Source organism: Erythrolamprus reginae, chromosome 2 (assembly GCF_031021105.1).
Source record: "Erythrolamprus reginae isolate rEryReg1 chromosome 2, rEryReg1.hap1, whole genome shotgun sequence".
NCBI lineage: Eukaryota > Metazoa > Chordata > Lepidosauria > Squamata > Dipsadidae > Erythrolamprus > Erythrolamprus reginae.
Genome location: NC_091951.1, coordinates 45,016,239 through 45,278,594, shown reverse-complemented (window position 1 = coordinate 45,278,594; position 262,356 = coordinate 45,016,239). Strand labels below are relative to the sequence as shown.

At 43.3% G+C, this 262,356-nt stretch overlaps 3 protein-coding genes across 8 annotated transcripts in view; all 3 read right to left on the bottom strand.

Moving 5' to 3' along the window:
* LAMB2 (laminin subunit beta 2) overlaps positions 1-67,990 on the bottom strand; it is a 116,722-nt gene extending 48,732 nt beyond the window's left edge. The window contains exons 1-19 of one of the 3 annotated variants that reach the window (XR_011557922.1): positions 67,743-67,895; positions 52,194-52,363; positions 50,729-50,864; positions 46,132-46,205; positions 43,746-43,934; positions 41,636-41,699; positions 37,224-37,432; positions 32,873-32,993; positions 29,783-29,971; positions 25,121-25,300; positions 22,849-22,961; positions 22,682-22,761; positions 18,200-18,335; positions 16,623-16,781; positions 11,746-11,873; positions 7,317-7,437; positions 7,001-7,193; positions 2,190-2,333; positions 24-255 (exon numbers count right to left, since the gene is read on the bottom strand). Coding sequence is in view for 2 of the 3 variants with exons in the window: in XM_070738059.1 (XP_070594160.1) it covers positions 24-255; positions 2,190-2,333; positions 7,001-7,193; positions 7,317-7,437; positions 11,746-11,873; positions 16,623-16,781; positions 18,200-18,335; positions 22,682-22,761; positions 22,849-22,961; positions 25,121-25,300; positions 29,783-29,971; positions 32,873-32,993; positions 37,224-37,432; positions 41,636-41,699; positions 43,746-43,934; positions 46,132-46,205; positions 50,729-50,864; positions 52,194-52,363; positions 67,743-67,800 (2,696 nt within the window). In the remaining variant the exon portion in view is untranslated. Of the gene's footprint in view, positions 1-23; positions 256-2,189; positions 2,334-7,000; positions 7,194-7,316; positions 7,438-11,745; positions 11,874-16,622; positions 16,782-18,199; positions 18,336-22,681; positions 22,762-22,848; positions 22,962-25,120; positions 25,301-29,782; positions 29,972-32,872; positions 32,994-37,223; positions 37,433-41,635; positions 41,700-43,745; positions 43,935-46,131; positions 46,206-50,728; positions 50,865-52,193; positions 52,364-67,742 lie in introns of all 3 variants that reach the window. The other 2 variants (XM_070738059.1, XM_070738060.1) reach the window with 2 other exon arrangements.
* Positions 67,991-89,129: 21,139 nt separating this feature from the next.
* LOC139160312 (laminin subunit beta-1-like) lies at positions 89,130-229,831 on the bottom strand. Of its 3 annotated transcripts, none has more exons than XM_070738054.1 (35): positions 229,763-229,831; positions 202,606-202,666; positions 182,737-182,912; positions 181,837-181,960; positions 179,597-179,670; positions 177,575-177,763; positions 172,858-172,921; positions 170,651-170,853; positions 168,777-168,897; positions 165,819-166,007; positions 160,580-160,759; positions 157,928-158,040; positions 157,754-157,833; positions 153,007-153,163; positions 150,171-150,323; positions 148,198-148,356; positions 145,723-145,844; positions 142,810-142,930; positions 139,390-139,582; positions 138,462-138,605; positions 135,147-135,378; positions 132,769-132,932; positions 130,257-130,481; positions 128,960-129,174; positions 128,742-128,838; positions 125,574-125,952; positions 123,126-123,310; positions 122,791-123,032; positions 119,659-119,862; positions 118,722-118,866; positions 116,734-116,941; positions 115,170-115,311; positions 104,848-105,024; positions 91,525-91,672; positions 89,130-90,414 (listed from the first exon to the last, which is right to left on the bottom strand). In XM_070738054.1, the coding sequence occupies exons 2-35, from the start codon at positions 202,658-202,660 to the stop codon at positions 90,281-90,283; spliced, it is 5,514 nt and encodes a 1,837-aa protein (XP_070594155.1). In that variant the 5' UTR covers positions 202,661-202,666; positions 229,763-229,831; the 3' UTR covers positions 89,130-90,280. The 3 variants fall into 3 exon arrangements, with proteins under 3 accessions (XP_070594155.1, XP_070594157.1, XP_070594156.1); XM_070738056.1 differs by lacking the exon at positions 229,763-229,831 and adding an exon at positions 219,273-219,446; XM_070738055.1 differs by lacking the exon at positions 229,763-229,831 and adding an exon at positions 205,688-205,759.
* Positions 228,276-249,628, bottom strand: LOC139160313 (uncharacterized). Of its 2 annotated transcripts, XM_070738057.1 has the most exons (4): positions 249,261-249,628; positions 246,528-246,625; positions 239,415-239,512; positions 228,276-230,174 (listed from the first exon to the last, which is right to left on the bottom strand). In XM_070738057.1, the coding sequence occupies exons 1-4, from the start codon at positions 249,407-249,409 to the stop codon at positions 229,884-229,886; spliced, it is 636 nt and encodes a 211-aa protein (XP_070594158.1). In that variant the 5' UTR covers positions 249,410-249,628; the 3' UTR covers positions 228,276-229,883. The 2 variants fall into 2 exon arrangements, with proteins under 2 accessions (XP_070594158.1, XP_070594159.1); XM_070738058.1 differs by lacking the exon at positions 246,528-246,625 and having other exon boundaries at positions 229,111-230,174; positions 249,261-249,560.
* Positions 249,629-262,356: the final 12,728 nt, after the last annotated feature.

Below are 262,356 nucleotides of genomic sequence, written 5' to 3'. Positions count from 1 at the left end.
ACACCCAACCTATCCTGCCTTACCTCTCACACCGATCTCCTTCGGTGTGGCCCCGGCAATGAAAACAGATGCCTGTCCGTTGTTCACATTCTTCTGATCGTCCATTACACTGGCACGGACGGCAGTTTGGGAAGCCCCAGTGACCGGCCTGGCATTGGTCGCAGCGAAGCCCAAAAACACCTGCCCGGCAAGGACACTGTCCACTGAAGTAGTCACAAAAACTGCTCACGGACCCCTGGCTGCTGCATTGACATGCTGGAAGGGGAAAGAGAAATTGGCTAATCTCGAAAAGTACTTCACCGATTTCTTTGAAATTTTGACATAGCATTCCCTTTGACACACAGCCCTTATGATATACAGTGATACCTTGTCTTACAAACTTAATTGGTTTCAGGACGAGGTTCTTAAGGTGAAAAGTTTGTAAGACGAAACAACGTTTCACATAGGAATCAATGGAAAAGCGATTAATGCGTGGAAGCCCAAAATTCACCCCTTTTGCCAGCCGAAGTGCTCGTTTTTGCGCTGCTGGGATTCCCCTGAGGCTCCCCTCCATGAGAAACCCCACCTCCGGACCTCTGTGTTTTTGCGATGCTGCAGGGGAATCCCAGCAAAGGAATCCCAGCATCGCAAAAACGAGCGCTTCGCTGGCAACGGAAGTCTGGAGGCGGGGCATCCTAGTGGCGGCGGTGGGTTTGTAAGGTGAAAATAGTTTGTAAGAAGAGGCAAAAAAATCTTAAATCCCGGGTTTGTATCTCGAAAAGTTTGTATGATGAGGCGTTTGTAAGACGAGGTATCACTGTACCTATATTATATTGTTGTGGTTGGCTCTGGCCCAGCTTCTGCCCCAGGGAATGGGGAGGTGGATGCAGGGGAAAATTCAACATGTCACAGGCCTGTGTTATTGCCGACAGAGTCAGTTCAGAGTTTAGTTTCCTCGGACGAAGAAGAAGGTGGGAGTGACTTGGCAGAGGGCTTGGCACACAGCCCAGGCAGTCACTCTCCCTTATCTTCCTTTGATTCAGATGATGATGTTTTGGACCCACGCAAGTGCAGAATTATGTGTAGAAGAGACCAAATAAGAACATATTGTGTAGAAGAGACCAAATAAGAACACTTTTGCTGAACTTCCGGGTTCGGCGTTCGGGAGGCTGCTGGGAAGCCCCGCCGCCCGGCTGTCACCTTTTAAAACAGCCGGTGGGCTTCTCGGCGGCCTCCCGAATGCCGAACCCGGAAGTTCGGGTTTGGCGTTCGGATTCGGGAGGCCGCTGGGAAGCCCCCCCGGCTGTTTTAAAAGGTGACAGCCGGGCGGTGGGGCTTCCCAGCGTCCTCCCAAACTCGAACTTTTGCCGAACTTCTGGGTTTGGCATTCGGGAGGCCGCTGGGAAGCCCCGCCGCCCGGCTGTCACCTTTTAAAACAGCCAGGGGGCTTCTTGGCGGCCTCCCGAACGCCGAACCCGGAAGTTCGGGTTTGGCGTTCGGGTTCAGGAGGACGCTGGGAAGCCCCCCGGCTGTTTCAAAAAGCGACAGCCGGGCGGCGGGGCTTCTTCGCGGTGGTGGCGGCGGGTTCGTAAGAAGAAAAAAGTTCGTAAGAAGAGGCTAAAATTTTCTGAACCCCGGGTTCATATCTCGGGTTGTTCGTAAGACGAGGGGTTCGTATCATGAGGTACCACTGTACTATGTTTATATCGAAGTTAATGAAACCAGCTGAATCAGTCATCTGTGTGTGCTTCTGGAAATTAATTATCCGCAACAAACTCTGATAGAGCACTGCAAGCTAAATTCTGCTGATCACCGGCTGCCAGCAGTTTGGCAGATCGAATCTCAGTAGGCTCAAGATTGACTCAGCCTTCCATCCTTTCAAGGTCGGTAAAATGAGGACCCAGATTGCTGGGAGCAATATGTTTACTCTCTGTAAACTGCTTAGAGAGAGCTGCAAAGCACCGTGAAGCGGTATATAAGTCTAAATGCTATTGCTGTTGATATAGGAGGGTAAAATTCATCCTGCCCTTGCAAGCTGCTTCTTCACCCCAACAAGCCCCACCTAAATCATTTCCTCCGACGGTACTTCCAGTAATGCTCAGTCTGCAAAAGCAACCAGCTTAGATCAATATTTCGGTCCTGTCTTCAACAGCCCATGAGCTGGTCTGGTCTGTGCTTTATAAGGAGAAAGGAATCTGAGTTTCACTCACACTTGCATCCGCCGGGCCCAAAGCCAAAGGTTCCAGGAGTGCAGCGTTCACAGCGCCGGCCCATGACGTGAGGCTTGCACTGGCACTGTCCACCATCCGGGTTGCACTCGAGACTCAGGGATCCCTGGAGATCGCACTGGCAGGCTGGAGACAGAGGGGAGAACAATCAGCAGAGAAAAGGACTTGATGCTCTTTAACGATAAGCTTTGTTTCTCCTTCCCACTGGCACAGAAATGGACCTGAGACCAGGAGTAGGTTCTAAAACCCATTGCTACTGGGTGAGCGGAGCGTTCTGGGCAGGTGGGTGGAGCCTCCTGGGCAGGTGGGGCGGAGCCTCCCACCACCGCTGCTACCGGTTCACCGAACTGGGAGCCACCCACTGCTGCCTGAGACCCATGTGACTATGTATCCCCTCCCCATTACGTCATGGGGGAAAATCTAAAGGTGTTTGCCAGGGTCAGTCCTGTATGTGCTTGCAGGCTACCCAGGGAAAGCCAGGACTCTGCTCCTAGAACTCAGTTGTTGTTGTTGTTATTATTATTATATTTATTTATTTATTTATTTATTTATTTATTTATTTATTTATTTATTTATTTATTTATTTATTTATTATTTAATTAGATTTGTACGCCACCCCTCTCCGAGGACTTGGAGCGGCATACAATGGTCCAAGTGACTTAGATCACTCGAATGGTCCAAGTGATTAATTAATTAATCTATCTATCTATCTATCTATCTATCTATCTATCTATCTATCTATCTATCTATCTATCTATCTATCTATTAGATTTGTATGCCGCCCTTCTCCGTAGACTCGGGGCGGCTCACAGCAACAACAAAACAATGTACAACAAATCTAATAATTTAAAAAAACACTAAAAACCCCATTATTAAAAGCAAACATACACACAACCATACCATGCATAAACTGTATAGGCCCGGGGGAGATGTCTCAGTTCCCCCATGCCTGACGGCAAAGATGGGTTTTAAGGAGTTTGCGAAAAGCAAGGAGAGTGGGGGCAGTTTTAATCTCCGGGGGGAGCTGGTTCCAGAGGATTGGGGCCGCCACAGAGAAGGCTCTTCCCCTGGGTCCCGCCAAACGACATTGTTTAAGTCGAGGGGATTCGGAGAAGGCCAGCTCTGTGGGACCTAACCAGTCGCTGGGATTCATGCGGCAGAAGGCGGTCCTGGAGATATTCTGGTCCGATGCCATGAAGGGCTTTATAGGTCATAACCAACACTTTGAATTGTGACTTAGATCAGTGATTTTCAACCTTTTTTGAGCTGCGGCACGTTTTTTACATATACAAAATCATGGGGCACATTGAGCGGAGGGGAGTGGGGGGGCTAAAAAAAGTTTGGACAAAAAAGTTCTCTCTCTCTCTCTCTCTCTCTTCCTCCCTTTCACCCTATTTCTCTCCCTCTTTCTCTCTCTTCCCTCCTTCCTCTCTCTCTCTCCATCCCTCTTTCTTTCTCTCTTCCTTCCTTCCTCTCTTTTTTGCTCTCTTTCTATCTCTCCCTCCTTTCCTGCCTCTCTTTCTTTCTCTCTCTCTCTCTCTTGCTCTCTCTCTCTCTCTTGCTTTCTTTCTCTCTGTCTCTTGCTTTCTTTTTCTCTTGCTTTCTCTCTCTCTCTCTTTCTCTGTTGCTTTCTTTCTCTCTCTCTCTTGCTTTCTCTCTCTCTCTCTTTCTTTCTCTCTTGCTTTCTTTCTCTCTCTCTTTCTCTCTTGCTTTCTTTCTCTCTCTCTTTTTCTCTCTCTTGCTGAGCTTCGCGGCACACCTGACCATGTCTCGCGGCACACTGGTTGAAAAACACTGACTTAGATCACTCGAATGGTCCAAGTGACTTAGATCACTCACTTGGACCATTTGCCTCTTGGCTGTGAATGAACAGAAAGCTAAACTGGCGTAGTTTATATATCCCATTAGCAGTCCCAAGGGTGTCTATTCTGACTTGATGGTGTCCTCATTTCTTGTGCAGGAAAGCCGGCCTTCCCCAAGCCCTTCTCCGCATTGTCAAGGAAAGCGTGTCTCAATCACAGCACCGCTGTCATTGGCAATCAACTTGGAGGTGGATTTGGCATCTACCTGTTTTCCTACCTCCTTCCATTCCTGCCTTTCCCAGCTAGAAGGCCACCTGCCAGACTGGGAGAGGTAGGAGGTGAGAGGAAGAGGAGGAACTCTTTGCGTGCCAGATCTGAGCTGATCTCTGCCTTGGGTCGCTGCCCACAGAAACAGCTGTCGGGGCGTTGGGACCGCATGAGCCAGATGTTATCTCATAATGCAGCCTCACAGTTCCTGTTGGATATGGTTCAGGCTGATTTTGAACACAGTTCTTAAGCATTCTCCCAGGCTTTAGTGCTCTTCTGGAAAAGCCATAAACCTGTGTTTTAGAGGCAGCCTGAACAATAACTGACAGGCACAGGGCGTAGATAGTGTTGGTTATGACCTATAAAACCCTTCATGGCATCGGACCAGAATATCTCCGGGACCGCCTTCTGCCGCACGAATCCCAGCGACTGGTTAGGTCCCACAGAGTTGGCCTTCTCCGGGTCCCGTCGACTAAACAATGTCGTTTGGCGGAACCCAGGAGAAGAGCCTTCTCTGTGGTGGCCCCGACCTTCTGGAACCAGCTCCCCCCGGAGATCAGAACTGCCCCCACCCTCCTTGCCTTTGGTAAAGTTCTTAAGACCCATCTCTGCCGTCAGACATAGGGGAACTGAGACATCTCCCCCGGGCCTATACAGTTTATACATGGTATGTTTGTGTGTATGTTTGCTTTTAATAATGGGGGTTTTAGTGTTTTTTTAATTATTAGATTTGTTCTTACATTGTCTTTGTTATTGTTGTGAGCCGCCCCAAGTCTATGGAGAGGGGCGGCATACAAATCTAATAAATAATAGATAGCTGAGATGCAGATTACTCTCCCTTGTTTCACCACACAGCCATCCCTCCACCACTGGTCAGCTGTTTTTTTGGGGGGATTGCAGCCACAGCAAAGCTACTGCAGCCTGTTCACTGCTAAAAGGAAAACTCTTAACCCTGGAATTATGGACAACTGAAAACTATCTGGAGTATAGGCTGGGAACAAAGTTAAAAGCCACCTCACGGAAACCTTAGATCAGTGGTTCTCAATCTGGGGGTCGGGACCCCTTTGGGGGTCGAACAACCGTTTCACAGGGGTCACCTAAATCCAGGGGGAAAGACAAAAATTTCCCATGGTGTTAGGAACTAAAGCTTCTATTCTGGCGCCTTGGAACATATTTTTACAATCCGACCAATCAGGTATTTACAGTGGGGGTGGTCCCTCTGAACTTCCTGCCAACCAGCTTAAAGCTCTGTTGGGAGAATTGGTGCTAGACTTATTTTTGGGGGTCACTACCACATGAGGAACTGTATCAGAAAGGTTGAGAACCACTGCCTTAGATAAAAGTGATCACCAGGACATATTCAAACTCCGCTAACACACACATAGGGATGGCCTAGAGCAGTGACGACTAACCTATTTGGCAGTGAGTGCTGAAACTGCAGTGCATAGGCCGGAGTGCCAGAACCCGGAAAAGAGCAGCTGACCAGTATAAGAAAGCTTAGAACTAAGACGCCTTAAACAAGATCTAAGTATTGCCCACAAGATCATATGCTGCAACGTCCTGCCTGTCGGCGACTACTTCAGCTTCAACCACAACAACACAAGAGCACGCAACAGATTCAAACTTAATATTAACCGCTCTAAACTTGACTGTAAAAAATATGACTTCAGTAACCGAGTTGTCGAAGCGTGGAACTCATTACCGGACTCCATAGTGTCATCCCCAAACCCCCAACACTTTACCCTTAGATTATCTACAGTTGACCTATCCAGATTTCTAAGACGTCAGTAAGGGGCGAGTACCAGTGCACTAGAGTGCCTTCCGTCCCCTGTCCTATTGCTCTCCTATATCTCCTATACCTTTCCTCTATTCCTATATCTCTTCTTCTATTCTTTCATTGATATATTCTATTACTATATCTTCTTTTCTATTATTTCTTAGATATATTTTACTATGAGTATCTCCTCTATAACCTTCATCATGTATTTTACTATGTGTATATAGATATATACCCACTAAAACTCTCATTGTGTATTGGACTAAATAAGTAAAGTAAAGTAAAGTAAAGTAAAGTAAAGTAAAGTAAAGTAAAGTAAAAAGTAAAGTAAAGTAAAAAGTAAAGCAAAGTAAAGTAAAGTAAAAAGTAAAAAGTAAAGTAAAGTAAAGTAAAGTAAAATAAAGTAAAGTTAAAGTAAAGTAAAGTAAAAGTAAAGTAAAAGTAAAGTAAAAGTAAAGTAAAGTAAAGTAAAGTAAAAGTAAAGTAAAGTAAAAGTAAAGTAAAGTAAAGTAAAGTAAAGTAAAGTAAAGTAAAGTAAAGTAAAGTAAAGTAAAGTAAAGTAAAGTAAAGTAAAGTAAAGTAAAGTAAAGTAAAGTAAAGTAAAGTAAAGTAAAGTAAGGAGTGGCCCTGCTGTTCTTTCAGGTTCTGCTGCAAGCATGCGCACCGACCAGGCTGCTCCCTTCCGGGTTCTGTCATGCGCATGTCTTCAAGACCAGCTGACCCTGGAACTTGGAAGAGCAGCTGGTGATGGAGTGCATGCCCAGAGAGAGGGCTCTGCGGGCCAACACTGGCACACATGCCATGGATTTGCCATCACGGGCCTAGAGTCTCCAAGAACCATCTCTCCCATCCCATCAGGGCTTCACTTTGGACCCTCCCCATCTTCCTCTGAGTGAATGGGAAAGCCTCCTTGGGTTACAGTTGTATCCAGGCATTTTAACACTCACGGAGCGCCCCCTGGTGAATGATGGCGGACATGCTGGTGAGCAAGTTGGCACAAGCTTCCGGGGTGGGTCCCTTAATCACAGGGCGAGCCTGCTGGGCACAGCGGTAGCGCTCAAAGGTCTCTTTGCGAGCAATGGAGGCGGCATCTCCTGCAATGAACATCTCCAAGGAGGAGTAACGTGGCACCAGTACCAACTTCCAAGGAAGAGAGAGGAGGAGGAGAGAGGGAGAAAAGAGGATATGGTTGGGTATTTACAACTGGTTCCCCCAGCCATAGTTCTCTCTGCTAGGTGGAGAGGTAGCAATCTCAGTACTTACGGAGTCGAAGAGTAGAGCAGCGCCTTGCAAATGCTCACGGCCTCCAGAACGGGTGAACTCTACCTTTATGGTGTACCTTTTCCTTTGTTCTAGGCAGACTGGCTGTGGCAGCACAACATACCTGTTGAATAATAATGATGATAATGATAATAATAACAATAACAATAACAACAACAACAAATGCAAAAATCCGCTTTACTGGGATCGGCATACATAATTCACCACTACATCACGCAGTCCTAGGTGCTTGGGAACCACCCGATAGGTGATGAAATACGAAATCCAGCATAATGATCTCGTTTGCTGTGTTGTATTGTTGTTATTAATAACAACAACAACAACAACAACAACAACAACAACAACAACAACAAAAACAACAAAGTTGGAAGGGACCTTGGAAGTCTTCTAGTCCAACCCCCTGTTTTGGCAGGAAACTACACTACTTCAGACAAAAGGTTATCCAACATCTTCTTAAAAACTTCCAGTGTTGGTGCATTCACAACTTCTGGAGGCAAGCTGTTCCACTGATCAATTGTTCCAACTGTCAGGAAATTTCTCCTTAGTTCTAAATTACTTCTCTTTTTGTTTAGTTTCCACCCGTTGCTTCTTGTTCTACCCTCAGATGCTTTGGAGAATAGGTTGACTCCCTCTTCTTTCTGGCAATTCACTTCATAGAGGTCTTTAGCATAGCGGTCTCCAACTTGGCAACTTGAAGACTTGTGGACTTCAACTCCCAGAATTCTAGGAGTTAGGACTCCACAAGTCTTCAAGTTGCCACGTTTGGAGACCCTTGCTCTAGCACCTACCTCATGTCTTTCTGATGGTCCTCGGTTAATGACCACTACTGTAACAACTGCTTGAAAGTGATACTCATGACCGATCCTCAAATTTCCAGCTTTTGCAGTGCCTCTGTTGTCACATGCTCATGAACTAGGTGTAAGGATAATGCTCCTGGTGATTTGTTTAAAGATGGCAATTGGGGACTGCCACAACTGTGGTTGTTAAGCAGTGCAGTGACGCGATGTGGCTCTTTACAAATCTGTCTCTTCGCAATGGTAATTTTGGGCCCAATTACCACCATTAAGCAAGGACTACCTTCATCAAATGTGCAGAAGTTGCCTTTATCTCATCCCATGCCATGGAGATAATTGAACGATAATTGAACGACATCACCCAGGAATCTTCGGAGAGGGGCGGCATACAAATCTAATAAATTATTAAATTTCTGACAGTCTCAAAATGGGTGAGCAGTGTGGTCGGGCAGTAGGAAAAGCAAGTAGGATGCTTGGCTGCATAGCTAGAGGTATAACAAGCAGGAAGAGGGAGATTATGATCCCGCTATATAGAGAGCTGGTGAGGCCACATTTGGAATACTGTGTTCAGTTCTGGAGACCTCACCTACAAAAAGATATTGACAAAATTGAACGGGTCCAAAGACGGGCTACAAGAATGGTGGAAGGTCTTAAGCATAAAACGTATCAGGAAAGACTTAATGCACTCAACCTGTATAGTCTGGAGCAGTGTTTTTCAACCAGTGTGAGACATGGTCAGGTGTGCCGCAAAGCTCAGAGAGAGAGAAAAAAACAAGAAAGAGAGAAAGAAAGCAAGAGAGAGAGAAAGAAAGAGAGAGAAAGAGAAAGAAAGCAAGAGAGAAAGAAAGCACGAGAGAGAAAGAAAGAGAGAGAAAGAGAAAGAAAGCAAGAGAGAGAAAGCAAGCAAGCAAGAGAAAGAAAACAAGAGAGAGAGAAAGAAAACAAGAGAGAGAGAAAGAAAGCAAGAGAGAGAGAGAAAGAAAGAAAGGGAGAGAAAAAGAAAGAGAACGAGAGAGAGAGAGAAAGAAAGTAAGAGAGAGAGAGAAAGAGAACAAGAGAGAGAAAGCAAGCAAGAGAGAGAAAGAGAGAGAAAGAGAGAGAGAGAGAAAGAGAGGGAGGGAGGGAAGGAAGGTGGAAGAGAGAAAGACAGAGGGAGGTAGGGAGGGAGAGAGAGAGAGCAAAAAAGAGGAAGGAAGGAAGAGAAAGAAAGGGATGGAGAGAGAGAAAAAAGAGGAAGGGAGAGAAAGAGGGAAGGAGAGAGAAATAGAGCGAAAGGGAGGAAAAGAGAGAGATAAATTTTTTTGTCCAAACTTTTTTTAGCCGCCCCCCCTCCCCACTCAATGTGCCCCATAGTTTTGTAAATGTAAAAAATGTGCCGCGGCTCAAAAAAGGTTGAAAATCACTGGTCTGGAGGACAGAAGGAAAAGGGGGGACATGATCGAAACATTTAAATATGTTAAAGGGTTAAATAAGGTCCAGGAGGGAAGTGTTTTTAATAGGAAAGTGAACACAAGAACAAGGGGACACAATCTGAAGTTAGTTGGGGGAAAGATCAAAAGCAACGTGAGAAAATATTATTTCACGGAAAGAGTAGTAGATCCTTGGAACAAACTCCCAGCAGACGTGGTTGGTAAATCCACAGTCACTGAATTTAAACATGCCTGGGATAAACATATATCCATTGTAAGATAAAAAACAGGAAATAGTATAAGGGCAGACTAGATGGACCATGAGGTCTTTTTCTGCCGTCCGTCTTCTATGTTTCTATGTTTCTAAATTATTATTAATTATTATCTCTGCCTCCTGCTATGAATGGGAGGAGAAGCAAAACAAATCGGTGCTACCTCTGATCATCGGATAGCTTAGGCTTCTGTGAATCTCACTTGCTTATTATTTTGCTACATAGACAAAAATATTATTATGAATATTTTAAACGTACTAGTTATCTTGGCTACAGAGAGTGTCATTAAGACTTTCAAACATAAGAATACAGTGAGGTTTCCAGGAAAAATTGACTAAGACATTGTTACTTGCTGCCAACTTAACCCCCAATCGTTTCCCCCACCCTCAAGAGATTTCTGTCACCTTAGTGAAGATGGTTTATTATGCTGTTTATATTTGTTTCTTATGCTTTTAAAAACGTCAGCTACAGGAGCAGAATAAATTATGGCAAAGAAAAGTCATGCAAACACACAGGAGTTACTCAGTCTGCCCTGGCACAGTTCTTTAGTGTTGGTGCCATCTTTTAAAGAAAACAACGCTGTTTTGAAGACTAAGAATCTGTTAATCATGCAAACCATCCTCATCCTTGATTTGACACTGAGTTTTAAAAAATATTACACATCCAAGTCTCCTGATTTACTTATTTATTATTTATTTATTTATTAGATTTGTATGCCGCCCCTCTTCGTAGACTTAGGATTACTTATTTACTGAATCAATGTAGATTGACACAGAATAAAAACACCCCCTCCCTGCAAATTATTTTTATAATTAAAGCAAGCCCAGACAGTCTTAGATCAAGAGTTGGGGTGGCGCAGTGGTTAGAGTGCAGCACTGCAAGTTTACTTCAGCTAACTGCTAGCTGTAGTTCAGCAGTTCAAATCTCACCATCGGCTCAAGTTTAACTCAGCCTTCCATCCTTCCGAGGTGGGTAAAATGAGGACCCAGATTGTTGGGGGCAAAAGGCTGATAAGCACCAACCTTTATTTCTCTTGAGACCTAATTGGCAAGGAGCTTTGCAAGACCAAACAGAAACAGGGAGTCAGAACTGAGCTGCTAAAACTGGAATTGAACCAAGTTTATTTATTTATTTATTATTTAGATTTGTATGCCGCCCCTCTCCGCGAACTCGGGGCGGCATACAAGGAAGTTGCTTCCTTGCTCCACTTTTATAGCCTGTGGGAGGGGCCAATCATCTCCCAAGTAGCCCTTTTCTTTCTCAATTGTTTCTCTGGAAGCTCTGTGCACGCGTACATTGGGAACAGGTTCCCCCTGTTCCACGTTACCCTCTACAGCAGGGGTGGGCAATTCATTTTGCCATGGGGCCGCATGAGAAGTTGGGATGGTTTTAGAGGGCCAGACTAATATAATTAACTCAGTTCTACCCAATACTGTAAAGACCCAGAGCCTGGCCTGACCTAAACACCCAGACCCACTCTACAGACCCCTAATTGTTTGCTTTATGGAAACACCGTGCCCCACAGTCACTGCGATGGTGTGTTTGCGTGGTTTCTGTGCTCGGCCACTCTCGGTAGAAGGTCGGGGTCCGCTCCAGTGGGAGGATGAAAGAGCTCATCGCGTCTGGGGGGACTCCTCCGGTTCCTGCTCTCTTCATGAGTCATCAGGAAAGCAGGAACCGGAGGAGTCCCGGCAGACGTGGTGAGCTCTTTCATCCTCCCACTGGAGCGGACCCCGACCTCTGCGGACTGGTCACAGATAGCGGGTGGGCCGGTCACAAACAGCGGGCGGGCCGAATGCGGCCCTCAGGTCGCCCCTTGCGCAGATCTGCTCTAGAGCAGTGGAGGGCTGCTTGTCTTCGGCGCTATCGGTGCATTCTCTGACACAGGTACGTGTGCAACAGTATCTCTATTTTCTAGTTTTTCACCGAAACATACCGGGATGTGGGTAACAGAGATGTAGATATCAAGTCATCAGCAGGGATGATGTTTCCACATGGGCTACCACTGGGGACAGGCCCAGGCCGCACCACAGACACCTTCACTTTTTCCCATTTTCCTGGAAACTGAAACAAGAGAAGAATAAATGACCCATATCTCGCCATCACTCCGCGGACTGCATTGGCTACCAATCTGTTTCTGGACACAATTCAAAGTGTTGGTTATGACCTATAAAGCCCTACATGGTATAGGACCTGACTATCTCCGGGACCGCCTCCTGCCGCACGAATCCCAGCGACCGGTGAGGTCCCACAGAGTTGGTCTCCTTAGGGTCCCGTCGACCAAACAATGCCGGCTGGCGGGGCCTAGGGGAAGAGCCTTCTCTGTGGGGGCCCCGGCCCTCTGGAATCAGCCCCCTCCGGAGATTCACACTGCCCCCACCCTCCTCGCCTTCCGAAAAGGGTTTAAAAACTCATCTTTGCCGCCAGGCCTGGGGTTACTCAGATCTTTCCCCCCTGACCAATGAATGTTTTGAGGATGACTGTTGAATGAATGGTATAGATTTTTTTTTTTTAATTAGAACTTTAAAGATTGTTTTTAATGTACTATTAATTGGATTGTTATTATTGTTTCCTGTTTCCCCCCCCCCCCTGTACATGCTGTGAGCCGCCCCGAGTCCTCGGAGAAGGGTGGCATACAAATTCAATTAAATCTTAAATCTTAAAAATCATTGTCTGTGGTATAAAGTGGCTGGATGAACAGACAGTGAGGAGAACCATAGAGTGATGTTTTTCAACCTTGGGTGCTTTAAGATGGCTGGACTTTAACTCCCAGAATTCCTCAGCCAACAATGAGGCCTGAGGAATTCTGGGAATTGAAGCCCATACATCTTAAAATGGTCGCAGATGAGAAAAACTGCCATGTAGCTGTCCAGGAAGAATAAAGGACGGATAATCAAAAAGAGGGCAGTGAAAATATTTACTGACCCCTCACATCCTGGACACAAACTGTTTCAACTCCTACCCTCAAAACGTTGCTACAGAGCACTGCACACCAAGACAACTAGACACAAGAACAGTTTTTCCCCCGAACGCCATCACTCTGTTAAACAAATAATTCCCTCAGCATTGTCAAACTATTTAGTCGGGGACTACTATTACTACTAGGTTTTCTCATCATTCCTATCACCCATTTCCTCCCACTTATGAATGTGTGACTAATAATAATAATAATTAATAATAATAATAATAATAATAATAATAATAATAATAATAATAATAATTTATTAGATTTGTATGCCGCCCCTCTCCGAGAACTCGGGGCGGCTCACAACAATAACTTGTTTCTTGTATTCTTAAGATATTTATTAATGTTGATTGTTTCCTCATTGCTTATTTGACCCCTAGGACAATCATTAAGTGTTGTACTTAATTCTTGATAAATGTATCTTTTTTTAATGTACATTGAGAGCATATGCACCAAAGACACAATTCCTTCTGTGGCCAATCACACTTGGCCAATAAAGAATTCTATTCTATTCTATTCTATTCTATTCTATTCTGTTCTGTTCTATTCCAAGATTAAAATCATCCAGACTTATATATGAATGAGAATACTGTATGTGCTGTATGTGCCCATGTTTTGGGGACCTTGAGACAAAAGGAATGGGAGCATGAAACAGTTTAAAGGTGGAACAAAGGAGGATTTTGCACAGGCGACACCAACAAAGGGGACCGATTTTTCCCTTTAGCTTTTCCCAGACAATTAGACCAACACAACTTTCTTCCAGGGGCAGATTTGCAGAAATCATTCCAAGCCTTGTATTATTAAACGAAAAAGAGAAGACTTGGTTTGAATTCCTTGCTCAGAGGTGGTGGAAATAAACTGAGAAATGAAACATGTGTTGATCCTAAAAGGATTAATGGGGATCTGCTAGCCAAACATGACTTTATAACCTGATGAAAAATTAGAGGCAATTGAGGATACAGGTTCTGGATCAGCTCCTCCCTGACAATGACATGAGTCATTAAAAGTGTTGTTTTGGTGATTGCCATTTTTTTAAAAAACAGGCTCTATACTTAATGCTTTCAACAGGGATCTGCCAGGCACCAGACACATTTTTTCCTGGCATGAGGACCATGTGATACAATTGCCTCCAGATGTTTTATTTTTAAACAACAGGTCGCTGTGAAATCAAAGGGAATAGTCTGAGAAGTAGATAGAGTAGGTGGAAAAATATAATGGAACACGGGTGTCAAACTGAATCGTGCCATGTGATGTATTACAACGTTTTGAAGACTTGGTGGCAGAGTAGTTAGAGTTCTACTGCCTGCCGGCTGCCTGCAATTTGGCAGTTCGAATCTCACCAGACTCAGACTTCCATTCTTCTGAGGTGGGTAAAATGAGGACCCAGATTATTGGGGGCAATAGGCTGACTCTGTCAACCTCTTAGAGAGGGCTGCAAAGCAATATGAAGCGATATATAAATGATATTGCTATTGCTTTGGGGCGCCAGGGTGGGTGTGATCTGTGTGTGACACACCCAGCCTACAGTCTGTCTCTATTTATTTATTTATTTATTTATTATTTATTAATTAGATTACCACCTATGGTGGACTTGCCCAGTAATCAGGAAATTTTGGAATATGATACAAATTTGGATAAAAGAAATGATAGATTGCGAATTAGAGTTAAAGCCAGAGACTTATTTCTTGGGGATAATGAGAGGGCAACACACAAAAACAAACTACTATTTGATTATACATATATTAACGGTGGCTGGACTAGCAATTGCTCAAACATGGAAAGATGAAAACCCCTCCTCGAAGATAAGGGTAATTAAGAAATTGTTGGAATGTGCAGAAATGTGCAGGCTTACTTTAGAATTGCAGAACGATCAAGGGAAAGTATTTTATATCATGTGGGGAATGCTATATACTGGTATATGGCTTGAAAGGAAGAAAAACAATAATAATTTATATAGAATTAATCTTAGTATTCTGTAATCTGCAACTGTAAATAGTAAAATAAAAGGAGAATATTATTGAAATGGACATGTCGATGGTGCAGAAATGCAAATGGATGATTTGTAAACATTATGTTTCTTTGGACTGTTTTAAAAATTAAATAAAAATTATTTTTAAAAAAACAAATATATAGCAATACAATATATAATATCTTGTCTTATACATGTATAAGGTCCTGTCACTAGCATGCTTTTATTACACTGATACTTTCATCTCATAAATCCCTAGTCACTTTATGAAAGATTTGACTTGAGTATAGTATATCATACATTTTAAATCAGGGGTGTCAAATTCAAGGCTTGTGGGTGTTATGGGGTGTTTGGATCTGGCCCGTGGAGCCATTCTGGAAACAGCAAGGGACCGACCCACAGGGGGTTAAATGCTCCTGATTTGCTCATGCCTGTCAGTCGTTGGAGAGCCGGTCGTGAATGGAGCGCAAGCTTCTGCCCACAGAGAGTAAAAGAACCCAACTGGCCGCATTTGGGCGGAGCCTCGCGCTCCCTTTGCGACTGGCTCTCTGATGACTGACAGGCATGAGTGAACAGGAAGCATTTCAACTCTGGGCCATGCGTCCCCCCACAGCCCCCCCGAGGTCAAACACAACCCTGATGCAGCTCTCAGTGAAACAGAGTTTGACACCCCAATTTAAAATTGTTAAGGAAGGGCAGAATTACCGTATTTTTCAGAGTATAAGATGCACCTTTTTCCTCCCTAAAAGAGGCTGAACATTTGGGTGCATCTTATACAGTACTTTGAATATAGCTTTTTTGAAGCTCCCCCTACCCAATGAGATGCTAACGATCTTCTCGGCTTCCTACTCCCTCCGAAAAAGTTTTTTCCCCCCTGCCCTAAGTCTTTGCAGGCTTGTTTTCATTCCTACTCCTTTCGAAGAAGATTTTTTTCAGCCCTAATCAGGGGATAAAATGATGTGCTGAAGCTAAACAGACTAAGGATGCTAGCTGTTGTGAGTGCTCCTTGTCCACCTCTGGTCATGTCAGATCCTAAGGAGGGTGAGTTGGATACCCTGGGCCAGGATTGCTGCCAGCTGATGCAAAGAGTAAGAGTGAGGGAGAAAGTGACCTGAGTGAACCTGAGGAACCACTAGAGGGGGCTGATGTGACAATGGGGGAGTGGTCCCAGTCGGAGTATGACGAAGACATGACAGTGGAAAGTCAGTGGATTGACCCTCGCTATAGGAGATTGTTGAGAAGGCGAGAGGAGTTGCATAGTAAAAGGTATTAATGTACAGACTTATCCTCTTTGTGGTGTGATGTCACTTCCAGGCAGTACAAAGGCAAAGGATTTGGGGAAATTGGGTGTGGGATTTCAACGTCGTTCAATGGAAGAGATGTGAGACTGGGGTGTGTGATTGAACAAGGCTTTAAAACCATGCCTCAATAAAAGGCATTCTCTGCTAGATGCTTGTTGCCCAGGACTTTGGTGAGCAAATTCATATGCTTAAATGATAAATGGACTTGTTATTTAAGGAAAAGTTGATTAGGCTTTCCCAGACATTGTTTATATTTAGCACCAAAGAGAAATAACTCCTTTTCCCTGGCCGTTTAAAATCTGCTTTTTGTTATGTGTGTTTTTCTCAATAAAGAGTTTAATTTTATCATAAAGTAAAGGCTTTTTGTGTTGGTGGGTTCTCTTCAAGGGTCGTGAACACAACACTAGCCAATAACTAGTAGGCAGATCCCCCCATCCCTCCATTTTCCTTCCCCAAAAGTAAGGTACATCTTAAGCTCTGAAAAATACGGTAATAAAAACCTTGTGTTACCAAAGGATGTATATTGATGACAAAGGAGAAGCAGCAGAGCAACAGGTGGAAAGTCAAAGGGGTCTTACCTGAGGTTCATAGCGCAGCAAGATATCATATTCCATAGAAAACGGCACGTTGTTGATAAGGAATTCTACCACGCTGCCTTCCAACACCTGAACAAACCCCACCCCGGTCCATGTGACTGGACGGCCAGGCAGGGGCACTCGCTTTATAACTTCAACTCCCTGCCAACAGAAGGAACGGTAAGCAATTAATATTTCCTCAGAAAGACATCTGTACAGGTAGTCCTCAACTTACGACAGTTCATTTAGATTGTGTCCCCTTGTTCTTGTGTTCACTTTCCTATTAAAAACACTTCCCTCCTGGACCTTATTTGACCCTTTAACATATTTAAATGTTTCGATCATGTCCACCCTTTTCCTTCTGTCTTCCAGACGTGTGTTCCTAACTTAACAATTGAAGCGATTCACTTAACAACTGAGGCAATAAAGGTTGTAAAATGGGGCAGAATTAACTTAACTGCCTCATTTAGCAACATAATCTTTGAGCTCAATTGTTATGTTTATACTACTATTCCATACATGTTTGACAAATAAATAAAAAAACAAAAAATATTTAAAATAAAATAAAATAAATAAAAATGTCTCCCCTGGTCCTTCTCTTCACTAGACCAGCTGTGCCCAACATTCACTGTATGTTTTAGCCTCCAGTTCCCTAATCATCTTGGTTGCTCTTCTCTGCACTTTTGTTTAGAGTCTCAACATCTTTTTTATAGTGTGGTGACCAAAACTGGATGCAGTATTCTAGGTGTGGTCTTACTGAGGCTTTATAGAGTGGTATTACTTCCTCACATGACCTTGATCTAATCCCTAATACTGTATTTGCTTTCTTTTTTCTTTTTAAAAAAAAAGAGGATCTCTTCAAGACTGCCATCCATATTTCCAGGGTTAAAACTCCATTAAAGGTTAAAAAGATTTGCTTCTTAGCAGTGGGTCTCTAGGTTTCCCCTTATGCTGCTTAGAACAAAACCTGAGTTTGGCATTTGGGATTGTGCCTAGTATTTTATCTATAAGAAACATAGAAACATAGAAGATTGACGTCAGAAAAAGACCTCATGGTCCATCTAGTCTGCCCTTATACTGTTTCCTGTACTTTATCTTAGGATGGATATATGTTTATCCCAGGCATGTTTAAATTCAGTGACTGTTGATTTACCAATCACGTCTGATGGAAGTTTTTTCCAAGCATCTACTACTCTTTCAGTAAAACAATATTTTCTCACGTTGCTTCTGATCTTTCCCCCAACTAACTTCAGATTGTGGCCCCCTTGTTCTTGTGTTCACTTTCCTATTAAAAACACTTCCCGCCTGGACCTTATTTAACCCTTTAACACATTTAAATGTTTCGATCAGTGTGGATGCAAGTAATTTGACCACAGGTAAAAACTGACAGCCCCCTTTCCCCCAATCAACATTAAGTTCATATCCTGATTTTTGTCCTCACTGGATCATGAAATATACAATTACTTTGGTTTTACTTTTAGAATTAAATATAATTAAATAAATACTGTCTCTGCCCTTTGGCTAGCCTGAGGCCATATACAAAATTACTCCCAGGTAATTAATTCTTTGCCATTCCTCACCTGGTGGAGGAGGCCTTCTTCTGCCTCATATGTGTAATGATCCAACACTATGTGATAATAGCCAGTCTGAACTTGATTACACTGCCGGCCCACCATATGGCTATGGCAGCGACACTGTCCTGTTTCTGTGGCACATCTGTCAAAATAATAATAATAATAATAATAATTTAATAATAATTTATTAAATTTGTATGCCGCCCCTCTCCAAAGACTCGGGGCGGCTCACACAACAATAATAAAAAACAATATTATGGCGAAACAAATCTAATATTAAAAAAGAAGCATATAAAACCCTATCATATTTAAAAACCAAACAGCACATACATACCAAACATAAAATATAAAGAACCTGGGGGAAAGGTGTCTCAACTCCCCCATGCCTGGCAGTATAGGTGGGTCTTGAGTAGTTTACGAAAGACAAGGAGGGTGGGGGCAGCTCTAATCTCCGGGGGGAGTTGATTCCAGAGGGCCGGGGCCGCCACAGAGAAGGCTCTTCCCCTGGGACCCGCCAAACAACATTGTTTAGTCGACAGGACCCGGAGAAGGCCAACACTGTGGGACCTTATCGGTCGCTGGGATTCGTGCGGTAGCAGGCGGTTCCGGAGGTATTCTGGTCCAATGCCATGTAGGACTTTAAAGGTCATAACCAAAACTTTGAGTTGTGACCAGAAACTGATCGGCAGCCAATGCAGGCCCCGGAGTGTTGAAGAAACGTGGGCGAATCTGGGAAGCGCCACGATGGCTCTCACGGCCGCGTTCTGCACGACCTGAAGTTTCCGAACACTCTTCAAAGGTAGCCCCATGTAGAGAGCATTGCAGTAATCGAACCTCGAGGTGATGAGGGCATGAGCGACTGTGAGCAATGACTCCCTGTCCAAATAGGGCCGCAACTGGTGCACCAGGCGAACCTGGGCAAACGCCCCCCTCGCCACAGCCGAAAGATGATGTTACAATGTCAGCTGTGGATCGAGGAGGACGCCCAAGTTGCGAACCCTCTCTGAGGGGGTCAGTAGTTCCCCCCCCCAGGGTGATGGACGGACAGATGGAATTGTCCTTGGGAGGCAAGACCCACAGCCACTCCGTGTTGTCTGGGTTGAGTTTCAGTTTGTTGACACCCATCCAGGCCCCAACAGCCTCCAGGCACCGGCACATCACTTCCACTGCTTCATTGACTAGATATGGGGTGGAGATGTATAACTGGGTATCATCGGCATGTTGATGATACCTCACCCCATGCTCTTGGATGATCTCGCCCAGCGGTTTCATGTAGATATTGAATAGCAGAGGAGGAGAGGACAAACAGTTTTCCCAATTAAGGGATCCTTGGTGCTCTCTGAGCTTGGCTGTTTCCTTGAGACGTTTCTTTACCCAACGAGGTCACATCATCAGTACTGATCTTGTTGTTAATCTCTGCTTGTGAATCCACTACCACATGGCACATTCAACCTAACCAACATCTACATGCCATTCAAAAGAGACAATCGAAAGGCCAGAAAGGAAACAATACCTCAATTAAGAAACAACTTGACAAAGAAGCTAACAGTAAACAACTGCCTAATCAAGGAACCACCAAGACAGCGGTGTGCTATGAGCCGGAACACTAAATTGCACTCGCCGCCAAGACTCGTAAATTCTTTTGCTGCTACACCTGTGGAGCAAAATCGCACATGGAGCCGCAGGTAAAACCTCGCTGAAACAAGGGCGCAATTTTGCTACACAGGTGCACAGGTGCAGCAGCAAAATCGCGCTGGTCCCAAAAGAACTTACGAGCCGCTGCGGCGAGTGCAATTTAGCGTTCCAGCTCGTAGCCCACCGCTGCACCAAGAACACTCCCACCAATGCTGAAAGGGCAAGTCGCTTGTATATAAAAATTAACAGCAAACCCCACTGCCTTCTAGCACTGATGATATTACTTAATCGGGTAACGAAATGTCTCCAAGAAAAATGACCAAGTTCAGAGAGCACCAAGGACCACACAAATCAAGATAGGAAAAGCCACTCTAGTTTCTCTGTGTTAAACGTATTGGGGAGAACTTTATTCATCTGAGAAATGAAGTAGTGAGGATAGTCGTACAGAGTAGACAAAGATGCAGTTCAACCCTGAGCTATATTCTCTTTCTTCCATTGAGTGAGAAGTGAGAACAGGACTATCCAGCTTGATGCCCGGGGATAAAACTGACTTTGGTCTTCTGGAGATTTCACTAAAATTAAATAGGTTCAGGCTTAGTCAGTACAGTGATACCTCCTCTTACAAACGCCTCGTCATACAAACTTTTTGAGATACAAACCCGGGGTTTAAGATTTTTTTGCCTCTTCTTACAAACTATTTTCACTTTACAAACCCACCGCTGCCTCTGGGATGCCTTGCCTCCGGACTTCCATTGCCAGCGAAGCACCCACTTTTGCACTGCTGGGATTCCCCTAAGGCTCCCTCCATGGGAAACCCCCACCTCCGGACTTCCGTGTTTTTGTGATGCTGCAGGGGAATTCCAGCAGGGGAATCCCAGCAGTGCAAAAACAGGTGCTTCGCTGGCAACAGAAGTCCGGAGGTGGGGTTTCCCAGTGAAAGGGAGCCTCAGTGAAATTGCAGCATCACAAAAACACAGAGGTCTGGAGGTGGGGTTTTGAGGACTTCGGTGCTTTTGCGATGCTGCGATTTCACTGATGCTCCCTTCGCTGGGAAGCCCCACCTCCAGACTTCCATTGCCAGTGAAGTGCTCGTTTTTGCGATGCTGGGATTCCCCTGCAGCATCGCAAAAACACAGAAGTCTGGAGGTGGGGTTTCCCATGGACGGGAGCCTCAGGAGAATCCCAGCAGCGCAAAAACGGGCGCTTCGGCTGGCAAAAGGGGTGAATTTTGAGCTTGCACGCATTAATCGCTTTTCCATTGATTCCTATGGGAAACATTGTTTCGTCTTATAAACTTTTCACCTTAAGAACCTCGTCCCCGAACCAATTAAGTTTGTAAGACAAGGTATCACTGTACTTCTATGGGAGACCTCAGCATCTGCCTCAGGTGGAAACATCTTATTCTGAATTATGTGGAAGAAAAGATTATATGGAAGAAATTATATGGAAGAAAAGATGGAGTAAACAGGGTGTCTAGGGGGGAAAGCATTTTGAAATTCCTTGATATTTCCCTGACATTTTTCTGTAACATCGCAATCTAATTAAGGCGTGGTCGTAGATGATGTCATACAAAACGACTAAGCCGTGGAGAAATATCGGTAGCTGAGGAAGCAAATAGTTGCCACAGTTATGCTCATTTTTGCTTGACTCTGCCAGGCAGCGTGATATGGGGTTTTTTAACATGATTTTCCCCTGACTTTTAAACATTTTAATACAGTTTGTTTCCCCCCCCGATTTATTCATTTTTTTCACGAATCCCCTGATATTTCCCAAACCACCGATTTCCCTAATAAATCCCCGATTTCCCCATTTTCCAGGTTTGCTGGACACCCTGAGGAAATAAGAAAAGAGTTCTCTCTCCTTTATCTCTCCTCCCACAGCAATCTGATTCTTCGCCATCCCATCTCATTTTTCTTTCTCATCCTGGATATCTGGAATCAGCTCCCCCTGGAGACTCGTAGTGCCCCCACCCTCCTCGCCTTCCGTAAGAGTCTTAAGACTCATTTTTGCCGCCAGGCTTGGGGCCATTAGATCCTTGCCCTCCTGGCCAATGAATGTGTTGAGAGAAGGTTGATTGAATGAAATGACTGTTTTTATGGTTTTTGAGGGTTTTAAAATTTTAATTAATTGGATTAAGATGTTTCATATTGCTTTATTATATGTTATAAGCTGCCCCGAGTCCTCGGAGAGGGGCAGCATATAAGTCAAATAACTAACTAACTAACTAACTAACTAACTAACTAACTAACTAACTAACTAACTAACTAACTAACCAAATAAATAAATAAATAAATAAATAAATAAATAGAATGGATTTATTTATTTATTTATTTCCTCTCATGTTGACTGTATGACTGTAACTTGTTGCTTATATCCTAAGATTTTTATTAATATTGCTTCTTCATTGCTTATTTGACCCCTATGACAATCATTAAGTGTTGTACCACATGATTCTTGACAAATGTATATTTTATTTTATGTACGCTGAGAGCATATGCACCAAGGCAAATTCCTTGTGTGTCCAATCACACTTGGGCAATAAAAATTCTATTCTATTCTATTATTATTATTATTATTATTATTATTATTATTATTATTATAATATTTGTACGCCGCCCCTCTCCGCAGACTTGGGGCGGCTCACAACAACAATAAAACAATATGCAACAAATCTAATAATTTAAAAATCACTAAAAAAAACCTGATTAAAAAACAAAACCATACACACAAATATACCATGCATAAATTGTATAGGCCTGGGGGAGATGTCTCAATTCCCATAATACTGCACCCATTCCCCCCATCAACAGCATCTCCATCCTTGCACACAGAACTGTAGCCATGGTTTCTTACTGGTTGTCGTAGGCACCCCCTACATCGCAATCACAAGGGCGGCAGCCGTACAGATCAAGACTCAAAGCCCAGTGTTCTGGCTGGAAAGCAACATAGGGTTCGTTAGTCCAAGAGAGACATAAGGCACAAACGAGGCTTGCAAGTGGTACTTAGAGTCTAGTACTTACCAGGCACTGATTACAGCTCCGCCCAGAAACCAAGCGTTTGCAGAAGCAATCGCCTGTGATAGCGTCACATTGGGAGCCCTTTTTCACTGTCCCCCGGGGGTCACACTGGCAGCCTGTAAAGTCAAACGTGGCAAGCTCAGCCCCCCATCTCAAGAATTTCCTGGTTTAATCGAACCTCAATGAACATATTTCCCCACTGAAGAACCGTGGTGGCACAGTGGTTAGAATGCAGTACTGCAGGGTAACTCTGCTCATTGCCAGGAGTTCGATCCCTCACCTGCTGAAGGTGGGCTCAATCTTCCATCCTGCCAAGGTTGGTAAAATGACACCCACCCACCCCCGATGGTTGGGGACAATATGCTGACTCTGTAAGCTGCTTAGAGAGGCCTGTAAAGCAGAATTCCCTAATACTTCTGGCTTTGCAGATCGATGGGGAGGAGAGGGAGGAGATGGTTCCGTGCAAGGTACCAGCAAGTGTGTGCACACTTAAACCACGTGTATCTACGAGACCGCCTTCTGCCGCACGAATCCCAGCGACCGGTTAGGTCCCACAGAGTTGGTCTCCTCCGAGTCCCGTCAACTAAACAATGTCGTTTGGCGGGACCCAGAGGAAGAGCCTTCTCTGTGGCGGCTCCGACCCTCTGGAATCAGCTCCCTCCAGAGATTAGAACTGCCCCCACCCTCCCTGCCTTTCATAAACTCCTTAAAACCCACCTCTGTCGTCAAGCGTGGGGGAACCGAAATATCTCCCCCTGCCTATGTAGTTTTCTGTGTATGATATGACTGTATGTATGGTTTTTTTATATATATATTGGGGTTTCTTGTTTTTTAGAGTTTTTAAATGTATTATTGTTATTTTAGATTCTAACTATTAGATTTGTCATTATATATTGTTTTTATCATTGCTGTAAGCCGCCCCGAGTCTACGGAGAGGGGCGGCATACAAATCTAATAAATAATAATAATAATAAAATAATAATAATAATGTACATGCATGCCTATTGCTCACACAAGTGAGCAATAAAATTTATTTATTTTATTTATTATTTATTTATTAGTTTCTAGGCCGCCCTTCTCCTAGGACTCAGGGCGGCTTACAACATAAATAATGCATAAGAAACACAGTAGAAATCGGGGGGGAAATAGGCTAAAATTAAAACTAACCCCAATAAAACATTTTAAAAACATTATTTCAGCACATGAGTGCACAGGCGCATGCGTGCACTTGCTGGCCGTTTCCGCGGCCCAGTTGCAAATCCCACATGGCCCACTGCTGTAAAGCATTATGAAATGATATATAATAGCAATAGCATTTAGACTTATACATTCCTCTCTAAGCAATTTACAGAGTCAGCATACATTGCCCCCAACAATCTGGGTCCTCATTTTACTCACCTGGAAGGATGGAAGGCCGAGTCAAGCTTGAGCCTGGTGAGATTCATTCTGCCAAACTGCTGGCAGCTGGTGGCCAGCAGAAGTAGCCTGCAGTACTGCACTCTAACCATTGCGCCATCGGTGGTCTATAAATCTAAAGTGCTATGGGTATTCTTAGCTTTTAGAGGACAGCCACTAGAGCCTTAAAACATTATCTTTTTACTTTTAGCTTTGAGAGACAAGCAGTCTGACCAGTAAGCTTCAGGACCAGAGTTTCAAATGTATCCTTCATTTTATTCCTTTTACTACCCTGGTTAAAGTGTAATGGAATGAAATAACAGTGTTGGAAGGGACCTTGGAGGTCTTCTAGTCCAATCCCCCACCCAGGCAGGAAACCCTTTCATTTCAGACAAATGGTGGTCCAATCTCTTCTTAAAAGCCTCCAGTGTTGGAGCATCCACAACTTCTGGAGGCAAGTTGTTCCACTGATTAATTGTTCTAATTGCCAGGAAATTTATCCTTAGTTCTAAGTTGCTTCTGTCATTGATTAGTTTCCACCCATTGCTTCTTATCCGGCCTTCAGGGGCTCTGAAGAATAGCTAGACTCCCACTTCTTTGTGGCAACTCCTGAGAAGCTCCGCTACTTTAAGAGAATCCATTCCAAGCGACCAGCCAGGGTTAGAGTCACATGGGGCTCCCTAGAGCAGTGATTCCCAGCCTTGGCAACTTAAAGATATCTGGACTTCAACTCCCAGAATTCCCCAGCCAGCAAATGCTGGCTGGGGAATTCTGGGAGTAGAAGTCCAAATATCTTCAAGTGGTCAAGGTTGGGAAACACTGCCCTAGAGGAAAACCTCATCTAAGCCCAGGAGAACCCTTCAAGGAGGAAGGTACCTACGCTGGCATCCTTGTGGGTTTCCTGCGGTCAGTCCAAAGAAGCTAGATTTGCATTTGTCACAACGGGCTCCTTCCACATGCTCCTTGCACCGACACTGTCCGGCTATCAGTCCCAGCATTGGATCATCATGTGTGTCACACACTCCACCGTCTAATGTCCCATCAGGGTCACAGTCACAGGCTACATGGCAAAAAGGGGGGGGGGAATGGAGCTGTGGTCAAGAAAATACTGGCCATAAATTCAGATTCTAAAGAAAAACCACCGTGAGTCCGCAAGGACAAGGGCGGCTATAAATTGAATTAAATAATAAATAAATAAATAAATAAATAAATAAAAAAAGACCAGCAAGGAACATTTAAGACACAACTGTTTTTAGATCCAAACCATAAAGGAAGAACAACAACAGCACCCTATTATTTTTTCGTAGATTATCACTGGCTAATAATGTTGTTAATAGAAAAGGTGAGATACTACATGTAATCCTTAGCTTACAACGTGGTGCTTAGTGACTATTTCAAGTTATGCTAGACTTCTCCTCAGGGCTGCCTACGAGCTGAATTTGAAATTCTGTCAGCTACCTCAGTCATGGTCACATTTTGAATGCTAAGCAATCAGTCCAAACTTATGGCAATTTGCAATTCTGCTGCAAGAATCCCAGCGACCAGTTAGGTCCCACAGAGTAGGCCTTCTCCGAGTCCCATCAACTAAACAATGTCGTTTGGCGGGACCCAGGGGAAGAGCCTTCTCTGTGGCGGCCCCGGCCCTTTGGAACCAACTCCCCCCAGAGATTAGAATTGCCCCCACCCTCCTCACCTTTTGTAAGCTTCTTTAAACCCACCTCTGCCGTCAGGCATGGGGGAACTGAGATATTTTTTCCCCCTAGGCCTTACAATTTACGCATGGTATGTTTGTATGTTTGGTTTTATAATAAGGTTGTTTTTTAGTTGTTTAGTATTGGATTGTTACATGCTGTTTTTTATCACTGTTGTTAGCCGCCCCGAGTCTGCGGAGAGGGGCGGCATACAAATCCAATAAATAGATAGATAGATAGATAGATAGATAGATAGATAGATAGATAGATAGATAGATAAATAAATAAATGTCTGACACTCACGTGGTTGCTATTTATTATTATTATTATTATTTTGCTGAAAAACCAGCATTTACTTCTACCTGTTTCCCCGAAAATACGACCTACTCAGAAAGTCCTAGCTTGATTTTTACATGTGTGCCCAATATAAGCCCTACCCCACAAAATAAGCCCTAATTAATATTCTGCCCACTACAGGGTGCACAGTTAAAAATGAAGCTAGGTTGGGGAAGGGGTGGCGGTAGAGCTGCCCTACTACTTACCTTTGAACAATTGCAGCCAGGCCTCACACATCTTGGCCCTTCTCTTCTGCAACCAGCAAGGCTTTCCTGAAGGTCTCTGTAGCCGATAACCGAGCTCCGGATCTATCCAGAGCTCTGTTATCAGCCACAAAAGAAAGGAAGCTCAGATAGTGAAAAAGAGGCCGGGAGCGACACATACAAGTGAGGTGAGTCAAATATGATTTGATTGCTTATTTGTACCCGGACTATCATTAAATATTGTACCTTATGATTCTTGACGAATGTAACTTTTATGTACACTAAGGGCATATGCACTAAGACAAGTTTCTTGTGTGTCCAAAGTCCAATCAATGTTGGCCAATGAAGCTTATTCTATTCTATTCTATTCTACTCCCCCCCCCCCTGGAAAATAAGACCTGGTGCCTTTTGGGTGGCAAAATAAATATATAAGACAGGGTCTTATTTCTGGAGAAATATGGTAGTTTCCAACAAAAAAAATGCCCATTGCTGATAATGGATTTGCTTAACAATCATGGAAGTCACCTAACAACAGAGGCGCTTCACTTAAAGACCACTGTAAAAAAAAAGTTGCAAAATTGAACATGGTCACCTAGTGACTCCTTAAATTCAATTCAATTCAATTTATTAGATTTGCATGCTGTCCCTCTCCGAAGATAATAAAAACAATATAACAGTAAACAAATCTAATATTAGATATATAAGAAAAGATATATAAAACCCCAACAATTAAAACCATACAACACATACATACCAAACATAAAATATAAAAATATTAAATGACAGGGATTTTTCTCAGCAGTGACCGAAGTCCTGCTCCTAAAACAACCCCATGAGGGACACGTCCTATGTCCTCCTTAGGGATTTCATGGCAGCCTGGGAAGTCCAGAAGGCTGCTGTCCCTAGTGAGATGACTGAATAAAAAGAGAACAATTTTGTATAGCTCCTTCCTTACTTTTCAACTAAGCGCAGGCAACTTAAATAACAGTTGCTTTCCAAGCTTTCAAAGTTGCGATGGACCCTCTTAAAAGCTACGTCCAAATCTTGTTCCAGAGTTATGATGGCTGTAAGCATTCCTACAGCCACATTTTCCATATGTCTCTTAATCTTTAGGATTTTAATTTTCAACAGAGGTTCAAAGGGCATATAGGACCTAGAAATATCAGGGGTTAGAGGCCTACCTATAGGTCAGTGATGGCAAGCCTTTTTTTCCTTGGGTGCCGAAAGAGAGAGAGAGTGTGTGTACTATCGAGCATGTGCCAGTGCCCACACTCATAATTCAATGCCTGGGGAGGGCGAAAATAGCTTTTCCCCCCACGGCCCTCTGGAGGCCGGAAATGGCCTGCTTCCCAACTTCTGGTGGGCCCAGTAGGCTCATGTTTCGCCCTCCCCAGGCTCCAAAGGCTTCCCTGGAACAGAGGGAGGGTAAAAACGCCCTCCCACATCCCCCTGGAGGCTCTCTGGAAGCCAAAAACATCCTCCCAGAGCCTCTATGCGAGCCAAAAATAATCTGGCTGGCACACACATGCACGTTGGAGCTGAGCTAGGGCAACAGCTCATGTGCTAGAAGATATGGCTCCGCGTGCCACCTGTGGCACCCATGCCATAGGTTCGCCATTACTGCTATAGGTAGTTTTCAACCTATGGCTACAATTGAGCCTGAAATTTTTCTTGCTGAGCGAGACACTTAGTTAAGTGAGTTTTGACCCATTTTGCAACCCTTTTTGCATAGTTCTTTAAGTGGAGGACTGCTGTCGTTAAGTTAGTAACAAGGCCGTTAAGTGAATCTGGCTTCCTTTGCTTCTCAGAGGGTAGCAGAAAGTGATCCTGTGACCCAGGGACATTGCAACCATCATAAATACCTAGTCAGTTGCCAAGTGTCTGAATTCTGCTCCCATTCAGTGGTAGGATTCAATTTTTTTTACTAGCGGTTCTGTGGGCGTTGCTTGGTGGGTGTGGAATTGCTTGGTGGATGTGACTTGGTGGGCGTGGCATTGCTTGGTGGGTGTGGCATTACTTGGTGGGCGTAGCTTGGTGGGCGTGGCAGGGGAAGGATACTGTAAATCTCCATTCCCACCCCACTCCAGGGGAAGATTACTGCAAAATCCTCATTTCCTCAGTTGGGACTTGGGAGTCAGAGAGCAGAGATAGCCTGAAGGTGGCACTTACTGATTCTCTGAAATACTCAAAATTTCTGCTAGCGGTTCTCCAGAACCCATCAGAACCTACTGATCCCACTACTATAGGAATACAACAATTCACATGTTTGAAAATGGTCACAAATCACTTCTTTCCCAGGGCCGTTGCAATAACTTCACATGGTCACTAAATGAAGAGTTGTAAATCGAGAACTGTTGTACATACTCCTGATCAGTTGGAGGATGATGAAGATATTGAGGACTCAGATTCAGATAGTGTTTATGAATTAGTGGGGGCCCGGGGTTACAAGTAGTAGAACAGGTGGGAGGCCAGCCAGAGAATGGGGCTATGAGTTCAGGATCTAGTGAGGGAGAATCAGATGCTCGCTGAGTTAACCCTAAATTCAGAAGGGCCCAAAAACGTAGAGAGCAGAGATCTGGAAGAAGATATTAAAGAGAGGAATGGGTTAAATATTGTAGTGATGTATTTGGCATGTCAGGGGGTCAGTGGAGAAGAAGGGTGGAGTTTCAACGTTGCCGAAAGGAAAAATGGATGTGTTTTTGCCACGCTAAAGTAAGCCAAAGTATTTTATATTGTTATCAGTCAGTGCTACTGTTTTTTCAAAGTTATGCTGTTAGGAAAATAAATATTGTTCAAGTGAAGCAGAAGGAGGAATTTGAGAAATGCAGCTAAGAGAGAGATAACGGCCCGAGTGCTGTATGGAATGTGTTTGAATAAAAGGAGAGCAGAGAAATAAATGGAGTTTCTTTATTCATGAAATGATGCATTTAATAAGAGTTATTTCTAATTGCTAAATTTGTACCAGAAACCAGAACAAGAACTACCTGTGCTCTCGCACTCCAACTCTCCCAGCAGTGAAGAGCGGAGCCTGTCCTCAAGAAAATCCCTCTCTTCCTGCAGATTTATTTATTTGTTGGATTTGTATGCCGCCCCTCTCCGTAGACTCGGGGCGGCTAACAACAGTAATAAAAACAGCATATAACAATCCAATATTAAAACAGTTAAAAACCCTTATTATAAAACCAAACATACATACAGACATACCATGCATAAAATTGTAAAGGGGGAAAGGGTATCTCAGTTCCCCCATGCCTGGCGGCAGATCCTCGGTCCGTTTTCCTTCCGCCCACCCTCAGCGGCCTCCTCCCTTACCTCTGCATATGGCGGGATCACGAATATCCTTGGTGGGGTCCTTATAGTAGAACGGTTTGCAGTACTGGCAGTGGTGGCCCACAGTGTTGTGCTGGCATTGATCGCAGACGCCCCCGCTGACGTTGCCCGTGGCCAGGTACACAGCCATGTCGAAGTGGCACCGGTGGGAATGTTCGTTGCAGTTGCATTCTGGGGAAGGCAAGAAACGCAAAAGGGCTTCCCTCTACCCTCCATCTGCCAATGGCACTTCCCACCCTCCAAACATATCAAAAATCAGCATCCAAGAGAGCACAAGGATATATCTCCTGAATCACCCGGCTAGTAACCAGGCTTGTTTGCTCCCTGGTGGCAAAACAGAAGTCGGCCCCAGCCAGCAGTCTATGCGTGCAAGAAAGCATCGTTGTTGAGACTTGTCCTAACCCTGAGACAGGCTTTCTCTAAACCTCTTCACATATAAGAGTTTACTGCACATGATTTACAAGCGTCGCCCAGAAGGCAATGCACCACATTTTTTCCCCAGCCTGCAGTAATGGTACGAATGCAAGATTTTAGATATACAGTGTTCCCTCGATTTTCACAGGTTCAAACTTCGCGAAAAGTCTATACCACGGTTTTTCAAAAATATTAATTAAAAAATACTTCACGGGTTTTTTCCCTATACCGGGTTTTTTCCCTATACCACGTTTTTTCCCGCCCGGTGACATCATATGTCATCGCCAAACTTTCGTCTGCCTTTAATAAATATTTAATAAACATGGTGAGTAATAATCTAAATGGTTGCTAAGGGAATGAGAAATTGCAATTTAGGGGTTCAAAGTGTTAAGGGAAGGCTTGTGATACTGTCCCTACCCAAAAATAGTGTATTTACTTCCGCATCTCTACTTTGCGGAAATTCGACTTTCGCGGGCGGTCTCGGAACGCATCCCCCGCGGAAATCGAGGGAACACTTTACATTATTTGAATGGTCAGGCCTGCATGGGTAAATTTTGCATTTCTTCAGACAGATAGCATAGCTGCAGCAGTGTTTCGAAATGGCCTCTGTAAGTGATGTACGTTACAAGTAGTGTGTCGTCATTAAATTTCTCACTGCGGAGAAAGAAAATATTGGGACCATTCACAAACATTTGTGTACAGTTTATGGAGAATCTGCAGTCGACAGAAGTACGGTTAGTTGCGGAAGACATTTTGAGGATGACGAAGAGGTGATTCGCACAGTGCAGAAATGGCTTCGTGACCAGAACAAGGAGTGATACCGACAGGGCATACACGTCCTTATGTCTTGCTGGAGGAAGGCCATAGAATGGAACAGAGGTTATGTGGAAAAATAGTGAGTGTAGAAGAAACATCATTCTTTCCTGCGTGTAAGTTTCATTGTGTTCAATAAATAATTGAAGAAAAAAAATGTGGTGCATTACTTTCTGGGCGACCCTCGTATTTCCTTGCATGTCTGCGTGTCAACAATCCCGTGGAATCTATTTGACCAAGTTCTGTGGGGCCCGCTACTGCGTAAGAATTCATCCACTGTTCCTGATTGAAAGATAAACCTTTCTCTGTTGTATATTACCTATAAAGCCATACATGGCTTAGAACCAGATTACCTACGGGGCCGTCTTATGCAGCGATGGGCTCTTACGGGAACGGTCAGGAACACAGTTCCAGTAGCAAAATTTGGAGCTCCACCCCAGAGCACCCAATTTGCACTGAAAGATGTTGAAACAAAATGCATAAGCCATGCCCACAGTGTGGTAGTAAAAGTTTTGGTAGCCCATCACTGGTCTTATGCCTCATGTCCCAGCGACTGATTAGGTCGCACAGAGTTGGCCCTCTCCGGGTACCGTCGGCCAAGCAATGCCAGCTGGTGGAACCACAGGGAAAAGCCTTCTTTGTTGTGGTCCCGGTCCTCTGGAACCAACTCCCCCCCCGGAGATTGGTAACCCCCCCCCTCTCCTCGCCTTCTGAAAGGCATTAAAAACACACTCACGCCAGCAGGCCTGGGGCCATTGAGCGATGGTTCCTGCTCTGGCCAGTAGTATGACTGAGGGATGACTGAATGTTATTTATACTGGGTTTTATCCTATGTATTAGGGTAATTTAACCTTTGTTACTATTTTATTGCTGTAAGCCAACCTGAGTCCATTAGGAGAAGGGCGGCCTATATATTATATAAATAAATAGATAAATACATAAATAAATAATACTATCATTAAATAATAAATAAAATTAAATAAAAATTAAAATGATGTTGTCATAAAATGTGTGCTTATGATATGTTTATGTATGTTTATATGTTAGTCAAATTTTGTTTGTTTTAAATATTTAATAAAGATTACTTTTAAAAAATAATTGCTTTGCTGCATCCTAACAAACATGTGGGAAAGATCTGTGACTTTCCAGATGTGGTTACATTAAAGACTCCTAGCATCCCTTTACTATAGGCTGTACTCAGCATATTTTTGAGAGTGTCCAGTAACATCTGGAAGGCTTCAAACTACTAGATCCCCCTCAGGGGAAGGAAGCCTTCTGTGTGGTAAAATGTCTTACTGTATAATAATAAAAATTGGTAGAGTATGTGTCTTTTACCAACAACATCGGTCTTCTAAGCCAGTGTTTCCCAACCTTGGCAACTTAAAGATATCTGGACTTCAACTCCCAGAATTCCCTAGCCAGCATTCGCTGGCTGGGGAATTCTGGGAGTTGAAGTCCAGATATCTTCAAGTTGCCAAGGTTGGGAAACACTGTATCTAAGCTCCTGTACATTAATGTTTGGGGAGGAAACGAGCCATTTCTGACTCCTCAATTTGTCTTTAGAGGCACCGCAGCAGGGGTCCCCAACCTGTGGACTGAGCACCACTACCAATCTGTGGCCTCTTCTCAACCGGGCCTCCTGAGTGGGCAGCTGGTGCACGCAACACGCACAACCCTGCTCACAAGAGTGTCATGGGCGCTCGTGACCTCACTCACGCCAGCAGCAGGTGCTCATATGCACCTACACCCCTACCCTCCTCCCACAAAACCAACCCTTCTTTCCCACCACTTCCCTAACTCATATAGATTGGGGAACTGTGCACGACACTGTTCACACCCACTCACTCTTGCAGGCATTTGTACGCCGTCCCTCAGCGGGGCGCCAGGGCAAGTCGTGGTAGAAGTCGTTGCATAGCTCGCAGTTCAGCCCTTTGGTGTTGTGCTTGCAGACACAGCGGCCATGGACCTGTTAGTAGACAGACTATTGTAATAATAGGTTCTTAGGCACTGAACTTTGGGATAGAATATTGCTGAAGGGTGATGTTTTAGCCTAATGGGTGCTGTATAAACCTTATTCTTCCTCTATGGAAAGGCAGCAAAGTCCAGGCTGAGTAAGCATCCTGCAGAATCCATGACCACGTGGAAAATAATTAACTTGATATACAGCATGAAGAAAACGTATAGCTAACTTCCATATAAGGAAATATATGCCTTACTCTCATTCCTTTGCTAATCACCAGTAAACACACAATCCAGGAAAAGGCAATGAATGGAGCTTCCGTTAATTATCTATAGGGAAGTCACGAGGAGGTTGCCTTATACAGCGCATGAGTGAATGGTAGTTGGGGGATGGCTTAATGTATGTGGCGTTCGCGAATTGGTTATTCTGTACCACAAAATACAATAAAAGGAGCGATCTCAATACAATAGAGGTCGTCTCATTGAGAAAATTTTCTCCGTTGCTTCATTTTGATGTGGCAATTATGGCACCCTGTGCCTCCCTAGAGGTCGGCCCACTGGGGGAGGGCAGTTTCCCTTCAACAGACAAAGGCGGCAACACAAAACGTCAATAGCAGAGGACAGAATCTCGAGATGCAGGGACATGGGTCATGTGATCTGTAAGTTTGGGAGAGCCCCATGCAAAAGCGGGGCCTTTTTGTTTCTGGCACAAACCGTGGCTCCCTGTGAAAACACTTGAACAAGAATCATCTTGGCCCTAAACGTGGAAAATCTCAAAAGACAAAATGTTCACACATTTTGCAGCTGAAACACACAGAAACAGCCAAATCAAGGTAGTACAACCACAATGGAATCCAAAATTTCTGTTGCTGAGTGAGGCAGTGGTTAAATGAAACATAGAATACTGACGGCAGAAAAAGACCTCTGGTCCATCTAGTCTGCCCTTATACTATTTCCTGTATTTTATCTTAGGATGGGTATACAGTATGTTTATCCCAGGCATGTTTAAATTCAGTTACTGTGGATTAATCAACCACGTCTGCTGGAAGTTTGTTCCAAGGATCTATTACTCTTTCAGTGAAATAATATTTTCTCATGTTGCTTTTGATCTTTCCCCATTTTACTCCATTTTAATTTTACTCCATTTTGAGACCTTTCTTGCCACAGTTGTTAAGTGAATCACTGCAGTTGTTAAATTAGTAACAAGTTCCGTGCATGCGCAGAAACAAGTTACAATGCCCTCCCCCGGGCATGCCTGCACAATCCCCCGCACTTTGCATGCGCACAGGTGTCACTGAAGCCTCCGGCCTTTGTGGGTGGCAAAAAAATGGGCCCAGCGGGCCTACCAGAAGTTCAAAAATGAACTCCTGGTAGGCCCGTTGGGTCATTTTTCGCCCTCCTCAGGCTTCAGGAACAGCCTCCCCACACCCTCCAGAAGGCCAGAAATCAGATAGCCAGCACGAAGATGCATGCTGGAACTGACATAGAGCAATGCCTCGCATGCCTTTGTTGGCTTGTCTCGGTTAGCTAGGCTATGAAACCTTCGACAATACCGAGCAGAGAATTTTAACAGAGCGTGGATGTGTGATAAAGCCAAGACACAGACTTAGTTAAATAAGAACAGTGATCCCTCGAGTTTTGCGATCTCGAGCTTCGCGAAACACTATATCGCGATTTTTCAGAAAATATTAATTAAAAAATACTCCACTCTTCTCTCTCTCTTTCTTCCTCTCTCTCACTCTCTTCCTTCCTTTCTCATCTCTTTCTTTCTTTCCTTCTCTCTCTTTCTCTATCTCTCCCCCTCTTGCTCTCCCTCTTTTTCTCACTTTCCCTCTCTCGTGCACCGAGCGGCGGGCAGGCGGGCAGGCAGGCGGCGGACAAGCGGCGGGCGGACAAGCGAGGCGGCGGACAAGCGGCGGGTGGACAAGCGGCGGGCAGGCGGGCAGGCAGGCGGCGGACAAGCAGCGGGCGGACAAGCAGCGGGCGGACAAGCGGCGGGCGGACAAGCGGTGGGCGGGCGGACAAGCGAGGCGGCAGACAAGTGGCGGGCGGACAAGCGGCGGGCAGGCGGGCAGGCAGGCGGCGGACAAGCGGCGGGCGGACAAGCGGCGGACAAGCGGCGGGCGGACAAGCGGCGGGCGGACAAGTGGCGGGCGGACAAGCGGCGGGCGCGGCAGCAGCGAGGAGCCGAAGATCGGGGTTTCCCCTTTGCGTGGGTGGCAGGGAAACCCCGATCTTCGGCTCCTCGCTGCTGAGGCGCTGCCGAGCAGATCAGCTGCTGGGAGGCGGAAGGAACCTTCCCTGGGTCTTCCCAGGTGCGGAAGTAAAAACACCATCTGCGCATGCACGGCCATGGAAAAAAGGGCGCGCATGCGCAGATGGTGTTTTTACTTCCGCACCACTATATTGCGAAAAATCGAGTATCGCGAGGGGTATTGGAACGTAACCCTCGCGATACTCGAGGGATCACTGTATTATGTACATATAAACAAAATATAAACAATCCAGAATAAGCACGAAGCAAATAGAGAATAATACGCACTGAGCAATTACAAGATTAGCACAAAGCAAAAGACAATATAGATAACAAGCACAAAGCTAAAATACAATATAGATAAAAGCACAAAGCTTATACAAGCACGAAGCTTAGATACAACTCCCCCATCTCTCAGGCGAAAGTAAAGTAAAGGACATGACAGAGCAAAAATAATGAGCTTTTGTAGCTTCAATGAGGAAGTGACGAAATAGTCTTGAATATTAACTCTTCAAGTACATGTTAACTCTTTGAGTGCACATTAACCCTTTAAGTACAAGTTTGGTACAGTTTACAATATGCAGTTTACAATGGCAATCCCTAACAATCATGTACCCTGTACTAACAGGCTTTATAAATAGCTCCACATGCCATCTGTGACACACATGCCATAGGTTCACCATCGCAGATCTAAGAGCTCCAGGAGGCAAGCTGCTCCATTGACCAGGTGTTCTCACTGCCTGGAAATTCCTCCTTTTTCCCAAGCTGGACCTCCCTCTGACAAGCTTCCACCCATTGCTTCTTGCCCTGCTGTCAGGTGCTATGAAGAATAAACTGACACCCTCCTTCCCTGTATTGAAACGCCTCATGTGCCCTGTATTGGACAACCCCACATCACCCCTAAGACTTTTAATTATGTTAAACATACCTAGTTCCCTTAGTCAAGTGATGGCGAACCTTTTTTCCCTTGGGTGCCCAAAGAGCATGGGCGCATGATATTGTGCATGCGCGAGTGTCCACAGTCATAATTCAATCCCTGGGGAGGGCAAAAACAGCTTCCCTTGCCCTCCTGAGACCCTCTTGAGGCTGGAAACGGCCTGTTTCCCAACTTCTGGTGGGCCCAGTAGGCTCGTGTTTCGCCCTCCCCAGGCTCCAAAGGCTTCCCTGGAGATGGGGGAGGGTAAAAATTTATTTATTTATTTATTAATCAGATTTGTATGCCGCTCCTATCCGTAGATTCGGGGTGGCTCATAGCAATAATAATACAATGTAAACAAATCTAATATTTAAGTTAATTTAAAACCCCAATTTAGAAACCAATCATACATACTAACATACCATGCATAAAGTTTAATAAGCCTAGGGGGAGGGAAAGTCTCAATTCCCCCATGCCTGACGACAGAGGTGGGTTTTAAGGAGCTTACGAAAGGCAAGGAGGGTGGGGGCAACTCTGATATCTGGGGGGAGTTGGTTCCAAAGGGTCGGGGCCGCCACAGAGAAGGTTCTTCCCCTGGGTCCCGCAAAACGACATTGTTTACTTTAGTTTAATGCCCTCCCCTATCCCCCCAGAGGCTCTCTGCAGAGAGGGGCGGCATATAAATCCAATAAATCTAATCTAATCTAATCTCTGGAAGCCAAAAATGGCCTCCCTGAACCTCTGTGCAAGCCAAAAATCAGCTGGCCAGCACACACATGCACATTGAACAGCTCACGTACTATTGCTAACATGTTGTAAGCTGCTCTGAGTCTAAGGAGAAGGGTAGCATAAAAAAAAAGGTCGAATGAATGAATGAATGAATGAATGAATGAATGAATGAATGAATATGGCTTCAGGTGCCACCTGTGTCCCCCGTGCCATAGGTTCGCCATCACTGCCTTAGCCCTTCATCATTTACTATCCAGACCCCTTATCATCTTGGTCACTCTGCATTTTTCCCCTAGGGCCTCACAGCATCTGTTATTGTTGTTATCCGGTTGCCTTACCATGTTCTCCACGGCGGCGGCGGCTGGACTGCCCGTGAGAGGGGCACAGTCCGAGGCATGCCCGTAGCAGAAGCAGTTGCCCCGCAGCACCATCTCATACACCGCGTAGTAGTATTTCTCCTTGACTTCCCGACGTGAATCCAAGAGGTTGTCCCCCAGAGTGTGCAATTTAGTCAAGTTCATCCTCAGGTTGGTGACTTTCAAGAGATCTGGGCATTGGAATCACGAGAGGCAAGAAGATCGTAAGATGGTGGCCACTAATAAAGGAGAAAAGGTGTAGCTCAAGATTGACACAATAGCAATTGCATTAGTATTTAGACTTATATACTGTTTTATAGTGCTTTTACAGCCCTCTCTAAGCGGTTTATAGAATCACCCTATTGCCCCCAACAATCTGGGTCCCCATTTTACCCACCTGGGAAAAATGGAAGGATGAGTCAACTTTGAGCCGGTGGTGAGATTTGAACTGCTAAACTACAGCTAGCAGTTAGCTGAAGTAGCCTGCAGTGCCACACTCTAACCACTGCGCCATCCCACTCTACAAGGGGTCCTTGGTGCTATATGAGCTTAATTTTTCTCTTACCAAGCTAGGTAAGACCATCAGGGTTAGTGAGGATTATTCCTTGCTCTCAATTTATATTCTGGTGTCTTGCCTGCCTGTGTGGGTATTGGCAGTCTTAGAGGTTCTTTGGTTGTGCTGTTTGCTGTGGGCTTTTTGGTAGTTATTGTTTACTTGACTGCTGATCTGATGTTAACCTTTGAATTAATCATTCTGATCTGGGTGGTGGAGAGGGTTTTTTTGTTCCTTTTTGGGCTGGGTGACTGTGTCTTTTGCATAGTCTCTAGATGGGGTTAATGTCTATCTGTCTATTGATGGCTGATTTGTCAGATTGTCAGGCTTCTAGAAATTCCCTTGCGGACTTACAGATTACACACTACTAAAGTTGGGAGGGACCTTGTAGGTCATCTAGTCCTGCTCAAGCAGGAGCCCCTACACCAGTGGTCTCCAAACTCGTCCATTTTAAGACTTGTGGACTTCAACTCCCAGAATTCCCCAGGCAGCAAAGCTGGCTGAGGAATTCTGGGAGTTGAAGTCCCCAAGTCTTAAAGTGGACAAGTTGGAGACCACTGCCCTACACCATGTCAGACAGATGGCAGTCTAATTTCCTCTTAAAAGTCTCAACTGTTAGAGCTCTCACAACCTCCATATGCAAGCTTTTCTATTGGGTGATCACTCTCACTGTCAGAAAGTTCCTTCTTATTTCCAGGTTAAATCTCTCCTTGGTCAGTTTCCATCCATTATTCCTTGTCTGCCCTCCTGGTGCTTTGGAAAATAGCCTGAGCCCCCTCCTCTCTGTGGCAGCCTCTCAAGTATTGGAAGACTGCTATCATGTCTCCCCTGGCCCTTCTCTTCACCAGACTATCCATGCCCAGTTCTTGCAATTGCTTTTCGTATGTTATAGTCTTCAGTTCCCTAAGCATCCTGATTGATCTCCTCTGCACTTTCTCCAGAGTTTCAATGTCCTTTTTGTAGTGGGGTGACCAAAACTGGATGCAGTACTCTAGGTGTGGTGTAACTAAGGCTTTATTGAGTGATATTAGTACCTCCCTAATCCTAGATTGTACTCCTTTATTAACACAATTTAGGATAACATTGGCTTTTTTACTTGCCCCTACACACTGGTTTAGTCTTGGATGGTCATATTTTCCCGATAGAAACTATAGTTAAATCTGCGTATATGTTGTGAAATTAAAGAATTTTCATCATGTCTTCTGACTGCTAGTTGGTGTTTGTAGATGTGTTCTGCCAGCCTTAAAGCCTGTTTGTCCAACATAGTGTTTGTTGCGACCAACAGCCCACAGCCCAACCAAAGAATCATGAAGACCTTTCCCATCAACACTGAAAGGCAAGCCACTAGAATTTAACCTGTATGAATGGTATGTTTGTGTGTTGTTGAGTTGTTATACTACGATATGTTTTAATTAGGGTTTTAGACACTTCTTTTTATTGCTGTTGTAATTTTATATTGTTGTAAGCCACCCTGAGTCCTTCAGGATTGAGTGGGATAGGAGTCAAACTTTATTTATTTATTTATTTATTTAGTTAGTTAGTTAGTTAGTTAGTTAGTTAGTTAGTTAGTTAGTTAGTCCAATACATAATACACATTGAAGAGAATAGATAAGTAGTACAGTAATATAAATAAAGAAAAGAATAGAAGAAAAGATATAAAAGTATAGGTGAACATATTTGAAAGGAAGAAAAGATAAATGAGATAAGGAGAGACAATTGGACAGGGGACGGAAGGCACACTGGTGCACTTATGCACGCCCCTTACTGACCTCTAAGGAACCTGGAGAGGTCAATCGTGGATAGTCTAAGGGAAAAATGTTAGGGGTTAGGGGTTGATTACAGAATTTGGTGTTAAGGACCAAATTATAGAATATAAACTGACAGCAATCAGCACTCCCTACTAGCACTGATGATTGGGTAATGAAAACTCTGCAAGAAAAAATGGCAAGCTCAGAGACCACCAAGGACCCTTCAAGATTGTGGTAAGAAAGGAAGAAGCTTGACCATTTTAGATTGACTGGTTTGTACAAAGTATCATCTAGAATCAGAAAAATATGTGCGACGTTAGAGAGGAGGGAAGGCAAGGGACAGTAAATGCCCAGACAGATCCTTGGAGCCAACAGAGTAATTCCAAGAGCAAAAAATACACCGAGGTCCGAAATTAACTAGCCTGAAATAGGGCAAAAGACAAGGCCAGCTGCAGACTGCACTGTGGACAGAGTGAAGTAACTGGCTAGCTAAATAAATCGCTCCCTCTTTATATAGATAGGTGTGTGTGTTGTGTGTGTGTTACATAGATTGGTCTAGAATATTTTCTCATTGGGAAGAGATTCTTGTGGCAATAGCATGTTTACCTAGCATTTTGAGTCTAATGGGGAATATATATTTTTCAGAAGAATCATCGCATTGGAAAAGAACTGGAAAAGTTGGAAAAGTGATTTCATAACCCCCTTCACTGCCAATAAAAGAAGTCCCTGGATAGATCTTCGCCCATGATAAATGGCTATGCGGTTCCTGCTTAAAATACTCCAGTGGAATATTCTGGATATGGAACTGCCTTCCTTTGGAAACCATTCTCAACAGGTTGACATTTAACAGTTGAGAGTAAAGAAATTGCCTTCCCCAAAGGGATGACTTTGAAATGTATTCTTATCTTTATCGCCATGTTGGCTGAGAATTTTAGAAGTTGTAGTAGTCTCAGTGGGTGCTACTAAAAAAGCACAAGTCCATTGCTTGAATGTTGCAATGTTTCCTGGAGCATTCTATTCCCCCACCCACCCACACATCCACCCAGAATATACTAACCGAGCTATTTGGGCTTTTCTTCAAATAAATCTGGAACAAGAAAGAATTTGCATTATTTTGGACATGGCCCAGCTCCAAAAATGTTGAAGGGAGATGGGCTATACAGTGATACCTCGTCATACAAACTTTTCAAGATACAAGCCCGGGGTTTAAGATTTTTTTGCCTCTTCTTACAAACTATTTTCACCTTACAAACCCACCGCCGCTGCTGGGATGCCCCGCCTCCGGACTTCCGTTGTCAGCAAAGCACCCGTTTTTGCACTGCTGGGATTCCCCTGAGGCTCCCCTCCATGGGAAACCCCACCTCCGGACTTCCGTGTTTTTGCGATGCTGCAAGGGAATCCCAGCAGCGCAAAAATGGGCGCTTCGCTGGCAACGGAAGTCCAGAGATAGGGTTTCCCAGCAAGGGGAGCCTCAGTGAAATTGAAGCATCGCAAAAACACAGAGGTCCGGAGGTGGAGTTTCGAGGACTTTGGTGTTTTTGCAATGCTGCAATTTCACTGATGCTCCCCTCGCTGGGAAACCCCACCTCTGGACTTCCATTGGCAGTGAAGCACTCTTTTTTGCGATGCTGGGATTCCCCTGCTGGGATTCCCCTGCAGCATCACAAAAACACAGACGTCCGGAGGTGGGGTTTCCCATGGAGGGGAGCCTCAGGGGAATCCCAGCAGTGCAAAAATGGGCGCTTCGGCTAGCAAAAGGGGTTAATTTTGGGCTTGCACACATTAATCGCTTTTCCATTGATTCCTATGGGAAACGTTTTGTCTTACAAACTTTTCACCTTACAAACCTCATCCCGGAACCAATTAACTTCGTAAGATGAGGTATCACTGTACTGAATGTTTCCTACACCTCAAACTAACGGTCTACTCCAGGGTTTCTCAACCTTGATAATTTTAAAGTATTTGGACTTCAACACCCAGAATTCCTCACCCAGCATGCTGGGTGGGGAATTCTGGGAGCTGAAGTCCACACATCTTAAAGTCGGTAGTTGTTCCACTCTTTTCAGCCTCAGAATCCATTAAAAAATTCTTACTTTGAATTTTTGTACTGTAGGGGTCACGGATTGGAATAGCTGGATCCAGCACTCTGTAGATGACCTAGAACAAAGAAGGAAGTTTAGTTTAGTTTATTGTCATTGCACCCTGTACGAAATTAAACACCATCTTCAGTGCACATTATAACTATCAAAATAAAATACAAACACGCATCCTTCACAGTCTATACAATTGAATTGGAAACTCCTGATATTACATTAATATTGCATTCTATAGTACAAGTCAATATGGTTACTGCCCTGGGATAGAAGATGTTTTTCAGGCTATTTGTCCTTGTTTTTATTATCCTGTACTTACTGCCAGATAGTAATAGTTCAAAAAAAGGGAGTTCCCAGGATGAGATGGATCTTTAAGAAAGTTTTGAACTTTCATAACGCAGCAGGCACTATAAAGTTTTTCTAAAGAGGGGAGAGAACAACCAATGATCCTCTGTGCAATGATGTTTACCCTCTGGAGTGCTGTCCTATCTGCCATTGTGCAATTGGCAAACCATACACAAATACAGTAAGGTAAAATACTCTCTATGGTGCAGCGGTAGAAGGCCACCAGCAGTTTTTCATTCAGTTGATGAATGAACAAGGGGACACAATCTGAAGTTAGTTGGGGGAAAGATCAAAAGCAACATGAGAAAATATTAGTTTACTGAAAGAGTAGTAGATCCTTGGAACAAACTTCCAGCAGACGTGGTTGGTAAATCCACAGTAACTGAATTTAAACATGCCTGGGATAAACATATATCCATTCTAAGATAAAATACAGGAAATAGTATAAGGGCAGACTAGATGGACCATGAGGTCTTTTTCTGCCGTCAGTCTTCTATGTTTCTATGTTTTCTAAGAAGTCCCAAGTAGTATAATCTCTGCTGGGCCCTTTTGACCAGTGCTGCAATGTGAGAGCCCCAGGTCAAGTCCTCTTTTATGATAACACCCAGAAACATAAAACAGGCCAGTTGCTCCACTCAGTTTCCATTGATAAGCAAGGGCTGGATGTCTAATCTATTCCTTCTATAGTCCATTATAAGCTCCTTGGTCTTATTGGTGTTAAGGACCAAATTATTGTCTCCACACTATGAAAGTAACCTGTCCACTTCATCTCGATAGGCAGACTCACACATACCCCCATCCCGGACATGAGTCCCCCCACTGTTGTATCATCTGAAAATTTAATAACACTGGTCAACACAAAAAATAACCAGCAAAGGTAATATGTCTGTTTTATGGAATTCGATTTGCTGGGTCCAAAAATATGCTTAGTTTTGCTCTATGACATAAAGTTTCTGATATAGAAGCATTTTTGTTATTAGGTTATTTCTACATTTTCAATGTATGTGGTAATTACTGTTTTCTTAATGTCACCAGTGTATTTATAATAACTTATAATAATGATGCTGCTCTGTGGAAACTATACCTGTTACAGAAAAACTATATACATTTTTGAAATCAGAACAAAAAAATGAATCAGAAAAGCACAAGGTCAACTGCGATGATTACAAAAACTATTTTTTTGGAGACCTGTGTAATATAAAGAGAGAGAAGAGAAAGAACCCTGGTTGAATGCAGTAGCTTTGATTATAGGTTGCCTTCAATATACAACCATTGTGGTGCTTGCTGACCCATTTTGCAATCTTTGCTTACACTGGTCATTAAGTGAACCAATGTTTCACTATGGGGGAGGTTGTGTTGAAAACCAGAAGTGCCAATTTTTGGCAAAACTGACATAAATTATTTATTTTATTTATTTATTTATTTATTTTGTCCAATACATAATACACATTGAAGAGAATAGATATGTAGTAATATAAATAAAGAAAAGAATAGAAGAAAAGTATAGGTGAACATATTTGAAAGGAAGAAAAGATAAATGAGATAAGGAGAGACAATTGGACAGGGGACGGAAGGCACACTGGTGCACTTATGCACGCCCCTTATCGTGGTCACATCACTGCAAAGAGGATCCAACTTCGGAATTTCGAATCCAGGTCCGAAGTCCCCTTTTTCAGGTGGGTCATGACATCACTAAGTGATTGGTCGTAAGTCAAGGGCTACCTATTCTCAAATTTGCAGCCCTGAGGCCAGGAGTCCCACTCACCTCCCCTTCTGTAGAAGGCTCAATGTCCGAGTATCGCGACTCGCAGATCACATCATCCACTCGTCTCAAGGGCCCAGTGGTGGCAGCGGGGAAAGATGCTGCACAGTCATAGCCGAAATAGCGGTACACCTGCCAGGTGCGGCCAAAGTCTGCCGAGCGCTCCACCAGCATGGCTGCAGGTCGGAAAGTCTGCGGGGTAGAAATGGTCATTCAACAAATCACTTCCAACTGAACTGGAGATCTGCGAGAATCACTTTGGGGGTCTTCCAGTTACCATCTGTTCAGCTTTTAGTTTGTATTACCTCCTGGACCGCCTTCTGCCGCATCAGTCCCAGAGACCGGTTAGGTCCTACAGATTCGGCCTTCTCCAGGTCCCGTCAACTAGACAATGTCGTTTGGCGGGACCTATGGGAAGAGCCTTCTCTGTGGGGGGCCCGGCCCTCTGGAATAAGCTCCCCCAGAGATTCGCACTCCCCCCACCCTCCTTGCCTTCCGTAAAAGCTTAAAGATCTATTTATGCCGCCAGGATTGGAGCCATTAGACCTGAGTCCCCTGGCCGACGAGTGTAGTATGTTTTGCTGTGTGAATGGTATTAATGATTTTAAATCTTATTAGTGTTTTATAAAGTTTTTTAGTTATATTAATTGGATATTTTAGATATGTATATGATATATTGCTTTTGATGTGTTGTGAGCTGCCCCAAGTCCTCGGAGAGGGGTGGCATACAAAGCCAACAAATCAATCAATCTATCTATCTATCAATCAATTACGATTTTATATTGTCTGCATTTAAAATTACTGTATTGTTATTATTATTAAGTTTAGCAGTGCCATCAAATATCAATGTCAGATTATTCATGAACTGGGAAAGCCAATGGGAACTAAACACATCTGAGTCTGTGCAGAGAATCGAAACTGAAGCTAAAAGGCTGGGCGTGGCTAAACTCACTCTGTACTCTTCCAATCCACTATGAACTCTGCTGAAATGAAACTAACTGTTTTCTGCTGCCTGTGTGTTTACCTGTAACTGGTATTACATTGAAGAAGATTCTATAAGGGTATTGAAAATACTCATCTGTTATTCTTGTATATACAGAAGTTTCTTATTTAAATGAATCCTGCTGCATCAGACTGCCTGTGTGTGCTTTCTGGATTTAATTTTCGGCAACAAACTCTGATAATCATTATTATCATCATTATTAATTGTCCGTGTTATATCTTTATTGATACAGACTATCAGTCATGTAAGTTTGATTTGGTTTAAGGAGAAAATATCAGATTTCCATAATAGAACCATGGAAATCTGGTGATATTTTTCCTTCCCTCTTTAAAGAGAATCAAGGTGAGACCATTCTGAGTTTCTCTCTCACACTTTCTGTTTCCCGAGACTACGTTTTATGAATGATTACCACGTATTTTCTCCATGATGATCTCTATATTCATCAAGGCCCTAGATTTCAGGGATACAATCAATTCTTGATTTAAGAACCTCAATTTAACAAGGCTATGCTACTATGCTGCAATGCTGGAAGGGATGTTGCTTTAGAGGAGGGAAGGGAAGTTAACAAAAACATCTTTACAACTTGCCTCCAGAAGTTTTAAACACTGGAAGTTTTAAAGAAGAGATTGGACCATCATTTGTCTGAAATGATATGCAGTGACGGCAAACCTTTTTTTTCCTTCGGTGCAAAAAGAGTGTGGGTGTGTGCTCTCACGCATGCGCAAGTGCCCACACCCATAATTCAATGCCTGGAGCGGGCGAAAACAGCTTCCCCTGCCCCCCAGAAGCTCTCTGGGAGCTGGAAATGCCCTGTTTCCCAACTTCTGGTGGGTCAAGTAGGCTCATAGGCGCCCAGTAGGCCAAAGGCATCCCTGGAGCCAGGGGAGGTTAAAAATGCCCTCTCCATCCCCCCAGAGGCTCTCTGGAAGCCAAAAACACCCTCCCAGAGCATCTGTGCCAGCCAAAAGTCAGCTGGCTGGCACACATATGCACGCTGGAGCTAAGGTAGGGCAACGGTTCGTGTGCCAGCAGATATGGCTTTGCGTGCCACCTATGGCACCTGTGCCATAGGTTCGCCATCACTGGTATAGGGTTTCCTGCCTAAGCAGGGGTCTGGACAAGAATCTATCAAATCAAGTGCTAATTATACATGTTTAAATAATAGATGAAACAGATTTAATCTGATATTTTACAAAGTAGTTCTATTAGGGTTCCCCCCCCCCCCTTTTCATAAGAATCATTTACATCACTATATACAATGGAATTAGGTAACTGCATACAAAGGTGTTGCCTTTAGATACTACAGACAGGAAAGTCGGCGTGGAAATGGGTGACTGTTCTGCAATAAAGGCCCTCTCCTATGGTTTGTGATCACACGGAACATACCTTGAAAGTCATGATTAAGTGCGTGAAGTGGAATTCAGCCTCCAGGTCCAGGCGGATACTGACTTGCTCCACTCCTAAAGAAATAACATAAGAAGAGCCATGCTGAATCAGGCCAAAGCCCATCGAGTCCAACATTCTGTGTCACACAGTGGCCCACCAATTGTCCATGGGGATCTTAGGATGGATATATGTTTATCCCAGGCATGTTTAAATTCAGTTACTGTGGATTTATCTACCACGTCTGCTGGAAGTTTGTTCCAAGGATCTACTACTCTTTCAGTAAAATAATATTTTCTCATGTTGCTTTTGATCTTTCCCCCAACTATGATCTTTTCCCCAACTATGATCTTTCCCCCAACTATAATCTTTCCCCCAACTATGATCTTTCCCCCAACTATGATCTTTCCCCCAACTATGATCTTTCCCCCAACTATAATCTTTCCCCCAACTATGATCTTTCCCCCAACTATGATCTTTTCCCCAACTATGATCTTTCCCCCAACTATAATCTTTCCCCCAACTATGATCTTTCCCCCAACTATGATCTTTCCCCCAACTATGATCTTTCCCCCAACTATAATCTTTCCCCCAACTATGATCTTTCCCCCAACTATGATCTTTCCCCCAACTATGATCTTTCCCCCAACTATAATCTTTCCCCCAACTATGATCTTTCCCCCAACTATGATCTTTCCCCCAACTATGATCTTTCCCCCAACTATAATCTTTCCCCCAACTATGATCTTTCCCCCAACTATGATCTTTTCCCCAACTATGATCTTTCCCCCAACTATAATCTTTCCCCCAACTATGATCTTTCCCCCAACTATGATCTTTCCCCCAACTATGATCTTTCTTGAGCAGAAAGATAAGGCAAGACCCTCCCTTTCCTCTGAACCCCAACAAATGGTACTCAAGGGAATCCTGCCTGCCTCAACCAACATAGAGGCGGCACTTGGACATCCATTTCAATAACCACCGATACCCTTGGCTTCCATGAATCTGTCTAATCCTGCCTTGAAGCTATCCAGGCTGACAGCTGTCATGACCTCTTCTGAAACTGAATTCCATAAACCAACAACCCTCTGCGTGAAGAAATATTTCCCTTGATTTGTCCTCACTTTCTTACCTATGAGCTTTAGGGAGTGCCCCCTCGTCCTAGTATTGTGTGATAGAGAAAAGGATTTTTAAAAAGATTTTTTCTCTATCCACCTTTTCTATCCCATGCATGATTTTATACCCTTCGATCAAGTCACCCCTTAAACGCCGTCTTTCAAGGCTGAAGAGACCAAGGCATTGCAACCTTGTTTCATAAGGGAGGGGCTCCATTTCCTTGATCATACTTGTTGCCCTTTTTTGCACCTTTTCCAGTTCCATTATATCCTTCTTGAGGTGTGGTGACCAGAACTGTACACAGTACTCCAAGTGTGGTCAAATAAAGAGATAGGTGTCAGTGGACCACAGGAAAATATCAGGGCAATGGTTTCTGACCTAATATTTATTTATTAAATTTATATACTACCGTCTCGCTGTTTGAAGAAACTACAGGCAGCTGTTTTGGAAGAGAATCCAATATTCCTGAGAAGATTTTGGGGATTCTCATTATAGAAAATCAAAAAATGGTGATGACCCAATTTCTTAAATGACAGCTGTCCCACTGTTGCTATTCTTCCCATCCAAACTAGTCGGGCAGTTTTTCTCAACCTTGACAACTTTATGAAAATATCTACATATTTTGGTCTAAATTTAACTAGTAGGTGTTCATCTATTGAAGATAATTATACAATACTGTATTGGTAAACCAAACAAAAATAGAATTAGAAAAATTGGGAAATTTACAACCATCATTATTAGGACAAATATCAGCAATCAAGATGAGCATACTCCCCAAATTTCTATTTGTCTTTCAAACTATACCCATCAAATTAGAAGCGCAATTCTTCACAAATTTGAATAAAACTATCTCTAAATTTATATGGCCAGGCAAAAAGCCAGGAATTAAATTAATGAATCTTCATGATAATAAGAGCAGAGGAGGCTTTGGACTACCTGATTGGGAGCTGTATTACAAAACAGCCTCATTGACTTGGATAAGAGATTGGATAAATTTCTATGAGCCACGGAGAAATCTAAGAACCATAGTAAACCCCCCTCCCCTCTACCACATGCAGGGAGTTTAAATCTAGCAGCTGCCAAAATCCCACCACCAACAGCTGACAAGGAAGGCAGATGGTGTGGTTCAAAAATAAAACAAAATACAGTAGGTACAGGGCATATTAAATTACTACCGGTAATATACATATATTCACCGTGATTTCTGCAAAGTAAAAAAAAAAAAGTTATATCAGTTTCACTCCCCTAGAACTGTGCATTTTCCCCTTGAACGATCTTCTGATCCAAACAATCTGCCCTTATTTCTTTTTAAGAACATATCTTTCTTTTTTCTTTTTAAGAACATATTTATTATTTCTTTTTAAGAACATAGTTTTATAAGTCCTTGAAGAGGGGCGGCATAAAAGTCCAATCAATCAATCAATCAATCAATCAAACAAACAAACAAACAAACAAACAAAACCTTAAAAAAACCTAGATAAATATTCTAGTTAGGCGTAAATATTCTAAGCAATCTATTGTTTGTTTCTTTTTGGCTGCAAGTGGCCTCTTTGGTGTTTATTTTGAAAGCTGAAAAAAGGGGGGAAATGATTCATCCTGTCTACCCTGTCCAATCTGGAAGGAAGGATAAGAGCATCTCCAGATGAATCTAGGCAGAAGAGCCACCTGAGAACTTTGTGGGACCAGCAGAAGGCCTGGTTTAAAGAGATCTAAGCTGTGTGGGTGTTTTTTGGACCCAGAGAGAGACAGTCCCGGCTGCCAGAAGCCAGTTGCTGGGGCTGAGTTCCTTTCTCAGTAGCTGGCTCTTCCTGTAGGAGCCCCCACGCCCACCTGGCAAAAACCAGAGGAGGAAGGGACTTGGTTGTACATGATTCAGCATTTCCCCTGCGTGGGAGTAAAAGTAAAGCAACAGGACTCTGGGGAAGCCCTCTTTCCTACTCTGCCTGGGAGGAGGTGTGATCTGAACAAAGGACACGCAGACCCAGGGCAGGCCGATTCAATTGTGAGAAGTTGGCTTGCTGCAGAGAAACACGCGGTAGCGCAGCAAGGGAGAAAACGGCTATGCAGATCCAGGAGTCTTGCCAGTAAATATAGTGTTGGAAGAAATGTCCATTTTGGATTCAGTTCCAAGTGGGGAGAAAGACACAGGAAACATGGTGGCTGATTGGAAAGATGATTTTTAATGGTGGGGATAGAGAGAGAGGGAGGGAGACTGCCACATATTAGAATGTAGAATAGTATTAGTGCTATGGGAGTTTGGAAGGGGCTGATCTAGATCTCAAGGTCATCCTCTGTTCAGCACCTGCCCGGAAGTTGATGGGAGGACCGGACACGATGGCAAAACCAGACTGGGCCATGTGATGAATTTGTGGGTGTGGGAACAAGGGATTGAACTTTAAACTGGATGGAGAAACCCACGGGACTTCAGGTTCGGGTTTCTCTCCTGTTGTGGTTGGCTCTGGCCCAGCTCCTGCCCCAGGGAATGAGGAGGTGGATGCAGGGGAAAATTCAACATGTCTCAGGCCTGTGTTATTGCCGACAGAATCAGTTCAGAGTTCAGTTTCCTTGGATGAAGAAGAAGGTGGAAGTGACTCGGCAGAGGAGGGCTTGGCACAAAGCCCAGGCAGTCACTCTCCCTTATCTTCCATTGTTTCGGATGATGACATTTTGGACCCACGCAAGCGCAGAATTATGCGTAGAAGAGACCAAGTAAGAACATATTACAGGAAATAAGTGAGGCCACCTGTGTTTGGGTGAGGCTCCAGTAATTAGGGCTGCTGCTATAAATAGCAGCATGCGGGTTTGGCCAATGTGGAAGAATATCTGATCGGAGTTCGTCAGGAATCCTGTGTCTTCTGGTCTTTGTTGCTTTTTCACGCCTTGGAAAACAAAGCAGAGCAGCGTGTGTGTGTGTGTGTGTCTCACTTCGTTGGAAAAAGAAGGGGTGTGAAGTTTCTTCACAGCTGCTGGTTAAGTACTTAATGACTGCTTAAGGGAAATTGTACAGACTACCCGGTTGTTTTGGGACGACTGCTCTTTGCAAAACAAAAAGAGTGCTTAGTTTATTTGGCATTTTGTGATAAAGACCATTGTTTTGAATTTTCAAACGTGTGTGTGTGTCTGAAATTTGTATCCTTGAATTTTCGGGAGGCTCCTATCAGAGAGCCCGGCAGAACATCTCCGATGTGTGATTTAGTTTCGGATGCTATTTGGAACCCTGACACATACCATGACTCATACAATGACTCAACAACAATCCATAAAACAGATGCTAGAGATCCTTATAGTCCCATACTCCAGGAAGGGTCCTTGATATTCTCTGAGCTTGGTTGCTTTCCTGCAGATGTTTCATTACCAAACCAGGTAATATCATCAGCACTGACACCTTAAAGACTGGACAACTGATTTGCACTGATGACTACCTGTAAAACTCCTCAAAAACCTGTCATCCTGGCATTTATGTCTGGAAATTTCCATTTCTTACCATTCTCTGACTGCCACCAGGTCTTCTTCCGATAGGGAGCAAAGGCAGTGATGACATTCTCAATGCGATGGCTGTTACGATTGGACGCAGGATCATAAGGTCGACGTGAGTCGCACACAAAACACTTTTTCTCATCCTGTTTAAAAAAAATGGAGCCAGGTAGAGATTGTTCTCCCCATTTTTATGATTTGGAAGGAAACTTGATTTTTATCACATACAGTACCTACAAATGCCTCTACTTACGAACTTTTCTAGATAAGAACCGGGTGTTCAAGATTTTTTTGCCTCTTCTCAAAAACCATTTTCCACTTACAAACCTGAGCCTCCGAAACTGTAACCGGAAAAGGCAGAGAGAAGCCTCCATGAGGCCTCTGTAGGAATCTCCTGGGAGAAAACGGGGCTGGAAAAGGCAGGGAGAAGCCTCCGTGGGGCCTCTCTAGGAATCTCCTGGGAGAAAACAGGGCCGGAAAAGGTGGGGAGAAAGCTCTGTGGGGCCTCTCTAGGAATCTTTTGGGAGGAAACGGCCGGAAAAGGCAGGGAGAAGATTCTGTTGTGCCTCTCTAGGAATCTCCTGGGAGGAAACAGGGTCTCCAGCTTCCTTGTGGTTTCCCCAATCGCACACATTATTTGCTTTTACATTGATTTCTATGGGAAAAATTGCTTCTTCTTACAAACTTTTCTACTTAAGAATCTGGTCACAAAACGAATTAAGTTCGTAAGTAGAGGCGCCACTGTATAAACATATAGAGGAGGAGCTATCAGTTTTTGTACTGTAAAAAATTAGCTCCAAGTCCTGCAAAGTAGAATTATTAATGAACAGAAATTCAATTACAGCCTGGGACTGGTAAAATCTTAACATTTGAAGTCCTAATCCTTCTCTGTGGGGCGCCCAGCCCCCTGGAATCAGCTCCCTTCAGAGATTCGTACTGCCCCCACCCTCCTCGCCATCGGTAAGAACTTGAAAACCCATCTATGTCACTAGACCCTAGCTTCCGGCCGACGAGTGCGAGGTATGCTTGTTGTTGAACGTGAATGAATGATTTTTAATGTTCCAGGGTTTTTAGAGTGGTCAATTATATTAATTGGATTTTAGATTTTGATATTGTATATTGTTTTTTATTATGTTGTGAGTCGCCACGAGTCTTCAGAGAAGGGTGGCATACAAATCCAATAAATAAATAAATAAATAAGTGAGTGAATGAATAAACAAACAAATAAACAAACAAACAAACAAACAAATAAATAAATAAATAATCAAGGACGTAAGACCTGTTAAGATAACATCCAAATATATAAATTATTTACTTTTATTCATTAAACGTGAAATTCATGCTTCTATTTTTTATTAGAACTAACATTAAATTAATTATTTATCTAGTTATTTAATCATCATAAATGAATTTAATTTAATTTAAACTATTATCATCATCATCATCTCTACCTACCTTTGCTATCCAATACTCACCTGCAAATGACTGACAATGCAGTAAGGCCGTGGGTGTCGCAGGCCACAGGTCGAAGTGACGGAGAGTCGATCAGCCCTGCCTACCAGCAGATCGCCAGTGGCTGGGTAGCAGCTGCCATGGGAACAGCCATGAGCATGTTCAGGTTCCTGGCACAGCACCCCTCCCAGCACTGTGGTGACAGAAGGTACCAAAAGAATATATTATTAGGATAGGGCCCTAGGAAGCACTGAACCATTGTGGGACCCAAATTACAAGTGGAGAATAAGATTCCATTAGCAGTATTTGGATTTGCTAAAAGCAAAGTCTGAGTTTCAGGTAATATAAAATAGTAGTTTTCCAACTGAAAAATTATTGGAAGAGAAGCTTTTTCTACTGCATAATTATTCAAGAGCAAATGATTGGGTCAGGCAGGGCATTATATGTTTAGCATCCATCAAAAAAGAAATCTAAGATCTGGAGATAAAAGTTAAACAAAAAAATGTTTTTAAGATATGCTAGACTCCCCAAAGAATATATCTGAAATTTTAGACAAACTTATCAAAGAAATGTGCAGGCTTACTGACCCATATGAAATGTGATTGTTTGCTATTATTTTATAATAATCTATGTAAATATGTTGATGGGAAAATCTCTAAATATTAATGATGTTGGTGTGATGTTGTATCTAAACCAGTGGTGGATTCCTACCGGTGCGCTACGGTGCGCTGTTCTGGTAGCGGCCCGCCAATTGCACAATTTGTGTTTGACAGTACTGGTGCCGTCTTCGCCGGTTCATCACAAAGTTCTATCTTTTTAAAAAACATGTACATGTGCAGAAGCAAAATCTTGTGAGGTGACACTTGCATGCGCAGAAGCAAAAAGTCACTGAAGTCGCATGCGCGCAAACATCCCCTCACAAGATTCTTCCAACTTTTTTGCTTCCCGCACATGCGTGGAAGCAAATTGTGTGAGTGTGTGTGTGTGTGTGTGCAGCCATGCGCAAGGGCCCCAATCACCAGGATGTGTGAGCAACGCACCAGTATATGTGGGTAAGAGGAACCCACTGCTGATCTAAACTTAGGAATCAGGAATTGTGGTTGTATTAACCGTGACAGATGGGTAAAATAATTATATTGAGGAATTGGAACAGTGATATTAATCCAGATGTTAAGGGATTATGGTCAGAAATGTGTGGTTTATCTTTTAGTCATTATGTTTGTGCAACACAGAACAGGCAAAGCCCCCTCTGGCTCTACTCCCTTCCTCACCAGCTGATCCTCTGCCTTGACTCCATTGTATGATAAAGTCAATCAATCAGAATAGAACTGGAAGGGACCTTGGAGGTCTTCTAGTCCAACCCCCTGCTCAAGCAGGAGAGCCTATACCATTTGAGACAAGTGGCTGTCCAGTCTCTTCTTTAAAACCTGCAGTGTTGTGAGCATCTACAACTTCCGGAGGCAAGTCAACCCACTGATTAATTGTCCTCATTGTCAGGAAATTTCTCCTTAAATTCCAGGCTGTTTCTCTTCTTGATTAGTTTCCATCCATTGTTTCTTGCCCTGCCCTCTGATGCTTTGGAAAATAGGTTGACCCCCCTCCTCTTTGTGGCAGCCTCTCAAATACCTGGAATACTGTTATCTTGTCGCCCCTGTTCTTTTTTTTTTTCTCTAATCATCAGACCCAAGTGCCTTAAGAGCTTTTCAAATTAATAACCCCCAAAATAATTTATTTATTTATTTGTTTATTTATTAGACTTGTATGCCGCCCCTCTCTGCAGATGTAGGGCAGCTCACAAAAAATTAGTGACATTGTAACAAATCTAATATTAAAAACATTCTAAAACCAACATTGGAACCATACAACACAAGTTGAATAAAATGTAAGATTCCCTACTAACAGAACTAACAGAACCAATATTGAAAATTTCGGAGCAAGAAATATCCTTCATATTGAATTTTACAGTACGTGCTGCAGCTATAATATTCACTGAGAAAGAAATAATTTCGTATTTCCATTAGAAGTGAACACAAAGTATAATAGAGGGGCAATGGTGGGAGACAAATGCGAGGCACGTGAAGTTCTCCTGTGCCCTGCGCGTGCGTTTCATAATCGCGTCTTTCCGAACATGACGCGTAACAGTTCAGAACAGCATCTCTGAATACAGAGGTTAACAGATTAGTTTTAAAATATTGAAAAGGAGGAAAGGTAGGAAGATATTTTTCAAGGAATGTCAGAACCTACAAAAGAAGGACTGTCCCCCCTAAAGGAGGACGATTGGTCACCTTAATTATGGGTGTGGGCACATGCGCATACCCCTTTGGCACCCGAGCAACAAAAGGTTCACTATCACTGCACTCTCTCTATATATATACCGTATATACATTATTTCACATAGTATACTCTTTCATGTTATTCCAGATCCCCAGCAGTTTCCCAAGAGAGCTATGTCCAGCTCTTCAAGGAGCAAAAACAGCAGAATGGCAGCATTCAGAAACTGACCAGATGTGTGACCACAAAATTATGGTCAGATTCAACTTGAAAACCCAGCCTGACTCCCACCGTTGAACACCTAACTTTGGCTCCCATGTCTAAACTGGTAAAACCTAACTATTTTTCCACACCATAAAGCTAGCCCCTGAATGGTGTGGGAATAAGAACGTAAGAAGAGCCCTGCTGAATCAGGCCGAAGCCCATCAAGTCCAGCATTCTGTGTCACACAGTGGCCCACCAATTGTCCATGGGGATCTTGGGCAGAAAGAGAAGGCAAGACCCTCCCTTTCCTTTGACCCCCAACAAGTGGTACTCAAGGGAATCCTGCCTGCCTCAACCAATATAGAGGCGTCACATGGACATCCGTTTCAATAACCACCGATACACTTGGCATCTGTGAATCTGTCTAATCCTGCCTTGAAGCTATCCCGGCTGACAGCTGTCACGACCTCTTCTGGAAGTGAATTCCATGAGGGAATGAGGGATTTTTTTTTCTTTTTAATACTATCCCAGCAGCTAAAAATAAATTAAGCTTAAAGTTGGACAGAAGATGAAGGGAGCATCATAGCAACCAAGTGGAAAATTACTTTACGGGCAGTCTTGAACTTACAATTGACCATTTATTGACTGTTCAAAGTTATAACGGGCACGCAAACGGTTATAATGGTTATGTTATAACCAGGCAGGGGTTGCCTCTCCCAGTGCGCTGCATGGCAGCTCCACGTCTCCTGCGTACTCATCTGGGGCTACCTTTGAAAAGTGTTCAGAAAAAAAGTGTTCGGAAACTTCAGATCGTGCAGAATGCAGCTGCGAGAGCAGTCATGGGCTTACCTAGGTATGCCCATGTTACACCAACACTCCGCAGTCTGCATTGGTTGCCGATCAATTCCCGGTCACAATTCAAAGTGTTGGTTATGACCTGTAAAGCCCTTCATGGCATCGGACCAGAATATCTCCGGGACTGCCTTCTGCCGCACGAAACCCAGCAACCAGTTAGGTCCCAAAGAGTTGGCCTTCTCCGGGTCCTGTCGACTAAACAATGTTGTTGGGCGGGAACCAGGAGAAGAGCCTTCTCTGTGGCGGCCCCGACCCTCTGGAACCAGCTCCCCCCGGAGATCAGAACTGCCCCCGCCCTCCTTGCCTTTCGTCAAGTTCTTAAGACCCATCTCTGCTGTCAGGCATGGCGAAACTGAGACATCTCCCCCGGGCCTATACAGTTTATACATGGTATGTTTGTGTGTATGCTTGCTTTTAATAATGGGGTTTTTAGTGTTTTTTAAATTATTAGATTTGTTCTTACATTGTCTTTGTTATTGTTGTGAGCCGCCCCAAGTCTATGGAGAGGGGCTGCATACAAATCTAATAAATAATAATAATAATAATAAAATAATAATCTGAGTGAGATTTTGCTTTTGCGCGTACACAGGAAGCAAAATCTCGCAAGGGGACATGCGTGCGAGAGAGATTTCAGTGATTATTTTGCTTCTGTGCATGCGCAGAAGGAAAAAATTGCTGAAATCGCACGCATATACGTGCCCTCTCGTGACATTTTGCTTCCTGCACATACACAGAAGTAACATCTCGCTCGGATGCATGTGCGCACGCCAAAGCTGTAGAGATGCACCTGCAGCTCAATTTTTGCTACTGGTACAACGGCGTCGACCATACCGGTAGGAACCCACTACTGGTTATAACCAGTGATGGGCTCCTACGGGTACAGTCAGGGATGCAGTGCCGGTAGTAAAATTTGGAGCTCCACCCCAGAGCACCCAATTTGCACTGAAAGATGTTGAAACAAAATGCATAAGCCATGCCCACAGTGTGGTAGTACAAATTTTGGCAGCCCATCACTGGTTATAACCAAGCATCCTACTGTCCCCCCCGCGCCTGCCTTTAGACACATGACTGAGTTTTGGACACTTAGCAACTGACCTGTGACTACAGTCATTTGCAAAATCCTGCAGTTACGTGACCATGATTTAAAAGGGTTTTGCTCAAAAAATTAATAAAGTTACCGTAATTATTAAAATGTATATATTTATTACTTTCTTTTTTTAAATAACATTTTGAGTGGGGCTCTTGTAAACATTTGTCCAATGCAGTTTTTCAGCTCACATCTGGTTAAGACAGAGTTTCAATTCATAGCTAATGATGGGTTTGGCTAGCGATCATGGCATTCACTTAATGACCCCCAGAAAACAAGGATGTAAAATTGGATCATGCGTGTGACAACCTGCCTTACGAATTTATGACCAGAATTGCCAGGCTCCATTATAGTCATAACACAAGGACTACTTGCAATCAGGGGAAGATTTTGCTGTAGTAGTGGGGGCCCCACTTAAACTAGGCATCTGAAGAAAAGAAAGGATTTACTGTAGAACTCTAACAACACCTCCGAAAGTTAAAGGAGAAGACCAACAAAAAAGGCAGAGCAGACATAGCTACCGGTAAATACTTCATCAAAATTCACTACATTTAATCAGAAAAATGTATGGCTCAATCATCTGCATGTTTACTGAGCAGTGATCTTCTGGGGGCTAAATGGAAATGATTTCCAGGTAACCATGTAAGATATTTTCCCTGAAATCACAATGTTTTATTAGCTGCATAATTCTCATTTTAAAGAGAGTACGCATCTTCAATTCATTCTATTTCTTACTAGGAAAGAAGTATTTTTTTCTGGACTTCTGAAGGAATAGATTATGGAAAGAATACCTGTTTTAGTGTGTTTATTTTTTACAGGTAACCATGTAAGATATTTTCCCTGAAATCACAATGTTTTATTAGCTGCATAATTCTCATTTTAAAGAGAGTACGCATCTTCAATTCATTCTATTTCTTACTAGGAAAGAAGTATTTTTTTCAGGACTTCCGAAGAAATAGATTTTGGAAAGAAGACCTGTTTTATTGTGTTTATTTTTTAAACAGGGTCTTCCTGTAAATACAGCTTATTTTCCATTTGATGGAAAAGTCTTTGACTTTTCTTCTTTTTTGATAGTATACAGGGAGCGTTTGGCAAACACTCCACACAGTCTTATGCATTCCATAGCAAGTTGGCCCCCAGTCAAGTTTTTTTTAACTTAAATACGCCTAAACCCCCCTCCCCCAAATAACATCCATCATCACATACCATCATACCAGAGATGTCTTTCTCAGTCTAATGGAGGAAGGGAGGGAAAGGGAGTCAAATCATTTTGTTCTGCAGCAAAGTTCCCTCCAAATACCCCCCAAAAACATGAATTCTGCATATAAACACATTTTAATGAAGGTTTGGACTTTAACGAAGACAGAACAGGGGTGGTCTTCAGCTTGGCTGTTTATTTTTCCAGATTTAAGAGATGCTTTTCAAATTGTTCTCGTCCCCCTCATTTTATTTTTAGAAAGAAAGCCTGAGATCTTAATACCAGACTCAAATGAATTGAAACTCTGTTTTAAGCAGATGCGAACTGAAAAACTGCCTTAGACCAAAGTTTACAAGAGCCCCACACAAAATGTTCTTTTTTAAAAAAAAAAGAAAAGAAAGTAATATCCAGAGATTGGTGCAGTAGTTAAGGCATCTGAATTTTGGACATTGTGACCATGCGAGTGCTGCAACTCTCTTTAATTGTGAAACCTGGTTATATTTTCGCCATTACTTTCCATGACGCTGAAACTTCAGACGGTCACTAACTGAATTGTTGTAGGTCAAGGGCTACCTGTAATCAATCCAGAGCTGGTTGTAAACCTGGAATGGTTTCAATTTGGTTTGTGATGGAGGGGAGTCGCACTCCCCTTCTTGGGGAATGAAGCTCAAGGCTATTTGATGTTAGAATGAGAAGAAGGTGGAGGGCAGATTCCAACACGCGCTGCAAATTCAAGAACCAGCAGTTGGTTTTTGTTGTCATGGTCCTCCATCTATCTACACCAGGGGTGGGCAATTAATTTTGCCATGGGGCCGCATGAGAAATTGGGATGGTTTTAGAGGGCCAGATTAATATAATTAACTCTGTTATACCCAATACTGTATATTATTGGGTAGAACTGAGTTAATTATATTATAATTATACATTATAATTATATATTATATTATACTATATTTATATAATTATATATTATAATTATATTATAATTATAAATTAATTGCCCACCCCTTCCTTCCTTGTTCCCTCCATTTCTCCTTCCTTCCTTCCTTCCTTCCTTCCTTCCTTCCTTCCTTCCTTCCTTCCTTCCTTCCTTGTTCCCTCCATTTCTCCTTCCTTCCTTCCCTCTCCAGATGGAGAGAAGCTTCTATCTGTCTGGTTTTTTTCTGCCTTTTATTTCTGCTTTTGAGCAGTTCTTTACTTCTCTTTCAAAATATTCATTTCAGGTGCCTCTCTTCAACTGACCTGCATTATCAGTTAAGAAAACATAGTGGAGGCTTTGCCTGAAAGTAGATTTGGGTTGTTTGTTTTTTTGTTGTTTATTAGATTTGTATGACGCCCCTCTCCTTTTCTTCCTCCTCTTCCCCCTTTTTTCACCTGAGAGGTGGGGTGGGGGGTTTGCTTTAAATTTCCTGGAAAGGCCAATGAAACCAATGAACAATTAAAAAATGACCATTTATTGGACTTTTGCAAAAGGGCATGGAAAGAGAATTTCTCCTTCCTTCCTTCCTCCCTCCATTTCTCCTTCCTTCCTTCCTTTCTCCTTCCTTCCTTCCAACCTCCGCGGGCCGGTCACAGACAGCGGGCGGGCCGCATCCAGCCCCCAGGCCGCACTTTGCCCAGGTCTGATCTACACTCTGCCCCAGACAGCTGCTAGTTCGGTGATCCTCATATACAGAAACAAATTGCACACTTGGCCCTAAAAGATCCCAGCAGATCTCTCAGATCAAAGCGTTCTTTCTTCTTCCAGATTCTTCCTCCCAATTCTTCCACCTGTTTCTATGGCTCACGCAAGGGTGGGACTGGAAAAGAGAAATGTCAAAGCCGCCCTCCCCTTCCTTTAGGCCTGAGAGCGGAAGCTGCAGCACTGCCAGAAATAACCCTAAGCCGGGATTGGCTCTGTTGTTCGGCCAGCCTGGCCCTGGGCCAGAGATGTGGGGGCAGAGAGTTGTATTTGTGAAGAATGGCAGAGTTTCAGAGAACGTCTCCTCTCCAGAGGCTGCTGTGGGGAGGTGATGGCACAGCCTGAAGCAGGAATCACAATTGTGTGAGCAGGGGGGGGGGCTGCTGGATGGCCACGGGCATGACTTTCTGTCCACCCCCCCTCAAGCATTTCCTGCAGGATGGCATGCAAAGCACTTGTAGACTATATTTCAACATTCAATACCATCATTCCAGACGCTCTTGTAAGATAAATCAGCTAGCGGCACCTGAACACTAGTGATGGGCGAACCCAACGGCGTTCGGGTTCGGCAGGTTCGGACGAACTTTACACAAAATTCGCCCGAACCTGAACCCAACCCGAACTTGAACCTGAATGGGGAATCCCTCCCATGAAGAGATTCCAGGGGCGGAGCTTTGACGACACCGGCAGGTTGCTAAGGATGCCAAGGTGATCACTTCCTGGATTCCATGGAATCCAGGAAGTGATCACCTTGGCATCCTTAGCAACCTGCCGGTGACATCAAAGCTCCGAATGCCGAACACGACCCCGAACTTTGAAAAAATTTTGGGTTCGTGTTCGGCATACCGAACACCGCAAAATTAGGTACAGACCCGAATTGTGCGGGTTTGGTTCGCCCATCACTACTGAACACACTTGTAAGTGGATCACATGCTTCCGAACAAACAGGAAGCAGCAGGTGAAGCTAAGCAGAATTGCATCAGATACCTGTACAATTAGCATAAGGGGGCCTCCAAGGATGTGTACTCTTACCACTTCTCTCTATATGCCAATGACTGCAACGATCCATCTGTTAAACTACTGAAGTTCACAGATGACACAACAGTGATCAGATACGTACGAGACAAGGATGAAACAAAAATGGTCACCTAACATCAAAAACAGCATCAAAATAGCACAACAAAGAATGTTCTTTCTGCGCCAACTCAGGAAGCTCAAACTGCCCAAGGAGCTGCTGATACAATTTTACAGAGGAATCATTGAGTCTGTCATCTGCACCTCCATCACTGTCTGGTTTGGTTCTGCAACCCAACAGGACCGACACTGACTTCAGAGGACAATCAGAACTGCAGAAAAAACAATTGCCGCCAACCTGCCTTCCATTGAGGACCTGTATACTGCACGAGTCAAAAAGGGGCTCCTCGCATTCCGGACATCATAAATTGTTTCAACCTCTTACCCTCAAAATGTTGCACACCAAGACAACTAGACAGAAGAACAGTTTCCCTCCGAATGTCATCACTCTGCTAAACAAATAATTCTCTCACCACTATCAAACTATTCACTAAAGCTGCAATATTATTACTATTAGTCTTCTCATCGTTCCTATCACCCATCTCCTCCCACAAATGTCTGTTTGGCTGTATCTTTGTTGCTTGTATCCTTACAATTTATATTGACTGGTTGCTAATATGATTTGATTGCTTATTTGTACCCTGTGACTATCATTAAGTGTTGTACGTTATGATTCTTGAATGTATATTTTCTTTTATGCATACTGAGAGCATGTGCACCAAGACAAATTCCTTGTGTGTCCAATCACATTTGGCCAATAAAGAATTCTATTCTAGAAACATAGAAACATAGAAGACTGATGGCAGAAAAAGATCTCATGGTCCATCTAGTCTGCCCTTATACTATTTCCTGTATTTTATCTTAGGATGGATATATGTTTATCCCAGGCATGTTTAAATTCAGTTACTGTGGATTTACTGTTGGAAGTTTGTTCCAAGGATCTACTACTCTTTCAATAAAATAATGTTTTCTCATGTTGCTTTTGATCTTTCCCCCAACTAACTTCAGATTGTGTCCCCTTGTTCTTGTGTTCACTTTCCTATTAAAAACTCTAAAAAAAAATATCTGTTCTGTTCTGTTCTATTCTATTCTATTCTTCCAATCCACCTGCTTCTCCTAAATCCAGTCTCCCACACCCCAAGCAGGGTCGTCTCAGCTGCCAGGGTGGTGCAGCAAGTGCTTCCAGGCAGCTGGCCAACTCCCTGAGCCTCAAATCCTCTGGAGCCAAAACTTCAAAGGGAATTGGGAACAAAGGCTCCAGCTGGTGGAAATGGGTGTGCAACTTCCCCACAACCAAGGCTGGTTAGAAATCAGGAATGCACAGACCACACACTCCATGGACTCCAAAGGCATTACCGGGGTTGGGGGGGGGGGAGATATGAAGATGTGGAGGTTAACTAGGTCGACAGATTGAAAATAGGCAATCGATAAACCCACCTGAGTCTTTTAATGGATTACAACTCTCAGTTATAATCCATCCTGGGCCTAGAAAGTTTAGAACTAAGATGCCTTAAATAAGATCTAAGTATTGCCCACAAGATCATATGCTGCAACGTCCTGCCTGTCAGCGACTACTTCAGCTTCAACCACAACAACACAAGAGCACACAACAGATTTAAACTTAATATTAACCACTCCAGACTTGACTGTAAAAAATATGACTTCAGTAACTGAGTTGTCGAAGCGTGGAACTCATTACCAGACACCATAGTGTCATCCCCAAACCCCCAACAATTTACCCTTAGATTATCTACGGCTGACCTATCCAGATTCCTAAGAGGTCAGTAAGGGGCGAGTACAAGTGCACTAGAGTGCCTTCCGTCCCCTGTCCTATTGCTCTGCTGTATCTCCTATACCTTTCTTCTATTCCTATATCTCTTCTTCTATTCTTTCATTGATATGTTCTATTACTATATCTTCTTTTCTATTATTTCTTAGATATATTTTACTATGAGTATCTCCTCTATAACCTTCATCATGTATTTTACTATGTGTATATAGATATATACCCACTAAAACCCTCATTGTGTATTGGACTAACTAACTAACTAACTAACTAACTAACTAACTAAAAATAAAAATAAAAATAAAATAAAATAAATAAGGATTGATGAGTCGAAATCTACTTGAGAAAGGCACCACTCATATTTGCAAGCATAAAACTCTGTTTCCACTGGTAAGGATGTACCACAAATGAGTCTCCCCTCCCCATGATTAATACTGTACTAGAATTAAATCAGGGAGATTTAGGAGTAAATATCTACATCATGCCACGTGCCATTTATAGGTAAGGGGAGGCTTTCCTCACTGCTCCTATGACAGACGCACCGTGATATTCGTGATATTTATCTTCACAGAGGATATGATGCAAGCTCTTTGGCTCTCAGGAAGGCATCTCTGCCTAATCCTATGTCTATTTTCCCTTAACCCATTACCATAGACATAGAAGTAAGTTCAATGTATATGACTTGTTTATAATAATTTGGCAAAAATAGTTATGTAATAGGTTGTGAGCAAAATAAGAGATGTAACACAGTTCTGTAACACAGGTTGCCGATCAGTTTCCGGTCACAATTCAAAGTGTTGGTTATGACCGATAAAGCCCTTCATGGCATCAGACCAGAATATCTCCAGGACCGCCTTCTGCTGCACGAATTCCAGCGACCAATTAGGTCCCACAGAGTTGGCCTTCTCCGGGTCCCCTCGACTAAACGATGTCGTTTGGCGGGACCCAGGGGAAGAGCCTTCTCTGTGGCAGCCCCGACCCTCTGGAACCAACTCCCCCCCCCCAGAGATCAGAATTGCCCCCACCCCTCTCGCCTTTCGTAAACTTCTTAAAACCCACCTCTGCCGTCAGGCATGGGGGAATTGAGATATTCCCTTCCCCCTAGGCCTATACAATTTATGCATGGTATGTTTGTGTGTATGTTCGATTTTTTAAATAAGGGTCTTTTAATTACTGTATTTTAAATATTGGATTTGTTATATGTTGTTTCATTATTGTTGTTAGCCGCCCCGAGTCTACGGAGAGGGGCAGCATACAAATCTAATAAGTAAGTAAGTAAGTAAGTAAGTAAGTAAGTAAGTAAGTAAGTAAGTAAATAAATAAATAAATAAATAAATAAATAAACAAACACAGATTTGCTACACAAATATCCAATGTTTTTAAATGTCTTTTGTTTTGTGTGTTACGTACATACGTGTATAAATAAAACTTTTTGTAAAAAAAAGAAAGGAACGCATCTCTAGTCCAGCACTTATTCAATATTTCCCCTTCACTCCTTGAAAATTTATCTTGCACAAACAGTCATAGGACTGAGCTGTTGGTTATCGGAGCGGGGTGGGGTGAGGGGTGGGAATACATATCACAGCATTTGGAAAAAGTCACTTGTTGATTTTCTGCCCTCTGCGCAATTTAAAAGTGGCCATCCCCAACATTACCTCCCAACCTTCACTTAGAAACATTTAAATATGTTAAAGGGTTAAATAAGGTCCAGGAGGGAAGTGTTTTTAATAGGAAAGTGAACACAAGAACAAGGGGACACAATCTGAAGTTAGTTAGGAGAAAGATCAAAAGCAACATGAGAAAATATTATTTTACTGAAAGAGTAGTAGATCCTTGGAACAAACTTCCAGCAGATGTGGTTGGTAAATCCACAGTCACTGAATTTAAACATGCCTGGGATAAACATAAATCCATCCTAAGATAAAATACAGAAAATAGTATAAGGGCAGACTAGATGAACCATGAGGTCTTTTTCTGCCATCAGTCTTCTATGTTTCTATGTTTCTAAAATAATGTTTCTCAACCTGTGGTCTGCATAACTCCTTGGGTGGGGGCACAATGTTTTATTTATTTTTTATTTGTTTGTTTTGTCCAATACAGTACACAATAATACACAATGAAGGTTATAGAGGATATATACGAGTAGAATGTATCAAAGAAAGAATAGAAGAGAAAATATAGGGGTAAAATATAACTAGAGAGAATAGCAGAAAAGATATAAGAGATATAGGAGAGACTATAGGACAGGGGACGGTAGGCATTCTGGTGTACTTATGTTGTCACAGAGAGTCAGTAAAAGCTTGAAGAAATGTTAGGATTTAAATTTTGAGATCATTCTTGCGGGCTCCGTGGTGAAGAAAAGGCTGAGAACTTAGAAGGCTGCAGGCAATCCTTGACTTACAAATTTATTTGTGGACCTAGTTTGAAGTTACAAACAGCACTGAAAAAAGTGAGCCGAGAGTCCACTTTTCCAACCAAGGGGTCATGTGACTTTCTGACAAGCCAAGTCAACGGTGATGTTAAGTTAATAACAGTTGTCACTTCACAACTATGTTACTAACTTCACAGCTCAAAGTGATTCAACTGAAAAAATGTGGCAAGGAGTCAGAAGGGCACTGCTCTGTTCACAAATTTCTCCCTTAGCAACAGAAATTTGGGGCTCAATTACAATTAGGCAAGGGGGTTGGACTAGATGACCTGCAAGGTCCCTTCCAACTCTGTTAATCTGTCAGTATTACCGAAAAAGAGCCTCGGTGGCACAATGGTTAGAGTGCAGTACTGCAAGCTACTTCTGCTGATCACCGGCTGCCAGCAGTTTGGCAGATCGAATCTCAGTAGGCTCAAGGTTGACTCATCCTTCCATCCTTCCATGGTTGGTTAAATGAGGACCCACAATATGCTTACTCTCTGTAAACTGCTTATAAGGGGCTGTAAAGCACTGTGAAGCGGTATAAAAATCTAAATGCTATTGCTAGCTTAGTATTGCGGCTAGTGATTGTAAGTTGAGGACTACCTATAGTTGGGACTCCCTCATCTTCATTTATCCCCCCAAAATAGAGGGACCATTCTCCTACTGGCATCTCACCCCCCTAGTCGTCCCCCCCTGATCTCCTACACTAATTCGGAGTGGACTGCTATACTGAAACCCCCAAACCTAGACTGAAAACCCTTTGGTGTGCCTTCCAGTGGGCAGGTGTTGTCTCTCCAAGATCCCTCGGCCCTACTTAAGAGACACCATGGCACAGTGGTTAGAGTGCAGTACTGCAAGCTATTTCTGCTGATCACCGGCTGCTAGCAGTTTGGCAGATCGAATCTCACCAGGCTCAAGGTTGACTCAGCCTCCCATCCTTCCGAGGTGGGTAAAATGAGGAGCAAGATTGTTTGGGGGGCAATATATGCTGACTCTGTAAACCGCTTAGAGAGGGCTGTAAAGCAATGTGAAGCGGTATACAGTGTTCCCTCGCTTTTCGCAGGGTATGCGTTCCGAGACCGCCCGCAAAAGTTGAATTTCCGCAAAGTAGAGATGCGGAAGTAAATACACCATTTTTGGCTATGAACAGTATCACAAGCCTTCCCTTAACACTTTAAACCCCTAAATTGCAATTTCCCATTCCCTTAACAACCATTCAGATTATTACTCACCATGTTTATTTATTAAAGTTTATTAAAAAAAATATTTATTAAAGGCAGATGAAAGTTTGGCGATGACATATGACGTCATCGGGTGGGAAAAACCGTGGTATAGGGAAAAACCCCGCAAAGTATTTTTTAATTAATATTTTTGAAAAACCGTGGTATAGACTTTCCGCGAAGTTCGAACCCGCGAAAATCGAGGGAACACTGTATAAGTCTAAGTGCTATTGCTATTTAACACCCCCCACCAACACCTCAGGAAAGAAAAACAAAAACCTGAAACCACAACAGACAATCATTGCACCCCGTGGTCTCCTCTCCTTCCTCTTTCCTTCCCAGCTAGTCCGGAGGGCGCACCCCCCTTCTCCTCTCTTCCAGTGTAACAACTCTTCCTGCCAATTAGGCATCTCCAGCAGGGTTTGACAGGCCAAATCAGTGACAAATTTCCAACATCAGAACACCTCCAAATTTCCCATCGGAACACCAAATACAAGCTGAACAAACAAGACCTTACAGACAACCCTCACTCCGTAAAAGAGCTTGGAATACTCATATCAAGTGACCTAAGTGCCAAAGCCCACTGCAACCACATCGCCAAAAAGGCTTCTAGAGTTGTTAACTTAATCCTACGTAGCTTCTGCTGTAATCTCACACTACTAACCAGAGCATACAAAACTTTTGCCAGACCCATCCTAGAATACAGCTCATCTGTCTGGAACCCACACCGCATTTTGGACATAAACACTGTAGAAAATGCTAGGTTGACTTAGCCTTCCATCCTTCCGAGATGGGTAAAATAAGGACCCGGATTGTGGGGGCAATAGGCTGGCTCTGTTAAAAAGTGCTATGGTTAACATGTTGTAAGCTGCCCTGAGTCTACGGAGAAGGGCGGCTTGCATGCATAACAAACAAACAAACAAGCAAACCTCCAGAGATACTTTACTAGAACAGCCCTCCACTCCTCCACTCGCAACAGAATACCTTATGCAACTAACCTTATCCTAGGTTTAGAAAACTTAGAACTACGTCGCCTTAAACATGACCTAACCATAGCCCAATAAAATCATCTGCTACAATGTCTTTCCTGTCAACGACTACTTCAGCTTCAACCACAACAACACACGAGCACACAACAGATGCAAACTTAAAGCAAACTGCTCCAAACTCGACTGCAGGAAATACGACTTTAGTAACCGAGTAGTTGATGCATGGAACTCACTACCAAACTCTGTAGTATCATCACCTAACCCTCAAAACTTTACCCTCAGGCTATCCACTGTTGACCTCTTCCAATTCCTAAGAGGTAATTAAGGGGCGTGCATAAGTGCACCAGAGTGCCCTTCCGTCCCCTGTCCTAATGTTTCTCTTTTACTAGTATCATTGTACAGTATACAGGTATAAATATTGTATAAATATCGTTATATAGAAACATAGAAGATTGACGGCAGAAAAAGACCTCCTGGTCCATCTAGTCTGCCCTTATACTATTTCCTGTATTTTATCCTAGGATGGATATATGTTTATCCCAGGCATGTTTAAATTCAGCTACTGTGGATTTACCAACCTCGTCTGCTGGAAGTTTGTTCCAAGCATCTACTACTCTTTCAGTCAAATAATATTTTCTCGCCTTGCTTCTGATCTTTCCCCCTAACTAACCTCATATTGTGCCCCCTCTTTGTATACCACCGATACGTACTTGACAAAACAGATAAGTAAAATAAAATAAAATAAAATAAAACTCAGTGAGGGACCCGAGATGGAGGCGAGGGAAAAGACGCCTCACCTGCCAGGAGGAAAGCCCACAATCGGATATCCGACGCCGTCGTCCTGGAGGGAGCCATGGCGAGGAGAGCCGAGCCACAGGGCGACACAGCTCAAGGATGCTGTGAGGAAAAGGGAACCCCTCTGAGGCGGAGACGGGGCAGGGCAAAGGCGGCCCAGCCTTTCGCTTCCCCCCGGGCGGCGCTTCTGACTCGGGACTGCCAGCTGGCCCGGGTCGCCCTTCTTCCTTCCTTCCTTTCTTTCTCCCTCAGTCCCCCTCAGCAGCCGCTGCCGCCCCTCCCCGAGCGCTCAGCTGAGGGGAAATAATATAGCAGCTCGTTTTTTCACACCGGCCTCACAAACATTGAACTCCGTCGGGGGAAAAAAGTTTCCCTCACAGGGCCAAAGGAAAAGCGCGGGCCGGATTCTGCCGGGATCCGAAAGCTCAAAAATATATTTTTTTAACCCTGCTGTTCTGTTTAGAAAAAATCCCTAATCTTATGTTCCCGGGTCTATTTGACCCGGACTGCAAATTGATCATTTTAGGTACTTATATTTGGTCTTTTTGAAAGCTTTTTTCACCTGGAAACAAGTTCGAACATTTCTGCACACAATGGAATGAAAATTGAACTGAAAAAATTAATCCTTATTGGTTTATTTTGCACATAAATGTGCCTCCCCCCCCCGTTTTTGTGAAATGTTTTTCAATTTATGGATAGTTTTGCTTGCAAAATGCATTCTATTTTACTGAAGTTGGTATGGGATTGGTAGCTTGAATATTTCTGCACACAATGATATGAAAATTGAAATGAAAAAAGTAAATCTTATTGGTTTATTTTTCTGATATAATGCATGCCCCCCCTGTTTCTGTGAAATAGTCTTCACTTTATGGATAGTTTTGTTATCAAAATGCATTCTATTTTACTAAAGTTGGTGTGGGATTTGTAGCTTGAACATTTCTGAACATAATGATATGAAAATTGAACTGGAAAAATTGATGCATATTGGTTTATTTTGCACATAAAGTTATTTCAATTTATATTAAAAATATGCTGTTAATTTCAAACTTACATACTTTTTTGTAGTAAAATGGATTTCTTTCATAAAATTAGTTCTCTGGCTACAATGTGGTTGATTTTCAAAAGGATATTCCAAATATTTCTAGCCAAATATGTATAACAAGTGACAATAATGGCACACAGCAAGGCCGAGGGGGGGTGGCCCTTTTGTGGCAAAAATAAACCAATAAGAACCATTTTTTTCAGTTCATTTATATTTTTCTTATGTTCAGGATTGTTCAATTTAGTATATCAAACCTTTTGGGGGGAAATTCCTTAGGGATTTGTAGCCTTAAAAAATATAAATTGACACGAAATTCAGAAAGGATGGGGGGAGGGGCTTTTTGATCAAAATAGAAATATAAGTCTCAATTTTTCCAGTTCAATTTTCATATCATTATGTTCATAAATGTTCAAACTAGTTTTCCAGTTGAAAAAGTTTTCTAAAAGACCAAATTCAAGTACCTAAAAAAAATCATTTTGGTCCAGGTCTATATCACCCGAACAGACTAAACGTGACTTTTTTTTTGCCCAGAAATTTTTTTCCCCCCCCACAAATATTTTTTTGATGATCAGCATTGTTAAATTGAGTAAATGAATGCCTAATATTTTAAAGAATATTTCGGATTTGGAGCATAAAAAAATAAAAAGTGAAAATGATTGCAAGCAGCCAAGGGGGGGGGAGGCCTTATTTCTGATGTTAAAAAACCAGTAAGAATCATTTTTTTCAGTTCCTTTATATTTTTCTTATATTCAGAAATGTTCAAGCTACCAATCCCACACCAACTTCAGTAAAATAGAATGCATTTTGCAAGCAAAACTATCCATAACTTGAAAAACATTTCACAAAAACGGAGGGGGGGGAGGCACATTTATGTGCAAAATAAACCAATAAGGATTAATTTTTTCAGTTCAATTTTCATTCCATTGTGTACAGAAATGTTCAGACTACTTTCCAAGTGAAAAAAGCTTTCAAAAAGACCAAACATAAGCACTGCAAATGAAGAGTTTTCGGTCCGGGTCAGGGTGACCCGGGAACAGAAGATTTGTAACTTTTTTTGCCCAGCAAAAACTAAGCCCCCCACCCCCCAAAAAAATTTCTCATAGAGAGAACCCCTGAAATGATGAACAGTCATGAAATTTCAAGTTTCAGATATGCAGGGAAAATTTTTTACAGGGACTCAAACTTGGCTTCGGGTCACATACGACCCGAACAGAACAGCAGGCAAACTTGATCTAGCGCCGTCTTTTAAGTTTGGAAAAATCCCCGCCCGCGACCCCCGGGGGTTTTGCTTTATTTGCTGGCCGCGCGCCAGGGGAGCGGCTCAGTCACTGGCGTCTGAAAATATTGACTTCAAGTTCGGGGTCAGGCGATTATTTTTGAAAAAGACAAGACTCTTGGCCCAAGAGGGCTTTGCCGATTTAGAATCTCTTTTGTTTTAATCTCCCCCTCTGCAGGTTTTCAAACAGAAGGCAGCCCGGGTACACAATTGTCCTGAGGAAGCGGGCTTGGATTCTAACGTGCCCCTTTATTATTCGCGTCTCCAAACCGTTCGGATTTCTTCCCGTGTAAGTTTCAGATATTTCTGGCGACGTTTCGACGAGGTCCCAGTCATCATCTTCAGACACCAGCGTGAAGATGACGAGTGGGACTTCGTCTAAACGTCGCCAGAAATCTCTGAAACCTACATGGGAAGAAACCCGAATATGCCAAGACCTTCATACCAGTACCCGTGAAAAGTTAACAATTTTGGACCTCACCTACAAAAAGATATTGATAAAATTGAATGGGTCCAAAGACGGGCTACAAGAATGGTGGAAGGTCTTAAGCATAAAACGTATCAGGAAAGACTTAATGAACTCAATCTGTATAGTCTGGAGGACAGAAGGAAAAGGGGGGACATGATCGAAACATTTAAATATGTTAAAGGGTTAAATAAGGTCCAGGAGGGAAGTGTTTTTAATAGGAAAGTGAACACAAGAACAAGGGGGCACAATCTGAGGTTAGTTGGGGGAAAGATCAGAAGCAACATGAGAAAATATTATTTTACTGAAAGAGCAGTAGATGCTTGGAACAAACTTCCAGCAGATGTGGTTGGTAAATCCACAGTAATTGAATTTAAACGTGCCTGGGATAAACATATATCCATCCTAGGATAAAATACAGGAAATCGTATAAAGGCAGACTAGATGGACCAGGATGCCCATGTTACACCAACACTCCTCTGTCTGCATTGGTTGCCGATCAGTCTTCGGTCACAATTCAAAGTGTTGGTTATGACCTATAAAGCCCTTCATGGCATCGGACCAGAATATCTCCGGGACTGCTTTCTGCCGCACGAATCCCAGTGACCAGTTAGGTCCCACAGAGTTGGCCTTCTCAGGGTCCCGTCGACTAAACAATGTCATCTGGTGGGACCCAGGGGAAGAGCCTTCTCTGTGGCAGCCCCGACCCTCTGGAACCAGCCTCCACCCTCCTTGCCTTTCGTAAACTCCTTAAAACCCACCTCTGCCATCAGGCATGGGGGAATTGAGACATCTCCCCCAGGCCTATATAGTTTATTCATGGCATGTTTGTGTGTATTTCTTGCTTTTTAAATAAGGGGTTTTTAGATATTTTTAAATATTAGATTTGTTGTACATTGTTTTTATTATTACTGTGAGCCGCCCCGAGTCTATGGAGAGGGGCGGCATACAAATCTAATTAATAATAATAATAATAATAATAATAATAATAATAATAATAATAATAATAATAATAATAATAATATATCCATCCTAAGATGAAATACAGAAAATAGTATAAGGGCAGACTAGATGGACCATGAGGTCTTTTTCTGCCATCAATATTCTATGTTTCTATGTTTCTAAGAGACGTCATCAAATGGGGCAAAACTCACTTAACACATGTCTCACTTAACATAATTTTTGGTCTCAATTGTGGTCGTAAGTCGAGGACTAGCTGTATTGGCATATCGTGAAGATGCAGGTTTTGAAAAGTTGGGACTGTGGTCTTTGTTTCTTGGTAAAATGTTGTTTTGTTAAGAAAATACAGAAAAAGAGCAGGTTCAAGAATAACATTGTGAGCCAAAACTTCTCTGGTTTCTTGGCTTGTGGCAGTCATTGTATAAACAGAAAAGGGTTTCTTCTCTAAACATTAAAAGATAAATTTGTGGCAGTTCAAAACCTAACACATTTATTCTGTTGTGGGCTTTCATGGTTTACATTACTTTTAAAAGCTCATTCAGAATAAATAAACCCGTATTTAAAGTACTGTGGGGTTTGGGTTATTTTTGCAACAGATGAATAGCCACTTTTAAAAAGTCACACTACATTGACTAGTTGAATAGAAGGGCTGTATGATCCAGTGAAGGGCTACCAAAATTTTTACTACCACACTGTGGGCATGGCTTATGCAGGATGACCTGCATTGTTTTTCCCACTCAAAATAGAATACCCTACGAGACTAGACTTTCAATCCTGGGCCTAGAAAGCCTAGAACTAAGACGCCTTAAACAAGATCTCAATATTGCCCACAAGATCATATGTTGCAACGTCCTGCCTGTCGGCGACTACTTCAGCTTCAACCACAACAACACAAGAGCACACAACAGATTTAAACTTAATATTAACTGCTCCAAACTTAAAGTCCAAAATATGACTTCAGTAACCGAGTTGTCGAAGCGTGGAACTCATTACCGGACTCCATAGTGTCATTCCCAAACCCCCAACACTTTACCCTTAGATTATCCACGGCTGACCTATCCAGATTCCTAAGAGGTCAGTAAAAGGCGAGTACAAGTGCACTAGAGTGCCTTCCGTTCCTTGTCCTATTGCTCTCCTATATCTCCTATTCCTTTCTTCTATTCCTATATCTCCTCTTCTATTCTTTCATTGATATGTTCTATTCCTATACCTTCTTTTCTATTCTTTCATAGATATATTTTACTATGAGTATCTCCTCTATAAACTTCATCATGTATTTTACTATGTGTGTGTGTGTGTGTGTGTGTATGTATGTATGTATCAAATGTTTTTAGCTATATATATACCCACTAAAACTCTCATTGTGCATTGGACAAAATAAATAAATAAAAAATAAAAATCTTCCAGTGCAAATTGGGTGCTCTGGGGTGGAGCTCCATTTTCGCTACCCCATTGCATCCCCCCCCCCCCCCCCAAATCTAGTCACTAGCCCACCTCTGGCTGTATCCATCTTTTGATTCTGTAATATAATATCCCAATGGGATTTCCATGTTTTTATTGCCTTTCTGAAGGCCAACAGGGTTGGGGTCAGCTCTATCCCTGAGGAGATCTGGAGTGATTTGCAAGACAGCAGAAAATGGCACACCTCTTGGGTCCTATCAAATGGGATTGTTTCAGGAAAGGACCTAAAGCACAGCCATTCAATTGTGATATCTTTGGGAAAAGAAGGTGCTGCAAAACATCCATCCCAGTGCTATAGAGAGCTTTATGGATGATAACAAGACCTTGAATTTCACCTGGAGGACAATGGGAAGAGCCAATGTAGCTTGCAAAGAAGGGGTGTTACATAAGCCCACGGAGGTGCATCCATCACATATTTTAACTCTAACCACTGCACCACCCAGTGATGGGCTCCTACACGTACGGTCAGGTACGCAGAACAGGTAGAAAATTTTTGGCCAGGTACACAGAGGTGGTGGAAAAATTTTGGCCAGATTTGCAGAACCGGTAGAAAAATTTTGAATATTTCCCTCTTCCCCTTCTGGGCTCTGGGTATGTTTTTCCTGTCGCAGTAAATGAAGTTGAATGTGTATTATTTTAGAAGATCCCCATGGACAATTGGTGGGCCACTGTGTGACACACAGGATGCTGGACTCGATGGGCTTTGGCCTGATTCAGCAGGGCTCTTCTTATAGTAATCCAGCCAGGAGGTGACCAAGGTGTGACAGTGAGGAGGGCCTCCCAATCCAGGGGTGGGTTTCACTTACCTTCGCCACCAGTTCGCATCGTGACATTTCGCTCGCATCCCCTCGTGTAATTTCACTTCCACGCATGCTTAGTAGCAGCAGGATTCAGTTTAGTGACTGTTTGAAGTTACACCAGCACTGAAAAAAGTGACTTAAAACTTAATTTCCACTTACAAACCTTGTAACACGCCCCTTCACAGTCATGTAATCAGAATTTGGGCACTGGGCAACCAGCATGTACTTGGGTCACCTGATTTGCCACTCGTAACTTTTTCAGTCAGCTTCTGACATGGAAAGGGAATGAGGGAAAGCAGATTTGCTTAGCGACAGCATAATTCATGTAACTGCTGCCATGAGTCTCTTTAACAGCAGCAAAATGGCTCATGAAATTTGAGCTACTTGCCTAAATTTATTGAATACTTAATACTATTTATTGTCCTTCCTTCTCTAGTTCTTTAGTATGATCCTTAATCACTTTTAAGATACAAAATATTTAAACAATATGTTTATACCTATAAACGCTATAATCATTTTAATCATTATCTAGAACTGAATTTTTATAGCAATTAAAGTAAATTGAGCTACTTGCTTAATCTGTTATCATACTGAACTTTGTGGGTTCAGTACAAAACCTTAACATGTTACTGTGCTCCTCAACAAATGATGCTGTCTATCATTTGTCCTTTTTGTGGTTATTCAAATAATGTGACTTAATCAACTGAAAAAGAGTCCAAGCACCTATTTGAAAACTTATCTTAGTAGGTAAGCCACTCCCACCTGGTCATATGACTGTCAAGCCACTTCCACCTGGTCACATGGCTGGCAAGCCACTCCTACCCAGTCACATGACCCCCAAGCCACACCCACACAATAAGCCATGCCCACAACGTGGGAGAAAAATTTTTTGCAGCCTTTCACTGGGCATGACTTATTTAACAACTGCCATGCTTAGCAATGGAAATCCTGATGCAGTTGTTGTGGACTATCCTTTAGTTAGGCACAGTTTTTTATTTTTCTTAGTTGTAGCCCCCATGTCAATTCAATTCAATTCAATTTATTAGACTTGTATGCCGCCCCTCTCCGAGGACCCGGAGCGGCTCACGATATGCAATACAAACAGAATATATACAAATCTAATAGTTAAAAACAGTCAACTAAAAACAGTCAACTAAAATCCCATAATATAAAAATCAGTCAGTCTACTCAATCACACCCATACATAACATTTGATGGTCAGAGAAGAAGGGGGCATGATCTAGCTGACCCAAGCCTGGCGACATATATGGGTCTTAAATGTCTTGTGGAAGGCAAGGAGAGTGGGGGCAGTACGAATCTCTGGAGGGAGCTGATTCCAGAGGGCCGGAGCCACCACAGAGAAGGCTCTTCCCCTAGGTCCCACCAGACGACATTGTCTGGTTGACGGGACCTGGAGAAGGCCAACTCTGTGGGACCTCACCAGACGCTGGGATTTGTGTGGCAGAAGGTGGTGCCGTAAGTAATCTGGTCCGATGCCATGTATCTTTGATGGAGTATAAAACCAGTAAGACAGCCACATTAAAAGAAGTGCCATAACCCAGAGAGCATGGGAAATCAGCTGCAATCCCAGTTGCAATTTATGGACCAAGAGAGTGAGGTATACATGCTTGGAAGAAAGCCATGTTCTGTCTGGAATGGGGTTATTTAGCAACATGATGCGACTCCACTTAGTAGGACCCACAGATTCATCCAACCCTATTGGATAAATAATCCTGTAATTTTGCTTTCAATAGAAGCAAATAGATATTGCTGGGAAGTTTATTAAGCAGACATGAACATAAACATCTCAGTGTAATGCCTGTAATGATTAATGCTGCCCCAGTACATGGAATATTAATATTAATATTATCAGGAAAGACTTAATGAACTCAATCTGTATAGTCTGGAAGACAGAAGGAAAAGGGGGGACATGATCGAAACATTTAAATATGTTAAAGGGTTAAATAAGGTCCAGGAGGGAAGTGTTTTTAACAGGAAAGTGAACACAAGAACAAGGGGACACAATCTGAAGTTAGTTGGGGGAAAGATCAAAGGCAACATGAGAAAGTATTATTTTACTGAAAGAGTAGTAGATCCTTGGAACAAACTTCCAGCAGACGTGGTAGATAAATCCACAGTAACCAAATTTAAACATGCCTGGGATAAACATATATCCATTGTAAGATAAAATACAGGAAATAGTAAAAGGGCAGACTAGATGGACCATGGGGTCTTTTTCTGCCGTCAGTCTTCTATGTTTCTATGTTTCTATTAGCCGTGGTCCACACCATATAGCAATTCAATTTATATAACTCAGAACTGTAGCACTTACCCGTCTTATATGGCTGTTCTCAACCCATATGAATGTTCATAACATATTGCTGGAGGTCTCTGTTCTATCCCAGTATTTTGTTTCCATAGTGAGGATATAAAAAATGCCTTCCTCAGAGTACTGTTATTATGGCAGACAACTAAAAGCCTCACTGAAGCCTCTTAAATGTCAATTTATGGAGTTTTATGGCACTTTAAAATGGTTTTAAACATAATTGCAGAGTGGTGAGTGCAGACTTAACAAGGGAAGGGGACACATCCTTATATGAACAGCAAACAATTTTTTGACACGTACAGGAATGTATCTTTGCTTTTTGTTAAAAAAACAAAAAAACTAGTTTGTGTAAGATTGTATAAGATGCCCCATATAGACTAAGAAAAAATGATTTTCCTTCTTAATGGTACCGTAGTAAGAAGATAGATAGTGTTGTGGTTAGCTCTGGCCCAGCTCCTGCCCCAAGGACTGTGGATGTGGGGGAGACATCCACATGCTGCAGGCCTGTTTTGCCCCCGGTGGAATCTGATGATGAAGGCTCCTCTGACCAAGAAGACATGAGTGACAGGGAGGAGGACAATGTGGCAGACAACTCAGAAGGAGATCAATTATCTAGCTCCTCCTTGGATTCAGAACAAGAGTTAGTGCATGCGGAGAGTGATGCATAGGCAACAACAACTGAGAGATTATTATCAACTAAAATGAGGCCACCTGTGGTTGGGTGGGGCTGTGGTCATTAGTGAGGCTGCTATAAAGAGCAGCCTGTGGGTTTGGCCATTGTGGAGGATTATCTGATCATTGTGTTTTGTGACTGCTTTCCTGACTTTGACTTTTTGTGTGCTTATTTTTCCCTGCTTTGAACCTAAACCAGAGCAAAGTGTGTTTCACTTTGTGAAAGAAGGACTTTGAATTGCCTCACAGCTGCAAGCTAAGTATCACAGTACTGATAAGGGACTTGTACAAATTACCAGTTTGTTTGGAGACGAGTGCTCTTTGCTATAACAAAAGAGGGCTTAGTTTAAGTGAATTTTCATTATAAAGAACATTGTTTTGAATTTTCAAATGTGTGTGTCTGAAATTTGTACCTGTGAATGTTTGGGAGGATTCTATCAGAGAGCCCGACAGAACAGATAGATAGATAGATAGATAGATAGATAGATAGATAGATAGATAGATAGATAGATAGATAGATAGATTTATTTTATTTTTATTTTTATTTTTATTATTTTATTATTATTATTATTATTATTATTATTATTTTTTATATACTGCCCAAATTCCATGGGACTATTTTGTGGTCATATCTATCCTGAAATGCAACAATCCACAGTATTTTTCAGATCCTTCTTATCTCTGGTTCTTGGAGAGTTTGGCCAAGGAACAGTCAGGATATATTCTTAAAAAAATTAAATTGGAAGAATCCTTTGGAAGGATAAGCAGGAACAAAGAAATAACCACATGGAGAAGATATTTAATTTAAGGGCTGGAAAATCTGCATTCTAGAACTGCGGTAGTTAGGTATACCATTGTCCAATGATATCTCACTCACAGGCTAGTATGAGTTGAGAATAAAATCATGGTTTCCAGGTCATAAAAGGACATGTTTGTGTCATGCATGGCTGCAAATTTGGGGAAAATATTTTTCTTTTCCATCAAGTCCACACATTATACTCTGATTCTCTACACAGCATGCCTGTAAGTTCCAAAGGCTGTAACTCTGAATCGGAAATGACTAGGAATTAAAATCATTTTTCTGCAGGAAAAATAATACTCGGGAAGTGGGAGGGACAGCCTAATTTCCCTGTTTTCTAAGTTGACCTCCTTGGATGTTCTCAGGAATGTAGCTCTCCCTTTCCGAATTTCACCTCCACACTCTGCAAATGAAGAACACAGTGCAGGGAGCCGGCCTGCTCCAGTTGTTATAGATAAAGCACAACAAAAGCCATTCACAACTCTGTTGTTATGTTACATAGAAAAGAAGACTGACGGCAGAAAAAGACCTCATGGTCCATCTAGTCTGCCCTTATACTATTTTCTGTATTTTATCTTAGGATGGATATATGTTTATCCCAGGCATGTTTAAATTCAGTTACTGTGGATTTACCAACCACGTCTGCTGGAAGTTTGTTCCAAGCATCTACTACTCTTTCAGTAGAATAATATTTTCTCATGTTACTTCTAATCTTTTCCCCAACTAACCTCAAATTGTGCCCCCTTGTTCTTGTGTTCACTTTTCTATTAAAAACACTTCCCTCCTGAACCTTATTTAACCCTTTAACATATTTAATTGTTTCGATCATGTCCCCCCTTTTCCTTCTGTCCTCCAGACTATACAGATTGAGTTCATTAAGTCTTTCCTGATACGTTTTATGCTTAAGACCTTCCACCATTCTTGTAGCCTGTCTTTGGACCCGTTCAATTTTGTCAATATCTTTTTGTAGGTGAGGTTGTTCCTGGCATTTTTAAAAAGAGAAGGGATTGTCACAGGGGTGGGTTCTGGCTTACCTCACTGCTAGTTTGCATCCGGACCAGTGAAGGGTTGCCCGTTGCTGGCAATTCTGGTGTGTTCCCAGTGACCGGCGCATACATGCATGCACCCAGCATGCGCAAGCACATTGGCACGAGATTCAGCTTCTGCACATGCACAGGAAGCAAAATCTTATGCGAAGACGCTCGTGCATCCTCGTGCGATATTTCGCTTCCTGCACATGCACAAAAGCTGAATCTCGTGCAGGTGCACCGTTGCACACATCAGGGACATGGAGATTACTTACGGGACCGCCTTCTGCTGCTTGAATCCCAGCGGTCAGGTCCCACTGAGTCAACCTTCTCTGGGTCCCGTCAGCCAGACAATGTCATCTGGCGGGGCCTAGGGGAAGAGCCTTCTCTGTGGTGGCCCTGGCCTTCTGGAATCAGTTCCCTCCGGAGATTCTCACTGCCCCCACCCTCCTCGCCTTTCGCAAAAGTCTTAAGACTCACTTATGTCGCCAGGCATGGGACAATTAGATCAAGCCTCCTCCCCCGTTTACTAAATGAGATGTGTGGTTGTGAATGAATTGGCTGACTGATTTTAATATATTGGGGGTTTAATTTTTAATTGATTAATTTGTTGTATTGTTTACATTGTCTCCTGCGAGTCACCCCGAGTTTTCAGAGAAGGGCGGCATACAAATCTAATTAATAATAGTAATAATAATAATAATGTTCTGCCGGCTTGTCTCAACCGCCCGTAATTACAGGGTCATTAGTCCAGGAAGACACACACCACACGATAAAAGGAAAACTCAAAAGTTTTTATAAACAGAAAAACAGAAACAGCTCCCTTTTTAAATGTCAAAGGGATATTCTGGTACACACAAGGTACAGGTTAAATGCAGTCCAATTGCTCACCCAATAACTGGGAAATTGAGTCCAAATCTAAAGTCCAGAGAGTCCACACACACAATCCTGAACAGCAAAAACCACGATCTTGATGAAACAATGAATCAGATAAACTGGCATGAGGCTAAAACACCAGGCTGCACTTTTATCTGTAGCACTAATTACAGCAGCCCCACCCAACCACAGGTGGCCTCATTTTCTCTTGTAATAATCCTTCAGTTGTTGTCTCCTATGCATCACTCTACGCATGCGTGGATGTGTCATTAATTCTTGTTCAGAATCCAGGGATGATACAGATGACTGTTCTCCTCCTGGGCTGTCTGCCAAACTCCCCTCTTCCCTGTCACTCACGCTTCCTTGGTCAGAGGAGACTTCGTCATCAGATTCTACTGGGAGCAAAACAGGCCTGCGGCATGTGAATGTGTCCCCCACATCCACCCGCACATTACTTGGGGCAGGAGCTGGGCCAGAGCTAACCACAAATAATAATAATAATAATAATAATAATAATAATAATAATAATAATAAATTTTCCAACCATGACCATCCATGCAGCAGCCCACTACTGATCTTGTCATGCCCTGTAGGCGCATGTGCAGTGCTAAAACCCCAGCTTTTACGCATGCACAGGATCAAAAAACAAGATGGTGCCGCCTATGGCACCATCAAGATTGCTGATTCATGGGGGTGGCAGGCCTGGGTCACTGCCGGTAAATTCCCACTATCAGTTCTATAGAACTGGTACAAAGCCGCAGGAACCCACCTCTGGGTTGTCTGAATCCCAGTTTGTCACTTTAGTTCCATTCAGTAATAGGCAGCCAAAATTTTTACTGCCATACTGTGGGTGCGGCTTATTTTGTGGGCGTGGCTTCATGGTCATGTGACTGGGTAGAAATGGCTTGCCAGCCATGTGACCAGATGGGAGTGGCGTTAACGATCATCATTGTTCAAGTGAACCGTTAAGTCCTTGACTTACAACCTCACCAGTGTCGCTCTCTGGGGTGACAATTTGCTTTGTGTTTCCCGCACTCTTCTTCCTGGGTCGCCTCCTCCCCTGCCTGAGGCTGGGTAGCTAGGCGAACGGGTGCCAATCAACTGTTGAGAAAAGCGGGGGGGGGGAATGGGCCCCCTGCAACTCCTGCCAGTGCTGGTCTCCCTGCCGCTTTCCAAGGAGGAGGAGGAGGATGGGAGGGTGGGATGGTCAGCTGGAGTTGGGCACAAAGCTTCATTTATGTTGTGAGCCGCCCCGAGTCCTCGGAGAGGGGAGGCAAACAAATCCAGTAAATAAATAAATAAATTTCCACTGGTGGAACTACGTTTAAGCCCAGTAACCAACTTTAAAGTCCGCTACAAAAGCATATGCCAACGAATAAAAGCAGAATGCCTCAACTATCACAGCAAACAAGAGGAAAGCCTCCTTCGCACCAAGTCTAACCGAGCTTTCTATAACTTCATCAACAACAAACTCAATGACTCCAGTCCTATTCCACCACTCGTAGGACCCAATAACAAAGAATACCATGATGACCCATCCAAAGCTAACCTCTTCAACTCTTTCTTTGGCTCTATTTTTGTTAACAGCAATGGCTCTTCCCCCATCTTCGCAAATCGCACCTCAAACCCATTAAAAAACCTAACCCAAATCGTCTTCACTGTAGACCGCATAGAAAAAGCAATCCGTGACCTCAAACCTTCCCTATCTGCCGGACCAGACGGTCTCTGTGCATACTTCCTAAGGAAACTTTCTTCTGCTCTTGCTGAACCCCTAAGCATCATCTTCCAAAAATCCTTCAGGACCAGCACGCTCCCCAAGTTGTGGTCAAAAGCAGTAGTCATCCCCATTTTCAAAAAAGGAGACCCTTCACTAGTGGACAACTACAGACCAATATCTCTCTGTTGTGTCCCTTGTAAAATCATGGAATCAATTATAAATTGATCAATCACACTCTACTTAGAATCTAATAACCGCAACAACACAAGAGCACGCAACAGATTCAAACTTAATACGAACCGCTCCAAACTTGACTGTAAAAAATATGATTTCAACAATCGAGTTATCGAAGCGTGGAACTCATTACCGGACTCAATTGTGTCAACCCCTAAGCCCCAACATTTCTCCCTTAGACTCTCTGTCCTGCCTGCTGCCCACCCCTGGTTCCACTTCCTATGGCACCTGACTCAAAAAATTCAGCTTCTACAACAGTTCCATAGGTGAATAATCTGGTTTTCAATGATCTCCTACAAGTAGAGGTTTAGCCTATGTAATCTGTACTAAATGACTTGCCAGCGGTCATGTTTTCTTAACATGGTACCCATTTCCCGCCTCCTCCAGGCAGAGGGTGGACAGACTCCCATCCCTGCTAAAGAGAGAGAGAGAGAGAGAGAGAGAGAGAGAGAGAGAGAGAGAGAGAGAGAGAGAGAGAGCAGGCTCCAGATTTTCTCATGTGCAAAGTAGGCTGGTCTTCCAGGCGGTCTGGAATGTGCTTTTCCTAGCTTGCTTTTTTTCACGCAGAGAGCTGCACACAAGTTCTGAATTCTCTAATGCAAGTTAGGCGTGTCTCCCCCCCTGCTGCTTCTGCGGAGGTGTGGGATCCTTGGAGAGATCTTTCTACTGGCCACCGGAGATTCCAGGAAAGGACCTTCTCGGAGGGTACAAAATGAAAGAGATCTGTTAAGTTCCGCCGGTGCTGGGTTGTTACTGCTACGATGCTGTCTTTCCTTTATCTCATATATAGAAACATAGAAGTCTGACGGCAGAAAAAGACCTCATTATCCATCTAGTCTGCCCTTACACTATTTTCTGTATTTTATCTTAGGATGGATATATGTTTATCCCAGGCACGTTTAAATTCAGTTACTGTGGATTTATCTACCACGTCTGCTGGAAGTTTGTTCCAAGGATCTACTTACTCTTTCAGTAAAATAATATTTTCTCATGTTGCTTTTGATCTTACCCCCAACTAGCTTCAGATTGTGTCCCCTTGTTCTTGTGTTCACTTTCCTATTAAAAACACTTCCCTCCTGGACCTTATTTAACCCTTTAACATATTTAAATGTTTCGATCATGTCCCCCCTTTTCCTTCTGTCCTCCAGACCAGTGTTTTTCAACCAGTGTGCCGTGGCACACTAGTGTGCCATGAGACATGGTTAGGTGTGCCGTGAAGCTCAGAGAGAGAAAGAAAACAAGAGAGAGAGAGAGAGAAAGCAAGAGAGAGAGAGAAAGAAAACGAGAGAAAGAAAGAGAGAGAGAGAGAAAGAGAGAAAGAGAAAGAAAGCAAGAGAGAAAAAGAAAACAAGAGAAAGAAAGAAAGAAAGAAAGAAAGAGAGAAAGCAAGAGAGAGAAAGAAAGAAAGCAAGAGAGAGAAAAAGAGAACAAGAGAGAGAAAGAAAGCAAGGGAGAGCAAGAGAGAGAGAGCAAGAGAGAGGAAAAAAGAAAGAGAGAGAGAGAACGAGAGGGAGGGAAGGTGGGAGAAAGAAAGACATAGAGGGAGGGAGAGAGCAAAAAAGAGGAAGGAAGGAAGAGAGAAAGAAAGAGGGATGGAGAGAGAGAGAAAAAAAGAAGGGAGAGAAAGGAGGGAGAGAGAAATAGAGCGAAAGGGAGGAAGAGAGAAAAAAATTTTGTCCAAACTTTTTAGCCGCCCCACCCCCTCAATGTGCCCCAGGGTTTTGTAAATGTAAAAAATGTGCCGTGGCTCAAAAAAGGTTGAAAATCACTGCTCCAGACTATACAGATTGAGTTCATTAAGTCTTTCCTGATAAGTTTTATGCTTAAGACCTTCCACCATTCTTGTAGCCCGTCTTTGGACCCGTTCAATTTTGTCAATATCTTTTTGTAGGTGAAGTCTCCAGAACGGAACACAGTATTCCAAATGTGGTCTCACCAGCACTCTATATAGCGGGATCATAATCTCCCTCTTCCTGCTTGTTATACCTCTAGCTATGCAGCCAAGCATCCTACTTGCTTTCCCTACCGCCTGACTGCGGTATATATATCATATATATTTACTTCCTTTCATATATCTTCTCCTCTATTTTTACATATTATCTTTATGTATATTACTTCATGTCTATTCTCTTCCATATGTACTGTGTATTGGACAAATGAATAAATAAAAAATAAATAAATAGGGAAGGACAGCAAAACAAGTTTCTCCACCCACGGCTAAAGGCTGTTTGTCAAAACACGCAGTGCACATCGAAAGGATCCAACAGCCTGGATCCTGCCTGCTTCAATCAGCCGATTCATTCTAAAAGGGCAATCTTATTTCCAGCCATAGAAATAGTATCTTGTTTCTAGTGTGGATCTAGGAATAAGCCTTCAGGCATTGCTTCGGGAGGCAGACTGTAGTAGATACTTCCCTTCATGTGCTAAATTCTGTGAATTTTGTCAAGTTATTTCCAGATACGGCTATGTATGGGTGGGTGGGTGTGAAATCAGGGTAATATGCAGCAATGGGCTGCTGCCCCCCATGGGTGTGTGTGTGTGATGCAATGGGAGTCGTACGTTTATGCACTATTTATTGAATACTTAATAGTTTTTTACTGTCCCTCCTTCTCTAGGATCTTAGTATGATCCTTAAAAGGAAATAATGAAATAGTACGTTTTTACCCATAAATGCTTTAATCATTTTAATCATTATCTAGAACTGACCTTTTATAGCAATTAAAGAAAATTGAGCTACTTGCCTAATCTGTTATCATAGTGAACCTTGTGGGTTCAGTACCAAACCTTAAAATGTTACTGCGCTCCTCAACAAATAATGCTGTCTATCATTTGTCCTTTTTGTGGCTTAATCAACTTAATCAACTGAAAAAGAGTTCAAGCACCTATTTGAAAACTTTATCTTTATCTATCTATCTATCTATCTATCTATCTATCTATCTATCTATCTATCTATCTATCTACCTACCTACCTACCTACCTACCTACCTACCTACCTACTTATTTATTTATTAGATCTTAGTTGGCAAGCCACTCCCAGCTAGTCACATGACCTTTAAGCCACCCCCCATCACAGGATTGTCAATCTACTCCCACCTGGTCACCCCGGTCACATGACGATCAAGTCACACCCACAAAATAAGCCACACCCCATGGTGCGGTAGTAAATTTTTTTGCAGTCCTTCACTAGTTACATGATACAAAGGCTGCTTATCTATTTTGTGAACGAGAATGTTTGGCAGTACTTTTTAGCTGGAAAGTAAGAATAAATTCCTTTTGATGAATTGATCAATCATAAATCAATCTCCCTTTCTCTCTGTATGTAAAACTGAAATAATAATAATATTACAGCGACAGAAGGAAGGACATACTGGATACATCCAGGATATATCTAGGGTGGGCTTCAAAAATTTCAGCAAGGGGTTCTCTGCTCAGTTGCTGGGTGGGCGTGGCCATGGTGGGCGTGGCCTAGTCAGTCTCCTGCACCACGGCGGGGTGGGTTTTTATGCCCTCCCCAGGTTCCAGAGGCTTTCCTCGAGCCTCAGAGAGGGTGAAAATGGCCTTCCCAGGCTCCGAAGGAGTTCCCAAACATCTGGTAACCTCGTTTTTCACTCTCCTGAGCCTCCATGTACACCCTGAACTTACCTGCATCCAAAACGGGCCGCATGGTGACTCCTGGAAGGGGAGGAGGGCCATCTAGGAGTAGGATTTGTGGGGGTTCTCCGGACTGCACAGAATCTTAGCTAGAGGTTCTTCCAAACCCCTGCAAGCCCCCAGCAGCCCACCCTCTGGGTATATCCCGACGATGTAATTTATCTTGCTGTAGGCATTTTACAAAAAGAAGTTACTCTTGATAAAATTTAGCAAAGTATGAGCACAGATGAATGAGTATAGAAAATCAAGTCATCGGCATCACCAGGATAGGTGACAGATTTCATTAGTCCTAAATTTATCCCACCTGTTGAGAAACAGATGGAAAAATATCACTGTATCCTAATTGGGAGATACAATAGACTTTTGTGCAGTGACGGGCTACCAAATTTTTTACTGCCACACTGTGGGTGTGGCTTATGCATTTTCTTTCAACGTCTTTCAATGCAAATTGCGTGCTCTGGGGTGGAGCCCCATTTTCGCTATCCCACTGCGTTTCCCCCTCCCCTGTCCTGGCAGTAGACCACCCCTGCTTTTGCATGGCATTACAGACTTATTTTAACACATCTCTTCTTCCTTTCTAGCTTAAAAGCCAGCTGTGGGAGGAACTACCAGAAAAACACATTATATTTCCGGTTCCCTTATGGGTAGTCTTTGACTTATAACCATTCATTTAGCAACCATTCAAAAATTGCATCAGCCAAAGCGACTTACAATGAATCCTCTTATTTACTGTATAAGCTATCAAGCATTTCCATAGTCCTATGATCAGAATTTGGGTGCTTGGCAACCGGCATGTGTTTACAATGACGGAAACATCCAAGGATCATGGGATCACCACTTGCAATCTTCCCAGAGGACTTTTCAGGGACAAAATTAGTGGGGGAAGCTGGATTCATTTCTCTGGGACAAAAAAGGTTGTAAAATCACTTCGCTACTGCCTTGATTAGCAATGGAAATTCTGAATTCTGATTCCCATTGTGGTCGGAACTCAAGGATTACCCTACTTGTATCTGGAAATAAGTGAAGCATTGTTCATTCCTTTTATTTAGAGACCATGCTATTAATCCCTCCTCTTAACACTGTGGGTGTGATAAAGGCAGAGATATTTAATACTGGTGTGAAAAAGACATATTGTTTTTCAAAGACGCATCGTTTTCCTCCCTCTAAGAGCCTAAAATTTTGGGTGTGTCTCATACTGTGAATGTAGCTTTTTCGAAGCTTTTTTTCCCAGCCATAACCAGGCGCTAATGATATTCCCAACTCTTACTTTGCGGGCTTTTTCCTTGTTACTCTCTCTGAAGAATGTTTTTCCAGCCCTAAGTCTTTGCAGGCTTTTTTTCATTGCTCTCCTTATTGTTTATTACTGTTGTGAGCCGCCCCGAGTCTGCGGAGAGGGGCGGCATACAAATCAAATAAACAAACAAACAAACAAACAAACAAACAAACATTTACTTACTTACTTACTTACTTACTTACTTACTTACTTACTTACTTACTTACTTACTTACTTACTTACTTACTTACTTACTTGATTTGTATGCCGCCCCTCTCTGCAGACTTGGGGCGGCTCACAGCATACAATTAAACAATTCATGACAAATCCAATAAATTTAAAAAACATTTAAAAACCCCATTATTAAACCAGACATACACACAGACATACCATACATAAATAGTATAGGCCCGGGGGAGAGGGGTGGGGAATGCCTCAATCCCCCCATGTCTGACGGCAGAGGTGAGTTTTAAGGAGTTTACGGAAGGCAAGTTGGGTGGGGGCAGTTCTAATCTCCGGGGGGAGCTGCTTCCAGAGAGTCGGGGCCGCCACAGAGAAGGCTCTTCCCCTGGGACCCGCCAGACGACATTGTTTAGTCGACAGAACCTGGAGAAGGCCAACTCTGTGGGACCTAATCGGTCGCTGGGATTTGTGCGGCAGAAGGCGGTCCCAGAGATATTCTGGTCTGATACCATGAAGGGCTTTATAGGTCATAACCAACCTACTTGCTCCAAATAAGTTTCTTTCCAGCTCTAACCAGGTGCTAATGATGTTCCCAGCTCTTACCAGCTTGGAGGCTCTTTCATTGTTACTCTCTCCCAATAAGTTTTTTTTTAAAGCCCTAACCAGGGGATAAAATAATAAGACTAAGGATGCTAGCCAGTTGAATACCTGGTAGGCAGATTCCTCCCTATTTTCCTCCCTTAAAACTAAGGTGCGTCTTATACTCTGGAAAATACACTATGTTTGATTTTTGTCTGACACACAGCTATTCATGTACCCCTTCACATTTTTTTCCTCATGTTGGCTGAGAATGATGGGGGTTTGAGTCCATTATGTTTGAAAAACACTAGCACAGGGAAGTCTTCATTAAAAGCCTAGGCCAGGAAAAACTGCCGCAGCAAAGAAAAGGGGATTCCCAAAGATTTTTCCATTACAAGTTGATAAAGTAAAGCCAAAATATCTAGCTGCAGTTTCAGAGTTCAGGGTTCGCAGAAATTCATTGAAACATAAATAAGATTAGTGTATCGGGAGGCACATGTATATATAAGCATACAAGAAAATCAGAAAGGTCAAAGGCTTTATTACTACAAGGAAAGAACATCTTAAAACTCCACTTTGGAGAGGTGGCACCCTCATTTCCCGTCTTGCGGCTGAATTTGAGATGGCCCATTGGGTCAGTAAAACAGGGAAGAATTCAGAACACAGATGTCTAGTACCATTAAGTTAGGGAAACCCATAAGGGTAATGATTCATTTCTTTATCTCCAGATACAGTAGTACCTCTACCTACGGACGCCTCTACTTACGAACTTTTCTAGATACAAACCGGGTGTTCAAGATTTTTTTTGCCACTTCTCACAAACCATTTTCTACTTACAAACCGGAGCCTCTGAAACTGTAACTGGAAAAGGCGAGGAGAAGCCTCCGTGGGGCCCCTCTAGGAATCTCCTGGGAGGAAACAGGGCCAGAAAAGACAGGGAGAAGCCTCCATGGGGCCTCTCTAGGAATCTCCCGGGAGGAAACAGGGCCAGAGAAGACAGGGAGAAGCCTCCGTGGGGCCTCTCTAGGAATCTCCCGGGAGGAAACAGGGCCAGAGAAGACAGGGAGAAGCCTCCGTGGGGCCTCTCTAGGAATCTCCCGGGAGGAAACAGGGCCAGAGAAGACAGGGAGAAGCCTCCGTGGGGCCTCTCTAGGAATCTCCCGGGAGGAAACAGGGCCAGAGAAGACAGGGAGAAGCCTCCGTGGGGCCTCTCTAGGAATCTCCCGGGAGGAAACAGGGCCAGAGAAGACAGGGAGAAGCCTCCGTGGGGCCTCTCTAGGAATCTCCCGGGAGGAAACAGGGCCAGAGAAGACAGGGAGAAGCCTCCGTGGGGCCTCTCTAGGAATCTCCTGGGAGGAAACAGGGCCAGAGAAGACAGGGAGAAGCCTCCGTGGGGCCTCTCTAGGAATCTCCTGGGAGGAAACAGGGCCTCAACCCACCGTGTGGTTTCCCCAATCGCACACAATATTTGCTTTTACATTGTTTCCGATGGGAAAAATTGCTACTTCTTACAAACTTTTCTACTTAAGAACCCGGTCACGGAATGAATTCAGTTCGTAAGTAGAGGTACCAATGTAATTACATCTGTAACAGGAAAACATTAAATGGAGGAGGGTATACTATATCGGGTTAAATATGATGGGCAGTGATGGAACTCCCAGGACTCCAGGAGGGGTTTCACTGCTTAACAGTTACATAGAAACATAGAAGTCTGACGGCAGAAAAAGACCTCATGGTCCATCTAGTCTGCCCTTATACTATTTTCTGTATTTTATCTTAGGATGGATATATGTTTATCCCAGGCATGTTTAAATTCAGTTACTGTGGATTTATCTACCACGTCTGCTGGAAGTTTGTTCCAGGGATCTACTACTCTTTCAGTAAAATAATATTTTCTCATGTTGCTTTTGATCTTTCCCCCAACTAGCTTCAGTTGTCGCAGTTAGGAAAATTCTCCTAATTTTGTATATGTTGGAACCAACACCTAGTTGCTAATAGATCACGGTGGGAGTTAAGAGAACAAGGACAGGAAAATCTCTTAGAAAATTATTGTTTTTGTGCATTACTTTATTAAAGAAAAAAAATAAGGACAACAATAATTAAAAAGATGTCAGGAAAGAGTGGTTCGTCTCGAATGGCAGGAAGTGAAATTCAGCTTTTAATGGCGTTTATATTGGTAGCCTGGGTGATACAGAAATTATGGTCATTTCCACACTATAATGAAAATAACGTGAATGATAAGAAGAAGGCATTGAAGGAGGAAGCATTCCACGGCAGAGGATAACAATTTGGTGCCTTCAAATCATGGTTGACTGCTGGCAACTGCCTGGATAAGTCCCTGCTGTTTTCTTGGCAAGATTGCAGATGTGGTTTGCCTAAGGTGACCAGATTATAACTTTGGTAAAGCAGGACACCATTAACGGGGCGGGGAAGGGAGACGCCCCCTTGCCAATGGTGTCCCGCTTTACGGATGGATGGATCAGAGTGAATAAAAGGTTTCAGGATGGCTGTGGATGGCTTAGAGCGAATAAAGCTCTTCCTTTCTCTAGGCACCAGTGGGAGGAAGCATGGTTGACTGCTGGCTGGAGAATTCTGGGAGTTGAAGTCCAAATATCTTCAAGTTGCCAAGGTTGGGAAACACTGGTCCAGAGAAAGAAAAATCAGGACTTTTTAAAAACCTCGCGGGACACGGGACAAATTATTAAAAATCGGGACTGTCCCACCAAAAGCGGTACGTCTGGTCACCTTAGGTTTGCCCCTGGCTCTTTTCTAGGGTGGAGAGTGAGTGACTGGCCCAAGGTCACCTCGCTGGCTCATGCCTTAGGCAAGACTAAAACTCAGAATCTCCTGGTTTCTAACCTTAACCACTACATCAAACTTGTTCCCATTCTATGACTACAGGGGAAATATTCTATCTCTCCAGCTGATACCTTCAGAAACTGACCTATGTTCCAGCGTCTGGGGGTCAAAACAGACTAGACATATTGTTTCTATAAAACACTCACAATAGAATTATCCTAATAACGTCTGATCCCGGGTAGATTTACATTATCTGGATTACATTAAGATCTGGATATACCGCCGAAGTCTTCATCTCTCAGGGACAGTTATTGACATCAGTAGAAAGCACCATACCATCGTTGTGTCCGGAGCTGGCAGAAAGCCAACCCAAAGGGCTGTCCATAGAAACCTTGACCTTAGCAGGTAGCATAGGCGGTGGCATTGTTTTGGATATATAGCAGTAAATCCCGTACGGTTGCTTCCAACTCCTTCAGTTTTGTGGTTTTGCTTGTCATTTCTTTCTCGTTGTCCTCAAAGCTCTTCTCCAATTCTGAAAGAACAGCAAGAATATATTTTTTTAAAAAAAATTGAGACATTGCAGTCTATGGAAACACTTTCTTTACCCTGGTGCCTTCCAGAAGCAAAGGATTTATACTTCTGCAACATCCAAAGTTTCTATTCCAGCTTGGCAAAGATGCAACTTTAGTTACACTCAACTGCAGACCAGGAATTCCCTCACTAGATCTGATTATGTGATTCCCAGATTAGGAAACACTGTCCTTAAATAGCCAGGAGTTTTTCTTTCCCTTTATAGAAGGGGAGTGAGGAGATGTATGAAGCAAAAACACCAGCATAAGAAATGATGGATTCTGCTCATACTGTTACTTCAAGACTCGGAACTTTGGTGATAATAAGGCTCTGAAGTTATTTTTTTTTTTAAATAAAACCGGCCTTAATTTGAATAAATGCACTATTATTAATTTAAATATCCCAGCATACTGCTAAAGTAACCTGCAAACCACATTCCAAGTTAGAGTTCTTTTGAAATCATAAGGTGGAGGACAGGACGCAGTGGAGGTAGTAAATTTATGAACTATTTATTGAAAACTTAATAGTTTTTTTTAATTGTCTTTCCTTCTCTAGTACCTTAGTATGATCCTTAATTACTTGCAAAATAAGAAATAATTAAATAGTATGTTTTTACCCATAAACGCTTTAATAATTTCAATCATTATCTAGAACTGAACTTTTATAGCAATTAAAGAAAATTGAGCTACTTGCCTAATCTGTTATCATACTGAACTTTTTGTGGGTTCAGTACAAAACTTTAAAATGTTACTGTGCTCCTCAACAAATAATGCTGTCTATCATTTGTCCTTTTTGTGGCTATTCAAATAATGTGACTTAATCAACTGAACAAGAGTCCAAGCACCTATTTGAAAATTTATCTTGGTCGCCAAGCCACACCTACCCAAGCCACACCTACCCGGTCACATGACAATCAAGCCACACCCACACAATAGACCATAACTCTGTTCCCATACCACCTGTCACTAAATATCCATCATCACCCCCAATGTCTATTTTTAAAATATATTTGTATAATCAGAGAAGATACATGAGGTTGGGATTCAGCCAAACTCTCCTCTTGCGTTCTCACCTTCCAGCTTTCTTTTGCTACTGTTGGCCTTATCTAGGAGGTTCTGGGCTTCCTCCCTAAGATTTTTCAGCCTGAGCAGGACATCCTTGGGCTGTTTCTCCAATTCGTCCTGCAACTTCTGGTAGTTCTGCTTCACCTCGTCTACCTCCTGGACACAATGGGAAAAACATCATCACACAACAAATGGGTAGGAGTATAGTACAGGGGCACCTCTACCTAAGAACGCCTCTACTTAAAAAACTTTTCTAGATAAGAACCGGGTGTTCAAGATTTTTTTGCCCCTTCTCAAGAACCATTTTCCACTTACAAACCCGAGCCTCTGAAACTGTAACCGGAAAAGGCAGGGAGAAGCCTCCGTGGGGCCTCTCTAGGAATCTCCTGGGAGGAAACAGGGCCGGAAAAGGTGGGGAGAAGCTTCCGTGGGGCCTCTCTAGGAATCTCCTGGGAGGAAACAGGGCCTCCGCCCTCCCTGTGGGTTCCCCAATCGCATGCATTATTTGCTTTTACATTGATTCCTATGGGAAAAATTGCTTTTCTTACACACTTTTCTACTTAAGAACCTGGTCATGGAACGAATTAAGTTCGTAAGTAGTGATGGGTGAACTGAACTCGCACAATTCGGATCCGTACCGAATTTTGCGGTGTTCGGTATGCTGAACATGATCCCGAAATTTTTTCAAACTTCGGGCAAAGTTCAGGGTCGTGTTCGGCGTTTGGAGCTTTGACGTCACCGGCAGATTGCTAAGGATGCCAAGGTGATCACTTCCTGGATTCCATGGAATCCAGGAAGTGATCACCTTGGCGTCCTTAGCAACCTGCCGGTGACATCAAAGCTACACCCCCGGAATCTCTTTGTGGGAGGGATTCCCCGTTCGGGTTCGAGTTCGGTTCAGGTTCGGCCGAATTTTGCGTAAAGTTCATCCGAACTTGCCGAACCCGAACACCATTGTGTTCGCCCATCACTATTCGTAAGTAGAGGTACCACTGTATTTTATAGTATAGTACAGCACAGCACAGTACAGTACAGTAATTAGTATAGCATGGCATAGTATAGCATAGCATAGCATAGCATAGCATAGCATAGCATAGGTAATATTCTGCAAAGCACCTGAGGGCAAGTCAAGAAACAATGTTATTCCAACTCTGTTATTCTGTTAAGAATAGTCATGGGCAGATTCCTCTGGCTTCATTGCCTGTCCCTCTGAGCATCCCCTGCTAGTGGCAAAAACAATCCCCAGTTGTTCTCTATGATGTCTGGTAGAGCAGAGTGGTGTGTGTGTATTGAATGGCTCCTGGGACGGCCAATTTAGCTACATCAAAACTAAATTGACAAGAAAACATGAATCTTCCATGTTGGCAGAAGCAGCGAAAAGCCAGCTAGGCACTCAATGGTGACAGAACCACTGAGGAACAGCTGGCTTTCTTAAGGCACTTTGAATCGATCTTTTGGGAAGCAAAGGAGGAGTAGCTGTTTTTCAAAAGAGAATTAAATCCATGTTTTTCATCGGACCTTGTAAGATCTGGTGAGGACTTTGGAAAGCATCAGTCAGGCAGTAAATAGGCAGATATCTCAACAGGAACCACGTGGCATCAGTCTCTCATGCCACCAAAATGGTAACTGTGGGAATCATAGACAGGGAGTTGTGATTTTCTGAGCAAAGACATTCCGAGCTAGGAAGACCTTCTTTCTATGCATGAAGCCTCTGTTGTTCAGAGACCTATTCTCTCTGATTATACTGTTCAGAGATTCTCTCTCTCTGGATGTGTTCAGAGATCTGTCTTGCTCGGGACCTGCTGTTTATTTTTTATAACAATTTTCTTGTGTATGCAAGTATAAAATATTAACTTTTACTAATTTAGTTACAATGCTAAATGGTTAATATATGATACATAGTGTTGTGGTTGGCTCTGGCCCAGCTCCTGCCCCATGGAATGTGGAGGTGGATGCAGGGGAAACATCAACATGTCATAGGCCTGTTTTATTGCCGACAGAGTCAGGTAGTGCAGTTTCCTCGGGCGAAGAAGAAGGTGGGGGTGACCTGGAAGAGGGGGGCTTGGCACACAGCCCAGGAAGCCAATCTCCATTATCTTCGGTCGATTCGGGTGAGGAAGTATTAGACCCACGCATGCGCAGAATTATGCATCGAAGAGACCAATTGAAGAAATATTACAGGAGATAAGAGAGGCCACCTGTGTTTGGGTGGGGCTCCAGCAATTAGAGCCGCTGATATAAATAGCAGTGTGCTGGCTTGGCCGTTGTGGAAAATTATCTGATCGTTGTTCTTCAGGACCGTGCCTTGCTGTTTCCGGACTTTGTTTGTTGATTTTTCACGACTTTGAAACCAAAGCAGAGCAAAGTGTGTGTGTTTCACTTTGTGGAAGAAGGAGGGCTGTGACGTTTCTTCACAGCTGCTAGCTAAGTACTTAAGGACTGATTAAGGGGATTGTACAGACTACCAGGTTGTTTTGGGACAAGTGCTCTTTGCAATACAAAAAGGGTGCTTTGTTTCTTTTGAATTTTTGTGATAAAGAACATTGTTTTTGAACTTTCAAGTGTGTGTGTGTCTGAAATTTGTACCCTTGAATTTTCGGGAGACTCATACCATAGAGCCTGGCAGAACACATAGAATACAGGTAAATCATTTCAAGGTGTGATCGCTAACTAAACAGAAGAGTGCCTAATTAACTTTTTTACTTTAGACAAACAGAAAAGTTTTAATTAACTTAGATAAACAGAAGCTGAGTAAATAATCATTTCCTTAACCAGATTAATTAAATAGGTTTGCTTAGTCATTCCACCAGACAGGCATTCCACATTATTGGCAGATAATAATAATACTAATACTGATGATAACAGAGTTGGAAGGGAACTTGGAGATCATCTAGTCCAACACCCTGCTTAGGCAGGAAACACTATACTACTTCAGACAAATGGCTATCCAACATCTGCTTAAAAACTTCCAGTGTTGGAGCATTCACAACTTCTGGAGGCAAGCTGTTCCACTGATCAACCATTCTGACTGTCAGGAAATTTCTCCTTAAGTTGCTTCTCTCCTTGTTTAGTGTCCACCCATTGCTTCTTGTTCTATCTTCAGATGCTTTGGAGAATCGGTTGACTCCTTCTTTTGGCAACCCTTAGATACTGGAACACTGCAGATATTGATAATACAGTGTTCCCTCAATTTTTGCGGGGGTTACGTTCCAAGACCTCCCGCGAAAGTCGATTTTCCGTGAAGTAGCGGTGCGGAAGTAAAAACACCATTTTTGGCTATGGACAGCCAAAAACTACCCCCACGCACCCTTTTTCAAGGCAGCGCAAGGAGACGGGCTTGAAATTAGGGCAGGGAGCGACGAAAGTGCAGAGGCTGGCAAAGATTGCTTTGAATGTCGGCTGCCCCCGCCCCCCCAGCGCCTCTGCCCCCCTCGCCGCTACCGCCCGCCCACCCGATCCACCCCTCTCACCGTCTTTCTTCGGACACGGGTCCTCCTGCAGCAGCGCTGGTGGCTACAGCTTCTCATCCTCCTCATTCGGACGGTAGCCGCTCTGAGCGTTTTGAGAATGCCTGCCTCGCCCCTCTCGCAGTCCCTTAGCTGAGAGCACTTTCGTCCCAGCTATCAGCGAGGGGGCTGCAGGAGAGGTGGGGCAGGCGTTCTCACAGAGAGGGAGAGGTAGAAAGAGAGAGAGAGCAAGATGGGGGAGAGTGGAAGGTAGAGAGAGAGAGAAAAATGATAGAAAAAGGGAGAAAAAAGAGAAATGAGAAAATGATTGAAGCAGAGAAGGACAGGAAAGAAAGAGAAAGAGAGAGAGAAGTGACTCTTGGTGATGACGTATGATGTCATCGGGTGGGAAAAACCGTGGTATAGAAAAAAAACCGCAGAGTATTTTTTAATTAATATTTTTTGAAAAACCGTGGTATAGCCGTTTCGCGAAGTTTGAACCCGCGAAAATCGAGGGATCACTGTAAACCTATAGTAATGGAGGGCAATGCCCAAAAGGGAAAGAGGAGAAATATTCTCATGGCAACCTGAAATGGCCTGTAGATGTTGAGCAAATCCCATTCCTTAATCATCAATTGTAACCTTGATGAAGCATTTATGTGCTCAAGGTTTGGGTGAGTGTGGATGGGGGGTTGCTTTTAAATGTAGGTTTTATGTATGTTTTTGTATGGAGTGGCTGGATCCCATCTTGTCAATTTATTTTGTGTGCTACTGTGCTTTTATCTTTTTTAGCTATATCACGAGCCACCTAGAATGGATCCAGCCGTGGCTAAATTGAATTAAAGAAATTAAAGGAAAACATACTACATTAGGCCCACAACAGAATATCTATTGAGGGATGGCACAAAAGACCACTGTTCATTAAAACTGAAATAGCTAAATCTGCCTCTGAAAAACAGCTCAAAAGGCAACGTCTTAAAGTTACAGCCTATTAAAAAGATTACCAAAGCCTGTTAGTATCACAGTGAGGGAACAGAAGAATGAGCTCAGGATCAATTAATCCATGTGCGTGCGTATATCTTAATTCTGCCAGATGTTTACACTGTTTTATATGCTTTATATCTGTTATTTGGAATATCTGGAAAATAGAGATCAGTAGGATTGCAGGAGAAATATTGGTCACTGCTACAAAAAATCCCGAGGGGCAAAAATAAAGCCTGCAGGCAAACTAGAAATATGGTAAATGACAAGCCGTGATCAAGCAGATGCAGACGAATGGCTGCTGACTGGTGAATGGTGAATGGTTTGGACACCATGTCCTGTGAGGAACGGTTAAAGGATCTAGGGATGTTTAGTCTGCAAAGGAGAAGACTGAGAGGAGACTTGATAGCTGTCTACAGATACCTGTTGGGCTGTCACAGAGCAGAGGGATCAGCATTGTTCTCATTAGCACATGGAAGGACTAGAAACAATGGAAGGAAACTGCGAGGGAGTAGATTTAGATTAGATATCAGAAAAAACTTTCTAACAGTAAGGGTGATAAACCAGTGGAACAGTTTGCCACAGGAGGTGGTGAGCTGGCCTTCACTGGAGGTCTTCAAACAAAGACTGGACAGTCATCTAAGTATTGCTCACAAGATCATATGCTGCAACGTTCTGTCAATGACTACTTCAGCTTCAATCGCAACAACACAAGAGCACGCAACAGATTCAAACTTAATATTAACCGCTCCAAACTTGACTGTAAAAAATATGACTTTAGCAATCGAGTTGTCGAAGCATGGAACTCATTACCTGACTCAGTAGTGTCAACCCCTAACCCCCAACATTTTCCCCTTAGACTATCCACAATTGACCTCTCCAGGTTCCTTAGAGGTCAGTAAGGGGCGTGCATAAGTGCACCAGTGTGCCTTCCGTCCCCTGTCCAATTGTCTCTCCTTATCTCATTTATCTTTTCTTCCTCTCAAATTTGTTTACCTATACTTCTATATCTTTTCTTCTATTTGTTTCTTTAGTTATATTACTACATATCTATTCTCTTCAATGTGTATTATGTATTGGACTAAATAAATAAATAAAAATAAAAATAAATAATGTATCCTGCATTGAGCAGGGGGTTGGATCCGATGACCCTCGAGGTCCCTTCCAACTCTATGATTCTATGACTCTATGAAATTGTGAGACAGGCAATGGTTTCATCTGATCTGCCTAGAGCAGTGATGGTGAACCTACCGCACGGGCATTTTTGGCTTCCAGAGAGGCTCCAGGGGATGGGGGAGGGTGTTTTTACCCTCCCCTGGCTCCAGGGAAGCCTTTGGAGCCTGGAGAAGGCAAAACATGAACCTACTGGGCCCACCAGAAGTTGGAAAACAGGACGTTTCTGGTCTCCAGAAGGTGGGGGGAGCTGTTTTCGCCCTCCCCAGGCATTGAATTATGGGTGTGGGCACTCATGCATGCACAATAACGCGCGCACACACTCTTTCGGCACCCGAGGAAAAAAAGGTTTGCCATCACTGGCCTAGAGGTTTGTAAATGGCTTGCAAAATCCACTAATGTTTCTGAAGGTGGTATGGAAACCTAGATACTGTTCTTAATATCTGGGACCTAATTTCTTCATCCGCTTGGTTTGCTGGAAATAGACAAGCAGTTGGCTCATTCTTCACCCATATTTACTCTGGGATTGATTGCAAACTTATAATAGTAACAACAACACAACAACAAATCTAATTAATAATAATAAGAGCTTTTATTAAGACTTACAAAGTGGCGCTCAAGGCGGCAAGATGCGCGTACCATGCCGCTTTGATTGCATCAGCGGAATCCCGCCCGGCCGCTCTGTTTAGGGTGACCCGCTCCCTTCTTAATCAGGGGGGAGTTGGGGGAGCCCTTGCAGAGTAGTGCCGAGGACTTTAACACGTTTTTCGCTGATAAAGTCGCTCGGATTCGGGCCGACCTCGACTCCAATTGTAAAACAGAGTCGACTGACAACGAGTCAGTCGAGGTGACTGGGGCACGTACTTGTCCACCTGTCTGGGAAGAGTTTGATCTGGTGACACCTGATGAAGTGGACAAGGCCATTGGAGCTGTGAGTTCCGCCACCTGTTCACTGGATCCGTGTCCCTCCTGGTTGGTTTCGGCCAGCAGGGAGGTGACACGGAGCTGGGCCCAGGAGATTACCAACGCTTCCTTGGGGAGGGGAGTTTTTCCATCACTCTATAAAGAAGCGCTTGTGCGCCCCCCTCCTCAAGAAGCCCTCCCTGGACCCAGCTGTGCTTAATAACTACCGTCCAGTCTCCAACCTTCCCTTTATGGGGAAGGTTGTTGAGAAGGTGGTGGCACTCCAGCTCCAACGGTCCTTGGAAGAAGCCGATTATCTAGGTCCCCGGCAGTCGGGTTTCAGGCCCGGTTACAGCACGGAAACTGCTTTGGTCGCGTTGATGGATGATCTCTGGCGGGCCCGGGACAGGGGTTTGTCCTCTGTCCTGGTGCTCCTTGACCTCTCAGCGGCTTTCGATACCATCGACCATGGTATCCTTCTGCGCCGGCTGGAGGGGTTGGGAGTGGGAGGCACTGTTCTTCAGTGGTTCTCCTCCTACCTCTCTGGCCGGTCGCAGTCGGTGTTAGTGGGGGGACAGAGGTCGGCTCCTAGATCTCTCCCTTGTGGGGTGCCTCAGGGGTCGGTCCTCTCCCCCCTGCTATTTAACATCTACATGAAACCGCTGGGCGAGATCATCCAAGGACATGGGGTGAGGTATCATCAATATGCGGATGATACCCAGCTTTACATCTCCACCCCATGCCCAGTCAGCGAAGCGGTGGAAGTGATGTGCCGGTGCCTGGAAGCTGTTGGGGCCTGGATGGGTGTCAACAGACTCAAGCTCAACCCGGATAAGACGGAGTGGCTGTGGGTTCTGCCTCCCAAGGACAATTCCATCTGTCCGTCCATTACCCTGGGGGGGGAATTATTGACCCCCTCAGAGAGGGTCCGCAACTTGGGCGTCCTCCTCGATCCACAGCTCACATTAGAACAACATCTCTCAGCTGTGGCGAGGGGGGCGTTTGCCCAGGTTCGCCTGGTGCACCAGTTGCGGCCCTACCTGGACCGGGACTCATTGCTCACAGTCACTCATGCCCTCATCACCTCGAGGTTCGACTACTGTAATGCTCTCTACATGGGGCTACCTTTGAAAAGTGTTCGGAAACTTCAGATCGTGCAGAATGCAGCTGCGAGAGCAGTCATGGGCTTACCCAGGTATGCCCATGTTTCACCATCACTCCGCAGCCTGCATTGGGTGCCGATCAGTTTCCGGTCACAATTCAAAGTGTTGGTTATGACCTTTAAAGCCCTTCATGGCACTGGACCAGAATATCTCCGAGACCGCCTTCTGCCGCACAAATCCCAGCGACCGATTAGGTCCCACAGAGTGGGCCTCCTCCGGGTCCCGTCAACTAAACAATGCCGGTTGGCGGGCCCCAGGGGGAGAGCCTTCTCTGTGGCGGCACCGACTCTCTGGAACCAACTCCCCCCGGAGATCAGGACTGCCCCTACTCTTCCTGCCTTCCGTAAACTCCTCAAAACCCACCTTTGCCGTCAGGCATGGGGAAACTAAACATCTTCCCCTGGGCACGTTGAATTTATATATGGTATGCTTGTGTGTGTGTGTATGTTAGTATAGGGGTTTTTCTTAAATTTATAATATTTTAATTAATTGGATTAATGTATTGGATTGTCTTTTCACTTGTTGTGAGCCGCCCCGAGTTTTCGGAGAGGGGCGGCATACAAATCCAAATAATAAATAAATAAAATAAATAAATAAATAAATAATAATAATCATCATAATCATAATCTCGTTCGCTGTGTATTATTGATTTTGTGATACTGCTATTACTGCCTTGGCATCCTTCAGTCTCGAAAGACCATGGTATCATGCCCTAGATTTCCCTAAGCTGCTTGGGTAACAGTCCATCCTCCATACTAACTACTACTACTACTATTATAATATTATTGTTGTTGTTGCCATTATTATTATTATTATTATTATTATTATTATTATTATTATTATTATTATTGTGGGTTATGACCTTTAAAGCCCTTCATGGCATTGGACCAGAATACCTCCGAGACCGCCTCCTGTCGCACGAATCCCAGCGACCGATTAGGTCCCACAGAGTGGGCCTTCTCCGGGTCCCGTCAACTAAACAATGTCGGTTGGCGGGCCCCAGGGGAAGAGCCTTCTCTGTGGCGGCCCCGACTCTCTGGAACCAATTCCCCCCGGAGATTAGAACTGCCCCTACTCTCCCTGCCTTCCGTAAAGTTCTTAAAACCCACCTTTGCCGTCAGGCATGGGGGAACTGAAACATCTCCCCCGGGCATATACAATTTATGTTTGGTATGTTTGTGTGTGTGCTTGTTAGCATATTGGGGTTCTTTTTAAAACTTTTTTTAAAAAAATATTTAAATTTATTTGAATCTATTTGGATTTGTACGATCTGTTTATGCTTTGTTGTGAGCCGCCCCGAGTTTGCGGAGAGGGGCGGCATACAAATCTAAATAATAAATAAATAAATAAAAATAAATTATTATTATTATTATGTCAATACAACACAGCAGACGAGCAGATAAATGGACTGCCATTTGGCTGCGGTGCTGTAGGATTTCCTGCTCAAGCAGGGGGTTGAACTTGATGACCTGTAAGGTCCCTTTCAACTCTAATAATAAATAAATAAACAACAACAAAAACAGAGTTGGAAGGGACCTCAGAGGTCATCTAGTCCAACCTTCTGCTTAGGCAGGAAATCCTACTTCATGCCATTCATTCAGACAAGCGGTTAGCCAACATCTCCTTAAAAACTTCCAGTGTTGGAGCATTGACATCTTCTGGAGGAAAATCGTCCCACTGATTAATTGTTCTAACTGTCAGGAAATTCTCCTTGGTTCTAGGCCACATCTCTCCTTGATTAGTTTCCATTCATGCCATCCATCCTCTTCTTTGTGGCAACCCCTGAGGTATTGGGACACTGCTATCATGTGACCCTCCTATCATGTGACCCCTGGATCTTCTTTCATCAAACTAGACATATCCAATTCCAGCAATCGTTCTTTATATGTTTTAACCTCCTGTCCCCTAATCATCTTTGTTGTTCTTCTCTGCACTCTTTCTAGAGCAGTGGTTCTCAACCTTTCTAATGCCACGGCCCCTTAATACAGTTCCTTATGTTGTGGTGACCCCCAACCATAGGTCTAGCAGCAACAGATCTTTAAGCTGATTGGCAGGAAGGTGGGAGGGACATCCCCGCTGTAAACGCCTGATTGGTCGGATTGTAAAAATATATTCCAAGGCGCCAGAATAGGAGCTTTAGTTCCTAACTCCATGGGAAATTTGTCTTTTCCCGTGGTCTTAGGTGACCCCTGTGAAACGGTCATTTGACCCCCAAAAGGGTCCCCAACCCCCAGGTTGAGAATCACTGGTCTATAGCCTCAACATCTTATTGATACAATAAAGACAATTTGACTTGATGGGCTTGTTGTTGTGATAGAATAACACAACAGATTTTTAGGCTGGTATACTTTTCTGCCCATTCAAGGATTGCCCTTTTACAAGGCCGTCTTGATATTTGTTGCCTCATTACTAGCCTTGAGATCCTCAGCAAATACTCATAGAATACGCTTTAAATCCTGAGGATGAAGATAGCCATTTTCTCACCAGGGACCAATTAGCCTTTTCGGATTTGTGCAGCAAAAGTAATCTGGTCCGAAATTAGCTTTTTCGTATCTGTCCTTCAAAACTGAGAATAAGATTCATGAGAAAAAAATGGGCACACCTCCCTGCAGCTTCTTGAGGCCCCCAAGCATCCTCCATTCCTAACAGTGGTGATGCCAAAATGATGCTTGTGCTGTGGCATCATGATGTGAATGCTGTCACATGGCTGAGTGAAGACAACTGTAGGTAAGGTAAGGCAGGGGACCAACTCCCCCCGGAGATTAGAATTGCCCCCACCTTCCCTGTCTTTCGTAAACTACTCAAGACTCATTTATACCGCCAGGCATGGGGGAGTTGAGATATTCCTTCCCCCTAGGCCAGTGATGGCGAACCTATGACATGCGTGTCAGCACTGACACGCATAGCCATTTTCGGTGACACGCGGCCGCCGAGAAAAGGGGAGCTTTAGGGAGTGGCCAAGATGCAAATCTCCCCGCTTTCCAATTTCCCACCGACTGCAAGCAGGTACAGCAGGGCCGCCGATAGGCCGGTACTACCGGTACTGGCGTCAGGGGCTCGGCCAAACTGAAAATTGGGGGGGCCCCACCTGCCCCGGTTTTGGCCCGCCACCGTGTGCCGGCCCCCTGGCGCCCGCAGCAGTCATTGTGCCGCACCGTTCGCTGTAGTCTGTGCACGCCTGCGACAGCGCACCCCAAAATGCCGCCCGCCCCGCACACCCTTTTCCAAGGGCGCGCACGAACCAACCCCGCCCCCCCGCGCCTCTAGCCCCCTCGCGCCCCTGGCTACTTGCTGCTGCCCCCTGCCCGCCCGCCCCGCCCGCTTCGCCTCTCTTTCTCCTCCGCTGCAAGAGAGGCGCAGCAGGGCATTCTCACAGCGGGGGCCGGCGAAGGCGATTTTCAGTGTCGGGTGCGCAGCCTGGTGCGCGCTCTCCCCATCGCCCTGCCAGCCCACCAGGAACATTCAAAGTAAGAAAAACCTTCACTCTTACTTTGAATGTTCTGGGCGGGCTGGCAGGGCGATGGGGAGAGCGCGCGCCGGGCTGCGCACCCGACACTGAAAATCACTTTCGCCAGCCTCCAGAGAATGAAAGAGAGTGAGAGCGACAGAGCAAGATAGAGAGAAAGTGAGAAAGAGAGAGGGGAGGAGAGAAAGAGATAGCAAGAGAGAGAGAACGAGAGAGAGAAAGAGTGAGAGAAAGAAAACGAGAGAAAGAGTGTGAGAGAGAAAGCAAGAGAGAGAGAGAAAGAAAACAAGAGAGGGAAAGTGAGAAAAAGAGAGGGAGAGCTAGAGGGGGAAAGATAGAAAGAAAGAAAGAAAGAAAGAAAGATGAGAGAGGAAGGAAGAGAGTGAGAGAGATAGGAAGAAAGAAAGAGATGAAAGGAAGGAAGAGAGTGAAAGAGAGGAAGAAAGCAAGATAGAGAAAGAGAGAGGGAGAAAGAAAGAAAGAGATGAGAGAGGAAGGAAGAGAGTGAGAGAGAGGAAGAAAGCAAGATAGAGAAAGGGAGAGAGAGAGAAGATAGGAAGGAAGAGAGAGAGTGAGAGAGAGCAAGAAAGAAAGAGTGAGAGAGGAGAGAGGAAGGAAGAGAGTGAGAGAGAGTGAGAGTGTTTTTTTCTCAAGGTGACACACCACCCGAATTATGCTCGGTTTTTTGGTGAATTTTGACACACCAAGCTCAAAAGGTTGCCCATCACTGCCCTAGGCCATTACAAGTTATGCATGGTATGTCTGTGTGTATGTTTGGTTTTATAATAAGGGTTTTTAGTTGTTTTATTATTGGATTGTCACATGCTGTTTTTATCATTGTTGTTAGCCGCCCTGAGTCTACGGAGAGGGGCGGCATACAAATCCAATAAATTATTATTATTATTATTATTATTATTATTATTTTTATTATTATTATTATCTACAATTTTGCATGATTCAGATTTTGCGCATGTGCCGGAAGGGAAATCTTGCACGAGGATGCTCCCGTGCGCAAGATTTCACCGATTTTTGCCGGTTTTTTGCTTCCGCGCATGCTTCTGAAAATTGCTGAAATCTTACATGCACGAGCGTCCTGGCATGAGATTTCGCTTCCTGTGAATGCTCAGAAGTGGAATCTTGTGCGGGCACTGGAGACACGGAGATGCATTGTGCATCTCCATTTGTCCTACCGGGACGACGTACCTGAGGGTCCATGCTGCAAGTTGCAACCCAATACTGACTACCTGTATAGACTGAGTAACTAAGGGACTTGCCGCTAAAAAAATCAGCCAATGTTTTTGTGGGGTGAATATTAATACAGTGATACCTCTACTTACGAACTTAATTTGTTACGTGACCAGGTTCTTAAGTAGAAAGGTTTGTAAGTAGAAGCAATTTTTCCCATAGGAATCAATGTAACAGCAAATAATGTGTGCAAACCCATTAGGAAAGAAATAAAAGCTTGGAATTTGGGTGGGAGAAGGAGGAGGAAGAAGAGGAGGACAGTCGCTGCCCAGAGCGAAAGGAGCGTTTCTTTTCTCTGGGCGCTGGCAGAGTTTATTCCCTCTCCAAGCACCCAGAGAAAGGAAAATGCTCCGTTCGCTCTGGGCTGCCAAAGCCTCCTTAAGCACCACCGAAAGGCTCCTCTGGCAGTGCAGAAAAGCCAGAGATGGCCGGGATTAAAGGGGGATTCGTGCTGCTCTCAAATTTCCTGGGAATTTTTTCCGGGCTCAGTTTGTTAAGTAGAAAATGGTTCTTAAGAAGAGGCAAAAAAATCTTGAACACCTGGTTCTTATCTAGAAAAGTTCATAAGTAGAGGTACCACTGTAAGTTGAATAATATTTTCTATGTAACCCTATGCAGAAAGACAACAGACCTTTCAAGGAAGGGGAAAATATAGGAAGTTCCAAAGAGGAGATGAAGATGGAGGTCATTACCAAGAAGGAGATACAACAAGGTGAGGAAAACATGTCACGTAGCAGTTCTGGAATTCTTCTGTTTTTCAGCCCTGGCAGCTGTAAGATATGTGGACTTCAACTCCCAGAATTCTCCAGCCAGCATGAATTCTGGGAGCTGGAGTCCACACGTCTTAATATTTCAAAGGTTGAGAAACTCTGTAGTGTGAATCTACAGTTTGTTACTACCACTACGGAAAACAGTTGCCTTTAATTAAAGTAATGCCAACGATGGGTCTCTCACATTTTTAAGCCGGAGGGCTATGTTAGTGGCACGCTCAGCTTTTCCCGTGGCCTGCTGAGCCTGGCGCTGGTTATCCTGGGACTTCTTTTGTAAGGTGGCCACGTCCTGTGCCAAGTCTTTCAGACGCCTTTCCAGCCGCAGTTCCTTGCTGAGGAGTGTTTCAAGCTGGCCCACAGCCTGAGAGAAAAGAAAGTCACAAAGCATGATTAAGGGTTGAGTTTTCAGGAAAGGTTACATCCACATTCAGGGCACAAAAAAATGACTTTTGGAATTGGAACTCCTCCAGTACATCTTTGACACACAAGACTGCAAAGAATAAATAAATAGATGGATGAATGGATGGATAGATAGAAAGAAAGAAAGAAAGAAAGAAAGAAAAAAGAAGGAAAGGAAGAAAGAAAGAAAGAAAGAAAGAAGGAAAGGAAGAAAGAAAGGAAGGAAGGAAGGAAGGAAAGGAAGAAAGAAAGAAAGAAAGAAAGAAAAAAAAAAGAATGAAAGGAAGAAAGGAAGGAAGGAAGAAAGAAGGAAAGGAAGAAAGAAGGAAAGGAAGAAAGAAAGAAGGATAGGAAGGAAGAAAGAAGGAAAGAAAGAAAAAAAAGAAAAAAGAAGGAAAGGAAGAAAGAAAGAAGGAAAGGAAGAAAGAAAGAAAGAAAGAAAGAAAAAAGAAGGAAAGGAAGAAAGAAAGAAAGAAGGAAAGGAAGAAAGAAAGGAAGGAAGGAAGGAAGGAAAGGAAGAAAGAAAGAAAGAAAGAAAGGAAGGAAGGAAGAAAGAAGGAAAGGAAGAAAGAAAGAAGGAAAGGAAGAAAGAAAGAAAGAAAGGAAGGAAGGAAGAAAGAAGGAAAGGAAGGAAGAAAGAAGGAAAGAAAGAAAGAAAAAGAAAAAAGAAGGAAAGAAAGAAAGAAAGAAAGAAGGAAAGGAAGAAAGAAAGAAAGGAAGGAAGGAAGAAGGAAAGGAAGAAAGAAAGAAAGAAGGAAAGAAAGAAAAAGAAAAAAGAAAGAAAGAAAGAAGAAGAAAGAAAGAACGAAAGAAAGAAGGAAAGGAAGAAAGAAAGAAGGAAAGAAAGAAAGAAAAAGAAAAAAGAAGGAAAGGAAGAAAGGAAGAAGGAAAGGAAGAAAGAAAGGAAGGAAGGAAGGAAAGGAAGAAAGAAAGAAAGAAAGAAAGAAAGAAAGATAATACAGTAGAATAATGCTTCCCAAATGTCTATGGAGATTCTCAGTCATCCAGTTCATAGTTGTCCCAAAGATGCTTTTTCAAGAGGCAACTGAACTTTCTGTTTTTTGTTTGAAGATGTTTCGCTTCTCATCCAAGAACCTCCTTCAGCTCTGGAGCTTCTCCAGAGCCGAAGAAGCTTCTTAGACGAGAAGTGAAATGTCTTCAAAAGAAAAAACAAGAAAGTCCAGTTGCCTCTTGGAAAAAGCACCTTTGGGATGCTTCCTAAATGTTTTCCTTCATTACCCCAAACTTACTTATCAGAAAATCCCTAAAGGTGACTTTAAGTTAATTTTATTTATGTCCTGCCTTTTTTGGGTGAGGGAGGACAATCATAACTTTGAATGGTTGCTAAGTGACCAGTCATAAGTTGAGGACTACCTGCCTGAGCTGAAAGTTATAGCCAAATGTATGTCTGAAAATATTAATTAAAATCAGCTGGGTTAATGTGGACGTATAGGGAAGGCAGAATTCATAGGTTGGTTATAGTTGCAGTATGGTGAATAATGAATAATAGAAAAAAAAAACCCCAAATGTGATTCTGGGGAAAAATACACAACATTCTAAATCAATGGGATCCTATTGAAATTGTTCAGAAACCCACAAATGAATAGTTTGGCAACTGCTGTTCAGAAATAATTATATAGTGGCTCAGAGTCCGTTTCGGAGTGAGCGACATATAAATGCAATAAATAAATAAGTTGGGCTATTGGGATGAGCTCCATGCTTGGCAATTTGGTTGCAAACGTTTCATCACCATTCAAGGAGACATCATCAGTGTGCTTTTAAGTGTGCTTGTCTGTCCAGCGCATTGGTGATGACTCCTCGAATGGTGATGAAATGTTTTGCAACCAAATTGCCAAGCTTGGAGCTCATATCAGCAGTCCAGCTACCAACCCGAGCTACTTATATTCAAATACTGTACATTTCATAATTACCGTATTTTTCAGAGAATAAGACACACCTTAGTTTTTGGGGAGGAAAATAGGGAGAAAAAATCTTCCTACTAGGTATTCATCTGGCTAACATCCTTAGTCTGGTCAGCCTCAGCAATTTACTTTATCCTCTGGTTAGGGCTTAAAAAATGTTCTTCGGAGAGAGTAACAATGAAAATGCCTGCAAGCTGGTAAGAGCTGGGAAGGTCGTCAGCACCTCATTAGGGCTGGAAAAAACCTTATTCAGAGCAAGTATCAATGAAAAAAAGTCTGCAAAGGCTGGAAAAACATTTTTTGGAGAGGGTAACAATGAAAGAGCCTGCAAGCCAGTAAGAGCTGGGAAGATTGTTAGCACCTTGTTAGGACTGGAAAATAAAGCTTCAAAAAAGCTACACTCAGAGAATAAGACGCGTCCAAATTTTCAGCCTCTTTTAGGGAGGACAGAAGGGAAAGGGGGGACATGATCGAAACATTTAAATATGTTAAAGGGTTAAATAAGGTCCAGGGGGGGAGTGTTTTTAATAGGAAAGTGAACACAAGAACAAGGGGACACAATCTGAAGTTAGTTGGGGGAAAGATCGAAAGCAACATGAGAAAATATTATTTTATTGAAAGAGTAGTAGATCCTTGGAACAAACTTCCAGCAGACGTGGTAGATAAATCCACAGTAACTGAATTTAAACATGCCTGGGATAAACATATATCCATCCTAAGATAAAATACAGAAAATAGTATAAGGGCAGACTAGATGGACCATGAGGTCTTTTTCTGCTGTCAGACTTCTATGTTTCTATGTTTCTATGAAAAAGGAGTGTCTTATATGCCAAAAAACACAGTATATGTTTCTTTAGCATATACAAGAATGCTTTAACCATAAATCTATTCATGTGCAAGCCTAAAAAACCCTGATTGATTTAATTGCCTACAATAAAAGCCTTGAAAGAATGACTGAAAATCCAAGTTTAGTAAGAAGGTCTGAATGGGAGACGTCACCAGTGGATCAGAGAAAAATCATCTTGGAAGAAAGGAAGGAAGTGAAAGGAACGAAAATTATACCAACTGCAAGAGAAAACATGAGCCTGGCATGAAACAGCATTAAAAGATAGATTGATCTTCTAATACAGGAGGAGCCAGGATTAATAGAAAATGAGTGTAAGGAAAGGGGATTTGGAAGCTATGCAGTAAGAATTAAGCTGCAGAGGGCAGAGTTTGTGGAATTACATTAATATGAAATATGAAAAAGAATAGTTGCTGGAAGGATGAAGTTGTAGATAAGAAAAATGGCATAGAAGAAAATGATTGATGCAATAAACATGCATTAACGGTAATGCCATAATGTTGGGACATGTACAATACAGTGATACCTTGTCTTACAAACTTAATTGGTTCCCGGACTAGGTTCTTAAGGTGAAAAGTTTGTAAGACGAAACAATGTTTCCCATAGGAATCAATGGAAAAGCGATTAATGCGTGCAAGTCCAAAATTCACCCCTTTTGCCAGCCGAAGCGTTTTTGCGCTGCTGGGATTCCCCTGAGGCTCCCCTCCATGGGAAACCCCACCTCTGGACTTCTGTGTTTTTGCGAGGCTGCAGGGGAATCCCAGCATCGCAAAAATGAGCTCTGGTAGGGGCGCTCTGCAAGCCTCGGCGATGTGCCCGCGTCGATTGCAGCGGCGGCAAATGGCGTCCCTGAAGGGGCAGCGCTGTCGTGGGTGATTTCCTCGGCATCCGGGGCATGGGTTGGAGGGACGTTGGTATCTGGGTTGTCTGGGTTGCTCGGATGGCAGCAGGAGACAGGTGTCGTCGTCCGTGGCAGCTGGGCTGAGGTCATCTGTGGTCTCGGCGCGGGAAACAGCAACGGAGATTTTGGAGACGGTCTCCTTCTTTTCGTGTTCCTTTAGTTCTTTGGCGGCGGCGTCAGCTACTTCGGCTGTTTGAGCCAGCTTGATAACTGACTGCAGCGTTGGGTCGTCCTCTGTGAGGATTTTGTTTCGTACCGTCGCATTCTTCATCCCGAAGATTAGAGCGTCTGTGAGGCGAGCTTCTGGGCTGTCAAATTTGCACTTTGACAGTACCGTGCGAAGTCTCGTGGCGAATTGATTGATTGTCTCAGACTCACGCTGGGTCATTCTGGAAAATTGATGTCTGTAGACTACGGCAGGCTTCGTTGGTTTGAAGTGGTTTGCAAGTCTTGCTTGGAGGTCGTCCCACGGAACGGATTTAGCTGGAAGCGGGTCGGTGAGTGTTTGGACGAGGTCAAAAATCTCAGTCCCGCAATAGTTCAAGAAGATCGCCCGCTTCCTGTCGTCTTCGGCTTCTCCCATTCCTGCCGCTTCTAGGAAGATTTCAAATTTCGCCATGTAGGCGTCCCAGGACGACTTCTCGGGGTCGAAGTAGTCGGGAGCCCGGCCGATCTGGAGGTGATTCATGCTTGACTCGTGGATTCTTCGTTCTCTCGTCGCCAGTGAAATGAATGAGACTCAGACAAAAAGTACTAGATGGTTCCGTTTATTCAGCTCTCTCGCAAGTGACTCCAGCAAGGAACGCATCTGAGCTGTCAGTGTCAAAACAGCCCTATTTATACTTTAAAGGCTCGCGCCTAAAAGAAACGGCCGTGCGTCTTAGCCAATCAGACGCGGCCAAGGTTTATTCATAGTTAGAGACAGTATTTACAAAATCTTTCTTTACAGAGTTTTACATTGGTTATACAGACTTAACAGCTGGCAATGGAAGTCCAGAGGTGGGGCTTCCCAGCGAAGGGAGCATCAGTGAAATTGCAGCATCGCAAAAACACGGAAGTCCTCGAAACCCCACCTCCGGACCTCTGTGTTTTTGCGATGCTGTGATTTCACTGAGGCTCTCCTCGCTGGGAAACCCCACCTCCGGACTTCCGTTGCCAGTGAAGCGCCCGTCTTTGCACTGCTGGGATTCCCCTGCTGGGATTCTCCTGCAGCATCACAAAAACACGGATGTCTGGAGGTGGGGTTTCCCATGGAGGGGATCCTCAGGGGAATCCCAGCAGTGCAAAAACGGGTGCTTGGCTGACAACAGAAGTCCGGAGGCGGGCCATCCCAGAGGCGGCGGTGGGTTTGTAAGGTGAAAATAGTTTGTAAGAAGAGGCAAAAAAATCTTAAACCCCGGGTTTGTATCTCGAAAAGTTTGTATGATGAGGCGTTTGTAAGACGAGGTATCACTGTATATATTATATTCAGGTTAAGACTAGATTGGTTGACATTCTGTGTGCAGACTGACGGCAAGATCATTTAAAAATGGACTGGAAGCCAGATAAAACAGGGATTCTGTGCAGTTGAGATAAGCTATACTTAATGCATTAACCAGAGGCCTTTTAAAAGGGTGCTGATATATGGTGAAGTGATCTTACAAACAATGGATACTTAAGATACGGAAGTGTTACTCTTTCAATGAGCTTGGTACTATTAGGCAGCCTTTATCAACTCTGATAACATTAAGACATGTGCTGGCTGAGGAATTCTGGGAGTTGAAATCCACTCATCTTCAACTGGCCAAGATTGAGGAAGACTTATTAGGTATGTAATGTTAACTAAACCTACATACAATCATAATCCAAAGATATTTCACCAGAAGAGTCCTTCACTCCTCCACTCGAAACAGAGTATCCTACGAAAATAGACTAACAATCCTGGGCCTAGAAAGCCTAGAACTACGGCGCCTAAAACACGATTTGAGTACAGTAATACCCCGGTTATTGCGTCCCCGACCATTGCGAACAGGGTAATTTGCGATTTTTCAACCCGGAAGTCAAAACACCATCTGCGCATGTGTGCCCTTTTTTTCTATGGGCACGCATGCGTAGATGGCGCCCGGCAGATCAGCTGCTGGGCGGCTTCCCTGGGTCTTCCCCCTCTTGCTGGCGGGAGGGCGAGCAGCGGGCATCAGCAAGGAGTTTCCCCACCGCCCACGCAAACTCCTCGCTGCCGCCCGCCCTTCGCCCGCCCACGCCGTTCATTCTCGCCGCTTTCGAGCTGAGTCCCGGAGCGAATTCGCTCCGGGACTCAGCTCAAAAGCGGCGACAGCCAGCGCGGAGAAGCCGTTCGCTGGCGCTGGCTGTCGGCGCTTTTGAGCTGAGTCCCGGAGCGAATTCGCTCCGGGACTCAGCTCGAAAGTGGCGACAGCCAGCGCGGAGAAGCCGTTCGCTGGCGCTGGATGTCGGCGCTTTTGAGCTGAGTCCCGGAGCGAATTCGCTCCGGGACTCAGCTCAAAAGCGCCGACAGCCAGCGCGGCGCGGCTGTTTTAAAATGTCGCCGCCGGCATGGGGGGCTTGCCAGCACCCCCCGGACCCCCAACCCAGGTTTGGGGGGCTGCTAGGAAGCCCCCCATGCCGGCGGCGACATTTTAAAACGGCCGCGCCGCCCCCAATCTTCGGCTTCTCGCTAGCGCTGCGGGAGTAAAAACACCATCTGCACATGCGCAGATGGTGTTTTTACTTCCGCAGCGCTACTTCGCGAAAACCCGCTCGTTGCGGGGGGTCCTGGAACGGAACCCTCGCAACGAGCGGGGGATCACTGTATTGCCCACAAAATCAAATGCTGCAACGTCCTACCGGTCAATGACTACTTCAGCTTCAACCGCAACAACACAAGAGCACGCAACAGATTCAAACTTAATACGAACCGCTCCAAACTTGACTGTAAAAAATATGATTTCAACAATCGAGTTATCGAAGCGTGGAACTCATTACCGGACTCAATTGTGTCAACCCCTAACCCCCAACACTTCTCCCTTAGACTCTCCATGATTGACCTCTCCAGGTTCCTAAGAGGCCAGTAAGGGGCGTGCATAAGTGCACTGGTGTGCCTTTCGTCCCCTGTCCAATTTTCTTTCCTTTCTTTCACCTATCATATATATTCTCTTCCTTTCATATATCCTCTCCTCTAAGTTCACTTTTACCCTTATATATATTACCACATGTCTATTTTTCTTCCTATGTATTTGTGTATTGGACATATGAATAAATAAAAGTAAATAAATAAATAATAAATAATCCACTGGCTTAATACAGGTAGTCCTCAATTTACAACAGTTCAATGAGTAACCATTCAAAGTGGTCCATACACATTTATGATTTTTGAAGCATCCACACGATTATGGCATCAAAATTCAGACGCTTGGCTACTTGACTCACATTTATGACAGCTGCTGTGTACCAAGGTCGCATGATCGTGTTTCACAACCTTCTGGACAAGCAAAGTCCAGGGGGAAGCCAGATTCACTTAACAACCATGTTACTAACTTCACCAATGCAGTTATTAACTTAACAACTGTGGCAAGAAAGGTTGTAAAACAGGGCAAAACTCACTTAACAAATGTCTCTGTCAGAGTTTAGGCAGGGTGATTAGTATTTTGGTATTTTGAGATAAACCCAGGAGCCAAAACAGAGCCTTTAGATAATTAATAGTGGTTTATATACATCTTAAATATATATATAAACTTATATGTGGTTAAATGCTTTATTATACAGCCCATGATACACAGAGAAGAGCAAGGAGAGAGAACTTGAGGAGAAGGGACACATCTGCTAATGGCTTCCCTTATACCAGAGGTAGGCAAAGATGGCTCTTCTATGACTTGTGGACTTCAACTCCCAGAATTCCTGTGCCAATCATGCTAGCTCAGGGATTCTGGGAGTTGAAGTCCATATGTCATTGAAGAGCCAACTTTGCCTACCCCTGCCTTATACAGTACAGTGATCCCTCGATTTTCGCGATCTCGTTCTTCGCGAAACGCTATATCGCAATTTTTCCCACCCGATGACGTCACTCTCTTCCTTCCTTTCTCATCTTTCTTTCTCTCTCTCTTTCTCTATCTTGCTTCTTCCTCTCTCACACTCTCTTCCTCCCTCTCTCATCTCTTTCTTTCCTTCTCTCTCTTTCTCTATCTCTCCCCCTCTTGCTGGCGGGCGGCGGGCGGCGGGCGGCGGGCGAGCGGGGGCATCAGCGAGGAAGACCCAGGGAAGGTTCCTTCGGCCGCCTAGCAGCTGATCTGCTCGGCAGCGCTGGCAGCAACGAGGAGCCGAATCGGGGTTTCCCCTTTGCGTGGGCGGCGGGGAAACCCCGATCAGCTGCTGGGCGGCCGCAGCAGCAGCGAGCAGACGAAGATCAGGGTTTCCCCGTCGCCCACGCAAAGGGGAAACCCCGATCTTCGTCTGCTCGCTGCTGCTGCGCTGCCGAGCAGATCAGCTGCTGGGCGGCCGAAGGAACCTTCCCTGGGTCTTCCCCGCCGCCCACACAAACTCCACCATCTGCGCATGCGCGGCCATGAAAAAAGGGCGCGCATGCGCAGATGGTGTTTTTACTTCCGCAACCCTACATCGCGAAAAATCGATTATCGCGAGGGGTCTTGGAACGGAACCCTCGCGATAATCGAGGGATCACTGTATAGGCAGCTTTTTACTCAGTTTCTTAAAGTGACAGTAACCCTGCTGCCTCATTCCCATTGGATCATCTTCAGGTTGCCTGCGCCTATAGCCTCTCATCAGCTTACAGCTATTAAATCTACATGTCCTGGCAGTCTCACTTAACAACATAAAATTTGGGGCTCAGTTGTGGTCGTAAGTCAAGGACTCCCTGCATTAAAAAGTTTTTGCTGTCAGGAAATATCCATTACATTTTCAGCTTTGGAGTGACATTGAAAAGCAATTACTTATAGGAGGCATTAAAGAACGTTTCCTTAAATGCCAGCCTTGGGTGATGCTGAAAGGCCAAAGAGAACTGATTCATTCATTATTATGTGGCCATCAAGTTGTTTTCAACTCTTAGTAACCTCTGTTCTATCTGTAACCTGTCTTCCAGTTCACTGAAAGGCTTCACTCATCATCACTGAACTAGAGTCCAAAAGTGTTTTGGGTGTGGTTAATCTCTGGATGTCAAGAAAAGATCAGGGATATAAAATCATATATTGAAATGTTCTTCCTGCTAATAACTACTTCACCTTTAACTGCAGCAATACATGAGCATGTAATTGATTGAAACTAAATGCAAACCGCTCCAAACTCCACTGCAGAAAATACGACTTCAGCAACAGAGTGATCAATGCCTGGAATTCACTACCTGACTCTGTGTTTTCTTCCCCAAACCCCCAAACCCTTTAACCTTCAGTTGTCTACTATTTATTTCTCCCTGTTTCTAAAAGGTCTATAAGGGGCATGCATAAGCGCATCACTGTGCCTACCTATCCATCCTACTGTCCTATTGTCCTCTTTTATCGTTACTTTTTACTTATGTTATATTTATACAAACTACAGTACTACTATCCTATACAAGTTTGACAAATAAGTAAATAAGTAAATAAATCTGGGAATACCAATATAAGCTAGGAGAAGACAGTAGCTACTTTGTTGACAAAAAAATAGCATTCATGTGGCCCTAAAAACAGGAGAATCTGAGTGAGTCCAGGTACAAAAAAACAGGAGAATCTGAGTGAGGAAATACTCAGCAGCTGTCCACCGAAAGAGCAATTTAACAGATTAACAGAGCAGCTAGATTTATATACTGCTTCACAGTGCTTTTATAGCCCGCTCTGCACAGTTTACAAAGTCAGCTAATTGCCCCCCAACAATCTGGGTCCTCGTTTTACCCTCCTCGGAAGGATGGAAGGCTGAGTCAACCTTGAGCCTGGTGAGATTAAAAACTGCCAAATTGTAGGCAGCCGGCAGTCAGCATAGAAACATAGAAACATAGAAGTCTGACGGCAGAAAAAGACCTCCTGGTCCATCTAGTCTGCCCTTATACTATTTTCTGTATTTTATCTTAGGATGGATATGTGTTTATCCCAGGCATGTTTAAATTCAGTTACTGTGGATTTATCTACCACGTCTGCTGGAAGTTTGTTCCAAGGATCTACAACTCTTTCAGTAAAATAATATTTTCTCATGTTGCTTTTGATCTTTCCCCCAACTAACTTCAGATTGTGCCCCCTTGTTCTTATGTTCACTTTCCTATTAAAAACACTTCCCTCCTGGACCTTATTTAACCCTTTAATATATTTAAATGTTTAAATAAGGTAGAAGTAGAAGTAGCCTGCAGTACTGCACTCTAACCACTGTGGCAGGATATCTAAAAAGCCATCCAGGGTCTCTTGATTAACTCACAACTCCCTTTCCCCCCAAAAAATTAGAAACTGGCTGGCTATTCTGCCCTTCACCTGTTTGACTTTGCCTTCCACACTCTGGATGGCTTCCTTTGTCTTTTTCAGGGCTTGCTCAGCTGCCTTCACTTTGTCCTTGGCACGGTCCAGTGCTCCAGATGTTTCTGCCACCGTTTCCTGTACACCTTCTGCTTTTTCCCTGTGGAGAAGAAAGCACAAGGAAACGAAAGAACTTTCATAGCATTTGCATGTGACGGTTTTTGCATGTGACGGTTTTTGTAGATGAAGCTTTGGGGATGAAAGTACAGGTAGTCCTCAGGTTATGACGGCCCTCTAGAGTGGAAATTCTGTTGCTAAGCAAAAGCGGTTATATAACATGTAACCACATCATTCAGCAATTATTGTTGTTGTTGTTATTATTATTATTATTATTATTATTATTATTATTATTATTATTAAGGGCCAATGAGAGGATGTGACCTTGGGTAGGATGGTTCCTCTCATCTCTTACTATCCTCTTCTCAAATGCAAAGCTTAGCATTGGACCAAACTGCTACTGTAGACTGTAACGTTAAGCCACAACATGGTCCACCTGGATTCAAGCTGTTTATTATTATTATTATTAATTAGATTTGTATGCCGCCCCTCTCCGTAGACTCGGGGCGGCTCACAACAATAACAAAGACAATATAAGAACAAATCTAATAATTTAAAAACACTAAAACCCCCATTATTAAAAGCAAACATACACACAAACATACCAGCCCCGGGGGAGATGTCTCAGTTCCCCCATGCCTGACAGCAGAGATGGGTCTTAAGAACTTTACGAAAGGCAAGGAGGGTGGGGGCAGTTCTAATCTCCGGGGGGAGCTGGTTCCAGAGGGTCGGGGCCGCCACAGAGAAGGCTCTTCTCCTGGGTCCCGCCAAATGACATTGTTTAGTCGACAGGACCCGGAGAAGGCCAACTCTGTGGGACCTAACCGGTCGCTGGGATTCGTGCGGCAGAAGGCGGTCCCGGAGATATTCATGGTCCGGTGCCATGAAGGGCTTTATAGGTGATGACCAACACTTTGAATTGTGACCGGAAATTGATTGGCAACCAATGCAGACTACGGAGTGTTGGTAAAACATGGGCATACCTAGGGAAGCCCACGATAGCTCTCGCAGCTGCATTCTGCACGATCTGAAGTTTCTGAACACTTTTCAAAGGCAGCCCCATGTAGAGAGCGTTACAGTAGTCGAGCCTCGAGGTGATGAGGGCATGAGTGACTGTGAGCAGTGAGTCCCGGTCCAAATAGGGCCGCAACTGGTGCACCAGGCGAACCTGGGCAAATGCCCCCCTCGCCACAGCTGAAAGATGGTTCTCTAATGTGAGCTGTGGATCGAGGAGGACGCCCAAGTTGCGGACCCTCTCTGAGGGGGTCAATAATCCCCCCCCTAGGGTTATGGACGGACAGATGGAATTGTCCCTGGGAGGCAGGACCCACAGCCACTCCGTCTCATCCCGGATTGGATCCCTATTAAACGGCCTGATTCTGCAAAATATGTGACATCATTATTTCTTTACAAAAAAAAATAATTAACAAAGTGGGTGGGTTTTATTCCTGCCAGAGACACTTACCTGGCCTGTTCTGCTTTCGTCAGCAAATCCCTAGCAAGGGTTAGGTTTTGCACTGTACAGTTCAGGATAACATCCACTCTGTTCAGCTGCCCGATTCTGTCCCAGATCTCCTTAATCAGGCTGTCGATCTCACTTTGGCTGATGGGCTGAGGAATGTTCAGGACCTGTTGAGCCACCAGCTCAATGCTCTCCGGATCGGCACCTTCCTCTAAGGGGACAAAGAGGGCCGTGGAAATATTTACTGACCCCCTCACATCCTGGACATAAACTGTTTCAACTCCTACCCTCAAAACATCAAAGCACTGCACACCAAGACAACTAGACACAAGAACAGTTTTTCCCAAACACCATCACTCTGCTAAACAAATAATTCCCTCACCACTGTCAGACTTTTTACTAAATCTGCACTTCTATTTCTACTACTTTTTCTCATCATTCCTATCATCCTTTTCCTCCCACTTAGGACTGCATGACTGTAATTTGTTGCTTGTATCCTAAGATTTTTATTAATATTGATTGTTTCTTCATTGCTTATTTGACCCCTATGACAATCATTAAGTGTTGTTCCACATGATTCTTGACAAATGTATCTTTTTCTTTTATATACACTAAGAGCATATGCACCAAGACAAATTCCTTGTGTGTCCAATCACACTTGGCCAATAAAATTCTATTCTATTCTAAACTATTCACTAAGGCTGCAATATTATTACTATTAGACTTCTCATCGTTCTATCACCTATCTCCTCCCACTTAGGACTGTATGACTGTAACTTGTTGCTTGAATCCTTACGATTTGTATTAATATTGTTTCCTCATTGCTTATTTGACCTCTATCACAATAATTAAGTATTGTCCACCATGATTCTTGACAAATGTATATTTTCTTTTACGTACATTGAGAGCATATGCACCAAAGACAAATTCCTTGTGTGTCCCAATCACACTTGGCCATTAAAGAATTCTATTCTATTCTATTCTATTCTATTCTAAAATAAGAAGGCATTTCTTGAGCAAGAGAGTCCCTGGAATCATGAGAGCTTTATCATTGGAAATTTTCAAGTAAAGATTGAATAGCCATAAGTCTATAGAAATTCCCAGGTATCCAGGTCATGGTTGTCCCAAAGGGGTTTTTTCAGGAGGCAACTGGACTTTCTTGGGGTTTTTTTTCTTTTGAAGACATTTTACTTCTCATCCAAAAAGCTTATTTAGCTCTGACAGGATAGTGGAGAATGGAAGGTTGGATAACCATGTGTCTGGGGAGAGCATGGGAATTCATGCTTTGGGCTGGGGCAGGGGTAGGCAAAGTTGGCTCTTCTATGACATGTGGACTTCAACTCCCAGAATTCCTGAGCTAGCATCATTGACTCAGGAATTCTGGGAGTTGAAGTCCAAAAGTCATGGAAGAGCCAACTTTGTCTAGCTCTGGGCTAGGGGGTTAGCAATAGCCATAGCATTAAGACATATATACCACTTTATTTTATATTTTTATTTATTTATTTTGTCCAATACACAATAATACACAATGAAGGCTATAGAGGATATAGTAGAGAAGAAATACAAGATATAGGAGAGACTATAGGACAGGGGACGGAAGGCACTCTAGTGCGCTTATGTACGCCCCTTACTGACCTCTTAGGAATCTGGAGAGGTCATAGTGCTTTTACAGCCCTCTCTAACCTGTAAATCAGCTTATTGCCCCCAACAACCTGGGTCCCCATTTTACCACCTTGGAAGTATGGAAGGCTGAGTCAACCTGAGTCAACCACCAGGTGAGATTTGAACTGCTGAATGACAGGTAGTAGTTAACTGAAGTAGCCTGCAGTGCTAGTTCACCAACCCGGCTCTTAGACTAGAAGATATCCACTATTTCTTCCAACCCTATGATTGTATGAAGGCAGGATTTACATTTTATTAAGGCAGCAGGAGAATACGTTTACTTTTCAACCTGCTTTATTTCAGGCTCGGTGTGAGCCATGCCCTGGTACCTGCTAGGAAGTCTTTTATCTTCTGGATGAATTCTCTCAGCTTGGCTGTTGACTTCTCCACCTGGTTCCGAGCTCCTTGAGCGTGGTCCAAGAGGTCCTGGGCGTGGTTCCTGGCATCCTGCGCCAGGTTCTGGACTTCCTGCACCTAGAATGGAAACTTCAGCTTAGAATTTCTCAAGGGCATCTAGTAGGGGGAATTAAAAAAAAAAAAGATACTGTGACCATGCAATGCATGTAGGGTGGGCATTATTTGAACAGTGGTAAATACTATCTGGATTTTTGTCAATTCAACCAGTGCACTGTAGTATAGTGTGTGGGGTTTTTTGATCCTTTTACGTACGTATGTACGTACGTACGTATGTATGTATGCATGCATTCATGTATGTATGTATGTATGTATGTATTTATTTATTTATTTATCCATCCATCCATCCATCCATCCATCCACCCACCCACCCATGTCTATGCTTGTAGTCAGTCTGTGCGATCTTTTTGCAGCAGCTGAGTATGTGATCGATTGTTTCATCTGTTTCTTTACAGAGTCTGCACTTTGGATCGTCTGTTGATTTTTCAATTCTGGCTTTGACAGCATTTGTTCTAATGGCCTGTTCTTGTGCCGCCAATATTAGTCCTTCTGTCTCCTTTTTGAGTGTTCCACTTGTAAATAATAATAATAATAATAATAATAATAATAATAATAATAATACATTATTATTATTATTATTATTATTATTAATTATTATTATTATTATTTCTCTGCACTGGTTCCTAAATTGCCAAAATATAAATTCTGGTATCTTGTCAAGTCCTGTTGCATAGCTCTATATACCCGGACACCCACCCCTGATACATATGTTAAACCAACTAAGAAATGTGATCTACAATTTAACAGCATCTTTTCATGGGATGCTTCCATACAGTCAGCCTGGCACTGTACCTTGTTAACCATGGTGACCAGCTGACTTGCTGTGGTCTCCAGCTGTTGTGAGAGATTCTGGGCAGAATGAAGGGCCTTGATGGACACAGGAAGAGCTCCTGTACAACCGGGGCCTCCACAGTGTCTTTGGCCTGAACTATCTTTACAGGAAGCTCCTCCACAAAGAGCGTCTTCACAGGCCTCTTCTCCAGAACCTCCGCAGATCTAGAACAAGACAACAAACAAAGATTATCTAGCGAAAAGGTCAGGTGGTAAGGAAAGCAAGTAGAATGCTTGGCTGCATAGCTAGAGGTATAACAAGCAGGAAGAGGGAGATTGTGATCCTGCTGTATAGAGCGCTGGTGAGACCACATTTGGAATATACTGTGTTTAGTTCTGGAGACGTCACCTACAGAAAGATATTGATAAAATTGAACGGGTCCAAAGATGGGCTACAAAAATGGTGGAAGGTCTTAAGCATAAAACGTATCAGGAAAGACTTCATGAACTCAATCTGTATAGTCTGGAGGACAGAAGGAAAAGGGGGGACATGATCAAAACATTTAAATATATTAAAAGGTTAAATAAGGTCCAGGAGGGAAGTGTTTTTAATAGGAAAGTGAACACAAGAACAAGGGGACACAATCTGAAGTTAGTTGGGGGAAAGATAAAAAGCAACATGAGAAAATATTATTTTACTGAAAAAGTAGTAGATCCTTGGAACAAACTTCCAGCAGACGTGGTTGGTAAATCCACAGTAACTGAATTTAAACATGCCTGGGATAAACATATATCCATCCTAAGATAAAATACAGGAAATAGTATAAGGGCAGACTAGATGGACCATGAGGTCTTTTCCTGCCGTCAATCTTCTATGTTTCAATGTTTCTCATGAGAAGACCAAGAATGAAAATGCTGGACTCAAGAACAAGGAACAGGAAAAGGAAATGAATTCAATGTTGCATTTGATGGCAAACTTGTCTATTTTTTGTTTGTTTAACCAATACAAATTAACCTAAATTTGACATCGGCATTTTTTCCAAATTCTGCAATGTAATTACTATTAAAAATAACACACGAGGGAAAAATCTCAACAAAGTACAGATTGCCATGTGTAAACATCTATTACATTAGGGAATGTGGTGGAACGTAACATGGATTCCCGGGGAGGGTGGAGGGACTGCAAAGGGGAACAGAGCTTGGAAAGTTCGCTCGGCAGGAAGAGAATTAAAACTAGCAGTTCCCAGAGTATAACTTATAGTTTTATATGTAGCTGTAGCTATGTACATAGTTGCTTTAGTCTGGCAAGATTCTGTCTACAGGTGAAGAACAATAAAGGAAACTGCTCAGAAGTTACTCCATATGTTATTCTTGGTTCTTGGGGCCTGACAGGGAATATTTTTAAAATTTTGTGTATTAGACACTAGCGTTGGGCGAACCAAACTTGCATAGTTTGGGTCCATGTCGAACTTTGTGGGGTTCAGCATACCAAACCTGAATCCGAACTTTTCCAGAGGTCCGTGTTCAGGTTCTGTGTTTGTGCCGAACTCCGCGGAAGGTGGGAGGGGGAGACGGGGAGGGCTTTGACCAGAGTACCTCCAGAACCGCCTGCTACCGCACGAATCCCAGCGACCGATAAGGTCCCACAGAGTTGGCCTTCTCTGGGTCCCATCGACTAAACAATGTTGTCTGGCAGGCCCCAGGGGAAGAGCCTTCTCTGTGGCGGCCCCGGCCCTCTGAAACCAACTCCCCCCCCCGGAGATTAGAACTGCCCCCACCCTCCTTGTCTTCCGTAAACTACTCAAGACCCACCTATACCGCCAGGCATGGGGGAGTTGAGACACCTTCCCCCCAGGCTCCTTATAATTTATATTTGGTATGTATGTGTTGTCTGGTTTTAATATGATAGGGTTTTAGTTATTTATTTTAATATTAGATTTGTGCCATTATAATATTGTTTTTACCATTGTTGTGAGCCACCCCGAGTCTTCGGAGAGGGGCGGCATACAAATCTAATAAATTGAATTGAATTGATTTGAATGTGAGGCTCCTGAATAGCCGGCCAGCAGAACCTGCCTCCCGAGTCCTCTTGCCTGGCGAAGCGCTGGAGGGGGAGGTCAGGCTCCGGGTCTGGAGTCGCCCCTCCTGCGCCCCAAGCCGATTCGCCCGCTTGATGGAGCCTGACACACACCCTCCAGCGCTTCGCCTCCCACCAGGCAAGAATTCTTGCGGTTCGGGTTCGGCGAACTTACCCGAAATCCGCCGGCAAGTTTGGCCAAACCCGCCGAACCCGAACCTCAACGGGTTCGCCCAACACTATTAGACACCATAACAAAGAAAAATATGCATGTTTGAAAACATACACACCAAAACCATACACGTTTAGGTGACCATTCTTACAGAAAAGTTCTCAAGTTTAACCTAGTAAACCTGGCTGGCTTGCAAACATCAGGAATTGGGGTGGGGGGAATCAAACTTTTTAGAAATGGCAAACTTGCAGAATCAGAATTGGCACTTTTAAAAATTTTATTTATTATATTTTGTCAAGCATATATTAAATAACAGATATAAGTATAAACATGATTGTGAATACATGAAATGGATATGAATAAAAGGCAAGATTAGGACAGGGACGGTAGGCACAATGGTGCGCTTATGCACGTTCCTTAAAGACCTCGTAGGAATGGGGTGAGGTCGATGGTATACAATCTAAGGTTAAAGTTTTGGGGGCTTGGAGAAGAAACGACAGAGTCAGGAAGTGCATTCCAGGCATTGATAACTCTGTTACTGAAGTCGTATTTACCGATGCAGTTGGTCCATCTGAAGTCTAACCAGAAGGTAGTTTGGGCGGAACTACCATTTCATCTCAAGAACCTAAGAAGAGCCCTGCTGAATCAGGCCAAAGCCCATCGAGTCCAGCATTCTGTGTCGCACAGTGGCCCACCACTTGTCCATGGGGATCTTGAGAAGAAAGAGAAGGCAAGACCCTCCCTTTCCCTTGACCCCCAACAAATGGCCCCCAAGGGAATCCTGCCTGCCTCAACCAACATGGAGGCAGCACATGGACATCCGTTTCAATAGCCACCGATACATGAATCTAATCCTTCCTCTCGGCCTCTCCCCTAGCTATTCCTTCCCTCTTACGGAACTTACTTTCTGGTTGATCCTGTTCAGGCTGAGGGCATTGACTTTCCGTTGGACATTATTCAGATCCCTTTGGCGAGTCGCTGCCCTCTTGCGAAATGCTTCTCCTCTTTGTCTCAACAGGTCAACAGTGGCTTGCCGGGTATGTTTGGCTTGGACCACGGGACTCTGACGCCCTCGAACGGAGGCGTTGGCCTGCCTCAGGGCTTGTTCTGACTGCTGGAAGTACTCCACGATGCTACGGTAGGACTCTGCCGGCAGAGGAAAAACAGGGTTTGATCAAGAAAGGAACATGACTTGTACGGATGCTCCTTCAAATGTAACATGGCAGCTATGTCCCTTACCTTTGAAGCTGCCGTTTGCCATCTTTCCCAGTTGACTTCTAAGGTAGTTGACGGTCTGGTTCAGTTCGTCCGTCTGTTCATTCAACGCGTTGAGGTGGCCCATCTGCTCTGTGGCTTTCCATTCAGTGCCATGCAGGCATGAATCTGTATCTTTCAGGTGGTCCCACAACTTATCCATGTCTGCCCTAAGAAGAGAAGGGTATCGTAAAGGCACAGGTTGTCAGGGTCGGGGCCGTACCTGACATAATATTCCAAATTGCAGAGAGAAGAACTGTAATCAATGTAATAACTTTAACAGTGTAAAACTGCTTAGTCACAGCGACAGCACAGATTGTAATGGGAGCTGATTGGTTAACAAATATACAGTGGTACCGCTAGATATGAGCTGCTCCACATGCGAGTATTCCAAGTTACGAGCCGCGACGCGAGCGAAATTTCTGTTCGACACCTGAGCTCAAATTCGGGATACGAGCCGAGCTTCCACTAGGTGGCGCAAGAATCTCCTTGCTTCCGGTTATCTCGGCGCGAAAAACAAAGTCTAAAGGCATTCGTTCGAGATGCGAGTTGATCGACTTACGAGCTCGGGTCTGGAACGAATTAAACTCGTATGTCGAGGTACCACTGTATATACCAGTGATGGTGAACCTTTTTTCCCATAGGTGCCAAAAATGTGTGTGCGAGTGCTATTGCACATGCGAGAGTGCCCACACCCATAATTCAACGTCTGGGGAGGGTGAAAACGGCCTCCCCCTGCCCCTGGGGGCCCTCTGGAGGCCAGAAATGGCCTGTGTTCCCAACTTCTGGTGGGCCCAGTAGGTCCGTTTTTCACCCTCCTCAGGCTCTAAAGGCAAAAACGCCCTCCCCCATTCCTCTGGAGACCCTTTGAATGTGGGTGTCTGTTTTTAATAATCCTGGGGTTTTAGAATCAGATTTTATGTTTAGGTCTCTTATATGTTGTATTTTGTACTTATACTTGTTTTGTAAGATACCCTGAGTCTATGGACAAGGTCGGCATAGAAACCCAAGCAAATAAAATAAATGAATGAATGAATGAATGTGTGTCATGCACAGAAAACGAACAAGAGACCGTATCTTCGTTTCTCCTATCTGTTCTCCCCACTTCCTGCCCAGAAACGGGCTGCTGACCCCATGGGGGGGGGGAGGACGACAAGCAATGAGGGTAGTAATTTTATGCACTATTTATTGAATACCTAATAGTTTTTTTTTGTTTTTTTAATACTGATTGTTTCAATATCAATCAATTTCAATATTCAATAATATTCATATTTTTAATATTGATCATTTTTTAATATAGATTTTTATTAATACTGATTGTTTCTTCATTGCTTATTTGACCCCTATGACAATCATTAAGTGTTGTACCTCCTGATTCTTGACAAATGTATTTTTTCTTTTATGTACACTGAGAGCCTATGCACCAAGACAAATTCCTTGTGTGTCCAATCACACTTGGCCAATAAAGAATTCTATTCTATTCTCTAGTGACTTTGTATGATCCTTAATTACTTTTAAAATAGGAAATAATTAAATAGCATTTTTTTACTCATCAACGCTTTAATCATGTTAATCATTATCTAGAACTGAACATTTCTAGCAATTAAAGACAATTGAACGACTTGCCTAATCTGTTATCATACTGAACCTTGTGGGTTCAGTACAAAATCTTAAAACGTTCCTGTGCTCCTTAACAAATAATGCCGGCTATCATTCATCCTTTTTGTGTCTATCCAAAATAATGTGACTTGATCAACTGAAAAAAGAGTCCAAGTACCTATCTGAAAACATATCTTGGTTGGTAAGCCATTCCCACCCAGTCACATTTTTATACTATTTACTTTAATTGGATTTGTATGCCGCCCCTCTCCGAGGACTCGGGGCGGCTCACAGCACATAATAAAACAGTAGAAAAACAATCCCATTAATAATAATAATAATAATAATAATAATAATAATAATAATAATAATAATTTATTAGATTAGTATGCCGCCCCTCTCCGAAGACTCGGGGCGGCTCACAACAATAATAAAAACAATATTATAGTGAAACAAATCTAATATTTTTTAAAAAGCATATAAAACCCTATCACATTTAAAAACCAAACAACACATACATACCAAACATAAAATATAAAGAGCCTGGGGGTATAGATGGGTCTTGAGTAGTTTACGAAAGACATAACATAAACAATCGTTAAAAAATTCTAATTTTAAAACTTCATTTAACAATTGTCATGACCTTTAAGCCGCCACTCCCAGTCACATGAGTGTCAAGCCACTCCCACCTGGTCACATGGTCGGCAAGCCACTCCTACCTGGTCACACGACCATCTAGCCCCACCCACAAAATAAGCCACGCCCACAATGTGGCAGTAAAATTTTTGGCAGCCCACCACTGCTCCTACCTATTGGCATACCTATTTTTCCTACCTTGTAGCTGCTAGGAGGTTGTTGATGTGCTGCAGCACAGAACCGCTCAGGGTCCTTCCGTCCATCAGAAGTTGCTCCACCCTAGCCAAGCTGCTCTCCAGGTTGCGCAGACGGCTGTTGCTGGCTTCAGGTATGGGGCCGCTCTCCTTCAGGGCCCGCACTCTATCCTGCAGCCTCTGCAGCTGCTCGTTGAGCTGGTTCAGCACGAGGTCCCACTGGCCGAAGCACATATGGCAGGGAGAACAGCGGGGGAAATTCTTCTGGAAACCACGTTGGCACTGGTTACAGTTCCTCCCCATAAAGCCATCACGGCATAAACAATGTCCGGTGAGACGGTCACACTGGGGGCTCTCAGAGCCGATCAGGTCACATTTACAAGCTGCAAAGTGCAAAGACAGAAGTCGTATGCAAGAAAAGTTAATAAGATAATAATAATAAAGATTATGAGAGGGGGAGGGGGGGACGAAAGAAGAAAGGAAGGGAGGGAGGGCAGGAGAAAAGAAGAAAGGGAGGGAGGGAGGATTGTTAATCATATACAGTATAATTGTTAATATTTTTTTTAATATATTTTGAGTCAACTACTAAATTACAGAATAGACTTGATAGGAGATGGAGGTTAGAGCAAGATACCAATTTGGTATTTTCCCCAAGTGTGCAGCTTCAATTAAAAAAAACCAAAACGAATGCAACATTTAAACTCATAATGTTTATTTATTATAAATAGAAAATCAAGAACAGATACCAAAAATGGGGGCATAAACAAGCAACTTAAAATATAAAACTAAGATATATATTCCAATCATAAAGAGTCTTCGGAGAGGGGTGGCATACAAATCTAATAAATAATAATAATTAAAAAAATTATATATATATATTGTTCTGAGTTCGGGTTTTGCCCCGTGTAATATTTTGCATGTCTATGCGACGTTTCGGTGAAATCACATTCACCATCATCAGGCTGAAGTTGTAAGCTTCGTGATGCTGTAAATATAGTTTACATATAAATATAAACTATATTTACAGCAGCACGAAGCTTACAACTTCAGCCTGATGATGGTGAATGTGATTTCACCGAAACGTCGCATAGACATGCAAAATATTACATGGGGCAAAACCTGAACTCAGAGCAATCTACATACATATACCAGTGAAAATCTACGAAAACAAATATATATATATGTGACATATGTGACATATATATATATATTTGTTTTTGTAGATTTTCTATATATTTATGTATGTATGTATGTATGTATGTATGTATGTATGTATGTATGTATCACATGCTTTTGCTGAATTTTTAAAATTAAGGGAGACTAGTATAGCGCTATTTCAGCCTTTGGTTCTAATGAGAATGATGGCAGGAGACATCTAATATGCCAGATGGGGACGGGAAGAAGCTGGCTTACAGTCTGGCACAAGTCAGAACATATTCCCACGAGAACACCCTACTCTTAATCTGACAGGGTTTTAGCAATAGCATTCACAGCAGGGCCACCGATAGGGCAGTATTACTGGTACAGGCGTCACGGGCCCGGGCAAATTGAAAATGAGGGGCCCAGCAAGAGTGCTAAGAAAGCTAATTGGATTCAGTTGTAAAATTGTTACAATCTGGAGCAGGCAAGAGCACAAATCAGCAAAAATGCCTAGTTTTCTCTATTGTGCCTGAAGAGCTTCATAGCTGTTGAAGATGAAGTTTGGATCAGAGCTAATTTGGTATACATTTTGATTATGGTGTTAGGTTTTTTTCAAAATTGTTCCCTTCTAAGTGTGAGGAAAAGATGTGTTGCTTTGGAGTTGACATGTTTTTTGGAGCCATCTCGCCATTTTAGATTCGAGAACAAACACCATCCTGGATTCGAGGAGCAAGCATTCTGGGAAATAGGAAGATTTGAATATGCAAAGGAGAAGCTGTGTAGAGCTAAGGATTAAGGATTTTCAAAAAACAAAAAACCACATCATATTTTGAGACTTGTGCAGTGGGATCTGAAGCGGGAGTTTGGTATCTTAAATTTCACATTCTAAATTATATTAAATGCATACACAGTAATATCTCACCGTATGTTTAATAGATATGATAACATCCTAGGAAAAGAATAAAGAATAAAGAGGAAAAAAAGGTGTTGCTCTTAGAGCCATGGACATGCTATTTGTTAAGAGACATTATACATTACACATTTAAAAGCTTAAATATATTAAGTTATGGAACTCAATAGCAGGTACATGTATGAGAAAAAATCTTGGATTTTTTGCACATTTGCTTCATAATGTGGATTTGATGATACATGAGGGTATGTTCTTTTTTATAAAGCAATTTTAAGATTTTGCAAACTTTGGAAAATGCTATAAGGAGATAGGTGGAGAGGTTAGTGAGAAGAAGAGGGAAGGGTTTTTTGCTCTTCCCTCCTCTTTCTCTTCTTTTTTCTCGCACTGTGCTTTTTACACCTATGGTGGAGTCTACTATAGTTTTAAACATTATTGCGTATAATTTATCTTCTGGTTACCTGTTATTTATTGGTATTATTGTGAAAACAAATATTTTTCTAGTGTGACGCAGGAGTATTTTGTCTTTATCCTTTGTGCCATCTTATTGCTGCTTTTAATATTGTTGATGGCAAAATTAATAATATTTTGTTAATTTGGTATATTTGCACTGTTCTGGTTATTTATTTATATGTATGTAATATGTTGATGTCACTTGAATATATTTTCTGCGTTATTAACATATTATTAATCTGTCAAACAAGTGTACCTTATTGTAGTGGCAGGGTTTAATTTTTTTTTTAAAAGGTAAATTTAATACATAATTGGTATGTCGCAAAATAAAGTAGTTTTAAAATGGTGGGGGGGGGCAGACACTTAGGCTGTATGGGGCCCCAAAATTACTGATGGCGGCCCTGATTCACAGTGCTTTACAGCCCTCTCTAAGAGGTTTGCAGAATCAGCATATTTACCACCAACAATCTGGGTCCTCATTTTAGCCACCTCAGAAGGATGGAATGCTGAGTCAACCTTGAGCCAGTGGTAAGATTTCTACAGCTATCAGTTAGCTGAAGTAGCCTGCAGTGCTGCACTCTAACCACTGCGTCACCCAGCTCTTAGGCTGTTTTGTGTGCATGTTGTACTGTTGGTACAAAGTGCCTGATGACATTCGATGCTCATATTTACCTAAGCACTGCTCTTCTGGGTCTCCCCAATGGTTTTCTTGACAATGAGAACATACACGACCTCCGAATCCTGGCTGGCAGTGGCATTGCCCTGTAAACTGAATTAAACAAACAACGGGGATGGGGAGAAAGCAATTTAGAACGGGGACAGTGATACAGCAGAGCCTATTTCAGCACCTCCCATTTGGGGTTAACTTCCCAAGGGTCCCAGGCCCTTACCATGTTGCAATCTGCACGCAACGAATGGGCCGGATCACAATTACATGGCTGGCAGCCCAAGTCGCTGCCGAAACCCCAGAAGTTCTGGGCACATCTGTCGCAGTTCTTTTCCACCACGTTGGCCCGGCATGGGCAATGGCCCGTAGTTTGATCGCAATGGCAGATGCCTTCGGAGCAGTGGGAGGGCAAAGTGCCCTGTTCATTACAAGTGCAGCCTGGGGGGGGGGGGGGGAATATTGGTTCATATCAAACCTTAAATCTAATTATAACAATACTTGTTGTATGAAGAGAAGTAAATTTGGAACTTTTCTCGTAAAGGGCAGTTATATTAAAATGAGGGTTTAAAAAACATGAATGAGATAAGTAAGAATATAAGAAACATAGAAACATAGAAGATTGACGGCAGAAAAAGATCTCATGGCCCATCTAGTCTGCCCTTATGCTATTTCCTGGATTCTCTGAATTGCACAGAATCTTATCTAGAGGTTTTCCCCAACCCCTGTGAACCCCCCAGCAGCCGACCCCTGGAGACTGCAGAATGTAGTAGCATTTAAGAATTTCAAAAGGAATACATAAGCATACCAAAGAGCACCTCTACTTAAGAACTTTTCTAGATAAGAACTGGGTGTTCAAGATTTTTTTGCCTCTTCTCAAGAACTTAACAACCTGAGCCCAGGAAATTTTAGAGCAGCACGAAGGCCCAGACAGTTTCCTGCCATTCCCACTTTAATCCCGGCCATCTCGGGCTTTTCTGGGCTGCCAGAGGAGCCTTTCGGTGGCGCTTAAGGAGGCTTTGGCAGCCCAGAGTGAACGAAGCATTTCCCTTTCTCTGGGTGCTTGGAGAGGGAATAAACCTCTGCCAGCACCCAGAGAAAAGAAACACTCCCTTCGCTCTGGGCAGCGACTGTCCTCCTCTTCTTCTTCTTCCCAATGGGTTCCCGCGCATTATTTGCTTTTACATTGATTCCTATGGGAAAACTTGCTTACAAACTTTTCTACTTAAGAACCTGGTCACGGAACGAATTAAGTTCTTAAGTAGATGTATCACTGTACAGTATCTTGATTTTGCAGTTGTTAGAATCACATAAGATCTTACAGTAAAGTCTTTTTTTAGAGAAGTATTGTTTTTTCTCCCCTGAATCCAGTTTGGGAGCAAGTCTCAAACGTCATTTTGCGAGCGTGCAGCTGTGCCAAGATTTTTGGGTTAATATACACACCCATGGTGAATTACAAGTGAATTCCATCCCCGGCTGTGGAACAGTATATAACTCTTAAGTGCTATTGCTATCTCACTCACGTCGGCAGCTCCGTTGAAAGGCATTGCCGTAGTAGCCAGGCTGACATTCGGCACAGTGGGGTCCACCAGTGTTGTAAAGGCAATGTAGACATTGACCGGTATGTGGGTCACAGGCCTCGGGGTCAGTGGGGTCAATGTTATTGTTACACTGACAAGGGCGGCAGGCACCCCCTTCCTGCCCAGGGCTTCCAAAATAGCCGGGCGAACAACGATCACATCGTGGCCCTGCCAGAAAAAGAGCAAATTATCCATGAGATTTAATAGAAACATAGAAACATAGAAGACTGACGGCAGAAAAAGACCTCATGATCCATCTAGTCTGCCCTTATACTATTTCCTGTATTTTATCTTAGGATGGATATATGTTTATACCAGGCATGTTTAAATTCAGTTACTGTGGATTTACCAACCACGTCTGCTGGAAGTATGTTCCAAGCATCTACTACTCTTTCAGTAAAATAATATTTTCTCATGTTGCTTTTGATCTTTTCCCTAACTAACTTCAGATTGTGCCCCCTTGTTCTTGTGTTCACTTTCCTATTAAAAACACTTCCCTCCTGAACCTTATTTAACCCTTTAACATATTTAAATGTTTCGATCATGTCCCCCCTTTTCCTTCTGTCCTCCAGACTATACAGATGGAGTTAATTAAGTCTTTCTTGATACGTTTTATGCTTAAGACCTTCCACCATTCTTGTAGCCTGTCTTTGGACCCGTTCAATTTTGTCAATATCTTTTTCTATTCTTTTCTATTCTATTCTATTCTATTCCATTCCATTCCATTCCATGAATGTATTATTTTGGTGAGTCGAATGTTGGGCAGGCCAACTCAGCATCACTGTGGCAAGAGTCCAATAATGGTTCAAAAGGATATTGGAGAAGGTGGGTTTGCAAAGGACAGACCATCACAGAATTCTGAAACTTAAATTATTTCAGCAATTATACACCTTCCTTGCCCGAGGATACAGGTGGTCCTCAACTTACAATCACAATTGAGTCTGTAACTACAGATATAAATCATGATAGCTGTTAGGCACTTGATTTTATTACTTCTTTTGCAACGATTGTTAAGTGTAGTTGTTAAACAATCCCCTGTTCTCCAATGGGCTTGGGTGTTTTGTTTGGTTTTTAGCCAGAAATCGGCAATAAATGCCTCAAACAGCAAAAGAACTGCAGAAAATCAGTTTTGTTTTAATCCTGGGACATCATAAATGGCTGTAAACACAAGCTGTTTATGAAATGTGATCAAATTATTGTCAGAACTGTCATAAATTTGAAGTATCACAAGTAGTTCTGTAGAGATCTGCTTTAACTCCAAATTGTCACTAAGCAACAGGTTGTTAAGTGAGAATTACCTGTGTACAGGGTTGGGTTCTAACCAGCGGTGGGCTATGAGCTGGAACGCTAAATTGGGCTTGCCGCGGCGGCTCGTGAGTGCTTGTGGGTCCAATGCAATTTTGTTTCTGCTCCTGTGGAGGTAGCAAACTCGTGCACGGAGCTGTAGGCGCACCTGTGTTTCAGCATGCACTGAAGCAAAAAACCCTCACCGAAACACGGGTGTACCTGTGGCTCTGTGCGTGATTTTGCTACCTCCACAGGTGCAGAAGCAAAATTGCGATGGCCCCGCGGCGGTGAAACATAAAAACATAGAAACATAGAAGACTGACGGCAGAAAAAGACCTCATGGTCCATCTAGTCTGCCCTTATACTATTTCCTGTGTTTTATCTTAGGATGGATCTATGTTTATCCCAGGCATGTTTAAATTCAGTTACTGTGGATTTACCAACCACGTCTGTTGGAAGTTTGTTCCAAGCATCTACTACTCTTTCAGTAAAATAATAATTTCTCGTGTTGCTTTTGATCTTTCCCCCAACTAACTTCAGATTGTGTCCCCTTGTTCTTGTGTTCACTTTCCTATTAAAAACACTTCCCTCCTGAACCTTATTTAACCCTTTAACATATTTAAATGTTTCGATCACGTCCCCCCTTTTCCTTCTGTCCTCCAGACTATACAGATTGAGTTCATGAAGTCTTCCCTGATACGTTTTATGCTTAAGACCTTCCACCATTCTTGTAGCCCGTCTCTGGACCCGTTCAATTTTGTCAATATCTTTTTGTAGGTGAGCACAATTTAGCATTCCGGCTAGTAGCCCACCCCTGGTTCTAACTTACCTTGCTGCCGGTTTACTTCCTCCTGCGCCGCATGGCCATGCATCACATGCGCAGTGCTGAAAAATCCAAAAGAATGCCCCCAATCCCCCAAAAGCTGAAAACAAATATGGTGACACATGTGCAGTGTCGGAAACTCAGCTTCTGCCCATATGCAGAAGAAAAAAAAAACCTGAAAAAAAATCAAAAAAATAAAATTCCACCCTCAAAATAGTGGCATCCATGGACCAGCACCAACAGAACCGATTCTGTGATGTTACCATGACATCACCAGCAGTTTGCTACCAGTTCTATAGAACTGGTGTGAATTGGGAGGAACCCACCTCTGCCTGTATAACTTACCTGTGTAGCCAGGAGCACACAAGCACACGATCTGGTTTGTGTCTCTGTCAGCCTGGCATGAAATGCCATGATAATGCCGAGAACCTGGATATCCAGGACAGGGACACGGCCGACACTGTTGCCCTGATCCCAGGACTGGGTCTCCGTAGTATCCATCCAGGCACCTGCAAGTGAAGCAAAAAATCCAAACAATGACGGGCATGTGTATCAACAGGGGGATAGACTCCAAGACTAGGGAAGTATTAATATCACTCTACTAAATCCTGGTCAGACCACATCTGGAGTAATGCATCCAGTTCTGGTCACCACAGCTCAAAAGAGACATAAATACTGGATTCCAGCCCCTGAGTAAGGGGTTAGACTGGATAACCTATAAAGTGTCTTTTAATTCATAATTTCTAGGACTCTAGAATAGAATAGAATAGAATAGAATAGAATAGAATAGAATTTTTATTGGCCAAGTGTGATTGGACACACAAGGAATTTGTCTTGGTGCATATGCTCTCAGCGTACATAAAATAAAATATACATTTGTCAAGAATCATGTGGTACAACACAATGATTGTCATAGGGATCAAATAAGCAATGAAGAAGCAATATTAATAAAAATCTTAGGATATAAGCAACAAGTTACAGTCATACAGTCAACATGGGAGGAAATGGGTGAAAGGAATGATGAGAAAAACTAGTAGAATAGAAGTGCAGATTTAGTAGAAAGTCTGACAGTGTTGAGGGAATTATTTGTTTAGTAGAGTGATGGCGTTTGGAAAAAAACTGTTCTTGTGTCTAGTTGTCTTGGTGTGCAGTGCTCTGTAGCGACGTTTTGAGGGTGGGAGTTGAAACAATTTGTGTCCAGGATGTGAGGGGTCAATAAATATTTTCCCCGCCCTCTTTTTGACTCGTGCAGTATACAGGTCCTCAATGGAAGGCAGGTTGGCAGCAATTGTTTTTTCTGCAGTTCTGATTGTCCTCTGAAGTCTGTGTCGGTCCTGTTGGGTTGCAGCACCAAACCAGACAGTTATAGAGGTGCAGATGACAGACTCAATGATTCCTCTGTAGAACTGTATCAGCAGCTCCTTGGGCAGTTTGAGCTTCCTGAGCTGGCGCAGAAAGAACATTCTTTGTTGTGCTTTTTTGATGATGTTTTTGATGTTAGGTGACCATTTTAGGTCTTGAGATATGATAGAACCTAGAAATTTGAAGGTCTCTACTGTTGATACTGTGTTGTTTAGTATTGTGAGAGGTGGAAGGGTGGAAGGGTTTCTCTTAAAGTCTACCACCATTTCTATGGTTTTGAGTGTGTTCAGTTCTAGATTGTTCTGGTCACACCACAAGGATAGTTGTTCAACTCTACAAGTTAATACTGCCCACTACAGCATCCTCCAACATATTCCTTCTTAATATTTTCCCCTTCAAACTCACAGGTAACCTACTTTCTGCTAAACTTCCTGTGCCTGTCATGGCAAACCTATGACAGGTGTGCCACAGGTGGCATGGGCAGCCATATTGGAGAGCACGCAAGACTTTGTCATGTTTCAGCTCCAGTGCACATATATGCACTGGCCAGCTGGTTTTTGCCCTTGGGAAAGGCCATTTCATCTCCCGGATGCTTCAACGAAGTTTCCCTGAAGCCTCGGAGGCAAAAAAAAATCCCCATTGGACAAACCGGAAGTTCAGAAAAATGTACTTTCAGGTTGCCATTGTGCTATTTTTTGCACTCGGAGGATTCAGGGAAGCTTCCTGAAGCCCCGGAGTGCAAAAAACAGCACAATGGGCAAACTGGAAGTGCATTTTCCCGAACTTCCGGTTTGCCTGTTTAGGCATTTTTTCCGCCTACTGGGCTTCAGAAAGGCCTGTGGCAGTGCATGGGGGGGGGGGGTGCACATGCGTGTGGGGAGGAAGGTGTGTGTGAATATGCACTCATTCTAGTACACCCAGACCTTTTGGCACATGAACCAAAAAAGGTTCACCATCACTGTCCTATGCCAACAATTGTTTCTTTAGTTATGCAATTCATCCTTTATAGACCGAGTCCCAGATGTCACACAGGTTCTTCCTAAAATAACTCTTCAAGCTCAGCTCAACTCTTCCCCTGAAGATTGGTACTTTTGAAGTAAGAACAATGCTATTTTCAGAGGAGAATAAATGGAAGGCTTATTCTAGATTGCTTCGAGGCTGAGAACAAGTTGGGGGGGGGGGATGCCACTTGTCTTTGATCATTACAGTAATCCTGCCCAGCATAAATAGATACATCTCCCAAAAATATTTTATTCATAGAATATGCTGAAGCAATCGTTCTCAGCACAACATTGCTACTATGGCTTAATGAAGTGGGTGGGGGGCCTTCCCCTAACTTTCCATTGGTCTGCCATACTCGCCTTTCACAATGGCGGCCTGCTGTATAATCTCGGCATTGTTGACAGGCTCCGGTGTGTGAATCACATTTCTCCGCGTGCCCGTTGCAGTGACAAGGACGGCAGTGAGGGAAGCCCCACTGGTCTAGTGGACACTGATCACACTGGCGTCCGGTGACACCCTGCTGGCATTGGCATTGCCCACTGACTGGGTCGCAGATTTTGGAGACCGAGCCCTCCAGGGAACAAGCACAGGCTGTGAAAACAAAAATTCAGGAATCAACAAACACGGAGACCTTATTCTGATGGTGGGTCAGGAGGGTGTTAGGCCTTTGCCCATAACTGTTAGGTTGGTAATACTTCACCAGAAGAGCCCTTCACTAGACTTTCAATCCTGGGCCTAGAAAGCTTAGAACTAAGACGCCTTAAACAAGATCTAAGTATTGCCCACAAGATCATATGCTGCAATGTCCTGCCTGTTGGCGACTACTTCACCTTCAACCACAACAACACAAGAGCACACAACAGATTTAAACTTAATATTAACCACTCCAAACTTGACTGTAAAAAATATGACTTCAGTAATCGAGTTGTCGAAGCGTGGAACTCATTACCGGACTCCATAGTGTCATCCACAAACCCCCAACACTTTACCCTTAGATTATCTACGGTTGACCTATCCAGATTCCTAAGAGGTCAGTAAGGGGCGAGTACAAGTGCACTAGAGTGCTTTCTGTCCCCTGTCCTATTGCTCTCCTATATCTCCTATACCTTTCTTCTATTCCTATATCTCTTCTTCTATTCTTTCATTGATATGTTCTATTACTGTATCTTCTTTTCTATTCTTTCATAGATATATTTTACTATGAGTATCTCCTCTATAACCTTCATCATGTATTTTACTATGTGTATATAGATATACTGTATACCCACTAAAACCCTCATTGTGTATTGGACAAAATAAATAAATAAATAAAATAAATAATATATTGGCTGCAGGTGTTGCAGGCTGCCACAAGAGGGAGGTAGAGTTTATAGCTTATTTCTCTGAGTCACCCTCTCTGTTTCTCTTTGGCTGGCTACTCACTGTTAATGGCTACTCACTTTATGTAGGCTCTGCAATAGCTTTGCCATCTTTCTGTATTGTAGTTATGCATATCAGCTAAAGTGTGTTTAGGCTTGATATCGTAATGATTATTACAAAGGCAACTAAGAAAGACTATGTATTTGATAATATTTAGATTGTTATTCTGACTTTAGACTGTTTATCTGAATATGTTATTTCTCAAAGTAAACTTTAATTCAAGTTAGTATATCAGTGTGTGGCTGAGTAGTTATTCATAACTAATCTCAATATAAATGTTTCTGTGGGTGCCCAACCTTGGTAAACAAGGATTACTCTGCTCATACATTAACAAAGTTCTCATCCTTATTCGCTGAGAATGAGAATGGACTTGCAGGATGGATGTACAGTGATACCTTGTCTTACAAACTTAATTGGTTCCGGGATGAGGTTCTTAAGGTGAAAAGTTTGTAAGATGAAACAATGTTTCCCATAGGAATCAATGGAAAAGTGATTAATGCGTGCAAACCCAAAATTCACCCCTTTTGCCAGCCGAAGTGCCCGTTTTTGCGCTGCTGGAATTCCCATGAGGCTCCCATCCATGGGAAACCCCACCTCCAGACTTCTGTGTTTTTGCAATGCTGCAGGGGAATCCCAGCAGGGGAATCCCAGCATTGCAAAAATGAGTGCTTCACTGGCAATAGAAGTCCGGAGGTGGGGTTTCCCAGCGAAGGGAGCATCAGTGAAATCGCAGCATCACAAAAACACTGAAGTCCTCAAAACCCCACCTCCGGACCTCTGTGTTTTTGTGATGCTGCGATTTCACTGAGGCTCCCCTCGCTGGGAAACCCCACCTCCGGACTTCCGTTGCCAGTGAAGCGCCCATTTTTGAGCTGCTGGGATTCCCCTGCTGGGATTCCTCTGCAGAATCACAAAAACACAGAAGTCCAGAGGTGGGGTTTCCATGGAGGGGAGCCTCAGGGGAATCCCAGCAGCACAAAAATGGGTGCTTCGCTGGCAACAGAAGTCCGGAGGCGGGGCATCCCAGCGGCGGCGATGGGTTTGTAAGGTGAAAATAGTTTGTAAGAAGAGGCAAAAAAATCTTAAACCCCGGGTTTGTAGCTCAAAAAGTTTGTATGACGAGGCGTTTGTAAGATGAGGTATCACTGTAATTTGTGTCAATACAGGCAGCCCTCGGCTTACAACCACAATTGAACCCCAAATTTCTGTTTCTACAGCGAGACAGCTGTTAAGTTGAGTTTTATCCCGTTTTACAACCTTCCTTGCTGCAGTGGTCAGAATGATCACTGCGGTTGTTAAGTTAGTAATACAGTTGTAAAAGGAATCCAACATCCCCTATAGACTTTGCTTGTCAGAAGATCACAAAGGATTACCACCTCTTGTGAGAAACGGAACAGCAACGTGGGTAACAGCAATTGTCATAAATATGAATCAGTTGCCAAGTTGTCCAAACTTTGACCCCCTGATCATGGAGGAATGCTGCAATGATCGTAAATGTGAATTGGTCCTAAGTTGCTTTTTTTCAGTGACTTAACTTCAAATGGTCACTAAACGAATAGTTGTAAAGTTGATGTCTACCTGTAATGAGGTATTGTGCAAAGGAGATAATTTGTCACAGAAAGTTTCATTTCAGCAATGACATAATTGTGCAAATGTTGTAAACCAGTGTGTGCAAAATCTGTCGCATTGACTTCTGATAAATTGGGGTGTCACTGGGTTGTCAGTAAGCCATCCATCCATCCATCCATCCATCCATCCATCCATCCATCCATCCATCCATCCATATCCATCCATATCCATCCATATCCATCCATATCCATCCATACATGCAATCCAGTGGTGGGTTGCTGTTGATTCGGACCAGTTTGCCTGAATCAGTGGTGGAAATTTGCCCCCACTTGCGGAACCGGTAGTAATGGTCAGCTGGCCATGCCCCCAAACCGGTCCTCGGGTCGCCATTCCTTGAGAGCAGCTTGCAAAGAATCTCTGTACATGCGGCCGAGGCTTCTGCGCATGCACAAAGGGTCATTTGCGCAATGCATTGTGATGCAAAACCAGTAGGGGATGTAGGTAGAACCCATCCCTGATCTAATCTATCTGAAAGCTAACATCACTTGTGCCACAACAGGCACCCTAATTTCAAGCTGTTTCATCCCTCTCTGACTTAGAATGCTGGTAGTAATTGTGCTTGTGTGTTTCCCACCTTTTGGGAAAAAAAGATATAAAATGAGGCCGGTCCAGCCTTAGCTACTCACAACTGCAGCCGTAAGGTCCAAATCCATAAGTGCCTGGGATACACTGGTCACATTGGCGACCCATAACGTTGGGCTTACACTGGCATTGTCCTCCCAGTTTATGGCAGACGCTGCTGGTCGAACCCTGAAGATCACACTGGCAGGCTTGGGGGGGACACACACACAACAATGCAAGAATTAGAGTTATAGGTGGAACACAAATGGCATTCTGCATTCAAGTAAGAGTAGATGGATTTTTGGATTACAAGATGGAATAAAACTCCTCCCTCTAGAGTTCACTCAGAAGACAAGAAGTGTCAGGGACACGCCTCCTTATATTATGCAGCAGGTTATGCAGCAGAACCTGAAAATGCTAATGGAGATAATAAAATCATCAAGGTGCCTAGAGTCCTGAGGGAGATGGGTGGCATGCCAATTGAATAAACAAACCAATTTATTAGTATCACAGTGACCGATCAGGTCCCACAGAGTTGGCCTCCTCCAGGTCCCGTCAGCCAGGCAGGGCCTAGGGGAAGAGCCTTCTCTGTGGTGGCCCCAGCCCTCTGGAATCAACTCCCCACAGAGATTTGTACTGCCCCCAACCTCCCAGTCTTTCACAAAGCCCTGAAAACACATCTCTGTCAACAAGCCTGGGGGCACGAAGAACTTTTAATACCCCCAGCCCATGAATGAAGAGTAATTAAGATGAATATGGATGTCCGTTTCTTAATGTGTAGGGGTTTTTACAATCAATTTAAATGAGATTTTTATGTTTTTAGCAGCAAGATTATTTAGTATATTTAAAAATATTTAAATTAGATTTAGATTTAGATATTTAGATTTTTTATATATCAAAGAAATATGATTGAACAAACAAACAAACAAATAATAAAATAAATGAGACACTGGCCCTCTCCTACCTGAGTGGGGGGACATTTTTTTAACTTACGCAGGGCCCCATCGTGAATCACGGCAGAAATGCTGCAGAGCAGGTGGGCACAGGTCTCAGGCAGGTCAGGCATGGTGGCTATGCGGAATAATTCCAGGCAGGTGTAGTGTGCCAGGGCCTCCCGCCGCTCCACAGAAGCTGGATCATCGCCATGGAAACCAGGTAGTTCTGTCACCTGAGGTAAAAGCACCAGCTGTGGGATAAAGGAAGGAGGGAAAATTGTTTTTAGATGGGGGGGAACACTAATAGAAATATAAAAGACTGAAGGCAGAAAAAGACCTCATGGTCCATCTAGTCTGCCCTTATACGATTTTTGTATTTTATCTTAGGATGGATATATGTTTATCCCAGGCATGTTTAAATTCAGTTACTGTGGATTTACCAACCACGTCTGCTGGAAGTTTGTTCCAAGCATCTACTACTCTTTCAGTAAAATAATATTTTCTCATGTTGCTTTTGATCTTTCCCCCAACTAACTTCAGATTGTTCCCCCTTGTTCTTGTGTTCACTTTCCTGTTAAAAACACTTCCCTCCTGAACCCTATTTAACCCTTTAACATATTTAAATGTTTTGATCATGTTCCCCCTTTTCCTTCTGTCCTCCAGACTATACAGATTGAGTTCATGAAGTCTTTCCTGATACGTTTTATGCTTAAGATCTTCCACCATTCTTGTAGCCCGTCTTTGGATCCGTTCAATTTTGTCAATATCTTTTTGCAGGTGAGGTCTCCAGAACTGAACACAGTACAGTATTCCAAATGTGGTCTCACCAGTGCTCTATATAGCGGGATCACAATCTTCCTCTTCCTGCTTGTTATACCTCTAGCTATGCAGCCAAGCATCCTACTTGCTTTTCCCACCGCCCGACCACACTGCTCATCCATTTTGAGACTGTCAGAAATCACTACCCCTAAATCCTTCTCTTCTGAAGTTTTTGCTAACACAGAACTGCCAATGCAATACTCAGATTGAGGATTCCTTTTCCCCAAGTGCATTATTTTACATTTGGAAACATTAAACTGCAGTTTCCATTGCTTTGACCATTTATCTAGTAAAGCTAAATCATTTACCATATTACAGACGCCTCCAGGAATATCAACCCTATTGCACACTTTAGAGTCATCGGCAAATAGGCAAACCTTCCCTACCAAACCTTCCCCTATGTCACTCACAAACATATTAAAAAGAATAGGACCCAGAACAGACCCTTGTGGCACACCGCTTGTAACCTGTCTCTGCTCAGAATACTCGCCATTAACAATAACTCTCTGATGTCTATGCTTCAGCCAGCTGCAACTGAAGGCAAAGGTACACCTCAGGGTGGAACAAGAAGCAATGGGTGGAAACTAAGGAGAGAAGCAACTTAGAACTAAGGAGAAATTTCCTGACAGAACAATTAATTCGTGGAACAGCTTGCCTCCAGAAGTTGTGAATGTTCCAACACTGGAAGTTTTAAAGAAGATGTTGGATAACCATTTGACTGAAGCCTTGTAGGGTTTCCTGCCCAAGCAGGGGGTTAGACTAGAAGACCTCCAAGGTCTCTTCCAACTCTGTTGCTATTATTATTATTATTACATGTCCCAGGATAATGTTGCAGCATCCAATCTGAATGGTGGATTAGCCTTCCAAGTTTTGGCTTCATGCTGGAGCCCAGCCTCAGGGAACTTCTTTCTCACCAGTTCCCTGAAGATTGGCTCCAGCATAAGCCCGAAAGTTCGGTGTCACGTCCCATAGATGCCTATCAGGATGCTGCCATTCTGGTGGGGAGGGCCTGGATGCATTCTTCACTTTATAACCTTTTTTCCTGTTGCATTTATTTATTTATTTATTTTATGTATTGGATTTGTATGCTGCCCCTCTCCGTAGACTCGGGGCGGCTAACAACAGTAATAAAAACAGCATATAACAATCCAATATTAAAGCAGTTAAAAACCCTTATTATAAAACCAAACATACACACAGACATACAATGCATAAAATTGTAAGGGCCTAGGGGGAAAGAGTATCTCAGTTCCCCCATGACTGGTGGCAGAGGTGGGTTTTAAGAAGCTTACGAAAGGCAAGGAGGGTGGGGGCAATTCTAATCTCTGGGGGGAGTTGGTTCCAGAGGGCCGGGGCCGCCATAGAGAAGGCTCTTCTCCTGGGTCCCGCCAAGTGACATTGTTTAGTTGACGGGACCTGGAGAAGACCCACTCTGTGGGAACTAACTGGTCGCTGGGATTCGTGCATACCTTCCTGGGAATGTAAGCAGGGAGGGAATGGCTAGCGGGCCATCTGTCAAGGTTCCAGGTAACATCCGAACTAAATCAGAGTCCGAGTCAAAGTACTGTACTCCTCAAAGTTCCAATTTATTGCCGGAGCCATCCTGATACCTACACAGGGAAATTGGGTTTCCCACCCAATTGAAAGTTCACATCCCTTATCTCCAGTGATGGGCCACCATTCCCGGTGTCACCAGAAGAGCTGGGAGCGTCCATGCGCAGAAGCCCAATCATTCATTCATTCATTCATTCAGTCAGTCAGTCAGTCAGTCAGTCAGTCAGTCAGTCAGTCAGTCAGTCAGTCAGTCAGTCAGTCAGTCAGTCCAATACACAATACACATTGAAGAGAATAGACAAGTAGTAATATATATAAAGAAAAGGATCGGAGAAAAGATATAAAAACAGAGGAGAAAATATATAAAAGGAAGAAAAGATAAAGGAGATAAAGGAGAGACAATTGGACAGGGGACGGAAGGCACACTGGTGCACGTATGCACGCCCCTTACTGACCTCTTAGGAACCTGGAGAGGTCAATCATGGATAGTCTAAGGGAAAAATGTTGGGGGTTAGGGGTTGATACTACTGAGTCAGGTAATTGCGCCAGGATGCACGATTTCTGGGGGGGGGGTTGCTTCTGAGCATGCACAGAAGCAAAAAAGCTGTAAAATGGCAAAAATCAGGTAAGTTACCGCTGATGCTCCACCACCTGTCCTGCCAGTTTGCCTGTCCTTGTTATTTTACTTTATATATCCGAAGGTTAAGATTCACTGTTGATAGCAATTTGTGATATTTGTCTCTGTACATTAAAATGAAATGAGATGAATATCCTCAAGAGACATTAATATCAGACTAAAGGAAAGCAGCTTAAGACCAGGGGTCTCCAACCTTGGCAACTTTAAGACTTGTGGACTTCAACTCCCAGAATTCCTCAGCCAGCTATGCTGAAGTTGAAGTCCATAAGTCTTAAAGTTGCCAAGGTTTAAGTCCTTGGCTTAGATCACAGTGGATCACTGGGCTGCCCTTAAATAGTAATAATAGTAATAGTAATAGTAGTAATAGTAGTAGTAATAATAATAATAATAATAATAATAATAATAATAATAATAATTTATTAGATTTGTATGCTGTCCCTCTCTGAAGAAAAAGAAAAGAGTTCTCACCGAGTCTACCAAGATGAAAGCCGCCGGATGGCGTTGTGTCACGCCTGCTCGCTGGAACCGCACAATGATCTTGTAATGGTTTCTCGGCTCAAAGCAGAAGGGCCTCGGCAGAAGCAAGTATCTGGAAAGCAACATTAATTAAGGAAAGATCTTGTCAGGTAAGAACACAGAATGCATTACGGTAGACTATGCAGTGTTTCTCAAATAGTGGGGCGTTCCGCCCTGGGGGGGACACAGAGCGATGCCAGTGGGGGCACGAGACTCCAGAGAATGTCCTTTTTTTTGCCACAAGGAGTAGGGAATTTTTGCACTAAACAATAGCACACAGTACAGAACAGGAAATATGAAGTGCAGATAACAAAGTATTAAAAGACACCATGGAAAAAATATTTAACAGGGATGAAAAGAAAGGAGAAGAGAGACGGAGTTCATGAGACAAACGTAAGTCTCCTGAAAGCTAAGACGAGGAAATATGACGAAGCGTATGGAGCGTTTGGCTTCACTGTGACTACAGTGGGAGACGAGGAAAGACCGGTAGGTTTACTATGTCTAAAAATGTTGGCAGTGGACTGCATGAAGCCAAATAAATTAAGGCATCACCCCAATCAACTCAAGCTGCTTGAGTTTTTTCAGCAAAAATGGCTGAATATTGCAAAGAATTGTCCTGGCAGAGAGTTGGGGAGGGGGGATATTTACTTCTTCCTAAGGGGGGCGTAACAGAAAATAATTGAGAAGCACTGCAGTAGAGACAGATGCTGGCAGGATGACGAGCCCAGCTCATAAATCAAGGAGGTTATTATGACAGTAAGCCTGGGGAATGGATACCTGCACTTGCCAGATCTGAAAATCGAAGGTGACCACGTTGAGAAGGAAGGCATGGGGCCAGATCACCTAGAAGCCGATGATCTGAGTCAAACTATTAAGCATCTTGTTAGAAAGAAGAAGATGTCCCATAACCCAGCTGTAAGTAACCCTCAGAGGGAGGGAGGGAGAGAGAGAGGGAGGGAGAGAATCTATAAAATGAAAAGGGGAGAAATAGAATGAGGTTGGAAAGGCAGAGGAAAGAAAATCCATAAATTGATCAGAATCTCTCACAAATGCTAGAAGCTAAATTCATGGCAAAATGGAATTTTTATGTAGAGAAATAGGCCATTTAATATTTTTTAAAAAACTTTGAAAAGAAATATCGACTTTGTAAGAAAGAAATGATAGACGTGATGAGACAAAGTATCATGCAGGATCAAATTCCACCGGCACACGTGGAGGCTCTTGGCCAAACCAAAATATCAATAACTTTCCAACCAGATAAAACACAGAAGCTTTTCATTTAATTATAGGAAAAAGTCAGTCAAGCCAGCACTAAATATCCAGAAGGGAAAAAAATCAATTCTGCCAAAACACAAGTTTCAACCTTACAATTTTACAATTGGAACATTAGGTAAAGAGAGTTGTTGGTGAAATCATTATTTGGCAATCTATTTGTATCTACCTCATTCAGAGAAGAAATACCAGGTGCCATTATAGAAACATAGAAACATAGAAGACTGACGGCAGAAAAAGACCTCATGGTCCATCTAGTCTGCCCTTATACTATTTTCTCTATTTTATCTTAGGATGGATATATGTTTATCCCAGGCATGTTTAAATTCAGTTACTGTGGATTTACCAACCACGTCTGCTGGAAGTTTGTTCCAAGGATCTACTACTCTTTCAGTAAAATAATATTTTCTCATGTTGCTTTTGATCTTTCCCCCAACTAACTTCAGATTGTGTCCCCTTGTTCTTGTGTTCACTTTCCTATTAAAAACACTTCCCTCCTGGACCTTATTTAACCCTTTGACATATTTAAATGTTTCAATCAAGTCCCCCCTTTTCCTTCTGTCCTCCACACTATACAGATTGACTTCATTAAGTCTTTCCTGATACGTTTTATGCTTAAGACCTTCCACCATTCTTGTAGCCCGTCTTTGGACCCGTTCAATTTTGTCAATATCTTTTTGTAGGTGAGGTCTCCAGAACTGAACACAGTATTCCAAATGTGGTCTCACCAGCACTCTATATAGCGGGATCACAATCTCCCTCTTCCTGCTTGTTATACCTCTAGCTATGCAGCCAAGCATCCTACTTGCTTTCCCTACCGCCTGACTGCACTGTTCACCCATTTTGAGGCTGTCAGAAATCACTACCCCTAAATCCTTCTCTTCTGAAGTTTTTGCTAGCACAGAACTGCCAATACAATACTCAGATTGAGGATTCCTTTTCCATTATCTTCCATTTTTAACCCTTCTTTCTTCTCCCACACCTTCTTTCATCTTTTCCTTACCAGTAAAAATCCCTTAAGGAAGGAAAGTCAGAGTACTGCACAGAGTGCCTTATTAAAAATGAATGATCACTGTTTTCCAGAAAATTTAAGCACTTTCTTTACTGTAGAATTTTTTTTTGTATTTTGTACCTAACCTCTGATGATGTTACCTAGTTTGGTAATGAAATGTCAACAAGTTAAAGATGGCAGCTGTATCCACGTGATCAAAGTCCCCCTCCCTTTTTTAAACATGTGACACACATAAAAGGAGGCAAAGTGTTGAATGCACAGTCACAGCTCCAACATTTTGAGCCTCTCTGCGGACATTCATCTGCTGAATGATATATTATATTCTTGAGTATCAAAGGACTCTGGAAAATGTAGAATTTAGCCCACGGCACTGTTTCATTTTATCAGGCACATCCTAATCCATCGGTTTAAGGACAGTAATTAGTGATGGGAAATCTTTAGTGAAAACAAACAGTAGCAGGCTCTGCTCATAAAACCTCCCCATTGAGTAAGCAAATTTGGAATAAAATAAGAGAACAACATTTTTGTTTAAGGTCTCGGTTATCCACAAAAATTGCCCGCCAGCTCCCATTTCATCTCACCTGGAGGTATGGGGCAAGCTCCCTTGATACACCTGTTCAGAGGGCAGTAAGTTGCCACAACGTGGACTCACGGGTATATCCTGCGAGCTGACGCTGACAACCGCTTCCCAATCTTCTGTGGACTGAAGAGGAGACACAACCGGTTTGAAGAAAGGACTCCAGAGTAAATAAGGCCATTTCAAATTCTCACACAGAATGAAGATCCTTCTTGAGAGCTTTATTTATTTATTAGATTTGTATCCCTTATTACTTTATAAGTAATTCAAGTTGGCAAAGATACATAATATTCCTTCCACATCCTATTTTCCTCACAATAACAACTCCAGGATGTGAATTGGGCTGAAAGAGAGTGACTGGCCTCAGTTGGTTTTTATACCTACCAAAGGCAGCACTAGAAATCACATTCTCCTAGTTTCCAGGCCAGCAGCTTAACTACTGCAGCAAACTTCATAACTCTTTCTGACTCAAAAAGCTGTTCATAAGATTCATTATTAAAGAAAAAATCTGTAATCACAAAATTAAATCTAGAAAAAAAGATAGTCTCGGTTTAGAATTTATTTATTTATTTATTTTATTTATTTATTGGATTTGTATGCCGCCCCTCTCCGTGGACTCGGGGCAGCTAACAACAGTGGTAAAAACAGCATGTGACAATCCAATAGTAAAACAGCTAAAAACCCTTGTTATAAAAACCAATCATACATACAAACATACCATGCATAAATTGTAGAAGCCTAGGGGGAAGGAATATCTCAGTTCCCCCATGCCTGACGACAGAGGTGGGTTTTAAGGAGCTTACAAAAGGCAAGGAGGGTGGGGGCTATTCTAAACTCTGGGGGGAGTTGGTTCCAGACGGTCGGGGCTGCTACAGAGAAGGCTCTTCCCCTGGGTCCCGCCAAACGACATTGTTTAGTTGACGGGACCCGGAGAAGGCCCACTCTGTGGGACCTAACTGGTCGCTGGGATTAGTGCGGCAGAAGCCGGTCCTGGAGATAATCTGGTCCGGTGCCATGAAGGGCTTTATAGGTCATAACCAACACTTTGAATTGTGACCAGAAACTGATAGGCAACCAATGCAGACTGCGGAGTGTTGGTGTGATATGGGCATATTTAGGGAAACCCATGATTGCTCTCGCAGCTGCATTCTGCACGATCTGAAATTTCCGAACACTTTTCAAAGGTAGCCCCATGTAGAGAGCGTTACAGTAGTCGAACCTCGAGGTGATGAGGGCGTGAGTGACTGTGAGCAGTGAGTCCAGATCCAGATAGGGCTGCAACTGGTGCACCAGGCGAACCTGGGCAAACGCCCCCCTCGCCACAGCTGAAAGATGTTTCTCTAATGTGAGCTGTGGATCAAAACCATTAAAACCTGAACAAACATTTATTATTGTCATCATAGCCCTTTTTTTCTCTAAAGGAGATGTTGGTGATGCATAGGGAGTCACACACCACATCATTCATTCATTCATTCATTCATTCATTCATTCATTCATTCATTATCTAATTAATTAATTGGATTTGCATGCCGCCCCTCTCTGAGGACTCAAGGCGGCTCAGAAGAAACATAAAGAGACAATAGTAAAATCAATCCAATTAATACATAAAAACAATCCTTAAAAATCTACTTTAAAAACTTCCATTACTATTCATTCAACAACCGTACTAAAAGCATTCGTTGGTCAGGGGGAAGTAGTAAAGCCATGCCTGGCGATAAAGATGAGTTTTTAGGCTCTTTCAGAAGGCAAGGAGGGTGGGGGAAGTGCGAATTTCTGGGGGGAGCTGATTCCAGAGGGCCGGCCCCTCCACAGAGAAGGCTCTTCCCCTAGGTCCTGCCAGCTGGCATTGTTTGGTCGACGGGACCCTGAGGAGACAAACTCTGTGGGACCTCACCAATCACTGAGATTCATGCGGCAGAAGGCGGTCTCGGAGATAGTCCGGTCCTATGCCATGTAGGGTTTTATATGTCATAAAGGTCATTGGACCAGAATATCCAGGATCATCTTCTGCCACACGAATCCCAGCGGCCAATAAGGTCCCACAGAGTTGGCCTTCTCCGGGTCCCGTCGACTAAACAATGTCGTCTGGTGGGCCCCAGGGGAAGACCCTTCTCTGTGGCGGCCCCGGCCCTCTGGAACCAGCTCCCCCCAGAGATCAGAACTGCCCCCATCCTCCTTGCCTTTCGTAAATTGCTCAAGACCCACCTATATCGCCAGGCATGGGGGAATTGAGACATCTCCCCCGGGCTTATATAGTTTATGTATGGTGTGCTTGTGTTGTATGATTTTTAAATGACAGGTTTTTAGATACTTTCTTTTAATATTAGACTTGTTACATTGTATACTGTTATTATTACTCCAAAATGATTTGGTACTCATTCTGTTAAATCATTCTTGCTCCCGTGCATGTGGTGAAGATAAGGTCTAGATTTGGCCCGTCAAAACCCCACCCGCCTTCCCTCCAACAATTTCTACCCACCTCAGGTTCATAGCGGAAGAGGATGCCATATTCCATTGGGTAAGGGATGTTGTCAATGAGGAAGGATAGTCCAGCTCCATCGCGCACACGGGCAAAGCCTGGGCCTGTCCATGTGATCATGTGGCCTTTGTGCTCCCGCTGTACAATTTCCACATCAGGCTGCAGATAAAAATGCAGTGTCAGTAGCACAGACATGGTACCACCGTCTTTCCAGGGTTTCTTACTCATACCTTTCTGACTCTTCCTTGAGTATGTTTACAACAACTTGATTGGCAAGTGGAAACAGCCCTTGGAGGAAGCCTGAGTTACCGTTGCAGCAAAGCCACACACCTTTCTTACACGCTCAAGATGCATTTAAATCATGACAGAGAAGTATAATGGATTTAAGTTTTATTCTTTTACCTTTTGGCTTAATAGAACCTAGAGCTCAACAATTTATAGTTTATAGTTTATTAGATTTGTATACTGCCCCTCTCCTGTTCCATGTCACAAATCTTTCTTTCTTTCTTCCTTCTACCTTTCCTTTTCTTTCTTTTCTCTCTCTCTCCCTCTCTCTCTCCCCACTTTCCTCCCTCCCTCATGACAGAGAAGTACAATGGTGTTAAGTTTTATTCTTTTACCTTTTAGCTAAATAAAACCCCAGAGCTCAACAATTTACAGGCATCCTCTCCCATCTCTCAAATCTATCTATCTATCTATCTATCTATCTATCTATCTATCTATCTATCTATCTATCTATCTATCTATCTATCTATCTATCTATCTATCTATCTATCTATTATCTATCTATCTATCTATCTATCTATCTATCTCTATTAGCTATCTATCTATCTATATCTATCTATCTATCTATCTATCTATCTATCTATCTATCTATCTATCTATCTATCTTTCCTTTCTTTCTTTCTTTCTCTCTTTCTTTCTCTCTTTCTCCCCCTCCCTCCCTCCTTCCTTCATTCATTCCTTCACTCCCTTCTCTCTCTCTCTCTCTCTTTCTTTCATCATCTAATCTATTCATGGATCCATCCATTTTCACTTTCATCCTTACAACACATTATTTTTCAGAGAAAAAAGAACGTAGGAAATACAGGTAGTCCTTGACTTACGACTGATCACTTTGTGACTGTTCAGAGTTATGACAGACTTCTCTGAGGATACCTAGTCATGACGTTCCAGTAGCCACACACATATACCCCATAATCATGTGGCAGCATTTTGAGCAATGGCATGCATTTATGCCTCTTTGCAGTATCTTATGGTGGCATGACCGTGTTTTATGATATTTTTGACCAAAAAGTGGCATTTAACCTCAAACTTGCAGCAAAACTGGCTCGCGGCGAACAATTGGTTTGCTTAATGACTACATAATTCATGTAGTGACTGCCCAAAAGACATAAAATCCTAAGAGACCAGTAAGGGGCGTACATAAGTGCACCGGTGTGCCTTTCGTCCCCTGTCCAATTGTCTTTCCTTTCTTTCACCTATCTTATATATTCTCTTTCTTTCATATATCCTCTTCTCTAAGTTCACCTTCACCCTCTTTTATATTATCACATGTCTATTTTTCTTCCTATGTATTTGTGTATTGGACAAATGAATAAATAAAATAAATAAATAAATAAAAAGGTTGATCATGCTCCAGTACAGACACGACGGCTATCTTTATCTAAGTTATATGCTGCCTGACTCCCTTTGACTCTGGGCTGCAAGAGGAGTGAACTATTCAAGGGGTTAATGTGAGAATCAGTCCCACAACTCTCTATAAATTCCCATAAACTAGTGTAGTGCAGGACAATGCCCTTTCACTGGGATCAAAATGAAATTCAGCTTTCAGTCCTGTTTGCTGAATGTGAGCTGGGAAAGAAAATCTCATCTAATTCTTTCTTCGGGAGTTGAGTCTTCTGAGAGAGCTCTGGGCAATCCCGGTTTCTCTTCCAGCATCACTTTTCCCACAGACATTTTCCCACCGTCACCTTTTGTTGAAGCTGTCGGGACCTCGAGAGCGCCCCCCGCTGCTGCAAGAGTCTTATCGTGCTGTGCTGGCGCCTCAGCCTCACTTTGCGTCCGTTCTGGACTCCGTTGTAATATTCCACACAATCCACAGGCGATTCCGGCCGCAAAGTGCCCTGTCACCGGGAGGAAAGCAGATCTCACTTTAACAATTGTTATGTGGAATTGTGTGTTTTCTGCTTTGGCCATGCAACAATCCGAAGGAGCTAAAATCTGCAAGAAGGGATCCATATTCCCCTCTACAGTGTGTATTTTGGACCCCTTGCTTGTTGGTGCCAAAAGCTTGAGTGTTGGCACCAACAATATTTGATGTTGTGATGTGTGATTTCAGCTCATGGATGGGGTTGACCTCTATCCCCAAGTTCCAAAAGAACAGGCTGAAAACTGTTAGCCATACCCTTTCCAGGCATAATACACTGTAGCATCTCTGGTTAGCCTCTTGCACTATGTAAAATACAGTGATACCTCGTCTTACAAACGCCTCGTCATACAAACTTTTTGAGATACAAACCCGGGGTTTAAGATTTTTTTGCCTCTTCTTACAAACTATTTTCACCTTACAAACCCACCGCTGCTGCTCGGATGCCCCGCCTCCGGACTTCCGTTGCCAGCGAAGCACCTGTTTTTGCGCTGCTGGGATTCCCCTGAGGCTCCCCTCCATGGGAAACTCCACCTCTGGACTTCCGTGTTTTTGTGATGCTGCAGGGGAATCCCAGCAGCGCAAAAACGGGCGCGTCGCTGGCAACGGAAGTCCAGAGGTGGGGCTTCCTAGCGAGGGGAGCCTCAATGAAATTGCAGCATCGCAAAAACACAGAGGTCCGGAGGTGAGGTTTCGAGGACTTCCGTGTTTTTGCGATGCTGCAATTTCACTGATGCTCCCTTCGCTGGGAAACCCCACCTCCGGACTTCCGTTGCCAGCAAAGCGCTCGTTTTTGTGATGCTGGGATTCCCCTGCAGCATCGCAAAAACACAGAAGTCCGGAGGTGGGGTTTCCCATGGAGGGGAGCCTCAGGGGAATCCCAGCAGTGCAAAAACGGGCGCTTCGGCTGGCAAAAGGGACAAATTTTGGCCTTGCACGCATTAATAGCTTTTCCATTGATTCCTATGGGAAACATTGTTTCGTCTTACAAACTTTTCACCTTAAGAACCTCATCCTGGAACCAATTAAGTTTGTAAGACAAGGTATCACTGTATTTTACTGATGATTCTGTGGGCGTGGCTTAGTGGGCGTGGCAGGGGAATGATACTGTAAAATCTCCATTCCCTCCCAACTCTGGGGGAAGTTTACTGCCAAATCCCCATTTCCTCCCAATCAGCTGGAACTCGGGAGACAGAAAATAGATGAGGGCAGGGCCAGTCAGAGGTGGTATTTACAAACTACCTGACATTTCTGCTACTGGTTCTGCAAACTACTCAACATTTCCGCTGTCGGTTTTCCAAACGACGAGGGTTATCTGGAAAGTAAGCTTAAAAGGCTTATAGCTCTCACAGGGAATGTTCATGGGCGAAGTTGCTATTAGTATCATGTAGCGTGAAGCCAGCGGAAGAGAACGAGCAGTGTCAGGGGTCAGTAGATCATCGACTGCCGTGAAAGTTAGAGATGAGCGTCCTCATTCCATTTCCCTCCAAGTGTGAGGTGCGTGCTGCAATATGTAATATCTGAATGCTAACGGCATGAACACTGCTGCGATGGGTGCCCAAGATTTTTCTCGCCGATTGCTGAGTTCTGAATTTTTTAGCTGAAGGAGAATGGGCAGGGCACCACTGCATTGATTGACGTATGCTCTCTGGAGTATAAAATAAGCCCGAGTTTCATCTCCTGTCACTATACAGTTGAGAAAAGCCTCGCCTTCAATCTCGAAACGGCCAAGGAATTCACGGGCAGCACTGGTTCTTGTCAATTTTGTGTGCTTCAATAAGGATCTTGGCTTCCCGCTACATGACAGCGATACCAACTTCACCCACGAACATTCCCCGCGACAGCTACGTGTCTTGTAACCTTATTTTCCGGATAACCCTCGCACTCAAAATTTCCGCCACCGTTTCTCCAGAACTGGTCAGAACCTCCTGAAACCCACCTCTGCTCTTGCAGCCTTTTCTTGTATTGTATTCCCTAGCATTCAAGCGGTCTTCACTTAAGCCATCTTCAGACCACCCGCATCCTTTCCTTTCTTGATAAATGACAATGGTTTTCTAGACCCAGACAAAGCTGCAGGTAGATACAACAGTTTTTTGCCCTACCAGACCAGATTATCTCCGGGATCGCCTTCTGCCACACAAATCCCAGCGACCGGTTAGGTCCCACAGAGTGGGCCTTCTCCGAGTCCCGTCAACTAAACAATGTCGTTTGGCGGGACCCAGGGGAAGAGCCTTCTCTGTGGCAGCCCCGACCCTCTGGAACCAACTCCCACCAGAGATTAGAATTGCCCCCACCCTCCTCGCCTTTCGTAAGCTCCTTAAAACCCACCTCTGCCATCAGGCATGGGGGAACTGAGATATTCTTTCCCCCTAGGCCTTTACAATTTATGCATGGTATGTTTGTATATATGTTTGGTTTTATAATAAGGGTTTTTTAGTTGTTTTAGAATTGGATTGTTACATGCTGTTTTTATCATTGTTGTTAGCCACCCCGAGTCCATGGAGAGGGGCGGCATACAAATCCAATAAATAAATAAATGAATGAATGAATGAATGAATGAATGAATGAATGAATGAATGAATGAATAAATAAATAAATAAATAAATAAATAAATAAATAAATAAATAAAAATTCCCTCCTCCTTTGCCCAGCACACTTACTGGGAGATCTGGACTGGTTGGAGGAAGACCAGTGGCGTGTTCAGCTTCATACGTGTAGTAGTCCAAGGGCATGCAGAAAAACCCAGGCTGCACGTCGTTGCACTGACGACCTATAAGGTGGGGCCGACAGGGACACTGGCCATCGTTCATAGAGCATCTGGAGACAGAAGGCACAACAGCAGAAAAAAATAAGCCCCCTTTATTGGAGGAGAGTTTTGCGCAAGCGCAAGGTAACTCCACCAATTAGCCACAGTTCGCCACTAAAGCTAATTGAAGTCTTCAATGAAAAACACAGCAGCGGGCTTTCTTGTAAAAATATATTTTAGTTTTCTTCTTAGCAAAATGTTTCTCTAAATAAACTGTCACCATACTTTCTCGCCACTATACCTAACTGAAGTCTTCAATGAAAAACACAGCAGCAGGCTTTCTTGTAAAAATGTATTTTACTTTTCTTCTTAGTAAAATGTTTCTCTACATAAACTATCACAATAGCTGTCACTATTACATCCACTACTGTAACTACCCACAAACCACTAGGCACTAAACCACCAACTCACAAACTACCAACCACTATAACAAACCACCCAGCACAAAGCACTCTATAACCAATCACACCCATGCAAGAGTGTTACTTCTTATATAGGTTACAACCAATCAGGTTGCAGCACAATTAGCAAACCCATGGTTACATACTGATTATGGCTTACATCAGCCTTTCCCATGGTGCAAACTGAGATATAAGAGACATAAGAGAAGGGGTGATTACGAGACTGACATGGTCTCATATACCAATGCCATATACCAAAATCCCAGCGACCAGTTAGGTCCCACAGAGTGGGTCTTCTCCGGGTCCCATCAACCAAACAATGTCGCTTGGCGGGACCCAGAGGAAGAGCCTTCTCTGTGGCGGCCCCGACCCTCTAGAACCAACTCCCCCCAGAGATTAGAATTGCCCCCACCCTCCTTGCCTTTCGTAAGCTGCTTAAAACCCACCTCTGCCGCCAGGCATGGGGGAACTAAGATACACTTTCCCCCTAGGCCTTCACAATTTTATGTATAGTATGTTTGTATGTATGATTGGTTTTTATACAATGGGTTTTTAACTGGTTTTTTAGTATTGGGTTTTGTTGTACTGTTTTACTGCTGTTGTTAGCTGCCCCGAGTCTGCGGAGAGGGGCGTCATACAAATCCAATTAAAAATAATAATAATAATAATAATAATAATAATAATAATAATAATAATAATATACCAAAATGTCCTTCCTGTTAATGATTACTTCACCTTTAACCACAGCAATACACGAGCACGTAATAGATTCAAACTGAATGAAAACCGCTCCAAACTCGATTGCAGAAAATATGACTTCAGCAATAGAGTGATCAACGCCTGGGATGCACTAACTGACTTTGTGGTTTCTTCTCCAAACCCCAAAAACTTTAACCTTAGATTGTCTACAGTCAACCTCTCCCCGTTTCTAAGAGGTCTGTAAGGGGTGTGCTTAAATGCACCGTTGTGCCTACCATCCCTGTCCTACTGTCCTATTGTCCTCTTTTATTATTATTTTTTCCTTTTGCACAAGTCAAAAAGAGGGCGGTGAAAATATTTACTGACCCCCCCACATCCTGGACACAAATTATTTCAACTCCTACCCTCAAAACGTCGCTACAGAGCACTGCACACCAAGACATCTAGACACAAGAACAGTTTTTCCCCCAAACGCCATCACTCTACAAGTGTTTTTCAACCAGTGTGCCGTGAGACATGGTCAGGTGTGCCACGAAAAAGGAAGCTCAGGTTCCGGTCTCACAACTTTTTGCAGAGAGAGAGAGAGAGGGTGTGTGTGTGAGAGAGAGAGAAAGAAAAAGAAAGAAAGCAAGAGAGAAAGAGAGAGAGAGAGAAAGCAAGAGAGAGAAAGAAAAGACAAAGAGAGAGAAAGCAAGTGTCAGAGAGAAAGAAAGCAAGAGAGAGAGAGAGAAAGCAAGAGAGAAAGAAAGCAAGAGAGAGAGAGAGAGAAAAGGAGAGGAAGGAAGAGAGAGAGAGAAATGAGCAAAAAGGGGAGGAAAAAAAGAGAAATGAGAAAATGATTGAGATAGAGAATGAGAGGAAAGAGAGAGAAACAAAAGAGAGAGAGAAGTGACTCTTGATTTAAAGCATATGATAAAAAGATCCCAAAGAATAAGAGAGAGAAAACCCCCCAGCCCTCACCTGTTTTTGGAAATGGTTCAAAAGTGTGTATACAAACACACACACAGGGGTGGGGAGGAGACAGGGATGGAAAAAGATAGGAGAGTGTGCCCCAGGATTTTAAAATGTAAAAAATGTGCCGCGGCTCAAAAAAGGTTGAAAATCACTGCTCTACAAAACAAATAATTTACTCAACACTGTCAAACTTTTTACTAAGTCTGCACTTTTATTTCTACTAGTTTTTTTCCTCGTCATTCACCCTTTTCCTCCCACTTATGACTGAAGGACTGTAACTTGTTGCTTGTATCCTTAAGATTTTTATTAATATTGATTGTGTCTTTTTGCTTATTTGACCCCCATGACAATCACTAACCACATGACCCTTGACAAATCTATATTTTCTTTTACGTACACTGAGAGCATACCGCACCAAAGACACAATTCCTTGTGTGTCCAATCACACTTGGCCAATAAAGAATTCTATTTTACTTATGTTATGTTTATACAAACTATTACTATCCTATACATGTTTGACAAATAAATAAAATAAAATAAAATAAATTATTGGTCAAGAAGAGAGCTCGATTGTCAAATGCATCTTCAAGCAAGGAATCCTGATCCAATTAGGCTTTGCTTTGGTAAGCAAAAATTCAAGGCTGAATCAGCCTATTCCAAACAGGGCTGGATGCAATAAGGAGTATCACATTTTTTGCAGCACCGTGCAAAATTCCCCAAAATTCTCCGATTCAGTCTTGCAAAACGCAACGGGTGTTATCACAGCAGACAGCCGAGGCCCCCACTCGTGGAGTGCCAACATTCCACCCACGCCCTCTCTTGCAATCCTTTTCTTGCCTTGCCATGTTTAGTTTTGCGATGAGAAAAACAAATATCTTTTGGGGTCTGTTTGGCTGCCTTAAGCCTTGCATCAGGTCACAGGACACTGCAAGGCAGTTTGCCAGCTGCAGAAAAAAAAGGGGAATGCCATGTTCCTGGAAGGTTTCAAGAGGCAATTGGCCCAACTCCAAATCTCAAGAAGTGTTTGCATCTTGTATCACAAAATATCTGTGTTGTGAGTAGAGATCTTGGAAGTTGAGTTGGGAGAAAATTGGCCCAAAATTGGTAGAGGTGTGAGCACGAGAACCCCGTCTCACCAGATGGTTGGTTCACCCAGCCCAAAAGAAGAGTAACTTGGGGGGCACTAGGACCCAGAGGAGAACTTTTGCAATAACTATTGCTAAGCTAAGCAGGGCCTTTGGGGGAGACACACTGAGAATACAGTAAAATGGCCCCCAAAGGACCAGCCCCTGTTCCCAAAGCGCTTTGGTCTGGTTCCTGGTAGTTTTCTCAAATGCATTCAGGTATAAGCAATGATGGGCTACCAAAATTTTTACTACCACACTGTGGGCGTGGCTTATGCATTTTGTTTCAACATCTTTCAGTGCAAATTGGGTGCTCTGGGGTGGAGCTCCATTTTCACTACCCCACTGCGTTCCCTCCTGTCTGGGCAGTAGCCCACCCCTGATTATCTACTATATAAAGTGCTTGTACACTCACACACGCACAGCTCTTCTAAAATTATACACATTCAACCTCATTTACTGCATTAGGAAAAACATATCCAGAACCCAGAAGGGAGAAAAAGAAAAAAAAAATATCAAAATTTTGCTACTGGTACTGTGTGCCTGACCGTACCTGTAGGAGCCCATCACTAGGTATAAGTTATCATTTTGTGAAATTTCATTTGGTACAAAAAAAAAAGAAAGAAAGAAGGAAAGAAAGGAAAGGAAGGAAGGAAGGAAGGAAGGAAAGGAAGGAAAGAAGGAAGGAAGGAAGGAAGGAAGGAAAGAAAGAAAGAAAGGAAAGGAAGGAAGGAAGGAAGGAAGGAAAGAAAGGAAAGAAGGAAAGAAAGAAAGAAAGGAAGGAAAGGAAGGAAGGAAGGAAAGAAGGAAAGAAGGAAGGAAGGAAGGAAAGGAAGGAAGGAAGGAAGGAAGGAAAGAAGGAAAGAAAGAAAGGAAAGGAAGGAAGGAAGGAAAGAAAGGAAGGAAGGAAGGAAGGAAAGAAAGGAAAGAAGGAAGGAAGGAAGGAAAGAAAGAAAGAAAGGAAAGAAGGAAAGAAAGAAAGAAAGAAAGGAAAGAAAGAAAGAAAGGAAAGAAGGAAGGAAAGAAAGAAAGAAAGAAAGGAAGGAAGGAAAGGAAGGAAGGAAGGAAAGGAAGGAAGGAAGGAAGGAAAGAAAGAAAGGAAGGAAAGAAAGGAAGGAAGGAAGGAAGGAAGGAAGAAAAGTGCTTAAATGTAGTTTTGATACTCAAAAGCTAGAATCCCTATTTGTGCTCAATGTTGAAGAATGTTAGTGCTGTTGCAATGAACTGCTTAAGTGTGTTGTGGCGAACTGCTTAAGGGTGTTATTACAGAATTTGACCACTAGCCATGGAGCTAATTTGTGAAGCTCTATTTTCAGGACCTGTCAATTCAGAATTCTCAGCTGGTGGAGAAGCAGACGGTCTCTCAGGAGCCACTTAAAATCTTTCCTTCTGCCCTTTGGTGTCCCGCTCACCGCATTCCTACCTATTGTCGTAGGCACCTCCAAAATCACAAGCACAGCTTCGGCAGCCTGCCACATCGTAGCTCAAACCCCAGTATTCAGGCTGTGAAAGGGAGAAGGACCAAACACACCCATTAGGGACTGGGCTCAAAATATGCACAGCACAAATCCAATTGATACAACAATCACTCACTCACCAAACACTGGTCGCAGTATTGCCCAGTGACGAAACGCTTGCAATAGCAATCACCGCTGGTCTGGTCACAGGGGCTGCTATCGGTGGTGATCCCACGAAGGTCGCACCTGCAGGCTGAGAACACACACCAGTAATTTCCGTGGGATCCGTGTCTGGTCTTTAAAAAGTGGGGTAGGAAACCTAAAACTCATGAGGACTGATAGAAAAAAATACAGTGGCGCCTCTACTTACGAACTTAATTCGTTCCATGACCAGGTTCTTAAGTAGAAAGGTTTGTAAGAAGTAATTTTTTCCCATAGGAATTAATGTAAAAGCAAATAATGCATGCGATTGGGGAAACGACAGGGAGGGTGGGGGCCCTGTTTCCTCCCAGGAGATTCCTAGAGAGGCCCCACGGAGGCTTCTCCCCCCTTTTCCAGCCCTGTTTCCTCCCAGGAGATTCCTAGAGCGGCCCTATGGAGGCTTCTCTCTGCCTTTTCCAGCCCTGTTTCCTCCCAGGAGATTCCTAGAGAGGTCTCACAGAGGCTTCTCCCCCCTTTTCCAGCCCTGTTTCCTCCCAGGAGATTCCTAGAGCGGCCCTATGGAGGCTTCTCTCTGCCTTTTCCAGCCCTGTTTCCTCCCAGGAGATTCCTAGAGAGGTCTCACAGAGGCTTCTCCCCCCTTTTCCAGCCCTGTTTCCTCCCAGGAGATTCCTAGAGAGGTTCTCACAGAGGCTTCTCCCCGCCTTTTCCAGTCCTGTTTCCTCTCAGGATATTCCTAGAGAGGCCCCACAGAGGCTTCTCTCTGCCTTTTCCAGCCCTGTTTCCTCCCAGGAGATTCCTGGAGAGGTCTCACAGAGGCTTCTCTCCCCTTTTCCAGCCCTGTTTCCTCCCAGGAGATTCCTAGAGAGGTCTCACAGAGGCTTCTCCCCCCTTTTCCAGCCCTGTTTCCTCCCAGGAGATTCCTAGAGCGGCCCTATGGAGGCTTCTCTGTGCCTTTTCCAGCCCTGTTTCCTCCCAGGAGATTCCTAGAGAGGTCCCACAGAGGCTTCTTCCTGCCTTTTCCAGCCCTGTTTCCTCCCAGGAGATTCCTAGAGAGGTCCCACAAAGGCTTCTCCCCACCTTTCCCAGCCCTGTTTCCTCTCAGGAGATTCCTAGAGAGGCTCCACAGAGGCTTCTCCCCACCTTTTCCAGCCCTGTTTCCTCCCAGGAGATTCCTAGAGAGGCTCCACAGAGGCTTCTCCCCACCTTTTCCAGCCCTGTTTCCTCCCAGGAGATTCCTAGAGAGGCTCCACAGAGGCTTCTCCCCGCCTTTTCCAGCCCTGTTTCCTCCCAGGAGATTCCTAGAGAGGCCCCACGGAGGCTTCTCCCTGCCTTTTCCAGTTAGAGTTTGGGAGGCTCAGGTTTGTAAGTGGAAAATGGTTCTTGAAAAGAGGCAAAAAAATCTTGAACACCTGGTTCTCATCTAGAAAAGTTCATAAGTAGAGGCATTTGTAGGTAGAGGTATCACTGTATTTGTAGCTCAAGGTTGAACTGGGTGTCGGGGCTCTGAGCTTGGTTGTTTTCTTGCTGATGTTTCATTGCCCAACTGAGTAACATCATCAGTGCTAGAGGGGAACGGGGTTTGTCTCTGTGCTCTCCTCAACAGGCAGCAAAGGGCAGCCATTCGCGGACCTACTGGAACACTCAGGAGGGGGGCGCGGGAGCGGGCCCTTCCTGTGCATGCATAGAGTCATGGCCGAAGCCATTCCGCCTGGGAGCTACCAGCGGGAAGAAATCCTGCAGGGAGGAAAGGATTTCTTCCTGCTGGCAGCTCCTGGCCGGAATGGACCACCGCCACCTTCACCACGTAGGAACCCAGCCCCTTGGCTGCCGGCAAACAGAAATTCACTCCATTTAGTCCCATCCAAGAGATGCCAGAAGGAAGAAATCTAGGGCTAAACGGGGCGCCTTTGCCGGAAGCCACGGGGTTGGGTCCTGTGCCGCGGCGGTCCATTCCAGCCGGGAGCTGCCAGCAGGAAGAAATCATTTCCTTCCTGCAGGATGTCTTCCTTCTGGTGGCTCCTGGATGGGATGCATCACCGTCGCACAGGACCAGGCCCCATGGCTTTTTACTGAAAGAGTAGTAGATCCTTGGAACAAACTTCTAGCAGATGTGGTTGGTAAATCCAGTCACTGAATTTAAACATGCCTGGGATAAACATATATCCATCCTAAGATAAAATATAGGAAATAGTATAAGGGCAGACTAAATGGACCATGAGGTCTTTTTCTGCCGCCAATCTTCTATGTTTCTATGTATTTAGTGATTTATTAAACTGTTCAGGAAGTTTTATGACTTGAAACCACAAGGGGGTTGTTCAATCAATCATGTCTGATTTTATAATCTTTTTATCCATGATTGTGAAAATAATTGTTGCAATTGCTATGGGAGTTGTTAAATGAACCGTGCCGTCATTACATGAATCTGGCTTCTCCCATTGACTTTGCTTATCGGAAGCCAGGTGGAGAAGATCGCAAATGGTGAGCCCAGGACATTGCAACCTTCAGTTCAGGAGTGGAATGCTTCCAGGTCTTTTTCTGCCGTCAATCTTCTATGTTTCTGTGACTATCCGTGGCCACTCTGTGGCCATTCCTGCAGCCACACAGTTTTCCCAGGCCACCTTGTTACTTACGTTGACAGCCAAGAGGTTCGTTGAGGCTCAGCCCGTAAAAGCCTTCCTTGCAGCTGTCACAACGCACGCCTTTGACGTTCTCTTTGCAGCGACACTGTCCTGCAATCATGCCCAGCATTGTGTCCGTATGACTGTCACACACACCTCCATCCGAAGAGCCCGCTGGGTCACAGTCGCAGGCTACGAGACGAAAGAGGAAAAGGGTCTATGTGGTGATGAAGCGATGGGTAAATTGGATCGGCAGAACTAGGCCTCGTCTGCTGTTCATTTTATCTGCAAAACACACTGAAGACTCCATACAACCAACCCACATTGATGGCGATTCCCAGAAATAGTGATTTGTTCACCTCTGTTTTCCGCTTGGAGCAGATTCAGGAAGACCAGGCTAACTTTGGTTTTACAAAATAATTCAAGATCTTCCAGGCCCCGGTCCCTGTTGATACTGGCCTGTCCACGTTTCTCTCATTTCACCCAATAAGGCAGGGGTGTCAAACTCAATTTCATTGTGGGCAGGTGGCTGTCACAGCCCAAAAATTATTTATTTATTTATTTATTTATTCATTCATTCATTCATTCATTCATTCATTCATTCATTCATTCATTTATTTATTGGATTTGTATGGCTTCCCTCTCCATAGACTTGGGGCGGTTAACAACAATGATAAAAACAGCATGTAACAATCCAATCCAATACTAAAATAACTAAAACAAATCTTATTATAAAAACCAAACATATATACAGACATACCATGCGTAAATTGTAAAGGCCTAGGGAGAAAGAGTATCTCAATTCCCCCGTTCCTGGCGGCAGAGGTGGGTTCTAAGAAGTTTACGAAAGGCGAGGAGGGTGGGGGCAATTCTAATCTCTGGGGGGAGTTGGTTCCAAAGGGCCGGGGCCGCCACAGAGAAGGTTCTTCCCCTGGGTCCCGCCAAATGACATTGTTTAGTTGACGAGACCCGGAGAAGGCCCACTCTGTGTGACCTAACTGGTCGCTGGGATTCGTGCAGCAGAAGGCGGTCCCTGAGATAATCTGGTCCGGTGCCATGAAGGGCTTTATAGGTCATAACTAACACTTTGAATTGTGACCGGAAAGTGATTGGCAGCCAGTGCAGGCCGTGGAGTGTTGGTGGGCAGATCTTGGAAGCCCCACGATGGCTCTCACGGCTGCGTTCTGCACGATCTGAAGTTTCTGAACACTCTTCAAAGGTAGCCCCATATAGAGAGCGTTGCAGTAGTCAAACCTCGAGGTGATGAGGGCATGAGTGACTATGAGCAGTGACTCCTGGTCCAAATAGGGCTGCAACTGGTGCACCAGGCGAACCTGGGCAAATGCTCTCCTCGCCAGAGCTGAAAGATGGTGCTTTAACGTGAGCTGTGGATCGAGGAGGACGCCCAAGTTGCAAACCCTCTCTGAGGGGGTCAATAATTCCCCCCCCCCCAGGGTAATGGACGGACAGATGGAAAGATGGACAAGTCCTTTGTTGTTTCCAGGGAGGCCTCGGGGGTGGGGAGATCTAAGCATCCTGTGCCCTGGTTATGGCTCATAGGCCTTGAGTTTGAGACCCCTACTCTAAGGAGATGAACACATTCTTGGAGGGAAGAGTAATAGCAACAGCAACAGCATTTAGACGTATATATCACTTCATAGTGCTTTTACAGCTCTTTCTAAGTGGCTTATAGAATCAGCCTATTGCCCCCAACAATCTGGGTCCTCATTTTACCCACCTGGGAAGGATGGAAGGATGAATCAACCTAGAGCCGGTGGTGGGATCTGAACTGCTGAACTACAGCTAGTCGTTAGGTGAAGTAGCCTACAGCGCTGCAATCTAACCACTGCGCTACCCTGGCTATTACACACAAACATGCCGGAACATGAGCCGGGATGGCGCAGCAGGTAGAGTGCAGTACTGCAGGCCACTAAAGCTGACTATAGATCTGTAAGTCAGGGTTCAAATCTCAACACCGGCTCAAGGTTGACTCAGCCTTCCATCCTTCCGAGGTGGGTAAAATGAGGACCCGGATTGTGGGGGCAATATGCTGGCTCTGTTAAAAAGTGCTATTGCTAACATGTTGTAAGCCACTCTGAGTCTAAGGAGAAGGGCGGCATAAAAATCGAATAAATAAATAACATGCATTTTGGTAGTGCTTAGTGCACAGGAAAAGCAAACATTTGATTGTCCGAAGATGTTGATATTTATTTATTTATTTATTTATTTATTTATTGATTGATTTTGTTCAATACACAATGAGAGTTTTAGTGTGTGTGTGTGTGTGTGTGTGTGTGTATATATGTTTTGTTTTGTTTTATGTCGAATCACCCTGGTATATTTTAAGGAACGTCACAGCTCCTTTTTTGCCTCTAGGCCCAACCCAGGACCACTACAAGGCAGTTAATATATTTTATAGCCGACAACTATATTCTGTATGTGCTAAAAACAGCTAAAAACATTTAACATATATATATATATATATATATATATATATATATATATATATATATATATATATTTGTTTTCGTAAATTTTCACGGGTATATGTATGTAGATTGTTCTGAGTTCGGGTTTTGCCCTGTGTAATATTTTGCATAGACATGCAAAATATTACACAGGGCAAAACCCGAACTCAGAACAATCTACATATATATATATACACACACACACACATACACATAGTAAAATACATGATGAAGGTTATAGAGGAGATACTCATAGCAAAATATATCTAAGAAAGAATAGAAAAGAAGATATAGTAATAGAACACATCAATGAAAGAATAGAAGAAGAGATATAGGAATAGAAGAAAGGTATAGGAGATATAGGAGAGCAATAGGACAGGGGACAGAAGGCACTCTAGTGCACTTGTACTCGCCCCTTACTGACCTCGTAGGAATCTGGATAGGTCAACCGTAGATAATCTAAGGGTAAAGTGTTGGGGGTTTGGGGATGACACTATGGAGTTTGGTAATGAGTTCCACGCTTCGACAACTCGGTGACTGAAGTCATATTTTTTACAGTCAAGTTTGGAGCGGTTAATATTAAGTTTAAATCTGTTGTGTGCTCTTGTGTTGTTGTCGTTGAAGCTGAAGTAGTCCTGAGCCACGGAATGAGAATCCAAAGGGAAACAACCTTGTGACTCATTTCAGGCTCTTGTTTCAATCAAAAAGCTGGACTGAACCCTCGTTTTAGAATCGAACTGCACTGGCTGCTAAAGAAGATTATGGGATCATAGAGGGCAGAACCATCCAGAACCATCCAGCGTGTGAATCAAACCCAGGGGGTGTTGTGTGCAGTATTCATTTCTACTGAGTTCTTCTGACAGCTTATTACGTAATCCACTTCCAGTCCTTTCCTCTGGAGGAAAGCCCCAGTAATACCTTACAAGCCACAGAGCCTTTTGTACAGATCAATACATCCTGGAAGGACTCAACATGTTAACACCTGTTTTGCTGACAAGTTTAAAAATGGCTAGCAATTTAACCAATGGGGATTTAAAAATAGATCGAGAGTCAAGAGAGCGAACTTGGTGCAGTGGTTAAGGTCTCAGGCTGGAAACTGAGAGACTGTGACTTTTTCTCCTGCTTCAGCCAGATGGGGGCCCATTAGGCCAGTCATTTTCTCTAAGCCCTAGGATGGAGGCAATGGCTAACCCCTTTTTAAAAAGCTTGCCAGGGATTTGTCCAGATAATCTCCAACAATCAGATACAATGGGGGGGGGGGGAATAAATAATGAAAGAATGAAAAATTTTCAGTTCCTATAGAGTGTTTTTCATTTCATTTCATTTCATTTCATTTTATTGGATTTGCATGCCGCCCCTCTCCGTAGACTCGGGGCGGCTAACAACAGTGGTAAAAACAACGTGCGACAATCCAATGTTAAAGAAGCTAAAAACCCTTATTTTAAAACCAATCATGCATACAAACGTACCATACATAAATTGTAGAAGCCTAGGGGGAAAGAATATCTTAATTCCCCCATGCCTGACGACAGAGGTGGGTTTTAAGAAGCTTGCGAAAGGCAAGAAGGGTGGGGGCTATTCTAATCTCTGGGGGGAGTTGGTTCCAGAGGGCAAAACCATTTACTTTTAGTCATATAGAATAGAATAGAATAGAATAGAATAGAATAGAATTCTTTATTGGACAAGTGTGATTGGAGAAACGAGGAATTTGTCTTTGGTGCATATGCTCTCAGTGTACATAAGGAGAATAAAATACATTCACCAAGAACCATAAGACACAATACTTCCTACTCCTAGGTTACTAATAAGCAATCAAATCGTACTAGGAGACAAATAAATAGCAATTTAGACTTATATACCGCTTCATAGTGCTTTTACAGCCCTCTCTAAGTGGTTTACAGAATCAACATATTGCCCCCAACAGTCTGGGTCTTCATTTCACCCACTTCGGAAGGATGGAAGGCTGAGTCCACATTGAGCTGGTGGTGAGAACTGAACTGCTGAACTAGAGGTAGCAGTTAGATGAAGTAGCCTGCAGTGCTGCACTCTAAACACCGCGCCACCCTGGCTTCATTATTTAAAAGCAATATAAATTGTTATAAACAATATAAATTGTTAAAAACAATATTATTATTATTGTTGTTGTTGTTGTTATTGTTGTTGTTGTTATTATTATTATTATTGTTATTATTTATTAGATTTGTATGCCACCCCTCTCTGAAGACAATATAATATATAAATATAAATTGTTAAAAACAATATAAATTGTTATAAACAATATAAATTGTTAAAAACAATATTATTGTTATTGTTATTGTTATTGTTATTGTCATTGTCATTGTCGTTGTCGTTGTCGTTGTTGTTGTTTTGTTATTATTATTATTATTTATTAGATTTGTATGCCGCCCCTCTCCGAAGCCAATATAATACATAAATATAAATTGTTAAAAACAATATAAATTGTTATTGTTTAAAAACAATATAAATTGAAAGATGCAAGCAACATGGTTGTAGTAATAAGAGATAGATACTAGAAAGGAAGAGAAAAAATAATTGTATTACTGTGTCGTGGGAATTAGCTGTTAAGCAGAGTGATGGCATTTGAGGAAAAAACTGTCCTTGCATTTAGTTGTTTTAGTGTCATTTTGAGGATAGAAGCTGAAACAATTTATGTCCAGAATGTGAGGGGTTCTGGAGTCTGAACATAAATATACACATAAATTAAGATTACTTCCTCTTTTCTCTATGGGGCATGCAAGGAGAATGTGACCTATGGTACTTACGAATGCATGCCGTTTGGGCCCTGATGTCAGCCAGTGGGTTGCGGTAGAAGAAGGGCTTGCAGCTCTGGCAGTGGTGGCCCATGGTGTTGTGCTGGCACTCATCACAGACCCCGCCACTGGTGTTACCTGTAGCCAGGTAGACAGCTATGTCGAAGTGGCACCGGTGGGAGTGTTCGTTGCAGTTGCACTCTGGAGAGAAGGCAGGAAAGTGATTTAGTAGCCTGAATCCCACACATGTCCATTCTTCTCCATGGATACCAACCAAGACAACCCCCATGATCTAGCAATAATTACAGCAATAGCGCTTAGACCAGTGGTTCTCAACCTGGGGGTCGGGAGTCGGGACCCCTTTGGGGGTTGAACAACCATTTCACAAGGGTCGCCTAATGTTGTGGTTGGCTCTGGCACAGCTCCTGCCCCAAGGAATGTGGAGGTGGATGCAGGGGAAGCATCAACATGTCATAGGCCTGTTTTATTGCCGACAGAGTCAGGTAGTGCAGTTTCCTTGGACGAAGAAGAAGGTGGGGGTGACTTGGAAGAGGGGGGCTTGGCACACAGCCCAGGAAGCCAATCTCCATTATCTTCGGTTGATTTGGATGAGGAAGTGTTAGACCCACGCAGGCACAGACTTATGCATAGAAGAGACCAATTGAGGAAATGTTACAGGAGATAAGAGAGGCCACCTGTGTTTGGGTGGGGCTCCAGCAATTAGAGCTGATGATATAAATAGCAGCGTGCTGGCTTGGGCCGTTGTGGAAGATTATCTGATTGTTGTTCTTCAGGACTGTGCCTTGCTGTTTCCGGACTTTGTTGATTTTTCACGACTTTGAAACCAAAGCAGAGCAAAGTGTGTGTGTTTCACTTCGTGGAAGAAGGAGGGCTGTGAGGTTTCTTCACAGCTGCTAGCTAAGTACTTAAGGACTGATTAAGGGGATTGTACAGACTACCAGGTTGTTTTGGGACGAGTGCTCTTTGCAATACAAAAAGGGTGCTTTGTTTCTTTTGAATTTTTGTGATAAAGAACATTGTTTTTGAACTTTCAAGTGTGTGTGTGTCTGAAATTTGTACCCTTGAATTTTCGGGAGACTCATACCATAGAGCCCGGCAGAACACCTAAGACCTTTAGAAAAGACAAATTTATCATGGTGTTAGGAGCTAAAGCTTCTATTCTGGCGCCTTGGAACATATTTTTACAATTGGACCAATCAGGCGTTTACAGTGGGGCTGTCCCTCTGATCTCCCTGCCAATCAGCTTAAAGATCTGTTGGGAGAATTGGTGCTAGACTTATGGTTGGGGGTCACCACAACATGAGGAATTGTATTAAGGGGTCACGGCATTAGCAAGGTTGAGAACCACTGGCTTAGACTTATATACTGCTTCAAAGTCCTATCTAAGCAGTTTACGGAGTCAGCACATTGCCCCCAACTATTTGGATCCTCATTTTAACCACCTTGGAAGGAGGGAAGGCTGAGTCAACCTTCAGCCCGGTGAGATCTGAACTGCCAAATTGCAGACAACAAGCAAGCTCAACTTTTACTACTGCTGCAGCATCCTTTACGATTCCGGTAGCAACCCACTAGTCCGGACGTTGCCATTTGAGTTCTTTTACCCTCTGTACAGGCACAGAATGTTTAGTGCATGCGTAGATGGTAAAAGAACCAGAATGACAGCAGGTGGGCGGAGCCTTGCGCTCCCTTCGCGATTGGCTCTCCGACGACCGACAGGCACGAGCGAACTGGGCGCATTCCACTCCTGAACTGAAGGTTGCAATGTCCTGGGCTCACCATTTGCGATCTTCTCCACCTGGCTTCCGATAAGCAAAGTCAATGGGAGAAGCCAGATTCATGTAACGACGGTACAATTCATTTAACAACTGCCATAGCAATTGCAACGATTCTCTTCACAATCATGGATAAAAGGATTATAAATTCAGACACGATTGATTGAAAAAAAAACCTTGTGGTTAGCAATGGAAATTCTATTCCCAGTTGTGGTTTCAAGTCATGAAACTTTTTGAATGGTTTTTAATAAACACAGTAAATACATAGAAACATAGAAGACTGACGGCAGAAAAAGACCTCATGGTCCATCTAGTCTGCCCTTATACTATTTCCTGTATTTTATCTTAGGATGAATATATGTTTATCCCAGGCATGTATAATTCAGTTACTGTGGATTTACCAACCATGTCTACTGGAAGTTTGTTCCAAGCATCTACTACTCTTTCAGTAAAGTAATATTTTCTCACGTTGCTTCTGATCTTTCCCCCAACTAACCTCAGATTGTGCCCCCTTGTTCTTGTGTTCACTTTCCTATTAAAAACACTTCCCTCCGGAACCTTATTTAACCCTTTAACATATTTAAATGTTTCGATCATGTCCCCCCTTTTCCTTCTGTCCTCCAGACTATACAGATTGAGTTCATGAAGTCTTTCCTAATAAGTTTTATGCTTAAGACCTTCCACCATTCTTGTAGCCCGTCTTTGGACCCGTTCAATTTTGTCAGTATCTTTTTGTAGGTGAGGTCTCCAGATCTGAACACAGTATTCCAAATGTGGTCTCACCAGCGCTCTATACAGCGGGATCACAATCTTCCTCTTCCTGCTTGTTATACCTCTTTTTATGCAGCCAAGCATTCTACATTACTGTTGTTAGCCGCCCTGAGTCTACGGAGAGGGACAGCATACAAATCCAATCAATCAATCAATATGTAAATAAATACTTGCTTTCCCTACCACCTGACCACACTGTTCACCCCTAAATCCTTCTCTTCTGAAGAATACATCCCTGATTAAATCTTTCCAGGGCTTGTGATCTTGGCTATGCAACTACACAAAGCCAAGGATGTTACCACGTGCATCACAAAATGATTGATCTTCCTGCAACGACTCCCACTGGTTTACTGTGCTATCCCCGACTGCTCCAGGTGAGCACAATGGCCTAGCCTTCAACTCACACCTTTGCAAGCATGTGGATTGTGGACCTCAGCTGGACTCCAGGGCAAGTCCTGGTAGAAATTCTTGCAGAATTCACAGTTGAGACCTTTCGTGTGGTGCTTACAGACACATCGTCCATGGATCTGGAAGAGAGGAGACGAATAAAATAGATTTGCAAAGCCAATTTCACACCAATTAGCGACACAGCATTTTCCATCATAAAGGTGTTATTTTTAAAATTAGCATGAATTCCTGCAGTAGGTACAGGGGACTCCTGATACAAACTAAGGTCTCATAAACTTCATGTGGCTACCAGCGATGGGCTCCTATAGGTACGGTCAGGTACGCAGAACCGGTAGAAAAGTTTTGGTCACGTACACAGAACCGGTAAAAAAATTCTGAATTATTATTTTTTCCTTTCTGGGCTCTGGGTATTATTATTATTATTATTTATTAGATTTGTATGCTGCCCCTCTCCGTAGACTCGGGGCAGCTCACAACAGTGATAAAAACAATACATAATGACAAATCTAATAATTAGAATCTAAAATAGCAATTATGCATATAAAAAATCTAAAAGAGAAACCCCAGTAAATAAAAACATACATACAGTCATATTGTGCACAGAAACTACATAGGCAAGGGGAAAATGTCTCAATTCCCCCAAGCTTGACGACAGAGATGGGTTTTGAGGAGTTTACGAAAGGCAAGGAGGGTGGGGGCAGTCCTAATCTCCGGGGGGAGCTGATTCCAGAGGGTCGAGGCCACCACAGAGAAGGCTCTTCCCCTGGGTCCCGCCAGACAGCATTGTTTAGTCGACAGGACCCAGAGAAGACCAACTCTGTGGGACCTAACCGGTTGCTGGGATTCGTGCGGCAGAAGGGTATGTTTCTCCTATCGCAGTAAATGAGGTTGAATGTTTATAATTTTAGAAGAGCTGTGCGTGTGTGCTTGGGTGTGTACATACACTTTATGTAGTAGATAAAGTGTAGTATATTTTTGTGTACCTGTGTGTAATATGTATGTACACATATAGCATACAGTATATACATAGAATTAAATAGTATATTTTGGAAATTTGGATGTTCAGCGATAGTAAATAGATAGGGAAATTGTATCTCCTTGAGGTGAGGAGAGGCCAGGCACCTTAACCCTAACCCAAACCCTTGACGTGAGTGACATCAAGTTGGCCACCTTTAAGCCAGTCACATGAGCTTTAAGCCACCCCCAGTCACATGATCGTCAAGCCACTCCCACCTGTTGCATGGCTGACAAGCCACACCTAAAAAATAAGCCACGTCCACGGTGTAGTAGTAAAAAATTTTGCCGCCCTTTACTGGTGGTTACCGGCTTAGTATTCATTTGCCTTCCCTGATTTATTTATTTATTATTTATTTATTTATTCATTTGTCCAATACACAAATACATAGGAAGAAAAATAGACATGTGGTAATATAAATGAGGGAGAAAGTAAACTTAGAGGAGAGGATATATGAAAGGAAGCCCCGAGTCTTCGGAGAGAGGCGGCATACAAGTCCAACTAATAAATAAAATAAATAAATAAATATAAGATAGGTGAAAGAAAGGAAAAACAATTGGACAGGGGACGAAAGGCACACCAGTGCACTTATGTACGCCCCTTACTGGCTCGCAGATGTGAGTGTGCTCTCTCTTGTGCTCACTATGCTAGCATGTGCCACCTCCACACATGCTCTTTACACCCGTACCGGCAGCTAGCCTTGAAATTGTGGCTACATAGAACAGCATTAAATCCAAGTGGGCCCACCCACAATTGCCGCTACCAGTTCGCCTGAATCGGTCTGAACGGGCTCCCTCTAGTGGTTAACAATTTATTGTCAGCCTAAACTTCTCCTTGCCTCCCACTGAGCAACTTACCATGCCTTCAACCGGGTTAGCCGATCCTGTGAACGGGGCACACTCAGAGGCATGGCCATAGCAGAAGCAGCTCCCCCGAAGCACCATCTCATATACCGCATAGTAGTATTTCTGCAGGACTTGGTATCGTGAGTCTAAGAGGTTGTCCCCCAGGGTATGCAGCTTTGTGAAGTTCACCCGCAGGTTGGTGACACGTAACAAATCTGGGCAAGAGAGGCAATTGTTGGAACAGTAGTTTAGCTTTTACAGACTCTTCATCCTCCTCCCCCATTTCTATCTTCTTGCTTTTCTATAATCTGCACCTCTATAACTGTCTGGTTTGGTGCTGCAACCCAACAGGACCGACACAGACTTCAGAGGATAATCAGAACTGCAGAAAAAACAATTGCTGCCAACAAAAGCATTGAGGACCTGTATACTGCACGAGTCAAAAAGAGGGCGGGGAAAATATTTACTGACCCCTCATATCCTGGATACAAACTGTTTCAACTCCTACCCTCAAAATGTCGCTACAGAGCACTGCACATCAAGACAACTAGACACAAGAACAGTTTTTTCCAAACGCCATCACTCTGCTAAACAAATAATTCCCTCAACACTGTCAAACTTTCTACTAAATCTACACTTCTATTCTACTAGTTTTTCTCATTATTCCTTTCACCCATTTCCTCCCATGTTGACTATATGACTGTAACTTGTTGCTTATATCCTAAGATTTTTATTAATATTGCTTCTTCATTGCTTATTTGACCCCTATGACAATCATTAAGTGTTGTACCACATGATTCTAGACAAATGTATATTTTACTTTATGTACACTGAGAGCATATGCACCAAGACAAATTCCTTGTGTGTCCAATCACACTTGGCCAATAAAATTCTATTCTATTCTATTCTATTCTATTTTCTCCCTCCTTCTTTTTATGGTCACATTATCAGACAGGAAGCACAATAAAAAAGATGTTGGATAACCATGTGTCTGAAGTAGTGTTAGAGTTTCCTGCCTAAGCAGGAGGTTGGTCTAGAAGACCTCCAAGGTCCCTTCCAACTCTGTTGTTGTTATTATTATTATCAATGCAACACAGCAAACGAGATCACTATGCTGGATTTCGTATTTCATCACCAGTCGGGTGCTTCCCAAGCACCTTTGATTGCGTGATGTAGCGGTGAATTATGAGTGCCAATCCCAGTAAAGTGGTTTTTTTGCAATTGACAGATAGAGATTTTGTCAATTCTGATGGTTTTCAAATGTCCACTGAGATCCTTTGGCACTGCGCCCATCGTGCCAAGTACCAGTGGGATCACTTTCACTGGCTTATGCCAGAGTCATTGCAGCTCGATTTTTAGATCTTCGTATTTCACTAATTTCTCTAGCTGCTTCTCCTCAATTCTGCTGTCCCCTGGGATTGTGATGTCGATGATCCACACCTTCTTTTTCTCCACAATCAGGATGTCTGGTGTGTTATGCTTCAGAATTCGGTCAGTCTGAAGTCGGAAGTCCCACAGTAGTTTTGCTTGCTCATTTTCGACCACTTTTTTGGGCTTATGATCCCACCAGTTCTTTGCCACTGGTAAATGGTAGTTCCAGCACAAGTTCCAATGGATCATCTGTGCCACAGCATCATGTCTATGCTTGTAGTCAGTCTGTGTGATCTTTTTGCAGCAGCTGAGTATGTGATCGATTGTTTCATCTGTTGTTATTATTATTATTATTATTATTATTATTATTATTATTATTATTATTAAACTACCACCTTTCCCCAAATGTATCTCTTCCATTATTATTATTATTATTATTATTATTATTATTATTATTATTATTATTATTATTATTATTAAACTACCACCTTTCCCCAAATGTATCTCTTCCAAAGTGTTGAATAAACATTCCCACCATATTACCACAGGATGTGACTGTCCTATACATCTGGAGGATGCTTTCTCACTGTGACTGGAATATTACCTTAGGTACTAATCCTGACACTCTGGTAGCCTGGTAATGAAACATTTGGAAAGCAACCCATAAGCTCAGAGAACAAACCTCCCATCACCTTTATCCCTCCCTCGAGCGACAGATTTTCACCACTATCGCAAGCATGACTCTATGTCAAATATCTAAAGCCCTGGCAACCTATTTTAATCATTGGCAACATTTCTTTTAGATACTCAAAAGCAGTCTTTTCCTCTACTTCCTGCTGAACCCATACCTTGGATTTGCTGGCTGTAGGGGTCTTCGACTTTCACAGCCGGATCTAACACCTTGAAAATCACCTGCAGAGAGGAGTTAAAAGACACATCTAAGTTTTCCCTAACTTCCCAAGATCATACAGGTAGACTTCAATTACGACCACAACGGAGGGCTGTAATTTTGATGATATAAGTTGTTCCAGTCGTACGTCTAGTCAATTTTATGACCACTTTTACAATAGTTGGAAAGCAAGCAATGATTTATTGATTTATTGATTTATTGATTTATTGATTTATTGATTTATTGATTTATTGATTTATTGATTTATTGATTTATTGATTTATTGATTTATTGATTTATTGATTTATTGATTTATTGATTTATTGATTTATTGATTTATTGATTTATTGATCAGATTTGTATGCCGCCCCTCTCCGTAGACTCGGGGCGGCTAACAACAATAATAATACAATGTAAACAAATCTAATATTTAAGTTAATTTTAAAAACCCCAATTTAAGAAACCAATCACACATACTGACATGCCATGCATAAATTCTATAAGCCTAGGGGGAAGGGAAAATGTCAATTCCCCCATGCCTGACGACAGAGGTGAGTTTTAAGGAGCTTACGAAAGGCAAGGAGGGTGGGGGCAACTCTGATATCTGGGGGGAGTTGGTTCCAAAGGGTCGGGGCCGCTACAGAGAAGGCTCTTCCTCTGGGTCCCGCCAAACGACATTGTTTAGTTGACGGGACCCAGAGAAGGCTAACTCTGTGAGATCTAACTGGTCGCTGGGATTCATGCGGCAGAAGGCGGTCCCGGAGATATTCTGGTCCGATGCCATGAAGGGCTTTATAGGTCATAACCAACACTTTGAATTGTGACTGGAAACTGATCGGCAACCAATGCAGACTGTGGAGTGTTGGTGAAACATGGGCATATTTAGGAAAGCCCATGACAGCTCTCGCAGCTGCATTCTGCACGATCCGATGTTTGTTAAGTGAACCATGCGGTCATTAGGCAAATCTGGGATAGCTGACGGGTGGTTTTTCCTGTTTTCTGACAGCAAAAAAGTCAAAAATCAGAGTCACGTTAACATAGGATATTGCAACCGGTCTTAAATGTAAGCACCTGAAATGAGATAATGTGCCTAGTGCCCATGATTAGTATTGGGTGAACCCAACGAAGTTCGGGTTCGGCGAACTCACTGGAACTTTGCCGTGAAGTTCGGGTGAGTTCACCGAACCCGAACCCGAACAGCAGCAAGCCGCTGCGGTGTCCTTTTCTGTAAAAATAAACAAGGAGATGGGGAATTCCCCGCCTCCTTTTGCTTCCTTTTATTTTTACAGAAAAGGATGCCAACAGCGGCGCTGCAAGCAAAAGGAGGTGGGGAATCCCATGAAGGGATTCCAGGGGCGGGGCTTTGACGTCACGGAGACTCCTTCCTCCCTGTTTCGGCCGTCCAGGAAGTAGTCTCCGTGACATCAAAGCCCCGCCCCCGGAATCCCATCATGGGATTTCCCACCTCCTTTTGATTGCTCCCAGGCGGCGGCATTTCGCGGTGTTCGAGAGAACGCCGAACCCGAACTTTACCCGAACTTTTAAAAAAGTTCGGGTTCGGCATGCCGAACACTGCAAACTTTGCAGGTTCGGTTCGCCCAACACTACCCATGATGTGTCTGTTTGTGTGTGTCTGCGTGTGTGTGTGTGTCTGTAACAGATGTAATCTTCAGGATAAGAGAGGCAGTATCAGACGAGTAACATATACCTAGAGTAAAGAGTTATATATACAGAAAATATATAAACATAATGATTATAGAGAGGCACTACCAGCCCCAAAATGTACAGCATATGTCTGTTAAATATGAGATGAACTGAGATAAGAAGCACTCAGGGAGAGGTAAAGAGAGAGAAAGGGGAAGTAGAAAAGTGAAGAGAGGGAAGAAGAAAGGAGAGAGAAGGAGTAAAAAGGTAGGAAGAGATGAAGATAGAAGGAGGAAAGTGTAATGGAATGGAGGAAGACAGACTGATGGACAGGATAAAAATAGGTGTGAAACAGGATATTGATTTTTGATTGAATAAAAATGTATAAATATGTGTGTTATTGACATTTTAAGGTATATATGTTGACATAAAAATGGAAATTCTAGAGAAAAAAAGGATGAGTCATAAGTAGCTTTTTTGAAGTTTGTTGTAATCTCAAATGGTAGTTTAGGCCAGTGTTTCCCAACCTTGGCAACTTGAAGACATCTGGACTTCAACTCCCAGAATTCCCCAGCCAGCATTCGCTGGCTGGGGAATTCTGGGTGTTGAAGTCCAAATGTCTTCAAGTTGCCAAGGTTGGGAAACACTGGTTTAGGCAACTAGTCGTAAATCAAGGACAATCTGTAAAGTCATTGAGTTCTTTTTATTAAGATCAATGTCCAAAGAAAAATAATGAGGGCAAGACTGCTATCTAAATTAGGCAACGACTGGGTCTAATAATAATTAATCATGTTAGCCCTTCAAACAAAGTAGTGAATAAATGACATAAACACAGAGAAGACATCTTTTTAAAAAGCTGGATTACACAGACACAAAACCTGGCATGTCATAACACTGTCACTTTGGAAGAGGTTGTCATATATAGTGGTACCACAAGGTACCAAATTTCAAAGAAATTGGCCGATCTTTCCCATCACCTTAATATTACAAATTCAGAAATCTGACCTCAAAAAAAAAAAGACAATGGAGCTAAAGTTAAAACGAGCCCCTGAGAAATACTTCCAATTTAAGTTTGGTATTCTCTTTGATAACATTTTAAGACTAGACCTCATCCACTTAGCCTCAAGAGATTTACCTCAAAAACCAAAGAAGACTTTACTGCTTTCCAAATTCATTTCGACAATTGTGGCTGTCTGCATTCATACCCAGAACTTGAGATTTTACATTCCTTTCTGCTGTTTAAAAATTAACTTTGAATGTCACATTGATCTTTCTATTCAGTGTACTACACCGTTAAAAAAATAAATAAAGGGAACACTCAAATAACACATCCTAGATCTGAATGAATGAAATATTTTCATTGAATACTTTGTTCTGTACAAAGTTGAATGTGCACAACAGCAGGTGAAATTGATTGTCAATCAGTGTTGCTCCCTAAGTGGACAGTTTGATTTCACAGAAGTTTTTATTTAGTTGAAGTTATATTCCGTTTTTTAAGTGTTCCCTTTATTTTTTTTGAGCAGTGTACAATGAATGAGACCATTACTATTTCTTAACAATAATAATAATAATAATAATAATAATAATAATAATAATTTATTAGATTTGTATGCCGCCCCTATTCAAAGACTCGGGGCGGCTCACAACAATAATAAAAACAATATTATAGCGAATCAAATCTAATATTAAAAAAAGAAGCATATAAAACCCTATCATATTTAAAAACCAAACAACATATACATACCACACATAAAATATAAAAAGCCTGGGGGAAAGATGTCTCAACTCCCCCGTGCCTGGCAGTATAGGTGGGACTTGAGTAGTTTGAGAAAGACAAGGAGGGTGGGGGCAGTTCTAATCTCTGGGGGGAGTTGATTCCAGAGGGCCGGGGCCATCACAGAGAAGGCTCTTCCCCTGGGGGCCGCCAAACGACATTGTTTAGTCGACGGGACCCGGAGAAGGCCAACTCTGTGGGACCTTATCGGTCGCTGGCATTCGTGCAGTAGCAGGCAGTTTCGGAGGTACTCTGGTCCAGTGCCATGTAGGGCTTTAAAAGTCATAACCAACACTTTGAATTGTGACCAGAAACTGATCGGCAGCCAATGCAGGCCACGGAGTGTTGTAGAAACGTGGGTGAATCTGGGAAGCCCCACTTTTCAAAGGTAGCCCCATGTAGAGAGCGTTGCAGTAGTCGAACCTCGAGGTGATGAGGGCATGAGCGACTGTGAGCAATGACTCCCTGTCCAAATGGGGCTGCAACTGGTGCACCAGGCGAACCTGGACAAATGCCCTCCTCGCCACAGCCGAAAGATGATGTTCCAATGTCAGCTGTGGATCGAGGAGGATGCCCAAGTTGCGAACCCTCTCTGAGGGGGTCAGTAGTTCCCCCCCCAGGGTGATGGATGGACAGATGCAATTATCCTTGGGAGGCAAGACCCACAGCCACTCCATCTTGTCTGGGTTGAGTTTGAGCTTGTTGACACCCATCCAGGCCCCAACAGTCTCCAGGCACCGTTACATCACTTCTACTGCTTCGTTGACTGGACATGGGGTGGAGATGTATAACTGGGTATCATCGGCATATTGATGATACCTCACCCCATGCCCTTGGATGATCTCACCCAGCGGTTTCATGTAGATATTGAATAACAGGGGGTCATTATCCATTCTGACGGGCTGCCCCTTAAAAACCTTCACACTCCTTACCTAAATTAAATCTAGGATATCCCGCCTGCAAATTAGGTTTGCTATCAGACTGTAGCCCTTTTTCAGCACCAAGTATCTATTTGTATTCCAGTTCCATTAATCCTAATCCAGAGAGACAAACTGAGCTATGAATGATATTGTGTTGCTAGAAGTGCATAGAAAACAGTGGTAAATTTGTGGAAGGGATTTAAATCAGTTGGAGTAAATAAAGACTGACTGCTTATCTTCCCCAGGTTGTTTCACATAATTACAGAGATACAATTCTCTGATCTTCTGAGTGACATTGCCAATTGCATTTCATTCTACTTCCATAGAATAGCACTGACTTCACCATAGCTGGAGGGCTCAATCTCAGAGTAGCGGTCGTCGCACATTGCTTGATTGACATGTGTTGGGATCTGAGTAGGAACAGCTGGGAAGAGCTTGGAGCAGTTGAAGGCAAAGTAGCGATAAACTTTCCAGCTTTGCCCAAAATCTGATGAACGCTCAATGAGCATTGCTGCTGGACGGAAAGTCTGAAAGAGAAGAAAGACAAGACTTAAGTGGAGAATATTTGTAGCTAGAAACATAGAAACATAGAAGACTGACGGCAGAAAAAGAGCTCATGGTCCATCTAGTCTGCCCTTATACTATTTCCTGTGTTTTATCTTAGGATGGATATATGTTTATCCCAGGCATGTTTAAATTCAATTACTGTGGATTTACCAACCACGTCTGCTGGAAGTTTGTTCCAAGGATCTACTACTCTTTCAGTGAAATAATATTTTCTCACGTTGCTTTTGATCTTTCCCCCAGCTAACTTCAGATTGTGTCCCCTTGTTCTTGTGTTCACTTTCCTATTAAAAACACTTCCCTCCTGAACCTTATTTAACCCTTTAACATATTTAAATGTTTTGATCATGTCCCCCCTTTCCCTTCTGTCCTCCAGACTATACAGATTGAGTTCATTAAGTCTTTCCTGGTAAGTTTTATGCTTAAGACCTTCCACCATTCTTGTAGCCCGACTTTGGACCCGTTCAATTTTGTCAATATCTTTTTGTAGGTGAGGTCTCCAGAACTGAACACAGTATTCCAAATGTGGTCTCACCAGCATTCTATATAGTGGGATCATAATCTCCCTCTTCCTGCTTGTTATACCTCTAGCTATGCAGCTAAGCATCCTACTTGCTTTTCCTACCGCCCAACCACATTGCTCACCCATTTTGAGACTGTCAGAAATCACTACCCCTAAATCCTTCTCTTCTGAAGTTTTTGCTAACACAGAACTGCCAATGCAATACTCAGATTGAGGATTCCTTAATCTAGCTAACTTTGCTGTACACCACTAAGAGATGATCTCTGCATTAAAATGTCCATGGATTGTGCTGAAATGAATAGACTTACTTTAAGACTTAAAGATAAAGAAGATTCAGGATATGATAGAATCTGGGGGGAAATTTTATGAATGGATGGAAGTTAAAAAAATCTAAAATATATGAATTTTTTTTAAAAAAGTAACAGAATGAAAAAATAGTGGGTAGACACCCAGATTTTTTTTAAAAAAGGAAGAGAAATGGTGGCAGCACTAGTTGCTAATGTAACACAAATTTAAGATAGTTCATCATGTTTTCACATTGTTTTTCCCCCTCAAACGAACAATCAAACTGTAAACAACAGCTTAATCCAGGAACCACCGAGAGCGCTCCTACTAACACTCATATATAAAGAGAGTAAACCCCCACACCCTTCTAGCACTGATGTTGTTACCTAGTTGGATAATGAAATGTCTAACAAGAAAACAATCAAGCTCAGAGACCAACATGAATCAAGTGCGGTGGGAGGGAGACTACCCTAGTTTTTGTTAGTAAAACTTATTGGGGAGAATTTTATTCAAGTGAGGAAGGAAATAGTAAGGACATGGAGGCAAAGATGCTTTGTGGTACACTTCATGATACACTTAGCTTAGATTAAAAACAGAAATTCCTGCTGTGCTGAGTAACATTTAAGTGTCAACTTAAAGGTTAAATATATTATTGTATTAACATGTATGAGTTTCACAAATGCAAATAGCCACTGGCAATTGATGCGTGGAATAATAATCAAGTATGCAGCAGGCAGGGAGATCTTTAAAGTCTTTCCTGCTCACTGGGGTTTTTATGAAAATCACTTCTTCTTCTTTTTAAAAAAAAGAGGAAATCCTTCATTGGCACAAACTTAAACTGGCCCAGAAGCTTAAGTATTTGCAGAAAAGCACATTAATTTACACACTATTTTTAAAGAGAGAACTGTGCAAATACTTTTTCTACCTCCTGTGAAGGCAAAACATCTAATATCCTCTCTAGTTCATCTGCTGATTCATAGAGCCTCACCTTAAATTTCATTATGAGGTGAGTAAAGTGGAATTCAGCTTCCAGGTCCAATCGAATGCTGACCTGCTCTACACCTGGAGAGGGACAAAAGGCAAAAATTAGACCTTTCTCAAGAACTCTGTTCAAGAAGTCTTGATATTTTGTAATGTCCAAGAAAGTAGGGACTTGCTATCTAACATCATCTTTCGGCTGTGGCTAGGGGGATGTTTGCCCAGGTTCGCCTGGTGCACAAGTTGCGGCCCTATTTGGACCGGGAGTCATTGCTCACAGTCGCTCATGCACTCATCACCTCGACTACTGCAATGCTCTCTACATGGGGCTACCTTTGAAGAGTGTTCGGAAACTTCAGATCGTGCATAACGCGGCCGTGAGAGCCATCGTGGGGCTTCCCAGATTCGCCCATGTTTCTACAACACTCCGTGGCCTGCATTGGTTGCCAATCAGTTTTCAGTCACAATTCAAAGTGTTGGTTATGACCTTTAAAGCCCTACATGGCATTGGACCAGAGTACCTCCGGAACCTCCTGCTACTGCAAGAATCCCAGCGACCAATAAGATCCCACAGAGTTGGCCTTCTCTGGGTCCTGTGGACTAAACAATGTCATTTGGCGGGCCCTAGGGGAAGAGCCTTCTCTGTGGCGGCCCCGGCCCTCTGGAATCAACTCCCCTCGGAGATTAGAACTGCCCCCCCCCTCCTTGTCTTTCGTAAACTACTCAAGACCCACCTATATCGCCAGGCATGGGGACACCTTCCCCCAGGCTTTTTATATTTTATGTTTGGTATGTATGTGTTGTTTGGTTTTAAATATGATAGGGTTTTATATGCTTCTTTTTTAATATTAGATTTGTTCCGCTATAACATTGTTTTTTATTATTGTTGTGAGCCGCCCCGAGTCTTCAGAGAGGGGCGGCATACAAATCTAATAAATTCTTATTAAATTCTTCTTCTTCTTCTTCTTCTTCTTCTTATTATTCTTATTATTATTATTATTATTATTATTATTATTATTATCTAGCACGACCATCCTTTTTCTATCTCTCCCCACCCATTCATTAGTCTTCATGAACTGAAAGTTGAGTGGGCGCAGTGGGAAGTCTAATTTGTCATGTCAACTTCCCACATGACTGCGAACCTCCATCATTCAGAATTCCAAATTGAGCGTGGAGATTTCAAGGACAGGTTCTCTTCAGCAAACCTGCATCTTATAATCCAGTGATGGTGAACCTATGGCACGGGTGCCACAGGTGGCATGTGGAGCCATATCTGCTGGCACGTGAACCGTTGCCCTAGCTCAAACCCAGTTCGCATGTGTTCACCAGCCAGCTGATTTTTGGCTCTCACAGAGGCTCTGGGAGAACATTTTCTGCTTCCGGAGCACTTCTGGGGGGATGGGGGAGGGCATTTTTGCTTTCCCCGGGCTCCAGGGAAGTTTCTGGAGCCTGAGGAGAGTGGAAAGTGGACCTACTGGGCACACCAGAAGTTGGGAAACGGGCTGTTTCTGGCTTCCAGAGTGGTCCCAGTTCAACTTCTTAACCATGGCATCAAGTTAACCCCACTTATGACTGTAACCTGTTGCTTGTATCCTTAAGATTTTTTATTAACATTGTTTCCTGATTGCTTATTTGACCCCTATGACAATCATTAAGTGTTTTTTACCTCATGATTCTTGACAAATGTGTCTTTTCTTTTATGTACACTGAGAGCACATGTACCAAAGACAAATTTCTTGTGTGTCCAATCACACTTGGCCAATAAAGAATTTCTATTCTATTCTATTCTATTCTATTATGTATAGTTTCTTATAGTTCCAGTTTAGCCAATGGTGATTGATAACTGGTAATTGTAATTCTGCAGTATTTGGAACAGAGACTCCATTTCGTATTGAGGTTTAGGCATCAGGCTAGAAACTTGGAAACTGAGTTCTAGTCTCACCTGAGGGACAGCGCCAGCTCATGATCTTGGGACAGGCATTCTGTCTTGCACAATCTCTCTTTTTCAGTTCATGAAAAATACGACTCCCAGATCTGGACTTCAAAAGTCTGAGAAAACCACTAGGTGGCAGCAAATATAGTGGTGCCGGTATAGAGGTCAGCTGTGGTCAGCCAAGATCTGGCCACACGATTAAAAATGTCTTGCTGAAGACCAACAAGATCTGGAGATATGTAATTTTGGGGAGTTTGCTGGACATCTGGAACCAATGAAGATTAGCTACCAAAACTTCCAAATTTTGTCATTCTTACCATTCTCAGACTGCCACCAGGTCGGTTCACCATTCTGCCCAGTAAGGTAGATGACATTCTCAATGTGGTGGCTCTCACGGAAAGAGGCGGAGCGTGAGTCACACATGAAGCATTTCTCAGAGTCCTGTCAAAAGAACCATTCTGGTTTCAATATACAAAAGTATTGCACGTATCTTTAATGACCTTCATGGTGTTGGGTTACCGTTATCACTAGTCCAGCGGGTCTCCAAACGTGGTACCTTTAAGACTGGTGGACTTCACATGAATAAATTTTAAAACATTTGAATTTACTAAATTAAATATATAATATATTGAAATTTTAAAGATAGAAGTATATTAAGAAATTGAAAGGATGAGGTTTTTAGATTGACTAACTGATTTTAATCATTCTATTACATTGTTAAAATAGATATAAAGAAGTAGATTTTAAATTGTAATAATTATATAGCATAGCAGTATATTAAGAAATTTTAAGTATAAGTTTTTTCTGTTTAATTAATTGAGTTTAATTAGTTTAATTATATTATTAAAGAGAAAATATAGAACTGAATGTTATAGTTTAGTAGTATATTGATACAATTTATGGATATTAGAATTGACTTTAATTATGCAAATTATAATATCAAAGTGGAAACATAAATGCAGATGTTATAATATAGTACTATTTAATGAACTGTTTTTCTGTATTGATCTGATTATAGTTAGACTTTTTTTTTGTATTAGTTAGACTTCTATGATTAGCAGAGCAATGGCAGCTCCATTAAATGTTAAATGTTGTTCGTATTGTTTGTCTTAAAGAAAAACTAATAAAAATATATATATATAAAAAAAAGACTTGTGGACTTCAATTCCCAGAATTCCCCAGCCAGCATGAGTTCACCAGGTCTCGACCAGTGTTACCTGAAGATGGCTGACGATGCAATACTCCTGAGGCTCTTCCAGGCCGCATGTGGATGTAGTGCTCAGGTTTTGGGCCCTCCCAACGAGCAGGTTTCCTGTGGCTGGGTAACAACTTCCTTCCAAACAACCATGGTATAAATCAGGCTCTTCTGTGCCCTGAACTTCAGCTATCTGGCCTGGTCAAAGAAGCAACAGAACAGCCCCACTCAGTCCATTTTAAAAAAATGAAATTTATTTATTATTTATGTATTTATTGGATTTCTATGCCGCCCCTCTCTGAGGACTTGGGGCAGCTCACAACATATAAAATATACAATATCTTGGCATTGTGGAAAATATGATCCCTTCCAAAAAGACCAGAACACCATGTCCCCACCCGCAAAGAAACCTAATCATGCTTCATAATAGCATCAACTTTATAATTTTTATATCATTTCTATGCATGTGTCTCTTTATTCTAGGTATATGCTATTAGTCTAATGCTTCCTCCTCGAAATCTAGATCAATTGTTGAGAAGAGACACCGATAGTTTAAAGATGTACGGGAATATGTTATCAGTCTGTTGAATATAAGATGAATTAGGATAAGAATCTCTCAGGGAAAAATAAAGAGGGAGAAAGAGGAAGTAGAAAGGCGAAGAGAGGGAAGAAGGAATGGAGGAAGCAGGAGGAGGAGAGAAGGAGTAAGGTGTAAGTCCAAGGAGTAGGGCAGCATAGAAATCAAATGAATGAGTGAATGAATGAATGAATGAATGAATGAATGAATGAATGAATGAATGAGTGAGTGAGTGAGTGAGTGAGTGAGTGAGTGGGTGGTGGTGGGTGGGTGGGTGGTGAAAAATAAGTAAGCAAGTAAGTAAGTAATAAGTAATATAAGGCTAAAAATAAGAAGGTAGAGGGAGGAGATGGAGATAGAGGGAAGAAAGTGTAAAGAAACGAAGAAAAACAGACTGATAAGTAACAGCATAAAATAGGTACAAACAGGATATGGACTTATGACTGATTGGATAAAAATGTATAATTATGTTTATTACTGATATATTTGAAGGTATATGCATTGATGTATATTTGGAAATTGTGGAGAAAAAATAAAAAAAATGTACTACAACAACAATAATAGCATCAACTATTTAAATAACTCCAACCTGGTACATATAAGCCAAAAAAATTTTTTAAAAAAAAAAACTGAGATAAAAATAAGGTAATTATTGTTCCAGATGGAAGATGATATAAAGACTAGGTTTGCATGTCACAGAAACCCAGTTACTCAGAAGGATTTTAATACATCACTAATACAGATAATTCCCAACGTACGACCACAATCGAGTGCCAAATTTCATCTTTCAGCTGTGGCGAGGAGGGCGTTTGCCCAGGTTCGCCTGGTGCACCAGTTGCGGCCCTATTTGGACAGGGAGTCATTGCTCACAGTCGCTCATGCCCTCATCACCTCGAGGTTCGATTACTGCAACGCTCTCTACATGGGGCTACCTTTGAAAAGTGTTTGGAAACTTCAGATCGTGCAGAACGCAGCTGCGAGAGCCGTCGTGGGGCTTCCAAGATTCGCCCACGTTTCTTCAACACTCCGTGGCTTCCATTGGCTGCCGATCAGTTCCGTCACAATTCAAAGTGTTGGTCATGACCTTTAAAGCCCTACATGGCATTGGACCAGATTACCTCCGTAACCGCCTGCTACCGCACAAATCCCAGCGACCGATAAGGTCCCACAGAGTTGGCCTTCTCCGGGTCCCGTTGACTAAACAATGTTGTTTGGCGGGCCCCAGGGGAAGAGCCTTCTCTGTGGCGGCCCCAGCCCTCTGAACCAACCCCCCCCCCCGGAGATCAGAACTGTCCCCACCCTCCCTGTCTTTCGTAAACTACTCAAGAGTCATTTATGCCGCCAGGCATGGGGGAGTTAAGATATTCCTTCCCCTAGGCCATTACAAGTTATGCATGATATGTTTGTGTGTATGTTTGGTTTTATTATAAGGGTTTTTAGTTGTTTTATTAATTGGATTTCTACATGCTGTTTTTATCATTGTTGTTAGCCGTCCCGAGTCTGCGGAGAGGGGCGGCATACAAATCCAATAAATAAATAAATAATAAACTTGCTAAGCAAGACAGTTGTTAAGTGAGCTTTGCCACTTGTCAGCTTTGTCAGTTGTTACGTGAATCACTGCAGTGGTTAAATCAGCCACGTGGTTGTTAAGTGGATCTGGCTTTCCTCTTGACTTTGTCGGAAAATCACAAAAGGGGATCGCATGATCCTGGGACATTGCAACTGCCACACATATGAACCAGTTGCCGTGTTTTCATCATGTGACCATGGGAATGCTGCAAAGTTAGTCATAAGTCACTTTTTTCGGTGCCGTTTGTAACTTTCAAATGGTCACTAAACAAATGGCTATAAGTTGAAAACTACCTGGAATTATTTGTTTAGCAGAGTGATGGCATTCAGGAAAAAAAACTGTTTCTGTGTCTAGTTTCTTGGTGTGCAGTGCTCTATAGCGACGTTTTGTGGGTAGGAGTTGAAACAATTTGTGTCCAGGATGTGAGGGTCAGTAAAAATTTTCTTTTTTTTTTAATTTTAAAAAGTTTTTGTTGGAAATTCATAAAAGCAAACAATGGTACATACAGAAAGTAGAGAGATATCTTAGTCTCTCTTTCCTTGCTTGTTTTACTTTATATACAATTTTACATCTTATGCGGTTTTTCACATCGATATATTTCTTGCTCTTCTAACCTAATTCTATGTTCATATGTAAATAAAAAGGAGGATCAAACAAGTAGACACACATAAAAAGCACTTAAATACATAATTTATATCAAGAAAAGGAAGGAAGGAAGATAAAATAAAAAGAAAACATACTCAAACAGGTTAATACCTTCCTCATTAATTTGATAGGGTTTGCCAGATCTTTTTAAAAATCTGATGTTTATCTAATTATAGATTATGTTTATTTTTGCACGTCTGACATCGATGAAAAAAGGTACAGCACTCCAAATAGATTTTTGTCAAGTTTATATTTTCACCACCCTCTTTTCGACTCGTGCAGTATACAGGTCCTCAATGGAAGCAGGTTGGTAGTAGTGTAATGTTTTTTCCTGCAGCTCTGATTATCCTACGAAGTCTGTGTCTATCTTGTTGGGTTACAGAACCAAACCAGACAGTTATAGAGGTGCAGATGACAGATTCAGTAATTCCTCTCTGGAATTGTATCAGCAGCTCTTTGGGCAGTTTGAGCTTCCTGAGTTGGCACAGAAAGAAGTTGGTACATTCTTTGTTGTGCTTTTTTGATGATGTTTTTGATAGAACCTACCCTGTTTCCCCGAAAATAAGACGTACCCCGAAAGTAAGGCATATCAGAGGTTTTGCAGAATTTGCTAATATAAGGCACCCCCCCGAAAATAAGGCGTAGTCAAGTTTACATATGGTACGGTGGAAAAACATACGGTACCATTCAAAGCTGTTCATAACGGTACCGTAATAATGTGGCGTCCCCTGCTGGCCCCTTCCATCGCTTTGTACCGTCCAGTACAGCAGACACAGTCTGCTGCTGTCTCCTCGCCATTACAGTCGCCACTACAGTGCGTAGACTGTAGTTCCTCTGGTGGCCGGAAGCTGCAATAGCAGGAGTATACTGTTGTACCATATAAGTGCCGTCGTTTGTGTGTGTGGGTGCCATACTGACCGGTACCGTACTGTAATCAGTGTAACGTACCGCACACTTTCTTTGGGGGTGTCAGCTTTTCTGCCTGTGAATTTGTCTTATTTGAGAAATATAAGGCACCCCCCGAAAATAAGACGTAGCACAACTTTTGGAGCAAAAATTAATATAAGACAGTGTCTTATTTTCGGAGAAACGTGGTAGAAATTTGAAAGTGTCTACTGTTGATACTGTGATAATTTCCCCCAAAAGTAAACAAAAAGAAATCAAGAATAAACCATGACTTCTTATTCTGACATACAGTATTAAGGTTTCCTCATATCCCAACTGGTCCATCCCAGTAATTATAAGCAAAATTTAAGCTTGAGGGTTTCTTGTAGCTATTGTTATTGTTTAAACTGGCCAGCTAGGAACAATTGCTTCAGAAAATTGGTTCATTCTGTCTTGTTATGAAATACAAATGCATTGTTGTAAATGCCTAGCACTATACAGTATATCAGTTTGACTCATGAGTTTCCACTAGATATCAGTGAAATAAAGCAGATCATGAATGAAATAGCCCGGTGATTCTGGGATGACTAACAATAAAAATGCTTTTTTAGTTCTAGAGGGAGCAGAATGAAAAATAAATTCCTATTTTGTATTCCCTTACCGAAGGAAAAGCTAATAACTGTGATTTTTTTTCTATCTCTCTATCCACACTAATGATCTACTATACACATACTGAAGATTAAAATAATAAACAAACCTACATCTGGGAATTTTAATTTCCCCAGCCACTCATCTGCAAATGCTTGCTTCTGGCTGGGGAGGGTAGATCAGGCTACAGGGGGGACCCAGGACCTTACTCATCCTCTGGGGAGCCTTTCCCCACGTATGGTCTGTTTTGGCCGTGAATTTTAATCATGCCTCTTGAAATCTAATATACATAATCAAATTGCATAATTAGAATCCTAAGAATAAACAACTGGGAGTTAAGTAGGAAATAGAATTCCTCACTGAGGACCAAATGATCCCTTTATCACAAAGGTACTTGTTCAAAAGGCAATTAGACTTTTTCCTTGCTTTTATTCCTTGAAGATGTTTCACTTCTCATCCAAGACTGGTGAAACCAGGCTCAATGCTGGTGAGACCACATTTGGAATACTGTGTTCAGTTCTGGAGACCTCGCCTACAAAAAGATATTGACAAAATTGAACGGGTCCCAAGATGGGCTACAAGAATGGTGGAAGGTCTTAAGCACAAAACGTATCAGGAAAGACTTCATGAACTCAATCTGTATAGTCTGGAGGACAGAAGGAAAAGGGGGACATGATCGAAACATTTAAATATGTTAAAGGGTTAAATATGGTCCAGGAGGGAGGTGTTTTTAATAGGAAAGTGAACACAAGAACAAGGGGACATGAGGAAATATTATTTTAATGAAAGAGTAGTAGATCCTTGGAACAAACTTCCAGCAGACGTGGTTGGTAAATCCACAGTAACTGAATTTAAACATGCCTGGGATAAACATATATCCATCCTAAGATAAAATACAGAAAATAGTATAAGGGCAGACTAGATGGATCATGAGGTCTTTTTCTGCCGTCAATCTTCTAGGTTTCTACGTTTCAATACTCTGTGAGGGGGATCTTGGAGTCTTAGTGCAGTGTTTCCCAACCGTGGCAACTTGAAGATATCTGGACTTCAACTCCCAGAATTCCCCAGCCAGCAAATGCTGGCTGGGGAATTCTGGGAGTTGAAGTCCAGATATCTCCAAGTTGCCAAGGTTGGGAAACACTGTCTTAGTGGACAAGGAGCTAAACATGAGACACAGTGTGCAGCTGCAGCCAAAAAGGCCAATGCAACCCTAAGCCGCCTTAATAGAGGGATACAATCTAGGACTAGGGAGGTACTAATACCACTCCATAAAGCCTTAGTTAGACCACATCTAAGGTATTGCATCCAGTTTTGGTCACTATACTATAAAGAAGACATCAAGACTCTAGAGCAGTGATGGCGAACCTATGGCACGGGTGCCACAGGTGGCACGCCGAGCCATATCTGCTGCCACTTGAGCCATTGCCCTAGCTCAGCTCCAACATGCATGTGTGTGCCAGCCAGCTGATTTTTGGCTTGCACATAGGCTCTGGGAGAGTGTTTTTGGCTTCCAGAGAGCCTCCTGTAGGGATGCGGGAGGCCGTTTTTGCCCTCCACCAGTTCCAGGGAAGCTTTTGGAGCCTGGGGAGGGTGAAATAGAAGCCTACTGGGCCCACCAGAAGTTGGGAAGCAGAAATAAGGGGAAAAGGGGGGGAGACCATTGAATTGTAGCTCAGGCAACTTCGGAAAATTAACATAAGAACATAAGAAGAGCCCTGCTGAATCAGGCCAAAGCCCATCGAGTCCAGCATTCTGTGTCACACATTGGCCCACCAATTGTCCATGGGGATCTTGAGCAGAAAGAGAAGGCAAGACCCTCCCTTTCCCTCGATCCCCGACAAATGGTACCCAACCAACCCAACCAAATGCTACCCAGCTGCCTCAACCAACATAGAGGCGGCACATAGACATCCATTTCAATAACAACCGATACACTTGGCTTCCATGAATCTGTCTAATCCTGCCTTGAAGCTACCCAGGCTGACAGCTGTCACAACCTCTTCTGGAAGTGAATTCCATAAACCAGTGACCCTCGGGGTGAAGAAATATTTCCCTTTATTTGTCCTCGCTTTCTTACCTATGAGCTTTAGGGAGTGCCCCCTTTTCCTAGTATTGTGTGATAGAGAAAAGATTTTTTTTCTCTATCCACCTTTTCTATCCCATGCATGATTTTATACCCTTTGATCAAGTCACCCCTTAAACACCGTCTTTCAAGGCTGAAGAGACCAAGGCGTTGCAATCTGGTCTCCTTGATCATACTCGTTGCCCTTTTTGAACCTTTTCCAGTTCCATTATATCCTTCTTGAGGTGCGGTGACCAGAACTGTACACAGTACTCCAAGTATGGTATCACCATCAATTTGTACAGAGATTCTAGATCAATTTAGGGGTAGTGATTTCTGACAGTCTCAAAATGGGTGAGCAGTGTGGTCGGGCAGTAGGAAAAGCAAGTAGGATGCTTGGCTGCATAGCTAGAGGTATAACAAGCAGGAAGAGGGAGATTGTGATCCCCTTATATAGAGCGCTGGTGAGACCACATTTGGAATACTGTGTTCAGTTCTGGAGACCTCACCTACAAAAAGATATTGACAAAATTGAACAGGTCCAAAGACGGGCTACAAGAATGGTGGAAGGTCTTGAGCATAAAACGTAACAGGAAAGACTTAATGAACTCAATCTGTATAGTCTGGAGGACAGCAGGAAAAGGGGGGACATGATCGAAACATTTAAATATGTTAAAGGGTTAAATAAGGTCCAGGAGGGAAGTGTTTTTAATAGGAAAGTGAACACAAGAACAAGGGGACACAATCTGAAGTTGGTTGGGGGAAAGATCAAAAGCAACATGAGGAAATATTATTTCACTGAAAGAGTAGTAGATCCTTGGACCAAACTTCCAGCAGACGTGGTTGGTAAATCCAGTCACTGAATTTAAACATGCCTGGGATAAACATATATCCATCCTAAGATAAAATACAGGAAATAGTATAAGGGCAGACTAGATGGACCATGAGGTCTTTTTCTGCCGTCAGTCATAGAAACATAGAAACATAGAAGACTGACGGCAGAAAAAGACCTCTTGGTCCATCTAGTCTGCCCTTTTACTATTTCCTGTATTTTATCTTAGGATGGATATATGTTTATCCCAGGCATGTTTAAATTCAGTTACTGTGGATTTCCCAACCACGTCTGCTGGAAGTTTGTTCCAAGGATCTACTACTCTTTCAGTAAAATAATATTTTCTCATGTTGCCTTTGATCTTTCCCCCAACTAACTTCAGATTGTGTCCCCTTGTTCTTGTGTTCACTTTCCTGTTAAAAACACTTCCCTCCTGAACCCTATTTAACCCTTTAAACATATTTAAATGTTTCGATCATGTCCCCCCTTTTCCTTCTGTCTTCCAGACTATACAGATTGAGTTCATTCAGTCTTTCCTGATAAGTCTTCTATGTTTCTATGTTTCTATCAAATCCTAAATCTATCTCAAAGTACTCTAGAATCTAGATCAAATCCTAAATGAATCTCGAAGCACTCCGAGAACAATGTGGTCATTACTACAAATTTCTTCTCAGAAAATCTTGCAACACTAAAGTTATCTATTTTTTTAACCAGGTAGTTCCAATTTATAAAATATGGGAAAGCTGTATGCATAAGTTATCTTGATTTCAGCAAAAGATTCTGTAAAGCACTGTCGGCTTGATTAGCAAGCTAATTAAAGAATGAAATGTATGACCTGACAATCAGGTAGACGGAGACCTTATTCGAACATCGTATTTGAGGAGTGCTCATTAGCACTTTATCAACAGTGAAGTATTGATGGGGTGCCCAGAGGTTCCCATATTTTTAAAAATATTTTTATTAATGGATTGAATGAGGACAGGCAGAGAATGATTATTAAATTTTAGATAGCACAAAATTGGCTGGGCTAGCTAACATTCAGAAAGGCAGAATGAGATTCAAAAATGATGTGGATAGGTTAGAGAAAATTGCTGAAAATATAATGAAATGCGACAGAGACCAATACGAAGTTTCTCATTTATATGATAGAAATCACAAGCCCAGGTACAGAATGGTGGCTATTTAGCTTGGTAAGAACACTTGAGAAATTGGAGTAGTTGATTGTCAGCAGAATGTGAGTAATGGGGCTGCGAAGAAGGGAAATTTTAGGCTTCATCGGTAGAAATATCATTTCCGTAGGAAGGAATCATTCTGCTTTATTTGGAATTGATCAAATCCCATGTCAAGTGCTGCACCCAGTCTTAGGCACTATACTTTGAGATGGATTCAGGGAGGATGACCCAAAGTTGTACTTGTGAAAGATGACAAGTAAGGAAAAGTTTTAATGTAGACAAATTTCTTGTGTGTCCAATTACACTTGGCCAATAAAGAATTCTATTCTATTCTATTCTATTTTATTCCCAAGATGCTCAGATATCAGATTGAATGCAAACTAATAAGATACCTCTTAAGTAGTTTAAGATTTATATTATTCTAAATATAAAATATTTATTTTTGTTGGTTTAATTGTTGGAGTGATGGAATTATGATAGCTGGAATTTTAGGATTTTTCACTTATTTCTTTTTAGATATGAAAATGTTATATGATCCAGGCAGAGAGACAAGGGAAGTTTTCACTATTGTTTGTTTGTTTGTTTGTTTGTTTGTTTGTTTGTTTGTTTATTTATTATCATTCATTCATTCATTCATTCATTCATTCATTCATTCATTCATTCATTGATTTTTATGCCGCCCTTCTCCTTAGACTCAGGGTGGCTTACAACATGTTAGCAATAGCACTTTTTAACAGAGCCAGCCTATTGCCCCCACAATCCGGGTCCTCATTTTACCCACCTCGGAAGGATGGAAGGCTGAGTCAACCTTGAGCCGGTGATGAGATTTGAACCGCTGACCTACAGATCTACAGTCAGCTTCAGTGGCCTGCGGTACAGCACTCTACCTGCTGCGCCACCCCGGCTCCTACCGCAACGGTGGAAATGAATCAATTCTGTGCAGTGAAGGACCACAAAAAATTTTTACTACCACACTGTGGACGTGGCTTATTTTGTGAGTGTGGTTTGGTGGTCATGTGACCGGGTGGGAGTGGCTTGTCAACCACGTGACTGGCTAGGAGTGGCTTGCCGGCCATGTGAACAGGTTGGAATGGCTTGACGATCATGTGACCAGGGGGTGCCTTAAAGGTCATGTGACTGGCTTAAAGGTGGTCAACTTGATGTCACTCACGTCAAAGGTTTGGGTTAGGGTGCCTGGCCTCTCCTCGCCTCAAAGAGATACAAGATATTTACTATTACTGAACATCCAATATATACTGCTTAATCCTTTATGTATAGTGTTGGTTATGACCTATAAAGCCCTTCATGGCATCGGACCAGAATATCTCCGACACCGCCTTCTGCTGCACGAATCCCAGTGACCGATTAGGTCCCACAGAGTGGGCCTTCTCCGGGTCCCGTCAACTAAACAATGTCAGTTGGCGGGCCCAGGGGAAGAGCCTTCTCTGTGGCGGCCCCGACTCTCTGGAACCAGCTCCCCCAGAGATTAGAACTGCCCCTACCCTCCTTGCCTTTCGTAAACTCCTCAAAACCCACCTTTGTCGTCAGGCATGGGGGAACTGAGATATCTCCCCCGGGCCTATACAATTTATGTATGGTATGTTTGTATGTATGTCTGCTTAATAATGGGGTTTTTAAAGTATTTTAAATTGTAAATTATTAGATTTGTCATGAACTGTTTTAGTGTGTTGTGAGCCGCCCCGAGTCTACAGAGAGGGGCGGCATACAAAACTAATAAATAATAATAATAATAATAATAATAATAATAATAATAATAATATAATATAGGCCGTATGTGTACATATGTATTATACACTGATACTCAAAAATATACATTATCTACTATATGAAAGTGCCATTTTTGATACCCCCACTGCACGTCCCCCCCAATGTGGGCAGCAGCCCATGACTGATTCTGAGCCACATTGACGTGAGTGGCTGCTTGAATTTTCACATGAGAATTTAGTAAAGTGGGTCACAGGGATGTTGGAGTGTTGCCCATGGGCCTCGTTCCACCAGCTATTTAGAGCTTAGGGCTCTGTCTCCAATTCGGCCTCACAGCTCAGTCTTCTGCTTTTTATTTTTTTATTTTTAAATTAATAGCTAACCTCCCACCTCCAAATCTTTGCCAATCATTAACTCACAGGATGTGTCTGTCCAGCATTCCAAAGGGCCACACCTGGGCATGCAGGAGCGTTAATTTCTAAGAAAGTAGGAGGTCAAAATGCTTGGAAGCCACACCTGCTAAGGAATGTCTTTCCATGGGTCTCAAATAGGGGCAAAGTTTCTTCTGCATCCGGCCAAACCTTGCCTTGAGATAGATGGGGAGAAATTTGATCCAAGGGAAAATGTAATGTAATGTTAAGGGGTTCTGCTAAGATCAGGAAATTGGCACTCACTCGTGGAATTCTGTAGGATACTTCACCTGAGTTAATATTTCTCCCTTCAACCTACTTCACTTAATTATTATTGTGTGAATATCTATGGAGATTCTCAATCATCCAGGTCACGGATGTCCCAAATGTGCTTTTTTAAAAAGCAATTGGATTTTTTTTTTTTTTTTTTTTTGCTTTTAGATAGAAACATAGAAGACTGACGGTAGAAAAAGACCTCATGGTCCATCTAGTCTGCCCTTATACTATTTCCTGTATTTTATCTTAGGATGGATATATGTTTATCCCAGGCATGCTTAAATTCAATTACTGTGGATTTACCAACCACGTCTGCTGGAAGTTTGTTCCAAGCATCTACTACTCCTTCAGTAAAATAATATTTCCTCATGTTGCTTCTGATCTTTCCCCCAACTAACCTCAGATTGTGCCCCTTGCTCTTGTGTTCACTTTCCTATTAAAACCACTTCCCTCCTGAATCTTATTTAACCCTTTGACATATTTAAATGTTTCGATCATGTCCCCCCTTTTCCTTCTGTCTACCAGACTATACAGATTGAGTTTATTAAGTCTTTCCTGATACATTTTATGCTTAAGACCTTCCACCATTTTTGTAGCCTGTCTTTGGACCCGTTCAATTTTGTCAATATCTTTTTGTAGGTGAGGTCTCCAGAACTGAACACAGTATTCCAAATATAGTCTCACCAGCGCTCTATATAGCGGGATCATAATCTCCCTCTTCCTGCTTGTTATACCTCTAGCTATGCAGCCAAGAATTCTACTTGCTTTCCCTACTGCATGACTGCACTGTTCACCCATTTTGAGACTGTTGCAGATAGAATAGAATTCTTTATTGGCCAAGTGTGATTGGACACACAAAGAATTTGTTTAGCAGAGTGATGGAGTTTGGGAAAAAATTGTTCTTGTGTCTAGTTGTGTTGGTGTGCAGTGCTCTGCAGCTTTTGTTTTTGAGGGTAGGAGTTGAAACAGTTTATGTCCGGGATGCGAGGGGTCAGTAAATATTTTCACAGCCCTCTTTTTGACTCATGTAATATACAGGTAGTGTTGGGCGAACCCAACGAAGTTCGGGTTCGGGTTCAGCACCCGAATTTAAAAAAAAGTTCGGGTTCGGCACCCGAACCTGAACTTTTGCCTAACTTCCGGGTTTGGCGTTCGGGAGACCGCCAAGAAGCACCTCAGCTGTTTCCCAGAACAGGCGGGGAGCTGTCGGCCGGTCGGGAGACACAAAAGGAGGTGGGGAATTCCACAAGGGGATTCCATGGGCAGAGCTTTGACGTCACTGAGATGTCCTTCCTGGAGTCCCCATTTCAGCCGGCCCCACCTCCTTTTTCGCCTCCCGACTGGCCGACAGCTCCCCGGCTGTTTCGGAAGGTGACAGCTGCGCTCTCCTGAACCCGAACCCGAACCTTTTGCTGAACTTTTCCAAAAATTCAGGTTCGGGTTCGGTATACCGCACCGCGCAAAGTTCGGTACGAACCCAAACTTTGCAGGTTCGGTTCGCCCAACACTATATACAGGTCCTCAATAGAAGTCAGGTTGGCAGCAATTGTTTTTTCTGAGGATTCTGATTCTTGAAGATGTTTCACTCCACATCCAGGAAGCACCCTCAGTTCTGGCTGAATGCTAGTGAATGGAAGGATTTATATTCCTTGCTGTCATCTGGTTCTTCGTCACTTTGAAAGTGGGCCATTAGCTCTCTTAGAGTCATGAGGTCCCGTGGGGGATTATCTGTGCCCTCGGGATACCTGAATCAGAGTGCAAATGGGTGTGGAAGCTTCTTGGAACTATCGAAACAACTGTGTTGTAAACAGGAGATAGGTGGTAACATTTCCCTCCCCCTCAGTTGAGAGAAGGCTGCTTCTCCGTACCGGCGTGACATCAAACCGGAAGTCTCTTTAACATCTTTTTAAAACTAGTGGTCCAGAATGTGGATGGAGGATGGGACACTAAATTAAAATGCATTGAGCTTTTGGAGGATAAAATCCAGCTAATAATAATTGCTATCAGTGTCAATTTCAGAAGGGCAATTTGCAATTATTCAGAGGGGAGACTTTTTACATGTTCAATTGCTCAATTGTTATTTTGCTTTATATATCCGAAGGTTAAGATTCGTTGTAGACAGCAATTTGTGATATTTCTCTCTGGCAAAGACGGGTGCTATTATGGAATGTTCTATCATATTTTCTCAGAAAAGTATTGGAATATGAGTAATGAGGATCCTTAAACGATCAAGGAGCATTGGTACATCAATATATAATAAAATAACAGAGTTGGAAGGGACCTTGGATAACTTCTAGGTTTAGGCAGGAAACCCTATACTACTTCAGACAAATGGTTATCCAACATCTTCTTAAAAACTTCCTGTGTTGGAGCATTCACAACTTCTGGAGGCAAGTTGTTCCACTGATTAACTATTCTGACTGTCAGGATATTTCTCCCTAGTTCTAAGTTGCTTCTCTCCTTGTTTAGTTTCCACCCATTGCTTCTTGTTCAACCCTCAGGTGCTTTGGAGAATAGATTGATTTCTTCTTCTTTGTGGCAACCCCTGAGATATTGGAACACTGCTATCAGGTCTCCCCTGCTCCTACTTTTCATTAAATAAACACACACAGTTCCTGCAACTGTTCTTCATATGTTTTAGCCTCCGGTCCCCTAATCATCTTTGTTGCTCTTCTCTGAGTTCTTTTTAGAGTCTCAGTATCCTTTTTACATCATGATGACTAAAACTGAATGCAGTATTTCAAGTGTGGCCTTACTAAGGCCTTATAAAGTGGTATTAACACCTCACATGATCTTGATTCCATCCCTCTGTTTATGCAGCCTAGAATTGTGTTGGCTTTTTTTGGCAGATGCTGTACACTGCTGGTTCATATTTAAATGATTGTCCACTAGGACTCCAAGATGCCTCTCACAGTTACTTCTATTGAGCAGGGCACCATATATACTCTACCTGTGAAGTTTGTTTTTCTTGTCTTACTTTTTCCACCATTGAATTTCATTTTAGAAACATAGAAACATAGAAGACTGACGGCAGAAAAAGACCTCATGGTCCATCTAGTCTGCCCTTATACTATTTCCTGTATTTTATCTTACAATGGATATATGTTTATCCCAGGCATGTTTAAATTCAGTTACTGTGGATTTACCAACCACGTCTGCTGGAAGTTTGTTCCAAGGATCTACTACTCTTTCAGTAAAATAATATTTTCTCATGTTGCTTTTGATCTTTCCCCCAACTAACTTCAGATTGTATCCCCTTGTTCTTGTGTTCACTTTCCTATTAAAAACACTTTCCCCCCTGGACCTTATTTAACCCTTTAACATATTTAAATGTTTCAATCATGTCCCCGCTTTTCCTTCTGTCCTCCAGACTATACAGATTGAGTTCATTAAGTCTTTCCTGATACGTTTTATGCTTAAGACCTTCCACCATTCTTGTAGCCCGTCTTTGGACCCGTTCAATTTTGTCAATATCTTTTTGTAGGTGAGGTCTCCAGAACTGAACACAGTATTCCAAATGTGATCTCACCAGCACTCTATACAGTGGGATCACGATCTTCCTCTTCCTGCTTGTTATACCTCTAGCTATGCAGCCAAGCATCCTACTTGCTTTTCCTACCGCCCGACCACACTGCTCACCCATTATTTTACATTTGGAAACATTAAACTGCAGTTTCCATTGCTTTTGTTAGATAGTGCCCAATATATAAGATGGTTCCAACAAAATGCAGAATATTTTGGACTCATCACAAGGATGATGGGTGGAGTTTTTACGCAGATTTTGGCTCAATCTCATTTGAGCTGTGATGCCTCAATGGTTAGAATGCAGTATTGCAGGTTAACTCTGCCCGCTGCCAAGAGTTCGATCCTGACCGGCTCAAAGTTGACTCAGCCTTGCTAAATGAAGATCCAGATTACTGGGGAGCAATATGCTGACATTCATAAATCACCTAGAGAGGACTATAAAGCACTATGAAGTCTCAGTATTTGTATTTGTATTTATTAGATTTGTATGCCACCCCTCTCCGAAGACTCGGGGCGGCTAACAACAATATAAAAAGATAATGTAAACAAATCTAATATTAAAAATAATCTAAAAACCCCAATTTAAAGAACCACTCATACATGCAAGCATACCATGTATAAATTCTATAAGCCTAGGGGGAAGAGAAATTTCAATTCCCCCATGTCTGACGACAGAGGTGGGTTTTTAAGGAGCTTGCCAAAAGCAAGGAGGGTGGTGGGTGGTGGGTATTGGATTGTCATTGTCATTATGTATTGTTTTTGTCTTGCTGTGAGCCGCCCCGAGTTTTCGGAGAGGGGCGGCATATAAATCCAATAAATCTAATCTAATCTAATCAACTCTGATATCTGGGGGGAGCTGGTTCCAGAGGGTCAGGGCTGCCACAGAGAAGGCTCTTCTCCTGGGTCCCGCCAAATGACATTGCTTAGTCGATGGGGCCCGGAGAAGGCCAACTCTGTGGGACCTAATCGGTCGCTGGGATTCGTGCGGCAGAAGGTGGTCCCGGAGATATTCTGGTCCGATGCCATGAAGGGCTTTATAGGTCATAACCAACACTTTGAATTGTGACCGGAAATTGATCGGCAACCAATGCAGACTGCGGAGTGTTGGTGTAACATGGGCATTTTTGGGGAAGCCCATGATTGCTCTCGCAGCTGCATTCTGCACAATCCAAAGTTTCCGAACACTCTTCAAAGGTAGCCCCATGTAGAGAGCATTACAGTAGTCGAGCCTCGAGGTGATGAGGGCATGAGTGACTGTGAGCAGTGAGTCCCGGTCCAGATAGGGCTGCAACTGGTGCACCAGGCGAACCTGGGCAAATGCCCCCCTCGCCACAGCTGAAAGATGTTTCTCTAATGTGAGCTGTGGATCGAGGAGGACGCCCAAGTTGCAGACCCTCTCTGAGGGGGTGAATAATTTCCCCCCCAGGGTTATGGACGGACAGATGGAATTATGCTATTGCTATGGCTAAAGTTTAGGACTGACCCGCCTGAGTCTACTGTCGACATTTGAGAGTTCTTGTGCGGCTGCAGATGGAGATGGCACGGTGCCAGCTGCTCTCCGAGCCTGACTGTGCTCCTACCGATGCTTGTTGTGACCTAGTTGGATTAGTAATGGGCCTCCAGGGCATGAGTGGTGCACAGAATGATCAAGGCATGTCATTACACGCATGGCCTGACTGAAATGTGTTGGAAACTGACAGAGATATATGTGAGTTACAATCAGACAGAAAACGCTTTGTCCTATGGGTGACATAGAAACCTTGGCAAGCCACTCTGCGGAGCAAGATGTTGCCATCCCTAGGAAGCATAATCAAGAGTACAGGGGCACCTCTACTTAAGAACGCCTCAACTTATGATCTTTTCTAGATAAGAACCGGGTGTTCAAGATTTTTTTTGCCTCTTCTCAAGAACCATTTTCCACTTACAAACCTGAGCCTCCGAAACTGTAACCGGAAAAGGCAGGAAGAAGCCTCCGTGGGGCCTCTCTAGGAATCTCCTGGGAGGAATCAGGGCCGGAAAAGGCAGGGAGAAGCCTCCGTGGGGCCTTTCTAGGAGTCTCCTGAGAGGAAACAGGGCCGGAAAAGGCAGGAAGAAACCTCCGTGGGGCCTCTCTAGGAGTCTCCTGGGAGGAATCAGGGCCGGAAAATGCAGGAAGAAGCCTCCGTGGGGCATTTCTAGGAGTCTCCTGGGAGGAAACAGGGCCAGAAAAGGCAGGGAGAAGCCTCCGTGCGGCCGCTCTAGGAATCTCCTGGGAGGAAACAGGGCCGGAAAAGGCGGGGAGAAGCCTCTGTGGAGCCTCTCTAGGAATCTCCTTGGAGGAAACAGGGCCAAAAAAAGGTGTGGAGAAGCCTCTGTGGGGCCTCTCTAGGAATCTCCTGGGAGGAAACAGGGCCTCCACCCTCCCTGTGGTTTCCCCAATTGCACACATTATTTGCTTTTACATTTATTCCTATGGGAAAAATTGCTTCTTCTTACAAACTTTTCTACTTAAGAACCTGGTCACGGAACGAATTAAGTTTGTAAGTAGCGGTACCACTGTATGTCTTTTCATACAGTTCTTCCCCCCCCCCCCTTTGTTAACCCTTTCAGCTCTGGGATTTTTTTCCACTGAGATTTCTGAAGTAGGATTAACAATCAGGTCCCACAGAGTTGGCCTTCTCCGGGTCCCATCGACTAAACAATGCCATCTGGCGGGACCCAGGGGAAGAGCCTTCTCTGTGGCGGCCCCGGCCCTCTGGAATCAACTCCCCCTGGAGATTCAAATTACCCCTACTCTTCCCGCCTTCCGCAAGATGTCGAAGACCTATCTATGTCGCCAGGCTTGGGGGGAATAATTATTTCTCCCCCCCCCACCTTTTTTCTTGACTGTAATACATGAGAATGGTGTGATTGTGTAGTAATGATTGTTTTGAATATCTATGGGTTTTAAATTTCGTTTTTTAACTTATATTGGATTTGTACTCTGTGTATTGTATTGTTGTTGTTGTGAGTCGCCCCGAGTCTTTGGAGAGGGGCGGCATACAAATCTAATTAATCATAAATCATAAAGTAAAATCCTCTTCTTAAGCTACCTTTATCTCTCTGGCTTAGGTATTCATGTGTGCGTCTGTTTTTTACAACCACCCAAACATGCATACATATTTTTATATTTACTACAATAACAGAGTTGGGTTTTTGATTTTTGATTTTTTTTGCTTTTGAGTCAGATTTTGGAAGTTTGCCCTTGGCTCCTCCTTCCTAGAAGAAGAGAGTGACTAAGTTCCCCAGCGAGCTTTGTGTCTTAAGGCAGGATAAGAATGTGCCATTTCCCTGTTTCTAACATGGCACCTTAAACATAGCACCAAATTCATTATACAGTGAATACACGTGACATGATGCAAAATCATGGGAATAATTCTTGAAATGTATTGATCAGATACATGCATTTGAAGATGATTCACCCAAACCTTTGTATCAGTCCAAACTTTCTGCTCTTCTTAGATCTCAAAGTACAGGCATATTATTTGTTTGTTTGTTTGTTTGTTTGTTTGTTTGTTTATTATTTATTTATTTATTTATTTATTTATCTATCTATCTATCTATCTATCTTTCTATCTATCTGTCTGTTTGTCTGTTTGTCTGTTTGTCTGTTTGTCTGTTTGTCTATTTGTCTGTCTATTTATTTATTTATTTATTTATCTATCTATCTATCTATCTATCTATCTATCTATCTATTTATTTATTTATTTATTGGATTTGTATGCCACCCCTCTCCGCAGACTCGGGGCGGCTAACAACAATGATTTAAAAAAAAAACATGTAACAATCCAATTTAATAAAACAACTAAAAACCCTTATTATAAAAAGCCAAACATACACCCAAACATACCATACATGACTTGTAATGTCCTAGGGGAAGGAATAACTCCCCCATGCCTGGCGACAAAGGTGGGTCTTGAGTAATTTGCGAAAGACAAGGAGGGTGGGGACCGTTCTAATCTCTGGGGGGAGTTGATTCCAGAGGGCCGGGGCCACCACAGGGAAGACTCTTCCCCTGGGGGCCCATCAAACGACATTGTTTGGTCGATGGGGCCCGGAGAAGGCCAACTCTGTGGGACCTTATCGGCCGCTGGGATTCATGTGGTAGAATATCCCTCCTAAGCATTTTTTTAAAAAATTTTGTCTTATGTATTGGTAGTATACATAGATATAACACTGTTTATATACATGATCTGAAATTCAACACAACACTAGCAAGAGCTAAATCAGTTTTTCATATCTATTTTGACTGATAGTGACTCTTTCTGAAATTTAGATTAAATTGGTTAGACTGGATTTAGAATCTTCTGCATTCAAATCAAATATTTTAGAACTAATAAATGGCCCATAATTGAGTGGAACTCAACATAGTAGAGTGTCTTCTTCCAATTTATAACAATGATCCTGGTATATTTATTCTAATGAAATTTTTACTGCATCTCCAAATTTACTTTCCAGAAAATAAACTAGACTCACGCCTTCCTTCCTTCCTTCCTTCCTTCCTTCCTTCCTTCCTTCCTTCCTTCCTTCCTTCCTTCCTTCCTTCCTTCCTCCCTCCCTCCTCCCTCCCTCCCTCCCTCCCTTCCTTCCCCCCTCCCTCCCTCTCTCCCTCTCTTCCTTTATTTGACAAATTTACCCACCCAATTCACACAGAGGCAAATTGGCCGGCTTACATTTTAAAATGAAATGAATAATAAAAACCCAACCCCCACTGCCCCATAGTAACAACAACATTTGATCAGCTCCATCTCCATTCGTGGTCCCCAGACCGACTGAGAAAACCATATTTTAGTGCCTTTCAGAAAAGCAACAGGGTGGAGCCAACCATATCTTGGGGGATGGGGGGGTGATATTCCATTGAGAAGGGGCCACTACTGAGAAGGCCCTTTTTCATGGCCTTACAAGATGAGAATTGATGGCACCTGTATCATACTCTGTCCTCCCACCCTGGTGGGTCAGGTGGATATAGTAAGGAACTAGTGGTCTTTCAGATAACCTGACCAGAAGCCATTGTAGAGTTTTAACGGTGGTAACCAACAATTTGGATTGGACTTGTACCCAGAAGATTAGCAATTCATGCAAAAGGAAAATTGGCAGGGTCTAAACAGACCAGAAATTCAGTATGTCTGCAAAAAATAAGCTTAAGATTCCCAATCTGTTTTTTTTTTCTGCTGCTGCTGCCCCATAAAAAATGAACAACCCCTGCCCTCAATGGCTCCTTTTTGGCAAGCAATAAGTATGTGCCTCAAATCTAGGAGAAATTTACCAGCTTACTCAGTCACAAGGTTAATGTGTGGCCAACTAATTGCATCCACTTCAGTGGAGGTTCCAAACTTGGCAACTTTAAGACTTGTGGACTTCAATTCCCAGAATTCTGAGTGAGGAATTCTGGGAGTTGAAGTCCACAAGTCTTAAAGCTGCCACGTTTGGAGACCCCTGACCTATAGCATAAACAGCAAGCAGCTGTCAAGATCACTCAGTCACAAAATATATGCCTATAGGATTTAGCCCACACCAACAAAGACGGGTCATGTGTCAACACTTACCCCAGAGAGTCAAGTAATACAGCAGTACTATTGGCATAGTAGAGGATCTCAACATTTCAACCTGCAGATTAAAAAAGAATAAATCCAGAAATTAAAATCCTGATTTTTCCTGTCTGCCATATCTAAGAAAAGCATAGGGACAGGAACTTATATATGTTGTGATTCCGTCCGAGGCCCCTCAGGGAACGGCTGATCTTCTGTCGGTTTCCTGCTCAGAGGGGGAGGATGAGGAACAGGAGGTGCAGGCAGACGAGGAGGAGGAATCCCAGGCTGAGGAAGAGGGGGAACAGCCAGAGGCCCCCGAGAGGGAGCTCTCCCCAGCAAGCAGCCTGGATTCCTTAGCGGAAAATGCACAAGCAATAATCGATCTGCGACAGAGAAGAGCAACACAAAGAAGGGACCAATTGGCTGGGTACTTTCAGCACTAAAGAGGCAACAGCTGGGTTTGGGTGTGGTGCTCTCTGGAAAGGCTAAAAGGCAGACCCACCCTTCCTGGCTTGTGGAGTATTATCTTTGGGAGTCCTGGGACCTGGCTGTGATCTTTGGCGTCTTGGAATTCTGGTTTGTGACTTTGAATACTGAAACCTTGGGGGGGAAAGGTGGGGGTCTTATGCTCTACAATGGTGGGTGTGCCAGCAAGAAGTTTGCTGTATTGTCTGGACATCAGGACTCTGCTGTAAAGTCTCCTAGCCTGCCTGTTGGGAAGAACAGGTTTTTCTCTGTGTTTATTTTTCAAGCTATAAAGTACTTTTGCTTTTACCAGCGTGTCTGGCTGTTTTTTCCAGTTGGTGTTGAGGTCTGGGGGAACCCAGACAGAACAATATATAATGTATATTATATGATGGAAGAAGTGGAATTCAGTTTCTTAATTAATAACCAATTAATTCAATTAATTTAGGAAAGTTTTAAGCTATGCAGAGTCACTTGACAATAAGAAGGGTAACATATAAATGCAATTAATAAATAGACAAATAAATACGTTTAGAATATTTGAGTCAAATCTTCCTCTCTCGGTAAAAAATATAGAGAAGACAGATGCAGAGGTATTTATTTTGTTGTTAAATAAAAATGTATTTACAACAACAACGACAACAATAACAACAACAGAGTTGGAATGGACTTCAACTGCATGAAATACAGCACATCATTTATACTTTATGAAGCCATATAAAAGTTTAATCCTGAGTTACCTATTATTTGGTGGGGTGAAGCGGATAATATCTCATACAGGCAACACATGATGGGAAAAGTACACAGTGGGATTTTCAAGGCAACCACGAGTAGAGTAGCAAAGATTATGTGGGAGGTGGTGTTTCTCATTCAGAAAAATTAAATTTTGTATCTATTTAGACTGCACTGAAAATGAAATTGAAGTGGCTTTGTTTTAGTGGCTGATCATCTCTTCTCTTTAGAGATGTCACTATAAATTAATATATTGGTCTGCTTGCCTTGTGTTTTCAGGGAGAAAAATGAACATAAATTTTACGTGCCACAGGGAAAAATCTGAGAGGGGATGGAAAGCAGAAAGAGAAGGGCCTAGATGGAGGGAGGTGAGAGAAGGAAGGAAGGAAAGAAAGAGAGGGAGGGAGAGAGGGAGAGAGGCAAGGGAAGAAAGAAAGAAGGAAGGAAGGAAAGAAAGAAAGAAAGAAAGAAAGAAAGAAAGGAAGGAAGGAAGGAAGGAAGGAGGGAAGGAAGGAAGGAAAGAGAGGGAGGAAGAGAGGGAGAGAGGGAAGGAAAGAAGGAAGGAAGGAAAGAAAGAAAGGAGGAAAGAAAGAAAGGAGGGAAGGAAGCAAGGAAGCATGGAAGGAAAGAGAGGAAGAGAGGGAGAGAGGGAAGGAAAGAAGGAAGGAAAGAAAGAAAGGAGGGAAGGAAGGGAGCAAGGGAGGAAGGAAAGAGAGGGAGGAAAAGAGGGACAGAGGGAAGGAAAGAAGGAAGGAAGAAAAGAAAGAAAGAAAGAAAGAAAGAAAAAAGAAAGATGGAAAGAAGGGATATGAGAAGGAAACACAATGTGAAAACTTATCAAAGAGTTGGCACATGGGTAAAAACGAGACATCAGTCATCCTTCTTTCTGTGTAAGCCACAGATCTCAGTCTGTATTCCTCACACAAACACCCTATGATCCTCCCTGTAATAATAGAAAAATCCTGCTCTCTACATAACATGCCATTCCCATCAGATGCACATACTTTGCAAAATAAGCATCCCAAACATCCACTATGCTCTTTAGCATTAAAATCAAGGGGTGGGTTCATCCCTGTTCGGACCAGTTCACCTGAACTGGTAGCAACCTGATGGTGACATCACAACGACCTCACCAAACCGGATCTATCGGTGCTGGTCCACGGGCGCCGTATCTTTTTTTTTTTTTTAATGAATTTTTAAAAAATTTCTGGATTTTTTTTAAAAAAATCCTTCCGGCGCTGTGCGTCTTTTTTCTAGCTTTATTTAATTTTTTAAAAAATTTCATTAGTGCGCATGCACACAAAACACACACATGCCAACGAGCAGCGAGATAAGTTAGAACCCACCCCTGATTAAAAATGTAATTTTTTAAATTGAGCAGGAGGAAAATAACCACGGGGTGGTATGAGTTCCACAGTCCCAGGCCACAGAAGTGTGGTCCTTCTTCCATCCTGGCTCCCGTATGTAGGATGGTTTCATACTCACTTCATAAAGTGACTATGAAAATATAAGGGATGAGCATAAGTGCACTAGTGTGCCTTCCATGCCGTCCAATTGCCCCTCCTATATCTATATATCTTTTCTTCCATCCATATATCTTTTCCTCTATTCTTCATTGATGTATTCTGTTCTCATATCTTTTCTTCTATCCTTTCCCTGATATTTACTACTACATGTTTTTATTCTCTTTAACTTTCAATTTGTATTGGACTATCTATCTATCTATCTATCTATCTATCTATCTATCTATCTATCTATCTATCTATCTAAGTAAGTAAGTAAGTAAGTAAGTAAGTAAGTAAGTAAGTAAGTAAGTAAGTAAGTAAGTAAGTAAGTAAGTAAGTAAGTAAATAAATAAATAAAATAAAATAAAATAAAGGCCAGCGTAGCCCTCTCTCACCTGTTATTTCATCTGCTTCTCTGGCCTCCAGGATTAGAGAGAGAGAGAAGAGCCTTCTGTTTTTTGCCAATAAGGAACGTTCTACTTGTTCCGCCGAAATGTCCTAAATCTTCCCAGTCGTCCGGGCAGCGTGAGAACTCCGCTGTGCAAACTCAACTGCCGATGGGTAAAAATAAACCCAGCTCTTCCCACCCGCCGCCTTCCACGAGGGCAAAGCAGAGCTACATTCAAATGGAGCTGGGACTCTGAAAGGGACTAACGGTCTCTAAGCTACGGGAATGTCACAGCCTATTCTTTCTGCTCCGCGGCACACAAAGTCTGTCTGCTCCGCTCCAGGCGCAGGCCTCGCGTTTGGCCTGTCTGAAAGGAGGGAAAGAGGGAAGAATCTCCCATAGAGGAGAGGAGAGCAAAACACTAGGCCCCTCGCTTCATTCTTAAGTAGGCCTCACCAGACTTTGGATGCTTGAGACAGAGGCCAGGAAGCCAAGGAGAAATCCTTGAGGCGGGTGAGGGAGGTTTTAGCTTAAAACCTAACCAGTTTGGTGATCTATGACATCCTGAGGGGAGGATTTAGGCTCCCTGACCTGCCGAGTGACCAGAAATCTCTTCAGAGTTTGAAAAATAGGAAGTCGTCAAGTGACCGTTCGCAGTTACAACCGCACTGAAAAAAAGTGATTTTTAGGACCATTTTTCAGACTTAATCACTGTTGCGATATCCCAATGGTCCCTGTGGTAAAAATTCAGACGCTTGGCCACCGATTCATATTTACGACCATTGCCAGGTGCTGGGGTCACGTGGTCAGCTTTTTGTGACTGTCTGAAAAGTGAAAACACTGGAGGACAGAAGGAAAAGGGGGGACATGATTGAAACATTTAAATATGTTAAAGGGTTAAATAAGATTCAGAAGGGAAGTGTTTTTAATAGGAAAGTGAACAAAAGAACAAGGGGCACAATCTGAAGTTAGTTGAGGGAAAGATCAAAAGCAACATGAGAAAATATTATTTTACTGAAAGAGTAGTAGATCCTTGGAACAAACTTCCAGAAGACGTGGTTGATAAACCCACAGTAACTAAATTTAAACATGCCTGGGCTAAACATATATCCATCCTAAGATAAAATAAAGGGCAGACTAGATGGATCATGAGGTCTTTTTCTGCCCTCAGTCTTCTATGTTTCTATGGGAAATCCAGATTCATTTAACCACTGTCTTACGAACTTAACAGCTGCAGTGATTTGTTGGACCATGGCGATGAGAAATGTTGTAAAATGGGGCCAAATTCACTTCACACCCACTTCACTTAGCAACATAAAAGCTGAGCTCAATTGTGGCTGTAAATCAAGGACCGTGTTACTAAAGTTAACAACTGCAGTGTTTCGCTGAATGACGGCGACAAGAGGTGTTGTAAAATGGGGCAAAATTCACTTAACAACCGCCTCGCTTAGCAACACCAAAGTTGAGCTCAATTGTGATCGTAAATCAAGGACCATCCATATGTAGGAAGTCCGAGCACCAAACTGTTTAAGAAAGCATCTCACCGATGGGTAAAGAGCCATTATAGTGCAATGGTTAGAGTGCAGCACTGCAGGCTACTTCAGCTAATGGCTAGCTGTAGTTAATAATAATAATAATAATAATAATAATAATAATAATAATAATAATAATAAAAATAATAATAATAATTAGATTTGTATGCCGCCCTTCTCCGAAGATTTGAAGCAGCTCACAACAGTAATAAACAATAACAACAACAACAACAGAGTTGGAAGGGACCTTGGAGGTCTTCTAGACTTAGGCAGGAAACCTACACTACTTCAGACAGGTGGTTATCCAACATCTGCTTAAAAAATTCTAGTGTTGGGGTGTTCACAACTTCTGGAGGCAAGCTGCTCCATTGATCAACCGTCCTGACTGTCAGGAAATTTCTCCTTAGTCCTAAGTTACTTCTCTCCTTGTTTAGTTTCCACCCATAGCTTCTTGTTCTACCCTCAGATGCTTTGGAGAATAGGTTGATTCCTTCTTCTTTGTGGCAACTCATGAGATATTGGAGCACTGCTATCATGTCTCCCCTGGTCCTTCTTTTCATTAAATTAGACATACCCAGTTCCTGCAACCGTTCTTCATATGTTTTAACCTCCAGTCCCCCTAATCATATTTGTTGCTCTTCCCTGCACTTTTTCTAGAGCCTCAACATCCTTTTTGCATCATGGCAACCAAAACTGAATGCAGTATTCCAAGTGTGGCCTTACCAAAGCCTTATAAAGTGGTATTAACACTTTACGTGATCTTCAGCAGTTCAAATCTCACCACCGGCTCAAGGTTGACTCAGCCTTCCATCCTTCCAAGGTGGGTAAAATGAGGACCCAAATTTAGGGGGTGGGGTGGTAAGAGGCTGATTCTATAAACCGCTTAGAGAGGGCTGTAAAAGCACTAGGAAGCGGTATATAAGTCTAAATACTATTGCTATTGCTACACGCGAGAGCAGTCATGGGCTTACCTAGGTATGCCCATGTTTCACCAACACTCCGCAGTCTGCATTGGCTGCCGATCAATTTCCGGTCACAATTCAAAGTGTTGGTTATGACCTTTAAAGCCCTTCATGGCACTGGACCAGAATATCTCCAAGACCGCCTCCTGCCGCACGAATCCCAGCGACCGATTAGGTCCCACAGAGTGGGCCTTCTCCGGGTCCCGTCAACTAAACAATGTCGGTTGGCGGGCCCCAGGGGAAGAGCCTTCTCTGTGGCGGCACCGGCTCTCTGGAACCAACTCCCCCCAGAGATTAGAACTGCCCCTACTCTTCCTGCCTTCCGTAAACTCCTTAAAACCCACCTTTGCCGTCAGGCATGGGGGAATTGAAACACCTCCCCCGGGCATGTTCAATTTATACATGGTATGCTTGTGTGTGTGTCTGTTAGTATATGGGGTTCTTTTAAATCTTTAAATATTTTAAAGTTATTTGGATTATTTATGATTTGTTCTATCTTGTTGTGAGCCGCCCCGAGTCTTCGGAGAGGGGCGGCATACAAATCTAAATAATAAATAAATAAATAATAAATGCCAAACAAGGTCAACGCCGCAGCCTTGGTTTTTTGGGCAAGAGGTCACAGGTCTGAAGGCCAAGGGAGGCCCTAAAAAAGCAAAGCACCGCCTGGTTTTTGGGACCCGCGAGGACAAAGGCGTCATTTGTGCTCCCACCCTGCCCAGACTCAGCCAGTTCCCTGGGAGCTTGGCAGAGTTAGGCAGGAATGCACTTGTTGTGTCTTGCACCAGACTTTCTCAGAAAGGTACCAAGAATAGCTTATCCTGCCTCCCCTTCTCAGCTTTGTTCAACCCTCTTCGCTTTTGGAGGGATGCTTTCTTTTTATACACACAGGAGGCCGGGTGGGAAAAAGAGAGCTGTTTTCCCCAGAGGGTCCATCAAGGGCTCAGCCAGGCAGAAAGCTCTTCTTAGAACGAGCTGGGGATTCTCTCCATTATTATTTTTTTTTTGCTCCGGAGAAAAAATGGGCAATGCAAGAAGTTTGCAAAATTGGTAAATCATCACGCAGGCCAGAAACCGGCCCCTCAGCACCTACTGACAGCTTCTCCTGAGGTTTTGGCAGCAAAATGAAATCGCTGGGATAGCGGGCAGAATGGAACATGTTCTTAATAGCTTGGAAAAATACACCTAGGGTTATAAACTTTCTCGTGTTTCCTTTTTGTTGCTGGGCTTTTGGGCTTCAGTAAGCAAATACGGGTAGTCCTTAACTTACGACCACAATTGAACCCCAAATTTATGTTGCTAAGTGGGAAATTTGTTTTAAAGTGAGTTTTCCCTCGTTTTAAGACCTTTGTTTGTTTGTTTGTTTGTTTGTTTGTTTGCTTAGTTATTTAGTTATTTAGTTATTCAGTTATTCAGTTATTCCGTTATTCCGTTATTTCGTTATTTCGTTATTTCGTTATTTCGTTATTTCGTTATTTCGTTATTTCGTTATTTCGTTATTTCGTTATTTCTTTATTTCGTTATTTCGTTATTTCGTTATTTCGTTATTTATTTATTTGTCACAGTTGTTAAGCGAATCACTGCAGTTGTTAAGTTAATAACAAGGTTGTTAGGTGAATCTCACTTCCCCCATTGACTTTGCTTGTCAGATGGTCCCAAAAAAGCCATCACATCAGAGGTGGGTTTCAGCAGGTTCTGACAGGTTCCGGTGAACCAGTAGCAGAAATTTTGAGTAGTTTGGAGAACCAGTAAATACCACTTTCTGACTGGCCCCACCTCCATCTATTCTCTGCGTCTCGAGTCCCAGCTGATTGGGAGGGAATGGAGATTTTACAGTATCCTTCCCAGTATCGGGTTGCTACCCAAATGGGGGTGGTGGAATAATAATAATAATTTCTTAGATTTGTATGCCGCCGCTCTCTGAAGGCCCGGGATGGCTCACAACATAAAAGCAATACAATATAAATACAAATCTAATTTTAAAAACTAATTTAAAATACATTGTTATAAAAACTTATCTGCTACACAATCATACACACACAGTCCAACTGAACATAAACATAATAAAGGTCAGCGAAATAAAGGAGGGAGGGATTAATCCCCCCATGCCTGGCGGCAAAGGTGAGACCTCAACATTCTATGGAAGGTGAGGAGGGTAGGGACAGTTCAAATCTCCAGGGGGAGTTGATTCCAGAGGGTCGGGGCCGCCACAGAGAAGGCTCTTCCCCTGGGTCCCGCCAGACGGCATTGTTTTGTCGACGGGACCCGGAGAAGGCCAACTCAGTGAGACCTAATCGGCCACTGGAATGTCACACCAGTAGTGGAAATGGAGCTGAACGCACAGCTCTAGGTGACCAATGGGCGCTCACAGATGTTGGAGCACCGGTAGTGGCGGTAATTTGAACCCCCGCCTGACCCTTCCCTTGCCATGCCCACCCAGCCACGCCCACAGAAACAGCTGTAAAAAAATTTCAATCCCACCACTGCATCACATGATCCTGGGACACTGCTACCATCATAAATATATACCATTTGTCAAGTGTCCAAGTTTTGATCATGTGACCATTGGGATGCTACAACTGTTATACAAGCACAAAATGGTCACAACTCACTTTTTTTCAGTGACATTATAATTTTGAACGGCCACTACACGAACTGTTGTAAGCCAAGAACTACTTTCACCTAGAAAGTCAATTGGTGGAGATATATACTCAAACTACACAATATAACTCCAAGTAGATCAAACTTCTGTGAAATCAAACTGTCCACTGAGGAAGCAACACTGATGGACAATCAATTTCACCTGCTGTTGTGCACTTTCAACTTTGTCTAGAGCAAAGTATTCAGCGAGAATATTTCATTCATTCAGATCTAGGATGTGATTTGAGTGTTCCCTTTATTTTTTTGAGCAGTGTATTATCAAGAATTATCCTAAACTGTATACTACATACATACATACATACATACATACATACATACATACATACATACATACATACATACATACACACGATACAGGACGAGATGCAACACGGATTTTTTTCCCCATTCAACATAGAGACAAAGGAAAAAATGGCAAAAAAAAACCACCCGGATAAAGAATATTCAATACCTTGGATTTTTCTCTGGCTATCATTTGAACTGCCAAGATGTGCATTAAAAGGCTCGCTTTCCCTTTAAAGCCGCTTAGTTTTATCAGTCTGTCTGCTGACTCATTTGTGGGCATATCAGTATTATTAGTGTGCTTCCCAAAGAGTTCTGAAATTTTGCATATTGGCATCTCAAACTTTCTGACTAACAGCTGGGAAACAGAAGATTCAGAAATAAGCCAAAAGATTAATTTACTCCCACTGAAGCCAAATTATTGCAAGTTAGTAAAAAGAGAAACCTGGAGGGACATGCAGTCATTTTTGGGAGAGATAAAAAATATAAATTACTGTACTAACATTTCAGAACACTAAAGGGCCAAGTATATCCAACATAAAATACTATGTTGATTGCGGAAACACTAAGTACCCTGGCGTCTTTTATATATTTTGAAGATTGACTCCCATTAAATCCCAGGCAGCATAGTCAAAAGCTGGGAATTCAGGCAAGTCCCAGACTAACACTGCTTTGCTAGGAAAATCTAAAAGAATCAATAATTCACTCTTGAGAAAGAGGGAAAAAAGAATGTATTCCCAAATGATTTCAAGAAAACATCGACATAGAACAGGGGTGTCAAACTCAATTTCATTGAGGGCTGCATCAGGGTTGTGGTTTGACCTCAGGGGGGAGGGAGTGGGGGCGTGGCCAGGGTGGGAGTGGCCAGCTCGATGTCACTCATGTCCAGGGCGCCTGCAGTGGCCCAAGCGCTCTGCCAGCGAAGTTTTTCTGAACACGGCTGTGGACAGAATACAATGTTCTGCTCACCTAAAGAGGGTTAACAAACATAGAAACATAGAAGATTGATGGCAGAAAAAGACCTCAAGGTCCATTTAGCTTATACTATTTCCTGTATTTTATCTTAGGATGGATATATGTTTATCCCAGGCATGTTTAAATTTAGCTACTGTGGATTTACCAAACATGTCTGCTGGAAGTTTGTTCCAAGCATCTACTACTCTTTCAGTAAAATAATATTTTCTGACATTACTTCTAATCTTTCCTTCAACTAACCTCAGATTGTGCCCCCTTGTTCTTGTGCTCACTTATCTATTAAAAACACTTCCCTCCTGAACCTTATTTAACCCTTTAACCTATTTAAAAGTTTCGATCATGCCTCCCCCTTTCTCTTCTGTCCTCCAGACTATACAGATTGAGTTCATGACAGGTTTGATTCTTAAAACCTTCTACCATTCTTGTAGCCCGTCCTTGGACCCGTTCAATTTTATCAATATCTTTTTGTAGGTGAGGTCTCCAGAACTCCAGTACAGTGGTACCTCAAGATACGAACCCCTCGTCTTACGAACAACTCGTGATACGAACCCGGGGTTCAGAAAAAATTTGCCTCTTCTTACGAACTTTTTTCGAGTTACGAACCGGCGTTCGGAGACTGCTGGGAAGCCGCGCGGCTGTTTTAAAAGGTGACAGCCGGGCGGCGGGGCTTCCCAGAAGCCTCCCGAATGCCGGTTCGTAACTCGACCAAAGTTCGTAAGAAGAGGCAACATTTTTCTGAACCCCGGGTTCAGTTCGGGAGGTTGCTGGGAAGCCCCCCAGCCCGACTGTCACCTTTTAAAACAGCTGCGTGGCTTCCCAGCTGTCTCCCGAAGCCGAACGCGGAAGTTCGGCTTTGGCGTTCGGCTTCAGGACACAGCTGGGAAGCCACGCGGCTGTTTTAAAAGGTCGCAGCCAGCCTGGGGGGCTTCCCAGCACCCCCCCGAACCCGGGTTTGGGGTTCGGGGGGGTGCTGGGAAGCCCCCCAGGCCGGCTGAGACCTTTTAAAACAGCCGCACGGCTTCCCAGCTGTCTCCCGAAGCCGAACGCGGAAGTAGGATGACCACCTCTCCAATCGCCCAGAGAAAGGAAAATGCTTTGTTTGCTCTGGACTGCCAAAGCACTACCGAAAGGCTCCTCTGGCAGCCCAGAAAAGCCCAAGATAGCCAGGATTAAAGGGGGAATGGCAGGAAACTGGCCGGGCCTTCATGCCGCTCTCAAATTTCCTGGGAAATTTTTCCAGGCTTGGGTTTTTAAGTAGAAAATGGTTCTTAAGAAGAGGCAAAACAATCTTGAACACCCAGTTCTTATCTAGAAAAGTTCTTAAGTAGAGGTACCACTGTGTTTTACTTCTTTTTATTATTTTACTTCATGTTTATTTTCTTCCTATGTATTTGTGTATTGGACAAATGAATAAATAAATAAATAAATTTATTTTTTATATTGTTGTAGGTCACCCTGAGTGCCATTGGGTTTGGGCGGCATAAAAGTAGAATAAATGAATAAATGAATGAATGAGTGAATGAATGAGTGAGTGAGTGAGTGAGTGAGTGAACGAACGAACGAACGATCGAACAAACAAACAAACAAACAAACAACAAACAAACAAAACACAAACAAACCAACAAATTCAGTTGTGCCTGGCCTAAAATCTTGATTTATCAGAGTTTCATTTGTACCTTTACTCCAATTATTATAGACCATTCCATAACACTAACTTTTTCACCATCCACTGTGCTTCATCTCGCTTTTCCTGGCCACAACCAACTGGCCTTGAAATTTGTTTCAGTTAGGAAACAATACTTGGAGTGGGTTCCTTTTTGTACTCAGCTGACCTGGAAGCAAATTGGCTCGGCTGCCCAAGAGAGACAATGGACCCACAGGAGTCCAGACAGTCAACCCAAAGCTGAGCCAATGCTATGTGCTTACATTTGCGCCATGCATCACTGCACTGATGCCTCACTGACCTCTGTAGTCCCCCTATTATCAAAGCCATCTTCTTGCCCTGTTTTTTTATGAGTTTATAATACAAAATACAAAAGCAAAAAGTAGAAAAAATAGGGGAGAGAAAAGGGAAGAGAAAAGTGTAAAGAGAGAAGAAGAGAAGAGACAAGAGAGAAGAAGGGAGAAAGGAAGAATAAAATAATAGCATCAAATCTCAACTTTTTACTTTTACATAATAATACATAATGTTTGTTTGTTTGTTTGTTTGTTTGTTTGTTTGTTTATTTGATTTGTATGCCGCCCCTCTCCGGAGACTCGGGGCAGCTAACTGCAACAATAAAACAGTGATTAAAAATCAATTAATATAAAAACCAAACATACATACATACATACCATGCATAGAATTGTAAAGGCCTAGGGGGAAAGAGGATCTCAATTCCCCCATGCCTGGCGGCAGAGGTGGGTTTTAAGTTGTTTACGAAAGGCAAGGAGGGTGGGGGCAGTTCTAATCTCTGGGGGGAGTTGGTTCCAGAGGGCCGGGGCCACCACAGAGAAGGCTCTTCCCCTGGGGCCCGCCAGGCGACATTGCTTAGTTGACGGGACCCGGAGAAGATCCACTCTGTGGGACCTAACTGGTCGGTGGGATTTGTGCAGCAGAAGGCGGTCCCTGAGGTAATCTGGTCCGGTGCCATGAAGGGCTTTATAGGTCATAACCAACACTTTGAATTGTGACCGGAAACTGATCGGCAACCAATGCAGACTGCGGAGTGTTGGTGTGACATGGGCATATTTGGGAAAGCCCATGATTGCTCTCGTAGCTGCATTCTGCACGATCTGAAGTTTCCAAACATTTTTCAAAGGTACCCCATGTAGAGAGCGTTACAGTAGTCAAGCCTCGAGGTGATGATGGCATGAGTGACTGTGAGCAGTGACTCCCGGTCCAAGTAGGGTTGCAACTGGTGCACAAGGCGAACCTGGGCGAACGTCCCCCTCGCCACAGCTGAAAGATGTTTCTCTAATGTGAGCTGTGGATCGAGGAGGACGCCCAAGTTGCGAACCTTCTCTGAGGGGGCCAGTGATTCTCCCCCCAGGGTAATGGACGGACAGATGGAGTTGTCCTTGGTAGGTAAGATCCACAGCCACTCCGTATTGTCTGGGTTGAGTTTGAGTTTGTTGACACTCATCAACATCCTCCAGGCACCGGCACATCACTTCCACTGCTTTGTTGGTTGGACATGGGGTGGAGATGTATAACTGGGTATCATCGGCGTATTGATGATACTTCACCCCATGCCGTTGGATGATTTCACCTAGCGGTTTCATGTAGATATTTAATAGCAGGGGGGAGAGGACCGACCCCTGAGGCACCCCACAAGGGAGAGACCTAGAGGTCGACCTCTGACCCCCTACTAACACCGACTGCAACCGACCATACAAAAGTACATTTACTTTTACATAATGATATAAATTAGCCATTTCTATAAAAATCATTGCCCTGTTTAAAGAGCATTTCTTAAAAGATCAACGAGGAGACTGCCTGAAGTTTAATGGATGACCTTGGACTGCCCAACATGCCTGGGATAAACATAGATCCAACCTAAGATAAAATACAGGAAATAGTATCAGGGCAGGCTAGATGGAGCACGAGGTCTTTTTCTGCCCTCAATCTTCTACGTTTCTATGCTCACTTTTCTTTGGCTTAAGTGTTTTCATTCTTGCATTAGGAAACATTCAGACAAATGGGACTCCTCAGACATGACCAGGAGCTAAAGTATCAGATGTATCTATAGAGCAGTGATGGCGAACCTATGGCATGTGTGCCACAGGTGGCACGCGGAGCCATATCTGAGGGCATGCGAGGCATTGCCCTATGTCAGCTCCAGCGCACATGTGTGTTCTGGCCAGCTGATTTTTGGCCTTTTCAGCCATTTTTTGCTGTCTCCATGGCCATGTGTCTCATTTTTCAATGCTGTTGTCACTAAACAAACTATTGTAAGTTGAGGACTACCTGTATGGGTAATCCTCAATTGATAACCATTTGCTTTGTGACCATTCAGAGCTACAACGCAGTGATGGCCTGCTACCAGAACAGTAAGGTGCTACGTGCCGGTAGCGATATTCAGGACACGTGCGTAGTTGCACACCCCTGTCATGTGCAAGTGTCAATCCATGCAAGATTTGGCTTCTACATATGCACAACCACCTCCCCTTCAGAGATCAGGATTGCCCCCACCCTCCTCGCCTTTTGTAAACTTCTTAAAACCCACCTCTGCTGTCATGCATGGAGAAATTGAAACATCTCCCCCTTGCCCATGTAGTTTTTGTGTATGATTCGATTGTGTGTTGTTTTTTTTATATATTGGGGTTTCTTTTTTGGACTTTTTAACCTAAAATTGTAATCTAGATTTTTAAATATTAGATTTGTTACTATGTACTGTTCTTCACCATTGTTGTGAGCCGCCCCGAGTCTGTGGAGAGGGGCGGCATATATCTAATCTAATCTAAATCTCACATGAAGATGCTCACATGACTGAGATTTTGGCAGTTTTTGCTGGGGGTTTTGCTGGCAGAAGCTAAATCTTGCACCAAGGGGCGCGCACACGCTCGCGACGGGTGCAGAGGGCGCACTGCTAGCGCCGAAGATGGCAGGCCTTCCCTGCTACAACGGGCCTGAAAAAAAGTGACTTACCAGTAACAGTCACCCTTACAACGAACCTAGCATTCCCGTGGTCATGTGATGCAAATTTGGGTGCTTGGCAACCAGCCTGTATTTACAAAAGTTAGATTATTATTAGAGTTGGAAGGGAGCTTGTCGGTCCTCTAGTCCAGCCCCCCAATTATTGCAACCGCTCTTTGTATGCTATACTCTCCAGTCCCCTAATCATCCTGGTTGCTCTCAGTTGCAGTGTCCCGGAGTCATGTGATTGCCACTTGGGATCTTCCCATCTAGATTCCAGAAATTGAAGTCAATGGGGGAAACTGGATTCACATAAGTAACTGCATGGTTCTTTTAGCAACTGCAGCAATTCACTTCACCAACTAAGACAAAAATGTCAAAAAGAATTGGGTTCCAACTCTAAACACCCACCTTTGCATAACAACAGAAAATTTTGCCCTCGGTTGTGGGTTGTAAGTGAAGGATTACCTGCATCCCCATGAACAAAATTCTGCACCAATTTTGCACGATTTATTTTGGTACAGAGGAAAGCAAAACAAAACAAAACACTATGTGCTGGAAATATGAATAGAATAGAATAGAATAGAATAGAATAGAATAGAATAATAGATTTCTTTATTGGCCAAGTGTGATAGTAATAGTAGTCCAGACGAGTCTACGGAGAGGGGCGGCATACAAATCCAATCAATCGATGGATGGAGGGATGGATGGATGGATGGATGGATGGATGGATGGATGGATGGATGGATAGATAGATAGATAGATAGATAGATAGATAGATAGATAGATAGATAGATAGATAGATAGATAGATAGATAGATAGATAGATAGATTGACAATATTGAGGGAATTATTTGTTTAGCAGAGTGATGGCATTCTGGAAAAAAGCTGTTCTTGTGTCTAGTTGTCTTGGTGTACAGTGCTCTATAGAATCATTTTGAGGGTAGGAGTTGAAACAGTTTATGTCCAGGATGTGAGGGGTCAATAAATATTTTTCAGCCCTCTTTTTGACTCGTACAGTATGCAGGTCCTCAATGTAAAGCAATCGGCAGCAATTATTATTTCTGCATGATGCTCTATCTTCAGTTTATTCCTCAATCCTGAAATCTCAGCAAACCTCCTTCCATGTACCTTTAATTATCTGAGGGCTGGAGACTTGGTATTCTTTTATAAAACTACTGTACTACTAATGGAAGCCTCAACAGCTTTCCAAATGTGGTGCCTAATACCATTTTTTGTTTCTTGAGTAGCAAAAAGAATTCCGGCAGCTTTTTGCAACGACCGTATAGTAATCTCATCACATTCCCATTCATAACAACGTATTGGTGATTCCCCATGACACCGCATTAGATTAATCACCTTTTTGCCAGGGTTTCTTAACGTAAAACATTTTGAGCAAGAAAGTTTAGGTTCAGAAGGCGATATCTGACGTCTCTCTTGGCAACCTATCCAGAGATTTCATTCTCACCTGGGCTTCTAACTTCCAAGATCTGAGCTTCAGTGTGGGAACTATTCCAGCCTCCCTTTTTCAATTGCAGCTTTTGTTCTGTTTTGCTGGATTAAATTATATTTATCCCTCCAATCTCAAAAATATGGACGGAAGAACCTGCTTTGGCCAGGACACAGAAATTGGACAGTGACCTATGCTGCTTGTCGTCTCCCGTGCTCATTAATTTAAAGTTTCACATTGATAAATAAATTTATCCTTTTCTTCCACTGACTGCTTACAGAACCCCAACCCTCTTTCCTTTATGCCTTTGAGTTGAGCCAGGATACCAAGCAAGAGATGAAGCCTGATAGCTCCCGTTAGTAGACGATGAAGCGAGATAGGAGTATCTCAGTTATTCCAGGAGGATTAAAAGTAGAAACATAGAAACATAGAAGTCTGACGGCAGAAAAAGACCTCATGGTCCATCTAGTCTGCCCTTATACTATTTCCTGTATTTTATCTTAGGATGGATATATGTTTATCCCAGGCATGTTTAAATTCAGTTACTGTGGATTTATCTACCACGTCTGCTGGAAGTTTGTTCCAAGGATCTACTACTCTTTCAGTAAAATAATATTTTCTCATCTTGCTTTTGATCTTTCCCCCAACTAATTTCAGATTGTGTCCCCTTGTTCTTGTGTTCACTTTCCTATTAAAAACACTTCCCTCCTGAACCTTATTTAACCCTTTAACATATTTAAATGTTTCGATCATGTTCCCCCTTTTCCTTCTGTCCTCCAGACTATACAGATTGAGTTCATTAAGTCTTTCCTGATACGTTTTATGCTTAAGACCTTCCACCATTCTTGTAGCCCGTCTTTGGTAGTAGAACCTCTTCTAGGGTCCCCAAGAAGCCAAATGGATCTGGCAAAAGGAATTGGCTACAGCGTCCACTTTCCCCCCACTTCCAAGTTAAAGGACATAAGATGGCTTGCAAAGAAGCTCTTCCACATCCAATTATCCACTCCACAATTTCCCCACTATTAAAAATAAAAGTAAAGGGGAATAAAGGGATCTCCCCTACCATGGCTAGGTGCCCCACAGGAGCAGGAGAGAGAGACAGGGAAAGGCCTTACCTGGAGGGAAGATGAAGAAGACCCGGTTGTGGCTCCAGGCCTCAGGCCAGTCTAGGGTAGGTGGCCCCACTGAGGGCCCCTCTGCAGTTTGCACATGCAAGAGCGATTTGCCTTAAGCGGTGCAAAGTGCTGTGCGGAGTTGCTTGTTCCTGGAGAAGGGCTCCTTCTTTCAGCAGCAGCTCCTCCTCCCTTCATGCAGTGCCAAGGGACGGGAGGAAGGGAGGGAGGGATCGGCCCTCCTTGGCAGCCGAGCCAAGGTAACACAACTAGGTAGAGACTCGCCCTGTTTCCGGGAATGGCCTGGTACCTGACAGGAGGGAAGGGTGATTCCCCTGTGGTTCTGCAAGGAACCTTGGCTTTTCTGATCCAGCATTACAGGTGCCTTGGCTTGGGTTACACACACTGATGGAGAGAGTTACACATGTCTTGGCCCAGCAGAAATCTCTGTATCCTGACACAGAAGTTTCAGCTACTAGCACATGAGTTAGGCAAGAAAAGCAAAATGCACAGGTACAGTATATGTGGTATATTGCTCAACACTAGTAACTGTGAGAAGGATCTTGGAGTCTTAGTGGACAACTATTTAAATACGAGCCAGCAGTGTGCAGCAGCTGCCAAAAAAGCCAACACAGTTATTATTATTATTATTATTATTATTATTATTATTATTATTATTATTATTGATACTTTCCCTGCCCCTAGGCTTATAAAATTTATGCATGGTATGCTAGTATGTATGATTGGTTTTTAAATTGGGGTTTTAAATTAACTTAAACTTAAATATTAGATTTGTTTACATTGTACTATTATTGCTGTGAGCCACCCCGAGTCTGCGGAGAGGGGCGGCATACAAATCTGATTAATAATAATAATAATAATAATAATAATAATAATAATATCATTATTATTATCATTATTATTTAGATTTGTATGCCGCCCCTCTCCGAAGACTCGGAGTTCTAGGCTGCATTAACAGAGGGATGGAATCAAGATCACGTGAAGTATTAATACCACTTTATAAGGCCTTGGTAAGGCCACACTTGGAATGCTGCATTCAGTTTTGGTCACCACGATGCAAAAAGGATGTTGAGACTCTAGAAAGAGTGACAAAGATGATTAGGGGACTGGAGGCTAAAATATATGAAGAACAGGTACGTCCAGTTTAATGAAAAGAAGGATCAGGAGAGACACAATAGCAGTGTTCCAATATCTCAGGGGCTGCCACAAAGAAGGAGTCAGACTATTCTCCAAAGCACCTGAGAATAGAACAAGAAGCAATGGGTAGAAACTAAACAAGGAGAGAAGCAACTTAGAACTAAGGAGAAATTTTCTGACAGTTAGAACAATTAATCAGCTTGCTTCCCAAGGTTGTGAATGCTCCAACTTTGGAAGTTTTTAAGAAGATGTTGGATTAACCATCTGTCTGAAGTAGTGTAGGGTTTCCTGCCTGGGCAGGGGTTGGACTAGAAGACCTCCAAGGTCCCTTCCAACTCTGTTGTTGTTATTTGTTATTAAGTCCTGGCTGACCAAATCTAGATGACTCTAGCAAAGATTAAAAAACAGTCGCTTGTGGCTATCATCCTCTGAATTTTCACAGTCCAGATTTAGGAGTCTGATTAGTGACCCACAACCAGATTTTTGCCACAGCAGTGTTCATGCTCTTCAGAATTGAGATCTACCAGATTCTGAAAACCATCTCTTTTTCATAGACCTGTAGGTTAGCCACGCTCTTGCCATGACCAAGAAGTCAAAGCTGTCAATCAGCAGAAGATCCTGAAAACTTTGAATGAGATGCAGGATATTTACGGTAGTTATTCATCCGCTGCACAGGAGTTCCAGTCTTGACCAGCTCAAGGTTGACACAGCTTTTCATCCTTTCGAGGTGGGTAAAATGAGGAGCCAGATATAAGTCAGTGGTTTTCAACCTTTCTAATGCCACAACCCCTTAATCCAGTTCTTCATGTTGTGGTGACCCCCAACCATAAGTCTAGCACCAATTCTCCCAACAGAGCTTTAGGATGATTGGCAGGAAAATCAGAGGGACACCCCCACTGTAAACGCCTGATTGGTCGGATTGTTAACATATGTTCCAAGGTGCCAGAATAGAAGCTTTAGTTGCTAACACCATGGGGAATTTGTCTTTTCCAGTGGTCTTAGGTGACCCCTGTGAAATGGGGTCGTTTGACCCCCAAAAGGGTCCCGACCCCCAGGTTGAGAACCACTGGTCTAAGTGCTATTGCTATATATATGTGTGTGTGTCTTCAAATTAGTTTTTGATGTCTGGTGACAGTCTGAAGTATTCCCGGCAGTTTCATAGCAATGGCAAGTTTGCCATTGTTTCCTTCCCAGGGTTGAAAGAGAGGGACTGGCCCATGATCATTTATCTGTCAGGATTAGAATTCAAAATCTTCCAGTTTCTAGCCTGCTGTCTGTTGTGGTTAGCTCTGGCCCAGCTCCTGCCCCAAGGACTGTGGATGTGGGGGAGACATCCACATGCTGCAGGCCTGTTTTGCCCCCCCCCGGTGGAATCTGCTGATGAAGGCTCCTCTGACCAAGAAGACATGAGTGACAAGGAGGAGGAGAGTGGGGCAGACAGCTCAGAAGGAGATCAATTATCTAGCTCCTCCTTGGATTTATATGCTGCCGCAAGTTTGCGGAGAGGGGCGGCATATAAATCCAATAAATCTAAGAGTTAATGATACAGCCACGCATGCGGAGAGCGATGCATAGGCAACAACAACTGAGAGATTATTATCAAAGAAAATGAGGCCACCTGTGGTTGGGTGGGGCTGTGGTAATTAGTGAGGCTGCTATAAATAGCAGCCTGTGGGTTTGGCCATTGTGGAGGATTATCTGATCGTTGTGTTTCGTGACTGCTTTACTGACTTCGACCTTTGTGTGCTGATTTTCCCCCGCTTTGAAACTAAACCAGAGCAAAGTGTGTTTCACTTTGTGAAAGAAGAAGGACTGTGAATTGCCTCACAGCTGCAAGCTAAGTATCACAGAACTGATAAGGGACTTGTATAAATTACCAGTTTGTTTGGAGACGAGTGCTCTTTGCTGTACCAAAAGAGGGCTTAGTTTAAGTGAATTTTCATTATAAAGAACATTGTTTTGAATTTTCAAACGTGTGTGTGTCTGAAATTTGTACCTGTGAATTTTTGGGAGGATTCTACCAGAGAGCCCGACAGAACACTGTCTTAATCACTACGCCAAATTGGCTTTTTATTATTATTATTATTATTATTATTATTATTATTATTATTATTATTATTTTCTTTTGTTCAGTCATGACCCATTCTAAAAAAAATGCATTAAAAAAATGCAACAAGGCTTAGTGAAAACACAAACCAATGCGTTAACCCATGCCAAAGCTCCTGAATTCATTATCCCTCTCACAATGCTTGGGTTTCAGGCCGGGATTTAGGGATAAAGAAGGATTGTGGGACTCAAAAAATGACTATTAAATTTTGAGATGACATAAAGCTAGGAGGAAAGGATTACATGTTTGAAGAGAAGATTTCAAAAGACGTAGACTGGCTTGAACATTGAGCTGAAACAAACAAATGTAACATAAAGAAACATGAAGTTGTGCATCTCAGGAGCAAAAAACCCCCCTGAAAGTGACTAACACAGGATGACTTGGGAGTAGAATGTATGAGAAGGATCTGGGTGTTGTAGGAAATCATGAACCAAAAACTGTGGGGCAATTGGCCAAGGTCCAAGCTCCCTTTCTGGAGCCCTGAAAATGAGAAATAAAACTCCAGTGGTAAATTATACAGGATTTACAAGGAAAAGGGGGGACATGATCGAAACATTTAAATATGTTAAAGGGTTAAATAAGGTCCAGGAGGGAAGTGTTTTTAATAGGAAAGTGAACACAAGAAGAAGGGGGCACAATCTGAAGTTAGTTGGGGGAAAGATCAAAAGCAACATGAGAAAATATTATTTTACTGAAACAGTAATAGATCCTTGGAACAAACTTCCAGCAGACGTGGTAGATAAATCCAAAGTAACTGAATTTAAACATGCCTGGGATAAACATATATCCATCCTAAGATAAAATACAGAAAATAGTATAAGGGCAGACTAGATGGACCATGAGGTCTTTTTCTGCTGTCAGTCTTCTATGTTTCTATATTTCTATCCCTGAATAACAATAAGACTTATTTACTGCTCCAGGGGCAATGATGGGCTCCTATGGGTATGGTCAGGTTCACACAACTAGTAGAAAATTTTTTGTCAGGTACGCAGAACCAGTAGAAAACATTTGAATTTTTATCTTTTTTTTGCTTTCTGGGCTCTGAGTATGTTTTTCCTATCGCAGTAAATGAGGTTGAATGTGTATAATTTTAGAAGAGCTGTGCATGCGTGTGTGTACACGTGCATACAGTTTATATAGTAGATAATGCATATTTTTGTGTGCCTGTGTGTAATATGTATGTACACATATGGCATGTGTAGATAGAATGAAATAGTATATTTTGGAGGTTCAGTAATAGTAAATAGATAGGGAAATTATATCTCTTTGAGGCGAAGAGAGGCCAGGCACCCTAACCCAAACCCTTGATGTGAGTGAAGTCAAGTTGGTCATCTTTAAGCCAGTCACATGACCTTCAAGCCACCACCCAGTCACATGATCATCAAGCCACTCCCACCTGGTCACATGGCCAGCAAGCCACACCCACAAATTAAGCCATGCCCACAGTGTGGTAGTAACTTTTTTTTTGCAGCCCTTCACTGTCCAGGGGTAGATTCTTCCTGGTTTGGACCAAAACATTAGCGACCCTCTGATGAAACAATGATGGCATCACGGATCTGGTTTGGGCAGTGCAGGTCTGTGGGCGCCACCATCTTTTTGGGGGAATTTTTGCCGAATTTCTCTGTTATTGGACAGTTTTTCATCTTCTGCTGCTTGAAAAAGTACCCTCTCGCCTGCCCCTGGGTTAATAAAAGCCTTTATTTCTTTGTCCGAAACATAGCTGATCAGCTCCTCAGCTGTGTTTCGGGCTAAATCATGACACTGAGCATGTGCGGAAGTGAAATCGCATGAGCGAACACGCGAGCAAAACATTGCAATGCGAACCCGTGGCAAAGGTCAGTGGAACCCTGTGTAACTGCTCCATAATTCCTTACGGAATTCTCTGAGCAGTTTACAATGTCCGCATATTGCTTCCAACAATCTGGCTCCTCCTTTTACCAACCTGAGAAGGATGGAAGGTTTTATTTATTTATTTATTTATTTATTCTTTGTCCAATATACAATACATATGGAAGAGAATAGACATTAAGTAATATATATAAAGATAGAAAGTGAAAAAGAAGAGAAGTAGATGGGAGGGAGAGAATATATATGATATAAGAGATAGGGAGAGAATATATATGATATATATATGATATATATATGATATATATATATATATATATATATATATATATATATATATATATATAGAGAGAGAGAGAGAGAGAGAGAGAGAGAGAGAGATAAGGAGAGAATATATATGATATATGATATAAAGAAAGGCAATTGGACAGGGGACGATAGGTACATCAGTGCACTTATATACGCCCCTTACTGGCCTCTTAGGAACCTGGAGAGGTCAATTGTGGAGAGTCTAAGGGAGAAATGTTGGGGGTTGGGAGTTGACACTATTGAGTCCAGTAATGAGTTCCACGCTTCGACAACTCGATTGTTAAAGTCATATTTTTTACAGTCAAGTTTGGAGCGGTTAATATTAAGTTTGAATCTGTTGTGTGTCAACCTTGAACCAATCAGAATTGAACTCTAGGCTGTGTGCAGAGTGCGTCTCTCCCCTGTAGACCTTTTAATAAGTATGAAAAACCTGACCCAGGATCTCTTTTTTTATCTGCCCCTCAATTCTGCACATTTTAAGGATTAGAAGTGAGGTTCAGAAGGCCTGGGGCCTGCTATGCGGGCAAGCCAACTGCTTCTATGTACCATATCTCTGCATGAGTCCCAGCGACCGGTCTTTTCCAGGTCCTGTCACTTGGCGGGGCCTTGGGGAAGAGCCTTCCCTGTGGGGGGCCCGGCCCTCTCGAATCAGCTCCCCCCCGAGATTCGTATTGCCCCCACCCTCCCTGCCTTCTGCAAGAGTCTAAAGTCTCATCTGTACCGTCAAGCTTGGGGCCATTAAACTCTAGCCCCTTGGCCGACGAGTGTATGTTTTGCTGTTTGAATGGGAATGGGTGATTTTAAATGTTATAAGGGTTTTTAAAGGAATTTAACTAAATTAATTGGAGTTTTAGATATGTGTTCTGCCGGCGTGTTTCAACCGCCCATAATTACAGGGTAATTAGTCCAGGAAGAAACACACCACACGATAAGAGGAAAACCCAAACGTTTTTATAAACAGAAAAACAGAAACAGCTCCCTTTTTAAATGTCAAAGGGATTTTCTGGTACACACAAGGCACAGGTTAAATGCAATCCAATTGCTCACCCAATAACTGGGAAATTGAGTCCAATTCTAAAGTCCAGAGAGTCCACACACAATCTTGAACAGCAGAAAAACCACGATCTTGACGAAACAATGAATCAGATAAACTGCCATGAGGCTAAAACATCAGGCTGCACTTTTATCTGTAGCACTAATTACAGCAACCCCACCCAACCACAAGTGGCCTCATTTTGTCTTGTAATAATCCTTCAGTTGTTGTCTCCTATGCATCACTCTACGCATGCGTTGATGTGTCATTAATTCTTGTTCAGAATCCAAGGATGATACAGATGATTGATCTCCTCTTGGGCTGTCTGCCAAACTCCCCTCTTCCCTGTCACTCACACTTCCTTGGTCAGAGGAGGCTTCATCGGCAGATTCCATCGGGAGCAAAACAGGCCTGAGGCATGTGGATGTTTCCCCCACATCCACCTGCACATTCCTTGGGGCAGGAGCTAGACCAGAGCTAACCACAACAGATATGTATATTGTATATTGTTTTTGATATGTAGTGAGCCACCCTGAGTCCTCGGAGAGGGGTGGCATACAAATCCAATTAATAAATATTAATAAATAAATATTTCTTCTCGGCCAACAGCTGGAGAAGTGGCTGGGAGAGAGGCACGTGCTAGCAGGAAACCAACTCAAGAGTTCCCAAATTTCTGACCTTGAAGAGCGGGGAATGCAACCACATTGCCAAGAGGAATAGGAAAAGTACCCTCTGCCCCAGCTTCCACTTTTAATATCTTTGGAGTGTGGGAATTAGCTGTTTCATCGAGATGTAGCTGTTTCAAGGACGCCTGCTCTTTCCATCAATCACATTTCAGTGTTCCATGTGTGGTTGTTGCTGGCACATCAAGTTCTTTTCTTGAAATGCCTGATGATGTGAGGGTGTGACCTTATCTCTCCACTGGTCTCAGCCCCCACTGATGGGATAATGAATGAAGCTGTAGCTGCCTATAGTTCAGTGTCACCTTGGAAATTTTTTTAATTTCATTGTTCCTATGCAAACACTCCATACCAGAGATTCCTACTAGTCAGTACTTGTTGTATTTCTGTTGTGAGTCTGAGGAAAAGGCCAGCATAGAAATCCAATTAATAAAATAATAATAATCAATAAATAAAATAAAATTTCTTCGCTCCCCCTTCTTTGTTTTCACAGCAGAAGAGAAGGGAGCACTCTGCAAAGCCAGAGCTTCAAATGCTGCAACAATTTATTTATTTATTGGATTTGTATGCCGCCCCTCTCCGCAGACTCGGGGCGGCTAACAACAGCAATAAAACAGCATATAATAATAATCCAATACTAAAACAGTTAAAAACCCTTATTATAAAACCAAACATACGTACAGACATACCATGCATAAAATTGTAAAGGCCTAGGGGGAAAGAATATCTCAGTTCCCCCATGCCTGGCGGCAGAGGTGGATTTTAAGCAGCTTACGAAAGGCAAGGAAGGTGGGGGCAATTCTAATCTCTGGGGGGAGTTGGTTCCAGAGGACTGGGGCCACCACAGAGAAGGCTCTTCCCCTGGGTCCCACCAAGCAACATTGTTTAGTTGACGGGACCCGGAGAAGGCCAACTCTGTGGGACCTAACTGGTCGCTGGGATTCGTGCAGCAGAAGGCGGTCCCTGAGATAATCTGGTCCGGTGCCATGAAGGGCTTTATAGGTCATAACCAACACTTTGAATTGTGACCGGAAACTGATCGGCAACCAATGCAGACTGCGGAGTGTTGGTGTAACATGGGCATGCCTAGGGAAGCCCATGATTGCTCTCGCAGCTGCATTCTGCACGATCTGAAGTTTCCGAACACTTTTCAAAGGTAGCCCACACATGTCTGCCCAACATGTGGCAGAACATTTTGTGCCCGTTTAGGCCTCACCAGCCACCTGCAGACACATCATATACAGCCCACAACCCATTAGATATCAAGGTCCTTCTAGAACACGATGGACAGACATCATTATCTTTGTTATGCACTTTTTTAAAAAAATGTATTAAATTGCTTATACACTACCAGTAAAAGTCCAAAAGTCACAAAGGGACCATAGTTCTCCACATCTGCCTTAGTTGATGGGTGCTTCCGTGCAAAGAAATCATCCCGTCTTCATGTCAACTCATATTGTGCCAATGTGATGTTATGGTTCTGTTCTAGCACCAAGACCCCCCAGAAATCAAATGCAGACCACCTGGCTTAAATAATAAGGGGTTTACTCTGTACAAGGAATATTTACAAGTAAAGTCTTTTCAAATGAAAATAAAGTCTCTAAATGGCTTCGCCTGGAAGAAATACTAATGGTAAAGCTAGATCTAAAACCCGAATTCTTTTTAGTAGGAATCACTATGGACAAATATGATAAAAGGCACAATACTGTATATTTAATAGTTCATCATTCTGACTGCAGCGAGATTGGCTTTCACTCAAAAAATGGAAAAATAAAGATATCCCCAGAGAAGATGAGATTTTATATAAAGGATTATCTTGTGCAGAGATGGACAGACTAAGGATGGAGCTAAAAGAGAAAAATGAAACAAGAGCATTTTGAAACATGTGATACATTTTAATACACCGGTCAACAGAAAAAAATCATCAGCCAAATAATATGTCTGTTTTATGGAGTTTGATGTGCTGATTCCAAAAATATGCTTAATTTTGCTCTTTCACATACATTTTCTGATATAGAAGCATTTTTATTATTATATTATTTCTACATTTTCAATGTATGTGGTTTTTCTATGTTATTCCCATAAAATATCAATATCAATATCAACTCAGTTCAAAACCATATCACAGGTTTGTTTTTTGGGGAAAATAGGAGGAGGAGGCTCTATTGGATTTATTCACTGCCTTGAGTTATTTGCAAAATAATAAAGGCAGGATACAAATAAATAAATGAAAAGTTCTGTAATGTTATGCATTTTATAAATTAATGAGGGGCTCTTTGTCAGGAGCAGCCTTCCCAAACATGGTCTCCCCCAGATGTAACTGTCAGTTGTTTTGGATGCTATGCAATATAAGCCGGAATTATAAATTTGTGATAAAGTTGGAGGTATGTAGAACTTTATTTATTTATTTTTGTTTCAAAAAAAAATAATGGATATATATTTAAGAAAAGAAGTAACCTGATGGAAATGTGTAAACTGGATTATCCATAATGTACTTGTCTTTTTGTCTTTTATGTTTGTTTTGTTTTTAACTGTATTAAAAATAAAACAAAAGACAATGAAACCAACAAGATATGGGGAAAATGGTACAAATGGATCCAAAATAGAAATGAGATAGAAGGACATTAAATATTAGAATACAGAACAATTAGAATGTATGGCAAAAAGAAATGCAAATAGAAATATTCAAACTAACTGACAATTTATTTATTTATATTATTTATTTATTGGATTTGTATGCCGCCCCTCTCCATAGACTCGGGGCGGCTAAAAACAATAATAAAAACAGCATGTAAATCCAATACTACAACAACTAAAAAACCCTTATTTTAAAACCAATCATACCTACAAGCAAACATACCATGCATAAATTGTAAAGGCCTAGGGGGAAAGAGTATCTCAGTTCCCCCATGCCTGACGGCAGAGGTGGGTTTTAAGCAGCTTATGAAAGGCGAGGAGGGTGGGGGCAATTCTAATCTCTGGGGAGAGTTGGTTCCAGAGGGCCGGGGCCGCCACAGAGAAGGCTCTTCCCCTGGGCCCTGCCAAACGACATTGTTTAGTTGTCGGGACCCGGAGAAGGCCCACTCTGTGGGACCTAACTGTTCGCTGGGTTTCGTGCACATCCACAGCTTTTTTCTATTTAGTTCACTATATATGCATGTATATATACACAAATGTACTTACTTTGCTGTTCTCTTTCTCTTTTTCATACTGAAGTGATTATATTTTATAGTGAAGTATAAAATATAAATACAAACTGTACTTGAAATGGGATATGATCTGTAAAGGACTATCAAGATGTTCTTTCTTTTATTGTTGTTGAAAATCATAAATAATTTTAAAAAAAATAAAAATAACTTACTTAAAAACAAAAGAACTCTTGGCCGTCTTCTAAGACAGGGTTGAGACACTTTTCCTCATTCAGGGTGTCTGCTTGGAAATAGCAAGATCCACTCGGCATCTCGGCATCCCGTGCACAATTGTCAGGCAAATTGCTCCCGTGTTTTTCTCTTGCTGCTAGAGTAGCAGCAGGTCCTAGAAGGGTTGATGCCAGGGGATGAGACCTGCTTCTTGCTGAAAGTATTGTGGAAGTAGCGGGTAGGGCCTTCAGTCCCATAGGAGTCATTGAGGTCAGGCGGTTGATTAGTGGCCAGGAGATAGAGGGCTGCATACTGGTGCTGCTTCCCCTGACGATGCATCGCACACAGCTGCTGCTGCCAGCTAGCCACTTGCCGTAAGCGGTGGGTGGTTACAGGACGTCCCAGCCAGGGCACCTGGATAAAGGTAGAAAAAGTGGAAGGTCTTAAGCATAAAACCTATCAGGAAAGAACTCACTCTGTATAGTCTGGAGCAGTGTTTCCCAACCTTGGCAACTTGAAGATATCTGGACTTCAACTCCCAGAATTCTCCAGCCAGCAAATGCTGGCTGGGGAATTCTGGGAGTTGAAGTCCAAATATCTTCAAGTTGCCAAGGTTGGGAAACACTGGTCTGGAGGACAGAAGGGAAAGGGGAGACATGATCGAAAGATTTAAATATGCGAAAGGGTTAAATAAGGTTCGGGAGGGAAGTGTTTTTAATAGGAAAGTGAACCCCAGAACAAGAGGGCACAATCTGAGGTTAGTTGGGGGAAAGATCAGAAGCAACGTGAGAAAATATCATTTTACTGAAAGAGTAGTAGATGCTTGGAACAAACTTCCAGCAGACATGGTTGATAAATCCACAGTAACTGAATTTAAACATGCCTGGGATAAACATATATCCATTGTAAAATAAAATACAGGAAATAGTATAAGGGCACAATAGATGGGCCATGAGGTCTTTTTCTGCCGTCAATCTTCTATGTTTCTATGTTTCTAAGGCAGTTTTGCTTTAGGCAATGATTATGTCCCAGGGATGGGTTACTCCTGTCCCAGGAGCGGAAATGGAGCTGCAGCTGATCAGTGGGTGGGCATGCACCCCTGGCGCAAGATGTGCTTCCTGCAGATGTGCGAGAAATGAAATCTCGCACAAGGGCACACACCAATTTTTGCTTATTTTTTGCTTCCGTGCATGCACAGAAACAAAAAACTGGGGAAATCGCCAAAATCTCACGTCCTCATGCGAGATTTTGCTTCCGGCACATGTGCAGGAAGCAAACCTCACGCCAGGCGCAAATGCCTGACACCCTCCCACGCACCCGTGCCCACTACCCGCCCGCCCACGCCCACCGCTCGCCCCCAGAGGCGTCCAGGTAAAGAAAGGTAACTGCTGCCCCTCACTGGCTGTACTTCATAAGAACATAAGAAGAGCCCTGCTGAATCAGGCCAAAGCCCATCGAGTCCAGCATTCTGTGTCACACAGTGGCCCACCAATTGTCCATGGGGATCTTGATCAGAAAGAGAAGGGAAAACCCTCCCTTTCCCTTGACCCCCAACAAGTGGTACTCAAGGGAATCCTGCCTGCCTCAACCAATATAGAGGCGTCACATGGACATCCGTTTCAATAACCACCGATACACTTGGCATCCATGAATCTGTCTAATCCTGCCTTGAAGCTATCCAGGCTGACAGCTGTCACAACCTCTTCTGGAAGGGAATTCCATAAGCCAACAACCCTCTGGGTGAAGAAATATTTCCCTTGATTTGTCCTCACTTTCTTACCTATGAGCTTTAGGGAGTGCCCCTTTGTCCTAGTATAGTGATCCCCCGATCATTGCGAGGGTTCCGTTCCAGGACCCCTCGCAATGATCGGTTTTGCGTGAAGTAGCGCTGCGGAAGTAAAAACACCATCTGCGCATGCGCAGATGGTGTTTTTACTTCCCAGCAGCGAGGAGCCGAAGATTGGGGTTTCCCCGCCGCCCACGCAAACTCCTCGCTGCTGCCGCGCCCGCCGCTCGCCCACCCTTCGCCCGGCCACACGCCGTTTGCTCGCTGCTCGCCCGGCCACCCGGGTTCGTTTGGCTTCAGGACATGCCGGCGGCAACGTTTTAAAACAGCCGCGCGGCTTCCCAACTGAGTCCCGAAGTTCGCCTTTGACTTCGGGACTCAGTTGGTAAACCGCGCGGCTGTTTTAAAACGTCGCCGCCGGCATGTCCCGAAGCCAAACGAACCCGGGTGGCCGGGCGAGCAGCGAGCGAAGGGCGGGTGGCCGGGCGAAGGGCGGGCGAGCGGCGAACGGCGGGCGAGCCGGGCGAACGATGGGCGAACGGCGGGTGGCCGGGCGAAGGGCGGGCGAGCCGGGCGAAGGGCGGGCGAACGGTGGGCGGCCGGGCGAAGGGCGGGCGAGCGGCGAGTGGCGGGTGTCCGGGTGAACGGCGGGCGAGCGGGTGCTGGGGGGGGCTTCGCCCTCCCGCCAGCAAGAGGGGGAAGACCCAGGGAAGCCGCCCAGCAGCTGATCTGCCCGGCGCCATCTACGCATGCGTGCCCATAGAAAAAAAGGGCGCGCATGCGCAGATGGTGTTTTTACTTCCGGGTTCAAAAATCACCATATAGCCGTTTCGCAATGATCGGGAGCGCAATACCCGGGGGATCACTGTATTGTGTGATAGAGAAAATAATTTTTTCTATCCCATGCATGATTTTATACACTTCAATCAAGGCATCCTTTAAACGCCGTTTTTTAAGGCTGAAGAGACCAAGGTGTTGCAACCTGGTTTCATAAGGGAGGGGCTCCACCTCAACTTCCAACACTGGAGATTGGATAACCACTTGTCTGAAATGGTATAGGGCAGCGATGGCGAACCTTTTTTTGGTTCGAGTGCCAAAAAGGTGTGTATGAATGTGCTAGCAGGCGCGCTCGTGAACACACCCTTTCCCTCCCTCCTATGCACTCCCTCGCACTGCCCCAGAGTGCAAAAAACAGCACAACAGGCAAACCGGAAGTCTGTTTTTCTGAACTTCCAGTTTGCCCGTTGGGCGTTTTTTTGCACTCTTGTGCTTCCTCCAGAGTGCGAAATGGTCTTCCGCAAGGCTGAAAAACAGCTGGCTATAGTGTGTGCATGCCCTCCAGGCATAACTATGGTTTCACTTCATGGACTAGTACTTGATTTATAACAGTTCATGTAGTAACCATTCAAAGTTAAAGTAGTACTTTAAAAAGTGACTTATGACTGTTTTTCACTTATAGGGGTGAAAGCATCCCTGTGGTCATGTGATCAAAGTTCAGCCATTCCTCTCTACAGTACTTTGGTACGACCACACTTGGAATACTGTGCTCAGTTCTGGGGGCCCCAATTTAAAAAGGACATTGATAAACTAGAGCAAGTTCAAAGGAGAGTTACAAGGATGATGAGTGGTCTGGAAACCAGATTACTTACGGGACCGCCTTCTGCTACACAAATCCCAGTGGTCGATTAGGTCCCACAGAGTTGGCCTTCTCCAGGTCCCGTTGACCAGACAATGTCGTCTGGTGGGACCTACGGGAAGAGCCTTCTCTGTGGCGGCCCCGGCTCTCTGGAATCAGCTCCCTCCGGAGATTCGTACTGGCCCCACCGTCCTCGCCTTCCGCAAGACACCGAAGACCCATCTATGTCGCCATGCATGGGGCAGCTAGATCATGCCCTCTTCTTCTCTGACCATTAAATGTTATGTGTGGATGTGATTGAATAGACTGACTGTTTCTTTATATACTGTAATGGGATTTGAGTTTACTGTTTTTAACCATTAGATTTGTACACATATTGTTTGTATTGCATGTTTTGAGCCGCTCCGTGTCGTCAGAGGGGGCAGCATACAAGTCTAATAATAATGATAATGATAATAATGATGATAATAATAATAATAATAATAATAATAATAATAATATCCTATGAGGAATGATTAAAGGATCTAGGGATGCTTAGTCTGCAAAGGAGAAGACTGAGAGGAGACCTGATAGCTGTCTACTAATATCTGAAGGACTGTCACAGAGCAGAGGGATCAGCATTGTTCTCATTAGCACATGGAAGGACTAGAAACAATGGGATGAAACTGCAAGAGAGTAGATTTAGATTAGATATCAGAAAAAACTTTCTAACAGTATAAGGGTGATAAACCCGTTGAACAGCTTGCCACAGGAGGTGGTGGGCTCGCCTTCACTGGAAGTCTTCAAACAGAGACTGGACAGTCATCTTTCTGGGATGGTTTAGTGAATCCTCCATTGAGCAGGGTGTTGGACCCAATGACCCTGGAGATCCCTTCCAACTCTATGATTCTATGATTCTATGATTCTATGATTCTATGATTCTATGATTCTATGATTCTATGATTCTATGATTCTATGATTCTATGATTCTATGATTATATGATTATATGATTATATGATTATATGAATCATATTTATGACAGTCGCAGTGTCGCAGGGTCACGTGATCCCCTTTTTGTGACCTTTTGACAAGCCAGTCATTGGAGACTCCAGATTCTCTTTACAACCGTGTTACTAACTTAACAAATGTGGGAAGAGAGGTCGTAAAAGGGGGCAAAGTTTAAGTTTAAGTTTAAGTTTAATCAGATTTGTATGCCGCCCCTCTCCGCAGACTTGGGGCGGCTCACAGCAATAACAATACAATGTAAAACAAATCTAATATTTAAGTTAATTTTAAAAAAAACACTACAAATTAAAACCAATCATACATACTAGCATACCATGCATAAATTTTATAAGCCTAGGGGGAGGGAACATGTCAATTCCCCCATGCCTGACGACAGAGGTGGGTTTTAAGGAGCTTACGAAAGGCTAGGAGGGTGGGGGCAACTCTGATATCTGGGGAGAGTTGGTTCCAAAGGGTCGGGGCCGCCACAGAGAAGGCTCTTCCCCTGGGTCCCGCCAAACGACATTGTTTAGTTGATGGGACCCGGAGAAGGCCAACTCTGTGGGACCTAACTGGTCGCTGGGATTCGTGCGGCAGAAGGCGGTCCCGGAGATATTCTGGTCCAGTGCCATGAAGGGCTTTATAGGTCATAACCAACACTTTGAATTGTGACCGGAAACTGATCGGCAACCAATGCAGACTGCGGAGTGTTGGTGTGACATGGACATATTTAGGAGAGCCCATGATAGCTCTCGCAGCTGCATTCTGCACGATCTGAAGTTTCCGAACACTTTTCAAAGGTAGCTCCATGTAGAGAGCATTACAGTAGTCGAGCCTCGAGGTGATGAGGGCATGAGTGACTGTGAGCAGTGACTCCCAGTCCAAATAGGGCCTCAACTGGTGCACCAGGCGAACCTGGGCAAACGCCCCCCTCGCCACAGCTGAAAGATGTTTCTCTAATGTGAGCTGTGGATCGAGGAGGACGCCCAAGTTGCGGACCCTCTCTGAGTAACCGTTTTGCTTAGCAACACCAATGTTGGGCTCAATTGTGGTCACAAGTCGAGGACTACCTGTATTAAGCAGGACATTTAACCTGGATTCATTAGAGAGTGAGATTTGCAATATTAACAGTTGGCGGAGGCACCTCCCTCCTCGCTTTGCTATGGCAGTTATCACTTATGGTGGACAAGGGAACTATTGTCCTCACTTCAGGTTAAAAGGAAAAGAATCAAACTTCCTGACAACGCGTACAATTCGCTTCAGTTTGGATTTAAACAATGGTATCTTTCTCTTCAGCCACAGGTATTAATTAACATAGCAAAGTCAGGAAGGTCTAAAGAATGACTCCGGCAGTACTAATTGTCACTGCTCCGTTTCCTTTTGCCAGTTGAAAATTCCAGACCTTTCGCATTTCTTGTGCCAAGAAAATATATGATTCAAAGTGCCATTAATACACTTCTTTCCCTTGTTATCGTTGCACACTCATTCAGCTATTTTTTTATTTTATTTTATTTTTTATTTTATTAATAGAGTTGAAAGGGACCGTTAGGTCATCGAGTCCAACCCCCTGCCTGAGCAGGAAACCCTACAGCACCCCAGCCAAATGGAAGTCCAATCTCCTCTTGAAGGTGTCCAGAGTTGGGGAGTTCACCACCTCCCCTGGCAGGCAGTTCCATTGGTTGATCGCTCTGACCGTCAGGAAGTTCTTCCTTATTTCCAGGTTGAATCTCTCCTTGGTCAGCTTCCAACCATTGTTCCTCGTCTGGCCCTCTGGTGCCCTGGGAAATAAAGAGACCCCCTCCTCACTGTGGCAACCCCTCAAGTATTTGTAAACTGCTATCATGTCCCCTCTAGACCTTCTTTTTTCTAGGCTGTCCATGCCCAGTTCTCTCAATCTCTTTTCGCAAGTCTTGGTTTCGAGTCCCCTAATCATTTTGGTTGCTCTTTTTTGCACCTTCTCCAGAGTTTCGATGTCTTTTTTGTAGTGAGGTGACCAAAATTGGATGCAGTACTCCAGGTGGGGTCTGACCAGGGCATAGTAGAGTGGTATTAGTACTTCCCTGGTCTTGGAGTGTATTCCTCTGTTGATGCAGCTTAGGATTGAGTTGGCTTTTTTGGCTGCTGCTGCACATTGCTGACTCATGTTTAGTTGATTGTCCACCAAGACTCCAAGATCTCTTTCGCAGTCACTACTGCTGAGTGGGGTATCTCCCAGGCTGTATGTATGTCTAGGGTTCTTTTTGCCGAGGTGGAGGACTCTGCATTTGTCGGTGTTGAACCTCATTTTGTTGGTATGGGCCCACTGTGATAGTCTGTCTAGGTCTTCTTGTACTCTGAGCCTGTCCTCAAGGGTGTTGGCTACCCCCACCAGCTTGGTGTCATCTGCAAATTTTATTAGTTCCCCTTTTATTCCCTCGTCCAGGTCGTTGATGAAGATGTTAAAGAGTACAGGACCCAGGACAGAGCCCTGTGGTACTCCACTGTCTACTTTTTTCCATGTGGATTTGGTGCCGTTGAGGACAACTCGTTGGGTGCGGTTGGTCAGCCAACTGTTTATCCATCTACATGTGTAGTAATCTACTCCATTTTTTTCTAGTTTGTGGATTAGGAGATTGTGGTTGACTTTATCGAAAGCCTTACTGAAGTCCAAGTATATGAGGTCCACTGAGTTGCGTTGGTCAACTGACTTGGTTATGGTGTTGAAAAATGATATGAGATTGGTTTGGCATGATTTGTTTCTAATGAATCCGTGCTGGCTATTTTTTTTGGACGTCTATGACAGATTTGAGCTGAAGTTGTACCAAAAGCTGCTCATAGTCTAAACCAGTGTTTCCCAACCTTGGCAACTCGAAGATATTTGGACTTCAACTCCCAAAATTCCCCAGCCAGCGAATGCTGGCTGGGGAATTCTGGGAGTTGAAGTCCAGATATCTTCAAGTTGCCAAGGTTGGGAAACACTGGTCTAAACCACAGGTGTCAAATTCAAGGCCCAGGGTCTGGATCTGGCCTGCAGGATGCTTAGATCTGGTCCACGGGACCTCCCTGGAAACAGTGGACTGGCCCGTGGTGCCTCTACCATGGGAAATGGAGCTCGGGAGGGTTGCGTGTGGCCTTCCCAAGCTCCGTCATTGTCAGGCCGAGGCCATCGGTTGAGTTAGAGACTTTGACCTGCCACAAGAAGAGTAGTACTGTGGGGATTGGGAGGGGTGGTTGCATGAGTGGGAAAGATACTAGCCACAACAAATTCCTTCCTGAAGATTCAAGGTCATCCTTTGTTCAGCACCAGCCGGAAGTACAGAGGATGACCTTGGGACATGCAGACAACGGGACTGGTCCACATGATGAACTTTGGGTGTGGGGACGAGGGATGAACCTTAACCTGGTTGGGGAACTATAGGAAAAGTTAGTTGACCAAAAAAAATATTTAAATATTTAAATATTTACATTACAGTCAAATATGTTAGCAATCTTTAGCTATCTTGTTATTCTTTATTATTCCTTTTTAAAAAGGGGGGGGGGAATACTGGACATAAGTGTGAAATTAAAACGGCCAAGACTAACGAATTAATATAGAAAATAATAGTTTGAAAGCTGTAGTTGCAATGCCAACATGTAGGTTAGCAAATTTATGTTTGCTTTACTTTCTTTTGTCTTTGTTCTCTATTTGTCTTGTCTTCTTTTTAATGTTAATAATTAATAAAGATTTTTTTTTAAAAGGAAAAGTTAGTAACCCCCAAAACCTTACCCTTAGACTATCCACTGTTGACCTCTCCCCATTCCTAAGAGGTCAGTAGGGGGGTGCATAAGTGCACCAGAATGCCTTCCGTCCCCTGTCCTAATGTTTCTCTTTTACTAGTATCATTTATATAAATATTATTATATCTTTGTATACCACCAATACGTACTTGAGAAAACAAACAAATATTGGTTTTACTACAGTTGTAACCAACATGGTTCTGGTTAATAAATTGGAACTTGGAAGAAGGCCAAGGTTTGGCCTCTTGATTTATTTCTTGGATGTTTATTGGGGCACAGCCGAAAATGGACCTTGGGAGCCTGTTTTCTCTGGCAGAGTGCTTGAGCAACCACCAGCCCCCCCCCCCCCACCATAAGTTATGTCAAATTGGTCACATCCACCACACCCATGCCCACCACGGCCCCCCAAGATCAAACACAACCCTGATGCGGCCCTCAATGAAATCGAGTTTGACCGTTGGTCTAAATCTGTACGTCCAATTTGGAGCTTTTAGAAATTATTGAATACAAACCGCTGTATTAACTGGGGATAGCGTGAGTTATAGTGCTACCCTAAATGACTGCTATCCAGAGTTTTAATTTTGTTTTTATCCGAGTCCGAAGATAAAACCTCAGCAAGAAAAAGCAGAGCCAAAAAATGACACGGAGTGGTTTTTCAACAAGATGAAAAACAAAGCTTAAATCGAGTTGTTACTGTTGGGTTTCACCACTCTAACCCATGCTTACACTGTCTTGTAGACACATCTCTATGGTCAGATTGCAAATAAACTGACGACAAAAAGGGGCATGTACTCTGCAAACTATATAAGCAGTGCTGAGTAGATGACTCCTCCCCTTTTTTTCTCTTTTTTGGCCCGCTGAGCCTTCTTTCCACCTCCTCCTCTCTTCCTGTGTGCTCCATTGTCGTCAGCTGAGGACACATGTGTGAGATCAATTTGAAGGCATCCTCACACATGGAAGCAGCCAGAAGTTATTAATATGTACTGGAATATAAGCATTTATGCCTGCATTCTGTAAATGCATGAATCAACAGAATTGTAAATAAAGATTTCAGTTTATTTCATCTTTGTGAAGGAGTGATCATTTTTTGCTAACAAATGGGATTGTAAGCCACACAATTGATTTCTTGCCATGCTGAATCCATTGCAAATTAAGCCAGCTGAACTCTGCTAATACTAATAATATTAATAGCAACCAATTACCCAACAGTTACACTCCTTCTAACTTAGGGGTCCCCATCTTGGTTTTTTGCTTCTGCGCATGCACAGTTTTTGGCACCCATGCATAGTGCATGAGGAAGCGAGCCAACAGCGAGGTAAGTCAGAACCCATTCCCCTTGAGGGGAATGGTTTCCATAGGGTATTCTGCCCATCCATCATGTGATGATGATTTGTGACCTTCCTAGCCAATTTCCAATAAGCTCAATCAATCAATCAATCAATCAATCAATCAATCAAGGCCTTGTTTTCTCATCAAAAGCATCCTTCTCACCTGTTCAGATAATGAATGGCCTTTTGAACTTGCTGTCATCTCGTGTCGGTACTTGGGTTCTTCATGAAGGGCCCTCCACACTTCCTCAGCCCCCGTATCTGTGTGGCAAAGGAAATGATATTACTTAAGAGCAACAAAGATGATTAGGGGAATGGAGGCTAAAATATATGTTTGTTTATGTTTATGTTTGTTTATTTAGATTTGTATGCCGCCCCTCTCCGCAGACTCGATGAGATGATAACATAGAATCATAGAAACATAAAAGTCTGACGGCAGAAAAAGACCTCATGGTCCATCTAGTCTGCCCTTATACTATTTTCTGTATTTTATCTTAGGATGGATATATGTTTATCCCAGCCATGTTTAAATTCAGTTACTGTGGATTTATCTACCACGTCTGCTGGAAGTTTGTTCCAAGGATCTACTACTCTTTCAGTAAAATATTTTCTCACGTTGCTTCTGATCTTTCCCCCAACTAACTTCAGATTGTGTCCCCTTGTTCTTGGGTTCACTTTCCTATTAAAAACACTTCCCTCCTGGACCCTTTAACATATTTAAATGTTTCGATCATGTCCCCCCTTTCCCTTCTGTCTTCCAGACTATACAGATTGAGTTCATTAAGTCTTTCCTGATAAGTTTTATCTTAAGATCTTCCACCATTTTTGTAGCCCGTCTTTGGACCCGTTCAATTTTGTTAATATCTTTAATTTAAATGTTTCGATCATGTCCCCCCTTTTCTTTCTGTCCTCCAAACCAGTGTTTCCCAACCTTGGCAACTTGAAGATATTTGGACTTCAACTTCCAGAATTCCCCAGCCAGCATTCGCTGGCTGGGGAATTCTGGGAGTTGAAATCCAGGTATCTTCAAGTTGCCAAGGTTGGGAAACACTGCTCCAGACTATACAGATTGAGTTCATGAAGTCTTTCCTGATACATTTTATACTTAAGACCTTCCACCATTGTAGCCTGTCTTTGGACCCGTTCAATTTTGTCAATATCTTTTTGTAGGTGAGGTCTCCAGAACTGAACACAGTATTCCAAATGTGGTCTCACCAGCACTCTATACAGATGGATCATAATCTCCCTCTTCCTTCTCGTGAAGTTGCAGGAACTGGGTATGTCTAGTTAAAAGAAGGACCAAGGGAGAGGGAGTCAAATTATTCTCCAAAGTGCCTTGTCAGGCCGAAGCCATCGTTTTGAGTTGGAGACTTTGGCCTGCCATAAGTAGAATAGTACCATGGGAATAGGGGAGGGGTAGTTGCATGTGAGGGTAAAATACTAGTCCCAACAAATTCCTTCTGGAGATTCAAGATCATCTTTTGTTCAGCATGATACGGAAGTCCAGGGAGGATTGTGGGCGTTAAAAGAACCGGACTGGTCCATGTGATGAACTTGCGGGTGTGGGGACGAAGGATGAACTGGGTGGAGAACTGTAGGAAAAGTTAGTATTGGGTTAACTACAGTTCATATCCAACATAGCTCTGTTAATAAACCTGAACTTGGAAGAAGGCCGAGGTTTGGACTTCTTGGATGTTAATTGGGACGCTGACAGAGATTTGCTCTTTGATGCCTGGTTTTCATTTCCATTCTTATTGGGCTCCAGCAGAAAAAGGACATTATGGCCTCCACTTCTCAGCCCAATTCTAGGTAAAGTCTTGTAAGGAAGAACAGAGGCCCCCAAGAGCTGGAAAGTTCTCCAAAAAGAGAAAGAGCACCTAGATAGAAGCTGCAATCTTTGCCCAGAGGCCAAAACACTCTTCTGGCTGCCAAAAGACTCGGGACCGAGACAAGTTAAAATACTGCAGGCAGGGGCGTGCTCCCTTTCATCTCTTTAATTGCACAAATATTAGGCAGAGAGCCAGCAGATGCTGCGTTACCTATTATTACATTTCTATATTAAGATTAGTTGGTGTAGTCTGTCAAGAGAAAAGAGAAAGCAGAAGATTTATGGTCAATGAGAGGCAGGTTTCCTCGAATTCTGCATTTCCCAAAGTTCGCCAAATACCACACGTACAAGATCACGTCCTTGTACTCCAAGCTGGTTACCTACACAGATAGTTCTCACCTTACAGCATTACAGATAGTCCTTGCCATACGACATATTTATGGGACTGTCTTCTGCCACATACCTCTTAGTGACTGACTAAAGCCCACAGGGTTGGCCTTCTCCAGGTCTCATCAGCCAAACAATGCCGAATGGTGGGGCTATGTGGGAGGGCCTTCTCTGTGATGGCTCCAGCTCTGTGGCACCAACTGCACCCAGAGACCCCTACTGCCACCACCCTCATAGCCTTCTGGAAGGCTGTGAAAACTTAGCTCTGCCTGCAGGCCTGGGGCCGTTGAATAAGACCAACTAGCTCTGGCCAAGAAGAAATGAATGTTTGTTGTATGACTGTTTTAACTGTTTTATTGTTGTATGCGCCCAGAGTCCAAAAGGAGTTGGGCGGCTTATAAATTTATTAAATTAAATTAAGTTAAATTTAGTGGCAGTTCAAAGTTACAACAGTACTGAAAAAAGTGACTTATGACTAAGGTGATCAGACATCCCACTTTTAAGGTGACCAGACATCCCAGTCATGTTTTTTCCTAATCTGTCCCACGTCCTGAACCTTTTCAAAAATGTCCCGATTTCTCTCTCTCTCTATGGTGACTTCCTGTGTACTTCCTGTGTCTCCCAGGTTGTACTTCCTGTGTCTCCCAGTACTTCCTGTGTCTCTCTCATCGCAGAGAGGTGAGGGGGTCTCCCAGAGAGAAAGGGAGGGAGGATGATACTTTTGAAGAGTGTTCTGAAACTTCAAATCGTGCAGAACGTGGCCACGCGAGCTGTCATGGGTCTTCCCAGATACACCCATGCTTCTCCAACACTCTGCGGCCTACATTGGCTGCCAACTGTTTTTTATATAATGGGATTTTAGCTTACTGTTTTTACTATTAGACTTGTATACATATTGTTTGTATTGCATGTTGTGAGCCTCTCCGGGTCCTCGGACAGGGGCGGCATACAAGTCTAATAAATAATAATTATTGTTATCTTGCACCCGCGTGCACCCCAGTGTATTTTTGCTTCTGTGCATGCGCAGGAAGCCAAATCTCACGAGGGAATGCGCACACGCATGAAATTTTGGCAATTTTTTTGCTTCTGCGCATGCGCGGAAACAAAAAATAGCTGAAGTCTCACGCGTATGTGTGTCCCTTAACAAGATTTTGCTTCCTGTGCATGCACGCAAGGTACCGTGTTTCCCCGAAAGTAAGACAGTGTCTTACTTTCTTTTTACCCCCAAAAGCCCCACTATGTCTTACTTTCGGGGTATGTCTTACATTGGAAAAAAATTGAAAGGGTCGCGTTCCCGAAGGCATCTCCCCAGAGTCCAGAAGGGCAGCCGCGGGACAGGAGCCTCGTGAGCCCTTTTCCAAGTTCAACCTCAGGGCTCCAAGCGGCGTGCACGCGTGGAGCCACAGACGCGTGTCGGGGAAGCATGTGTCTGGAGAGGAGGAGCCGCTCTGCGCAGTTGGGCAGCCCCACCTGCCTGCCGGAAAGGAGGCGGGCGAAGGAGGGCGCAGCTCCGGCCGCTCGCCTCGGAGCTGGTCGGCCTCGCTGGCCGCTTGCAGCCGAGCCTCGGCAGGACTCGGTTGCTGGGACAAGCGCCTTCGCTGCAAGCCGCCGCCCGCTTGGCTCGCTTTGGACCAGCGCCGTCCTTCGCTTTGCCAAGCCGGGGAAGAGGCGGTGGCGCCGAGGCGAAGGTGAGGGGCACGCGGGGAGCTTGGAAGTGATGTCATCAGGCTTCCCCCCCCGGCAATACCCCCGTGTTTCCCCGAAAGTAAGACATATGTCTTACTTTCGGGGTACGGCTTATATTAGCCGACCCCCCTGAAGCCCCCGATACGTCTTACAATCGGGGGTGTCTTACTATCGGGGAAACAGGGTAGCTGAAGCTGTGTGCATAGCGCACTGATAGCAGTGGTAATAGGAATCCGCCTCGGTTGTAAAATGGGACAAAACTCACTCAACAAATGTCTTATTTAACCATGGAAATTTGGGGCTCGGTTGTGATCGTAAGTTGAGGATTACAAGTAGCCAGTAATGGGCAGCCAAACTTTTTACTGCCACACTGTAGGTGTGGCTTATTTTGTGGGTGTGGCTTAATGGTCATGCGACTAGGTAGGAGTGACTTGCCGGCCATGTGACTAGGTGGGAGTGGCTTGAACGATCATCATCGTTCAAGGGAACTGTTAAGTCCTCGGCTTATAACCTTACCAGTGTCGCTCGCTGGGGTGACAATTTGCTTTGTGTTTCCCACACTCTCCTTCCTTGGTCAGCCCCCCACCTGAGGCTGGGTGGCTAGGAGAACGGGTGCTGCCAGAAGCATAAATGCTGCCAGGACCGCCTTCTGATTGCACCTCAGGCGGGAGGTGGCAGCGTGAGGCTGGAGGGGAGCCGAGCAGGAGAGAGGGAAGCTCGTCTGAGGCCAGGAAGGAGGAAAGAGGAAAAAAGCAAGGAGTGCAGATGCAGCAGCAGCAGGGGGGGAAAAGGAGAGCCAAGCCGAGACCAGTAATCCAGGAAGTGAGCCTTCTCCAGGTCCCGTCAACTAAACAATGTCGTTTGGCGGGACCCAGGGGAAAAGCCTTCTCAGTGGCGGCCCCGGCCCTCTGGAATCAACTCCCCCCAGAGATTAGAATAGCCCCCACCCTTCTTGCCTTTTGCAAGCTCCTTAAAACCCACCTCTGTCGTCAGGCATGGGGGAATTGAGATATTCTTTCCCCCTAGGCTTCTACAATTTATGTATGGTATGTTTGTATGTATGATTGGTTTTTAAAATAAGGGTTTTTAGCTGTTTTAGTATTGGATTGTCGCATGTTGTTTTTACCACTGTTGTTAGCTGCCCCGAGTCTACGGAGAGGGGCGGCATACACACCCAATAAATAAATAAGTAAATAAAATAAGTGACAGCTGCCGATCAGCTGGAATTGTGCACGCAGCTTCGTTTCCGCCAGTGGAACTGCGATCCATCCCGTCCTGCCTGCTGCCCACCCCTGCAGGTAGCCCCAAACTTATCACTACAATTCAGAACAGAACTTTCATTACTAAGCAGTGGAGTCAGTGAGTTGTGCCCAATTTTGCAACCTTCTTGGCTATGGTTATTAAGCAAAACACCTCTGCTGTTAAGACAGTGCTTTTCAATTATTTTCTGTTACGCCCCTGCTTAGAAAGAAGTAAACATTTTACGTGCCTCCCAACTCTCCAATCTGGGCCCCGATTGAATTTTAGTGTTAATACTTATTATTTTACTCATTAGAAGCTGCAAGCAACCTATTGGCTGGGGAAGGCTGCTCTACCCACTTACCTGGGAGTAAGTCACACTGGAGTCAGTGGAGCCTGTTTTAGGTCAGGCATGGGGGAACTGAGATACTCTTTCCCCCTAGGCCTTTACAATTTTATGCATGGTATGTCTGTATGTATGATTGGTTTTTATAATAATGGGTTTTTAACTGTTTTTAGTATTGGATTATTGTTATATGCTGTTTTATTACTGTTGTTAGCTGCCCTGAGTCTGCGGAGACGGGTGGCATACAAATCCAATAAATAAATAAATAAATAACCAAGAACAACAAGAACCCACAGAGCCGTCCTGCCCCGCCTTGGCCACCTTCTCTTCTGAGCCCGGAGTAACGTGCAACTGGAAAAACACTCCCCATCTGGGGGAATTGATCGAGAGGGACCACCCATGTTCCCCAGGGTTCGGCATTGCTACATGCCTCCTCGGGCGGCGCACCCCACTATTTGAGAAGGACTACACTAAGCGGACCTTGCGGTTGTTAAGTGAATCTAGCTTCCCTCATTTACTATGATTGCTCATGTGACCCTATGACACAGCAACCACTATAAATGGGTTGCCAACTGCCTGAAATTTGACCACATGACTTCAAGGATCCTGCGAGAGCCATTAAGGGCAGAGCCTGATCATAAGTAATGCTTTTCAGATCTAATTTTTGTATTTTGTATTTATTAATTAGTGGTTCTTTTTTTTTTTTAATAGAAATTTTATTTTTCTCCAACATAGAATGAAAAAACAAGGCATACCGTAAGTACAAACACTAAACCATGCTTAAACTAAAACATATATAAAAATATTTTTCTTTTTCTATTAATCATTCAGTGGAGGCTTGTTTTCTTCCATTATAAAAAACATTCTATAGAACTTACGTAATATTATCAAAATAAAGAAAAAAACCTCAAAAACCAACAACCTTTTTCCCATCTTACATTGAAAAATTGCATCAGTATAAACAATATCAGACTCTATATTATGCCCATCTTAATTCAAACTTTCATTTCTACATTAGATTAATTAATTCAATATCAACTCACCCAGTAATTACTAGAGGTTCTGTATATATCTAAAATAGAACAAAAGTAGTTCTTTTCATATATCACATAAACTATATTAGAAAATTCTATATGTTTAAATCAGTATTTCCCAACCTTGGCAACTTGAAGGTATCTGGACTTCAACTCCCAGAATTCCCCAGCCAGCATTGCTGGCTGGGGAATTCTGGGAGTTGAAGTCCAAATGCCTTCAAGTTGCCAAGGTTGGGAAACACTGGTTTAAATTCTTATTAATAAATGAATTTGTGTTGCATCATTATATAGTGCTACCACCAATTCCTATCTTGCCATCTGGCTAAAATTAGTGGTTCTTGTATGCCGCCCAACTCCCCAAGGACTCTGTTCAATCGTAAACTTTGAGCAATTGTTAAATGAATGGTTGTAAATCGAGGACCACCTGTAATCTGTAATGGTCATGAACCTTTGCTTCCATGTTATTATACCCCAAAAGAAATGAAGGAGAAGAGCAAAGAAGATTCATCGTCTTTTAATGACGCCATGATCCCTTGAGAGATGGAGTCTGGGCAACTGAATAGAGAATGGTGTTTTCGGGTCGGATGCCCTTCCTGTCGCCAATGTGGAGATATATTCTGCAGATATATTCGCATGGTGCCCAAGGAGAGAAATACCTGTCTCTACTAGGATTGAACTCACAGCCTCCCGATTGTGAGGCAAGAGCTCCACCTATAGGCCACCACACCACGCTTTCTAAAACAGAAAATGCCTTACCGATACCAGCCACCAGCAGACGCCTCATTCGTGGGCTAATTGGTTTCTCTTTTGTAGATGGATTCAAAAAATAGGAAGCTTTTTCAGAGCCTAAGAGTCTAGGGAGGAAGAAAGAAAGACAGAGAAAACCAGAGTAACAAACATGGCTCCTCAAAATTGATAGGTCTTCCATCACTGGAGGTTTTTAAAAAGAAACTGGACAGCCATTTGACAGGAATGGTATAGGGCAGGGGTAGGCAAAGTTGGCTCTTCTAAGACATGTGGACTTCAACTCCAAGAATTCCTGAGCTACCATGATTGGCTCAAGAATTCTGGGTGTTGAAGTCCACAAGTCAGAGAATACCCAACTTTGCCTATCCCTGGTATAGGGTAAGGGTATCAAACTCAAGGCCCATAGGCCAGGTGTGGCCCAGGGGGTTCTTAGATCTGGCTAATGGGGCCACCCTGGAAACAGCAAACGACCGGCCGACAGTGCTTCTAACAGTGAAAATGAAGTCTGGAGGGCCATTTTCAACCACGACACCTTTCTGCAGCCCTCTGCCAGTGAAAACAGAGTTCAGGGGGGGCGTGTATGCGCCCACCAGCTCTGTTTTTCTTGGCAGAGGGCTGCAGGATGCCATTGTGGCTGAATATAGAGCTCGGGAACCCATTTTCATTGGCAGAGCGCTTGGGCCACCACAGGGCTCCCCCGACATGAGAGACACCAAGCTGGCCACGCCCCCTTTGTCCCCCCTCTGAGGTCAAACACAACTCTGATGCGGCCCTCAATGGAATCAGGTTTGATGCCCCTTGTATACAGTGTCCTGATTGGGCAGGGGGTGGGACTAGAACAGAGGTGGGTTCCTACCAGTTCTAACCAGTTCTTTAGAACAATTATGTAACCAGTGAGGAAGTCACAGAGCTGGTTCTGTCAGTGTCGGTCCATGGGTGCCGCCATCTTTTTTGGGGCTTCTGCACATGTGCAGAAGCTAGCTTTTGCTTTTCCGCATGCGCAGAAGCTTGGTTTTCAATATATACAGCACGGAAGGAAGTGAACCGACAGTGAGATAAGTGAGAACCCACCCTGGACTAAAAGACTTTCAAGATCCCTTCCAGTTCTTGCTATTCTGTTTTCTAAAGCAGGGATCCCCAACCTTTTGGACCTCAGGAACCACCAAGGTCATAATTTTAAATGCCAGAGACCCTGATTCATAATTTTAAATCCTGCAGACCATTAATATGAATTTTTTTAAAAAATACACTAGTAAAATAATGATCAGAGAACTTCCATTTTATTCATATGAAATGCACCTTTAACATAACAAAATTATAATTATTTAATCATAACAAAACCTTGCCCCAAATTCCAGATAGCAATGCCATTGTGCTTTTGGGCTGCCTGGATTTTGGCATCCCAAATCTGGCCGCCCTAGTAAGGTGATAGCTCTATCTGATCGCTTTAATCAGGAGACCGTGCTGCAGATGCTGTAGACTGGCAAGTATGCCACATTCTGGTTGTTCACAAGAGTGTCTTGCTGGTGGCATAGCTTGTGTCCTTTCCTTAAAATTCCCAGCATTCCTAATATTCCCTATTTTAGGCACTCCGTAAAGATCTATCCTTGGTGGTTAAAATGTGGTTAGAACGCCATATTGCAGGAAAGTCTCAAAATGGGTGAGCAGTGTGGTCGGGCGGTAGGAAAAGCAAGTAGGATGCTTGGCTGCATAGCTAGAGGTATAACAAGCAGGAAGAGGGAGATTGTGATCCCGCTATGTATAGAGTGCTGGTGAGACCACATTTGGAATACTGTGTTCAGTTCTGGAGACCTCACCTACAAAAAGATATTGACAAAACTGAACGGGTCCAACAACGGGGTACAAGAATGGCGGAAGGTCTTAAGCATAAAACGTATCAGGAAAGACTTAATGAACTCAATCTGTATAGTCTGGAGGACAGAAGGAAAAGGGGGGACATGATCGAAACATTTAAATATGTCAAAGGGTTAAATAAGGTTCAGGAGGGAAGTGTTTTTAATAGAAAAGTGAACACAAGAACAAGGGGACACAATCTGAAGTTAGTTGGGGGAAAGATCAAAAGCAACGTGAGATAATATTATTTCACTGAAAGAGTAGTAGATCCTTGGAACAAACTTCTAGCAGACGTGGTTGGTAAATCCACAGTAACTGAATTTAAACATACCTGGGATAAACATACAGTATATCCATCCTAAGATAAAATACAAAAAATAGCATAAGGGCAGACTAGATGGATCATGAGGTCTTTTTCTGCCGTCAGTCTTCTATGTTTCTATGAAAGCTCTGTCCACAGCCTGAAGTTCAATCCAGACCGGCTCAAGGTTGAATCAGCCTTCCCTAACACTTTCTGAGACAGGTAAAAGAAAGATCCAGAGTGGTGGGGGACATCATTCATTCATTCATTCATTCATTCATTCATTCATTCATTCATTTTTTTAATGCCACCCTTCTCCTTAGACTCAGGGCGGCTTACAACTTGTTAGCAATAGCACTTTTTAACAGAGCCAGCATATTGCCCCTATAATTTATTTATTTATTAGATTTGTATGCCACTCCTTTCCGTAGACTCGTGTCCTTATTTTACCTACCTCGGAAGGCTGAGTCAACCTTGAGCTGGTGATGAGATTTGAACCACTGACCTGTAGATCTAGCAGTCAGCTTTAGTGGCCTGCAGTATTGCACTCTACCTGCTGCGCCACCTCGGCTCATTATGCTACTTACCCATGAAGGTACTCTTGATAGTCCAACAGGGGCTTGCTTGAGACTTCCTTCTTCTGGTTCTTTTGCAGAATCCAACTCCCAGACCTTCTGAAGTCGTGAGAATCTCTGGTTTGTCCTGAAATTGCCGACATACAATTTGAATATGCCATCTTGCTTCCTTGATAGAATAAGGAGCAAAGAAAGAAACCAGGACGAGGTTGAAGTCTTATGGATTCATTTCCTTCTAAGGTCCCGTTTCAATCTTCCTCTCTGCCATCCACTCTTGACCATTCCCTCTTCCTCCCCGTTATTTGTTTGTCTGTTTTCACTACAACTAACTTCCTGGATTCTGACTCAAGCATCTGATCTGCTGTCATATCATGGCATTCGGGTTCTTTATGTTTCCTGTTTGGGCATCACCATGGCATCATTAATTTCACTGGCTTATGACAGACATCAAGGCATTCCTTTGAGGGTGGCCAGTGGCCAGGTGAACCTAAAGCGGAATTCATATGCTCATTTGTCAGAAAATTTAAATATATGCAGGGGGAATTATTTACAAACTGAAATAAAATCTGGGTGCAGTAAAAACTACATTTACCAGACAATAAATCATTTTGAGTTAAAAGCAGCATTTCAGACTACAGTGATACCTTGTGTTACAAACTTAATTGGTTCCGGGATGAGGTTCTTAAGGTGAAAAGTTTGTAAGATGAAACAATGTTTCCCATAGGAATCAATGGAAAAGCTATTAATGCGTGCAAGCCCAAAATGCACCCCTTTTGCCAGCCGAAGCGCCCGTTTTTGCGCTGCTGAGGCTCCCCTCCATGGGAAAGCCCACCTCCGGACTTCTGTGTTTTTGTGATGCTGCAGGGGAATCCCAGCAGGGGAATCCCAGCATCACAAAAATGAGTACTTTGCTGGCAATGGAAGTCCGGAGGTGGGGTTTCCCAGCGAAGGGAGCATCAGTGAAATCTCAGCATCGCAAAAACACTGAAGTTCTCGGAACCCCACCTCCGGACCTCTGTGTTTTTGCGATGCTGCGATTTCACTGAGGCTCCCCTTGCTGGGAAACCCCACCTCTGGACTTCCGTTGCCAGCGAAGCGCCCGTTTTTGCGCTACTGGGATTCCCCTGCTGGGATTCCCCTGCAGCATCACAAAAACATGGAAGTCTGGAGGTGGGGTTTCCCATGGAGGGGAGCCTCAGGGGAATCCCAGCAGTGCAAAAATGGGCGCTTTGCTGGCAACGGAAGTCCGGAGGCGGGGCATCCCAGTGGCGGTGGTGGGTTTGTAAGGTGAAAATAGTTTGTAAGAAGAGGCAAAAAAATCTTAAACCCCGGGTTTGTATCTCGAAAAGTTTGTATGATGAGGCGTTTGTAAGATGAGGTATCACTGTATATCTTGCAGACAATTTGGCCACTATCAGACCTTGCTGAAATTATTAAATTCAATTTCAGGGAACTCACTTTTATACGAAAGTGCACATACATTAGCCTGCATTGTAATGAAGGGGTTTTTTTAATTACAAATTTTATTTACATATATAAGTACACAATAACAATACAAAAAACAATACAGTACAATACAGTACAAATACATAAAATTAAAAACATAATGGGAAGCGGGCGAATGAGCAGCAAATCTGTATAGTAATATGAAACTATGTGTATTCTCTATAGCCAATTATAAATGACTTAATAGTCTAAATTACTCATTATAAAAGATAGTTAAATTAACCAAGAATTTTTTTTAAAATGTTATAAAAAGTTATAGTATTCTTAATCGTTATACATATCTTTATCTCCTTTATGCAATAGACTTTTGCACCAGGTAAATTTCTTTTACATAGTTAAGAATTTAAGGTTAGTTTAACCGGTTTGTTCTGTTTTCAAGCCAGAGATAGAAAAGATCCCAGCAAATGTAAAATTGGGATTCATTGTTATTTCTTAGTTCTAATGTTAATTTGACCATTTCAGCGCAATGTCTAATTTTCTCTGATATTAGCTCTTCCTGTGGTATTTCTTCACTTTTCCACATTTGGGCGAAGGCTATTCTGGCTGCAATGAAGGGTTTTTTTAAAGATTAAACGAGGGCTTAATTCTAATTGCACAGGAATGATTTCATCAGCCACTATCCTATACAACAGCCAGGGATATCCATGAGATATGTGTGTTTTTTTTTAATGAAGATGGTGACTGATAATGAGAGATCCCCCGATTATCGCGAGGGTTCCGTTCCAAGACCCCTCGCGATAATCGATATTTCGGGATGTAGTGGTGCGGAAGTAAAAACACCATCTGCGCATGCGTGCCCCTTTTTCCATGGCCGCACATGCGCAGATGGTGGAGTTTGCGTGTGGGCGGCGGGGAAGACCCGGGGAAGACCCAGGGAAGGTTCCTTCGGCCGCCCAACAGCTGATCTGCTCTGCAGCGCGGCAGCAGCGAGGAGCCGAAGATGGGGTTTCCCCGTTGCCCAGGCAACAGGCAAACCCCATCTTCAGCTCCTCGCTGCTGCCACGCTGCGGAGCAGATCAGCTGTTGGGCGGCCGAAGGAACCTTCCCTGGGTCTTCCCGCCGCCCAGGCAAAAGGGAAACCCCAAGATCGCTTGCCGCTTGCCCGTTCGCCCGCCCGCCCGGCTGCTCGCTTGCCGCTCGAGAGCAAGAGGGGGAGAGATAGAGAAAGAGAGAGAAGGAAAGAAAGAGATGAGAGAGGGAGGAAGAGAGTGTGAGAGAGGAAGAAGCAAGATAGAGAAAGAGAGAGAGAAAGAAAGATGAGAAAGGAAGGGAGTGACGTCATCGGGTGGAAAAATCGCGATATAGCCTTTCGCAATGATCGGGATCGCGAAACTCGGGGGATCACTGTAATCAAAGTTCCACTTCTTTTAATGTGTCTGCATAAAAAGGGCGGAGCTTCAGTCTAATTGACACAGTGGTAAGCTTGACTTCTCTATAGATATTCCTCACAACAGAGGGAAATTTTCTCAGAAATAAAGGCCAATTAAATTAAATTAAAGAATCAACTAGGGAGAGGTCTCCAATATTGGAAACTTTGTGGATTTCAATTCCCAGAGCTCCCCAGACAGCTTGAAGTCCACAAGACTTAAAGCTGCAAAGATTGAAAATCCCTAAATTTAGAGGGCATTCTGAAATGAGTCTTAAAAGCTGTATCATCCCAGGAAGGGTCAAGGTTGTGCTTTGGGGGACAGGAACTTATTAAGAGTGGGAATCAGTCATGGACTCCTCCCCCCATGTGTGGGGGACACCGTAATGGAAATGGCCCGAGAACGGCACGGCCGACAGATTTTATCACTGTTTTTTTGCTTCTGCGCATACACAGAAGCAAAAATACCATCAAAAATAGCCGAAATCTCATGTGTGCTTGTGAGATTTCATCGATTTTTGCCTTTCTTTTTTTTTTTTTTGCTTCTGAGCATGCTCGGAAGCAAAAATATCGGCGAAAATAGCCAAAATCTCATGAGATTTGACTTGCTGTGCATGTGCAGAAGCCACGTGTCGGAGGCTCTTGTCCACGCTGGTCATCGAGGATCATCCAGATAGCGAGGTAAGTGGCTCCCCACCACTGGTGGGAATGACAGCAAAACCCTCCCAAAATAGATATTTTTCCGTGCCCAATTCCTTTAAAAATATGCATATGCCTCCCCCTTGCATATGCCTCCACTCCCCGTGGTGGGATTTTTTCACTACTGGTTCTGTGGGTGCGGCTTGGCGGACATGGCAGGGGAAGCATAGTGTAAAATCCCCATTCCCTCCCCACTGCAGGGGAAGATTACTGCAAAATCCCCATTTCCTCCTGATCAGCTAGGACACGGGAGGCCGAGAATAGATGGGGTTGCGGCCACTCAGAGGTGGTATTTACCAGTTCTCTGAACTTGTTGTGGTTGGCTCTGGCCCAGCTCCTGCCTCAAGGAATGTGGAGGTGGATGCAGGGGAAACATCAACATGTCATAGGCCTGTTTTATTGCCGACAGAGTCAGGTAGTGCAGTTTCCTCGGACGAAGATGAAGATGGGGGCGACTTGGAAGAGGGGGGCTTGGCACACAGCCCAGGAAGCCAATCTCCATTATCTTTGGTCGATTCGGATGAGGAAGTGTTAGACCCACGCAGGCGCAGAGTTATGCGTAGAAGAGACCAATTGAAGAAATATTACAGGAGATAAGAGAGGCCACCTGTGTTTGGGTGGGGCTCCAGCAATTAGAGCTGCTGATATAAATAGCAGCGTGCTGGCTTGGCCGTTGTGGAAGATTATCTGATCGCAGTTCTTCAGGATCGTGCCTCGCTGTATCTGATCTTTGTGGATTTTTCACGCCTTTGACACCAAAGCAGAGTAAAGTGTGTGTGTGTTCAATTTGTGGGAAGAAGGAGGGCTGTGATGTTTCTTCACAGCTACTAGCTAAGTACTTAAGGACTGATTAAGGGACTTGTACAGCCGACAAGGTTGTTTTGTGGAAGAGTGCTCTTTGCAATACAAAAAGGGTGCTTTGTTTCTTTTGAATTTTGTGATAAAGGACATTGTTTTGAACTTTCAAACGTGTGTGTGTCTGAAATTTGTACCCGTGAATTTTCGGGAGGTTTCTACCAGAGAGCCCGGCAGAACACCAGCTCTCCAGAACTGCTCAGAACCTGCTGAATCCCACCTATGATGCACCCCAAATTGTGTTGTTGAAATTTTATGGGGGAAAGGCTGAATTTCAAGCAGTGGGGTTTGGGGCTGTTTTAGGAGCAGGGACCAGATTGCCCAAACTGGTAGCGACCCGCTGGTGAGGCCCCAATAGTGTCACGGATCTGGTTCAGTCGGTGTTGGTTGATGGGTGCCACCATCTTTCTTTGGGATTTCCCCCCCAATTTTGCTTTACTGATCGGACATTTTTTCCTCTGTTGCTTGGAAAGGGGCCCTCACATCCGCCCCGGGGTTAATATTTACCATTATTCCTTTGCCCGAAGTACAGCTGATCAGCTTCTCAGCTCTGTTTCGGGCTGATTATGGCTACTGAGCATGAACAGAAGCAGAATTGAGAGATGCATGCACAGCAAAATGTTGTGATGCGAACTGTGGCGAAGGTAAGCTGTTTAGGAGGCTTAAATTAAAGCCCTACATGGCAATGGACCAGGTTACCTCCGGAACCGCCTGCTACCGCACAAATCCCAGCGACCGATAAGATCCCACAGAGTTGGCCTTCTCCGGGTCCCGTCGACTAAACAATGTTGTTTGGCGGGCCCCAGGGGAAGAGCCTTCTCTGTGGCGGCCCCGGCCCTCTGGAACCAACTCCCCCCAGAGATTAGAACTGCCCCCACCCTCCCTGTCTTTTGTAAACTACCGAAGACTCACTTATACCGCCAGGCATGGGGGAGTTGAGATAGCTCTTCCTCCTACGCCATTACAAGTTATGCATGGTATGTTTGTCTGTATGTTTGGTTTTATAATAGGGGTTTTTAGTTGTTTTTTATTATAGGATTGTACGTGTTGTGTTTATTATTGTTGTTAGCCGCCCCAAGTCTACGGAGAGGGGCGGCATACAAATCCAATAAATTATTATTATTATTATTATTATTATTATTATTATTATTATTATTATTATTATTATTGAATTCGTAAAGCAAATTTCCAGAAATTTCAGTTTCATCTTAATGTTTTAAGATGGGAGATGGAGTCCAATATAAACCCCGTGGTATGGAAAAGAGGCCATATTGCCAGTGAAGTTTGTTGGCATGAGCTAAAACTGCTGGGAAGGGTTCTTGATAGAAAGTAAATCAAATTAGGGAGACATATTTTTGCTACCAGATTATATTAGTGTGTGGCTAAGATCATCAAGAATTTTTGCCCTAATACTTTTGAGACTTATTAATATATTTAACTGCTATTTGGCTAGACCAGGGGTAGGCAAAGTTGGCTCTTCTATGACATGTGGACTTCAACTCCCAGAATTCCTGAGCTAGCATGATTGGCTCCGGAATTCTGGGAGTTGAAGTCCACATGTCATAGAAGAGCCAACTTAGCCTATCCCTGGTCTAGACGATTTAAAATATTCATCTCAGCATGTAAACACCGGATATGTGTTTAGTGATTATATAACAAATAATAAATATTATTATTATTATTATTATTATTATTATTATTATTATTATTATTATTAATTAGATTCTTATGCATTTAATCTCTAATTTAACCTTGACAAGCCTGGCCAAACCATGAAAGTCTATTTTTAAAAAAGCTTGGAATGAGGAAATCACTTATTTATATATAGCCAGTGAAAGAATAATGCAGGGAAAAAAGTAAAAATATAGATTAAATACTCTTACAGTTGGACTGTAAGAGAAATACGTTGACTAATAGGATACTAGGTTGCATGACATAAAAGAGGCAACAGGATTTCAGAATCAATTGTTGGTTTTTGCTAGAGCTAAATGGGGAAAAGCATGAATTCCTTATCTTCCCTCTCAGGCATATTCTTCCTTTGGCACAAGTGTGCAGTTTATTTAAATACTGGTTTTTCAAGAAGCTAAAATGTTCTCGTTCCAAGTTTCAACACAAACGACTGATTCTTGGAGACACAAGGATTTTTAAGTTCTTCATTGTTCTCAGCTCTTGCGGGATATCTGCCTTACTATCACCCTGCTGTTATTTAAATTTCTGAGGAGATTTATTTATCTGTTTTAACGAACATTTCCTTTGCTTAAATGTTCCATTGTGTAAAGGCCATCCAGTGATGGTTAGTAATAACTCAGCGATTGTCGTTTTTTTAGAGCTTCGTTTTGTTATGTTGAGGTCCACAGCTGTAATAAAGTCATTAATTAATTCATTTTCTTTTCTTTTGTTATTATATACACCAAAGCATTACATAATGTTGCCATGGCTTTTTTTCCTTCACAGAGCTGGGCTGACGCACCCAGCCTACGGGCCACCATTTTGACGCCCCTAGATGGAAAAATTGTGGGCTCTGCCATAAAGGCAAATTCCTCACCTTCGGGACCGCCTTCTGCCGCACGAATCCCACCGACCGATTAGGTCCCACTGAGTTGGCCTTCTCCGGGTCCCTTCGACAATGCCGTTTGGCAGGACCCAGGGGAAGAGCCTTAGAAACATAGAAACATAGAAACATAGAAGACTGACGGCAGAAAAAGACCCCATGGTCCATCTAGTCTGCCCTTTTACTATTTCCTGTATTTTATCTTACAATGGATATATGTTTATCCCAGGCATGTTTAAATTCGGTTACTGTGGATTTACCAACCACGTCTGCTGGAAGTTTGTTCCAAGGATCTACTACTCTTTCAGTAAAATAATACTTTCTCATGTTGCCTTTGATCTTTCCCCCAACTAACTTCAGATTGTGTCCCCTTGTTCTTGTGTTCACTTTCCTGTTAAAAACACTTCCCTCCTGAACCCTATTTAACCCTTTAACATATTTAAATGTTTCGATCATGTCCCCCCTTTTCCTTCTGTCCTCCAGACTATACACATTGAGTTCATTAAGTCTTTCCTGATACGTTTTATACTTCAGACCTTCCACCATTCTTGTAGCCCGTCTTTGGACCCGTTCAATTTTGTCAATATCTTTTTGTAGGTGAGGTCTCCAGAACTGAACACAGTACTCCAAATGTGGTCTCACCAGCGCTCTATATAAGGGGATCACAATCTCCCTCTTCCTGCTTGTTATACCTCTAGCTATGCAGCCAAGCATCCTACTTGCCTTTCCTACTGCCCGACCACACTGCTCACCCATTTTGAGACTGTCAGAAATCACTACCCCTAAATCCTTCTCTTCTGAAGTTTTTGCTAACACAGAACTGCCAATGCAATACTCAGATTTAGGATTCCTTTTCCCCAAGTGCATTATTTTACATTTGGAAACATTAAACTGCAGTTCTCCATGGCGGCCCCGATCCTCTGGAATCAACTACCCCTGGAGATCAGGACTGCCCCCACCCTCCTTGCCTTTCGCAAACTCCTGAAAACCCACCTTTGTCGCCAGGCATAGGGAAATTGATTCCCCTTGGCTGCTCCGTTTTATGTATGGTTTGTTTAGGTTGTATGATTGTTTTTAATTAAAGGTTTTAAAACTGTTTTTTTGCTTTTAACATTGGATTAACATCGAGTCTTCGGAGAGGGGCGGCATACAAATCTAATTAATAATAATAATAATAATAATAATAATAATAATAATAATAATAATTTGTATATTGTATTACTGTTGTGTGCTGCTCAGAGTCCTCGGAGAGGGGCGGCATACAAATCTAATAAATTATTATTATTAAATTATTAATTATTATTATGCTCTGAAACATGTAAGGATGTGTAAAACTTTTAGCACTCTCATGCTGACCCAAAACAATCTGGTCAGAAGTCAGGTCATGAGAGGACAAAAGAGTGTCGTGAGTTTACAAATGCCTAAAATACCACAAGGATTCCCATAGCTGAGGAAAAAAAGATGGCAAACACACCGTAATCCAAAATAATGGTGAAACAGAAGGGAAAGCTGTTCCAAGACTTTTCTGGAGCAGGTGCTAGGACAGTGATGGCGAACCTATGGCACGGGTGCCACGCAGAGCCATATCTGCCGGCATGTGAACCGTTGCCCTAGCTCAGCTCCAAAACACGTATATACACTGGCCAGCTGATTTTCAGCTCGCGTGGAGGCTCTGGGAGGACATTTTTGGCTTCCGGAGGGCCTCTGGGATGATGGGAAGGGTGTTTCTGCCCTCGCCAAGCTCCAGGGAAGGTTCTGGAGCCTGAGGAGGGTGAAAAACGAGCCTACCAGGCCCGCCAGCTGTTTCTGGCTCCCAGAGGGCCTCCGGGGGGGAGGGGGCGGGGGAGGCAATTTTCGCCCTCCTCAGGCATTGAATTATGGGTGTGGGCACTCACGCAGGCGCGATGTGTGTGCACGCGCTTTTGACACCCAAAGGAAAAAAGATTCGCCATCACTGATCTAGGTCACCTAGTGAGGTACCAAAATAAATGATAAAAGGTTTCCAAGGTTCCTTGTTGCGTATCCGAGGAAGCAGAAAAGGAGGAAATAACTAATAATAATAATAATAATAATAACAACAACAACAACAACAACAATAATTTATTAGATTTGTATGCCGTCCCTCTCCGAGGACTCGGAGCGGCTAAGGAGAGACTAGATTTTTTAACCTTCTCCTTGATGGATTCTGTAGACCAGGGGTCACCCTTTCAGACCACTAAATTCACAGTTTTAAATCCTGCAGACCACTAATACATCCAGAACCGCCTTCTACCGCACAAATCCCAGTGGCCGATAAGGTCCCACAGAGTTGGCCTTCTCCGGGTCCCATCGACCAAACAATGTCATTTGGCGGGCCACAGGGGAAGAGCCTTCTTTGTGGCGGCCCCGGCCTTCTGGAATCAACTCCCCCCAGAGATTAGAACGGCCCCCACCCTCCTTGTCTTTCGCAAATTACTCAAGACCCACCTTTGTCGCCAGGCATGGGGGAGTTAGGATATTCCTTCCCCCTAGGCCATTACAAGTTATGTATGGTATGTTTGTGTGTATGTTTGGTTTTTATAATAAGGGTTTTTAGTTGTTTTATTAAATTGGATTGTTACATGTTGTTTTTTATCATTGTTGTTAGCCGCCCCGAGTCTGCGGAGAGGGGCAGCATACAAATCCAATAAATAAATAAAATAAATAAATAAATAATATGATCTGCTTAATGACCGGCTAATTGGTCATGTACCTGGGCGGGCGTGGCCAACTTGATGTCACTCACGTCAATTGGCGCACCAGACTCTACTGGAATATAGAGCGTGAAGATGTTTTTCTTCTCAAAATTTAAACGTCTTCACCAAGTTAAATGCCCATAAATTTAGTTATGAAGACTGTTACAAGTGTGGTCCACCCCAACTCCCCAGGGATTACCATCTTGATGTGATGTGAGAACTCAATCGCTTCAGTAATTCCGAGAACAGCAAGCAGAGGAACCAAGATCTCCTTTTTTCTATGGGTGTTGTGATGTCATAGGCATGTATAAAAGAGAAGGAACTTGCATCACAACACGTCTGTGCAATCCGTGTCATGTCTTCCCAGGCTGATCAACCTCAGATGTATGGAACCAGAGCTCTTTCACGTCCCCAGCTATTGTTGTCATTGGTTACTCTGGCTACAGATCAGCAATGACGAACCTGTGACTCGCATGCCACAGGTGGTACGTGGAAACATATCTGCCAGCACATGAGCCATTGTCCTAGCTTAGCTCTAGCGCATATGTGTGTGCCAGCTGCACAGAGGCTCCGGGAGGGCGTTTTAGGCTTTTGGAGACCCTTGGGGGGGGAGCAGGGGGGCATTTGGACCGGGAGTCACTGCTCACAGTCACTCATGCCCTCATCACCTCGAGGCTCGACTACTGTAACGCTCTCTACATGGGGCTACCTTTGAAAAGTGTTCGGAAACTTCAGATCATGCAGAATGCAGCTGCGAGAGCTATCATGGGCTTTCCTAAATATGCCCATGTCACACCAACACTCCGCAGTCTGCACTGGTTGCCGATCAATTTCCGGTCACAATTCAAAGTGTTGGTTATGACCTATAAAGCCCTTCATGGCACCAGGCCAGATTATCTCAGGGACGGCCTTCTGCCGCACGAATCCCAGCGACCAGTTAGGTCCACAGAGTGGGCCTTCTCCGGGTCCCGTCGACTAAACAATGTCGTTTGGCGGGGCCCAGGGGAAGAGCCTTCTCTGTGGCGGCCCCAGCCCTCTGGAACCAACTCCCCCCAGAGATCAGAATAGCCCTCACCCTCCTTGCCTTTCGTAAGCTCCTCAAAACCCACCTCTGCCATCAGGCATGGGGTAATTAAGATAAACTTTCCTCCTAGGCTTCTACAATTTATGCATGTATGTTTGTATGTATGATTGGTTTTATAACAGGGGTTTTTAGCTGTTGTAGTATTGGATTTTTACATTCTGTTTTTTGTCACTATTATTAGCCGCCCCGAGTCCACGGAGAAGGGCGGCATACAAATCCAATAAATAAATAAATAAAATTTTACTCTTCCCAGGCTTTAGGAAGCCTATGGAGCCTGGGGAGGATGAAAAAAACCTCCTAGGCCCACTGGAAGTCAGGAAACGGGCCATTTCCAGCCTCCGGGGGTCGGAGGAAGCTGTAAATGAAGCGAGACAATGAATTATGGGTGTAGGCACTCGCGCATGTGCGATAGTACCTGAGGAAAAAGTGCTATCACTGCTATAGATGTTAGAAGTCACAATCCAACCTAATCATTAACAGCCTTTGTGGTGCATTGGTTAGAGTGTAGTACTGCAAGTTACACCTGCTGATCACCAGCTGCCACCAGTTTGGCAGATCGAATCTCAGTAGGCTCACGGTTGACTCAGCCTTCCATCTTTCCGAGGTGGGTAAAACTCTCTGTAAACCACTTGGAGAGGACTGTAAAGCACTGTGAAGTGGTATATACAGTGATCCCCCGAGTTTCGCGAGGGTTCCGTTCCAAGACCCCTCGCGAAACTCGATTTGTCGCGATATAGCGGTGCAGAAGTAAAACACCATCTGCGCATGCGCGCCCTTTTTTTTTCATGGCCGCACATGCGCAGATGGTGGAGTTTGCGTGTGGACGGCGGGGAAGACCCAGGGAAGGTTCCTTCGGCCGCCCAACAGCTGATCTGCTCCGCAGCGCAGCAGCAGCGAGGAGCTGAAGATGGGGTTTCCCCGTTGCCCAGGCAATGGGGAAACCCCATCTTCGGCTCCTCGCTGCTGCCGCGCTGCGGAGCAGATCAGCTGTTGGGCGGCCGAAGGAACCTTCCCTGGGTCTTCCCGCCGCCCAGGCAAAGGGGAAACCCCAAGATCGCTTGCCGCTTGCCCGTTCGCCCGCCCGCCTGGCCGCTCCGCTTGCCCGTTCGCCCGCCCGCCCGGCTGCTCGCTTGCCGCTCGAGAGCAAGAGGGGGAGAGATAGAGAAAGGGAGAGAAGGAAAGAAAGAGATGAGAGAGGGAGGAAGAGAGTGTGAGAGAGGAAGAAGCAAGATAAAGAGAGAGAGAAAGAAAGATGAGAAAGGAAGGGAGTGACGTCATCGGGTGGAAAAATTGCGATATAGCGTTTCGCAAAGATCGAGATCGCGAAACTCGGGGGATCACTGTAAATCTAAATGCCATTTGCTACTGCCATAATCTGAAGGCCATGAGCTGGGTTCAGAATAAGGAAACATCCAATTAAGTAAAAAAAACCTCTCCCAAGTATTAATTAACTTCTCTGCTGGTGAAGCAGTTTAATAGAGACTCGAGAGATGTGAATGAAATATCTGAAAGTATTAGCCAAAACATGGCTACCTGGCTTCCGCCATGCATAAAACCAGTGTTTCTGATCTGAAGCAATCATTCTCACATTGTTTCTGGTTCAGTTCGCCTGGTGCACCAGTTGCGGCCCTATTTGGACAGGGAGTCATTGCTCACAGTCACTCATGCCCTCATCACCTCGAGGTTCGATTACTGCAACGCTCTCTACATGGGGCTACCTTTGAAAAGTATTCGGAAACTTCAGATCATGCAGAATGTGGCTGCGAGAGCCATCGTGGGGCTTCCTAGATTTGCCCACGTTTCTGCAACACTCAGCGACCTGCACTGGCTGCCGATTGGTTTCCGGTCACAATTTAAAGTGTTGGTAATGACCTTTAAAGCCCTACATGGCATTGGGCCAGAATACATCTGGGACCACCTTCTACCGCACGAATCCCAGCGGCCGATAAGGTCCCACAGAGTTGGCCTTCTCCGGGTCCCGTCAACCAAACAATGTCGTTTGGCGGGCCCCAGGGGAAGAGCCTTCTCTCCAGAACTGATCAGAACCTACTGAATCCCACCTATGATGCACCCCAAAATGTGTTGTTGAAATTTTATGGGGGAAAGGCTGAATTTCAAGCAATGGAATTTGGGGCTGTTTTAGGAGCAGGGATGGGTTCCTCCCGGTTCAGACCAGATTGCCCAAACTGGTAGCGACCCGCTGGTGACATCCCAATGGTGCCACGGATCTGGTTCAGTCGGTGTTGGTTGATGGGCGTCACCATCTTTCTTTGTGATTTTTTCCCCCAATTTTGTTTTACTGATCAGATGTTTTTTCCTCTGTTGCTTGGAAA

Excerpts from the sequence above, each read along its gene's own strand:
- LOC139160312 (XM_070738054.1), bottom strand. The coding sequence starts at position 202,660 with ATGTTGAGATCCTCTACTATGCCAATAGTACTGCTGTATTACTTGACT. Across the intron at positions 150,324-153,006 it reads CAACCAGTCCAGATCTCCCA|GGCACTTTGCGGCCGGAATC; the intron begins GTAAGTGTGCTG and ends TCCCGGTGACAG. Across the intron at positions 139,583-142,809 it reads CTTTCATCTTGGTAGACTCG|CTGGTGCTTTTACCTCAGGT; the intron begins GTGAGAACTCTT and ends TTTATCCCACAG.
- LOC139160313 (XM_070738057.1), bottom strand. The coding sequence starts at position 249,409 with ATGGCATATTCAAATTGTATGTCGGCAATTTCAGGACAAACCAGAGAT. Across the intron at positions 239,513-246,527 it reads TCTGCTGGTGGCTGGTATCG|ATACGGGGGCTGAGGAAGTG; the intron begins GTAAGGCATTTT and ends TTTGCCACACAG. Across the intron at positions 230,175-239,414 it reads GCCATTCATTATCTGAACAG|GTGCCCTGGCTGGGACGTCC; the intron begins GTGAGAAGGATG and ends ACCTTTATCCAG.